The sequence below is a fragment of the Corella eumyota genome, chromosome 1 (assembly GCF_963082875.1).
Source record: "Corella eumyota chromosome 1, kaCorEumy4.1, whole genome shotgun sequence".
NCBI classification, from domain to species: Eukaryota; Metazoa; Chordata; class Ascidiacea; order Phlebobranchia; family Corellidae; genus Corella; species Corella eumyota.
The window spans coordinates 6,825,172-7,110,161 of record NC_137490.1 but is presented as its reverse complement, the minus strand read 5'-3'; the positions used below and the strand labels follow the sequence as shown (position 1 = coordinate 7,110,161).

Here is a 284,990-nt window from a genome sequence, read left to right as displayed (position 1 = left end):
CCCTTCCAATATTTAAGTCACTTATAGTTGCCATGGTTTAAAACACGCAGATTTGTGACGTTATAGTAACCCTTAAAATTGTTGGGCATTTTTAGTTGACGAAATTGTTAAAATTTACTTCAAAATCTCATTTGTGGCGGATTATATATTTTTTATATATATTTTTATTTTTAATGTGGATTTTTGTTTTTGGCACTCCGGAATGAAAGCAGTGGGAATCAAACCCCAGACTTCGTGTAGTGTAGCAAAGTTCTAACTACTAAACCACATTCTAATAATAATAAAATACAGAAAGCATGGTGACTGTATGATTATAATATTTGAAAATATTAATTATGATTATGAAAAATTGAAGTCTATTTTTTTAATGCAGGATTTCTGGATCGGATACTTGGAAATTTGGATTTTCATTGGAAAACTTGACTGTTTGTGGATTTGAAGGAAATTTTGAAATCTATAACTGTTATGCAGACTTGAAAGATTTTATGGAAAATTTTAACTGTTATGCAGATTTAAGTGAGTTACAAAACTTTATTGTTACAAAAATGTTGTACTACAGACATTAACAATATCAATTAAAATATTGTAGTGCAAGTACTATAATTTTTCTTACTTAATATTATATACATATTGTTTTATTTACACGCAATAATTGTAGTATATATAATGTTAAAACACAAATTTATACATTTTTAACTTAATTTTTATAAATATTTTATTAATTTTTAATATTTTGTGTGATTATGTCATTTTACTATAAAACGAACACAATAATTCTTTTTTAAAACACGAATTTATACATTTTTAACTAATTTTTATATTTTGATACATATTTTATAAATTTTTATATATATATATATATATATATTTTATACTACAAAGTTTTACTATAAAAAGAATGCAATATTGTTATAATTTTCAAGAACACAAATTTTTTCATTTTTACTTAATTTTTATAAATATTTTATTAACTTTTATAATCTATTTTATTATATCGCTTTTATATCGTTTTACTATTAAACAAACGCAATAATTTTATTTTTAAAACATAAATTCTAATTTTTAAATAATATATATATATTTTATTACTTTTTACCATTTTTGTAACTATGACGTTTTACTATAAAACGAACGCAATATTTTATTGTTTTTGAAAACACAAATTTATACCTGGTTAACATAATTTTAATGAAAGGTCTGCCTAACAATAATATAAAGATTTAAAATATTTTATTAACTAAACTAAAGGTGTTGAGTACTAGCGAATAGATTAATGTAACTTTAAAATTCTGAACAATATTTTATTTTAAAAGTTTAGAATCCAAGTTTATAAATTTTAACAATCCTCCCCGCTCCTTTACCCAAATTACATGTATGCTGCATGAACTGCATGGACTTTATTTTTTGCATGGTGTTACTAACTGCTGCTGCTGCTGCATTTGCTTTTTGCGATTATAATTATCAGCGCTCAAGCGAGCTTTTGCGAACATGTCATATTTCAAAAAATTATAAACTTGGTCAACTAAAAGTTTGGAATAAATATTGTTCAGTTTCTGAAGTTATGTTAATTTATTTACTACTACTTAGCATCATTAGTAAAGTTGACATTTATTTTAAATTGGCATTTTATTATTAGGTATTACTGGACATTAAAATTGAGTTAAACTAAGTTAGTTTTTATATAATACACAAAAGTTAGTTAAAACTTTATTTAATTATAAATATATTTTTGTTTATTTGCGTTGGTAAAATACTAAAAACTTTTGTAGTTGAAAAACAATTGACAAAAACACCAATTACATTTAAAAAATTTACCAAAAATGACTTTGCAGTTGCAAAACAAGTCATAAAAAATATTATGAAAAACACATATTGGAATTTTTTTTGAGGAATACTGGAATTTTTCTAAAGAAATACTGGAATTTATTTTTTTGAGGAATATTGGAATTTATATGAAGAAATACTAGATTTTTTGAGCGGAATACTGGATTTTTATTGAAAGAATATTGGAAATATTTTTTGGAAGAATACTGGAGTTTTTTTTGAGAACTATTGGAGGAATACTGGAAGATTTTTGGAGTAATACTGGAATTTTTTTGGAGGAATACTGGAATTTTTTTGGAGGAATACTGGAATTTTTTTGGAGGAATACTGGAATTTTTTTGGAGGAATACTGAAATTTTTTTGGAGGAATATTGGAATTTCTTTGGAGGAATACTGGAATTTTTTTAAAAGGAATACTAAAATTTCTTTGGAGAAATACTGGAACTTCTTTGGAGAAATACTGGAACTTCTTTGGAGGAGTACTGGAATGTTTTTGAGGAATACTAGATTTTTTTGAGGAATACTGGAATTTTTTTGGGGAAATACTGCAATTTTTTTTGATGGATACTGAAATTTTTTCGAAGAAATACCGGAATTGTTTTGGAGGAATACTGCAATTTTTTAAAGGAATACTGAAATTTATTTTTGGAGGAATACTGGATATATTTTTTGGGGAATACCGGAATTTTTTTTGAGGAATACTGAAATCTTTTTTGGAGGAATACTGTAGTCCTGTTTTAGAAGTAAAATAGGAATACTGTTTTAGGGGTAGGAAAAATTAGGAATGCTGTTTAAGTAGTTATCAAAAAGAACTGGAATCTGGTAACTGGAGATTCTGAAAGACGCAGCCAAAAATCATTCTAAAAGAAGAAGTTATCACGCTATAAGGTATGTGTTTGAAAAATTATCACAAGCAATTATTAGTCAACAGTTGCAAATATATTACGACAATTATAATAAGCTGAAAAATAGACCATTTAGTTATTTTATTAAAAATTTTTATTATTTCAGATAACTTCGTACCAATGTTTCACGCTACCCAAGAAACCAATTTAACCAGCTAAACAATCCAATCTTAACAGGTAATGTAAAACTAGAATCAAATTTAGATTTGAAATTGTAATAATGGCATATTATATATTTTTTTTCTAGTTTGTGCACCAAATTTGATGTAATTTTTATTTTTACAGGCTAAGTTACATTGCCCAATTGGATGAAGGCTTTCAATATAAAAGCAATAAAATTTAGAGCAATTCACAAAATAGGTAATTAAAACTAACTGTATTTTTACAATATATAACATATTTTTTTAGGCAAATAATATTACTTGTGGCGAGCTATTGCAACTTAAGTTTCTGGATTAAAAAAATTAATTTTGCTTTTATTTTAGATGGCTTGAAAATGATTTTTGTTTCTGCAGACAAGGCAACCAATTTAACAATTTGGATCTACTTGGCTCTAGGTAAAAATTTAATTTGTTAAATTTAAAATCAATGGAATATAATATTGAAACAGAAAAAGGAAGTGGCTTTTTAGAAACACAGCCTAAAAATTACCAATTACCATATTGATATTGTTTTTGCTACTTTTACGGCTCTAAAATTTTAAAGAACCATGATATTAAATAATTTAAAACAATATTTTAAAGAGGTTAAAATCCTTAATTTGTATGTTTTAGGAGGGAATTAAAGACGCGGACTTAATCATTCATTTAACTAAGCTACAGCAATTACGATATAAGGTGAATATAACTTGTATTTAATAATATATAAAGTAACTTGGTGTGACCATGTATATATGTATATATATATATATATATATATCCCATTCATAGACAAACAAAAAAAAATCGGCGTTTTTATGATAAGATAACTTAACCCTTTACACAATTATTTTGATTTTTAGATTGCTGTACTATTTAAAACAAATCAAATAAGAAGACAAGTTCACTGTTAAACTATCCAATAATAAAAGGTAATTTGGATTTTTTGTATATTATATAACATTGTCTTACTGGTTATTAAAAATATTAACTTAACTTTATCACTTTACTATACTAACTAATTCCTTATTCATCTTAACTGATATTCTTATATTTATTATAAAGTGGTCATAAAATAGTTTAACTAAAATGTCATGATTTTGTATGTTTATTAATCTAAATTTATTTTTTCAGGCAAAGTTACAATGCCTATTATGGATTAAGGCTTTTAACATAAAAGCGATGAAGTTTTAAACCATTTACATTCACGGTAATTACATCTCTTAAACATAAACTTTTAATATGGATGTGCCAAAAGTATTAAAAACAACACAGTTTACATCACATATATGCTGATGACTAGTGAACATATGGCATCTTTTATTTTATAATATTTTTTAAATCCATTATCATTAATATTGGTTTGGTTTTTAATGGCAATAGTTTTAATATTTTTTATTTTGTTTTAACAGAATGGTCTAAGAATGATAATTCTGAAAAATGGGCAACGTGGAATTGTTAGATCTTCAACTGCTACAAGGTAAGTTTTAGTTTATTTTATAATTTTCTGTGAGCTTAGCCTTAAAACCAGTAATTGCTTTGTAATATTGTCCAATTGTTTAATATTGTTCTCTGTAATTTATTTTAATTTTTAAATTATTAAATGCTAATTTTTTCTTATTTACCGATATCAGTGGACAAAACTAATACATGTGTGCCTAATTATAATAGTGGTTTAAAGTATGACCAATTTTTTATTAACAATAAAATTTTAAAGAGATTTTTTTATCTTACAATCCTTTTTTTGTTTTAGAGATCCTTCTATCCTTCTGTAATGTGGATTCCACTCCAGACTACACAATCAAACCTCGGTGGTTCTATTACCACACAATTCAATCTGCGTGGTGTAACACCACACAATCGCTACACACTATACAATCGAATCTCATGGTAAAAAACCTCATTAATTAAATTAATTAACTCTATCTCTTTTACTATTTAAACCCTTCTTGTTAATTTTCACTAGGCTAAGATAGCTCTAATGTGTGTAATGCTTCGCCTTCTGGCACTTTTCAATTTTCAACTAACTGCAACATTGTTGCAACTAAGGCCCTTAAACAAATAGGGTTAATGGGGGGGTCATGTTAGGATAGGTTAGGATAATGGGGGGGTCCTTAAACTGTAGGCTTAAGTAACTTAACTTAAATAACTATAATAACTATAAAAACTTGTATATAAATATCTGTAAAGAGGACAAGCCTCACTCAGTTTTCGTAATTTTAAAGCAAATCTGGATGTATACGGATATCGGTAAACGCTTAATTCGGATAGCCGATCGCAATTTCCGCCACTCTCCATCATATCAGTTTTCTAACTGGTATGATCTTTTCTTTATCTTTCTAATTAAAAGTTTGGTCGAGTATTTTCTATGCTTGGGTTAAACTTCTCTATATTATGTAAGTTGTAACATGAGTCGAAGTCTTCGCAGAGCAAAAAAGGAGGAAAAAGATTTTGGACGAAGTCTTCAATTTATTGTAAAATTTTGGTGCTGTCTTCAATTTATTGTAAAATTTTGGTGCTGTTGGATTTGTACTTCAAACTTTTATCAAACTCTTGACCTCTAAACTCAGGACTGAAAAATGAAGATGGAACAAATAAAGGTTGGTTGCTATGATAACCACTAATGTGGTGTCGTAGTTCAAGTTAAATTCTTTCAGAAAAGAATTTAAACTTTAAAAAATTCTTAGAAAAGAATTTAAACACTAAATGTGTTATAATATCACTTGTGTGATATTTTGTGTTGCGATGTTCGCTTGAATGAATCGTTCATTCTTTGATCAATTCTTCCGTATAAGAATTCAATTTTTGGCACGCTCGATTCCGACGTTTTTACGCTTGCTTGCGATTAGGTCTTACGTAGTTGCGATAGAAAGTAAATCTTAGAGAAATTAAATTTTTTAGAATTTCAAAAAAAAATGCCAGAGTTAGCAAAAAATGATAGAAAAAAGTTTTAAAAAGTATTTAGTTACTTATAGATTAAAGTTCAAAAGTTTAAAGACTTAAATATTTTCAAGTTAGAAACATCTTAATTTTAGCTCGGTGGTTTAGGTTATTTATTTAAATTAGACTTAAAACATTTCAAGAATAAATTTTCAAGAATTTGCAAGTCCTCTTAACAACTTTAATTTTTGGGAACTATTGTCCCAAATGTAAGTATCTTGCTGGCATATTTTTTTTTACACAACTAACCCTTAACCAAAAACCATTTATTTTTTTAGCTCCACAGGCTAACTAAGATAAACCTTTAAAACCCCTAACCGTTTATTTTTTCAGCTCTACAGGCTAACTAATATTAAACTAAGACTAACCATAAACTTGCTTTTTTTTAAGGTTTTTAGGTTTTAGGTCAACAATCTAAATTGGAAAAATCAAAATATCAAAATATCAATCACATCATCACAGTTTTACAGTCTTACAGTTCAGTTCATGTTAATTTAGATTATCCGTTTTTAGTGGTTCAGAACCAATCGCGATCAGACCGATATTCTGCTAATATGTACAACCACTGAGAGTTAGTTTTAGTCCGCCGTATACATCCAAAGGTTTTGCCGGGTTTTATGGGTTTCCGATCTTTTCTTCTCCTGACGACTCCCATAAAATTCCGGTGTTGGCCTAGAACTAACCCATTGCTTTCTGGTTGACCTTGTCGTGGTGCAATGGCTTATCACCAACAAACCAGAGTGACCTGGTTTTGATTTTAACAAAACAGTAATTTTAAAATTGGCCTTTTTCCCAAAAAATGATTATCAAAACCAGGTCATACAATTTTTACCCTTAATTGTAAAACATTACCTACTTAAATATTTATAAACACAAAAAATAATCATTTAACAATTATTTTGTACAACCATAATAGTCTGTTCCACGGTCGGCATTTTAATTGTCATAATATGGTTGCAAATTTTACCTAATATTTGCCTGTGATAATTACACTTTCACCGCATATGGAAGTTATGGACATACATAAATATTATGACCGCTTAACTTTATCATATATATATATATAAGATTATGTACTCACAATTGTTAATAATTTTTAAATTATTGTTAGTAAATGTTTTAATTTATTTGTTCCTCTTTTTGTTAAAAGCCAGTTATGTAAAGCTGGTAATGTTACAATAAAATATAAGGGAAATTTATTTGTGATTTATGAAAAAATTTAAATTAAAAAAAATAAAATTTAACAAGTTGAATACTCTTTGCAATTATTGGGAGTTATAAACAGTAACTATTCTTTAGTATTAAAGAATACAAAAAAATTTAAACCTGAGTTTTTTTTTGAAAAAATTCTTGTCATTCTGATAGGTCAATATTAACTTAAAAAGACTGGCAAAATTCATTTAATTGTTGTTTTTTATTTTTTTACATATACAATTAACAAAATATCATGGACCAAATCACATTCATGATTAAAAGCAAAACAGTATTAAACATTATTGTTAGGTTTTCAAATCAATTCAAAAATATAGCCAATAAAACTAATTAATTAATATCATCTAACAAAAGTTGTTCTGCATTGAAATTTACAACTTTACTACAAAATTTGTTATTTTAAAATATTTACAAAAAGATAAGTAAAATTGTTTTCTTAAGTAAAATTCTCAATAAAATTGTTTTACTCCTGTTAATTAATTTTAACTATAGATTTTTACACACAATATGTATATATATATAATTTAGCATAATACAATTGAACTATTTTAATTTAAACACTAAAACAAATAAGAATAAATTAAATAAAAAGATTTAATATATATAACTTTCGGTTTTAAATTTCTGAAGTAAGAAATCAAAAAATTTTCATAGGAAGTTTTTTAATGTTATTTTTATTTATCAGCACTCAGCATTATGCTTTTTACAGAAAACCATTCATAAATTTACTCCATACAGCTACAACATTGAATAAAGTTGTGCAAAAATAACAGATAAATGTAGTTAGGCAATGTAATTTAGAAATTTGCAAAATAAGTTATTTTAAGTTGTATAAGTTTTTTACACTTTACTGATGCTTTTTAAAAAGAGAGGGAAACGTGCTTTTTATAAACATGTTTGTGGTGAACAAAAAATCATTGAGCTTTTGGTCGTCCCTTACCGACGAATATTGAACTCTGCCATTTTGGTCCTTGGTTTACTCTATGTGTATTTATTATCTCTGTTAAAGAACTACAGGCTGGTATTTTTAAACATGGCATTCTAGAGATGGTCATTTCTTGCATGGTTGCCTGGACAACAGTGCCAGATGGATCATAGGATTTTTCAGGTTTTCATCGCTAACATTAGAGTGTTCATGCCACTTGGACAACACATGCTCTGTTTGACCCTGAAATAAACAACATTGTTAAATTATAATTTTCCTTTTACCTACTTTTACTAAGCATCTGATATATCAAGTACTAAGGTTGGTAAGTGGTTAGAACACTAAACTTTTTGCGGTTCCCGGTTTGATTTTCACTGCTATCATTTTATAGCAGCCTTAACTAAAGTGTTATTAACAGACACATAGTATAAAGTCCCGCTAAGTTCAACATCCAACCACGGGTTAAATTATCAGGCAATTTGTATTTTAAACTTCCAATGGCAACTAAAGACTGGGTCAGGGTAACAAAACTTTTTATGTTTAGGTTTTTAAAGATGACTTTTTCACATCAAAAATAAATATAAATAAAATTGGAAGTACTTTATTATAAATGGGCCAAACACAATCCTTACCTAAAAGAAGAGGCTTATTGTGTCAAATCAGAAATAGCTAATTGTAGACCTTTCTAAAGTACTTTAGCTAGCATAAAACGTTTTTATTTAAGATAATACTGCATAGAAATAACAAGTTGTTTTTCAATTATAAACATCAACAATTATAAACTTCAATTATAAACAACAACAACAACAAACGTGCATGTTTAGTGTTTCCAATTAATAATTTTAATTTTATTTTATCCTCGATGTGGATTTTATAATGTTCTACATTACACATATAAATTACTAATTTGTTAAATAAAATAAACAAATTAATAAATAAAAATATAATTTTTAAATACTTTAAAGTTTATTCAATTTTATTATTGAATTTTAAATCAAATAAATTTGGCAAAAAATCAAAACAATGACATAACAAACACGTGCAGAAAAGTACAACAACCGTAGGCAAAAAGAAACAAGTTATTTATTTAATTAAAAATAGAGAACAAAATAAAACTAGTAATTAAACTAGATTTATTTGATAAATAAAATATGGTTCGAAATCGTTTGATTTTTTTTATAAATATAATTTATTTAGTAGGTTTATTAAATAAATTATAAATTTAAATATTAACTTTTTTTAATTTAAACCTAATTTTAACAAACGAACACGCATTCATTGATATTGTAATATAAAAGTAAACTAAATTTAAAAGCAAAATACCGATCCTAATTTTTGGTAATCAAACGAGTATTAAAATATAATAATAACAAAACAATTAAAAAAAAATTTACACATTTTTTACTTATACTTTAACATTTTACTTAAATTTTCAACCAATATATTTTACTTTAATGGACAGCGAAAAGGACGATTTTTGACGGCGACCAGAACGCTATTAAATTATTCAAGCGTTAAACTCACACTGATTTGTTATTTTATAAAAAAAAAATAATTACACCTTAACTAAGAATATTACATAACTTTGATTTTTAATAAACAAACAAGCATTTATATATATTATACAAATAAAATTAATTAAACCCAGTTTTATGTTGTTAGTATCAAGATATACATTTTACTAAATTTTAAATTCCCAAAATTGATTTTTGATTTTTAATAAATAAACAAGCATTTAAATAAAATAAACAAACAAAAATTATTTTTTAAACATGTATTTTAATTACTATTATCATAAAATACATTATATTACATTTTAAATGCTGAATATCAAACTTTAATTTTTAATAAAAATACAAGAATTTAAATATAATAAACAAACAAAAATTAAATTTTTAATCCATTTTCGAGTTATTAATATTATGATATATAACTGACCAAAATTTGAAAACTTAATAACGATCTCTAAGTTTTAATAAACAAACACCTATTAATTACTAATTAATAATATTTAATTTATCAAAATAGGAGGATTGAAACACGATATGATAATAAGCAACATACTAAAATTTTAAAAATTTATATACACAAAAACAAAAGTTATTTGATTTCAAAATTCGGATTAGTAAGAATAAAAATAAAAATAATAACTAGATTTATTTGATAAATAAAATATGGTTCGAAATTATTTGATTACTTTTAACATAAAATTTTATAAATAAAAAAATATATGCATAAACATTAACCAAGAATATTACATACCTTTGATTTTTAATAAACAAACCAGCATTTAAATATAACAAACAAACAAGAATTATTTTTTAATTATCTTCAAATTATAAATATTATAAGATATAACCGACCAAAATTTAAAAACCTAATAACAATCTTTAAATTTTAATAAACAAACACCTATTAATAAGTAGTTAGTAATAAAAATTTTAATTTTAATTCATTTTTGAGTTAGTAATATCATGATATACAATTGACCAAGATTAAAAAAAATTAATAACAACCTTTAAATTTTAATAAACAAACACCTATTAATTAGTAATTAGTGAAAAGTTAAAATTTTAATTCAGTTTTGAGTTACCAATATCATGATATACAAATGGCTAAGATTTAAAAAAATAAATAACAATCTTTAAATTTTAATAAATAAACACCTATTAATTAGTAATGAGTAATAAAAATTATAATTTTAATTCATTTTTGAGTTACCAATATCATGGTATACAAATGGCCAAGATTTAAAAAATAAATAACGATTTTTAAATTTTATTAAATAAACACCTATTAATTAGTAATTAGTAATAATTAAATGTTGTAAATAGGAGAATGAAAACACAATCTGATAATAAACAACATACTAAAATTTCAAAACTGTAAATGTTCACAAACAAAAGTTAGGTTGACTCAAAATTTACAGCTTATAAGACACTGGAAAAGATTAATAATAATAATAACTAGATTTATTTAATAAATAAAATATGGTTCGAAATCATTTAATTATTTTTAAAATTAATCTGTATTAATAAATAAATTTATGCATAAACATTACTTAATTAAGAATCCTAATTAAATTAATAAATCAAATGTTACGTATTTAATTGTTGGACTAAGGAAATTTCAGAACAAAATTATTTTAAAAATTTTAAAATATTAATCTTTAATTTTTCAATCAACAAACAATTAATTAAATATACTTAACAAACAAAAATTACTTTTTTAACCCAATTTTAAGTTGTTAATATCAGAATATACATTACACAAAGTTTTGAATGCTTAAAAAGGATTTTTGATTTTTAATAAATAAACAAGCATTTAAATATAATAAACAAACAAAAATTATTTTTTAAATTTGTTTTTTATTTAGTAATATTATGAAATACATTATACTACATTTTGAATGGTTAATATCAAACTTTAACTTTTAATAAACAAACAAGAATTTAAATATAATAAACAAACAAAAATTGAATTTTTATTCCATTTTCGAGTTATTAATATTATGATATATAACTGACCAAAATTAGAAAACCTAATAACAATCCCTAAATTTTAATAAACAAACACCTATTAATTACTAATTAATAATATTTAAATTATCAAAATAGGAGGATTGGAACACAATATGATAATAAACAACATACTTTAATTTTAAAAATTTATTTACACAAAATCAAAAGTTATTCGATTTCAAAATTTGGATTAGTAAGAATAAAAATAATAAAAATACGGACAATAACAATATGTTTCGAAATCTAAGATTTTGAACCATAATAATAATAATATTGACAATAACAATATGTTTTGAAATCTAAGATTTCGAACCATAATAAATACACTGACAATAACAATATGTTTCGAAATCTAAGATTTCGAACCATAATAAGGGTTCAATAGTAAATTAAAATAAAAAAATAATTAAATTAAAAAATTGTTTTACAGTTAAATTAAAAAAAATGATTTAAAACATATTTAAGTTTTAAAAACTATTTTTTTGTTATCTTAAAGTTAACTGAATTTTTAACATTCAGTTAAATACATAATTTAGCATTTTTTTAAAAACTAAAAAAGTTAAAAATTAAATAGATATTTATTTTTAAATTTAAGAAATTTAAATGATTGTTTGATGTGTTCGATAGTGTATCAAGTTTAAGAGCTTTAAAGTATTTGATTTAGTATGGGAATCTAAATAAATACATCCCAAAAAATAAATATTTATGTAGTAATAACAATATATCAAAGTTGGTTAACTAATGATAATTTTTGTAAATTTTTAAGAAAACTTGAAATATTTAACTGTATTTAAATTTTTTGATTAAGACAAAAAAATAATAACTTATTAAGAACAAAAATTTGTTACATACATTGTGATTCAATTTATATTTAAAAATGTAAAATATTAATTAACATGAAATATTATATAATCGAGGATAAAGCAATTTACATCTAAAACCATCCGAGCGTGATAAATAAAAACAGAAATCGGGGAGTTCCCCGAAGCGTCTAAAAGAAAATTGTAATTTTTTTTTTCTTTTTGATTAGGTTTTTCTCGCTTTCACGTAAATAGTTGGAAGGTTAACAAAAGAAGTTCATCAAGTGCAACCTAAAAATGACGAAGTTAAATTCATAGTTTTAACATGTTATTAATATTAACTGTTTACAAAAGTATTTCTTCGTGCCAAAGTGTCTTGTTATATCTCTAATATTGTTATATCTCTACTGACGATCACAAAACTTTATTTCTGCGTTTATCAAGTTTAAATAAATTTAATTTGTTGATTACTTTTAGGTTTTAGGCTCGTTTGCTTTAACTTTTAAAATGTGTTTGGCTTAAACAATCATAGTAAAATTTTATTTTTAAAGTACTTCAAAATAGTTGGATGTCGTTACTTTAACTTGAGATTATATTTATGTTAAAACACTCAAAAGAACACCTAAGATAAAAAAAAATTCAAAAAATATTGAACAGAACAAAAATTACATCATTTTTATATTACGTATACAGTTTATATTCATATATCGCCTGTAATTTAAGTTTTCAAATTACGTTATGTAATATTTTATTAAATATATTTTTTGTTTTACAGGCAGTATTGATCATTACAACACATAACAACATCGTTTTTTTTTTTTTGTATATATCTTTATCCTCGATGTGGGAAAGTCGAATGCGCGACTTAAACATAGAGTAACATCAGTTACTCCGACCCAGTCTCGAGTTGCTTGTTGCAGTTTGGGATAATATAGATTATAAATGCGCGATAATTATACTGCTGATCAAGTGCTGGCTCAGCAGGAGTCCACACCGTTTATAGCACCTTACTCAAGGACGCTACAGCATGAGATCAGTGGGGATTGTACCCTCGACCTCATATGTGGTGTAGCAAGTGTTCTTACCACTACACCACGCTGCCGGTTGTTCAACTTTATGAAATCATTTTTGTTTAATAAAATTGATCATAATATTTTTTTATTATCGAAAGTCTCTTGCAAACATATGTATATAAATAAGTAACGCTTATATATCGAGTCCGGTAGCTCAACGCGTAATGCCATACGTTGTAAGTAGCAAATTCTAAGGTTCGAAACTCAGCTTTCCCATTGAAAATAATTTTTTTTTCATTTTTTTTTTCACGCATAGCTATAGTCACGACCTGTAATATAAAAAAAATTTATGTTATGAATACGCAAAGAAAAAAAGTGCTCAAATTTTTGTTCTTTTGACCTTTTGAAAAACTTTCTTTATCTTGAATCTTAGTAACGTCATTACAATTCTAAATAACTATAAAATTTTAAGTTTTGCGGCAAAAAAATGTTTTTGGTCGAGCCAATGATCATACAACCCTTGTATGATCATTGGTCGAGCTAAGTATACAGTTTTGATAGGTCAAAAGGTCACGCGAACGATTCTATGTACGTGAAATAAAAAAATGCTCATATTTTTGTCTTTTTTTAATTGTTTTCGAAAATTTCTTGGGTTTAATTTGGTCACGTGATATTTTTGGCCAATAATATTGCATACAAATTAAAAAAATAAAAACTTTTAAATCAAAAAATAATTGTTCTGTTAGAACCGTAGGTCTTGTTATAATGTTTACATAATATTTTTCAAAAATATTAACATTCATAAAAGTTATGAAACTTTTATTAAAAATTGACAAAATCTCAAAACTTTAAATTTTATATTTAATTAGGCGCGCATTGGCCTAACTAACATTCAAGATTGAACATTTCACGAATATTTTCAGTAAAAAAAAAGTTTGAAGTAATTTTTATTTTGGGTTTAATTAGGTCACGTGATATTTTTGGCCAATGATATTGCATACAAATTTTTTGAAAAAAAATAAAAAATTTTAAATCGAAAAATAATTGTTATGTTAGAACCGCACAGGTCCAATTACCGTGTTTACAAAATATTTTTTCGAAAATATTAATATTTATAAAAGTTATGAAATTTTTATTAAAAATTTATGAAATCTCAAAACCTAAAATTTTGTATTTTATTAGATGCGCATTGGCCTAACTAACATTCAAGATAAAACATTTCGCGAAAATTTTCAGTAAAACAAAAGTTTGAGGTAATTTTTATTTTGGGTTTAATTAGGTCACGTGATATTTTTGGCCAATGATATTGCATACAAATTTAAAAAAATGAAATAAAAAATTTTAAATCGAAAAATAATTGTTGTGTTAGAACCGCACAGGTCCAATTACCGTGTTTACAAAATATTTTTCGAAAAAATTAATATTTATAAAAGTTATGAAATTTTTATTAAAAATTTGTGAAATCTCAAAACCTAAAATTTTGTATTTTATTAGACGCGCATTTGCCTAACTAACATTCAAAATGAAACATTTCGCGAAAATTTTCAGTAAAACAAAAGTTTGAGGTAATTTTTATTTTGGGTTTAATTAGGTCACGTGATATTTTTGGCCAATGATATTGCATACAAATTTAAAAAAATAAAATAAAAAATTTTAAATCGAAAAATAACTGTTGTGTTAGAACCGCACAGGTCCAATTACAGTGTTTACAAAATATTTTTCGAAAATATTAATATTCATAAAAGATATGAAATTTTTATTAAAAATTTATGAAATCTCAAAACCTAAAATTTTGTATTTTATTACACGCGCATTGGCCTAACTAACATTCAAGATAAAACATTTTGAGAAAATTTTCAGTAAAACAAAAGTTTGAGGTAATTTTTATTTTGGGTTTAATTAGGTCACGTGATATTTTTGGCAATTGATATTGCATACAAATTTAAAAAAAAAATAAAAATTTTTAAATCGAAAAATAATTGTTGTGTTAGAACCGCACAGATCCAATTACCGTGTTTACAAAATATTTTTCGAAAATATTAATATTCATAAAAGTTATGAAACTTTTATTAAAAATTTATGAAATCCCAAAATCTGAAATTTTATATTTAATTAGGCGCGCATTGGCCTAACTAACATTCAAGATAAAACATTTTGCAAAAATTTTGAGTAGAACAAAAGTTTGAGATAATTTCTATTTTGGGTTTAATTAGGTCACGTAATATTTTTGGCCAATGAGATTGCATACAAATTTTTTGAAAAAACATAAAAAATTTTAAATCGAAAAATAATTGTTGTGTTAGAACCGGTCCAATTACCGTGTTTACAAAATATTTTTCGAAAATATTAATATTTATAAAAGTTATGAAATTTTTATTAAAAATTTATAAAATCTCAAAACCTAAAATTTTGTATTTAATAAGACGCGCATTGGCCTAACTAACAATCAAGATAAAACATTTCGCGAAAATTTTCAGTAAAACAAAAGTTTGAGGTAATTTTTATTTTGGGTTTAATTTGGTCACGTGATATTTTTAATAAGATTACATACCAATGAGATTACATACAAATTTTTTGAAAAAAAATTTTAAATTTTAAATCAAAAAATAATTGTTGTGTTAGAGCCGCACAAGTCCAATTACCGTGTTTGCAAAATATTTTTCGAAAATATAAATATTTATAAAAGTTATGAAATTTTTATTAAAAATTTATGAAATCTCAAAACCTAAAATTTTGTATTTTATTAGACGCGCATTGGCCTAACTAACATTCGAGATAAAACATTTCGCGAAAATTTTTTGTAAAACAAAAGTTTGAGGTAATTTTTATTTTGGGTTTAATTAGGTCACGTGATATTTTTGGCCAATGATATTGCATACAAATTTAAAAAAAAAATTTTAAATCGAAAAATAATTGTTGTGTTAGAACCGCACAGGTCCAATTACCGTGTTTACAAAATATTAATATTCATAAAAATTATGAAATTTTATTAAAAATTTATGAAATCCCAAAATCTGAAATTTTATATTTAATTAGGCGCGCATTGGCCTAACTAACATTCAAGATGAAACATTTTTCAAAAGTTTTGAGTAGAACAAAAGTTTGAGATAATTTTTATTTTGGGTTTAATTAGGTCACGTAATATTTTTAGCCAATGAGATTGCATACAAATATTTTGAAAAAAAATTAAAAATTTTAAATCGAAAAACAATTGTTGTGTTAGAACCGCACAGGTCCAATTACCGTGTTTACAAAATATTTTTCGAAAATATTAATATTTATAAAAGTTATGAAATTTTTATTAAAAATTTATGAAATCTCAAAATCTAAAATTTTGTATTTTATTAGACGCGCATTGGCCTAACTAACATTCAAGATAAAACATTTCGCGAAAATTTTCAGTAAAACAAAATTTTGAGATAATTTTTATTTTGGGTTTAATAAGGTCACGTGATATTTTTGGCCAATGATATTGCATACAAATTTAAAAAAAAAATAACAAATTTTAAATCGAAAAATAATTGTTGTGTTAGAACCGCACAGGTCCACATACCGTGTTTACAAAATATTTTTCGAAAATATTAATATTTATAAAAGTTATGAAACTTTTATTAAAAATTTATGAAATCTCAAAATCTGAAATTTTATATTTAATTAGGCGCGCTTTGGCCTAACTAACATTCAAGATAAAACATTTTGCAAAAATTTTGAGTAGAACAAAAGTTTGAGATAATTTTTATTTTGGGTTTAATTAGGTCACGTGATATTTTTGGCCAATGATATTGCATACAATTTTTTTGAAAAAAAATTAAAAATTTTAAATCAAAAAATAATTGTTGTGTTAGAACCGCACAGGTCCAATTACCGTGTTTACAAAATATTTTTCAATAATATTGATATCCATAAAAATTATGAAACTTTTAATAAAAATTTATGAAATCTTAAAACCTAAAATTTTGTATTTTATTAGACGCGCATTGGCCTAACTAACATTCAAGATAAAACATTTCGCGAAAATTTTCAGTAAAACAAAAGTTTGAGGTAATTTTTATTTTGGTTTTCATTAGGTCACGTGATATTTTTGGCCAATGATATTGCATACAAATTTAAAAAAAAAATAACAAATTTTAAATCGAAAAATAATTGTTGTGTTAGAACCGCACAGGTCCACATACCGTGTTTACAAAATATTTTTCGAAAATATTAATATTTATAAAAGTTATGAAACTTTTATTAAAAATTTATGAAATCTCAAAATCTGAAATTTTATATTTAATTAGGCGCGCTTTGGCCTAACTAACATTCAAGATAAAACATTTTGCAAAAATTTTGAGTAGAACAAAAGTTTGAGATAATTTTTATTTTGGGTTTAATTAGGTCACGTGATATTTTTGGCCAATGATATTGCATACAATTTTTTTGAAAAAAAATTAAAAATTTTAAATCAAAAAATAATTGTTGTGTTAGAACCGCACAGGTCCAATTACCGTGTTTACAAAATATTTTTCAATAATATTGATATCCATAAAAATTATGAAACTTTTAATAAAAATTTATGAAATCTTAAAACCTAAAATTTTGTATTTTATTAGACGCGCATTGGCCTAACTAACATTCAAGATAAAACATTTCGCGAAAATTTTCAGTAAAACAAAAGTTTGAGGTAATTTTTATTTTGGTTTTCATTAGGTCACGTGATATTTTTGGCCAATGATATTGCATACAAATTTAAAAAAAAAAAATAAAAAATTTTAAATCGAAAAATAATTGTTGTGTTAGAACTGCACAGGTCCGATTACCGTGTTTACATAATATTTTTCGAAAATATTAATATTCATAAAAGTTATGATACTTTTATTAAAAATTTATGAAATCTCAAAACCTAATTTTTTGTATTTTATTAGACGCGCATTGGCCTAACTAACATTCAAGATAAAACATTTCGCGAAAATTTTCAGTAAAACAAAAGTTTGAGGTAATTTTTATTTTGGGTTTAATTAGGTCACGTGATATTTTTGGCCAATGATATTGCATACAAATTGAAAAAAAAAAATAAAAAATTTTAAATCGAAAAGTAATTGTTGTGTTAGAACTGCACAGGTCCAATTACCGTGTTTACAAAATATTTTTCGAAAATATTAATATTCATAAAAGTTATGAAATTTTTATTAAAAATTTATGAAATCTCAAAACCTGAAATTTTATATTTAATTAGGCGCGCATTGGCCTAACTAACATTCAAGATAAAACATTTTGCAAAAATTTTGAGTAGAACAAAAGTTAGAGATAATTTTTATTTTGGGTTTAATTAGGTCACGTGATATTTTTGGCCAATGATATTGCATACAAATTTTTTTTAAAAAAATAAAAAATTTTAAATCGAAAAATAATTGTTCTGTTAGAACCGCACAGGTCCAATTACCGTGTTTACAAAATATTTTTTGAAAATATTAATATTCATTAAAGTTATGAAACTTTTATTAAAAATTAGTGAAATCTCAAAATCTGAAATTTTATATTTAATTAGGCGCGCATTGGCCTAACTAACATTCAAGATAAAATATTTTGCAAAAATTTTGAGTAGAACAAAAGTTAGAGATAATTTTTATTTTGGGTTTAATTAGGTCACATGATATTTTTGGCCAATGAGATTGCATACAAATTTTTTGAAAAAAAATAAAAAATTTTAAATCGAAAAATAATTGTTCTGTTAGAACCGCACAGGTCCAATTACCGTGTTTACAAAATATTTTTCAAAAATATTAATATTCATAAAAGTTATGATACTTTTATTAAAAATTTATGAAATCTCAAAACCTAATTTTTTGTATTTTATTAGACGCGCATTGGCCTAACTAACATTCAAGATAAAACATTTCGCGAAAATTTTCAGTAAAACAAAAGTTTGAGGTAATTTTTATTTTGGGTTTAATTAGGTCACGTGATATTTTTGGCCAATGAGATTGCATACAAATTTTTTGAAAAAAAATAAAAAATTTTAAATCGAAAAATAATTGTTGTGTTAGAACTGCACAGGTCCAATTACCGTGTTTACAAAATATTTTTCGAAAATATTAATATTCATAAAAGTTATGAAATTTTTATTAAAAATTTATGAAATCTCAAAACCTGAAATTTTATATTTAATTAGGCGCGCATTGGCCTAACTAACATTCAAGATAAAACATTTTGCAAAAATTTTGAGTAGAACAAAAGTTAGAGATAATTTTTATTTTGGGTTTAATTAGGTCACGTGATATTTTTGGCCAAAGATATTGCATACAAATTTTTTTTAAAAAAATAAAAAATTTTAAATCGAAAAATAATTGTTCTGTTAGAACCGCACAGGTCCAATTACCGTGTTTACAAAATATTTTTTGAAAATATTAATATTCATTAAAGTTATGAAACTTTTATTAAAAATTAGTGAAATCTCAAAATCTGAAATTTTATATTTAATTAGGCGCGCATTGGCCTAACTAACATTCAAGATAAAACATTTTGCAAAAATTTTGAGTAGAACAAAAGTTAAAGATAATTTTTATTTTGGGTTTAATTAGGTCACATGATATTTTTGGCCAATGAGATTGCATACAAATTTTTTGAAAAAAAATAAAAAATTTTAAATCGAAAAATAATTGTTCTGTTAGAACTGCACAGGTCCAATTACCGTGTTTACAAAATATTTTTCAAAAATATTAATATTCATAAAAGTTATGATACTTTTATTAAAAATTTATGAAATCTCAAAACCTAATTTTTTGTATTTTATTAGACGCGCATTGGCCTAACTAACATTCAAGATAAAACATTTCGCGAAAATTTTCAGTAAAACAAAAGTTTGAGGTAATTTTTATTTTGGGTTTAATTAGGTCACGTGATATTTTTGGCCAATGATATTGCATACAAATTGAAAAAAAAAAATAAAAAATTTTAAATCGAAAAGTAATTGTTGTGTTAGAACTGCACAGGTCCAATTACCGTGTTTACAAAATATTTTTCGAAAATATTAATATTCATAAAAGTTATGAAATTTTTATTAAAAATTTATGAAATCTCAAAACCTGAAATTTTATATTTAATTAGGCGCGCATTGGCCTAACCAACGTTCAAGATAAAACATTTCGCAGAAATTTCCAGTAGAACAAAAGTTTGAGCCAACTTTTATTTTGGGTTCAAATAAGTCACGTGATATTTTTGGCCCATGGTATTGCATATAAATTAAAAAAATAAAAATTTTAAATTTTAAATCAAAAAATAATTGTTCTGTTGGAACTGCACAAGCCTAACTAACACTCAAAATTATAAATTGAATTTCACTTATGCCCATTGAAACGCATTGACCTTAATAGCGTATTTATAAAAAAATATTAATATTTAATAAAGTTATGACACATTTACCAAATTTTTGCCAAATTTAAAATTTAAAATTTAGCGGTTTATTAAATGCGCATTAACCTAACTAACATATTAGATAAAGAAATTTGCAAAAATATTTAGTAGAAAAAAAGTTAGCGATATTTTTTATTTGCCTAAGTTGACCTCACTTGACCTATATTGGTACCATATAACATTGGTCAAATTTTTTTTCAACAATTATACCAATTAAAACGCATTGACTCGAAAAAGCACGAAATTATTGTTTGATTTTATAATTTTAATTTTTTAAATTTTATGTGTATAATATCATTAGTCGAAAAACAGTCACGTGATCCAATTATACAAAAAATATCAATAAGCTCAAATTTTTTTGAGTGAATATTTTCGCAAATTGTTTTATCATGAATGTTTATCAGGCCATCGCAGTTATAATAAAAGCATATTTATTTAGGTTTTCCAATTTTATACATTCATACTAACAGTGTCATAACTAGTAGGAATATTAATATTAAAAAAAATATTTATACGTACGTTAACTAGTCCGGCGGATCTAATAAAACAATTAATTTTCATTTAACATTTTTAAATTTTGTATACTGTATCATTGGCCGTAAAACAGTCACGTGACCCAGTTATACATAAATTTAAATTGGCTTAAACATTTTTGACTGGAAATTTTTGTTAAATGTTTTATTTTAAATAAAAATTAGGCCATCTGAGTTATAATAAAACCTATTTATTTATGTTTTTCAATTTAGTACATTTATAGTGAAAGTCTTTGACACATAACTTTTATATATATTAATTTTTTTTGCAATTTTATTGAAATGAAGTTTAATGAATCACTTCGCTTAAAATGTTAAAGTTAATTTTAAAATGACATATTTTTTAAATCTGACATTTATTTATTGATATATTGTGTGCTTTATTATGATTTTCTGTTTTTATGGCGTCATGTAAACTTAGTCTAAAAAAGTGCTTTAACATTTTTATTTTTTAACATTCGCCTGAATTCCTTTTTCTAGTATCTAAATTGGACGAATGCATTTTGATTTTTTATTTTCTTTTTTACATACTTATAATAAGATTCCAAAAAGTCTTATGTAATTATCTTAAATCTATTTTCATTTTTCTTAATTGTATCTATACACAGAATATATAAAAAAGTTGTTAAATTATAAGAAAAAATATATTAACAGCAATCAATCTTTATAAAGTTTATTTGATATTTCTAATAATATGTTTAAATAAAGGGAAAGTATTTTAATGATAAGTTAACATTAAATTTAATAAAAATTAAAGTCAAAAAGCATTGGATCAATTTAGATACTAAAAAAAGTAATTCAGAAACAGTAAACAATCAATTTATTTATTTGTAAACTAAAAACAAATTTTATTTATTCAAACAGTATAAACAAACAAATTAATTTTTGTTTTGTACAAAAGGATTTGATTTTAAACTCTATAATTACAGTTTTGTTTAAAAAATAGTATTTTCTATTTCCATGTATAATATTAAATATTTTTATAAATGAAATTCTCTAACTTTCTATCTCTTCTTATAATGAATAATTGCTTGCCTTAGATCACCAAGAACTAACACAAAAATAAGTTTTTGAATTAAACATTTGATTTCTATAAATACATTTTTTTATTGTTATTGACATTAGGAAGAATAATTAAAGCATACCCATAATTTGAATACACTTATACAGTATATTAAAACACTGTACCTCATGTATTAGTCTGCAATTAATCTGGTCATGAAAAAATCACATTGGTAGATAGTATTACTCATGTTGATATAAAACTTTTATGTCAAAAAGGTTTCCAAAAATTAAATTTTGTCATTGTCAGCTACAAACCTGGTCCTAGACTCCTAAACTAATACATACTTTATTATAAAAGGTCGCACGTGACTGAATTCATATTGTCTTTATGTATTTAAAAAAATAAAAAAATCCCCGTTTACTAGATTATTATGATATGTTAACTTTAAATTAAATTATTGAGAAACTTTTACATTGACACATCATGCACGTCTATTTTGGCTTAAATCCAAGTTGGTTTAACATTGATATGAAATTTTAGAATTAATCAACCAGAATTTTTTTTGAAATTACAAACTCAATACTTGATAATTATTCTTAAACCCACATTTTAAAACAGTAAAAGAATAAGAAATGTGACCAAGCGAATTATTTAAGCAAGACAGTGAAAAAAGCTTAATATAAATAACAAAATAAAAAAGATAAAAATTACTGAAGTCTACCGACAAAATAGAAACTTAGCACAAAGCACGTAAATAAAAAAAACACTAAATTAATAATAGCACTATCTAAATACGTTAACTTTTACATAAAAATGAAATAGATCATATAAACCAAATTTTGGCGAAATATGCTACTTTTAAGAAAATATTTACAGCCTTAACTTAATACCAACACTTGGTAGTTATTGTCGTGCAGATTGTTTAAGGGTTAAATTAAATGTTGGTTATGCGCATTAATAAACGTCACAAATGAAACAAGGCGTTTTTAAATCGTACTTGAAACTTTAATTTTCTTTCCAAGTGTCTGAACCCACTGATTTAAACGACATTGAAAAAATATCATTGTCGCCCATGCACTCCCCTTCACATGAACACTTTTTAATCATCATCATGTTTCTTTTAAATGTCGACGTCACGTTTCCTGTCTCTTCGGATTTGCATTCGAATTTAATTGAAACAGTCTTACTGCTCTTTGGCTTGCAGCATTTGTCGCCACAGAACCCGCAATATTTTGGTCGGTAAGTGTTGCTACTGAGACAACCAGTTAAAGAAAAACGCACTTTTCTGCGATTGCGGATTTGCCGGCGACAAGACCGTTTTTTCTATAAAATAACAGGTTATTAAATTCTTCTGCGCATAATCTGGTATTATTGTTGCAACGCACATATTTGCCTGAATTCCAACAAAGGTTAAAGCACCAATTACATTTAATGACTAACTCCTTTGCCAGTTAATAAATCGCTTTACAAAATTCCTAAGTTACGGGATTTTAAATGAGTTTTTTTTACCACAAAAATCAAGGATATCAATTTAAGACATTCCTTAACAAAATTAGGCGCGCCAGATTAAATTTTAACTTTATTTTAATTAAAAAAGGGTGCCAATTTCAACATGAAAAATCATTACCCAAGGAATTTAGGGTGCAGTCGAGTGTCGGTTACAAAAATAAAATACAAAAATAACTTACAGAAGTGACGTCAGAAGCCTGTAGGGTACACGGTCGGATGTTGCACAATCTGACCTCTCTGGTCATCTTACAATCCTCGTTGTCGTTCGAAACTCGGTCGGAAATGGCGAATCCGCACGATTTCGAACACGGGGACCATTCCGACGTTTGAATCATACACGAGCCTTTAAAGGTGATAACCCTTTCAGGCTTTCGTTTAACTAATGAAAACGACAAAAAAGAATTATTTTAACCATTAAAGAGTTAGCTGAATTTCTAAAAACTCATAGATAATTTATTGTAAAATGTCGAAGCTTAATCAGGTTAGAATAGACTAAGTAATCTGTATGACCCTGTTAAAGCGAGAAAGAGTTCATTTAATAATAAAGGGCGAACTTTAATTTTGTTTTAATAACAACTGTATTGAGTTGGTTTAATGTGCTTATCGCTATAAATGACCTGTGACGCTGCATTTTATTTTTATCTTAAATTCCCTTTAAACTCGAATAAAATTCCCTTTAAACTCGAATAAATCCGTCTTCGGTCAGTAAGCCGTGTTGTTATAACGGGGTAATCGAACCGCGATTTCAAGTGCGCATTAAATTGTAATTCGGTAAATCTATCGACCAATCCTTCTGTCCACGCCTAAGCCTTTCTATAATCGAATCACAGCCTGGACTTAATTAACAGCCGCACCTTTACTTTTTGAATCCCGTTTTGATAAATTTACGTCATTGCTTTTTTTGCAGCTTAGTTAGGATTTTTTGTTTTTATTAAACAAACACCGCATTGTGTGGTCGTATTTGTTACGCACTATAACATGATTAGAGGTTAAGTTTATTAACTTGTCTGGGATGCGAGCACGATTCCCATGGGAAATAACAAAATAAAAGGAGACACCACGCGTCATGAACTTTTCGTCATGCACTTAGGCGTGAGAGGAAATGCAAGTTAACCTAATTTATCTTACACTATTGAGGTTCGACAGTGCGAATTTTAATCCATTTAACGGCTTTAAAAATTAGCAAAATACTTTTTTCGGCACTTTGCTGAGCTTTGGTAAGTAATTAAAGAATTTGCACTCAAACACATTTCTTTATTTTACTAATTAACTGTTTTCGTGCATAGGTTATTCAAGTTTACAGTTACGTGATAATCGCCATGCTTTCTGCATTATTGGAGGTGGCAGACGACCTTAAAAGCCTTACCACCTACCCAGAAACAACAACAAGTCATTATGTCATTAACCTTGCTTAAATGGTTAAAGATGCGGCAAGGCACGCTCGTAAATCAGTATCGATTCATTTAATTTTGCGTGGTTTTAAATTATAATTGGTCAATTAGATTAAATAAAAAGCAGACCTCATGTCGCTTACATAATCGCAATATCGTGTTATAATTCACCAAATCCGAATTCAACATGGATAAGCCCTATATTCCAAAAGTTTAGCAGCCTAGTTTTCTAATAACAAACCGTCTTATCACATTAAGTGTGTACTTTTATGTTCTACATGACATTGCTAACATTTACTTAACGGTAGCAGATATTTTACGCTAAAATACATTAGGTAATGCGGTTTAATTGCCCCGGTTTGTATAATCAGCTAATCAAAACCTAACACAGTGTAATCGATTAAAATTTTGATTCGAAAAATAAAAATAATTGAAATCAGTAAACTTTGCTTACATTGATTTCCAACTAGCTCCCATTTAGGATCTAAGGTACCGTTAGCTGGGCAAATCCATTTACCACAACATTCTCCCCTTTTTCGTGCCAACCTAAATTAAAAAACGAAATTAACAATTATGACTTTAGGTTGGTGTATTGAATATGATTTGTTTAAATTGTACAAGATTCCATTTGTTATAAATTTGTCAATTTTATATTTTGTGACACTTTAATATAATCCGGCGAATTTTGAAAGTTTTATAAGTCTTGTGGTTTTTAACACTGGCGCCTCTTTATATTTGCTTGCTGCCAATGTCACCACAACATTATCACTGGCGAACAGATAACCCTAACAGTCAATACACAAAATCGCTGACAAAAAATTCCAGGAAAAATTAAACCCGTTTGCAAAATGTTAGTGTACAAGCAGAATAAACATTACTAAATTGATTAAAAACCACCCAAAATATCGACAGTATAAATTCTTTCGTTATTTTTGGCCGCAAAAAAGTTTTAAATAGTTTTAAATTTAAAAACCCAAGGTAAAACGAGGGTAGAGGCTGTAATATAATATTAACAATAAGCAAATGCGCGAATCTGTTAAATTCTACGGTCATGATAGCAAACAATAAAAAGCAATTTTTAATCAATCACTTTGAAATCAAATAACTCCTGCCAACTTTGAGTAAATAATATTTGGTGGCATACTTAGGGTGAAGGCAGCCTGGTGTAGTCAATTGAGGCTTGTTCATGGCAGCACTACAGGTCGGAACGCAGCCAATATCACCGTCAACACAAGAGCAGGTTGCTTTACAAGTCGGTTTGATCAAAGCGCCATTTTCGTACCATTTCCCTCCCACTATACATGCTCGGCCCGGGCTTGCTAAAAATAAAACCACGATTATTGTTAACAACAACAAACTTTAAAAGTCAAGCTTTATAAAAACCTAACAAAGTATGTTAAACTGGTTGTACAAAAAATTTAAACGCCAATTAACATTTTAATACAACTGTAAAGAAATGGTGTTTTATAGCCTTAATAACTTAAAGTATCAGCTTAAAACAACACAATTTTACTTTTACCAAAAAGTTTTTTTGTAAATGTTAATAATTATACATTCAATAATCTTTAAAAGTTAAAAATGCCGTTAAAATTTTATGGTAGGTGTAATAAATCAATATTGGGCATTTTAAGATGTGTTTAGACAAAAACAAATGTACACACACTATTACATCAAAGCAGAGAGTTGAACTTTAATTTAGTCGGTTTACTGCTCAAGGTGCGGTCTCACTCAACTTCCAAATTTCGAGGAAAAATACGTAAAACTAAAAATATATGGGTCTAGTTATCAAGTTGAACATACCTTCGCAAAAGCCATCCCTGCCACAAAATAGATTTTTGTGTGGATCGCAAATCATTCTGAGTGAACATTCCTGGCGTAACTGTTTGCTGCAAATCTTACAGCAACCGCAGCCGTCCGTTATAAGGCTAACTCCCGGCGCACATATCGGAGGCTGGCCACAATTGCAGTCTTGACATTCCAAGGAATCTCCCTTCTACAGATAAATATTTTATCAGGACTGACATTACTTGAATCAATCTTAAGTAAGACAAATGACATCTTCAAGTGTTGTGATGACTCAAGAGTCATTTTAATAGGCAAAAACATGCCACTCATAGTTGAAATGCTTCCACTTCAGCCGAAAGTGACGAATTTTGCGAAAATTTGATGTGTCATTCATTGCGGATTGAATACTTCCGGAATATGATTGTTAGCTTAACACTTACTAGGTAAGTAGAACAACATATCTTAGATAATTTTTGTATAAATATGCAAACAATCGCTTAAGCCGACAGCTCGAAGTTCATGACATAATCAGCAAAATTTAGCGATCGTAAGTGCTGTGTGAATATTACTGATAACAAATATTGTAATCTAAAATTTGCTTTTTAGGAAAAACAAGTGGGTATTTAACCCGTTTAACCTTGGTGTTTTTAACTTAATTAATTTTTTGCTTTAATAAACGATGTCATGAACTATTTTTGGCAAGACAAACATTTACAATAACTGCGCATGTTGATTTGGTATAGGTAAAATATGCGCTCCTTCGGCAAGTTTAAATTGATTATGTGTCAAAAACGAAATCATAATTTTACTAAAAAACAAACAAAATGCATACATAGTTTATGCACGTTCACACATATACATAAAATGATACCTTAATTATTTTAAACAATGATTTAAGGAATGGTTTAAGGTAATATTTTAAATTAGGGCGAAGCGAAATACCTTTGATCGTACATTCTTAACAACTAAATTCAGGAAATTTTTTCACCTGAACACGTGTACGCGTGAATAGAAAATACATGTTTACGAATATAATTAGATCGACAACAACATAATTTCTTTTCAGGAAAGCTATCCCGTTCCAAATGTAGGTATGCCAATTATAATAAAAAACACAGCTACGGAATTTTAATGACGTCATACAAACACATGTGCGGGTAATAATACGAAATTCTTTTGATTCAACCAAGTCTTTCAACTTCCGAAATTAATTCAAATATTTTTAGGTTTTTGGCAACGGCACGTCGTTCGAAAGGGGCATATTTTATTGTTCACGCGCTCATTCTTTAAAGTGTTTAAGAGATTTTACTATACTCGTAAACTACAAACAAATTTACCAACCAATAACTGTTAATCACATACTTACAAGTATTCACGACGACTTACGCGCGGTGTGGTAAATTACAATATTTAATGTCACCTAAAATATTACTGGTTACACACGTTGAAGTATTTGATTGATAGACTATGCGTCCAACTTAACCCTTTACCGTGGGAAATGTTAACTATTATTCTAAAAAAATCGTTATTTTTTAAATATTAAATTACCTAATCAAAAAGTTGGTTGGGATACCGAAAGACTTGGCGTGAGAAATGTATGAAAATATACGTAAACTTAGTTGTTTTGTAAATAGAAAACTACCTGTGGGTAAAAGTCCGTTTCTGAACCAGCTGTTTGGTTGTTAAGATCAAATCTCGGAAACAACCGTCTTGAACTCCGTGAAGATCCGAACTCGATCGCCAGGGTCAACAGAATTATTTTAAAAACAAAGTTTTTCATTTATATAGCTTTTACAATGCGCTATCAGTACACAAATATACAATTTTAAATCTGTAAACAAATCAAGTAAGGTTATTGGCTGCTCCAAACTGAAATCATGTAGATTTGTCTACCGTAAACTTTGTTATCATCGATCAAGTATAAAAGAATTAAAACTGTTGAAAAAACGAGTTTAAAAAAGTTCACTAACAACGCCGAAACTGTTTTTATTTTTGTAATTCGATCGCCCCGAGTTAATTTTAACACCCGCTTTGCCTCAAAATATTATGGTTTGAAAGTAACTGAAGAAAGTTAAAACGCGGAAATAAAAACAGTAAAAACCGCTTGACCTAATCGAAATTCAATATAGAGTTTAACTTAATAATTTTTATCATTTTCTAACATTGACACCACATTTAAAAAGCGCATTTTTCATATTTTTTAATTAAGGCTCTAAGTTGAATTAAATTTACCTTTGAAATCCACAAAACTGTAATTATTTCCTATTACAATATGCAAAAGCAGAAATTAATCACCCACTGACCTAAAGTCGGTCATTTACTGCTTGAGGTACTAAGACTTTCGTCTCTCTGTGCATGACATATAATAATCTCAAACGTTGTGGCTCTTTGATGTTATTCTGCCGCAAACCGAGCACTTAATTCCGGCGAACGAGCTCGCTCGAACACGGGCTTAAAAGGAAACCAACAACATGCGGCGAAGTCTGTGCTCAAGTTTAATGAAATGATCGTTTGCCAATCGCCCTTTACTATGTAACTGCGAAAAAGGGAAATAAGCACTGCTATTCTTGGCCTGTATTGTCATTCGCTAGCTATTTTTATATTAATCAATGTGCTGAGTAGTGACAATGGAATCTCTCTAATTTTTTGGAATTTATTAGGGGGTAAATTAAATGATTTATTTGCCAAATAACAACATCTTCTATGCCAGCTACTGTATAAATAACTGTTTTCTGTTAAATAAATAAATTTTAATTTTCGTGAAATTCCAAAGTATTTTCTTGTTTAATAAACATCGTTTATTTCCTCCAACTTCCAAGAACTAAATACCTTTCCAACAATAGAAAGTAAACAAGAGATTAGTGCCTAGTGGCTTTTTGTGATAAACAATTTCTCACTTACTTCGCTTTACATTATTCTCACTATAGATTTCTCAGTTCATATTTTTACACGTCTTTCTAAAAATAATTTTTTAACAATATGTCTTAAAATAAATTGCGTTACGTTGTTGCAATAATCAATAAAGAGAAATTATCTGTTTGAAATAACAATATAGTGGTCATAATTAAAAATGACGTAACTTCCAAATCTCGGATAAGAAAATCTATTTATCGTAAGCTAAAACCGCTTGTTAAAAAGATTGTCTCACGTATACATACTGCTTATCATTTAAAATAAACCCGCGGTCTTCTTTGCACGTAGCTTAAGAAATTGATGGATTTCGTGGGATTAGTGACGCAACATAATGATGTAACTCGGGTATCCCATTTGAGTTGATTAAGTAGTTCTGAAGAGAAAAGTGTTATGAAAGTACTTGGAAATATATATCCGTCATTACACACACGGTTTAACTATTTTTAACTCGCTCCAAGCACTTGGATATTTCGGGGTATTGTGGTACGCGTAAATTACCATTTAAATTGACCGAAAAACTTATTTTATTCACCAATAGCTAATTCCTTTCCATGCTCAAAATTAATTTAAAATAATTACAGGGTACTCATCATTGTTTTCTCATTATAGACTCGCTGTAGCGAAAACCATAATCTCAAATTAAAAAATCTGTTTTCGAGGTATCTAAACCCGATCGTCATCTGCTGTAAACGATGTAATTACAGCTTACATGCCAAAAGTCAAACAGCTTCAAAGATTACAGTCTAAATCTGTTTTAAGTGCATGTTACTTGCTTTTTAGAGTTCGTTATGTTTTCGCGGATTTCGGGTTTACGATTTAAACTCTTTTGTGCACACCTTCTAGGCTTTCCACGTTCTATTGTTGGCAAGGGATTTAATTCTGTAAGCCCAGACAGTTGGAAACGCTTTTTCCGGATATAGACCCAAAATCCCTTTTCGATAAATGTAAATATTATTCAGAATGCAGCGTTTTTAGAATACGTAACCTTTTAAATATATTTGTTAAACGTGAACATTTAAATTTTGAATTTTTCAAAATTTTTAGACAACCAATATTTTAACTTGACAAAATATACTGATGTAATACCCATAAAGATTATGGTAAGCGCGCTTTTATTAAAAATCGGCTATTTCCCTAAATCTTTTGTGAAGCCGAAGTTTATTATAATAAATTATATTGAAAGGAATTTGTATTGCAAGAATCGTAAAATTGGTCCGAAAAAATAAAAAAATGGGTAAATATCTAAATAAAAAAAACTTTTTATTACATGATTAAAAATTTTTCTAAATAAAATTAAAAAGTTATTCGTTTTATATCTTCTCGCTGTAACACTTTTTAAAATGCAAATTACTAGAAATATATACATGTTTCTTGTGTCAACAGAAAAAACACGACTTAAAATAAAAAGTACAGTAAAAATAAAACACACGAAATAAGAAACAAACTTAAAGATAAACTTGAACGGAGTTAAGCGAGTCCATGAATGGTCGCATCACGTAGTCAGTACTGCAAAAAAATCAATTTTTTTTAATGTTTTTTTAAATTTTTTGGGGGTTATTTTTTAAAATTATTATTTTTATATTAAGATACGTTCTTTAAACTTGAAATATTTTAGTCTGATGTTTATACAGTAAGCGCTTTCTACAACCATTCTTATATTTTTACAAGTCCAAAAGATGCTCCTTTAAAAATAAATCTTCACCAACAATAAAAAAACACAAAATTTCCTACCTGAAATAAAACACTAGACCGAAAGTAATTGAAATTGGCAAGGCTGGCAATGCTTTTCTATATATAGCCAACAATATAAGAGTCAGACAGAGTCCAATTAGAATAGCGACAAAACAAGCCAAAGTTGTGTTCCAATCACCAGTAGCTGATGCCTTGCCGACCAATACGCTAAAAATAAAATTACTCCGCTTACAAATACAACAACAAAAAGTTAGCTACGTAAAGGATTAAAGTAGCGGCCCTACCTGTAAAAAATGAAGTCGCCTAAACCAAGTTTAACTCCTTTATCTTCTTGCTCAGGAGCTCCCACTGGCGGTGGACCTTGTTCCTGTCTGGCCTGCTCTCTCGTTTCATTGCTTGTTACTATAACAACCTATAACAAAATCGGGTGATACAAATTGCCTTTTTTGTATCTTCAACAGCAAAATAGATATTTAAAACGACAAACACGTTAATTTGCACCAAAACTGCTCAATTACCAAGTTGCATAAAACAATATTTTTAAGTAGAACTTTTTCTAGAACACTGGTACATACAAATACCTAATTATTTTTAAGTATAAGCCAGCAATGTTTTTTACCTCACTGGAGTCTCTGTTACGTTGCCAGGCTGCATCAAAACCACTTTCATCAACCGAGTTACTCACTTGCGTTGTTAATGTTGATGTCTAAAGGGTAAAACAAGCTTGCATACAAGTCTGAGAGTTTATATTTTTTGCAACAGCCAGCAAATGGATAAAATAACAAAGTTACCCCAAAAAAATTATCTTATCTGCTAACACAATATTTTTTTATGTCTTTTATGCAACTAAAATTTATTTATTTTAATTAAAGTTATTTACCCTTGATCTTTCTTCATGTGCCATGCCCACTGTCCACATCATGGCTGAAGAGTAAATGAGAGCAGGAAATATTGGTTCGTTTCTCTCTTGCGCTGTCTCAACCAACATACGAAGTGGTCCTAAAAACAATAACAACAAATTAGATTCAAGAAAAATAAAACTTCTAAACATATTTGCCAAATCAAATAGAATAATGAAATGTTGACAAGTTAAGAATAAAAAATTTAAATCATAATTGATGATATAAATGATAAACAAAAGTTAAAAAATTGAAAAAATATTACTTTTAACCATAAACCTATTTAGTTAAAACAACTATTTTAAAAAAGAAAAAATTAAATCAGTTAATATTTTTAAACATAAAATCAGTTAATTTTTAATTTTTTTTACTTCCAAAAATACAGTATTAATAAAAAAAACAAAAAAAACAAACAAACTTGCCTCTTGGACACAGAACAGCAATCAAATCATAGATTGAAATAAATCCCAATATAACCCATGCAGTCCATTCTGGCAAATACTTGATAAATATTAAAGCCATTAAGGCTGATATCACTATAAGGTAAGTTTGTTGTAGAAGTAAAGGACCTGAAAATAAAATATAAAAAAAGAGTTAAATTTTCAAAAATATTCATTTTTAACCTTTTTTATTTTAATTCCCCTATAAGAAGGTTAGAGTAAAGAAAGGATAGAAAAATTTTACTATAAGAATAAAGTGCCCACGTTTAGTAAGGTTACTACTAAAAATCAAACAATTTAACAATAAATCTCAAACAACATAAAATGTGTTTTATTGTTTTCATTACACTATCATTTTATCAAGCATGAACAATTTACCTTTCCAATGTATGCATATCATGCCAACCACTCCAAAATTCCAAAGTACAATCGCAACAGTGATGTAGTCCATGGCAGTGTTGTAAGCTCTTAAAACTTCAGCGAGATAAAGATAAGCAAATAAAAACAAAAGAAGTAAGGAGGATACAATTAACCATCCATGGATCACTTTATAACATCTAAAATAATGTAAAATTTCCCAACTAAAATACATTTCGAAACACACTCAAAAATTAAATATTATTCATTGTCGGATGTATTTTCCATATAATGGCGCTCAGTGAAGAATATCAATATATATTACACCAATATTTATGTCAAATTTATACTTCTTTAAGCGTATAGAAACTGCTGTTTGTGAAAAATATAAGTTGTAAGCTGTGACCATTAAAATGCACGAGGCAGGCAATGTACCGATACATATAAAAAGTGGATTCCAAAAAGTTTACTGAAAATTGTTGAAACATCTTTCATACTTTTAACAAATTCAATTGGATTGGCTTACTAACTTGATAGGCTATCAGATATATACAAAACAACAATTACCACAAAAACAAATTCAATAATTTGAATCTTACCTAAATTTATACAACACCACCAGGAAAATAGTCATCACTACAATTACTCCAACCATGATTAAAGAATTTGCGATTGATTCCCATGCCACCTGTGCAGCATTGGCATTTTCTGAATGGAAAGGAGTGTAAACTAAGTATTCACCACCTGATTGATCTGTATAGTATGCCACTGACCTAAAGTAAAAAAAAAAAAAAAAATATTTACAATCATTTAATTGCAAATAATATATATATATATATATATATATATATACAAATAAATATGTAATTTATTTATGTTACTAGATTAAGGTAAAAAGCTTACTAGTTACATATTCTATCATATATTTAATTAAAACAACAAATCATTATAAATCATACTGTACGTAGCATTTTTTTAATGATATTTTATTAGATTTAAGAAGCAACCTGAGCTAACTATGGTTCTGAGTAAGTTTTAACCTACCAAGCGAATCTACTGTTTGTGGCACCTTACTAAAGGGCACTGCAGCACGGAAGTTATAGGGTTTAAATAAAATATAACAAAACAAACGAACCCAAAACAAATTAAAAACATTTACTTACGTTATAGTAGCAACAACCACAATCATACAAAGAGTAACTGGAATAAACAAAGAGATAACAGTGTTTGCTCCATATCTTAAGTCCTCCTCCTCTTCTTCTTCTGAAATGTTCAATTCAGTTTTTAGTAAAGTTTAGCACAATATTAAAAATATATTTTTCCTTTTTTTAATTTTAGCTTGGTGATTAAAAAAATAGGATATTGACTGTTTTAAAAAAGTTTTATTAAAACAACTCTAAAAAGGAAAAAAAAAAATTTATTGAACAAATTATAAATTAGAATTTATATTGTTATACCATATTATTATGTTAAATGTAAAAAGAGAAAACAAGTAACAGTTAATTAGAAACTAACCAGAAGTTCGCCTTTGTCTTTGATTGGTTGATCTAAAATAGTTAAATAAAAAACAGAATAATTTTATAACAATATTGCAAACATAAAACGTAGTTTTTATTAATAAAATTAATTGCTTACACAATATTAGCAGTTGATTCCGATTCGGGGGGTGACATGCTGGAATTGTTTCTTGTGGAATCCAATAAATGCTGGCGCTCTGATTCCGAGTCAGTTGAACTATTCATTCACCTAACGCTTACCTTTAAATACTACTATTGTGAAATTTTCTCTAAAACGGTACGACTTTCAATTAATATTTAATCACAACAACTTACCTTTCTTTCTTCGTTTTTATTTTACCTTGGACTATACTAAAGTACGGGATGCGGGATAGTGCGGGGCCGTATGTAAACGTTAGCGAAAATTCGCGGAATGCGGGACGGAACGAAATTTTTGTACTTTTCTGCGGGATGATTGCTGTTTTTATCTAAAGGGCTAAGGGGTGATGCGGGATTAACTTTAAAGGTCAAAAAATGATGCGAAATCAAATATAAGGCACAAAGGAAGATTGGGGGAGGGTATAAAAATTCCGTCCGTCTCCGAATTCAGTGATTTTTTGTTAACGTTTACATACGGCCTGGGTATTTCCCGCGCCCCGCAACTTCCCGCATCCCGTATTTTAGTACTACCCTTTACCTTATGTAGAAAAACTTTTACACCACGTCCAGAGTATGATACTTTTTTAGTGTTTCCAAATTTTATTTTAGTGTATTAATCTCTACTTTATTTAACCATATAGTATTTTAGGTAAATATTTTTAAAATAACTATAAACAAAATTAATTTAAGTTTAATAAAGTACGCTTTGGTTAATTAAAGTAGTATTTGGAGTTACATTAAGTAAACAAATTACTGCGTTTCACGTGGTGTAAAAGTAAAATTATCACTTTTGAAAAAATCTGCACATTGTTTTTTTTGTTTATTAAAAAATACAAAATGGGCGTTGATACCAGTGGTAATTCGTATTTACGTCCCTTAAACAAAGATCCTGGTACTGATTTAACGCCATATAGAGATCAACACTTTAAGGTAACTAACGTCATAATATATTAATTTAATAATGGTACATAAACATTCATTTAAAACACTTTTTAAAGGGTAATCGAATATCACAAGAAGAACTCTTACGCAACAGCAAAACCCTTTATGTGGGCAATCTTTCATACTACACGACCGAAGAACAAATTCACGAATTATTCTCAAAATGTGGAGATTTAAAACGTGTCATTATGGGCTTGGACAAATTTCGAAAAACTCCTTGTGGATTTTGTTTTGTTGAGTAAGTTTTTTTTTGTATATATCTTTATCCTCGATGTGGGAAAGTCGAATGCGCGAACTTAACATAGAGTAACATCAAGTTACTCCGACCCAGTCTCGAGTTTCTTGTGGCAGTTTGGGATATTATAAATTATAATTGCCCGATAATTATGCTGCTGATTAAGTGCTGGCTCAGCAGGAGTTCATACCGTTTATAGCGCCATACTCAAGGGCGCTACAGCATGTGAGCAGTGGGGATTGAACCCACGACCTCATGTGTGGTGTAACAAGTGTTCTTACCACCACACCACGCTGCCGGTTAAGACCACTCATCATGGAATTTGACTCTTATAGCCTGTATATTTTAAATTTACAAAAAGTTAGATTATTTGTAAAACAACTTTTTTTTCCTTTTTGAAAACCTGTTTATATTTTTTGGATTCCATTGGTTGTAAACTTCTTAAAATTTGCCCCAAAACAAATGAAAACTATTTATTATTAAAGATATTATGATCGGCCATGTGCAGAAGATGCGATGAGGTACATCAATGGAACAAGACTGGATGACAGAGTTGTAAGAACTGACTGGGATGCAGGATTTAAGGAGGGTAGGCAATTCGGAAGAGGAAAAGCTGGAGGGCAGGTTAGATATTTTTAATAAAAGAAACACATGAAAAAATGTATAACATGTAAAGATTTTAGATATAAAAGGAAATAAAATACCTTTGGAAGGCACCAATGTTGTTATCACAAATAAAAGTATGCCACAAATAAAGCTTAGTTTTGTTGAAACTAATATTTATTACTATTTTCCAGGTACGAGATGAATATAGAATGGATTACGATCCAGGTCGAGGGGGTTTTGGGGCAAGAGCACAGCTTAAATCCGATAAACAATTTACACCCGATAAAAAAGAAAAGAGTGAAGGTGAAGAAGAAAAGAAAACCTAATGTTTTGAAAAATTTAATTTTTAAAAATTACAACGAGATATGTTGATTTGGAATGAAGTACAATTATAAACATTACATCACATTGTTGCAATCATAAACTTATTATTCCTTATAAAGCAACGTTAACAGAATTATTAAACCTTGATCCTTATTATTTTTATTCTAAAATAAAAGCATAAAAGTTAAAACAAAAATTTAGTTCTACATTTTTTTAATATCTCCAAAGCCAAATACTATGACTACGAAACGCTTTGTAAACATTTTTTTTATGTCTATGTATTATACTGTTACACAAATTTTACCAGACAAAGAATTAAGGTTACACAAACTTGACCACACAATATTTTGATGAATCTCACAGTTTATTATATATATATATATAATAGAATAAAATCATTAAACTACATATTTTTCTAAGCTTAAAATAAAATTTTACAGACAAAAAAGGATTGCAAAATTTATAGTCTTATATTTTTTCACTTTTTTTAAAACTACTGCATTGCATTGTGGATTATTTTTTATCTTGATTGGAAATGCAAATAAAAAAAATTCCACTGCATAAAAATTAACAAACACTTAACCTTAATTGGATTTTTTTAAAAAGAAAAGGTGTCTCTAAAATTTATTCACATGCTATAACCACTTTTACAGTTATTAAAACTTATAATGCTGTTTGGAAAACATATGCCACTGCTTGGCATATCTCTATAACTTTGTTATGTGTGATCGTGTTAACCCAAACTTTTAGTAATAGTGGTAATATGCTTTTACGATGTAACATAAATGAAATGCATAGATTATTTACAGAGTAACTAATTATTACTCAGTGGTTTCCTTAACATAATAGCTGCTTAAAGTCAGTAAATAATTAACAACAAAAAGTTCTAAACTCGAACAGCGTTAAAGTATAAGATTTTACATAATTTTTCTTTCTTGAAGTTGTGATCATAAAATGAAATTAATGTGACTATATAATTGAATATTGAAAAAATGAAATTAAAATATTGCCTACTTAATCAAACCCGGTCATCTTAAGAACCCACAACCACTTTGCAGACAAAGTGCTTGGATCAACAAACGGCATTATCACACTAGTACCCCCTGATTTGACGGATTTCCATGACAAATTCCATTCTGAACCCAGTAACTCAACTGTTGCACTCTCTGAGTTTGCGAGCGGGCATCCCAAGTCTAATACACCACTAGGTGGCCATGTAAAGAAGAAGGCATAAATGTGACTGTCTCGGGTTGTGTACCTAAAATACAAAAAATAATAAGACGGCCTTCAAAAATTAAAAATTGTAACAATAACTAGTGCATTGCATCATAGAATAACACAGATTCCTACTTCGTGAAAACTATATTTTTTATTTTTATTACTCAGTCACAATCTAGTTAGCCTTTTTAAATGATAAAATGAAAATGATTTTAAATTGCCCTGTCATACCAAAGATAGATTGTAGTTTACTTTTATGTGATTCCACTAATAAATAAGCATATTATGTCATTTCACTAATAAATAAGCGTAGTATGTCTGTATACTAAAAAAGAGAAAGCAATATTTTAACTTACCAAACATCAGGGGTGAGTGTGTCGTTTTGAAATTTCCAGGGATGACTGCTGTATACAGCTTCCCCATTCACGCCAAGCCATTCTCCCATTTGACTTAAGCGAAGCTGGAAAACAGGGGCAATTGTCCCCTCTTTGGTTGGTCCAATATTGATAAGCAGATTTCCCCCACAGCTGACTGTGGTGACCAGTTCCTGAAAAAATATGTTAATCATTAATTGTTACATAATATATATGGATATTTGTGTCATGAGACTATTTTATTGTGTTACATGGTACCAGTGTAAATATGTTTACGATAGAAAATAACGAAAGGTTTTACTGTCAACAGCAGCGCTATTGTATTTTTCAAAAAAGGTTAAACAATAATAAAAATAATGGATAGCACATATTTCCTGACCTGGCAAAACAAAGCTGTGTAATAATGCAATAAACCGCATAAATATAAAAAATCAAGACACATTTTAAACTATAATCGTTACATTTTAAAGTTTTTAGGGTGCTTTTAAATAATAAAATTTTGCATTTCATTGTTTTTAAATAACAAAATTTGAATTTTATATTTTAAAATTTTTCACTTTAATTACCATTTCATAGGATGTAAGTTTTATATTTTAAATTGCACCTAATAATTAACTAGAGCTCAACAATAGACTTTAAGTTTAAGGTAAAATCACAAATATTATATTTTAAAAACTTATGCAATACAAATAGCATATGTGTTATAAATGTATCAGATCTCAATACCTGCAATATTTCCTCTATTGAGCGATATGCATCATACGCAGCATTTCTACGAAATCCCCATGAATCTTTATCCATTGTTAGACAATTCTCCCATTTTCTTGCTTGCAAATGACCAGGATTATAATGGTCGTGGCATGTTAAGTAACCACCGTGTTTGCACAAAGTGTCTTTACCCCATCTATCATTGGTTACGATTGTGTCCTAAACAAAAATAAATATTTTATAAAAATATTGTACTTTAAATACAAAATACATTTAAAATATATCTAAATCATTAAAAAAAAAACTTTTTAATACAAAGATTTTTTTTAATAGAAATAACAGCGGTTTGTAATTTTTATTTAATGGAACTTGATGGACATAAAAACGAGTTTGGCCAATTTATTGGACTTCAAAATAAAAAACTTACATTTTGGTGTGCAGGTAAAACTATTATGTGTTAGGTGCCTATGTTAGTTGGAACCATACTACAACAAATAAAACATGACCCATATTTAAGAAAAAATATTTTTAGATAAACTTCAATTTAAAATTTAAACACAGTTTTTCTACATACCTTGACTGGACTACTGTTGTAAAGCCAGGCAATAAATTCTGTGCTATTCCAATATTCTGCACTTGCTTCCCATTGACCATCAGACCATATTACTTCAGGTTTGTATTTATTCACAATGTCATACAATTCTGGCATGGTTTTGGTTCTGCAAAAACAAAATAAAATAAATTGCTAAAAATTTTGTATTTAATTTAGCCTTGATGTCTTTTACTAAACTTAGAGTAAAGTTAGTCACCCTGAATCAGTCTTGAGTTGACTTTTGCAGTTGGGAATATTTGCAAATATAAATTGCAAGATGACATACATAATGATTCGGTTTTTACTGGTTTTTATACTAAGTTTTATAGTGCCTTACTAAAGAGCACCACAGCATAAAAGCAGTAAGGATTGAATCCAGAACCTCATTTAGACAATCCAAGTGTTCTAATTACTACGCAATGCAGCAGGCAAGATTAGAATAGAAATTCTTTCATTTAATGGTCCCAATTTTGTTAAGCAAAATATTAATAAAAATCGCAACTAAAACACAAAAAAAATGACAACTTACTTGACAAAATCTTGAGTTGTAAAATTATTCTTTTTATCTTGTATATACAGTGGGTTAAACCATTCGTACAAAGAGTGGTATAGTCCAAATTTCATGGAAGTTCGATTTCGAATGGAAGTTGCAAGCTCATCGACCAGATCCCGATGAGGTCCAACATCCATTGAGTTCCAGTTCCAGGAGTTTGCCGAAGGCCAGTTTGTGAAACCTTCATGATGTTTGCTTGTGAGAACTACATACTGGGCCCCAGAACCCTAATTGAACATCAATTAGTAACTATTTAAACCTTAACCTTATTTTTTTTTAAATGGCAGATTAAAAATGAAATAAATACCTAAATATTTAAATATAAAGTGTTTCTTATCGAAGAAAACTTATAGCATAAGCAACAATACCTTTCAGAAAAAGGAATTTGTTGTTTTTAATTGTTTAATATATATATACTAAAATAGTTTTGTTTATCAAAATATAACTTTAAAAACAACAGTCTTTGATCAGAACAAAACAATTTTAAACCTTTAATATGTCAGCCCACTGGTCCGGATCAAAAAACTCTGCAGTAAATTGTGGCCCGAAGTCAGGATAATCGAACCCTGGCTTGTAATTTTGCATCATAAACTCTTCAATTGCTATGTTTCCCACATCTTTCCAATAATACCAAAACCATTCACTTGCGCTTCCTTGGCCAAAACTTGGAACCGAGAACACTCCCCAGTGTATAAAAATACCGATTTTTGCTTCGTCAAACCTGGAAAATAAAAATGTTACATAATAGTCAAATTAATTTAAAAGTAATATTCAATTTAGAATTCTCAAAATATTGCAAGGTGTTAATATTTTCATTATATAAAACATTGTAAAATCAAAAATAGAAAAAGTTCTAATTATGCAAATAAAAAAGTTTTAATTTTATTCACAAAATTATTCTTTCAGATTTTGAAGTTTGAGTAATTTCAAAATATAAACTGCATAAATAAAAATCTACCAGGGTGGCATTGGTCGTTTATCCAGAGAATCCCACGTAGGTAGGTACGGAGCATTTTTATACGCGAATGCACAGGATATACACAACAGCATTGCAACGACAAGAACACAGTTTTTTACCCAAGCCATACTTATTATATCTTTAAAGTTTTAACTATTTTGTAAAATCTAAAATGCAAAGATTGTTAAAAAAATGCTGCAAAATCAAAAAAACGACAGTCAAAATTAAAATTTTGTTGTTATGCTGGTGCTGACTCATTATCGTTTGCACGTGATTGAAACTTTGTTTACATACAAACCGAAATGAAAGTTGTAACCCAGCGTCACGTATACGCTCACACGGCCTTGCATAAAAATGTTATTGAGTAGGGGCGATAGAGAGAAGTGCGATTTCTAGAACTTATTAAGGTAGGATTGCTATTTATTTTTGTGATAGGCCACGTTAAAGAATCCTAGTATAAAAATATGCATTTACACGAAGCATAATTTATATTTCAAAAACATTTTTTACAAGGAATATTGAAGATGTAAATAACAAAAATTTGTTTATTATTAATATAATTAAAGAACAATTTCTTTGTATTTAAATTATAAAATCAAGTCTTTCAATTTTATACCTTTTTGTTAGAAATCATTTAATCATTGTGCAACATTTTTAATGCAGGTGTGTTAGCAAAATCGCAAATTCCTATTAAAATGTCAAGTGTAATATTTCAATTAGTTGGCATCACAAATATTGTAGCTAATCGGTTTCCTTACTTCGGCGATTAGACAACTGCTGGGACGAAATATAACACGCGCGTTTCTAATATGAAACCGGGGACGCATTTCACCCATTGTAACCTGCTAAAGTTATAATTGAAATCATAATATCAAGGTCACAGTATTAAGGTTAACTGACAGCTGACTAATTCGCTAAATAATGATTTTTTTCTTCCAATTTTTAGCCACATCGTATTTGCAAAACAACAGGATATGATTTACAAAGTAAAGTTTTGCAATAATAGAGTTGGTTTCAGGATTTTTCTACCCAACAAAAATATTTATTACCGGTGTTTAAAAAAAAATTCTTTTAAAGTTCATTTTTATAAGAAAACTTTCATATTCATGATAAGATATTGTTTTTTTAACTGTGATAGCCAAAACTAAAGCCTAAAAAGCATTTGTAGATTATGCTTTTTATAACACAGGTAATTTTTAAATAAACCAAAATATAATACATTTTATTCTAAGCCGCTGTTTTGAATAGTTTGCTTAAAAAACTTTAAAATAACTTCTAATTCGATGTGATAACGTTTTTGATATTTTTTAAATATTTTTATCCCAGATTAACAAAATTACGTGAGATACACAAAAAAGCATGACCAAAATAAACCATGTAACCGCACGGGACTTAACCCATTATTGTGTTGTGATTGCGACAGAAAAACATTTACATTTCTTGAAGTTTTTGTTTCTGTTTTGGATTTTATGAATATTGAGTAGTTGGGTTCACTGCATTCGTGTGCACTTAACTGACCTCACACAAACGCCACGGCGCCGTGTAGTAGACTTTCCCTTACGTTTGTATTGACTAACTACAAACCTTTACATTGCGATTAACTAAAATAGAATGGACAACTGACGTAATATTACCCTGTGTAGGGTTTTTTAGCGTTGACTTTTAACCGCAAAGGCGACAGTAGTATTTTAAACAACGGCAAAATCAAGCTGCGTTTTATTATTTGTTTATCCTTGAATAAAACTATACCAAAATTAGGAATTTTTTTAAAACTTAAACTTCCAAAGAAATATATATATATATATATAATTTTGCAGTTGTCGTTTTGTAACCCTGCAAAATTTAACAATTTTTTTGTTTTTCTACGGTTTTAAGAAATTTAAGCTGGAACCTTAATTGGTAAAAGTTCAACTAAAAAAATTACAAAAAAAAAAATACAAAGTAAGTTGTTTAACGAGATAAAGTTTTATTGCTTAAAAAAATTAGCAGAAACACAGTTTAAGAATTTTAGCAAGCAAGCGATACAAACTGCATAAAAGGTAACACACGTTCTAGTTTAACGGTTTCGAGGGAGACTTATTTATTTTTACCCTCAACAGGAACATAGTACTGAAATATAATACTCTTTTACGTGTACACGTTTTTTGCAGCAACTTGTTTTGTTGGTAAGTCCAACAAGATTTAAACGGTATGTACTAATAATTGCATTATTAAAAAAACTGCACATATACATTTTAAGAACTGTTTTAGTCAGCACCACGCTGGCCATTGTTGTTGCATAGAATGGTAACCGTGTGCCGCGGTAGCATAAGGTGACGCGGAGGTTACAGCATAATGGGAGCTGTAGGGGTTTGCACCCGGATGCCGTAAATGGTTCGGGGAGTAAGAGAATTGCTGTGGCGCAATGGAGGAATGATAGGTAGGATGGTTAGCCATAGCAGAGGAATGGTCACCGAAATTGGCACCGACCGAATGTGGTGTTACTGGTGATTGGTGCTTTGAGGAATAGTGTTGTATCCCTAACGTGTTGCCGATGGAACCAGGGCGAAAATGGTGGGATTGCGCATTGTCAATATTACAACCCACATGGGGCGCACACATTCCCGATGACGTCATATCCGCCCCAATATATCCACTTCGGTAAGCAGTTGGGGCCATTCCGGGTAAGCACCGCTTTCCGTCTTGGACGATGATTGGAACTGGAACTCGTTTCGGAGAGGCAAGATTCCCAAGCGAGTCGTACGCGCAAGAAACGCCTCCTCGTTCTTGTCTCGCTCTTTTCATCTTATATCGATGATTTTGAAACCAGATTTTTATCTATTATATATATAATTTTAATATTGGAAAACAAAATGTTTGAATAATAATTCCTAATAAATTTAAATATTTAATTTTTGATGAATGTTATTTGAACGCCCAAAATTAATTTACCTGGGTTGGTGTTAAACCAATCATGTTAGCTAGAGTTTCTCTTTCAGGAGCGGACAAATATTTTTGGTGCCGGAATCTTCGGTCAAGCTCGTACGTCTGAGCTTTTGAAAACAAAACTCGTCGTTTTCGTTTCTTTTCCCCGTCCGATCCCGGGCTCGACGCCGAGACCATGGCTTCGTCTTCTCCGCCGGAATGCTCCGATTTTTCCGGGCTTGGAGATGAGTTAAGTGAACGCCTTGTAAAATCTACGAAATATTACAAGTCAGTAAATGGCGGAAAAGCGTAAGTAAGAAGGCTTAGTCGGTTGTTTCCCTTTTTTTACGAAACCAAAAGTCGTACATTATTTTAAAACATTCAATATGGAAACAAGTTGCTTGAAATAATTACAGGAATTTTAATAGAATTCTATGACGCTAAAATGGTGTGGGGAGCGCAGCTCGGCGCCGACTTTCCCTTACCGTGACCAGCTAATGCTGCTGAGTACATTGCCGTGCGGGCCACCTTATAAGAAAACGTCGTGGGTAGGGCGTATGTCAAATAGACTCTGCCACGGTGTAAGGCGTCGGTTTGACGCTACCGTGCAAGTCAAATGGCGGATGTTGTGTCATTAACTAATCGAATACGATCGGCGGTAATGGGAAAAATCGAAAGCGCATGTTGACACAAATGTATCGACAACGCACGTCTGTCAACCCTCCTAACACATTGCGCACATTTCAACACCAACGATACCCTGGGAAAATTTTTCGAAACGGGCATTCGAAGAACTGTTTTTTAACCGTCTAATTTTATTGTATTTTTTAGAAACGTATTTTACAAAGAAAAAATCAGAATAAATAATTGTAATTTTAATTTTATACTTACTTGTGTAAGGTTCGGATTGGTAAGGGTAGGTATCCCACGACCCACCATAACTTGGTTCTTTCTCTAATTTAGGACTTTGCCCAGTTTCTTCTTTTTCATTTACTGGTTTATTTTTACTTGAAAATTGCTCTGTCTCGTTTGGTGTTTCGTTCTTGGTTGTGCTGCTAGATTCTGGATATAAAGTATCTGGTTTGTTTTTGTAGTTTGTCGTAGGAGCTTCGCTGACGAGCTGAATTTGATGCGATGGTATTTGCGTTGGCGAAGGCGACGTCGTGCTTTCTGTTGGCGATTCTACGGAGTTTATTCGCCTTTCCCCGGCCACGGCATTCTCATGTACCCCTTCGTAAAACGCAGATGTTTCACTTTGCTGGCAATTGTAATTTTCAGGATCATTTATATGAGAATGTCTGTAATGGGCATCGTACATGTACCTTGCATGATTTTCAGTGCCCTGGTTGTAGTTAGGGTGGTGGTATGGATAATGATGCGGTGAGTAATGTTCGTAACCGTTTCTGTAATCTTCGCTGTCGTTACTCACAGATGAGTGATGCCGAAAATGGTTTTCGTTGTAGCCTGCTTCTTCGGCTTGGTCAATCACCCTATTGCTGTCTATCGGAATATTGGAATTTTCGTTTATGAAGGGTGTAGCGCTGGACGTGGACGGAAGCTTTAGAATGTCTTTAACGCTAAAACGAGTACTGTTTGGTGGTTGGGTACCTGCTGGTCCTTCTAAACAACCTTCAATTATGGACGGGGGCATATCCATGTCTACTATAAACTGCAATTTAAATAACAAACGCTGCGTAGATTAATTATCGTTAAAATCGTAACTACCTTTCTCTGTAACGAAAATAACTAATTAAAATTTTTAAAATGGCGGATACACCAGCCCAACATTTTCTTTAAAACAAAGTAATAAATATTAAGCGTACCTCATTGTAAATTTACATCAAAACTACTGCAATTAGTAAGCATTTAAAATACATCTTTGCAACCTTCATTGTTTAATTTATGTTAAAATCTTATCTGGATTAAACCTAATCTTTTGTATGTTTTTATTAAAACTGCATTTCTTTTAACAATCTGTAATAATCCTCAGTACTGTAAAATTGAAGTCCTGTCTGTAAGTTACCAACACCTACACTGGGCCTCTTACTAGCTTAGATACGCGGTATACCCCGGCTGAGTTAGCGGTGGATATATTTAACGCGCGAAGAGAAAAAATAAACGCGAGCATTTTACCCCACGTACAATTAGTTCGGAAACAAACAGCGACATGTTGATACAATAAACAAGTTTACCTGTAACTGAAATTAATAAAATATTAGGTAGAAACATATAACTTAAAATATAAACCCAATTTTGCACTTAATTAAAAAAAAAATTGAATTTATTCAGCACTATAAAAAACTATTTTTTAAAAAAGTAACATGACTTTTAAATTACATTTTAAAGCCGAATTTAAAGAAAATCAATTGACAATTTTAGAAAAACCACCTTTTTTATATTAACTTAAGACCAATTTTCTTGGACACCTTTAAAACAAAATTAATGAACCTAAATTTTTAATTTTAAACTGTTAACGAAATATGAATATTAAAAATTAGAAAATATATTTTTCTTCCGTGAGAAAATCTTCCCAGATGTTTGACATGCAATTGCAAGCTTGCGAGGTGCATCCGTCCCCTTTAAACCTCACAACTATTAAGTTTCCCACTTACCATCTAAACCTGGTAAAGTCAAGATAGCATTAAGTGTTTACTTACAGCTTAAAATTATATATCTTAGATTAAAAAGAGGGGAAGAAGTGATTAACAAGTTGTTCATTTTTCGTATTGTGGTCATAGAGAGGTAGAAATTCAAATTATTTTTTTACTTTGAAAACTTAACAAGAGGTATGCGTGAACAGCAAGTATGTAAACGGCATGAACAGGTGACGTTGTCCAAAGCTGGTTCTACAAACTGTGCGTAATCGACAATGTATAATGTTACTTTAATTGTTTTGGGTCTTACGACACCAAAATAGACACGCGATGTACAATGATGCAAACGAGGCCTGCGTGACTGAAGACAGACCGAAGCGATGTGAAGAAGTCAGCCCGTGTCGCAAGGACCATGTGACTAAAGCAGGCTGAAGTCAACCCGTGTTTACAGCTAACACAAAGAGCGATCAATATTGCACGATATGAAGTCAGGAAAGGAAATTTAATCGAGCAGCACGCGAAAAAAATGCTGGAACAACTATTGCCGTTGCTACTATTTTTCATCTGATTTGAGGATAAAAGTTACTCTTTTGATTTGTCGTGTACTTTGCTAAATTTCTTTTCACTTTCCCCTGTAAGCAGTAGGAGATGTTTTGTGTTACTCACGTCTGGAGCACGTGATCGATGAAAAATTAGAGACTGTACCCATGTGGTGGCAACAATCCACTTCAATAGTGTCAAGCCTCTTGTAAACTTATCTAAATCCACAAGAAACGCTGCTACCAACAACGCATAGGGCACGTGTTGTAGCACTTTCCCTCCACTATAGCCGAGTTGAATAGCGAACCAGTCAAAATCGCCCGCTTTTACATAATCCACTTAACTTGGAGATTTAAACAATCGGAACTGTCGAGTGTGGTTGTTGCCCAACGTGGTACGTTCGCGGCAGGTACTTCAGTAGCCACTTGAACCAATATACTTAATTGAATAATATGATGGCCCTCAACCACCTCGCCTCTTGGCCTTGGTCAATAAAGCGTTAATATTTGATGTGGTAAAACAGTTAAACTCGACTGAGAACAAATTGCGGCGTAAACAGGTAACGTAAAAATACCATTGGTTCAAGAATAAGTTAAATGCGTTTTAAAAAACACACCCACAACTTGTTTTGACCGGAAAACCCAAAAAGGCTACGCGATTTAAATTAAAAATTCGATTTAAGGATTGGCAAAGAAACCAAGCAAATTAAAAAGTTGCGCGCCCAGAGAAAAATAGTCGCTGGGAATTGTCAAATCGAACAAGCTGTTTGCGAATCGGATCAGATTTCTGTTGATTGTCAATTGGCTTAACGCAGGTGTTGCCGTTCCTCCAATCTCAAACTGCTTTGCCCATTCACGACAAATTCTTTACATTTGTGTACCCAATGGATCAGAAAATGGTTAATAATAATTGCTCACACTTTAGCACAAAGACCTAATTTCGATAAAAAGGTTTTAAAAAATTTACTTAAACCCAATGTTACTACACAAATTCCCCATTTTAAACTGTTTCTCTTAAAAATAACAACATTTAATGGATGCTATCACTCAAAACAGTCATAGGGTGATAAGTGTATAACGTGTTGAGCTACATTGTCGCTATTTCCTGCATGCAAGTCTAGCGTTACCTGATTTGGACAGATCGCTTAGGCTGTTGACAGGCGGGTCGCCTCGTAATTAGGACTGCAGCTTGGCTTTGTAATTATTTATCTCCGTACTTGATCCATTTGTGTTTCGGTGTGAAACCGCTCAAAACAGTGGCAGGACGAAACCCGATGCCGGTCTTACCACGTCACAGTCGATCTAGCGTACGCTCCGCTAAGGAGGTGACTTGTTTGCTGTCACGTGACACCCGGGCCAGATGTGAAGATTTGTCGAACAATTAAAAAGGCGCGCGATCTGGGCTTTCGTTGGCAACAATAACGAAAAAAATCAGCCTGGATTTTTTGGCTTCTAGGATTTTTTGTGATTTATTTTGTTGCTGCCGAGATCAGTTTACGCAGCAAGTAATTGAAAGTATAAATCAACAAAAACTGGTTAGCGATGAATGATATGTTTTGAAATATTGCTATTTATCGAATGATTAACAAGTCAGTTTACTCCATTTCCCGTTTTGTTTACTTATTTGATGGTAGCGAAATTCCCCTTGACGATCCATTAAGCAGTATGTGAGTTAATAGAGCAATGCCCAACATAGTTTGTGACTTATTTCCACTGTTGTATTTGTTGTATATCGTGACGACGAAATTTCTGCGAACATTCGAAATTGATTTAGGCGATAAACCCAGCCTCGCTGTGTACATATTATATATTGACAGCAATTTGTCACTCTTTGACTTGTTTCAGTTGCGGTTACTTACTCGGACCCAATCGAGGCGGGCTTCAATCCGCCGAGCGAGCGACCGAACCGTTGTGAGCGTACGGGGTTTTTATCTAAAACAAAGCAACGCTAAACGGATACGGAGTTTACCGAGCAATTAAGAGCGACGGTTCGTCAAGGAAAAATAATAATTTACGTACCCAGTGCGGTAGTGTGAGCAAATAAGGCCCAGCGCGTTATCGCTGAGCACAAACAAATGTGACTTGACATCGTCACGTCGGACTTTGAGCTATGACTAAAATATTAATCCAAATTATTTTTATTTATTTTTGACCAGGCACGCTGTTGATTATTTGGATTTAGCAAATTTCAAGTATATAAATTAACGTCGGTTTTAGTAAAACCAGGCTAGGAATAAAACTAAATTAAATATTGACAAGGGAATAGAGTTAATTTAAAAACAAACAAACACTTTCAATATGCGGCCGGGTTGTTTTCTAAAACAATAAAATTTTACAAAATTGTCGTTGCTAAAAAATCGTTACAACGTTTAAGATATCTGATAGGCCTTATATGGTAAAAACTGATATATAAAACTATATCAGTTGTCCTATAATACTATTGCCTTGTAAGTGTTTATTTATTTTATAATTTCATAACAAAGTTTATACCTTTTATTCAATTTAAATTCCATTTATTTTTTGTTGTTTAAGTGGTTCACAAAAATATATGTAAATTTAAAAAAAAAATCATAATTTTAAAGATTTGGCGACTCTAGCTCCATCTAGAGGTAAATGAACTATGCGCGCGAAGAGCATAAAAAGGTAACTTTACTGATTTTATGTTTACGGACAAAAGTGATTACTAGTTAGTTAAAACATTTTATGTATAGGGTGCTACAAAATATCTAAACGTAGCTTACGATTTTTTTATTACAACAATATATTTTAAAAGTAAGAGAACACAGTAATTAACAAAACATTTTATAAAGTCTTAAAAAAGCTTAAACCCTAAAGCAATATACCTGTTTAGTTTCAAATTGTTATAAAAAAAGTAAACTATTGAAAAAAAGTAAACTATTGAAAACGCATTGAAGGCGTTTAGGCAAAATTTTCAAAACGGATAGGCGTAAAGCTACTTAACTATTCGACGTTTTTCATTTATACTAAGAGCAACATTCGCCTAAAAGTCAAATTTTAATTACATTTTAGTCATCATTTAAAAAATATATATTTGACAAATAAGCGCCTGCGAAAACAGTGTTGCATAAAATGGTATTTTATTTAGTTTTTACATACTTTTAAGAATATGATATAATGCCTTTACAAAAGAGTTTAAATAGTTGGTATAAACTTAACATCAATATCAAAAACATATTTTCCTACTGAATCTATAACAAATAACCTCCCTGAACACTTCAATAATGATATATTTTATTCACAAACAGGCACAGACAAAATAAAGTAGAAAGAAGTTAATATTGCACAATACGTAACATTATAACAACATTGAAATTTTTGTTGCCCGTAAATAAATATATTTAAATGAAAATAAGGAATTTTAATATCAAATATCATGATTTTAATTTCATGTTATAACCAGTATTAATACTATTAACTTGTACCAATAACTTAAATAGTTGAAAGTAGTAAACTGAAACAAATAATTATTTTCCAGTGACAGACAATAAAGCAAAATCAGGATGGTATTCAAGTTTTTTATTCATTGGAAATTTGTTTTCCTAGGTATTCCCTAAAAATAAAAAAATCATTAAAAAAAATTCACTAATTTCTGGAATTATACCAAAAATTACTTTTTAAGTATGTAATAAAACAATTTTTGAAGTAATAAAAGTATCTGGCAATCCACTGCTCGGTATACAGTGCATATACCTTTATATGCAAAACTTAACTTAAATAATTTGAATTTTTTTTTAAATTTAACTCCAGTAACAGAAACACTTTTTTGAAGCAACCAAAAATAGCAATACATCATATAAAACCTTTTGTTATTGTTACTTACCAGTTATGTACCATGAGTTTTTGTGTTGTGATAAGAGCATTGTACTTAACATTTGCATCTTCGTGCATAAGAAGTTGCATGACTAGCTGCTTGATACCAAGTTGGTCAATCACTCTAAAAAATTTTAATGTTGAAAATTTAAATATTTTAAAATTTGAATGCATGCAGTTAAAATGTATGGTTTGTGTGTGTTATTATTCATAGAAAATCTATTACAAGCAATACCCATTACATGTACACCTACAGCTTAGTCATTGGAGATCAAATTGTAATTAATATATCACAAATACAATAGAATGAGTATTAATTTCACATAATAATATAACTTAAACAATTTAAAATTTAATGTGTATCTATAAATAATAAAGTTCAGCAGCTGATATATATAATATGTATGTTCAATTTTAAAGGCCTTAAAAAAAATAAACTGCCATTTATAGTGCCTGGATAATCATTTACAGGCAATTATAAGTTGCGAGTTGTGATCTTAATACGCCTTTAAAAATGCAGCCTGTAGGGTGAGAAATTTAGTAGTAAATAAAATGTTAAAAGGGTGCGTTTCCTTTTGGCGTTTCCCTTTAAAGTCCAATAAATCATTAGGACATAAACTGCAACTGTACATCCTATAAACTGTTCACAAATGACACATTAAAATAAATGACACCACACAATGTGATGCACTTACTCAATTTAATACTATAACGTCAGATAAATATTTGCAGAGCCGGTATATTAATCAAAAACATTTAAATAAATTAACAACATTTGCAGCAGGAAACAAATTAATTTTTTACAATTAACAAACTTAATTAAACACCGGTACTGTGCGTTAATAGTTTAATTTCGATATAAATTGCGCTCGGGTACAATTAATTAAAGACATAAAGTCTAAAATTTCAGGATTTTAAGTGTGCATTTATTACAAAATTACTATAATCATATAATATGCCAAACTGAAATTTATTGTTCTTATTTTTTTACAAGATTATATATTGTTATGTTTTACTTACTTCTTTCCTCTAGGATAATGGCGAACATATTCTCCAATATCATGTGTGGCAACTGCTAATATTTCAGGTTCCTGGGTTGTCTCAAGTAAGTTAGTTAGTATCCTAAATTTCAAAAAAGGTGCTTTTTAAAATCAACATAAGTTACTAAAAGTGTAAATCAGAAGAAAAGTTAGAGTAAATTTTTAACTAAGATAATATATTTGTTTAATTAACACTTTACAAATTTTTGCACATAAGATTTTAAATTACTTAAGTAGTTCGTAGTTCTTCTCATTAAGACGAGCAGCATTTTCCCTCCAGAATTTATCAGATTTGTGAGCTGGACTCCATTCTAATCTCATTGATCTTACCTCAGATGCATACTCATCAAACGAGCTATGTCGAAAATCGAGATGTTTTAATAAAAAAAAAAATTTCCACTAATTGACGCAACTCAGGCTGAGCAACAAAATTTTATGAGTAATTACTTACAGTTAATTCTATTTTGTTATTGAAAAAACATATTGATTATTGAGTATACACTTAGTATGTGAAATGGAATAGTATTTTAAGTGCATACATTGTTATTTAATCATAATTTGCATAAACATTTACCTGAGATCTTGCAAACATTCACTTAAATGTTGCATCAAGTATTCGATATCATTTTTGATATCCTCATCAACAAAATTTCTTCTCTGAAATTATTATACCACATATTTAGAATTTAACAAAAATCCAAAAATTATAGTTGGTGAAATTAATATGGTTATATAGTTTAGTACCCATTGCTAGTTTAGTACCCATTGCTGGTGTATTCCAAAAACTTAAAAAAAATTTATCCATAAAAATTTCTAATAACCAAAACTAAGGGTGCCTTAAATCTGAGATGGATACTTACTTCTAAAATGTCCAAATTTTTAAGAACTTTGCAGTGAATCATGTTGAGAGAGTAAGCCTTCACCGTTTCCATATCATCGTTGTTCTCAATCAAGTGCTAATACGAATTATACAGTAAAGCGAAATAAATTTACAGAAAAATGTAATGTAAAAATTTCTAAATTTTATAAAAGTTGAAAAGGTGAACACTTACCCTGAAAGTTGCAAGAATAATTCTTGAAACCTTTTCCTTGGCAGCCTCTGCTAAAATATCTGATAAAACGGGCACTGGATTGTATCTAGCCATCTTAAAAGTTAAGTCTTTGCTGAAGGTCAACAACCAGATGCAAAATATGGTCTGGTATTGAACTTGGAAGCCACATTTTGTGTACAAAAGAGACAACAAACTAAAAAAAAAACTTTAGTTCAATATTTTGATATCAATTTAAGGGTTTGTGTATTTTTTCCTCAATTTGGGAAGCTTGACTTGATGGCCTTCACATGGGGGTAACCTGAGTCAACCCCAGTGTCTTACTAAAGGGCAGTATAGCATAACAGTAGTGGGAGTCAAACCCAGGACTTTATGTAGTAAAGCCAAGCGTACTAAACACTTAACCCGATGCCAGTTAATGAACTCAAAATATTAACTTAAATTTTTTGTTTAATTACAATTTGAATAATATCTTACAATGGCTAACAAAACACTTACCAAGATAGTCCATCCATTTCAAAGAAAACAACCCTGTATTCTTTAACTCTTAACATCATTTGTAGTGAAGACAAAATACTTTGCACATAGTCAGTTAACTAAATTATTTAAGAATGTGATAAAGAAAAATTAAGCAAAGTGTAATACAGTCACATTATTTATATAAATTTAAAAATTATTATTTAAGTATTTAGACTAATCTCCTGTTAATAAAGTATATATTTCTAATTACGATTAAAATTTTTTTATAATAGTTAAATAATAAATAAACCTCATTAGTTAATTGAGTTTTGATCCAGTTCAAATAATAAGTGAGATCTTGTTCACTCATTTTTTCATCTCCCCAACATGCTAGTTTGGCAATAATACGACTTGCCTATACAGATAAATATTATTAAACAAACTAGGCTACTATAACACGATATAAAGTTAAAATATAAAACCTCTTTTGTAAAAAAACGCATAAATTACCCAGCAATAATATCAAACAACTTTATTTTCTTTGTATCAGACAATAAAAAAACTACAACATTTATATGTAAAAGTTCATTTTTTTTCTAAAGATTATCATAAAATCAGAAGGAACAATAAAGAATTTAACTTTAAAACTTACCTGGTGAACAATATATCTATCAGTTCTGTTCAACATATTCATGAAACCAATCCATGGTGAAGCTCTTTTTTTGTTGTTTGAATCATGAAACAATTTAGTTCGTTGTGGGTCCTCAGTCAACAAATCATCTACAGCAGTAAGGACATAACGAACTGTCTGCTCCTTTGATATTCGAGTCATCAAGGAAATAAAAGTCTTGGCACACTGAAAACACAAATAAAATTGTACAAATGTGCTTGGTCATATCCGAAAAATACTTGCACATAAACTTGTGGTACATATATACATACTTCTTGTAACTAAACTCATGTTATAAATCTTATGCAATACAAGTTTAAATATATATATATAAATTCAAGCTTATGGGTGTATATGCAAATTACAAATTTATTTTAAACTTTTTGTTGAATATCATTCCAATTCAATATTTATTACATATATATCAATAATATCAGAAACTAAACAAAATAAACGATATATATATACTTAAAATAAAAACCAAAATTTTATTTGTTTTAAAATTTAGCAAACCTCATCACCCCTACGTTCAAGAACTTGCTGACGTGCATCAGTGGTTTTAGCAAGATCGAATTCTCGAATTACTTCGAAGTCCTCAGTTTGAATCATTTGACCTTGAAGATATGATTGCCAGTTTACTGTGTGACCACGGACTTCCATTGCCTGTAAAATTTTATTCAAAAGTGAATTAAATAGCACAAAAAACTGTAACAAAGACTGGATATGTTAATATTTTAATGTACCCATAAATATAAAATTTGGCCACATTGAAAACTAAAGAATTTATAGCGAATTATACTAGAGTATATATATATTTTTAATTTAAATTAGGCAGTAAATGCTCATAAACTTTCAAATAATGAGCAAAATATTAAAAATCAAACATACAACTGTTTAAAAATTTGTTTTTACTTATAAATCATTATAAAAAAAACAAAAACCCCAAAAAATTTATAAATAGAAAATAACAAAAATTCAAACTGCTTATAAAACTCTTTAAATTTGTTATATTAAATTTACCTGTGCCTGCAACTTGTTGGTGGGAACTGGTTGGAGAGAAAGAATATTTCCATCAGACAAATTATTATGATTGCTCATATTTGCAGTTACTGGTCTACTCATTTTTGCGTTGTATTTTACTCACATAAATATAATCCACAATTTTATATCCAACAGGAAACAAACCTATCTTTCTGTGAACAACAATAATTACAAACTGACAAAGTAATAAAAAACATATTGTCTTATTTTTTGCTGTCTGTTTTCTTATAAGCTAAACAATAATTTCAAAAATTGATTTAATTTATTAAAAAAAAAGACTATATACCGCTAACAAACTAATATAATATGATTGTATTTTTTTTTGATGTTTACATTATTTTTAACAATTTCTTTGAAAAAATTTTAGTTTTTTTACGTTTAGCAAACTTCTCAGTTCACCGAGTTCAATAAAAACAATGAAATCACATGAATTGTTTTTTTAATCACGTGAATAATAATATAATGGTAGCCGCTATCCAATTTTTTGCGTTTATCCTCGATCATAAAATGTAAAAAATTAGATGTTTTTACCTAATGCACAAAATACCGGATTTTAAAATAATTGCTAAAAATAATTAAATACAAGTTTTAAATTAGCGATAGCGAAAATCCAATATTTTGGAATTTTTATGCACTTAAAATTAAACATTTCAAAGTACAACTTCACAAACAACAAAGCAAAATTAAACTTGATTTTATTTGCAAAATAAAAATCTTTATAAATATTTGTCACAATCTGTGCTAAAACTTTGAAGCTTCAAATAACAGAAATACAAAAGAAAACAAAAAACAGTACGGCAAATATATAAAGCAAAAAAACTTTAGGTGAAGATATAACACTAAGCAGCATTTAATTAATAAAAAATATAAAACATTTCTGTCTTAAATGAAACTTTTGTCATCGCAAAGTTGAAGAAAACAATAAAAAACAAAACTTGTAATTAAAATCTAGGTTAATACTTTGTTTAAATACTAAGGTCGTTTGGAACAGTGTTGCACCTGCGAAAAAAAGTTAAAAACAAATTTAAAATAATGAATACTTACCTCTTTATACTTATTTAATTTAAAAAAATTTTAAAATGCAACTTGTGGAATACCTGTGTACTAAGTTAGATCTTACATTGTTTGGTTTGTCAGCGATATCATAGTAACCACTTTCTCTTAAAACATGCTCAATTATGTTCTAAAAATAAAATTAGAAACATACAAAAAAAAATTAACAAATTATAAAAAAAGTGTAAAGCCTAGCTGCCGAGTAACAAAAATTTAAAAGAACAAGAATATGATGTATAGTTTTTACTTTTTAGACAGTATTATGCAGATTGTTTTATAAGAAAAGATATTTAGGCTACATAAAGTAAAAGTTTAATTAATGACAACTTTTAAAATAAATGTAACATTTCATACAATTAACAGATGTAAAAATCACCTGCATTTGAGCATAGGTAATACCATCCTCATAAAGTTTTTCACCATCATTTTGTGTTGGAACGTGACTAGTTCCAAATAATTCTCTGGCTGCTACCTCTGCTGTTGCCTTCTGTGTAAGTGATGAATTTTCAACAATAAAATTCACATCTATGGTTTCATGGGAACCATAAGAAAGCTAAAGAAAAAGAAATGCCTTTTACATATAACTAACATATACATATAACTTGCACTAAGATTCTTTACGTAAAGATTGCTATTTTTTGTTTAAAAAAAGAAGCTTTTTATAGCCAAGTTAAATTTGGGATTACTGAACCAAAAATAAAATCAATTTTATATCATAATTACAAAAAATAAATCTAAAACCTTTTTCAATTCATCTTTTAAACCAGACGATCTGCTGTTTGGTGAAAATAAAGCTCTTTTATATCTTGATATTATTCTACGGCGATAATTAACTATACTTGTTGGTGGTAACTGTAAAAAGAACATGAATATCATTACTAAATTTCAACACAGGGTGTGTGAAAAGCCAAAGTATTTTAAATGATTTATAATTTTGAGAGTAAAAGTATATAACTTATGTAATAATTTTTGGTTAACTGTGTCACACTTAAATTCTACAAAAAATTTAATTTCTTACTTGATCAATGGAAATAATTTTGTGCAGTTGCATTAAAGTTTTTTGAACAGGATCTTTTATTTGACGAACTTTGCTTGGGGAAATAATCAAAGTGCCAGCAGAACTACCCCCAGATGAAACTAAGAAAAACATATATTTTAATTTATATCACACTTGTGTAATAGTTATAGTGATAGATTAAAAAAAAAAAAAAGTTCTTCATAAAATCTTTAACATAATAAAAAAGTTTTTCATAAATATATATTAAAATATTTTGAGTACTATTGTAAATTCAATAAAGTACAATTCACTGTGGTGTTAAAAATAATTTATCATATAAAAAAGCATACATGGCCTTCTAGCTGACAAAAGTTGATTTCCATTAGGTGTAAATGGAGGCTCCATACGCGAATTTACTGATTCAGAATTATTTCTCAATCCTGAAAAAATTGTATATAATATTAATGATATTTACAACTTGCATATTACTTAATAACATAGGACAAATTTTTAACAAATAATACATATTAACAATGGCATAACACAAACTAATAAATCAAGAGGATTTTTTTAGGCATAACTCAAAATAGCACTAAGCTACACAAAAAGAATATATTTAAGCTTTTCAAAAACATTGAAAATCTATACATACATATACATGATTATTTTTATATCTCCACTATGTTATAAAATGTTAAACATTTTAAAACCCAACCTGCTAAATCAAAGCTTAAAGCTCTACGCGGAACCCTTAAATCAGGACTAGGTGGATGTAATTTCTTGGTACTACCTGAATTTGGTCTTGACCAACTTAGTTTACTTATATCACCTTAACACAAAATTAACAAAGGTTTTAATTTTAATCGGTCAAATTTAGTATAAATTTAGGGTATGGCTAATTTGTGTATTAAATAAGCTTACAAGATAATTAAAGCTGTATTTAATTACCTTGTTTATTTTCTACAATAGGAGATTCTAATCTTTTTGTGTTTAAAATATGTCAATTAAAAATAAAAATTTTTAAGTATATATTTGTGCAAAATCAGGTAAAATTTAACAGAAAAGTAGAAACTACAAAAACAAACCAGGATCGTTAACAAACACTTCAGTTTCATCAGAGTTTAATCTTGAAACCACTGAAGGTACCTCACTAGATGAAACACTTCCATCCGATAATTCACAAGCTCTTCTCTCCGAATTTTCCTAAAGATATTTATAATAAAAAAATCTTAACCTACAAAAGCAATGACGTCACATCATGAGAGCAGTCTGGATGTTACCCAGGACCTCATCTAGTGAAGACAAGTGTTCTGACCCTTACTCAACTTGTCCGCCACATATTAAAATTTATAATTTTTTATTAAAAACTAAAGCAAAATGACACCTGTGAAGCCTGAAACAAAGTTTGATAATCCTCCCTGTTTCTTCTTGCTTCATGAAAATGTCTCTGAGTCCGTTTTCTTTCTTTTTCTAACCTTTTTTCAGCAACATTATGGAGAGAGGTAATGTGGTCGGTGTAGAGCAACATTCGGTCAACAATAAGAGCACAAACCATAATTATGTCTGGCCTATCTTCTGGTTCTACTGTTAAGCACCTTAAATGATAGAATTATGTCAGAAACATGATTTTGTAAGAGATTTGCCATTAGAGATATGTTATTGTTTAATTTAACTTAAAAATTATAATGTGTTTATATGAATATTATGTATAAATATAAAGGTGTGTTTCTTGATAAAAGTTCATTTTTTGTTTAAATTTTAAAAGCAAACTTTAAATGTCAATACATCTAACTTATGTTTTTAATTTTAAACAATTAACTACTATTTTTTTTTAAATATAATTTTATTTCACTTACTTTCTTACTGTGTTGCTAACCAGTTTGGAATAACCCCAATCTTCTGGTATTGGAGCATACTCTGCATTAACAATCTTGGTGGCTAGTGCAAGCATGTTACTGCTCATAAAAGGTGGCTCCAGGGTGGCCATTTGGTAGAGTATACAACCTATCATAATAGGTTAATACAGAAATGTTAGTATTTGTTGTCAATACTAATATGCAAAAGGATTGATAACAATATATTGGACAGGAATAAACAATTTGCTGGTAGGGTGGTGTAGTGGTAAGAACACTTGCTACGTGGGTTGAATTCCCACTGCCCTCATGCTGTAGCGCACTTGAGTAAGGTGCTATAAACGATATAAACTCCTGCTAAACCAGCACTTAATCAGCAGCTTATCCATCAGGCAATTATAATTTATAATATCCCAAACTGCCACAGGCAACTCGAGACTGGATTTAAGTCACCCATTTGACCTTTCCACATCGAAGATAAAGATATATACTTAAAAAAAATTGAAGAAATAGTTAGTTAATAAAACTTTTACTATTAAAATTAATTTACCAAGAGCCCAAATATCAGCTTTATCTTCATATGGAGTATTTTTAATAATTTCCGGACATGAATATAGCAGAGTCCCCACTGCTGACATCATTTTAGAGGTTTCTTTTTTCTGTTTTGCCAGTCCAAAATCAGCTAATTAAAGAAATCAAATTATTAATCAATATTTAAGTTGTTTTCCAAAAGTTAAATAATATAGCATTGAATTTAATTGACAGTATTTTAGCTCAAGTTAACTTACTAATTGTAACTTTATCATTTTCCCCAAGCATGACATTGTTTGGCGTTAAATCACGATGAACAATTCGCTTATCACAGTGCAAATATCTTAATGCTAAGCACATCTAAACAAAGCAAATAAAATAAGAACACAAACTACGTTATATACCTGGAAATTCATAAAAAAGATTAACAATGTTTTTATATAAAAATCTTATTTCTTTTTAGTTTAAATAGTTCTAACAAACCAAAGTTAAGTTTAAAAATGCGTGTATTAGTAAGGGAATTTGAACACAATTGAACTCGTATTAAATAACACCAAAAGTGTATTATTAGATTTCCACACCAAAAACACTATTGTTCCAAAACATAATCATTAGAATGAACAATGGAACCCCTACTTGTATAAATACTCTCCACACTCTAGCCTCTCCCATTCCCTTTTCTCCCTTTTCTTTGAGTGAAGTAAAGTGTTCGTGTAGAGAAGCTCCTTCTATTAATTCCATCTCAATGTAAAGTTTGTCGTCTAAAAAAAGTAATTTTTGGTAAAACAAGCTAAAAGTTTTGCAACTTAAAAAACTGGTTTATTTTTCAAGTAACAAGTGTAAACAATGTTTTTTAGTGCCAACTATTTTACAAGGAAAAATTTATTAATGTAGCACTAATTAAAAACACTAAATAAGGAATTTTGTAGTAGTATACCTAAAACATGTATCTGAATTTGATTTTTAAATAATTTTGTAAAAAAATCTTACTTTCTTCAAATGTTGAGTAATATCGAACCACGTTTGTATGCCTTAGTTGTTCTCGAATAATGCTTAACTCTCGAACAATTTCATCAATTTCCTTTTTCTTTCTTTCTTGGCCAGTCTTGCCTCCTCCAACTGCAACACTCACTTCTTTAAGTGCAAGTGGAGTCTGAGTTGTCTTCTTTTTTACCTTGAGTTAAATTTTTTTTTATTTACATAAATGTAAACTTACAACATTTACACAATGTTATTTTACAAACATTAATATTTGTGTGGATACAGTAAAATTGCCAAGTGCCTGCAAATATCAATAAATTAAATATCCAATTGAGCTTATTTAAAACATTTAATTTCAAACTGGCATTTCGAAAATAAAACTTTTAAGACATTATTACCCTGTACACTGAACCAAAAGCTCCAGATCCAAGAATATCATAGATTGCATAATCTCTGATAAATCTTTTTGGTGTTTTATTTTGATTTAATTCCTGAATACTTTCACGAATATTTTCTACATCCTCAACCTGAAAAATTCCAAAAAATTATGATGACAAAATTTTTTAATCAAATTTTTTCAGTTTATAATTTTATTGAAATAAAGTATACCTTCATATTATTAATGTGTTCAACAAGAGGTTTGTACAAGTCAGGTTCTCTTACATAATGACCAATATCTATGAAATTCTACAAAAAAAAAAAATTATTTAAACCAAATTGGCAGGTGTATTATCAAACGACTTTAAGCAATGACATTAAAAACTTCAACAGTATAAAAGAGTACGAAATGTTACTTTATGTTTAGGCCCAAAAGTCGACACTTCCCCATCAAAGATAAATAAATACAGAATAAAGTAAAACAATTAACTCTATTTTACAAGATAAATGCAGCATAAACCTAACAAAAAATACATTTTACAGCACTTGTGGTTCTTTATTTTACAGCTGTTCATTTTACATTTTTGTTAACTTACTTGAAACATCTCTGGGGGAAATAATCTTTTAAACATTTTTCGATTTCTCTCCATCGAGAAAAGAAATCGTAAAGCTCGAAATGCATTTCTTTGCATAGCATAAATCCCATTCTGGTGTCTAAAGTAAATTAAAAATCATTATTAAAAACTATTATGCAACTAATTATATTGCCAAGTAACTTAATATTTAAATTTAAGCAATTTGGTAATGTAAAAAGATAAAAAGTTATTTAAATTTAGTCTACCTTTAAAATTCAAAAAAATAAAGAACTTAATTTGAGTACAAGTTTATAGTTTACTTTTGTTTAAATTTTTGTGGCAGTATTAGTTTGGCAATAACAAAGAGTCCGTTAGTTTGCACAATTGATTGTGTACACCTGTCATCTAATGCCAACTCTGATAGTGCAAAACAGCAAGCTGAGTACAACTTAAAACAAACAAAATAGTTTAACTAAAATAAACAATAAAAGTTAAAACATTAATACAATTTTAACAGGATTTTAAAAAAAGAGTAGAAAGTGTTTAAATTGTTTTTACTTTAAGTTTTTTGCTAAGCAATTCTTCTTTATCTGATTGGGATTTGGATAATTCAGATCGATTATAAATCAACACTCGATCCCTGGAACATAAAAACATAAAAATAATCAAAATTTTTATAATTTATATAAACAGAAATAGGCCATTTTCATCTGGTGTCTAAAAACAGGCAGTCTATAACAGCTAGTAAAATAATTAGAAAAATTAAAAAAAAATATTACAACTGTTTTTTAAACACATTGACTCAACTTAACCTTTAATATATACAGATTGTATACAACTTTATAAAAACATAAGTCAAGGCAAAAGCTGTTTTCTTAAACAATTCGAAATTAACACAATTTTACACACAAAAAAGACATTTATGCGAGTAAATTCATATTACAAAATTATTACATACTTGTTTAACAAGTTAAGTATGATTGGAATTCCACCCAGCATTCGAATTTCATTAGCAAAAGACATATCCCTACATAACAGCACTAATATCCACACCACATGTCTGAGTAGCTCACACTGTTCTCCATCATTTAAAACACTTAACAGCACAGGCAAAGAATCATATATCATCATCTGTTTAATATTCAATAAGGTATATTTAATATTTGAACTGTTTAAAAAAATTTAAAAATAATTTGGCTTTAAAAGCTTCTTAAAAAATAGTGTGTAAATCATTTTTTACAAAAACAACAAGATAAAACAAATGTTTTCAACAACATATGAAGTTAACTTAACTTTCAATATATACAGTATGTATATAACTTTAAAATAAACATAATTTAATACATAAAGTTAACATTGTACAACAATCAGATTGCCCATATTTAAAAAAGAATTTATTTAGACATTAGGTTTTTTTTTTATATACCTGTTGACATATTTCATTATCAGAACACAATATTCTCAACAAATTTGCTGCCAAATTTTTGGAAGTATTATCGTATTCTTGAATTATTTGATGAACAATCACTTCAACAGAATGCAATTTGGCAATCAATGTTCGAACTACAGGACTAAATCAACATAAATTATAGTGAAATCTGTTGGTGTTAGTTTGTGATACCTTATCTTTAAGTACTTGTAAATCATCACAAAATTATTATCAAGTAAAACATTAACTTAAGTTTCATGTATTTAAACATAAATTCTAAAATAGAGTATTGTATTAAAGTGACTTTACTGAATCACAATAAAACATCAAACATAATTTATTTAATATTTAAATTAGATTGATAAAAAGTTCATGCCAACACAAATAAAAAATAAATACCTTTCTGCAAATGAAGCCAGACAGTCCAGCGAGCAATGTAGGATAAATAAATCGCTTGATTTTAACAAATGTAACATGACTTTGTGAATTTTGTTTTGAAATAGTTGATCATGATTTTTTTGGTGATATGACATTTTTTGAAAAATGGCTACAAAAACAACACAAAGAAAAAAAATTTTAAAAAATAAAATAAAAAAGTACATGAAACATTAAAATGTTGAGAAAACATTCAACAACCTACACATGCAAAAAAAAATTAGTCTGTCCAATTACAAATACATTTCAGATATATATACATCTTTATATAATAATGCTTTAATAATTAAAATAGAACCTAAAAACATCATACACTTACAAGCTAAATTGGAGACGATATCAACAACCAGATTTTCTTCAGTACAAGTTAGATAACTGGTGACCTTTTGGTTAAAAATTTCAGAAAAATGGGATAGGCCGACAGAGTGTTCCATGAATTGTTGTTGAAAATAAATATCACGAAGCAACATCCGCAAACAAATAACAGTATGCAAAATATTTTCAGAACTCATAGAGCTATATAAAAATTTTAGAGTTTAGTCCTTTATAGTCTGGCAGCATTGCCGGAAGTAAAAAAAAGGCAAGATAAAATTATATTGTCATAATTAAGCCTAGTAGCTCCGCCTCAATTTCTTTTTTAATAAATTTTAACATTTTAATAAAAGTTACAAAAAACAAATAAACATTTAACAATACATTGATTTGGTGGGAAAAATGCCTATATCGAATTATGATTAAAAACAAGCCACAATTATTAAATATTTGTTTATTATTTTACAGTATAATATGAGGTGGTCACCAAATTAATCAGACAGAGCTATCAAAAATAATAAACAGGCTATAGCGAAACAAATCCTTACATATCAAAATGAATATTAAGCAATCCTTGAAGTATTTTAGAAAACAGTTTTTTGTTGATGTGCTCGGAAAATTTTCGTTCCTTTTTGTAAAAAGAACTAAACCATTCCATAAGTTCCCCAGCTGTAAATCTGTAAAAATGAAAAATACATTACACATATTAAGTGCAACATAAATTGTTTGCAAAAATGTTAATAGGATTAAAAACCTTACAGCGCTACATGTATTAAATTTTATACAAAAAACTTTTACAATCCTTACTCTTCTGTTGTAAATTTTCCACCATTCTTCTTCATTTTCTAAAACAACATCTTTTTTTTAAGTTTTAAAAGCATTAAATAATTATACAACTAACAAATGTTTGTTGTTTAAAACCAGTTAAAAAGGATTAACTTAATTTTACTTAACACAATCAAACATACATGATTTTTTTTCATTAGCCTACGAATACTACAAAACCAATTGAAATCTGATTTATTAAAAAAATTTTACAAATATTAAAAAAAGATAATAGATCACAAAACATACCTTTTCTTTTAACATTTTAATTATTTCTTTTAAGTTTTGTTCTTCATTGTCCGTTTTTAGTTGCCCCTCCATTATTATTAGTGCCGTAATGCCAATAAACCCTGCGTTAAACCACTAATATTTTGCAACACAAATAAATTAGCAGTTACAAAAATTGTTTATTTTTATTGTCATGTATACTTTTTGCTGGTAAACGCAATTGTGGTAACCACATATATTAAAGATTATTACGTCACTTTGTATTTAAATTATTAAAAAAAAAATTTTCGCTACCCTAACCTATTAAATTATTTAAAGGCAATTTATAAAAAAGGCTATTATTGAATTAGCAACTAACTTTCTAAAAAATAGACAATTTTATAAAATAAGAATAATCCAAAATGGAAAGAACATAAATAAAGTTTTAATAACAAGAATAAGAAAGTTACACCGAGCTAATTATAAAGAAAAAAAAACATTAAAACTCAAACCATAAAAGTTTACTATCAACTTTTTGAAATAGTATGATTTTTACCGCTTCATAAAAAGAAATATTTTGTTCTTTACTACATTACTTTTTTATAGCGCGCATGGGCGCCTGGACGTGCAAATAGCTTTCAAGTTATAAGTTTGTTTCGTACCTAAAACAACATTACAGCGTCCAAACTTTATCTAGTTTGCCCAGGTTTGCAGTTAACCGCGGGCTTCCTACCTCTTTAGCAAAGACTGTCCGCTTTTCAAAATTAAAACAATTAAGAAATAGTACATTTTCGCCGATCAGATTTATCGTGTTTGTCCGGGGGGAATAGTACAGTGTGTATTGCCTCGTCAAATACATCTTTAATACCGGCCATGGTTACTGCAGAGCACTCTTTATAACCGGCGGCTCCTAGCTTGTTTGCCCTTTTTTGACCCTGCTCTAAGGTGACTGGTTTTTGTTTTCGTTTGTACAGTTCTTGCGTTATTCTAGGATTGTCTCTTAGGTCAACTTGCGTTCCAACCTAAATATAATTGCCAGACGTTATATAGGCTACTTAGCTTATTATATCAAAGTAAAATTATCGAGAAAATGTAATAACACTTTATAATTTAAAGTTTGCAAAAATCACTTTGTTTTTTGTATTTGCAGCTATTACATAATTAGAAATTTTAAGTTTGGTAGGCTAAAAAAACATGAGGTTTTGTACAATAAATACTGTCAAATAATTAATTACTAGTAAGTAAGGAACGTTTGCTGCGTGATCTTTTAATTCCGGTATCCAGGTTTCTTTGACATTTGTGAACGAGGAAGGCACCACGACTGAATAACACACCAGAAAGATATCCGCCTTATTGTACGATAAAGGTCGCAATCTGTCATAATCCTCTTGTCCCGCCGTATCTATAAGTTCAAGAAGGTACGACGTCCCACCAACGTTTATTGTTGCTTAAATGTGAAATAGGTTGAAATATTTAATAAATGTCAACACTGTAAACAAAATGGTGCAACAATTCAAACGGTATTGTTTAAAATGTTAATCATTATGCAACGATATAGTGTATTTTTAAACTGGTATTTATGTATTAGGTGTACATGAAGGGTCCAGCATTTTTTTAAGATTTGATTTTAGGAATGTAAAAATTGATTTATAAAACACAAGTGTAACTTACACTTTTGCATATTTTTTCTCAGCGCAAGATTGAGTATTTTTACTTTATAGTATTTAAATTTTTTATTTCCAGCATATTATATTTTCGTAATTTTAATGCGCCATTTACTTTATTAAAATTTATGCAATATGTCTTTTTTGACTAAACAGATTTATCGTTTAACAATGGTGTGCGAATTTAAAAGGTCATAAATGGCAACCGCGTTGCTTAAAAACAAACCTGCATATTGATCCAATATGGTTGGAACATATTCGTCGGGAAAATCGCCTTTGCTGTAACTTATCAGCATGCTAGTTTTGCCCACTGCTCCATCACCAACCACTACGCACCTAAGAAGACTAGCCATTTATATCCACCCAATTTCTTAACGTTAATCAATTGAAATTCAGCAAGTAAAAATGTTAAATATGTGAATTTGACAATATTTAAAGTAAATTAACACCTTGCACGGAAACAAATTGAACAACTGATTAAAATGCTTATTATACAAACTTAACAACAATTCAAGTCAATTTTTGTAGCAGTAGAACAATTTAAGCCAAGTTTTGCAAAAGTAGAGTAAACAAACGTTTGATAAATACTTTATAGTCTGCACAAAGTATATGAAAACTCTTAGCTGAGATATACCGACTGTTTTGTTGTAATATACTTGCATATTACTTGTCTCTAAACAACAAAACATATTGCTTTACCTAACTGATTTGAAGCCTTTAAAATACACAACTGATATTTTTTTTACTAAAAACTAGTAGGCTATAACGTATCTCTACGGTGTACTTGTTCTGTTATGTTTAACATTTTTGCGCAATATACTTTCTGAAAACAATGCGGAAAAGTTTCAACTCTAACACGCTGCTTCTACTTTGCTATAGTGTGAATGCTCACAGAAGCTACAATGGCAGGCTAGCGGAAATGACGTCACCCTGCATGAAAGGAAACTACTCAAAACAACATCACAAACTAAAGTGTGTAGAAACATATATATAAATGTGCCTGTTGCGCCAACTACACAACTAACGAAACAAGACGTCCACATATAATATATTTATTATTCAATTAGGCTTTTAATCAACGTGGATTATTCTTAGCTGTCAATACTTAATAAATCCTAATAAGCTAGCAGAGCATTATTAATCGACTTTAGTTTTTAAATATTGCTGTTTTGGCATTTACGTAATACAATAAGAAAGACGACCAATCGATAATCCATCGAACCTGTCTAAAGAAATGACATACACAAACAAAACATGCTGTGATCTATGTGGTGCTATGCAGGCTGTTAAAGCAACTAAGCTTACTAATCTGACATCATTCCTACTGCATTTCAGAACAAAATTTCGTTATGATTCACTATATTGATCCAACTGAATGCTGATGTTACTGGGCGTATGAAAATTTCTGCTGGTTTTTAATAATTAATGCGATAACGAATGCTTAAAGCATTCATTTAAGCCTTAAGTCGTGGTGCCAGTACTTCAGGCAGCGACATGTGTCATTTTTTATCGCTTACCTAATCTTTCTCTATACTTAATGATTCGGATTAATTAAACTTGCGATGAGAACAAATAAATAAACCTTTAAATCATTACCTCAGGCTTCCATAGTGATGTTGTTATCATATTACATTTTGAGCTTGTATATACATAAAGTTAACTATTAGTATATTAATATGGCTAAATACAGATCGTGGTTTGGGCTTGGTTAAAAATAGATTCTCCTAATTTGGTTGCTACAAAATTCAGTTGCAAGAAATGCAAGAGGTTAAATTTATTTTTAGATTGCCCACTTTATTAAGAGAACTTTTCCAATAATTGCAAATAGCACACAATAATGTGGTCAGATAAACCGCATGTCTTTTTGATGTAATTTACATACAGCATTGAGTTAGCAGGCATATTAGCTTGTTGTAAATTTATTAGGTGTTTTTTTAGGTAAATTATGAATAAAAAAATCGGCAGCTTAACTATTCATACGAATTTGTCTAACCATTGCGTTTATTTATATAATCGATTATATATTACAATACAAAATCGACGTGTTATAGCCATCACATTGTAATTTGACAAGATTAAAAATTGCTACTACAGCTTAATTAAGAAATACTGTCAAAACAATTGTGGAACAGGTAAAACAACGTATTTACACATTGTTAAAAAAATTTTCTACAAAATGACTAATAAGCAAAATGAAATTATAAAACATTGGGCGGAATAATTAGGCAAATTAGATATATAGATTTTGATGAAGGTTAACAAAATATTATTTAACAAATAAAAAAAAAGTTGTATTTTTAATTGAAATAAAAGTAACATTTACTTTTAACCCTATGCCTGGTTAACAGTGACAAAACAATTCAACGACAAATAACAAATACAGACAGTGATTTGTGCAAAAAATAAATATATAAACCACAATTGTGCGTAAAATATTTCGTGCAAAGTCCTAAAAACATAAATTTAATTTTAAAGATGCAGTGAATGTACTATATCCCCAAAAAAATAAAATATAAAAGTATACACAAGTAAAAGACAGTATTACACCAACACATTGCATTTCCCCGATTCTATAAAAACTTAAAACATGGAATTTAATTTTACAAAATAACATTTTGCACCAAAATACAAATATTACGATAAATTTCAGCAACAAAAAAATTGATTTTTTTATTTTAATCACCCAGTTTTATCTAATGAGTGTATGTGAGACAGTGGCTATGAAAACAAATTGACACATACTGCAGCTAAACCTTATATGAGGTCAGAATAAAATTGGCCCAAGTATTTAATATCAAAATAAAAAAAAAACTTTTTTTTAATATTATATATATATATATTATGATTTCTGCAAAAATACAAGCTTATTAAACAATTTATTTTACAACAGTTAAAATAGAGCCTTGAGGATTACCAACAAAACAAATATACATTATATTCACAAATTCTTATATCGACTGTCTTACTAAATCCTGCTAGTAGCGTAGCAAAAAAGATTGACTACTTACTCAAAAAAAAGAATTGCACCTTGAGTAAAAAAGTTAAATTTTTAGCAGCATGTTTTTTCACGTTCATCTTCTACATAATCTTTTAGATTAAAGGCCTCGTCGTTTAGGTTTCTTTTTGAGCCAATCCGATCTGCTGCTGTGATCGACTTCTTATGCAACTCTCGAGCGATTGCATCAAATGCAAGATCAACATTCGCTCCCGTGCGAGCACTTGTTTCAAGAAACACAATGTTGTATTCGTTGGCCAGCTTTTCTCCATCTTTGTACTTAACCTTAAAGAAACTGTAAGGTTACTTATATATTAATATATTTTAGTAACAAAAAAAAATTTCAAATATATAATTTTAAAAACAGGCCATTTCAAATGACAAGTTTTTTCAACTTTAGAAAAATTTATTTTTAAAAATTTTTTGTAGCCTATATGTGTATTTTTCTAAAGATATTGATTTTTTCTTCATTAAATTACTTTTTAAATATATTGGCATTTCATCTAATCCAACATTAAAAATCAATACTGGGTTACTTAAAATTATATTTCGTCAAAAACATCCCAGTATGCCTATCGAAGGTCAATTCAAATTAGTATCAATTATAAAAACACCAAATACAAACCTTTCTCTGTGATGAGCAATCAGCTTTGTTTCCAATTAAAATCAGTGTCACATTTGGCATGGCATATCTCTTGACGTCGGAAATCCAACTGGCAACATTGGTAAAAGATTGAGCGCTGCAAATATCATACACCAGCAATAGAGCTGACGCATCACGAAAAAAACTGTGAGTCATACTGCGAAAGCGTTCCTGACCTAAAGAGTGATAATAAATAACATCCCACTTTTTGTTTTTGTTATGATCTAATAAAAAGCGAATAATGATATACGGTGAACATGATTCAAAACAATAGTCACCGACACTACTTATTAGTGTATAAATAATTTAATAAACTATATCTTTAAACTTAGGTTATTACATTTTTTATTATAATGAAAAAAAAAATTAAAATACTCAAAAACCTCTTATTTAATATACATACAAAAATCATAAATATTTTTTACAATGACAAACATTATAATCAAATAAAAATAAATTTATATAAGTTTAAGTTTTGTAACCTGCTGTATCCCAGATTTGTAGCTTTATTTTTTTGTCTTCGACCATCACAACTTTATTTTTAAAATCAATTCCAACTGTTGAAATAAAATTTCCATTTAAGAAACTGTTGTCTTTGTATCGAACAAGCAAACAGGTTTTTCCCACACCAGAATCTCCAATAAGCATCACCTAACAAAAATTAATACCTATTTAAACACAAATTGCAAAGACACACAAGTTTGATCGCGATCAAAAAAGTAGGCTATTGTTTTTCTTTTTATTAAAGTTTTTCATTTATTAGTAAAATTGACAAGAAAAAAATACAAAATTAACAGTATAATACATTATTGTAGTGGGAAAAAAAGTTAATTTATAATTTTAAACATGCAAAAATTATTAAATATTTATAACATGACATTGAAATTTCAATAAAACTTAATAACTTTAAAGACTTGTTCCAGAAAAATAATACAGGGTTTAGTTATATTTGCCTTAAAAATTTTATATTTAGTCGTTCACTTTTTTTTTTAAATCAACAAGATGTTTACATGATGATATGTTATATGTAATCTTTGTCAAATTCTTACCTTAAAACTAAGATCAAAATCCGAAATTGATAGTGTTGGAGAAACTGGTTTGTGTTCATGATTCGCGGAACTCATCTACTTGTCTATCCAGTCTTCTGGCAGGTTCGCTGTTGTTTTTATTGTTACAAATGCCTTTAATATCTTCCTTTCACTAATCATATATAATATTCTTCCCACGCATTTAGAAAAATAAGTATAACCGCACTAAGAATGATGAGCTAGTTATTCATCATCATCCACAAAGCGTAAAAAATACTTAGCGTTTTAGCAAAATGCTTTACGTTAACTGTCTTTTATGTAAACAGTCAAAGCACTGTGTGTGATCATGCGTAGCCGGGGAAATACGTATACTTTTTTACGTTATTTTTCATTTTTCCAATTCCATTGGGGCCACAGCCAGTAAACCATGTTAATTCCCTGAATTTTTTTTCTGGTTTTTAGCAATGTTTAGTTTAAGTAAAAAACAATTAGTGTGGTAAACCACCGAACCAGATATTTTTTCGTAAACAACAACCTTATAAAACATCACCAATACATTTGCCTTATTTAACAAATTTCGTTTTTTTATAGTTTTTGTTTTATTATTTTTTGATAAATATCTGTGATTGACGATATTTATCAAGTCTTTTTAAATAATACCGAATGGTTTATAAATGCCACAACCGCCTTGTTAAATACCCAATTAAAAAAAAGGTTTTTAGATAATGTCATTTCTATTCCCTAAGCGATTATGGTCATGCCCCAAACGACAACGAACCTGTTAAATTTGTAGCATATCGATATCATTAGACAGTATGTCGTTTATTGTTGAAAACGTTTGTTTAAAAATAACGTTTTTTGATTTTTTTACTTGCCTGCAGGGATTTTTATTGTAAGTTATACTTTTAAGAAAAAATGTTTATTGGTGAATGACACAAAAATAAAGTAATGGGTAATTTGTGGACACAGCCTACAGACCATGACCACAGAAATTCTACAGTAGAATTATCTAATAGAAAACGAAAATGTGAAACTTCGAATTTAAGCGATCCAGACACTCTTTCTTCGCCGGCTATTAAAAGACCAATGACCACTTCTAAATACATTTATAATGCTCTATTTTTAAATGGCGAAAACAGTGACATTACTATATCAGCATTAAACCATGAATGGAAATTACACAAGGTTTATCTGAGACAAGCAGGATATTTTCGAGGCATGTTCGGTGGCTCTTGGAAGGAATCTGAAATGGGGGTACAAAAAACTTTGATTTAAAAACAAGAATTTTAATTTTTAACAAGCAATAACCTTTTTACTTTAACAGGTAATTGAGCTCAACATTCCTGACACTAATATTGATAAAGATGCTTTAAACATTGCCCTTGGTTCACTTTATTCTGACGAGGTTGTGATTTCTCCAAATAAAGTTATTTCTGTTCTTGCTGCTGCTTCACTTATTCACTTAGAAGGATTACTACAACAATGCTCAGAGGTTGCTTGCAATTTTTGTTTAAACAATCAAAAACTTAATAAAATTTGTCTAGGTATTACTTTTTTAAAGGCGCTCATGATATGTTAGACCCTAAAACACAGTTTAATATAAAAAGTTTAATACCATATATATATTTTTAAGGTTATGCTAAATACAATTTGCAGCAAAAATGTTAGTTCATTTTACAAAACTGCTATTATCTATGGTCAAACTGAAGTAGAAGGCAGATGCATCAAATGGCTGGAAAATAATATTTTACTTCCAAATCACTCTTTACCTCTTTTAAATGACATTGACAAGGACCTTATGTATCGGGTTATAAACTCGCCAAATTTATTTGTTGTACAAGTTGAAATGGATGTGTACAGCATGCTTAAAAGATGGCTGTTTTGTAAAATAACTGAGCCCAATCTAGATGATCTGAAAAATGCAAAAGTTAATGCAATTGCTACAGATTACTTTAAAGCGCAGTACAAAGAAATTGGTCGACCTATTTTGTCTTTGGAAAGTGGGGAAGAGTATGTGAAAACCTTTCGCTCGTTAAGATTGTGCAATATACTAAGAGATTTTGACTGCTGTTCTGATGTAAGACATTATGTTGTCTGATTTTTATAATATTCCTAATAATTATTTTTTCTAAACTACCACATTTAGTGTATGCAAAATATGTATAATAGACTTTTTTAAACACCGTTTTAGATTGAAAGTGATGGTATAATTCCATTTGAGTGGATCATGCCTTTATATAGAGAACAGTGGTTTACTATGCTAAGAGTGGAACAAGGTGTGGATTTTGGTCCAGATGACAGCACCAACGAGTTTGATAAAAATAGTATTAGATGTGGAAGATTATTATTAAGAGATACAGATTATTGCTGGCGTTGGAATGGTTACAATTTTGCATTGGATCTTCTCGTCAACTTCTCCTCCAAAGTAAGTTAGATTGCCATATAAAACTATTTCAGTTAGTTTGCTTATCTTTTTACAATGTAAGATTTAAAAAAATAATTTGCAGAATCCAAAAGCAATTTCACTGAAAAGAAATTTTCATTCACAACGAAGAATTGCTTCAGTGGGCTCATCTGTAAATCGAAGATTTCTTTACAATTTAAGAGTTTTTTCCTTGAATGAACAGGGCCATGTTGTCAACAATATATCAACTGGGACATGCTCACTTAGCCTTAAAAAGGAAGAGGAAAGAAATATATTAACATTTGATGAAGGTTGTATGATATGACGTGTAAAAATATGTTAGTATTTTTTTAAATTTTAAATTTTTCATTTTGTTAAAACCGCAGAACTCAAGATTCAGTTTCCCTTATACATATCGGCATCTTTTCAAATAGTCTCGAAACCGGATATGGGAAATAAATATAAGATTGTCCCCATGGATTATGTGCAATTCAACAACTTACATCACATGGAAAACAATGAAAACACTTCAGAATAATAACTAATTTGTAATATATTTTAATCATTTTTGGTTCTGTTAAAAGTAGTACGTTTTATCACTTGTTTTTATATTACACCCATTCATTGTTTTATTGTTCTTATTTATATTTATTTAGTAGCATATTGTTATGACAAACATTTTCTTTAACACGTAATAAAAATGCCATCGCTACATTCATTTGTGACGTTTAATTTTCTTGATACATTAACTAACAGTTTACCAAACATATTTTAACATCACCATTTACCACCAAGCAGCTATCTATTAAACCACAAACAAATAAGGTAAGGTTAAAATGTGCAGAAAAAAGAGACATGTTTTAGAAAGTAAGAGAAATGTGATGATTACAAATTAAACAAAAAAGTGCAAAATTACAGCAAGTCATACTAGTAAATAAATGTTGGTGTTTCAAAAAACAAATTTAAACAACAGTTATTTTTTAATAAAACCAGCAAGGATATTATTAGCAAAAAAATATATAAGAAAGCCCATTATTTTGTTAGTAGTTAAAAAAATTATTAAATTGCCCTTTAATCTATTAATAAAGGTCTTAGTTTAATATCAGTTATAAATACCATCTATGAAAAAAACAAACAAAATCAGTTTAAGTTCAAATGAGAAAACTTCTTTACCAACCTTTTGTAACTTAAATCACAACAAAGTTACTTAAATCACAAAAAAGTTAAAGACAATGATGTTACAGTGTAAACACAAACAAAATTACCACATTCAATGGAAAACTTACAGAAAAATGGAAAGATAAGAGGAGATAATTGCACGACTGAAAAGCTTAAATGAAGAAATACTGAAGGAAAATAATGCCAAAAATTTAATTTGGAACTTGAGTGAGTTATATATATCAGCACAGAATAACATACACCATAAGTATTACTAAAACAAATTAGGCAATTAAGGCAAATTAAAAATTGCTCTGCGAATAAAGGACAAAAGTATAGGCAAATAATGCAAACTTAAAAAAAAAACATATTGCTAATAAGAATTGTTAAATTACGTGCAAACTACTGGTTAGTTCCTACAAAAGTAAACTTTAACTTGGATTACTAAAAAAAAAACTTAAGCATTGTCCAGCAATACTTAATTTAAATATTACAAAAAAATAATAGAAAAAAAAAGTTTTTTTATCACAAAAAGCTCAATGAATGTGTACTAGTAAGGCTTAAAGCCCAAACAGAATATATGTGCTGATTTTTCCAACTTTGAATTGGTGTACTATATGCTTTTGTAAGCTAGGCTTGTATGTGTCAGTAATGTTTACACAATGAAGCACAACAACAGCTTAACTTCAGTATCATGCAAAAAAAGGCCTAATATTTTGAGTACTGAGCCTTTCCTTTTTTGCTATTACGCTGGGAAGTTTCCTTATGATTTCGGGTCGAAACAGACTTTTCATAGTAATATCTCTGTTTAATAAACCAAACTGGGGGCCATCGATGCAACTCAATATATTCTTGTGTTTCAGGCAATAATTTCTACATAAAACAAAAAAAAAATTAAAGAACTAAATTTTCAATAAGATCACAGGTACTTTGGTAACAACCTTTTGACATATACCTTTAATTTTTTTGGTGCAAGTTTGCAAGCCTCGTTGTAATGAACACAAATAAAGTGAAGGCAATATTCAGTCAATCTTGGGGCATTATGAAGCTGGGAGGTACACAAAGTATCAATTACATCTTCCACTAATGACACCACTTTTGTCGGATTGTCAATCATGTTTCCCTTTTCCAACCAAATTTGTTCTCTTTCGTGGAATATTTTCGCAACCATATTCTCTGTTGTACAATGTGTAATTATAAATAGTGTTAAACCAAAAAAATTTAAACAAATCACATATTAAAGAATTCCTGTTCTGCAGACTTTATTAACTACAGAAACAAAATAAGTTTAAATTATTGAGCTTGATTTTTTAAAAAAGGAAAAAACATTGTCACTAAAAAACCAGTGTTAAGAGATAATTTACTATTCTTAAAATATATTAAATACTAATTGCAGTGTCTACGTGACTAACCTAATTGAGATACCAAGTTTGGCAAACAAAGTCGGTTGGCCAAAGCTATCAGTTCCCCAACATTTGAACAGTCTTCTATTGGAGAAACTTTACTTGTGTAAATGTACTCGAAAATGGTTTCCACATTGCTAAGTGTAGAGTCTGGCAACACAACCTTTAATTTAAAAAAATAGGTTTAGAAAATGGTATTTTAAAAATTAACTTTTTCTATGGCATTTACCTCGTTATTTTCGCTTTCTATAAACTTCCCAGCAAACATGGCATACATCATGTCACTGCCAGCTGCCAGCAGCACTTTGTGGCCTGGCACCTTCCCGTCATCCATTTGAAACAAAACATCAGCAAAAATATTTTTGCGCAAAAACAATTTTTTAAACTTTTCAGATCTTGTAAGAAGAAATGTTTTCGAAACTAAAAACTTTGTATCAAGCGAATCAGATTTTACGAGGAGTGCACAATGTTTTACCAACTCATTTAAACCATAACTTTTTCCCAACATTATAAGTTGAGTTAAAATGTCAACTGATGGTAAGGGTGTAATTTTATGTTGTAAATGTGTCTCGCAGACCAATGATCCTGTGTAGCAAAATTGAAGTAAAAGTTTAAAAATATTCGCAGCAACATCAACTTTTAAATTGTCGCAACCATTTTGTAGTTTCCTTTTAGAAATAAAAATAGGCGGCTGTATGGCCGACACAGTAGAATTGACCTCATTTGTGACATCACAAAGAGTTCTTCCTGTATTGGAAGTCTGCATGTTAGCCTTAAAGGCAGAGGTATTCGAAACTGTAAACATTTTGTAAAACACATCAGATGAAGCAGCCAGAATCACCTTGTGGGCAAGAAGAGTGCCTCCCTGTGGGTAAAAATAAAAACTGAGGCTTAAGTTAAAATTTTTCAAAAAAAAATTTGGAGTAAGGAATACCCATATCAAATAAATTAGATTTTGTTGCTATTGGCATTTAGCCTTTTTTACTCAACTTCACCCCAACTTTTTAATGTACACACAACTACTATGTTTACTGTTTTTAGGTGCTTACAAAAATGTCGGAGATTGGTTTTTGATTTACTAAACCTCAAAACTTAAAAGTTTAGGTTCACCTTAGTAGCCTATTTATAAATCCAATAATTTATAGGATTTCTATTTAATTTTTTTTACCTGACAAACAAAAGAAACATCACATAGCAGCTCATCATTGAATAAATCAAAGAGGTTTGGCAGTACGGCTTGATCCACTTTAGCTTCTAACAACTTAGGAGCTATAGGTTTGGGTGGTTCTAGAGGTTCTTGTAGCTTGGGTCTTTGTATTCGTTTGAGGCCGGAATTCCAAATATATAAGTTTTTTCTACAGTTGTATTTAAAATAAGCAATAAATAAATAGTAAAAACCGAACAAGGAAAAAAGGTAGAAAATGTAGATTAACTGAAAAAATTAAACAGTTAATATAGATTTAAATCAAGAATGTATTGAAAAATATATAGGTTTGATAAAACTGGATGTCAACAAAACTAACTAAATTGTTAATTTACTAGTAATACTTTACCTGTAAAGCAAAGCAGCGCGGCATACATTTTCAAACATATCATGAACTCCATAACCCTCCAACACACTCGATTCATAGTAAGGACAATTTAATTCCTCGGCAACAACCCTGCAATGGTCAGGAAATACAATATCACTCTGTTTCAGTTCCCTAAAAAATACAAATTATTAAGAAAAAAAACAAGGACAAGCCAACATAACTCAAATATTGAAAGGGTGAACCATTTCTAAGTGTTAAGAAAGGAATTGTATTGATCTTAAGCCAACTTTTTGTTTCGATTGTCTTTCGAGACAGACCTTGTTCATGTAACAAGTCTAAACCTGTTCATATCTGAAAAGTTATTTAGCAATCACTTTACCTTGACATTTTTCCTTTGTGTTTGTTCAACTCCAACAGGTCTGTGTATCTTAAATCCACTTTACACGCCACTAAAATAACTGGGATCGTTTTGGAGTGTCTTCGCACCTCAGGCAACCAGAACTTTAAAACATTTCGCAGAGATTTCTCATCGCAAACAGAAAAACATATGATCACCACATCTGCCCTATAGTTTAATGTAACATATACTTTAGCATTTAAGGTGGGTATTTACAACAAAGATACCTCATAATTTGTTATAAAGTCTAATTATAATTATAAATTATTTATCTAATAAAAAACAGTCATCCAATTTTTTGTCAACATAAATTTATAAATACTTATTAATAAATCAAATTAAAAACTTATCATTAAAAACACTACATTTACTAAATTATTTTCCTTAAATGTATGTATTAAGTAATCTTTTTCAAATATTTAAATTCTTACTTTCCATAGGCAAATCTTCTATCTTTATGATGGTCACCAAAAGTATCCCATAATCTTAGGGAAACTAGCGTCCCGTCAATTTTACATCTTGCATTCTTTAAAACCTAATTTAAACAAACATTATCATGTAAAAAAATTTTTTTAATTATTTCCTATAAAGCAGACTGTGTTATTTTAGGTTTTTATGGTAGTGAAAAAAAAATCCAATATTAATAATGTTTACCAGTGGGATGATATTAAGGCCAATTTCATGATTGATAAAATAACTAAATTATTTAACACTTACACAAGATTTAAAGTATAGCATATCATAGTTATTAGTATGAGTTTCATACCTCTGTGTTAGTTCTATATTGATCTATGGCCCATACCATTGGTTGATGACTGGTTTTATAAAAGTAAGACCTAAAAGTAATCAAGACATGGTTAATTAATAAAACAAGTTAATTAAATAAAAAAAATTATTAAAAAGCCAATTTTAGAAATTAGGAGTTCTCGGTCAGTAAAGTTCAGTGAAAGTTTAATTATCTGTCTAGAAACTAACATCACAAATTAAAATTGACATTCTGATTTTAAACTTGTAATTACAAACGTCTAGGATTTTATAATGAGGGGTAATTTTGTACCACATCTTAATTAGTGTCTCCATGGTTTTGAAAAAAAAAAAGAATGTCAAAATTGGCAAAAAATACTTTAATATTTTTAAATTTATTTTATGATTTTGCCAACTATTATAATTTGAACATCAAAAATGTAGCTTGTTTTGATTATTAAAAAATCAAGAAAAAAATTAGGAACAATAAAAAATACAAATTAATAATTTTACTTATTGACTATTGTGTTGTTGTATGCTCGTGCACAAATTAATCGGGTTTTTCCAACATTATTGTCTCCAACAACAACACATTTTATCGTCTCTTCATTTGGATTTTCAGTTGTAAAAGACATCGTGAATCCAAATTTGGGCAAAATACATTAATAAAAACACTAATTAAATAACATTATTTACATGACAAAAGAAGGCTAGAAATTTACAATTGGAAATTTGTATTAATAATCATGCAAAAAATGTAGTAAAGTTTGTCGCTTAAATTAAAAGCTATTAACCTATGGATCGTTGCGTTTGCTTTGTGACTAAAAATAAATAAAACTGTTTATTTTATAGCCTAATAAAAGTTTGGTAGTACTTTCGACAACTTTTATTCAAATGTTAATTGTTTGCTTTGGCAAATTGTTAAAAAATGTTGAAATATAAATTCTTCTCCTAAAATAGCTCTTTCTATCTATTTTCACTTTTTTATTTAATTTGTACTGATTTATTAAACTTTTTTGCCTTTGCTGTTTTACAACAAATAGTTCTGAAACAAACTTAAAAAATTAAACCAACTTTCCCTCTTAGAATATTGTTTTACTTAATTGAATTATGTTTGTTTATCAAACAAACAAACTAAGTTAATCAAAGCTGCTGGATGACAACAGTTTTATTATGAAAGTAACAACAAACTTCCTGTAGGTAACAAAATGATCAATATGACTCTTTATATCAGTATGCTCTATTTATAACATTCGTAGGTTATGAAAAAGTTGTTTTTTCTACAGGAAATAATATTAAATAATGATGACAGATTTAAATAGTGACGCTTTTGTAACCGATGACACTTGCTATTTACTTCTTTGTTTTTGTGCTGATAAGTTAAATAGAACAAAACAAACATGTTCTCATTTTTTTGCCACACTGGGTCCTATCAAAACACGAAACTTAAGCCTTATACACAAAAATTCATCAAACTAAACTCAATTTCATTTTTCAATTCATATGAACTTTAATATCAGAATGGGGTATTATATATGCTATAACAGAAAAAGGGGTTTGGGAATACCAGTTAAATTTAATTTTATGATTAAAATGAATTTTGATTCTTTAACACACCAGCAATTAGGTTACATTTAATTGCTATTACAAAAGGATATTGCAAAACTTTAACCACTTTTCTTTTACACTTAGTCCTAGCAATTAAATTAAAAAAAAGGAAGTTGAGCTATTAATAAGTAGACATTTATTACTAGTAATTAGAATTAAAATCATCAAAAAAATTCTTTATAGATTTCGTAGAATATTACTTTAATTACAAAAATTATAAAACTTTTATTTATTCATAAACTTTAAAAACCTAATACAAACAGTTTACAGAAATAAAATGGCCCTTACCTATTTTTTGTACTTACTAAATCTTGGTGTAGAAGGGCTGACTTCACAACCTAAACAGGTTGACAATCATAAGCCTGGCCCAGTCTTAAAACCCAAGAAAATTACTGATTATAATTCACTGATAGTTTATTTGCTGATTGGTTTTTGTCTCAACAGAAGGTTTTTGTCTCAACATTAACCTTTTATAATACCTTACGTTAAGGTGCAACAGCCTGAAAGCAGTGGGTTTAACACGCATTTTTTATATAACCGACTAACAACAAAAACTAAAAAAGTATCGTAAGACTACAGAATGATTTTGATTAACAATCGCAAAATAGAAAAAAATTTACACGTTATTCAGTCCTTGCGCACATTTTTTTATGTCAAACTGCCCCAAAAGTAATGCTTACATTAAACGCCAATGTGATTGCGCTAAATTAAATTCGAATTTCGGCAAAAATGCATTTGTAAAAAGCTTTAAAAAAAGTTGTACGAGGGCAAGTTACGTTAAAGTTCTACTGCAGAATACCAACAGTCTTTTGTTCAAGTGTTTTGTTTACATCGACACGCATGAATGAGGTTTAAAAATGCAAAAAAATAAAAATAAATTCCGATACATATGAATTGTTTAAACATATAAAGTTAAATTTGTAAAAATTTATGTTATTTTTAATTTATTTAAGCAAAAATTTAAATTAAAAGTTTAATGTTAGCTAGTCTGTAAATTTGACATTTTTTCGTCGAGGATAATCAGGACTTCAGAATGGCAGCAGTGGGAATTGAACGATGACCTCGTGTAGTAAAGTTATGTCTTTTTACCACAACACCTCATAGCTGGTGACCAGCAAAAAACGAGGCCATATTCTTTCTTACAAAAAATACCATATTTGACTACCACAACTACAGTTTTTTTTAATTATAACAGTAATTTTTTAAATAATTACAAAAATGGTAACATTTAGAAACTAAAGATGATTTCCCAAGACAATTTACATACATTAATAAGACTTTTTACCTGTAAAAGGTTATTTATTATCAAAATGATCACTTAATATCTTGTTAAAACCACATAAATCAAAAAAGTTATCACAACAACAAACAATTTTATCACCGTAACATTATAGATGCGTTATATTATTTTAAACTTTATTTTTCATCAAACACAAATCACAAAAAGTAAAGTTGTACTTATTCGGTTTATCTAAACTTGCATCTAAACGTACAAAAATCGTTTGAATTACATTGCCGTTATGTAGGTTATGTTTTGCTTTTATAATTCACTTCAAGTGGAAAAAAATTTTTTTTCTTCATGTCCCTTTTTAAGTTGCTTTAATTGTATGCCCAATATTATCGTTTTTTTGCCAAATTTCTAAAGTGTACAAGTTTTAGAAGTTACAAATTTTCAGTAGTATCTTTATTGTTAAACGGCCTCTTATAGGTATTATTGATAAAATACTTACGTAACTGTTACACAGAATTGTTTTAGTGGCACTTTACCTAGTTACCAATACTAATATTAAGATGTCGTTAATTTCTTATTAAATACATTTCGAGAATTTTCTAGTGAACTCAATTTTACTGTTTAACGTAATTCACACATTAAAAAAATCGAAACTAAATAGGATTACGCAATCCATATTTTATTCTACGTAGTATACAAACAACAATAAGAATTTTAGCGTGCTGTTAAAGGCGTTATAAAATGAACATTGTACATTATGGAACTCTGACGCACTACGAACCGCATATGTGAGTGATTTAACGAAGTAGTATGATTTGATCATACAATGTAACATATTTTAAAATGTGCATAAGTTCAGCAAAAAAAATATTTAAGTTTTATTAAAAAGGTAATTATTTTAAATACAGGTAAAGCGTGTTTTAACATAGTTTGTAAATCAACCTAATTCCAATAATAGTTAATGTGTTTATAATTCATAAAATAGCCTGAAGGCTTTAAACACCATAAAAGATACCAGTTGTAATTTAGGAGTCAAAAAGAAAATATTATATTAAAAACAACAGCACAACGTTTAAAAACAGTAAATGTTAAGTGAACACTTTTTAAAGGAAGCAATGTAGGTCCGACAAGACAGGTTGTTGCGTAGCAATTAATTTGGGACACAATTTTTTGTATTTTGTTGGTTAACTAAATTTGGTTAAACTAACGTGTATAAATTTACCGGAAGCAGTGCAAAAGTGTGTTCTTTTTGTATAATTCATTATAAACAAGAAGTCTATAAAGTTGGTACTCCTATTTTCAGTTTTAATATTATACAAAATTAAAATTTAATAGTATTTAGAATAAGACATAGTTAGAGTTTGTTAAACTAAAAAATCACAGTATTATTTTTAGAAATAATAACTGTGTACTATAAAAACATCCCATCTTTATTTATATGTAGAAAAAATATTAAAAATATTTTGAAATGGTATCTAGATTTGACGTTAAATATGGTCACCGATAATAAAGCTTCACTATTAATTCTTGAACCACGTAAGGGGAGAAACCTACATATGAACAAAATGACAACGATGACGAATGAAATTACTACACACGTCATCAGATCAAATAGTACAAAATCTGCAAGTTCAATTCTCCCGAGTTTAACAACATCAATAAAACCCTATTGGTCAACAACTACTGACCAAATAGATTTAGACATGAGTCAGCAAAGCAACACAACAAGTTGGAAAATCAAAAGTTTGTATTACAACGAACAAAGAAACAAATGGTATGCAATGACTGCTGGATTCGTGTTATTGCTTTTGGCTTCAACTTACCTCGCTATAGCCTTGTCCTACTATATGCGCAAAAACATGCGCGATAAAGTAAAACAACGCAGAAATAAGCGTGTTAGGGATTTGCGAAACGTGAGCATGGCCACCGTATGGTTTGTCTTTATTTCAAGCGTTTTCGTTTTAGTCTCTCTGATTGTTTACGGTGTGTTGTCACGACTGGAATTTTGCGAAGGATTCGTGAAAACTCACCACGTACTAAGAATAATCACGGAAGTTTTGCTGAGTACTATATTATGGTTCCGACAAAAAATTTTCTACCGACACCCTGCTATGCAGCATTTAACATCAAAAACTACGACTAGAGTTAGTCAAGTTTTTTATATTATTATGCTTATTAGTGCACTAACAAGGCTTGTGTTTAACGTTTTTGGAATGACGGCTATTCATATACTAAACCCAGCTACACAAGAAATACATTGCGTTATGACCAAAAACACGAAATTCGAACACATTTCGGATCTATACGTTATTTTGGTGCAGGTTTTGTTAATGGTATCTTACCGCGTTTTATTCTTATGGCTGCTTATTCATCCAATGGCGAAGCACGGCCGCGAACTAAGAGATAACGACATTGCTAAAGACAATGCGAATGGAATTATAAAAGCAATGCGCAGAGTTTTGGCTGCTGATTGCGCTTGCATTGCTATAGTTGTTGTTATATCGGTTATAACAAGAATTTTTGTGCGCCAACCAGTATTTATTTTAAGCATAGTTTGGCAGTCCGAGTTGGTTTTAGGGTATATTTCAATCATGATGTCATTTCAGGATTGGAGACTACGGATTTTTCCGATGTGTTGCTGGAGTGACAGAAATTCTTACGCAATAAGAGGAACTTTTGTACGATCACAAATTACCACAAAACGGGTAACAACTATTTCGGAATAAGTACATTGAAATAGTCTCAATATTTTAGTAATTATTAAATTGTGGGAAAGAACGAAGGCAATTTTAAGCCACGTGCTTTGTTCCATCAGGGTGGTGCGGTAGGTTTGATGACGTTTAAAGATTATAATAAACAATTCCTTAACGGTTGTGCAATGCAAATAAATAATGATGATTACAACTTACCATGTTGAAAAAACTGTTTCTAGCTTTTTAATAATGTTGTTAAATAACTTGTTTAAAAAAGTAAATGCACTAAAATGTTTTCCTTAATATGCACATTTATGTTGGTTGTATAGCCCAAATAAAGTTAAAACAACATACAGTTGTTTACAAAAGATGTTCAAAAAATTAAACATTGCTACTAAGCTTTATTGCATAAGAAAATATGAACAATGGCATAATTTACAAGGTACAGGCATAAATATGTAACAGTTATAAAAGAAAAAATCAGAATAACATGAGCAAAGGAACACATTCTCTAGATATCACAATTGTTAACATATTGCAAATCATATGTTAGGTAGAAAATATGTTGGGTTAGATGTAAAATTTATACTGCAATATATGACAGATCTTAAAGAATAATTTAAAAAAGCACCACTTTTAAAAAATGTACCTACATTAAAATAACTGGCCTAACTTAAGAGTTAAACATAAATGTCCTGGATTATATGAAGGTTATAAACTTAAACTTAGTAACTAGGACAAAAAATATTTTTTTTGGCAAGTTTGTCTAAAAAGATTTGGAAAGCCCAGTAAAATGAACTTTAGCACAATTTTAAAACTAAACACATTACCTGTGAATAAAGTAATGGAAAATCTTAATAAGTTTTTCTAAACATACTAAACATTATTAAAAAATATACACATACAAGATAGTGCTGATATATGGAATGATTATGGTGGCAACCAACAACTGGTTTATTTAAAAGAAGTGGAATGACGACCATCATGAAAAACTTCCTCAAGTGGTTCCCACCAATTTCCCCCACTACCACCCTCTGATGGTGGTGGTCCCTCCCAATGGAAAGGTTGCTGACATGGTTCACAAACCTATAAACACCACCCATTAACAAAGTTTACAATTAACAAAAACACCTTTTTGACATCCCAATTTTAAATTAATTATAATATTATTTTTCAGCATTTAAATTGTAACATCAACATAAGGTAAAACAACATACCTTCCACCATTCTTTTGTTGTTTCATCTTTACCAATTGCAGCCATATCAGCTTCATAATCATTTCCAATATACTCATAATGCGAGAACAAAACTTCCAAGTCTTTGCAATAATATATTGTGAAGTTTCGAATGTTGCTTTCTTCTATGCGAGCCAGAACCTTTGGCCAAACAGCAGCATGCAAATTTTTGTATTCTTCTAGTTTTTCTGGGTTTAGTTTGATAACGCCACCATATCGTTTAGGAGTTTGCACAGACATTTTATTAAATATTATTTACTAAATTTTTTTTATAAATAATCTATGGAACAATAAAACAAAATGAAATCAAACTCAACAACACTTAACATATGACATTGTGATGACAGTAAACAGAACACAAGAAACATGAAAGAAAATTACAACACATTAGTATAAATAAACTACCTGTAACGATCCTTGTACGTATATTAATAATGATTAGCGATCATTTAAATGCATAGCAACACAAAGGAGCAATGAATATACTTCAATAGTCAGACACAAATAAACATTGTCTTTAGAAATGGTGTACAAAATTAAACATTTATTTGTTTTTAGGTTTACCAATATTTAATCATGTTTATAAATATAAGTACGAAAAAGGTACGCGCCATTTTTTTTTTTTAAATTAGATATAAATTAACAAAAGTATCGTAGAGGTAGCAAATTTTACGATTTAATAAAACATTTCGCAAATCAAATACAAAACCATATTTATAAGAAAAATAACAAATCAATGAAAATTGTTAGGCATTAAAATGAGATGGATATTAATATAAGTATAGGAAGTATGAAATAATGTAGTTTCTGCACTTGGTATAGGCATAGTATTTACCAATAATAAAACAGCTCAACCCCAAAAAGTTAACATTGATGTAATAGTATTATAGCAAGCAAAAAAACAAGGTAAAATAAGAAAAGAAGCACAGTTACAAGATATCTATGTACGTGTTAATAGAGCCCTAGCAGTTTGATATAATTGTAAACTGACCCCCCAAAAAAGTATATCAAACAAATGCTTTTTAAAGGGTTATATGGTGTTTTAATTAACACTAACATATGTCCATAGATAATAAATACATCAAAAGTTTTACCACAAAATCTTTTTTTGAGGGGACATAAACAATAATTTGTAAAAATAATAAGATATTTATTAAAATATTCACCTTAAGAATAATTGTAAATAAAATATGCCAGGATATATAACATAACCTAAAATTGCAACTTTAAAATAAATACTAAAGAAAAAAAATAGTCTTTCAAAAATGGGATTTGAATAAAGGAAAAATTATAAAAATATTAATGCAGTCCATTTCCATTTTTTAGTGATGGTTTTAAATAATGTTTTCTTCTTCTGGTGGCCTCAGAATTTTTTTCGGATTCCGAATCGCTTTCTGCATACGACGAACTACTTCTGACATTTCCAGAACTTGTGTCTTCATAAGAGCCCCAACTAAATTTATTTAAGGGTCTTAACTTGGCTGGGAATTCAGGGCCTGATAGTTCTCCATCATAAACCTCCACCTCCTAAAATAATTATTGGTTGAACATTTAACTTAATTTCAACTGTTGTTGGTTATAACACGGTTAATAGTTTGCCATTATATTCTTTTACAATCATAGATTACTTTAATTTTGCGTCAGTCTATTTATTTAGCGAAATAAGGTGCTACAAAAAACTAATGATTTTGCTAAATCCAAAAAAACAATCAGCAAGCTAAAAGCACTAAATTACTTGGTGTTTAAACCTTATATGATATCCAATTAGAGCCAAGCCAAAGTTAAAGCATGTTAAAAATTTTCCACATGCCTTTGTTACACAAATAAAAAAGAGAATATCTTTATAATATTTACACACCTTTTGATATCCCCACCTTGTAAGCATAACCATAAAGTAAAGACTAACTAAAGTCATTATCATCTATAACACAATTAAAATGTAAAGTTAATATTTCAGTGAAAACAACTCCAAAAATCATCAAAAATGTTATAGCAAGATAAAAACTAAAATCTTGTAAGAAGGTTAATAAAAAAAAATTGATTTTTTTAAATCAATATTTAAACAGTTTTACTAAAACAAATGTATTGATTAAAAACTTACTGTGACCACCAAAAATCCAATAACGTTCAGAAATTGTGTTCTTGTGAATTCTTCTGCACCAAATTTGACTGAAATAATGGTTTCCAAACATACTATTGCACTAACATAATAATAAAATAAATTAACTAATATTTTTAGTATGTTTTGGTTAGATTTTCATACTGTTAAAATCTTTATTACTTTATCCATATTGTAATCAAATGTTAAACAATACTGTGTATCTCCAATTATATTTCTTCTGAGTATTGCATATGTTTAAATAAAAATAAATTAACATTTATCTTCTAGTCTTAAAAATGTTAAGAATTGAACAGAAAATTATATATTTTAATGTAGCATCAAATTAAAAAAAAATTAAATAAAAAATGAACTTACATGTAAACCCAGGTTTGTGTTCCAACTCTTTTGCATCTTGTGTCAGTTAAATAAACATAATATTGTCTAAAACAACGTCATGTTATAAAAAACTTTAACGATTTATTAGTAACCACAAATCTATAATAAATCTTATACAAAAAAACTACCAAAAAGGGTTCTGAAAATGACAATATATTTTTCCTTGAATAAGACAAAAATTAAACTGAAATACCTTAGAGCAGGCGCTGATATTGCTCCTATAAGTAATATTCTACCCCAACAAAAAATATGCTTGGCAGGATACCGCAAGAAATGTTTTAGGAAAAACGTGTTCAATTCACACAACTAGATATAATATTTAAACACTTAACAATAGGTTTATAAAAAAAAATTATAAGTTTGATTAGTAGTTGAGTTCAACTAGTTCTACAAACACAGTATTATATTAATTATACTCAAAAATTAGTCAACTTAGTTATTAAAATTTGTATTTGCATATTTTCAAGTCTATTACAAATTTACATATTTTGGTTTAAAGTTGTTTTACCTTTGATACATTTAAAAAAAATCAAAAGTTTTGTTTTGCTTAATAGCTAATGACACCGAAAAATGCACACTTACAATAAAAAATGCAAGAAGGAGGTAAACACCGACAACCCTCATTATATTACTACTTGGATCCAACCATCTGACTGGGGCAAATTTAGCTGGCATGAACTGCATGGCTGCTCTTCTTAGTTTACCTGATGCTGAGTGAATATCTCTAAAAAATAACGGTAAATGTTCATGATAAATAAAGTAAATTGACTTTCACTTTTGTTTAGGTTTTTTTTCAATACTAATCTTCAGACAATTAAAATAAGTTTGCTACGACAAAGCTAGCTTAATTATAAATAAATTAATAACAAGCAATAAAATTATATTTAAATATAGATAATTAAAAATTAGTCAAAAACATTTAAATTACTTTATAGATTCCCATCGATATTCCCTCATCTCAAGGAACCGACAAACTTGAATCCCCATCCAAATTCCACATCCATTACAGATGATCACATCCAGGAAGATCTGATCCCACCAACACTCTTGAAAGTTGGGAAGAAGATGCATAAAGAAGAGCTAAAAAATTAAAAACTCATTGCAAGAACAAAAAAAACTAAAAATTTATATAAATTTTTATTTAAAATATATTCATGTTTGAAGTTAAAACAACACCAGTTAATTATAGATGTAATGGTTATTACAAGCAGTACATCAACATACTTCAGTTATTTCCCACAAGATGCTGATAGTCCAACACATTGCATAACTTCTTAGCAGCAGAGCCTTCAGTCCCCAGCCCATTAAGTGCGCAAATGCAAAAATGTCTAAACTTGAATATAATCTGTACAATGTCACATCGGAACAGTTGACAGCATATTCCTATAAGATTAATGACTTTTTTTGTTGTTTTTTAAAGGAAATAACAGTAGGAAGTAGGAAGTAATTGGTATTATGTAGTTAATAAGCGAATGTAACTAAAGAGAAATGGAAATTAGTGTTACTTTTTAATGTAAATAACAGATTAAATTAAAATAGGAAGGAAACTTATACAAAAGCTGCCAGAAAATTTATTTAATCTCCAAACTTAATACAAATATCTCTAAAAACAATTTTTAATATAATATTACACTTTAACTCTAATTTAAAAAATACAATTCTAAAAACTTTACCTCCACAACGTCGACTTCACGTTTTGCATTTTTTATATCAGCATCAAACCAAATCATAATGTCACGAACTTGTTTGATATTTAAAAATGACAAAAACACAAGCCCCATAAAATACATGACGCTGATGCCAAATATTATTCTCCACAGCTGCATTTCAAAAAAAAAAATTCTTTTATGTATAATGAATTTTATACATTGAAAAAAGAAGTCAAGTACAAAGCGTTTTAAAATCTTTCCCATTCTTGTAATAGCCTTTTTAGTTAAAAATACATTACACATGTTAATAGGGGTTTAATAAACTTACTGCGGGATGAGGTCTTGTGAAGGGACCGTTTGGAAAAGCTAAAACACTTATAACTGCAAAAAAGAAACAAACTGCACAAAATCCGAACCAGACATTATCCTTGTCTGAACTTGAATCTCTATAACAAAAAAATAAAAACGTTTAAAAAAATATTTTTTTTGTTATTAATAAAAAAATATTTAAACAACAAAAAAGCGTTAAAATTTATATATATCTATAAATATTACCTGGTTAATACCGTATAAAGCAATGCCATAAGAACTACAAGCAGCAAAGTAATTGTGTGAGGTTTGTAGAAAAATTCCAAAGTTATATCTTCAACCTTGAAAATAATAGGCTATTCAAAAAGAAAATTTAAACTATCTACATAATAAATGCATATTTAAAAACCTATTTACATACCTTTTTGAAACTAAGTAACTAGATACCAATAAAAGTTGTTAATTATATATTAATGGCGGTATAATTAACTTTCATTTTACCTGTTGTTCGTTAATAGTCCGAAAATCATACTTGTAATTAAAATTTCGGGTTCCATTTCTTCTATTGCTGCTGTTACGCCTCATTACAATATCAAGTTAAACTTTTTTTGTTTAATATATCAGTAATATTTCCTAATAACTTATAAATACATTAACTTAAAATCCACTTTGATCAATATCTATATTGAGAACGATTAAATACATTATATTAGTGACAAGTTATTAGGAATAACAATAGAATGTATAATGGTTAGAAGTAGTGATTAAAGTTATGATTACAACATTTATTGAACTATAAGCTAAACTATAAATAATTAAATCAAAATACAACATGCAAGAGAAATAAACCAAAACATAGAAACCCTATTTAATAAACATAGAAACCCTATTTAATATTTAAGATTAGTGCTACACATACATTGAATTTGCAAGCCAAAGTTATTGATTTTCTACACATTTAATCAATAGACATAGACTTAATTTAAATGCAGCTTTTATGTGAAATGGCATGATAATAAAACCTTATCATAAAATAACAAAAAAATATTTATTCATAGTTTTTAATCAATAAAATGCAGTTTATATTATGGTTGGTACATTTAAAAAACAGTATATTCTAGACAATAAAATACACATAATTATCTTTGTTATTCTGCCTTTAAAATGAATAATATTTATTTAAATTAGCCACGAAGAATTAAATCAATGCTGGAATTGACTAAAGGCAACACAGCAATTTGCCTGCACTTGTAAGCCATCATGTATGTGTTGTAGGGTATGCCAGGTGTTACCTTTAACTCCATTAGCACCCACATTTCCCTAGGCAGCTGTAAGGACAGATACACCATATCCTTTCCTTCGACAGTGCGCTTTGCAATCATGAACACGTTGTTAGCACGAAGCTTTTCAATAATAGAATCAGTGGTGACGTTGGGAACAGATGCTAGGTTGTCAAGAGGAAAAGACTTCTCATTGCTAGTTGGTATGTCCTTCCAAGTCGACAGGAAAACCTTGCGATCCATCTCTCCCTCTTCAAGAAACATAACATGAACTGGAATAAGAGTAGAGAAGTAAAATACGTCGATGTTATTTTTTACAGCAACTTGGAGATTGTTGGCCGGTTCCATTCTTTGAACTGGTCCGTTGACGTTGAGGGGAAGAGAAACATCAAAACTCTGGTTTGGGTGAACAGTGGACACATTCAGAGGAATATTAGGAGTCAAGCCAAAGCTGTTTTTGTTCAGTTGGATTGCAAAACCAGTCATCGATTGCATTGCTTTATTAGTGAAGGTGAGATTCATAAATATTTCTTTTTGTCTTCGTTGGAAGTATCCTTGCAACTCCATACCTTTGGCAGAGGGTGCAGACAACCATGTTTCTTTTGGCAGAGCAAATGTTGTCGCAGGGGAAGGATTAAAATCTAATCCTAACAAAGCATTGCTATCTGGACCAGATGCCGGTGGAGCCACTGTTTGAGCAGGCGGCATTCCAGGGGTAGGTCCTCCAAGAAGATAATCAAATCCTCCGAGTTGATCCATTGGATTCGAGGACACCAATGGAGGAGCAACAGGTTGCACAACAGTGGGACCAAGATCCAGTCCCAACAAATCGGTAATCATAGAATCTTGTGCCGGAATCACCTGAGGTGTTGGAGCAGGAGGAGAAGCATTAGCATCCGGCTCACGTGTTCCAGATTCAGGAGAGCCAGCCACTTTAGAGTGGAGAGACTTTCTCATAGCAGCAGCTCCTCTTTCTCCTTCAATAAAAGATGATGGGGGCTTGTGATAAACAGAAGCAAGTGATGCAATATGGCAAATCAATTCATCGAGTAAAGTTGGCTCAATCAAATCAGTTTCTTCAGAAATCAGTGGCTTTTCAGCAAGCACCACATCTTTAGCAGCAGCTGGATCTGTTGACAAAAGTCTCCAATAAATGTAACCACGATCTCTCAGGTCTGGGTTATCACTATCCTGTGTTGCAAGGCTAAGAACAGACTGTACAAGCTCTTGTGTCTCAGTTGGTTTCTTTAAAAACAACTTCACAATAGCAGTTAAGAGCTGCAGCTGCACTTGTGTGTTTTCATCATGAAATCCTTCCAAAAATGATTCCAGCAGCTCATCAGCGTTGTCGATTCTCTCCGCATATTCTCCTATAATCCAAATCATTGACGCCCTGGCTTCAGGCTCATCCAAAGTATCCAAATTCTCACAAAGGTTAGCAATAATGCTTTCATACTTGTTCGGATATTTTCTAAAAATATCCTTAATCACCACAATTGCTTCTTGTACAACATAATTGACTTTGGTCTGAATGAGATCCAGTAAAGTACTAACACATCTCTCTGCAGATTGCTCAACCTTAATAGCACATCTACCAATAGCCCGAACTGATTTTCTCACAAAATCAACATCCACTTCTTGAGCATATTCCTTAAGTTCAGCCAAGACCTGGGCAATATTGGACTGTGATGCAAGTCGAATCATAATATCCAACTTTTCTAGCTTAACATAGATTGGATCATTATATTTAACAAAAAACACTTTCATCTCGTGCTTTAAAACTCCTGGTCGTTTTTGAACAATAAGATTTATATTCCTTAAAGCAACATATTGAATTTCTGGCTCAGCAGAAAGAAGAGTCACCAACGGAGGGGACAACTTTTTCAACAAGTTTCCCTGATATTCTTTATCATCATCCATCAGTTCTAACAGCTTCATACAGACTTTGACCGCAGAGAGAACAACAGAAGAGTTGGCATGTTGAAGACGGGGTGTAACTCGTTCAGCAATGCTTTGTGCTTCCCTTGCATCTTGAGGGTTGTAGTTGGACAACGAATCAAGGATAAAAATTTGTCCCCATTCTGTGCATTCGTTCAATGCAGTCAACAGCTTGTTGATGGTTTGCGAATTCATGAAGTTGACCTGTTCAGCAGCTCTTGTTGATGATTCCCCGATTTCCGAAAGAGCCGCAACAGCGTTTGCCACCACCATTGGGTTAGAATCTGACAACAAATCCTTGAGTGCATCCAAAAATCCTTGATCTTCGACCATGGTGTTGTTGATGTCGTAAAGTTTAGCCACACACACTGCTGCTGTTTTGCGCACATACGGATCCTCATCTTTAAGACATTTTCTAAGCGGTTCACACAAATATTCAGTGATTTTATCCACTCTAATACAGCCCATTGTACGGACAGCAAGTGCTCTAATCAAAGGGTTGGGATCATCACAATCCTTTACGAATGTATTAACAGCCATGATAGCCATATCTGGTTGACTTTTTGCATAATTCATCAAATAGAGATAAACAAGCTTCTTTAACTCCAGATTGTCGGTTTGCATACAGTTGATTACATCAGGAAACAGAGCACTGACATCCTTGCCAACAGTCATGCTGGCAATTACTTTCTTGACGGCCTCCTTTTTCTTGTCCTTTTTGTCGCTGTTAAGATCAGCTTTCAGCTCATAAATCTCCCCCTTTTTGGTGGTTGTAAAATAACGTGAATCACTCATTCTGTTACTTTTTATTCTTAACTTTTAACTAATAAAGTTATCTAAAAATTCATATTGTCATATGATTACATGTTATTTCATAAATCAAAAATAAACTTGGCTTGTAAAAAAAATTGCGTTAAATTTTTTTTAATAACAAATAGCATCTAATACATTTTATAATTTATAACACTAATGACAAACAAAATAGCCTTGCTGCTTAATTAAGAAATTGAGTGTTAATATGATCTTTTTAACTGTTTTTCATAATTTTGGTTTTAAGTCTGTCTGTCTGTATAATGATTTTAAATTGCATTTAGATAACTAAAGTTAAAGATTAACAATGGAGAAATAAAATAAACTACTATAATGTTGTAACGACTATGACAACTAAAAGAAAAGTTATATATGTTTTTTAATAAAAAACAAAAACATTTTGTATTACAACAGCTGTATGAATAAATAAAATCTTTTTCAATAATCAGAAAATGGCTCGCACAATGCAGCAATGTCTGAATGTAGTAACGGCTTTTTTGACCACATTACCAAATCTAATCGATATCAACGAAAACGACAGACGACGTCTATCTGTCTATTAATATTATAAGACAATTTTTAACTTTGGCCATACCTTTAATTTTTTTTACCTATAGATAAAATTCAAATAGTATTTAACCAAGTATACTTTTAAAAATATGGCTGTGCTTATGCAATACCGCTTACAACCACACCTCTATGTCAAAACTCTTGTTTAATACACGTGACCTACATTAAAATCAACATTGTAAACTATTTGTGTAACAGAAGTCAAAGCTATGCATAAATATTTAAAACCAAATTATAAGTTATTGTTTAAAATTTATCCATATTTCAATTTTTTAAATTCAATAAGTTACATAATCCAACTGTTTTTCCCACCAAAAATAAAATATAAAAATAGATAAATGTTGGCGATCTCTCTATTTTATATATATTCATCTTCTGATCTTTAACAAAGTAATTTTTGGTTTTTCAATCCAGTCTTGACAGCCTGTAATATTTTTTAATTCAGTGATGTACTGTCTTAGTGATAATCATTTGATTAATAAAAGATTGTAAAATCTAAGATAAGAATTGGAATACAAAACTTCGTTGTGATATCCGGTAATTTAATTTTTTCAAAATGTTTAATGTTTACAGTAGTCTACAGTTTTACTACTACCCTTATTATAGTACGTTACAATATTAGATTTTATGTAAATAGTACTTTTAACTAAATATTTAAATATAGAATAAAAAACATAATTTAAATAAACCAACTGAAATAAAAACAAAAACAATGCCAAATATATTTTTTTTAAATTAAAAAATCACAGTGAACAATAACAAAAACTGCAACCTATTTAAGCTTAGGACAAATATGACTAAATATGTGTGAAGCTTGTTGTTCTAAAGGATCCGGGTATGGGTGAAAATTTGCAGTTTCTAAGGGCCAAACCGTGCCAAAATCCCATAAATCAATAAACTTGACTGATTTCATTCCCTTAAATATATTATACATTAACATGTCTTGGCGTTTTCCAAGCCATTCATAGGCCCAATTTAGTACGTTATTTCCCTTAATAATAACTTGTGTGTCAGGGTATCTATCAAGTAAACGTTTTAAAGCGTCTCTGGCACCCAACAAACGGTGTATGTACACTGAAGGTTCGTAAAAATAAACGTGTGGGCCGTAATTCATTATTATGTAAACATTTTTGCCGCCTTTAAGTTGATCGAACTGGTCACTAAAGTACGGTCGACTTGAAGGCGGGCCTGGATTTTGTAAAGGGGGCCCATGTGCCCTGTAGTACATCGTAATGTTGTTCTTATGGGAGCGAGACACTTTAGGTTGTTGCCAAACGGTACCTGAAGCGGGACCTTCAAGTGTCGTAAATAAACTTTGCATAACCAAGGTAAAAAATTGCCTAGATGTGGAATCACCAATAAAATATATAACTGTGTTCCGTAAACATTTATCTAGTTTGTCTAATGACGTCATACTACGCCTACACTCCAGTGACCACCACTGACCCTTCGAAAAGAAACCATTCGGTCGCTGTGCAAAACCTGATACCAAATTGTCCTCTAAATTGCAAAGTTGTATTTCGCCAGAATTTAACTTTCCATCATCCACAAAAAATGTGTAACCTGAGCCTGCTATGGGGTCTATGTTTGGAAAGACATAGCTTGGTTCGCCATTAACATTGTTGGACTGCTTGAAAACAACATTTTTTATGGGCGAACATACTCCAGATATGGGCTTCACAGCAAACCAAGGTTCCAAATTTCTCGGCAGAGTATAGTCGCACAGGTCTTTTTTCTTGTACCTAGAGTAATAAATATCATTTAAAATATATGTTAAATACTTAAATAAACAACAATCAATTTAAAAATTAGTAACCTCTCATTAACTGTTAAGTCGACGTTACATTCCACAAGTTCCCCTGTTTCAAGTTCACATTCATAAGTAGCTCCTTTGTATTCTCGCTCAGATGTAACATATATTATATTGCTGATTGACTCAACAGAAGAAACCAATAATACCTCCAACTGCATCATACCTTGAATAAGATGCTCTTTTTAATCCAAACTTACAAAATGATAAATTTGGTAAAACATTGTAGACCACATTAAGTCGTGGTTAAATTCAAAAAATCGTTTGCGATGTTCTTATGAGACGTAATCTACAGCACCAACTTTAAGCAATCCAAACACTGGACAATGTAGCTTAGATCAATAATTTATAAAACAAACATGACAACATAAAACTTAGGTTCGTGTAAAACACTCCTATATTTTAAGAGCTAGGTCAAAATTATATTGTTTTGGACTTGATTATTCTTATACGTATATGTATTTATACTCTGTACATACATGTATTTATTCCTGTACACACCACATGGATTGATCAACAAACCTTTAAACAATAATTCAGCTGAAATTGTATACGTTCCATTTGAATGATCCGTAATTTGAGCAGCAATACCACTTGGTCTTTCAAGGATGAAATCTCCGTATGTTAGCTTAGATCGAAAATAATCACCACCAAGGTTCTTTTTATTTCCGTTGCAGTTTTTTGCTTGAATAACCGCTTTAAACTGGTCGCCTACGTTATATTGCTTTGTGCCATCAAGAATTACCTGCGTATAATTCGCACAGGTTGCTAAATTACCATCTAATTTTGGGTTCAATTTTTTTACAAGTGCTAGATTTCTGCTTAGTTTGGGAAAATATGTTGTCCAATTTAAAATTTTGTCGGTGTATTTGTCTATTTTTAACTGAGAACTGTTAACCGATTGACCATACGATTTCAGAAAATGTAGTCCATAAAACGCTGACTTTGGGTTTTTCACTTCGGAATAAAAATAAAACTTGTATTTTTGTTCATATTCATTGCTGGTTATTTTATAATAGCATATTAACATCAATGTGGACAAGCAAAATATCAAGCCTAACACTTTAAAATACGACCTTCGCATTTTTTCTTGTTAAAGTATCTTTTGTTCATTCTAGATAATACAAGAGAACTTGCTTTAAGGCATATGGTCCACCTAGCAATTATCACTTATATTATTTAATTTTAATTTAATCATGCAATACACTTCTACTATATTTTTCTACCTAGGCAAATTGAAATACTATGTTCCAATATTTTTCTTCCAGCTTTGAAACAAAAGGCACATGGAATTGTAGTTAATAATTACCTAGTTTTATTTTCTGTAAAAAAACAAACAAAAAACCAGGGTCTTAAACTATCTAAATTAAACAATAAAATATTTTTAAGTTCAAACGAACATAAATACCTAACACGTCTCACATTTGAATGAACTAGATTTAAATACACCTTTATTTGTGCTAGACTAAAACCTTACCCATATCTTAGAGAAACCGTTACGTTTTAACAATAGATTTTAAGCGCTGCAAAATTCCCCTAGCCAAACAAAAAATGAATTGAAGTTAACCCAGTTGTTAGCCCGCTACAAAATTTGACAATCGGACTGAAAAGAGTTACTTAAATTAATATTCTAAAGACATCGTTATTCTTAAAGAATAATGTAAACGCCCCCTTTTCTAATTTTGTTTAGCAAAAAATATATAATCGTTTTCTCGTGTGATTCTAAAGCATTGGTCAAAAATAAGTTAACCGTGAAGCATTGTATATAACACAGAAATGTGGTGAATAAAAACGTAACTCATGAAATTAATTACTGATAGGTCACTGTTGTATATTATCTGTAACTGTTACTAAATGTTGTTTACACGGTTTTAATTTTCCAACCATTTATATGTACTTCGATTTGAAACTCATTACTTAACCAAGCCCCAAATACCAACTTTATATTTTAAATTACACTAAATCACATTTTTCTTTTATCACAGGGAAGTAAAACAGGATATTAAAGTCCAATAGTAATTTATTGTCAAGCAATAGAATAAATAGGCTTCAAAATAAAACTTTTTGTGGCCTAGTATTATTTCAAAAAACTATAGGCATTACGCTTCACCTTGTTATGCCAAAATCCCACAATTCGTGCCAAAATCCCACAAATCTATAAACTTAACTGATTTCATTTCCTTAAATATATTATACATTAACATGTCTTGGCGTTTTCCAAGCCATTCATAGGCCCAATTTAGTACGTTGTTTCCATTAATAATAACTTGTGTGTCAGGGTATTTATCAAGTAAACGTTTTAAAGCGTCTCTGAAGCATTCGACTTTCCCACATCGAGGATAAAGATATATACAAAAAAAAACAAAAAAAAAACAAAAAAAACAAACGGTGTATGTACACTGAAGGTTCGTAAAAATAAACGTGTGGGCCGTAATTCATTTTTATGTAAACATTTTTGCCGCCTTTAAGTTAATCAAACTGGTCATTAAAGTACGGTCGACTTGAAGGTGGACCCGGATTTTGTAAAGAAGGCACATGTGCCCCGTAGTTCATCGTGATATTGTTCTTATGAATGCGAGACACTTTAGGTTGTTGCCATACAGTACCTGAATCGGGACCTTCAAGTGTCATACATAAACGATGCATAACTAACGTAAAAAAATGCCTAGATGTAAAATCAACTATAAAATATATAACTTTGTTCTGTAAACATTTATCTAGTTCGCTTAATGACTTTATACTACACCTACACTTCAGTGACCACCACTGACCCTTTAAAAAGAAACCATTAGGTCGATGTGGTAAACCTGAAGTCAACTTGTCTTCTAACTTGCAAATTCGTTTATCGCCAAGACTCAAACTTCCACAGCTGTATCATACCTTGAATAAGATGATTTACCAGGACAAAACAAAATCCAAACAGGCAGCAAACTTATTAAGATTGTGCCGGGGTAACAAAAGTTTTTTTACGTTTGGATATACCAAAATTATATTGTTTCACTTTGTTATTCTTATATATACATTTGCGCGTATTGTTTTACATTAGTTTGGTTGTGTTATACGCACTTTGCTTGCGAATTTAGCAACGCTACGTAATCTACATACCTTCAAACAATAATTTAGCTGAAATTGTATATGTTATGTCCATTATCGATCTTATTAAAAATTTGAAATGATTTATTAGCGGGAGGTCACTTTTAGTGAGCTTCGGCGTTTCACGCTGAATCATTCGGCTTGATCCCAGCTGCGGGAGATTTTTCACTCCCCATCGTCATTTATGACGCATTTGTTGTTCTGTTTATCGATAATGCTTTGTATTTTCTTTATTGTTTGTATGCGCTTTCTCCTATTTTATTTCGCTTTAAATAACTGGCAATATAGCTTTTTGGTCAGTTCGCTGGACGTAAAAACTCATAAATAAGTAAGGTCGAAGTAAGGTTTAACACACAATTAGACTTTCGCTTTTATACTTAATTTGTTGATTATATACTTTATAGTTTGTGTTTCATGTCATATTTTTGTGTCGCATTTATTTCGCATTTCCTGTAGTTTCAATTCTGATTAAAAGCCGCTTGTACAGATTACATTTGGTAGATTGAATCCTTGGGCAGGTTTTGGTAATAAGTTAGCGAGTTTGATTTAACACGACTATTTTGTGTATTTTAATTAAGTGTGGCTTTCTTATCGATGCTTATCTTTACAGCGTACTCTATTGGAGTTTAATAATTGTTTAAGCCATAGTAGTAGTGTATTAGATCCTACAGTATACGTTCCATTTGAATGATCAGTAACTTGAGCCGCAATACCACTTGGTCTTGTAGCGAATTATTAATTACTTAATTTTAGTAACAGTTTTTAGTTGTTGGTTGTTTACAAAAATATATAATTCTGGCTAATTCTTACGGAAATAAACGCTGAATTTAAGTAATGTCTAAATCCATGTTTATTGGGTGGCGTCCGTTCAGAAGAACGAAATCGCCTGACTATTTTTAAAACGAACATTTGCACTTAATAAAAAGTAGAAATAAATCGTTGGAAAATAATTCAATACCAGAAAAACGAGGTTAGAGTTTCCATGTAAAAAGAGTTGTTAAATAACCCGCAAATTCGATAAACAAGTTATAGTTTAAAGCATTGAAACTTATTATTTAAATAGAAAGGAAAAATACGCCAAAGCTTGACAGCAAATAAATAACAATTCCATTTCAAATCAACATCAAAAACTGTTTTTTTATAAAATTAAAAGTTAACTTATGTGGATTTATCCAAAATAAGCTACAGTCTTTCAAGGATTGAATTTTCGTATGTTAGCTTAGAAAGAAAATAATCACCACCAAAGTTTTTTATGATCCTGTTACAGTCCTTTGCTTGAATAACCGCTTTAAACTGGTCGCCTCTTTTATATTGCTCCGTACTGTCAACAATAACTTGCGTATATTTTGCACAGGTTGCTAAATTAGCATCTAACTTTGGGTTCAACTTTTTTACAAGTGCTAGATTTCTACTTAGTTCGGAAAAATATATTGTCCAATCCAAAATTTTGCCAGTGTATTTGTCTGTTCTCAACTGAGAACTGTTAACTATTTGACCATACGATTTTAGAAAATGTAATCCATAAAACGCTGACTTTTGTTTTTTTACTTCATCATAAAAATATAACTCGTAAAATGTATTTATCATTAGTTATTTTATAATAGCATATTAACATTAATGTCGATATGCAAAATATTAGCCCTAAACCTTTGTAGTACAACCTTCGCATTTTCTCTTGTTAATGCATTTTTTGTTCACCCCAAATAATGTAAAAAGTAAGTTTCTTTAAAGAATCTAGCATAGGCTTATATCAATTACCATACTTAACAAAAACTCCTTGTAAATGATAATTGAATAGTTTTGTGTTGTATTACAGTTACTGAAATTAGTAACGTAATTTAAACGCCGATCCCTAAGGTTAAGAATAAAATGGCCTTTTAGATAAAACTTGCCTAATGCTGTAGACTGAAAATGAGGTTTACTAACTTTGTGTTTCTTTATAAGATTTAAATTGTGTTTAACTGTATGTTTAACCTGTTTACTCTTTTTTTAGTTTGTGTAAACAGAGTTAAAGAGGGATTTTTTAGGTAATTAAAATCTACATTTTGGTTAAGCTTTAATAAAATAATATAATCTAATTTTAATAACATTAAACTTTACTATATAACATTTTATTTGAGCTAACTAAATGCAAGATTAATATTTATGGTTTAGCTGTTAAAATAAGCGGATGTTATTTATAGTTCAAAATTACAATCAACTGAATTTTATATAAATAAACAATTAAAACTAGCGTTTTAATTACTTTTTAAATAAAATACCAAACACGGACATTTCTTGAAATTCAAGAATGTCAAAATTAATGACTTATATTTAAATTAACTAGACTTAAATTGTCTTATAACAAAAGCTTTCTCGCAATGGACTATTGACTTATAACAAACAAAAAATTAATTAAGTAACTCTACCTTGTTGCTCTTATGCTGTAGCACCCGTGAGTAAGGCTATATAAACAGTATAAACTTTTGCGGAGCCAATAATTAACAATTAGAGCTAGGTTTAATTGCGGCGTAATATAAATACAAAAAAATGTAATGTTATCGGGTTTAAGTTTAATTTTTAAAATTATATAGAATTTTAATTAATCACACATATCCACTTGTTAAATAAATGTATCGTCACAACAAATTAAATGTATATTAAAAAAAATTTAAAGAAGTGCGCTTCATGCTGTAGAAATGGTGTAATGGTAAAAGCAATTGGCTTTGCAACATTGTGGCTTTTTAGTACCACTATAGCCATGTCGTACCACTTTTTAGTAGGGGCCTAAAAACGATTTTAACTTCTACTTACCCAAAATACTGGGCCTGAATACCGGGCAATAATAATCAATAATACCAATACTCTTAAAGTCATGTTTAGGCTAGTTTAGAGGTAACTGATATACTCTTTGTTGATTAAAATATCACGGAAGAAGTTAAATGACAAAATGCAATACATAAGTAATGGGCACTTTATTTTGCAAACAGTGCATAAAAATCCCCTTATTTGTTTTATTGTCAAATAGGTTTTGAAAAGAATAATTTTGTGCAGTTTATTTACATCTTGCTCTTTAAAAGAAAAACAATAATGATTTACAACTGTACAAAAGTTAAAAAAAAAATTAAAAAGAAAAATTTGAAATGGCAAATATAAAAATATTATTTGATTTATTAATAAAAAATGTTGGATCACTTGTAGATAACATTCCTCTAAAAATTTAGACCCGCAAAAGAAATAATATGCGAGAACCGTAAAAGTAACAAGAACAATATGTAATTGCACTTACAATCCCCTTTCATTAAATATATAGTCGTTTGATGTTAAAATATAAAAATACATATTTCAAAGATCTATTACTGTAAAAATAAAATTTGCAAGGACCATCAGGGTACATAGTTGTTCAAAAACCATAAGCGATTTAAAATATTGAAACATTTTAAAAGTAAAATAGCATAAGAAAATACATTAAAAATTTTACTATTGGTAAAATAGTTTTTGGTAATAATAAAGAAGTTCATGTTTAAAAAAGCTTATAAAGCCTAAAAGTTTTTATATAAAAACTTAAAATAATATTGCCCCATACCTTAATAAAACACAATCTTAATCAACGACTTAAACTTTTGTAACGTCTATTTAAAGTGTTCGTTATATCACAAATGTTCTTTTTCATATGTGTTATGGCAGTTACTTTCTCTATACCATCTAAGGTTTGATCCCCACGGGTTTTATGAACTACTTCTGCTGAACCGGCATTTGATTAGCAGTTTAATTATCGGGCAATTATAACCCATAATATTTTTAACCACCAAAGGCAACTCAATACAGGGCTTGGGTAACTGATGTTACTCTACGTTTAAGTCGTAAAGTCGACCTTCTAATATCAAGAATAATAATATATACAAAAAAATATATAGAAGCCACTTTTTCCACGAAGAGGATAGTTCAAACACTAACAAATTTCATAGAAAATACAAACACAACGTTATACAAAAGAGTTGTTAATGTTTTGAAGTACTTCAGAGGGATTGCTTTCAAAGTCAACTGGAGGACGTAAAATCGGAAAATAAGATTCTGATTCAAAATCTGATTGAGAATTATCGCCGCTTTGAAAGTCACGCGATGTAAAAAGCTCCGGTTGTAGCAAACTATAAGATTGTTCTTCGTCATTTTCTTCTATTTCGTCTATTTGAGAAACATTTTCTGAAGGGTCACTTTCTTCTTCAGTTAATGAATGTAATTGCTGATTTAACAACAATCCCTTTACTGTGGTAATACTTGATTCATTTGTTTCAGTTGAAGACAAATCATTTTTCTTACAGAAGCTTGAGCACATAAACGAAGAACCAAGGTTAGAGCTTTGTAAATTTGACACACAATATGAACTGCTTGTGTCCTCTGGCTGAGTTTGAATTCTTAAAATGGGAGAAGGAGGTTTTATTTTCATCCTTATTTCTTGCAGATAGTGTGCATCATCAATTTCAGGAACATCTAGTTGTTCTGCAAGATTTTTCTCCTTGTAATCACTAAACCAGTCTTCATTTTCTTGAGCAAATTTTACCGCCTCTAATATTGTTTGTTGCAAATAGGGGCCAAAACGATTAATTTGTGGATTGCCGTAATAATTAAACTTGACCTTTTTTTGAATTTTATCTTCGCCCTTTTGAAACATTTCCATGTCTTTCAAATAGAAGTAAAGTGGTTCAAACCCTTTCATTAAGTTAAAAGTACGGGTTGAATAATCATGAAAATCACTAGGTATGTCATCCTTAGCTGAGCAATAGTCAAAGTATGCAAAAAAGTACTTTTTACGGTTGTTTTTAATGTACAAATCACGCTTAATGTCAATTATTACTGGAGTAAATAAGTCCTGGGAGATGTATGAATTATTGCCCTTTTCTTGCCATCTTTTTTTAGCCCCTGGCGACCAGATTACGATTATTTTTTGGGATTCTTTATAAGAATTTTCTAACCAGGTGGCATAGTCTACCATAATTTCAAGCTTTTCCCACAGTTCAATTTTAACATCGAAATTTAGATCAGAATCTAAGTACTCTGCAAATTTCCGAACAACATTTGTATGATAACTATTGTCAGCAACAAATACGATAAACACTTTAACGGGAATGTTAGGTTCAGAAGCAGATGTGACATGATATAATGGCTCAGCATTAATTACTTCTTCCCACGGCGTATTTAAAGTAGAATTGCCATTACAGTTATTGGGGTCAACAGAAGCTGGAATTGAGACCTGAACTGAACGTTCTCTAAGATGGGGCTTCAAGGTTATTCCAGGGCAATTCCTCATTGTTGACCATATTTGAGCATGGTAATTGTAAATAATAAAACCAATTACACCCACAAAGAGTAAAACCCCTAAGGGTACAACGATAGGCAAGACCAAGTTGGTTTCTGGAGTTTTTATGCACGACCCAAAATTAAACTTGGTTTGTGCCCTGATAGGACCGGATCCACCACCCCATACTTGAATTGTGTAATTGTGATGCAAATAATATCCATTTAATTTTATTGTGTGGTTGTTGAAACTTAAGGGCAAATTTGAGTTGAAAGAAATCTCATTGTCATTTTGAAGCAACAATATGGAGGCAAAATCATATTTTACACTGATAGGAACATTGTAACTGAAATTGACTTCACCATTTTTACAATTTATTGAGTTTTTATTCATAACAATAAAAAGTTGTTTTTCTGGAGCACAACTTAAAACCTTGGCTAATCTTTTGTCTTCACAAGAAGGTATCTTTATCTTAAAAGATGACTTTTTTGTGCCTGGAATATTAAAAATAAATCCTCTAATGGTTTCTCCAGGACTGATTTCCGTTGTTCCTAACTTTCCATAACAATCATAATAAAATTCTGCAAATGAATGATCGTGAAAATTAAGATTGTTCTGCAAACAATAGTATTTTTTGAAGTCCCCTTTCTCTCCTTTAAAAAGAATTTTGTAACCCTTCAATTCACTTATGGTTGATTCTTGGTTTGGACCCCAGGAAATATTTAATGCAATTTTTTTCCCTTCATCGTACAAGTACCAGAATTGGTTTTTGATGACTGGTTTATTAATATCAGAATTATCAGATCTAGTTATGTTAAAACAGCTAGTGTTTTGCATTCGACATTTTATGTTATTGTTCTGGTTAGTGTTTATATGCTGAGAAGTTGTGGAACAATCATTTGAACAAACATCACAGTCTGAAACTGCAATAAATAGTATACAAAGAAAAAGTAGCAAACATATATTTTTAACCCAACCAACTATCCAGCTGTTTTTTATGTTCATGCTATCTAATAGGCTACCACAGAGTCCAGTTTAAGACAAACTGCAAGTGCAATCCTATTACATTTATTTTTGTTGGATTATCATCTGTAAAAATATCAAAATTATTAAATTAAAATGACAATTTGTCAAATTTTAAAAATGAAAATGTTACAATCTTAACTCTGACCCTTAACTCTGAAATGTTTATTATTAGTAAGTTTGTTATAATTAAAACACTTCAATTTTAAAAAGCAGAATTTTGCAAACTTAAAATTGTATTTAGGCTATAAATTGATTAAATTTTTTTTATAAAATGGAATATTTTCATAACCTACAAATTTATTAAAAATATTTTATTTTAGTAACAACCCAATATTTAACATAAACATTTGCTAAATAAAACCTAAACAAGATTGTTTAAATATATACAATGGAAAAATTAAAATCGAAAAATTAAAATTTTAAGGAAACTCAAATAAGGAGAAAATCGTTTTAAGGATGCTTTCCCTTCTACCCACGCACTTTAGTGGCATCTTTTTATCCTCAAGCAACTTGCTTTTATATAAAAGTAATTAACAGACCCAGGGTTTATTTTCAAAAAAATGTTAAAATTCACTGTGCCCACTTTTAAAGACAAAGGGTGTAAGTATTGTTACCTCGAAACAGATTCGCATTTGGAAGTTTTCGATATTTTTGCCTGTTGTGATAATTAACTTTTTACTAAGTTGAAAAACATACGTTAAGTAAGAAATTGTTTTTTTCTTATTTAGGAGGTTAAGATAAAGGCTGTTCTATTTGACAAATTGGTTTACCACGAATGACATAAATTTAGTTGATTTTCTTTTTAGCCTGAAGGACATATGGCAATATGTCTAAATATGCCTGCTTTATCATATGGGATGTTGATAGATAGCTATTCTTCGAAATGTTTAGAAGGTATTTTTTATTTAACTCATTTTTATATAGCCTTAACGCTTTTGATTGGCAGGTGTTTTTCGTAATAATTTAATTTCAAAAGCTCCATCATTCAAATCAATGCGCTTTCGCGTAAACGAAAATATGTTTTTTTAAACAAAGCGACAGTTCCTTACAAAATTAATAGAACCTTCAATCAATCTATTTAAGTGTTGGATTGCATAGCTTATTGCTAGCCTATTTAGTTTGCTAAAAAACAAATATGGTTTGGTATATAAAAGGCAACGCAAATATCTGTATAATTACAGCTTACAAACGAACATTAACTGATAATAACACCTATAAAGGTAAGACTGTTTTATTATGATATTTGTCAATTTAATTAAGGAAATTTTCTGGTTTTATATTGTTATATTCTTTAACAATTTAATAAATATTTTTCGACTAATTTTTGCAGAAAAATGAAATTTGCTATTTGTTTGTTGATCGTTGGACTGGCATGCTCTACGGAAGCGGGGTGGTTGTAAGTTTAGACCTTTACAATATTTTTTTGTTAATATAACTAAAGTATGAAAACTGTATAAAATAAACGTAAGCAGTCTTTTATTTATTATACGGCAATAAATAAGGCGATGCCAGTGTGCTATGTTTTGACGTACAAATTTTAATCGTGCATTGCCGCTCATGTTAACGAAATGAAAACACCAAGAATCCAACCTACAGATTTGGGGACTTGAAAAATTTACTTTACAATAATGTTAACGCCCTTTATATTATTAATATTAACCTAAATATTTCTTTTATTTAAATTGCAGTAAATCGATTGGACGTAGTCTCAAGAAAGTAGCATCCAACCCATTGGTACAAACGGCGGCAAAAACGGGTTTATCTATGTTGGCGGGCGATAAAAGTCAAGCCGAAATTCAAAATCTAAAGGAACAGGTAACGACACTAGACAAAACATCACTTATTCTGATTTTAAAAGTTATGAACGAAAAAAAACTCATTTTTAGCCTATTGCAAATTTAAAACAAAATGTTGTCCAAAAGTTTTGAAAATTATAAAAACACAATAAAATTACCCAAATATACCGATAACTATTTTAACATTTTAGTTATATTTAACCAATTAGTTTTATGTTATTCTTTAAAAATATTACTTAAAATATGTTTTGTTATTCAGGAGCCCTTGAAGTATTTGAGCCTCATGTACGATTTGAGAAATGAGCTTTCCACAGTTTTCAAGGAAGATGCGATAGATGAAATAATGAAGGAGATGGACAGACAGATTTCTGGCGAAACTGATATGATCAACTAAATTGATGACAGCTTTTTGTGTTTTAAAATGCTTTGCGGGATTATGTGTTTTTTACATTTGCAATAAAAAAAATAACAAAAAAGTGATTGTGTAAAACTGTTTGACCTACTTAACTAAAACAAGTTTATGATAATATCAATGATAAGCATACATTATCAAATTTACACGAAAATTTTTGATTAAATTTTTAAGCTTGAGTTTACAAGATTATAACACCTTTGTTATAAGCACAGCGTTAATGAATTATTTCTTTTTTTGATGTCTAAGGTCTATAAAAAGTTAAATAAAAAAGCAATTAAGGCAAACGTATTGTGACATCAGCGGAAAAGTAAACATACGACCAACAAATAAACTTTTAAATAAGTTATTACGAATCTTGTGACCCAAGTATAAACTATTGATCATTATATCATGTAACAAAAATCGGTAAATGTTTCAACAAATTGGATTTTGTGATCTTGCCATGATTTACTACAATATTTTTGTGCAAAAAACATATTATTTATTGTATGCTTTAAATCACTAGATTAATTTTGTCACTTTTTTAGTCGCATTAATACATTATGTATTTTATATCTTTTCATTACTTTTGTTAATGCGCGAAAAAACATGAAAAAATTTAAAAACATTTTGTTTATTCTTATTGTTTACCAAAAAAATTCCTATTTTTACCAACATGAGGCTATCTGTATATTTAAGTCACGAGGTATTGCTTAATGTTTAAATAATCCACCAACAAATTAATAGTTAACCAGGCCTGGGTAAAAATCAATGAACAAACATCCATAGCAGCTCATGAGTATCATTTCATGGATAGTATTTGTTATTCTAGTTACATATAAAAAGAGCAGTTAAATAATTTTTATTTAATATATTTTGTATAACATAGTTAAAGGGCTAAAACGAAAAAAAACAGTTTATTAATACAAATTATTTTACATTTAAGATATTATTTTATTAAATATTGTAGAAATTTATCGTTTTTTTTTATTTTTAGATTGTTTTTAACTAAAATGGAAAATCCATCAAATACCGAGAAAATGGGCATGCCCCCAGCTTACACCACAAATGTTAGTAAATTAAAAGTTAAATCAAACTATAAGTAGAATATATTAATATATATTTAATAAAAAAAAATTTTCTTTTTAAAATAAAAGTCTAGTAAATATTTTTCATTAGAATGATGGTGCAGGTCCTTCAACCAATTACGGTGCTCCTGTTGGTTACCCACCACAACAGGGGTATGGGGTCCAGCAACAACATACTGTGCTCAATAACTTTGGGGCCCCACCCCCACCTATGCAGCCAACCCATCAAGTGACCTATGTTACCCAACAAAATACTGGCTTTAATTCATTGAGAGCAGCTATACCTGTTATGCCCATGTGCGTGGCCATTACTCTGTGTGTTGTAAATATCTTTTTGCCTGGAATTGGTGAGTTAAGCTAAAAGAATATTTTGTAAATGGAATTCGGATATCATATAGATTTTAAATTTGATGTAATTTTTAATAAAGTGTTGCCAAAATAAAGGCTAATTGTTAAAAAAAAGTGTTTTTGTATATATACTAGAAGACTTTAAATAGTCTCTTTTCTTGTGTAATAACGCAACAAAAAAGCTTTTTATAACCGCTTTCACAAATTGATTTACAGGTACTGTTATAGCCTCGTTTACAGCGTTTTGCTGCTCCAGTAACACACAAACGGGGGGTGACAAATTTGGAATGTTCTGCCTCAATTTTTGGGTCGGTTGGTTTCAGTTGCTCACAGTGTTTGTGTTTTTGATTGGTTGGGTTTGGGCAATCATGTGGGGCATTGCTTTTATTACACTGGCAGGTATATCGAAGTTATAATAAAAGTCTTGAAAAGCATATCTGTGAGACAATTCTGAAACATTTAATTAAGAAAAGCACTCACTTAAAATTAAAAAAATAATATTTTCTTTAAAACATACATATCAAATATATTTTAACATTGCTTCATATTTAGCTGCCCCAACCCAAGTAGTTACAACTACTACTACTACTACAACAGCAGCAGTTCAGATGCCTGTTATTACTATTCAACAACAGCAACAATATTAAAATCTAACAAAAAAATATATCTGTACCTAATTACTGCTTTTTGAAATTTGGTGTAATGACATTGTGGCATTGTGAATCAACTATTGCGCTTAATTAAAAATTTGTATAAAGCAATTTAAAAATATATAGATGTATTGTATATACACTGGGAAGTTTATAATAAAACAAAAGGGATAAAATAAATATATTTCTTTTTTATCAAAATTGTCTACTATTTTAAGTTAAGTTTAATGTTAAAAGCTAATTGGTAGAAGTTAATCTAAAATTATATTAGGTATGGGCCAATTACAGATTTAACCTTATTTATAAATACTAAACAGTTTAAATAAATTGCTTGCAACACAAAATTGGGATCGTGTTTACTTTATAGTACTCCAAAAATTTGGGAGTCTTAAAAAAAATCATCAAGGTAATAAGAATCAGTTAGTAATATGATGTTTTTCAAGAACCATAAACGGCAAAAAGTAAACATAATCAACTGAATAATTTTTTAGACTTAAACAATAATAAAATTTAGCAATATAACTTAAATTAGATTTATTTAATAACTACGCATTACTATGAATAAAAGAAACAAGCTTCTAACAAATTCAAAATTATTATAAAATATAAGCCAATAAGAAAAAACACAAATTTAACACCCCTTAAATTAATTTCACCCTATTTCCAAGTTAAAAATAAATTTAATTTAATAAAACTAGTAATTCTTATTAAATCCATATCTAAATATACAAGCAGTTTTTTTTAATTTTGAATTTATCTAATTTTAATGAATTTTTGTAAGAAACTGTAGTAGTACCTCTAACCGTAGCTAAATAATCAATTAAATATATATATACTGTAGAAAATATTTAATAATAATTAAGAAAAATCAAAAATATTGAAACTTCGTGAAAAAATCAAAATACATACAATACCTTAACTGTTATATTCCTTCAAAATCCTCCCAGCTATGACTAATCTTTGTATTTCACTGGTACCCTCATAAATTTCAGTAATTCTCGCATCTCTGTAATGCCTTTCAGCTGGCATGTCGCTCACATAACCCATACCTCCAAGAATTTGAATGGCCTGGTGTGCGTTATATGTTGCTGTTTCTGATGCAGAAAGTTTTGCCATAGCAGCTTCTTTAGTAAAATTTAAACCCGCATCTTTCATTTTAGCTGCCCTCCATGTAAGTAAGCGGGCACTTTCCACTCGCATTGCCATCTCTGCCAATTTAAATTGAATTGCTTGAAGCTTGTTCAAAGGTGAACCAAATGCCTTTCTGTCATTTGCATAGGCAGTGGCACAGTCCAAAGATGCTTGGGCAATACCTAAACCTTGAGCAGCGATTCCAATTCTTCCAGCATCCAAAGTAGTCATCGCAATTTTGAAACCAAGACCCAAGTCGCCGATTATATTTTCCTTTGGAATTCTGCAATCTTCAAATATTAAACTTGCTGTAGACGAACCTCGAATACCAAGCTTGTCTTCTTTTTTGCCGAGACTGAGACCTTTACTTGGCATAGGAACAATAAACGCACTTATTCCTTTATGCTTTTTTTCTCTGTCTGTTGTTGCAAATAAAACTGTTGCCGATGCTTCGTAGCTATTTGTAATCCAAGCCTTGGTTCCATTTAAAACCCAGCTATCTCCATCCAATCTTGCAGTGGTGGAAGCAGCACCAGCATCGGATCCATTTCCTGGTTCGCTTAATGCAAAACAACCAATCTTAACACCATCAAGAAATGGTGTGACATATTTCTCTATTTGGGCATCGTTGGCCCATGACTTTATAGGCCCAAGGTACAATGAATTATGAGCACTCATTATAACTCCTGCAGTAGCACAACCTCGGCTTATTTCTTCCATAGCAACAGCATAAGCTAGGTAATCCATACCAGTACCACCATACTTCTCTGGAATGTCAAGCCCCATTAATCCAAGCTCACCCATTTTTTGAATTTGTTCGGTTGGAAAAATATGCTCTTTGTCAGTTTTAGCAGCACTGGGTATTAGTTCTTTTTCAGCAAACTCGGCACAAGTCTGGCGTAACATTTGATGAGTATCGGGCAGCTCGCCCATGTCAGCGAGCACACTAATTGCCCTCATCGATTGATTAGAAACATTTTTTATATATTTTGACAGAGAAAGGCAGCGAGTTAGTACTTTATAAGACATTTTGTTGAACCTTTTTTTTAAATACCCTTAAAAAATACAAATAAAGAAGGATTTTTTTTCGTTTTTCAACACACTATTACACATCATCTATCTGCCTATAAAACTAAAACAGTCTGGAAAAATTAACAGACTTGAGTATGTCTGCAACTTAGTAATCTTAACATATGGTTTTAACTTAATTTTACGAGCAAATTTAGAAACATACTGGCACTGCAATCACAATTGCAGGATTTTTAGTCTATGTTTCCGCCGGTTCCAAAATACCATGTGTCTGTGGGGAATGCCAGACACTTCGGCCCCCGGACACTTCGGCCAAAATTTTTTTTTCAAAACAGCGGGGATTTTGCATTTTAATTACCGCGAGAAATTTTATTTTCGCGTAGATATATACAGTTTTTTAGACCGTATTTGAAACAAAATAAGCAGTAAATTAATATTTTTTTTTAATAATATTATGCAAGAACATGTTATCTTTCTTTCGGTGTGTCAATTTTTTAATTTTACAAACTAAAACCTATAAAAAACTAATTTTGAAAAAACTAATTAAAATTTAAAAAAAATAAATATTTCAAAAACTAACATATGTCATTGACATAACAATCAATAAAAACTTTTATATATACTGTACTTTATGCAAAATTTTATTTTAAATATCGGTAAAATATGGTCTTACGCTGACTTTATACACGGGAATTTTATCGCCGACTCCCCGCCGTTTTTTGCAGGACAAATCTTCTGGGAACTCTTTAAACGTTTTATTCTTTGTGTTTTAGTATATAAATTTATATATATTAACACTGGCAATAACTAATAACATGTTTATACACATTCCTCAGTGTAAAAAATGAATAATAAATGACCTATTTTCTTCAAATGTCGTTTAGAAAGACGGCCCTATTTCGCAAAATACGTGATATCATAATGCATATCGTCTTGTGTCACCTAAAAGCGCGCGCTTTCAAAATTAGTTTTTTATAAGTTTTAGTTTGTAAAATTAAAAAATTGACACGGAAAAAGAAAGATAACATATTTATGCATAATCTTCAGTGTAAAAAATAAAAAATTAACGCTCTATTTTCTTCAAATATTGTTTAGAAAGGCGGCACTATTTGGCAAAATACGAGATATCATTATGCATTGTCCTCCGTCATCTGAAAGCGCGCGCTTTCAAAATTAGTTTTTTATAGGTTTTAGTTTGTAAAATTAAAAAATTGACACACCGAAAGAAAGATAACATGTTCTTGCATATTATTATTAAAAAAAAATATTAATTTACTGCTTATTTTGTTTCAAATACGGTCTAAAAAACTGTATATATCTACGCGAAAATAAAATTTCTCGCGGTAATTAAAATGCAAAATCCCCGCTGTTTTGAAAAAAAAATTTTGGCCGAAGTGTCCGGGGGCCGAAGTGTCTGGTTACCGTCTGTGGGCTGCATTGCATAGAGAATATTTATTAACACGACTCAACACAGCCGGCGCCAGCTATTATCACTTAAACAAACTAACGAAAATATTGACTAAAGTCCGTGGGTCACTTCACTTATGTGTATTTAAAACTTGGACTCTCAAAGGTAAACACTTTTTTGATCGGATCTAGTCATATTAGTTTTTTTTTAAAAAAAACCACAAAAATCCAAACATAATTTATACGTAGTTTCATTTCTTGTTTTGGATTTTTTTGTTTAAGGAGACAAAATTTGTATTTTAATTTTGTTTATAGTCTAAAATAAATGTATACTTAATTTTTTTAAATACAACTTTGATAGAAAAAGTTTTTACCTCACGTTTACGAAATCAGGAAAGCCGGGGATTTCCCTGAAAACTCGTGCTTTAAAAATTTTTTAAAAACAAATTTGTTAGACATTATGTTTCACAGCAGCACTCAAAAAACTTTTTGGACGTTTTCCAACGTAGAAGAAATAAAAAAGTTACGTTACAATGGCAATGCCAAATATAGAAAGAATTACTGTGCAAAGAACACACAAATTGAGCCATGTAAATAAACACTGTTATTTTTTTTGTATATATTTTTATTCTTAATGTGGGAAGGTCGAATGCGCGACCTAATAAAAGAGTAAAATTAGTTACTCCGACTCAGTCTCGAGTTGCCTTCGGTTTGGGTTATTATATAGATTATAATTGCCCGGTTATTGCGCTGCTGATTAACTGCCGACTCAGCAGGACTAGGAGTACATGACGCTTATAGTGCCTTACTCAAGGGCACTACAGCATGATAGCAGTGGGAATGGAACCGACGACCTCATGGTGGTGTAGTATATGTTTTTAACTTTTACACCACGCTGCCGATGTATAATAATAAACTGTGATTTCTATAATAAATTAGGATTTGTACTTGCCTGTGACAACTAAAACCTAGAAATAAGTTAATAAACCAATAACTATAACTAAAAAACATTTTTGCAATAAACCATAGATAAAGTAATTAAGGTTAAAACCCCCTTAGTAGTCATGTTTAAAATATTTTAGCGGACGATCACTTTTTTCTAACCACTAAAGAACATCGAATTGTGGTTCAATATTACGAAAATATATTAAGAGATGTTTGCTGGAAATTTAATCCCCCAATGCCCCTCAATACTGTTGGTACTGCTTGCTTCTACATGAAACGCTTATACCTCAGAAAATCGGTTATGGATTATCACCCAAAAATTATGTTTTTAGTTTGCATTTGGCTTGCTTGCAAGGTTTGTATATAAATAATGTTTACTACTTTATATACTTATTTATCCTCTATGTGGGAAGGTCAATTTACGACCTAAACATAGAGTAATATCAGTTACCACAGTCCAGTCACAAGTTGTGTTTGGTAGTTTGGGATGTTATAAATTATTATTGCCCGATAATTATGCTGATGATTAAGTGTTGGCTCAAGAAAAGTTTATACCGTTGTACCTTACTTAAGGGCATTACAGCATGAAATTAAAATCATACTTGAACCTAATGTAGGGAAGCCAAGTGATCTGACCATTACACCCTGCTGTCGGGCTGTTACAAATATTATATTAAGCAAATAAAAACGAACAGTTATACAAACATTACCATATAATTACCGGCAGCGTAATGTAGTAGTAAAAACACTTGCTACATTAAATGAGGTGTGGGTTTTATCCCCACTGCTCTCATGCTGCAGCGCCCTCGAATAAGGCGCTATAAACAGCAGTCAACTCGAGACTGGGTTGGAGTAACTGATGTTACTTTATGTTTAGGTCGCGCAATCAACCTTTTCACATTGAAGGTAAATTTATACAAAAAAATTTACAAAAATAATATTTTGTTGTTTTATTTTGTTTAACAGACAGAAGAATTTAATATTTCAATGGAACAATTTGTTCGAAACATATCATGGGCAGATGAACATACTGGTGAAGCTGTACTTACCATGGAACTACTTCTTATTCAAGTATTAACATTAACATGCTACTACATGTTAAAAACAGATGCCTTAAAACAGTTATAAACAAAATCTTATTGTCGTATGTTTTTTTTTTGAAATAAGAAGCAAATTACTGATTATGTATGTGTAACAAAAGTTAATATTTAGTATGTGCCTTATTAATATGGTTTGATGTGATATTTTTTGGTACGGCACTTTAATATTTTCATGTACTGCATTATATATTACAGGAACTAAACTTTCACTTAACTATTCACAACTCCTTCAGGCCCCTAGAGGGATTTTTAATTGATGTTAAAACAAGATTTCCCAATATGAAAAACCCAGAACAACTGCGGAAATTTGTAAATCTGTTTTTCTCTTAATGTATTAATAAATATGTAATAACATGAAATTTCAAACGATTTGCCGATTTGTGTTTAATTAAACAAAATTTAACACGAATTTATTATTTTTGTATATACTATGTTCATAGGCTAAAGATTTTATTGTGCGATCATTAAGTACTGATGTTGGATTACTATTTTCTCCTTCACAAATTGCACTAGCTGGTTTACTTTCATCTGCCTCCAAAAACAGAATAAATATTGACAGGTACTTGAACATGTTTTTCATATTTACCAAGTTGATTATTAAACTTTAGTTCATGCTTCAAGGCTACTAAAAGTTATTTACAAAGGAAAAAAATTATAGACATTAGATTTTTAAAAAGTCAAATTTACTTATCCAACCAATAACATATTTAAACTGAAAATTGTTTATAACACTAGATATGTAACTGATGTGCTATTAAATGGACAAGACCAAAAGTTATTAAAGGATACTATAATGCGAATACAATCAATCAGAACAATGGTTGAAGCAGCAGATTCCGTTTTTCCACCTAAACAATTAGTTAATCCAATAAAAGAACGCCTTCAAAAATGTTATAATAAGGTAAATGCTATTTTAGGTTGAAAATATATGGAAAATAAACTTCTGCTATAAAAAGTTGCTATTTTTATTTCATATTATCTAAATAATTGAAAAAATCTGAAAATTGGGAATTTTATAGAAATTTAACCTGACTTTGTCCATAACAATTTTTCTAGTAACATACTCAAAAAAGAAATTCGGATCTAAAACGAGTTCTTTTTTATACAAATTTGACAAACACTATTCTAATCAAACTCTAAAATTTTTCAGGCAAAAGACCCGACAAGTGAAGAATATTTCCAAATTCAACATCAACTTGAAATTGAAAAAAGTGAGAAACAATCAAAGAAAAGAAAATTAGAACATGAGAAACGACAAAAAATGGAAGCTGACCTTCTTGGATTTTAATTTTTTGTTTATGTATTTAAAAACTGTTTTCGGCTACATTTAAAATTTTAAAAAACTAACATGACAACATTTTTTTATAGTTCTAATTTGTATTACATTTTGTTTAAGGTTTACTACTTAATCGTTGCTAGTTTTTTATTAAATAAATAATGAATTAAAATACCACATATGTATCTCGTTTATCAGACAAATAAACTTTAATAGGTTGAAGGTTAAATAAATCAAACAAATCGCATCATTGCTTGTTGTTTTGCAAACTTTGGCAGCATTGTTTAATATAAACTTTAGTAACCCTAGTAAATATCATGTTTTTATAGCCCCAACATTTACCAAATAAAAGTTAATATTTAAGTAAAAGGATTTGGCAGTTATCTTTTGTTTACAATAAATGGCTAAACAAAGAAATTGTTTTTAGGTTGGAGGTTGAAAAATTTGGCGATTTAGATTACAAAAACAGGGTCCTGCGTTAAGATATATAAAACAGATAATAAAGTATAAAAAGATCAGATGTTGTACAGTTTAATAAAGCTTGTAACTCTTTATCAACACATTTTTGTTGTAAAAAAGTTACGCATTAAAAAATTATAAAGTTGTTCCTATTTAAGTAACATATTCAATTGTTTAAACACTTTTGTAAGTTAATAGTTTAACAGTCCATGAAAAATAAAAATAATGAAATGCTGTTCAATAGCAACTGCATTAATTGGATTGGTTTTAATTGTGCTGGGTGGAATAGCTTTGTATGTCTATGATGTTATTTATAACAATGCTGTAAAACAGGTGCTAAAATAGTTTAAAGTTGTTCTATAGTAACTCATTAGTATAGGTTTTTAAAATAAAGAATATTTAAATAATAATGGCTGTTAAATTTGTTACAAATCTAAAATGCTTGCAAGTGACATTTTCCATAACTAATAAACCCAATGCAAATATTTACAATTTATAATGTAAATACATAATACTTTACCCTTTAAAACAAACATTCAATTTTTGCAGGAAAATGTAAAGTGTGTTAAACAAATATAATACACACACTAAATATTATAGGAATTTGCTCTTTTAAACTTTTAAACAAATGCTTTGATATTTTAAATCCATTTATTATTTACCAATGAAAATTTTTTTAAAAACATGTAGGTTCAATACAAATTTATGTTGGGTATACAAAGATCTTATAGTTTTAATTCACTTTTTAAAAAACTTCATCAATAATGAAAATTATAAAAATTGTTAAGCAAACTTCAGTGGTGCCAGGAACAGCAATGTATAAGTTAAATTGGGAAAGTGTTGCAGTGCCAGTATACAGGCATTTTTATCTATTCAATGTTACCAACAAGGAAGATTTTCTTAACCAAAAACGTGGCGAATATGTAAAACCTGTTTTGCAGCAAATAGGACCTTATACATACAAGTAAGTACCACACTTAATATATTTAAACAAAGTTAATTACCTAAAAAATATTTTTTTATTAACCAAAATCTATTTAAATGCATTTTTTTGCAAAAAGACTTTTTAGAGTAACTATAGTTAAAAAAAAATTTAATTTCAGAGAATATTTAGCAAAAGACAACATTCACTATTTAAAATATGCTGAAGGTGAAAATCAGCAAGTGTATTATCGACAAACAGCAACTTTTTACTTTGATGAAGAAAAATCAAATGGAAGTAAGAGTGACCTTGTTACCACACTCAACTTTGTAGTAGCAGTAAGTAAAATTTGTCAACAAACAAAGCTTCAACTCTTCTGTTAATATTTCCTTTCAAGTTAAAAAAATAAAGTTACACAACAAAATTAAATTCTAAAAAAAATTATCACTTATTGTAACCACATAAAACAACTTTTTTAGATAATTATTGTAAAGGACTTAAATAATTATTGCAGATACTTCCTGATATTCTGAAGAATTTTATTCCACCTGGGCCTACTCTAACTTTGCTGTATAAAACTTTAAATGAGTTTATTGAAAGAACATCATCTGAACTGCTTTATACAATGCCAGTGGGAGATTTTTTATTTGGTTATCATGATCCAATACTAAATGAAATCATAGAACTATTAAAAAACCTTGGTTTGATTCCAGAGGAAGTTAATTTTGAAGAGTTTGGATTATTTTTACTTGTAAAACAATTGTAACTACTTGTATTAAACAAAAATGTTAACATTTTGTTTAAGTCAATTGTAACTACTTGTATTAAACAAAAATGTTAACATTTTGTTTAAGTCAATTGTAACTACTTGTATTAAACAAAAATGTTAACATTTTGTTTAAAAACAAAAATGTTAACATTTTGTTTAAGTATACATTTTAATATATTAAAAATGTCTGTTAAAAATTCAAAAAAGTCAAATTAACAACCTTAACCTAAACAACACAAAATTATTATTTTTATAGACAAATGTGTCGCTTGGTTGGCGTGACTATCAGGTGTACACTGGTGAACAAGACTACACATTAACAAATGTAATTACAAAATACAGAAACATGAGGTAAAACATATATTTTGGTAAATATAAAAAGATTTTTCGATCTAGTAATCAAACCTGCAGATGTATAACGCATTAGAAATAGAAGATCTTTAAACAAATTAAATTTATTGCCTATTACAATATAGTTAACTAAAAAACTACTTATATATCTTTTTTTTTTAAATTAGTGAACTTCCATATTGGAATGGCTCCACATGTAATACAATCAATGGCACTGGTACATAACCTTTTGTTAATTTAAAAAATATATTATTGCTTTAATTTTTGTATGATCAACAATTTTAATAATAAACAATTTTGTATTAAGATGGATCTATGACACCTCCTTATATGGACAAAACAAAAAAAAGTTATGTATTTATTGATGAAATGTGCAGGTGTGTGGATTTCTATATGTAATACAACATATGTGATAATATATATACTACATGACTAAAATAGTTAAACTAAAACCTGTTAGAAATAAAGTTTCTGTAAGTAAAGTATGGCTTCTAACTAATGTATATAGATATTATAACACCTGACTTTTATTCTTATTGAACTTGCACTCTTTTTATAAAGAAACATTAACTTATATTAAATTGTCTTTTTATTAGGTCAATCTACACTGAATACACATCTGACTACGAATTTTTAGGGATACATGGTTGGAAGTATACCAGTTCAAAAGAGTTGTTTCAATCACCTAATAACAACCCTGACAATGAATGTTTTTGCACAAATAAGGAGCATGTTACATGTCAACATGATGGTGCAATTCTTGTTGACAATTGCTTACTTGGTATTAAAAACAAAATTTTTGTAGTACAGCTAAACTTATGTCCAAAATTTTTACAACTTAATTAAAATTCCAATATACGTAAATATCGGAATCGGAAGTGTAATATAGTATTTTTGCATGTACTACATAATAAAACCCACTGCTTTTGGGTAAAAAGCCTTTTAGTAAAGTACTATACCTGGTATTACTTTCTACTGAACGACAAACAGGCATTAAGACCATTAACATCATACACTACAAAATTCAACTTAAAACTTGGCTGTAGTATATTAAATGTATGCAATCCACTATAAACTATCTAATGATTACAATAACACAACAATTTGTTTTGCTTAAGGTGCTCCTATCCTAGTTTCATTTCCACATTTTTTATACGAAGATGGTTTTTACAGCAGTAAATTAATTGGAATGGAACCAAACAAAGACAAACATGAACTGCTACTTGTATATGAACCGGTAAATAAACAAATGTCAATATTACCAAAGTTGATCAGTGGTTCACCTTAAAAATTAATACAAAATATATATACTGCAATAATGTATGCTACTATAATATCTCCTTCCTTAAAATATACAGTATTTATGTTTAAAATTTTAGACCACAGGATTGGTAATTAAAACAAGAAGTAGAATTCAACTTAATATTTTTATGACACCAAATCCAAGAATCAAGTAATTACCGCTATCAAGCATTTTTGTGTAAAATTTTTTAACCTCTTTATCCATAGAAAACTACGCATTTGAACATTTGAACCTGATTAAAATCATGTATAATACACATTTCATAAGTTGGTTAATAGATTTTTTCTTTATAGTCTTTTAAATCAAATTCAAGAAGAATTTGCATTTCCCATAATATGGTTAGAAGAAGAAGCCGAACTTACAGAAGAATATACAAAATGGTTGACAAAGTAATATTTAATTTACACTTACTTAAAATACAATTAATTTAATTAAACAATTATAATGAATATATCCAGCCTTTTCTGTTATATTTAAAAAATAAGGCTTATATTTCACAAGTAATATTTAAAAAAAGGCTTATATTCATCAAAATTAAACCGATTTAAATTTAGCGGATATTAATATTTTGTACATAAAACATACTTTTTAATTTCTAAGTTAATAAATATCCTTTTACAGGTTATTATACAGTGTGGATGATTTATTTTTACTGTTTCAAATTATTCTTTGTATTATTGGAATCTGTTTGTTTATTGGCGGAATCGGCTCCTATTTTCTTTACGATAAGGTGGAATTTATAACTTAGTATTTGTTTAACAACTGTAGCCAAACAAACAAAATTTAATATCAATATCTAACCCTCGAAACTTAAGATTTTGTAATATTTTTTTAAACTACATCTAAAACTTTAACCCAGGTCAATAACATTCTAATGTTTTTTGTGTTTAGAAAAAAAACACAATAGAAATTAATAAACTTAATAAAGATCAAAGCAAAGAAAAGGGTAACCTCACTATATTTTAAAGTTTTAAACTTTGTGTAGCTTACAATGTTTCCTGCTTAACACGGAGCATAACCATAAACTATACCTTTTTTGTATTCATATCTTTATTCATAAGGTGAAAAGGCAAATTTTATTGTCTGAACCTAGAGTAACGAATCCCGTTTTAAGTTGCTTCTGGTAGATTGGAAAGTTATTATTATTACCTAATAATCTTCTTATTCGATTTGGGCTCGTTAGAAGTTTGTTGCATTTGGCCTTACTTAAGGATGCTGTAAATGCGACATGGAAAAAGTGGGATTTAACCCAACGACCTCATGTTGTAAATAAATGTGTTTTTACTACCACAATACACTGCTTGCTATTAAATGCATTACCTTTTTACTAATATTTGCAGAAACCACAAAATCAAAAGGATGCAGATATATATCCACAAGTTCAACAACACAGTTAGTCACAAATTAAGAATAAACATTTTTCAAATATTCACAAGGCAACCCTAATGTGCAAACACTTTCACTAATTTAATTATTTTTTTATTTTTTGTAGGCTAATTTAAAAAGTAAATTTTTGATTATATGTTTAAATAGCATACACGAATTTAATTTGTAATTTTTATGGCATACTTAATATAAAAATGAATTATACTTACATCTTCAAATTGATTTAAATTTATACATAATACTTTAAATACCTTCTGCTAGTCCATTTTACTATATGATTAAAATAAATGCTTTCAAAAATGATTTTCTGTGCCTAAATTAATGAGTTACTACAAATTGTATTAACAAAAAAGCTGAGTTAAAAAAATTTATAACAAGGGCGCATTAAGCTAATTGCTGAAAGCGTTGTCTAAAAACCGCACATACGGCAAATCTTGTTATTGTGCAGAAGCCTATTTCCTCTCATTAAAATGAAAAATACCCTTTCTTACGTTGTGCACACAATCAGACAGGTACTAAATAACTGTAAAATGTTATATTATTTAAGTGCTGAAGTTAGCAAGCATCCGTTTTGACGCAAAGAAAACCAATTGTGTTTAATTAAAAAGTTTCCCAGCACGTACATTCTTGTATCAACATAAACATACCAATATTAGTTTTACTTTGGTTTACTTCATGTACAAAAATCTCAACAATTTAAAAAATTATTTGAAATATTTTAACGCTAAAATGTTTAACATTTTTTAAATGTTTTAATACTAAAAAAGTTACGTTGCGAAAAGTTTGAAAAATACCTGTAAATGTTACTTTACTTTTAAGACCGCAAAACTTGGTATCCCATAGGCAAAAATCAAGCCCTTTTCGCAGTGTTTTAAAAACAATAATGGAAATGTTAGAGAAACATGCACCCTATAGCCTAATACTACAAGTTGAGTTAGTTCGAATCGGACTTAGTGTCGAAGCATGCATTCTCCGTAAACAACAACAACAAAAATTTAGTTTGAAACTATGGAGAATGAAAGTTAACATATGTACTTTGCTGCATTGCAACATACTCTTCTTCGTTTTGCAGCGCGGGGGACCCAGGTTCGTTTACATATATTTCCTCACCGTTCTCATAATCTGGTTGTCTTTGAGGAATGGGTTGTAAGTAATCCTCGCTGATAACCACATCGTTCGAAGGAGCAAAATTAACGTATTCGCTCTCATCTAAAAACAACCAAGAATTAACAATTTTGTACAAGTTTAATTAATCTTAACATTATTGCAAAGAAACAGAAATACCGTTTTTCTTTTGCATAGATGGTGCAGCCTGAAAACTGTTGGGAGCAGGGTCACGTGATGACCTAGCCTCTAACATCGGGACTTGTGATGTCGGTCGAACGTTGAAGTTATTCTGCGAAGTTCTGTTGACTTTAGACGTAGCCGTATTTTTCCTAACATCATTGTTTTTTCTATTTAAAACAAATATAACAAAAAAAGTTTGTTGTCAATAGTAAATATTTAACTGAAAAATTGGAAAAACATAAGGTTACTTGTAGAATTTAAGATATAGGACCACAGAAACAATGATTACAAGAACGACGACGCCTATCACAGTTCCCACTATAACTTTGTCTTTAGGACATAAGTTGTCGCAAATTATTGAGCTTGATTGGTTTACCAATATTGCTGTTGTTGGCGAGTTTGCCGTTGTTGTTTGAATGCAGACAGTCAGGTTGTTTATGGATGCTGTGTTATTACACAACTCAATCTAAAAATAAAAAAATAAAATAATAATATGGTAAATTACTTATTTTTTTGCTAAAACACACTACTAAGGCATAACAGTTAGTTGTTATGCCACAGAAGTGTAATAATATTGTGTTATTGATACCCAAAATGAAAAAATTATAAAAAAAGTAACGTTAAAGCCTTCGTAGTATTTGTCCACTTTTCAGCTGTTTATATCCAACACAGAAATGTTCGTTTTTAATTACCAATCTAAACAGTAATTATTAAACCGACCTGCGTTTCATTGGCTTTATTGCAGTATTGTCCCCCGTATGGTCTAGGAATCGCACATTCTCTCGTTCGTGCTCTTTGACATGACGAACTACAAGAACTCCAACTCTGCCACTCGCTCCACGGGCTACCTGACAACACAAATGCACACATTGTTATCGACTTTTTTAAAATATTTTAACGTTGGTTGGCAAGTAAAGATATAGTTATTTTAAAAAAAGTGATAAAGAATACACAACCAAACTTTTAGGTATTTTTAGGATCCAGAAATATTAACAACCTCGTAAACGTTGACAAACAACTCGGTGCAATGCAGAGCAGTTTGTTGTAAAGAGTCTAAGCTCTTTTACTAATGAGCTCTCCATATCCAACACTACACAATCATTTGTTATAGTAGGTTGTCCTTCTCCCCATAACGGTGACGTCATGGGCACAATATTGCCAGTTTTTGTTACGATATATTGTTCGGAGTTTAAAGTTATGCCAAGATAGTAGGGCGTGTTCAGAGTAACTAAATTGAACATTAAAATAACGAATCACAGTTATACTAAAATAGACTAACTGTCGTAAAAAATACAATTTTCTTATATATTCCTTTAACCTTATTTTCAAATTAATCGTATTACTTAAAACAATTTTAATACAAAAAATAAGCAAAATATAAAACATGCAAAAGTGAAGCTTTATTAACAGAATATTAAAATTAAATATTAAAATACAGTGAGACAAAAATACATACGATTTTCTGGCGCAAGTGCTGCTTCTAAGTCGTTAAAATCACTTTCGTTAAAACGATCAGCAATTGTTGACTCTAATTCAGAGCAGTATGCTTCAGACTGAGATTTGTCAAAGGACGAAGAAGAAAAACCATATTCGTACGTCGAGTTATCATTTGCAAATATGAAGTTTTCGCCCGTTGCTATAAAGTTTTGACTGCGACATGGCTCTGAAACGAAACCGCAGTAACTTTAGTTGCGACATGTTATGAAAAAAAAATAAACACTAAACCTTTACGGATTTTTAAATTAGGACTGACATCTTACCTGCAAAGTTCATGGCAAGTATAAATATTTCAACACACAAAAACACATATGTTACCATTATACCACTTAACGTAAACAATATTTATATCTAGATGTTAAGTTGATGAAATTGTAATAAAAATCCAAGTAATATAAAACATATATCGTTAAAGTAACCGCAATTATAATTAAAAGTTCAATCTTGTATTGTCTTGCTTACCTAGCTGTAAAATGATCTACCTTACAAATAAACTAACGTCTTTTAAGTACTTACTTTAATTAAAACTTTTAACTACGCTTATTTAAACAAGTTTAACCTACAGCACGCTTTAAACTGTAACTTCCAATACTTCTTTTAAGTTAGCTTGCTTTTAATTAAGGTTTTCTCGCACTAAACCTTTCTTTCATTTAATAGCATATATAATACTTGCATTGTTCGATACAAAATATGCCTCGGTGGGTATTTTTCAACCAGGAAATATGGTTCTGAAAATCGAGGCTTGACTCAATGGCAGAAACTGCAAAACGCACTACGTCTCACTTTTTAAAACGAAAACCCAAGCAATTTATAGTTTCGTTAAATAAAACGTTACAACAATTCTGCTTTTATAATAGTCATTGCAATAAAACTGAAAAAAAATTATAGGCTTTTTAATTTTTAACGTTATTATGCAAAAAGCGTCTGTGTATACTAATATCGACATATATTAAAATAACGCTACAAGACGGCTCTGATAAAAAGTATTATTTAAATGATTTGAAAAACTTAGGTGTAAAAAAACAAATTACAATTTATTTTATTAAAACGGATTTGATGAAAAGTGTTTTTTAAATAAAAAAAAATAACGAGGACCAAAACAATTTGAATTTTTCACAAAAAAAGTATATGTCAAGGCATGAGTATCCATGTTAAAGGCTACATCCTGTTAGAATAAACCATCGTCACGTGGGCATTACAACTAGTCCCAAAATAGGAAAATCTGTTTAAAGTATTAAACTAGTCCACTAAAAATATCAATTTAACAGTACTCGAAAAAAATATGTTACTTTTGTTTAGGTTTTTTACCATATTTAACATGTAAGAGCAAACCAACTATCGTTTGGAATCTCAAATAACATAAAATTCAAATAATAAACTCGCTTGATCGTGATATGCGTACAACTCTAGTTGTTTCCTACGCCTATCGCCCAAAAAAGATAACTATGACGCAAAATAATATATACACGATTAACTAAATTTAGTAATATAACGATATAAACGCAGAAAAAATATTAGGTTACAAGTAATAGGTGTAACAAACTCTTTGTAAGTGCCGACTAGCCAGTGTAAAACGAAAGTTATGAATTGTACGTAAAACATACTTTTAAATTTTTGCACTTAAGGCAAAAAACAGTGTAACAAAACAAATTTTACGGTGTTTTTAACAAAATGGTTTTTAAAAGTTGGATGAGCTCATGTATATTAGTGTGGTTATTCGTGAAATTTGGAGCTGGACAACAAGGAGGTATACTATCTTGCAACTTAAAATATTTGGCTTAACCAGAAATTACGTAAACACTAACAAAAACTGCAATGATAAATTAAGATAAAGAAGCTTCTAACAAGGTATACAAATGTTTTACCAGAATGGTCAGCCGACGATTCAGACCAAGATGAGTTTTGGATATCCTCAGACACTTTTAACTTTGATGACTCTGTGGTCGAGTGCGAAGAGTTGAATGCTTATCTTGCCATTCCAATTTCTCTGCCACAGTTCACGTTTGTAACTAATCAACTTTTTATAATAAGTAAGTTTGTTCAACTGCATATTTTGTATAACATTTTTCATCAGTTCTAAATTAGATAATTTAATACCTCGCATGTTTTTTTCAAAAAAATATATTGATATACCGAATTTGAGTTAACAAGCGCACACCTGACCTACAAGTCCAAAACATACCAAGCGTTTTATTTTATTCAGATTTTGATATACCTTACCACGTTGATGTGACTTACAATTTTGACGAAAGAGAATACCTTTGGGGTAATGGTTCAAGTATATTAACTTCTTATTGGGAAAGAAGAACAACTCCGTCCCGCCCAACCCGCAATAATCAAAATTATTGCGCGGATCTAGAATTCGATAATGTAAACCGATATTTTTCACTAACTCCAACACGTTGCAGTTTTCGCAGAAACTACATTTGCCAAAGGCAAAAAGGTTTTTGCAAAATTTACCAAATACAAAATTATGTCCAAAATGTTGTAAATTTATTATCGTTTTTTAGGCTCTAACTGGTCAAGTTGGACTGCTTGGAGCGGGTGTTCAAGAACTTGTATTAACGGAACACGAACACGAAGTAGAGTTTGTAATCAAATTAATGAATTTGGTACCCAATACTGCACGTCTTCAGAACCAGAAGTAAGTTCAAATCTAAATTTTTATTAAACAATTTTTGACCTTTTATTTGTAAACGAAATATTTAATACAGATGGATGTAGGAATATGTCCTCAGAATTTATGTACATTTCTTTGCCTATCGGGGAGTACGATGTGCCAAAGTAATTCTTGCGCAGATTGCACAATTTTGACAACTACCACGATTGCCACAACTCCAAGTAAGTTTGTGTTACTTTTAAGCTGAGTTAATAAAACTTACACACTTAGATTTTAGTTTGGTACTTTTACAACTTTTTACAAAGTTTATTGTTTTGCAGCTTCACCTCAAAGTACCGTTTCTGTTAATACAGATTTTTTCATGGCAACAAATCAAAGTAAGGCCAAATGTACTACTTACAATGTTAAGAAGTGCGAAACCTATTTTATGTGTTATATAATATTTTATGAATACAAAATATAACGAATTTATTAAAATTTTTTGTTTGAAATGCAGGTACAGAAGTTGTGTCAAATTTAAATGACACAAGTGTACCAATTATTGCTGGGGTCGTTTCTGGTCTAGTACTGTTACTCATAATTGCAATAATTTTACTCTGTTTAATCAAAAAACAGAGAACAACATCTAATGAAAACCACGCCAACGAAACTTTATATGAAACAGTTGGCATTTCAACATTACAACGTGCTGCTGATGTTGATTCTACTTACGCTGCAATTGGCCCTGCAGATCAGCAAAACGGAAACTTAGAGGGACATAACCCATACGAAGTTGCATCAGAAGAACAAAACTTAGACTTTAAGCAAAATCAGCATATTATTAGTGACGGTGCATACGCAAACAAGCAACAACCAAATAGTAACTTAGGGGTGAATAATCCGTATGAAATTGCATCAGTAGAAAACAACTTAAACCAAGTACAGAAACAGCAACCTACCAGTGATAGTTTCTATACAAGCAAACAACAGCCAAACGAGAGCTTGGAAGCTCGTAATCACTATGAAGTTGCATTAGGGGCTAACGATTTTAAACAAAGCCAACCATCAAGCAGTAGTGCTATTTTTCCGGTCAAACAACCTGATGATAGCGCAGCTGCACTGGATGACGGCCAATATAACAATATACGTGGTGAGACAAATTACGAACAAATTAAACCTAACAACAACTTGGGGGGATACGATTCCTTGACTTTCCATAAGCCAGATGATAATTCGACTTACAATATAGCAAATAAGGATTCAAATATAAAAAATGCAGATTACGATTCTCTGCAACGTACAAAGTAACACAAGTACCATGACTAAATTTAATCTTATTTTAAAAAAAATAGCGGTTTTGCATTCCACAGGTATCCAAATTCACTTTGCGTGCTTATGTATATAAATATTTATGCTTTTATACATAACCCCTTAGTTTTCTCTTATTTGTACTAAATTATTACTTGTGTATTTGGGTTAAATAAAAAAAAGATTGCACTTTGGTTAAAACTAAAAGTTTCCAAACATTGCGACGCGCTAGGAAGTGGTTTCATGATGTTTTCTTGGAACTAGCATTTAAATTTTGTCAGGAAACTAACTATGTATCTTTTAAAAACAGATGTTAGGCTAACCAATTGTTTTGATAAAAACAAAACAAAAATCCCCTTACAGTCAGTCTTTTAGTAACTGTTATTATTGTTAACAAAATTTTTTGTTTTTTTAAATTACGAAAATACAAAAATCAAAAAATATTTAATAAAACTTATTGTTTCAACTTCCTGCTGCCATTAATAATCGCACGCGTAGGAAACGTTTCCTATATAGTTTTTTTTGCCTAATGTTTGCTTAAAAAATGTTTAAAAAACTCCTTGTAAAGACAGTTGTTTCCTCTGTTTAATTGCCATAACAGAAAATAAAACAAAACATCACTTTTTCCGGACAAATGTATTTTATTTGAAGGGTATCTAATGTACAAAATGGACTTAAATCCTTTTTTTAACAAGGTATTTTAACACTAGCAACAACAAAAAAAGTAACATCAAACAGTAAAGATGAAAGAAAAAAAGAGCAAAATTATAATTTAACCCGAAAAATTCAATTTATATCGTGTTTTCTTATTTGTTTTTTGATATATACTTTAGAGCGATATATGTATTTTGTTTACCAATGGAGCTGCAACAATGGAAACACTATCTGACTTATGCTTTTACATTTTTGGTTATCTTAAATTTTGGTGGACTGATCTACGCATGGGGACTTTTAAGTTTTATTTTGCAACAGGATGGGTACTTTATAGAAACAAAAAAGACTGCATGTGCGAATAATACCTTATTTAACGCGTCTACAACAAAATTTACAACCGTTCAAGTTAAACATGAAGACAACATGTTAAATTCTGTGTACATTGTTGGCTGTTGCCACTCGGGTAGCTTGTAACGTTCTATGCGGATATTGCTACGATAAGTTAGGATGTTGGGCAAACAATGTAATAGGAACTGGAATGCTTTTATTGGGGTTTAGTATGATGGCATTTTTACCTACAACCCTGTCGTGGATTTTATTTATTTCGACATCGTTAATCGCTGTTGGCGGGTTTTGTATCAGCATGGGTAATATAGCAGTAGTTGTTTGGTTTCCAAGAACACGAAACTTGTTAGTTTCAATACTTGCTAGTGGTTATGGTTGTTCAATGCTAGTTGGAAGCTTGCTTAAAATTATTTATGAAATTGATGTGTCAACAAAAGTGTTATTTACCAGTATGGGAGTTCTGGCGTGCATTTTTTTTAGTCTCATTTTTTCTAATGCCCAAAATGCATTTTAAGGAAAAAGAAACAAAGAAAGTAGTTTAGAGAATTCTAATTTGCTTCCGTGTAAAATTACAGCCTCCAAAGGAAATATGAAAAAGAATTTTAAGGATTGTTTATTTTCGAAATCATTTTTGCTATATCTGGTATTCTTCATGGTAATGGATTTTCGATGCATATTTATAACAATTTATCCATGGTTGCTTTCCGTGTCTCGAAACAACTTACCAATCACAAGTAGTTATTTAAACGTGTTGGGATTTATACAGCTTGCATCAGTATTTCTATCTGAAGTTTTTTCCTACGTGCTCGACAGAATAGAGAATCGAAGAATTAATAATAATAATTTACAAATATTCAATCTGCGAAAACAATCTGCTATTTACGTTATTTACGCCTGCACAATGTCTTCTGTATTATTATCGTTTGTTGTTTTAATACCTTGCCTACCTCTTCAGATAATTTCCTTTGTGTTTCTGATATTTACTAAAATTTTGTCATCAAACTCTTTAATGGGTTATATGCTTGCAAATTTTCCAGTAAGATTTTATGGTCAACTGTGTGGAGCCTGCGTGACCCTTTCTTTGCCACTTTCACTTTTACAGATTCCTACCTACTATGTTGTATCACATTTGTTGGATAACAATTTTTTGGTTGTGAACTCAATGTTTTTGTGTTTATTCTTGTTTATATTGTTAGTGCCTTACACTATTTATCAAAAATTAAAAAAAAATTTCACTTGATTATTTGTTGTAATAGATGAAATAACAAGAATTTTTTAAAGAAATAATTTAAATAACAAACATGTATTAGTATCGGTTTAAGAAACGCATATTATTTTATTCTATACTTTTAAGATATTATAAGGAAATAAACTTTAATCATATGTTTCCGCTACTTTAATGTTTACCATTAGAAGTACAAATGTTAAAAGAGTTACTTGCGCCAAAGTTGAACAGCAGAATAAATTAGGTTAAGTTTATTTATATTTCAGTGTTAAATGGTTATTATTCTTTTTGCTAATAGAACAGGTAGCCGAGGTGGTATAAAAATAATTTTATCGGACCAAAAATTAACTATGATTTTAAAAGTAACTTTTGTGTAAAAAAAAACAGGTAACATCTGAGCTAATACAAAGTGAAAAAATCAACCCCCATAAAAATGACACAACCACAAAAATGGAAAATTTATTTGGTGTTTATTTTTGGATTCGCGGAAAAATTAACTCTTGATGGACTGATTTATGCATGGGGACCGCTTAGCTTTATTTTACAGCAAGAAGGATACTTTAGGCTTGCAAACATAATGACATTTATAAATGATCCGTCGTTTAACGCCTCGACGGGAAATCTTACAGAAATTTACGTCAATCACCAAAACGAGATGTTAAATTCTGTATATATTGTTGCTGTTGCAATTCGAATTGCTTTGAATTTTTTAAGTGGTTATTGCTCCGATAAGTTTGGCTGTTGGGCTACCTCAGCGATGGGAACTGGTATGCTTATACCTGGATTTATTATGCTCGGATTCTTACCCAAAACCCTTTCATGGGTTTTATATCTTTCTATTTCATTGATAGGAATGGGCGGATTGTTTTTGGGTATTAGTGTTTACCCGATAGTTATGTGGTTTCCTAATAAACGGAACATTATGATAGCAATTCTAACTGGTGCACATACTTGTTCAACGGTTGTAGGTAGCTTGCTTAAGGTTTTTTACGAAAAAGGTGTGTCAGTAAAAGTGTTGTTTACATGCATGGGGGTTGTTGCGGGCTTGTATCTTTTAGTCGTGCTTTTACTTTTTCCGAAAATGCACTTTGAAGAAATAAAAACGTCAGAATGTACTCCAAAAGTCACTAGTTTGCTTTTAAAAGAAAGTGAACCACGCGTGTCTAAACGTCACACGCAAAAGAGTTTTAAAGAATGTTTATTTTCAAAGACATTTTTAATGTTTTGTCTTTTTAGTATGGTATTGGGTTTTAGATGCATTTTCATGTTTGGAACTATGTACCCTTGGCTGCTTTCGGTGTCTCATAACAAGTTATTATTTAAATGTTCAAGGCTTTATACAGTTTGCATCTTTATTTTTGGCTGTATTTTTTTCCTATGTACTTGACCGGTTAGAAAATCGAAGACTGAATAATAATTATTTACCAGCAATTAATTTGCGAAAACAATCAGCTATTAACCTTAACTTTGTCTGTTCACTGTCTTCTATTATACTATCGACAGTTGTTATCATACCTTGCTTACCTATTCAGTTTTGTCGTTCGTGTTACTATCTTTTACAAAAATCATGTTATCAACCACTCTGGTAAGTTTTACACTTGCCAATTTTCCCATTCGGTTTTATGGCAAATTAAGTGGAATTTGCGTGACTCTGTATTTGCCACTTTTACTTTCACAGATTCCGATTTATTACATTATATCACATTTTCTGGACAATAGTTTTGTTGTTGTTAACTTAGTGTTTTTGTGCCTATGCTCGGTACTGCTATTAGTGCCTTGCATACTTCATCGCCAATTAAATAAAACCACACATTCCTAAATTGGTTAAACTACACAAAAAACTATGTTAAAATTGTAAAAACTACACTTAATTTTTTTGTGGTATTAAATAGAGTAACACGAATTTTTTAAAGAAATAATTTAATTAACAGACTTGTATAAGTATCGGTTTAAGAAATGTATAATATTTTTAATTATTCATCTAAGATATTTTGCGGAAATAAACTTTATCCATATGTTTCCACTATTTTAACATTTACAATTAAAAATAGGAATGTTGGAAGTGCCATTAACGCCAGAGTTAAACAGCGGTTTAGTTTTAAAGTTTATTTTTATTTCAATGTTGAATGTTTAATATTTATTGGTCGATAACACAGGTAGCTAAGAGAGTAAGAAAAGGGATTTTTTTGTGATCACAAATAAACTATGATTCTAACAGTGACTAAATAACAGATTAAAGCCTGGGCTAACAATAAAAAAAGAAACCTTTCAAAAAATGACACAACCACAAAAGTGGAAAATTTATTTAATGTTTGTTTTTGGATTTGTGGAAATATTAACCTTCGACGGACTGATCTACGCATGGGGACCGCTTAGCTTTATATTACAGCGAGAAGGATACTTTAGGCTTGCAAACATAATGACATTTATAAATGATACTTCGTTCAACGCCTCGACGGAAAATCTTACAGAGATTCAAGTCAATCACCAAAACGAGATGTTGAATTCTGTATATATTGTTGCTGTTGCACTTCGAATTGCGTGTAATTTTATAAGTGGTTATTGCTACGATAAGTTTGGCTGTTGGGCCTCCGCGGCAATGGGAACTGGTATGCTTATACCTGGATTAACTATGCTTGGATTCTTACCCATAACTCCTTCATGGGTTTTATATCTTTCCATTCCATTAATAGGAATGGGCGGATTGTTTTTAAGTATTAGTGTTTACCCGATAGTTGTTTTGTTTCCTAATAAACGAAACGTCATGATTGCGATTCTAACTAGTGCATATACTTGTTCAACGTTTGTAGGAAGTTTGCTAAGGTTATTTACGAGAAAGGCGTGTCAGTAAAAGTGTTGTTTACATGCATGGGAGTTGTTGCGGGCTTGTATCTTTTAATCTCGCTTTTACTCTTTCCAAAAATGCACTTTGAAGAAACAAAAAAGTCTGAATGTACTTTAAAAGTCACTAGTTTGCTTTTGGAAGAAAGTGAACCTTGCGTGTCTAAAAGTCACACGCAAAAAAGTTTTAAAGAATGTTTATTTTCGAAGACATTTTTAATGTTTTGTCTTTTTTATATGGTACTGAATTTTAGATGCGTGTTCATGTTTGGAACAATGTATCCTTGGCTGCTTTCAGTGGCCCATAACAATTTACCGGTAACAAGTTATTATTTGAGTGTTCAAGGCTTTATACAGTTTGCATCTTTATTTATGGCTGTATTTTTTTCCTATGTACTTGACCGGTTAGAAAATTGAAGACTGAATAATAATAATTATTTACCAGCAATTAATTTGCGAAAACAATCAGTTATTTACCTTAATTTTGTCTGCTCACTGTCTTCTATAATATTATCCATAGTTGTTCTTATACCTTGCTTACCTATTCAGTTTTTGTCGTTCGTGTTACTATCTTTTACAAAAATCATGTTATCAACCGCTTTGGTAAGCTTGCCAATTTTCCCATTCGGTTTTATGGCAAATTAAGTGGAATTTGCGTCACTTTGTATTTGCCACTTTTACTTTCACAGATTCCTATTTATTATACTATATCACATTTTCTGGACAATGATTTTTTGGTTGTTAACTTAGTGTTTTTGTGCCTATGCTTGGTGCTGCTATTAGTGCCCTGCATACTTCATCGACAATTAAATAAAACCACACCACCTTAAAATGATAAAGCTCAACAAAAAAACGATGTTCACATCGTAAATTTGCTATAAATATTTTTTTGTTTTCTTAATAAATTATGTAATAATGCAATAAATTGTAAACAAATCTGTTACTTACCGGACTGCCAGTTTCCCTTTCCATAATTCACTTAAGTTTAAAACCATTCTTGATTAGGGTACATCTTTCAGCATGCACCTTTTCATTTGGTTATCATTCATATTCACATACTTTTGTGTACAATGATCGTAAATATACAATCATTTGCTAGCAAAATATCACAGGAAAAGTTTAAATTAAAACACAATAACCTCAATTACTAAGTTGCACATGACTTTAAAAAAATGAATAAAAACGGGAAATAACCTAACCCGGATCAAAATAAGAAATCTTATAACTATTTTATAAATTTCATAAATTTTAATCCATTTTTACTTATATTAAGAACAAGTTAAGTTTTAACATAACTAGACTTATGCTATTATTTTGGTGATTTATTTCAGTACCAACATAAAAGTGAAATGATTCGCAAAATAGTACCACAAATTAAGTACATCTTACAGAACGCAGCTGTGCCAAACAAAAGAAAGTTAACTATATATATAACGATTAAGTCCTTACAAAATTATTTTACAGAAACAATATACTGTATCGTAGAGAAGATAATGTCACATTAGTTTTTTAACTAATGCTTAAAAACCAAAAGCTTACAAAATAATAATTAAATTTCACTCATTTTCGCTTATTTAAAAGCAAAGTGAATACAACTAGAAAATACAGCTAATAGTGTTATTTGAATACTATAAAATTTAAATAAAAATGTACTAAAATCTCATAATAACTTAAGTAAAAGCAGCAATACAATTTGTGCAAAACTAACTAAAGATGTACAATAAAAGTACTATATAAAGATAGGAACAAAATGATTTTGTTTTTGAAAAAAGATGATTAGAATTAGAAATGACTAAGTAAAACATATTAAACATAATTGCCGAAAAAACACAAAACATCAATAATTTACATTAGCAAACGGATTATCAATTTTTTATGCAAAACCGAAGATGGATTTATGAAGTTATTCGCCACGCCTCACCGATTTCAATACGTCACGAAGTCGGTAAAGAGCCTCGGCAGTTTCTCGTTGATTTTCATTTAAATTTGTTTTGAACAATTCAAAATTTACAGTCCTGGCCGAATCTAAAATTTTTGAACAAAAGTTAATTTTTATAAATAAAATAGGTTCATCCTTTATAAAAGGTAAGATCTATAAATAAACAAGGTTTTTTTTAAAACTTGGTAACAAAACACATTATGAGTTTTAACAACATAATAATAAACTTACATGGTGTACATGGCGGTACAATCACTCTAACTTCCGGGGAAGGTTCGTAGCCTTGAGCCCGCGAAAATATCGAGTAACTTCCGGGAGCCAGCAGCCTCCAAAAATCCCCGTCTTCCCCAGATATGACAACATGTTCAATTCCGTTAACAACTATCAGAGCTTGAGGTATAGGGGCTCCCGTCGCACCGTCGCGGACAAAACCCTTCACGCCACAAGTAACCTGCATAGTGACGTCACAATTAGCGGAAATGTCGTCAGAACAGTGAATAGGCCAAAACAGTATTTTTGTGTTTTCTTGAATCGATAAACTATAATAAATTAAGGGATCGTAGAATTTCGTATCTGCATGAGTGATTGGTTAAGGAATGTCTCGTATATTAAAAAAATCTAATTTTATTGATTTTGACGTGTCATTCACGCCATAACCCGGTATTATATCGATCGAATCGTGAATAATCATTGTTGTTGTGATTTAAAGCGCGTCACAATAAACTCGGTAGACTTTTTATTTCGAAAAAAAAGATCATGCGATTCGGTTCTTAATCAATAATTTGCTTCCAAAGAAAATGGATTTTTAAATATTCTCATTTTAAAGGAATTTTTATTTTGTTAAAAACAAAATTACTAAAAACAAACAGCACATTTTGAATGACATGTATGTAAAACCGCGAAACCCCATTTTTATAGAATTCCGTGTATTTTCAATTGAATTTGATCTGTGAGTGCGTACGACCTTATGAATAATACAAGAATTAGGCGAGTCAATTCTAATAATAATACGCTCGAAAATAATACCAGAAAATTGAATACCCTTATCGCGGTTTATATAACACAAAATTGAATTCCCAAAATTTTCCATTTAATTAAAATGCATTTCTAGTGGTTTTGAAATCACCTGGCTGTAATGTATAAGCATACTGCAGCAGGTGTATTAACAGTATTATGTGAAACCCTAAAATGTCAAGACCCAAAACGAACGCCCTGTAGTTAAACAAAATTAAGCAAACACAATGTTATGTGCTTTGATAAGACATAGTAAACCTATTATTTTAAGTTAGGAACACTATTAAGTATAAATTTTGGTAATAAAGTAAGCCTTACAATATCAATTTTTGATGCATGTTATTTTTTTCCCATTAAAAACATTAGTTTTTCATTTTCAAGGTATGGTAAAAATTGATTTTAACAATTTTAAAATTTGTTTTACAATTTTTTTTATGTTATATATAGTTCATTAAATTTATTTATAGTTTTTTTAAATTGTTGTTTTACCTGGTGAATGTAGTTTATTAAAGCATGTTTATTATCTTGCCAATATTGAGGTAGATCATTTGGCAGGGGAAACTTTTCGCAGCCCATTTCAACAGTGATCTCAAAACAATTACTCGCTAAATAATTAAAATCTTGCATACCTGTAAAGTAAATAAAATATTTAAATACTAATATTATGACAAGAATTATATTTAATGTTTAAAACAATAGAACTTGTCTAGAGTTATGTAACAAAAAGTATAACAGCCACAGATTTTATATAATAATTTTTATATTGTTACTTTCACTTAGCTATCATAAAATAAATTTAATTTGTTTTGTTAAACTAATACAATTATATAAAAACAGTGCGTAACTTAAACATTATAAAAACATATCAAAATTTTAAAATTTGATCAAACGCGTTTTAAACCCAATACAAAAACTACTAAAAGACAAACCTCCTGATATGCTGTACCACTCGGCACCATTTGTAATACCATTTTTAAAACCATCATCTTTTGAGCAACCAGTAGAAGATTTCATTTGGTCATTACCATTACTGTAAGCTCTGGCAAGTTGGTGAAATATTTGATCATCTGGACAACCTAAAATATTTCTTATAAATTTTAATAAAATTGTAATGAGGTTTTAGCTAATAAACCTTTGTTTAAAAGTATTTGATTACTTAAAAATTTAAAATTTTAACAACAAAAACTCTAAAATTTTTAAATCAGTATATATGTAACCAATACAACAAAAGAAAAAAAAAATTTCAAATTTCCTTCACAAATTTAGAAACTTTTATAATTTACATTTGGGATTTTCAAAAAATCTATCAATTATTAATCAAAAAGGAATTAACTTTTCTCTACCTGTGTATTCCCTTAACTCATTGTCACAACTTTTATCAAATGGGAAATTTGCCACAAGATCACCGCCATGCAAATTAGCAGAAAGAACAAAGTTGATTGCCATTATCCACTCAATTACTATTTCGGTTTCAATTTGCAACTATAAATGTAACAAAAATTTTTGTGGCTAAAATTCAAACAAAAATTGTAATAGTTGTAATCCACAATAAATCATAGCTTGTCTTTTCACATTGTTTGTTGAAGCAAGTAAATAAAACAAATTTCTTTTTAAATATGTAGAAGTCATAAATAAAAACAAAAATCAATAAAATTTTGTAGTAGTATTCAGCTGAAAGAAGTGACATATGCTTCCCTGTATTGTAGTGTTATCTTTGAATAATTAATGTATTCTTAATACCAATATATATAGGAAAATCCATAATCTATAATTTACATCACCATTTTAACAGAAGGCATAAATTACTAAAAAATAAATCTTCTTGAATAAATACACACCTAAAGTGTTAAATACATACAATAATAAGGTTATAAATCTGTAAGTTTTGTAAATATTTTTTCACAAACACATATCTTACAGTTAACATTTAAAAATCTTACTTCTGGCATATCCAATACAGCTTCCTTGACATATTCTTTGTTGTAGGCTAAATGATTCGTCGTCCCATGTGCACAGGCTACTTTATTAAAATCAGGAAAATCCCGATTCAAGTCAAAATCATTGCCATTTGTTCGTCCAATTAGGTAGTCTTTGGGATACTATAAAAAACAAAAAACATAGTTTTAAAGTTAAAATAATAAAATTGCAGATTGGTATTCTTATTAATATTTATTTAATGGTATAACAGTTATATCAAAGCTAATAATGTTTTTTAAAATTATTATTAAAGTATTAATTTTGTTTTACTGGTAATTTTGCTGCTTCTTCATACCCATCTGGATTCATTGAAGGCATTACATGAATTCGAACATTTTTTATTAAATTTACTATTGTTGGGGTTCCCTAGAAAATCAAAATTTGTATTGCATTTTTTTAATAATATATTTTTTTAGCAATGATTATAAAGCAGCAAATTATATAAATAAGGCACATTTAAATTTAACCTTTTGATATTCTTTGCACAAGTACTGAACAAAAATAAGCAGCATTTCTCTTCCAACTACTTCATTACCATGCATGTTTCCAACATATTTAAACTCTGGCACACCTATTAACATTGAAAAACAAATAAAAATCAGGTTCTCATACTATAGAAATGTTTAACAAAAAACACTATTAGTTAGATTTTTTGTTTTACCTGCTTGATGATGTGTTGCATTTTCTGACATTGCCAAAACAAAAAGTTGTCTTCCAATCCCAGTTTGTCCAATAGAATATAAATGTGTTATATCTAAATAAAACATTACACAAACCTCTTAGACTAAAAATAATTAATTATCAGTAGTTGCAACTTTTAAGTAAAAAAGGAACTAAACCAATTTTATAGTTTAAAAACATGGTTATTTAAAAAATCAAAAATTTTAACACTTTGCTTAAAAATACAACACTTAAAAATAATTTGAACAAAATCAACTTACCAGGGCATCGTTCTTTTACTTTTTGAAGAACATCTCGCATTTCTTCATAGTTATGATGTTGGTTTAGAATAATACCATCTTCTGTAGTTGTCCCTTCTGTAATAGCGAAAAGAAACAAAAATGCCAACATAAGGCCAGGGCATACGGGTTTCATTGCCTTACTGTGCAAATCGTTATTATTTTATTTGCTCGTTAAGTGTATTTTACAATATATTTCTTCTGTGTATAATTCTGAGTTAAAAAAATTATAATTTAATTTCCTTCATCTGTCCATTAGTTTATTTCTTATTCTAATAAAATAACCAATAAACACATCTCTCACTAATTTTACTTTATAAATAATTTTGCCACTTAAACGTATCATAATTATGTTTAATCAACTGGTCTTAAAACTGATAACCTGTTATATAAGAAGCTCTTTCAGAAAACAAACATCGAAAAAAGAAGCGTACTTTGTAACCAAGTTAACTCTTTAGCGCCCACTTCCAGTTATTAATTTGACTACATTTTTACACATAAACAACAAACTGTATAAACTCTTGAAAGCACCCTTGCCTTTGAAATAAATTTGGCATAATTTTAATAAAACAACATAAAATCCATTTCAAAACGTCATTCTTATTAAATAACTTTCCAAAAAGCGATATATTTTTACATCACTTATAACATCACAAAACAAGCAGTTTTAAGTTATTTGGCACAAGGCCAAGGTAAGTCTTACTTTACTTCTACTGCTCTCATTTTATATTGTTTTTAAATAAGACCTTAAAATGTTTAAAGCCCAAAAACTCAATAAGCAAGCTTGTGGATTATACTGCAAATTTACAAAGTCGTTAAACGAACTTGTATCCTTTATATAATGTAGTAAATCCTTTATATAATCTTATAATCGTGTCCTTTATACAATCTTGTTACTTAAATATTATGTATAAAGTATGGCTTATTATAAAAAAGACTTTAGGGCAAATTATGTTACAAAAGGTACTTTTTTTCACAACAATATTTATTAGAGAAATTACACAAGAAATACAAACAGGCGAAAGCAAAAAATGCCAAGCTTGCAAAAACCTTGTTTTAAATGAACAAAAACTGTTTTAAAAATCAAATGATTAAGAAATAAAAGCTATGCTGTATGTTACTTTACTAGAAATTCAATCTTCTCAAAAGTTCGAAAGAAGTTTAATAAATCTTTTTCGAAATAATAATTATACAAAAGTGTTATACTTAATAACAATTTACTACAAAGTTACAAATTCAAAATCGTTTTAAACTCAACTCAAAATCTTGCAACAAGAAAGAAAATTTTCTAAAATTTACGAACGACTCGTGACTGCCCACGTGCGGCGGTGACAAAGTCAAGAAAATTTGACGAAAACGAAAATAAAAAACAAGTGCGGATCTACAACTACTACTGCAGACAACAAACCTTGAACTTAAATCGAGTGCAAAAGACACATAAACAAAACGTCGTCGCCACTTCGCCGACGTATTATCATCTTGTAAATAAAGATAAAATGTGAATACTCTCTAAAACGTAAGTAAATGGAACAAGCGTGGAAAAAAAGAAATAAGCGCAGTTGATATACAATAATCGAGATTACATTTCAAGAAAGATAAAAAATTAGAAAAGAAAAGTTATATCCTTATCAGCGTCGGTAAAGATCGTCTGTCTGCTGGTAAGATCAGTATCACCAAATAAAAAAAATTACAGAAATCGGTGCTTGAAAAAAAAATAGCAGCCTCCGAAAAAAAGTCGAAACCATACCAGGGATGTCAAATTTGCTAAAGCGAAAAATTCGCCGCCAAGCTCCAGCGAGCGGCGATCACTTTTTCGGAGACTGTGTGCTTTCGCGCTGGCTCGCCGCGGCCGCTAGCTGCTGCTGTTGCGAGGCAATGTAAGCTGGGTGGAGGGCCGAGGCAGGAAAGTTATCGGACGAGGTGTGTATGTTGGGGTGGTTGCTGAAGAACATAGGCGGAATGGCGGAGATAGCGGCACCGCTGACGTTCATTCTTGCCATTTGCGTCGAAGCGGCCTGGATGGAAGGTTGAAGCTTTATTGAGAGAAATAACAAACAGTATTAAGGGCAGGCAGCCCACAAAGTTAGGTAAGGGTCAAATACATCTCAAACCTAAGGCGTCGTGTTAAAATGCAAACCCAATCGACCTTTAACATTGTAATGTGTTTTAAACGCCTACTGAATGATTTTGATAAGAATTGTAATTTTATTTAAATATGAACCTGTATTTGAGGCCACAACTCTCGTTGCGGTAGTCTCGCACCAGAAGCAGAGGTGGCGGAAAAAATGACACTGTCACTCAGTCGTTGGGCAACGTTAGACGACGAGGTACCTAAAAAAAAATAAAGTAAAAAAATGACATCGAGAAAAAATCAATAAGTCAAAAAAAAAATTTTTTACCTTGCAACATACACCAATTTTTTTTTTTTTAAAAGATAACATTTTCTTACTTTTTTATGTGAACCGTTATAAATCGTGTGTATAAAAAAATAGCACGAATTTTAAGGTAGCTTCTAAATATAGCCAAATTACCAAGTTATTATTTTACCTGTAAGACCAGAAACTCTATGATTTTCGGTCACAGCATTTTGCTTCACCAATCTGGTGATATTTCTCTTCTGTCGTTTCTCGGAGGGAGTCAGACTGATCACGCTCTCAGCATCCCGTCTCTTCCTCTTTAAATCTTGCTCCAACTTTTTTTCCTCGGCCAGTCTGTTCTCCAATTCTGTAAACAATTTTTGTTTTAAATTTTTTTTTTAGTTTTAGAAAATTAAAACAAAAATTAGGAAAAGTATTATAAAACTTAAAAATAAATGATCCTATGTTCGATTTTATCAAATATTCGTTTAAAATCGCTTGTTTACTTTTACACTATACAACCCCATATAAATCATATAAAGTTTGGCCGTAATGATTTACGAGCAATATAACGTTATAGACCCAATATTTGAGCTTTTTGTACGTAATGATTATAATAGTCTGACGTAGCAACCTTTAATAATGCCAAGTTCGTTTTAACAATGACCTACATTAAGCGCAAAATTGATTTATCGGCATTGTTAAAAATGACCTTTTTCGTATAAGGCTATTTCAAACGGTCGCTTATGCTGTAAATACAAACGGAAATATAATGAAACTGAACACGCCAAACCAGTTATGCTTTATTTACATCACGATACAGAAAGTTATTTTTATGTATGTAACCTACGCAAATTTAAAATAAAATGTACGAACCATAATTTTAGATATACACGCATGTATACATTGATCCCATAATACGTCAGTCACATTAATTTATGATTTTACGACACTAAATTTAGCCGAAAAAACTAATTTTATCCCGGTCGTTAAAAATCTTTCTATGTATTCCATGCTTCTATTAAAAAGCAGTCTAATAATAGTATTAATAAGAAATAACAGGTTGAAATACTGTTTTTACTGCAATCAGTTTTACCTTGTATGGTGTGATTCGACTCCTCGGCCTGTTTCTCGACACTGTGTTTATGTTGGGACATCTTGTAATGTATACTCGGGAACATTTCCAAACTGTTCACCAAATTGGTCATCATCACAGCGTCTGCAACAAAAAATCTTGTTATAAAAAAACTGATGTATTTAAATGTGTTATGCCTTAGTGTAAATATGCAAAAAAAAAACATTTTTTTTTTTACAAAAATAAATACAAATTTTCCCATTCCAAAAAATTAAAAAAATTAATAGGTGATATTTTGAGCTATAAAACGCAAAGGAGTTATTCATGGCGTTAAAAATTAACAACTGTGGGTTTACCTACGCAGTTTAATGTTTTATCACAACGGCAGGGGGCATTATAATCATCATTTTTACAACACAGGGTCAAATGTAAATAGCATAAAAAGGGCACAGCTTATAAACATACCGAAAACCCTTAATTTAAAACTCGCCTTATAATTTTTTTTAATGTAAACTTTATTAAAATTGCCAGACCACTAATTTACAATACGTGATATGTCATTTTGATAAATATCGCGAGGCATGGCGCTGTTTTTACGCATCAGTTGCCAGCTTAAACGTGATTTAACGTTACTTAGTCTATTTTTGGAATTATTTTGGTTATGGATAAGGCTAGGCCACAAAAAAGAATTTGCATAAAATATAGGCTAAGCATTGCGAAATTCGATAACCGTATTTATTTACAAGAAAATATAACTTTTTTCTAAAGGCTATACATACAGTGTTTAGGTTTTTAACGTATTTTTCAGGCTTCAAAATTATTACCAATGCCAAAAAAGTGTTTTATATATTTTTAGAAATTTACTACGTTATTGTCCTTACCACCATTTTGAGGAAAACAACAAACGTCAGATTTTTTTAATTCATTTTGCGGTTTTATTGTGAGCATAACAATTTAAACATAAAGTTTAGAAAATTGATATTTTTAGACAAAAACTGCGTCATAACCTAACTACCGAACATAAAATAATAATAAAAAAAACGAGCAAATATTATTCCACAATGGGAATGATGGTCTATTTCCATACTTTGTTCCCGCTATTCAAACACGTTTGGCACGGCACAAAACACACGCAAGATGTCAGTTACGTGGGCAAGTGTGTTTGATTGGCAAATACAACACGCCCCTGCGCTCTGATTCATGGCAAATCACGTGCGATTGTTACGTAACAAATGTAACGAGTTTTCATTACCAAGAATAAGGCTTAGTTAAAGTTCCATCACAGCTTTATTGATTTTCGAATATTTCGACATTAATTATTAATTTCTTCCGGGACGTAATTCTGTTTTTTTTTGTTTAAACTAGGCTTGGATGTGGCATGGTCATTCGGGTTTAAAATAGATAATTTTAGGCGTAAAAAAAATGGATAATGGCCATCAAAAAATCCAACCTAAGCATGTCAAAAAAAACAATCATTACCAAAATATAGAGAGAAAGAACACCTTGAAGCATTATGGCCTCCTCATAGTAAGATTTTTTTGATTAAAAAAACTGCATTAAAAAAATTTTGATTAAAAAATGTTACCTTCCAAGCTAATGTGACCACTCAGTTTTGCTTTGCTGTGAATGTTCTTGATTTGTGTCATTGCATCACGTGCTATATCGTCAAACAATCCCATTCTTGTTACACCGTTCCAAAACTGATACAAGTCTAACAAAATAAAAAATTGTTTAGTAAAATTTAAAATTAGAATTTATAGAAAAATAAAATTTGAAGATCACATTTGGAAAATGTTGTAAGAAATGAAAACAAATACAGAGGAATACAACAACATGAACAAGCATAATTTACAATTATATACACAACCCTATGAAATAGACAAGTAAGAAACAATCACAACTACCTAAACACACATAAAAAAATTAACAATCGCAAAAAACACACATACAAAAAACATTTAAAAAAAGGAAACAATAACAAAAAAAACAAGTTCCACAAACACACGCCACAAGATTATTAACAATCACACTTACCTTGTGCTTTATCTATGGTAGCAGGTACATCCCTCATTATCATTCCATCAAGATGAGGTGATGCTGCATGACCGCTATCTTCAGAACTCGAACGTTCAATACTCCCACTTGCCCCCATGTCTATTAACAAACATTCAAAATTTAAAAAGATTTAACTTATTTTTCTTTACCACTGAAAGTTAGATAGTTTTAATATCCAATTTTTAATTTTAAGTATTTTTTATGTTTGGGTTAGTTTGTAATGTAATGACCGAAAAATGACAATTAAAAAAAATACAAAGCATTTAAAAAAAATCTTTTTTTTGAAATATAAAACAAAGTCAAAAAAAAATTTTTGAAAAACGAGAGCTTTGAAAATTTCCCTAATTGATGATTTTGCAAATTCGAAGAACACAAAAGTACCCGTGCATATATTACAAAGCACGTCCCAAAACCCCCCGGCGCCTAATTTAAATACAACAAACCGAATCACCCCAAAAATATTGGTATTTTGTAAGCGTACATACAACACAAATATGCCCACGCATCTCATAAGCGGGGTAAATAAGGCACGTAATGGAAAAATTTTAGAAGATTTTATGTATTAGGGGTAACAGGGGAAAACTGAATGCGTTTGTTTTTAAAGTAGACGATTAAACGCAAATCGTTGGCAGGTTACCTATGCAAAAAATGAAGAAGGTAAAATGATAAAAATAGAATAACTCAACGCGCAAAAACAAATTTTTAATTATCATAAGATCATTACATTTTTTAAATTTTGCTAAATATGTAAAAACATAAGCCTAAGCCCGAGAAAATATCAAAATCAGCATAAAACTTACTGTCCAGTGATTTGTAATTAGTATGTCGTTTGTGGTGGACACTCGGATGACTCGACTCCTCCGAATGTGCTCTCACGTGATCCATCGAATGCTGCAAAAAAAATTAAAAAAATTAAAAAAAAAAAAAATTAAAAAAAAAAAAATTAAAAAAAAATTATAAAATCTAACGGGGTTGAAGTATTTTGCAAAAAAATTTAAAGAAAAAGCCAAAACAAAAATGTTCTATATTTATTGATTAATCTTCCACCAAAAACATGAAAAATTATGACGTCACAGGAACCTCACCTCTCTTGCAGACTCCCTCGGATCATCGAAAGATCTTTCTCCGGGATTATCGAACGAAGCGTTCTTGTTGCTTCGGCACTGGTTCGAGCAATTATTCTCGTGGTCGTAATAATTAAGTTCTCCGTTCTCGATCATTCGTCTAAGTAAAAACACGTGCTCGGTTTAAACACGTGACTAAAATTTTTTAACCAAAAACTTTTTCTGCGATTTTTTTTGGCATGACTTTGGGGTTCAATGGTAAAAAAACCAAAACAACATAATATGATACTTTAAAAAAGGTGCTTACGCATAAACGGAAAAAAATGTTAAGTATCGAAAACTTTTTTTAATTTGAGGTCTCTAAATGTTAATTGTCAGAATAAAGTTTTTCTTTTTAAAGGTTGGAAAAAAATTTGTGGCCTTATACAAAATATTAGTAAATGTAATATGGTACAATTTGTTTAATAGCAATTTAAATGTTAGAAAATACCAAACACAAATTTTTGGTGGGTATAAATGTTAACTTTGACGTTTATGCGAAATGACAAAAAGAAAAAGTTTGGTTAACCGTTCATTTACCTTAGCATAACACCATCGATTCGGATAGCTCGCTTCCAGTCTTTGAGCGTTGATTTCCCGGCAAGATTCACAAATTCTTTCGGGGTGTATAACTCGTCTCCTCTCTAGATTAAAATCATGTAGTTTCGTTTATTATTAATGTACATGTAAAAATAAATGAAACATGGAAGAAATGCGTTCGCAAAATTAACATAGCAATTTTATTATTGTTTTTGACATTTAAGAATCTATTTTTAGGGGCTGCAGCTTCGCCGTAAAAATATCTATACCGCCGAGGATTGAATTTCGGTTATTTTGGGCAAAAATTTTGTTTTTGCTTCGGCCGTGCTGTTTTCACGTTCCTGCGACCGTGATCGATTTACTGTAAGCCAGACAGCGCGGTTAAGTGCACAGGAGAAAAGGGCCGAGGGATTATTACGCGGACAAAGACCTTGTTTTTAAAAGATATCACGACGCAAAAAAAGACTTGCACTTATCCGCGTAAAATCCTATAATCGCACTCGCAATTACGCCGACTTAAAGCGTATGATAAATCCCTAAACTATAATAAAAATCCTTACAAAAAGCGCTCCAAAAAGAGTTCAAAACAACATAGTAGAGAATATTACCATGGGATAAAGTCACGTGATCATATATTTTTAAAATCGTTTATAATACGCGGTAGCATGCCTCTAATACCGCATCACACATCGCGCTTTGTAAAATGTTGCATAGGCCAGCATTTAAAAGGAAGTGTAAGCGTTTAATTACGGTAACTGCTCGCTGACGCATTTAGTCTCTTGCTATGACGCATTTGCGTGTCTCTAGAGAAAACTCACTACGACATTTAAGGGTTCAGCTTAATGTTATTACAGCAGCGCGGGCCGCTTCAACTATTCGCGAACATTTTTGTAATTGATCCGTTTTTATCTATGCTAAACTATGCTGATAGGGTGATAGAAAAGCACACTAAACTTTTGTGTTGACAGTATAACTAAGAAATGGGTATTAACTCGCTTAAGCCTAATTTACTTATAGCAACATCGGATATTCAAAATTTGAACATTTTTCCGACCTAATGTTATATTGATTGCATTTTAAATGGAGAGGTATAAATACAAAATATTAAACGGCGTCGGCAAAGTTTGCTTGTTGATGGTATAACCATGATTTTGCAAATTTATATGTTGCGGGACCGATGCGTTGCCGCTTATTCGTGTTTTGGTGTATGCGGCGATGCGGGCAAAGATAGGAGTAGTCTGCAGTCTCAATTCTGAAGCCCGTGAAAGGTTACCAACAACGTTTCAGGTTAAAAATAGTTGGCAAAAGCACACGATTTTGCGGCGACCTTCGCGAATACTAAATAACCGAAGGCCCGACCTCTGGCATTTACCCAAGATACAAGTGCGCAGTAGTCTGTACATTTATATTCGATTTCTTCGTTTTCGAAATCGCGTCATTTAAATAAACAAGCGAACCACGTGGACAAGAAGCGAGATCACGTGACCTTCAACGTTTGCATTTTTAACGAGTCAAAAAACTCGATATATCGATAAAATCGCAACAAAAATAACAAATTCTATGTAGGCACAGGCCAAATCGGCCGTGCGAAGATGCTTTATATAACGCCCTATTTAAATACAGGAGAAAAATATTCAAAACGTTCCAAGTTCCAGGAATTTGTTGGATTTCGAAGAGTGCCGAAAATTTGTTTATCTACGTTAAGCTTTATAAGAGAAATTCTCGTCACGCATTTTTGTGTTTAAATAATTCGGGATATTTTATTACAAGGGGAGATAAGTTGGGTCTACGACTGATAATTTAAGTTAGTATGCAAAAAAAAAATTTAAAAACAAATTTTAAACCAAAATACACTTTTTTCATAATAATAAAATATTATAATTTTTTTTGAGCCATTAGACAATAAATTTATATATAAGGTTAGGGAAAATATTGGGTATCAAGTAAAAATCCTACTTAAATTACCTTAACGCATTTAGCATTTATGCCCGGACAAATAAATTTTTTCCAAATAAGATCTCCACCGATATGTCCACATGTGATTGGATAAGTCGTATCATCGTTTGGCCTAAATATTAAAAAACATAAAAAAATAAATAGAAAAAAATCTGGTAAATTAAATGCAGGCCTAACAAAAAATAGTAAGAGCTGTGTTAACAAGTTTTCTACTTACTTTTCGATTTTGTTTTCTGGTTTATATGACTTAGAAAGTCGAAGGTTCATTGGAAGTGATCCCATCATCGGTTCGCCTCTGTAAATATTTAAACTTTAATAAAATAAATCTTATCGGTATCAAATTATACAATATATCAACCAGTACCCTTAAAATACTACCTTTTCTTAACATGAATATGCAAAAATATTTATAAAAAACATAAAACATAGACCTTTACATTTTAATACATTTATTAGCTACAAAATACAAACATTCTTTTTCCTTTTTTTAACAAGCTTACCTTTCGTTACTGTAAAGAAGCATTGGCATTCGATTATCACCATTCACTGGTGGGGCAAAGGCAGGCGGGGTCACCAAAATATGGGGTTCCTTAGCTTCAGGTCTGCTCGAAAAAATAAACTCATTTATTGACTTGAATATTTTTCTATATTTTTGCTACAACTAACAAAACAAAATTTATACTCGTTAAAAATTACAGAACAATTCATTTTTTCAAATTGCTTAGTCATTGAAAATATTTGATTAAGCTTTTAGTTGGAATTACCATTAAAAAAACTTTTTAGAAAACTAAAAACCAGTACGTCACTATATTTACGCGTTTTAGGTTCACGTGATTTTTTCAATTTTCGATGAAATATAAATATTATTATAGAAGGAACGTACCGACCAAAACCACGAAACACGAGATGTTTAACTTTAGAAATGGTAGAACAACGCAAACAAAAAAACGATGGAATATTTATTTATATAACGTGATTAATTAGATTTTTCGTAGGAAGAAATCGCTGAAAAATACATGGCACATTTTAATTGCTAAAAATGCAATTAATATCAGTTTCATTGAAACTTTTTTGTGTTTTTATACAGATGGTTAATTTTTTTATATGTCGAATTAAGAATAATGTTAACCTCACATTCACAACACTTTGTTATTAAAAATACACCAGCATTCAAAAACACTTAACAAAAACGAAAGTAAGAAAGTTTCACGAAAAAACTATAAGATGATTACCACATGAATGTTTTCAACGAATACTAAAAAGTACAGACAACAAGAATGTAAACCCACAAATTAAATCCCATTCTTGCGGCTTCCGATTGCTTTTTACTATACAACAGTCGAGGGCAATTTCCACGAATAAAGTGTGCCACTTAATAACATAGGAACTCAAATTACCGTCGATATAAATTCAATCCCGGCCGGTTTAAGGCGGTAATCAAGCTAATCAAATAACGCGGTGATTAGGCGACCGCAAATGCGTAAATCGCGAACCGAAGTCGCGGTTCAGACGTAAACTCCGACTCGGCATTCGGCACAACACAAAAAAATGACAATTGCATGGCACTGTTTTAAAGAGCTTGTTGACGTCATAGGCCACGGTTTGCTGCATTTTATGTATTGCTCTATTGAATGTGAATAAAAATTTCTTAAAGTTGGTATTGAATTAAGATGAAACTTAAACTGAATAACTTTCGCGCAGTAGAATGCTTAAAATATCGCCACGACTGGTGTAAAAGGAAATTTTTATTAACACACACAAATGTGATATTTTTATATACTGTAGCTCAAAGGGCGATATATAGTTTTGTATGTCCAATTTTACAGTCCCCTATAAAAAACAAAAGCTTCGTTTGTAGCGCAAAGGTTAATTATAACGAGGTATTTTTTTTGTAATCATATTACGACAAGCAATTTAGTAGAATTCTGACAGGTTAATATTACAATACAACATATAGTATTCAAAAATATTATTTAAATACATGAGAAGTCCCGAAAAAAAGACAAGAATTTAACAAATTTCTTTTATAATAAGGTTAAAGGGAGCACATATACCGCTTGCATTTTTAAGCAAAATTTCCAATTTAATGATTAAACAAATCAGTATATAGCACACTAGATGACATTTCGATTGCACATCGAACATTGTGAACCTCAATTAATAATTTATTCCGAATTAAGGTTAAATACGGCAAACAACGTCATACCAACGCGGCGTGTAATTAAAAAAACACGGTGCATATCTTATTGCCAATTACGCAAATGCACTTTCAACCGGTATTCCACCACTTCAGCAAAGAACATTTAACCGAATAAACATTTACGTTTAACCGAAAATTAAACGACGATTTTTAACCGAAATTTTGGTGTAACCCTTTTTGGAAAATTTAAGAGCTTTTTTTAGAAGGGGTTTAGAATAAAATGGGTAATAAAATGATTTTTTTTGTTTTGGTGAAATGGCCACTCAGAAGATTTTTTGTTTACATGGTAGTAAAACCATTTAAACCTATGCAAAGCAGAATCCACATATTATGCAAGAATTTACATCACTAACAGATTATCTCACGTTTATTTTTTGCGCCCCAGGACATTAATGCGTCATAGAAAAAAGTTTTCTGTGGTACAGTAATACACTACAAACGGTATAGTAAATACGGTATAGTAATTAGCGCTTTCCAGTAAGAGCGACGCTCAGATTACTTTGTGTTTTTCTATAGCCTATCAAATAATGACTAAAATTGGTCGGTATAGTTCAAATGACACACGTTTTATGTACGTTGTCACTATATACGTAACGCTTCCTCTATAATTAAAAAAGCACGCGCATTTTAAAGTATCTGGCGTGAAATTACGCAATATTTAAGCCGTGAAAATTTTCCGAGTCAAAATCTGCCTAGAAATTTTAAATTGTAACAAACATGGAATCTTTTTTTACATGCCCCAGAAATATATTCTATATCTGGGTAAAAAAATTCCAAAACCGGGTAAGGATATCCCATGAGTAACACGACATCGACATACTAACCCCACATTTGGGTAATAGGGGCTTACGAACTCCATATCCTTCCCTTGTTTATTATGTTTATATACAATACCAAAAACCGTGTTTTGTTATAGCGCTTTATATCAGTGTACTACGTAGCACTTGATTTGTTTATATAGATCCTGTGTGGTTTGAAATAATTATTGCGACAAAGTCTTAACATTTCTCCCACGTGCGATAACTTTATCGACAAAAAAGATGAACGATCTGTTTATACATGGTTCCTATAAGAGCGTAATATAATATAAACTACCACGGGTCGTGTTTACGCGACTTGAGGATCTAAAAAGACGTTCGATTTTAGACACAGTTTCGATAAAACAAAAAATAAAGGCCGTTGAAAAAACATCACTATTGTAATAAGTTTAACTTGTGGCTTTCAGTAATTCATAATGGGGATTTCCATTGCGGTAATAAAAAAAATTAAAGCATTAAAAATATTTATTATGAGTCAATTTGGACCGAATAAACGCACTTGACTTGATAACATTGTTATTACTTTTTTAATAGAAAAAAAATTTAATAGAAAATCGTACACATATCTTTACTTAATTATTTTTAATTAAAATTCACTAATTTTTATTTTTTTAATGATTTGCTTGTTTTACTGAATAATTCTAGGTTGATGAGTGTTTTAACCTAGCAAAAAATTAGAACCCACATGTCATTAACGTAAATAAAATATGTTACACAACCAAAAAGTGCCATAAATCATTATGCTAATTTGTTTTCCAGCTTACTTGTTAAGGTCATACTCATTGGTATATTCAAATTCTTCATACCTATCGTGATACTAATTAGATTTTAAACATCTGTCAACACGCGGACCCGCAAAGTAAGAGAAATGATTATGAAAGCCTCACCAAATAAACGCAAAATATACAACCAAAGTTTAAATGTCTATTCTCACAATAAACGTCAGATTAATAACAACACAAGACCGTTTATTTTTGCTCGTTATTTTAAAACTTTCCACCGGCAAAAGTAAACAACAAAAGTAATATTTATTATTATAAAACAACTGTATCAAATTAATTCACAAGCTGGTTACATTAAAAACAACCTAAAGTTATTAAAATAAAAGATAACTTTTACCAGTAAGTTTAAAAAATAACGCGAAACTAGCAGAGGAATAATTATAAATTACCTTTTTTTAATTTTACGTCGTTTTAACTAACAACACTGTAAAGTTTTCGTTAAAAAAAAACTTGCTTACCTTGATTCAGCGGGATGCAAAACAGCCGGTTTTTCCTGTATCTCTTCTTCTCTACTGTATTGATGCTGCTGTTGTTGTTGACTGGTGCTTGCTGCAGCTACTTGGCTTGTTTCAGCAGCTGGTCTCGGACTACCTGCCGCGTCGGAATCCTGTGAGAAAAAAGAAAGCCGAAATGTAAAAATAACTTCGTTTTTTTCGACCGCTCATTTGAATCGTAGAATCGGATAATGTACTCTACACTTCATAAAAATACATTTTTTTAACCACACTTTCATAAACTTTTTGTTACTTGATACTAGGAAAATATTTACTTACCCAACAAATTTAAATTTATAGTTCGAAAATATAGAAAAAAAAATTCTTTTAAAATACAAAACTAATTTACGCTAATCCTAAAAAAATTATTTATTTTCGGTAAACGTTTAATTAAATTTCTTTATTTTTTGATAATACATGGATAGTGAAACTGTTTTTAAAGCCCCGAAAAAAATTCCATATTTGGGAACATGACATATACTATCACCTATGACAGACATTACGCAATAGGATTCTAATTTGCTACACAATAGAAGTTGATACAAAAACGGCCCTGTGTAAAATACCCTTTTCAGTACCGAAAAAAAACAACCAAGTCTAAATTTAGAAGAAGTCGAAATTCTTAAAAAGGTGTTCGACGTCACAAGACTTAAAACTAGAAAATTGAGATGCTATTTTCGTTGCATTTTATCAAAAAAATATAAAGATAAAATAAATTATTCACGGTACAGCTATTTTAGGTTGTTTTTATTTAAATTGTATTTAAAACAAAATAAGCACTAAATTGAAAAAAAATGCAAAAAGGCACAATTTTGTAAATTGGGATGTTTAAAAATAGCAAAAACGGGTAAAAAAGAAGACAAAATACTATCATTCCAAAAATAAATTTGCATTTTGTTACCTGTGACATTTGTTTGCGTAGGACGTGTGTTGCGACGTGATGGTCACTTATATCCATCGATTCAGTACTTGCTATCTTCATAAGGGTTCTACAACGTAACAAAACAACAACGTAACAAAACAACAACGTGAATAGTTTATTTGTCACAACGCGTGGGCGTAAAACTTGAATCTTACAAAAAATACCCGAGTTGCTAAATAAGTATGTGGTATGGGCTAAAAATTGCAGTTGATATAACGATATGGAAATGCGCACAGCTTTTTACTCATAGGCGGCATTTTGCAAATATTTTTGCCTGGCAAAACCATTGCTACGTTATGGCACGACTTTAATTTTGTTTGGATTGCACAATTAATCACCCAACGGGTTGAGTTTTCAAAGTCAGCGTTTTTTGGTATTACAAAATGCGTTAAACCTGGAACAAGGAACTGCTGAAAATGCCCGTTCTTTACCTAACTCCTATGTTTGAAAGCTTTCTCGATCCGCATGAACGCCCACACACGGTTGTGTTTATGATGACGCATACGTCAGCCATTCTGTGCGTCATTAAAAACAAACCAAAAAGGGACGTTCGCCGAAGCGTGGAAAAACGCGTCGGAGCGCGCCTCCGGGCACAATCACGACGTAAAAATAGATGGCAATTATGACGTCACGGACATCACGCGCCGTTTCGCTCGTTCGTTCGTTTAGGATTCGCGGTTTCGCGGCCCAGTCGAAATAATAGAGGCTAGCGCGAAATGGGGAGATGGCCAACAAAAGGGTTCTTTGTATGGATAACACAATAACCTCAACGCCGAGTTTGCGACGATTTAGATTGTTTTTGAAACGAAATTGCCAAATTATTTCGTTCCCTTGCGGTCGCGAATTGAATATTATTGCTCAGAAACTGTCACGTTTTAGCCAATCTTCGTTATTATGGAGTTATGCGTGGGATCGGCGCGCCGTGCTGTTGCACCATTAGCGGCTTACTATGTGCAACGTTGAATTCGTCTCGAGTTAACTAAACCAAACAAATACTCGGAAACAAGGAGAAAGGGTGGAAATAAATAAAGAGCAAAAAGAGCGCTTGTATGAGCGCAACGTGCCTTGGCGCTGTGCCATGACCAATGCGTACATTTGCGTGGGTTGTCGAGCACGCGCTGGCACACAAACTTAACAATTTGGTACACGCACGCCGAACGAGATAGCTGAATAAACAACCGCGCAAATTGATCGAATAGCGCAATACAAGCCTCCTTTAACGGGTTTACGCTAAACTTGATAGCCTTATCTTTACGAAGATGCCGTTGAAGACTGGCTGTACAACTATATGTTACCCTAAATCGCCAAAATTTTACAATTAAATACGTTTTTTTTTTATAAAATATTTTTGCATACCAAAAAATGCCTCGACGGCTTCACGCGACACATAATTTAATTAAAGCACAGAAGCAGGCTGCATGAATAATGCACACGGAGGTGAAGACCGTGGTAAAGCGTACAGCACTCTCGCTTGAGATGCCAAGACGTGGTTCTACAGCGACATATAAAAAACATTCACGTGACCTAATAAGGATCATCTATGTTTGTATACATGACGTTGTATGTGAACTGAATGTATCGATTTAGTTGACTTTCTTATGGGATATGCGCGACACGAAATGTCATTTTTGCTTTGTGAACCGTATGTCGTCGAAATACATTAACAAAAAAGGGTAAAAAATGAAAAAAAATATTTAAAAAGGTTGTTCACTAATCGCTATTGAAATGTGGTACTGTATATAGAATACATTATGCATGTGGTTAAAAAAAAATGAATGCGCCAACTATTTTTAACTTTTATTATCCAATTATGTTTTTTCATACCACGTTTTAAATAATATATACATATATATATACTACTTTTTGTTATTCAATCAAAAAGAACAATTCTGTGTAAGTTAATGGAATAATAAAATTTGTACACGTGTACAAAACAAAGTCAATTTCACTGTATTTCAACCAAATTTAAAAAATAGAGTCAAAAACAAGCCAAATTTTTATTTTTAAATTTATAGCGGCGCCACTCTTAGGAAAGGAAATAGCATCCTTTTTGGAGATGTAATATTTCACACAACATATCCGCATTCCGGCACCCAAAACATCTAATAAATTTGGTAATTGTAAATCCTACATGGCTGAGGGCCCGCCTTGCTATGTTAATACAGTAAAAATAGTCTAAATGGTTAGTGACATTTACAAACGGGTACGTACGGGCAAATTAACCTTTAGCATTTTTATGTGTATATTTAGTCAAGTTGCCTAACGTGTATATGTACATTTTTCTTTGGTAAAATTCCTGATACCAATCAATAAGCTGATAAATTATTAAACCAAATTTTAAAATGATATAATGTTGAAGTTGAACTCAATAAAAAGATCTTTTTAACAATTATTTATGTCCCAACTGTAGCATTTAATCAATAAGTTAAAGTGTATAAAGTTGAACAAAACTATGTAAGATTACTGTAGCATTTTTTTTAAAGGAGCATACAAAATATATTAAAAAAACTGTAATAAATAATTAACAAAAAATAAGCAAGGATCTAAATTGGCTAAAAGTGTGTATTGCACTAAATCTGTTTAACCTAAAAAAGATTATTTAACGATGCTGCGATAAGATCTAAAATTACAGCAACTTTTTTAAATATAAGGTTTATTTACCCCCGTGTCGGATTCAAAGACATACTAGGCCTTGGGCTGTGAGATGAACTTTCGCTTTTTACTTGCTGCACTGTGGAAGGTTTCGGTGATCCTGTAAAAGTAAAAAAGGTGGTTATTGCAAAAAAAATTTGATGTTTAACATATTGCAGTACAATCAAAATAAAACAAATAACGTAATATATTTTTATTCTTAAAGTGTTTTAAATAAATAGTTAATGTAGATCATAGTTCAAATTTTCGACAGATAATGTTAACACATTTAAGCATAGGTAGGATTTAATAGTCTTTTAATTGGTATATGGATACTCTATACGTTTTCTAGTTCAATATAATAAGTTAGACCGCTTTTATTTCTAAAATGTAGTACCAGCCTTTACTTTATTTTAAGTTTAAATATTTTCTTACCACAATAATTCATACTGTAGATAGGATATCAAAGTACAATAAAAAACTGTTAAAGCCCGATGAGTCATTAGCAAAAAAGAAGCCTTATTAATGACACTTTTGCGTCAATGTTGTCTATCTTGTATTAATTATTGATGAAGCCAACTAAGCCTATAACCACAGGTTTAAACATAATCCACTCTACCTTATCTTACAGTTTATATTTGTATACAAAAAAAAACAATTTTCACATAAACTCATTTGATTCTTGAACTTTTAACCATTAATTTTTAATTTTTATTCATAATCATTCACATTGTGTAGTATTTCAAATATATAAACCAACAAGTTTGATCATTAGAAACTGTAAGGCTATAATTACATATTATATTAAAAGGTGACATAAACCTAACTGAACTGCAAATTGGACTATAGCACCTTCACTCATGCTATGCATAAGTAGTTATTTAAATAAGTAAATAATTTATTGTTTAAAACTTGTTTTATTATAATTAATTTGATTTTTTTAATTGAGAAACTAGTTAAAGTATTTAAAAAAACAATTTTATAATGCACTTGATTTTAAATGTTAAAGAAAAAGTTTTATAGATAGCCTATTAGTACTAATTCGTAACATTTTTAATTTAATAATGAAAAAACCTTAAACCAATAGTGGTTTTTTAATACCTTACAAACTGATAAAATTAGTCGTGGACCTATTACCCAAAAATTAGGTTGTTATAATAGATATAAAGTGTTATTTTAGAAATGATAATTCAAAATATATTAACCTGGAATAGATGTGACTTCAGCTGAAGACATAGCTGTTGCCAAAATGTTAGATGAAGAAGACACAGTCTTGTCCATTGCACAAATCTAATGCCTAATAAACGTTCTAGTTACAACACAAAATAATGTTTATATTTTTCGATATATATACCATTAGTAAAAACCACACAACAAGAATGATGTACAATATTGTTAAAATTTTTACTGTAAAACCACAAGTTTGGCTTTCTCATTAAAAAAACAGCTGTCTGATTTGGTCATTAACAGTCAGACAGTGTGTAAGCTTAACAACAACATAAAATAGTAATAATTTAGAAGTACACTAGCTTACTGTCAAACATAATGTTATTAATTGTTTATTTATCTGTAGCCACATACATAGCATTATATATATCCTTTTTAGTATTACCACATAACAAAAAACAAACAAAAAATTACTTTAAAACATATGATACAGATGATAGTAGGTACAAAATAACAATTGACTAACTGCATTTTAAATTCAAGCAAGTTTGAGATTTAAATCGTTTATACAATTTAAAGTTGTAACTTTCATTAGCTGAACGATATTGGCACTTCCTTGGTCTGCTAGCAGTACAGTAATTACCCAAACCTAGAACTTCTACTAAAATGCTACTACTATCTCACAACCACACTTACTAACACAGCCTGGCAGCTTGCCATAATATAAGAATAAACGCTGTTTATCATTATTACTACTTTCTCTTACAGTTATGTTGAAAGTGCGACGTTGTTGTCTTTCTAAAATACAGTTAACGTGTTTTGTTTATACTCACATTATACTTATCCATTAATATACAAAATACAACGTCCCGCATGTCAGACGAAGTGGAGTACTAGTCCACAAAAAGCGAATGCTTAACCTAGCCTCTGGCACAGCTATCTCATAAAATAGCCACCTATTAAACCGTACAACCAGTTTACGTCACGCTTCGACCATTTTCGACGTTCTTTCTGTGCGGAACTGCTCATTCACACTTGTGACGTAACACAGAAGAACGCCACGCTATGTGCGCACGCGGCACACACACGAATAGGAACGGTAATTTATATCCAAATAGAAGTTCGACTGATTTGTTTCTAAAAAGCTAAAGAGTATTGCATTAAAATAATTTTTTTTCTGTACATTTTGTTGCAAAACAATTAATTGCCTCGATTTTAAATCGTTAACCGAGGACGTAACCTGCGACCAGTTTCAGTACAACAAACTGAAAAATGACTGTGGTATAAGGGTTTAAAAATAGTAATACATTCGAATGTGTACTATTTTTATCACAAAAGATGAATCATTATGCTACGAAGCGGCTTTTTGCACAACATTTTTTACTTGTTCAGTTGGTAACCTAACATATTATTAATAAAAATAGGTTATCTTGTTTAAATAAAACTTCAAAAAGAAGAACGTCTGCATGAACTATGTTAACATTAACAAGTCAATAAATGGTTTTTAATAGTTTCACGTTAACATGCGAAACTGTGAGCAATTTACTTTGTTACCAATTTTGTTCATTTATTTTGTTTTTAAAAAGTGCTTTGTTTGCCTAGCAAGTTAAGTTTTAGAGTGTAGATCTCTAGCGCAATCGTGTTGTCGGTTCTGAAACTAGAAAAGAAGGCTGAGCCAAACTACATACCTGTTTATTGAAGAAGTGATCTAGTCACCTAAGTGATGTTAGTGTTTTAGGTACAAAAAACAGCACTACGATATTACTAAAAAACTGTATTCGTTTTAAATTTAATGATTAATACGCTCTCTGTACTTTTAACTTTTAATAATCGATTTGGTTCCAAGAGACTTTTAGTTGGTATACCATTCTACTATTGTTATTAGATTTACTTGTTATAAAAGTCTTGTTAAAAATATTAATTCACTTTCTGAACGTTTTTTATATCCATCTCTACAGAATGATTTTCTTGGCAATTTAAAATAGAGTCTTTAATGTTTCGAATAGAGAATAATGGATAACTGTGTTCTTTCTAAATCAACGTAAAATTCAGGGCCGTTATGCCGTGACATCGACAAATATTTGATTACGCCTTTACATTCCTGAAGCGATTACTCAATGTTGAATAAAGGAAACCGACACTACACAAATCTACCCTTGCATCGGTTTATATGCCGATATTTATATAAAAATTAAGTAAATGAAAAATTTAACAGTATTGCGACATTTACTGTTATCTTTTTTAACCAAAAATATAAAAAAGTTAAACAAGGAATTAATGTGTGCTTAAAAGAATGTTTTTTTTATTAGTAAAAATTTCATTAATGCAATTATTAAGTACCTAACCTTAATGCATATACACATAGGTTAATTTTTATAAACGTATTTTTTGATATGCAATTATTCATTAATGTTTACAAAATGCTATTTTATTTTTCCGGACATGTTAATGTTTCTGTTTACCACAAAAAGACTAGCTATGGTATAGCTTACTGCCTGCTTTAACAAATTAAATGTAAAGTCATAAATATAGCCTGTAGTGGTAAGCTATTTTTATATAACTTTGTTAACATTAAAGTAAGTGCAAGTAGAAGGGCAAACACTAAAGGATAGGTTTTTTGTTTGAGAGCGGTTGGTTACAATATTAGTTTATCTTTTATGTAACTTTGTTTGTGGAAAAAATTAAAATAAATTGCATTGGAGTTAAAAATAGTAACCTAACCTAAACTTTAGGTTTATTACCGGGTTTTAAGTAATATTGATTTAAATTAAAATATTTAAATTTTTTTTATATATAGCAAAATGCTGCAATGCAAGGAAAATAGATAAACGAAAGGCAATTTTAAAGAAATTGAGGCATGCAAAACTCTACTTTCAGTAAAGTAAATTTACTGGAAGTAGATAATAATATCAGCAATGAGAATTCTTTAAATCATCTAAAGAGACAATCTGCTGAAAAAATAGCTGTAATATGCATTGCAGTCGGCGTGTTTCTTATTTGCTTTATTTTATATCATTTTTGTGGTAAGAATTGCTGCTACTTGCCAATGAAACAAAACCAATTCAGAAGGGCATGCACGAATAGATTAACTACACTAGATCAAATGCCAGAGGTAGGTTTAGGAAATGTTAATATTTGTAAACTAGGTGATTATATACGACAACAATAAATCTTAAAAAATCTGGTTAACTATATTTACGTAATGAAATTTTTTTTATTAGAAAACTTTGTTTTTATTAGATTTATTTTTATTTGTTTTTATTAGAAAACAATAACGACGTTGCTGTATCTACTCTCTCAGATTTACCTCCTAGCTATGAACAATTATTACCCGGTAAATAAGATTAATTTTTGTTTAATTAGTTTGCAACTGTACACTAAATATTTAATAAATAATTAATAATAAATATAATTTACACCTTCTATTTATACCATTAAAACTATTATATAATGGCATTAAAAAGAGTTTTTATTGTTTGCAGGTGAACTAATTTTAGTGAACCATCCTTTTATGGAAATAAAAATCGACAAAATTACTTAAAATATCAAAAATAAAAAAAAAAACTAATACAAGATATAACAAACAAATATTTATTATATAAAAAGCATAGAATTGTTTATATCTATATATACTCTGAATACATTACAACGTTTGTAATGACCAATACTATTTCTGTAGTTTTGCTTTATCTGTCATCATTCGTTAAACAAAATTAAACTTATTTTGATCTGTCAAAATTTATTTTGTCAATGTGGATTTTAATTTTTTTCTTTGTTTAAAATTAAAATTATATTTTAAATTAAAAATTGTGTTACATTTTTAATGTGTTAAATCATTATATACAAGTTAACACAACTTTACAAGTTTAGTTTTATTTGTGAATAAAATATTTAAATGAAAAATAATTTCTTTACGCAGGGGAAACTCTGAACTTGTTTTAATAATATTTTAAATTTGGAAATGCGGTTACCGGTTTGCCGGCCTGCCTCTTTGTACTCATTTAAAATTTATACAGTCTAACACAGTGAATTAAAATGAACAGTATAGCGTTTTAACGTGCATGTTTAAGGTATATTAATATGCAGTAGATCGAATAACGTCATAAAAATAAATGACATTAAAATATATAAATAAGTATCATTAGTATCAAGGTGGACAAGCAGACAAGTTGTCAGATTGTCTAATTGTCAGAAAGATGTCTGAACTTCTAAAAGAATGAAATTAAAATATATTTCACCTACTTGGTCTGTCTGACTTGCAAAACAATATTACTAGCTATGTCGATCTGTCAGTGTTCAGTTGTCAGTGTTTGTCATTCATTTGTGAGATTGTCAAACTGTCAGAATGTATAAAAAGATTGTCAGACTGTGCGGTAAGATGTTGTTTTAATTAATTTGTTAAATTGTTAATTTTACTGTTAAGTATGTAAGTGTAAAGGTAATGTATATAGATGTACCAAAAAAATTAAATTATTAATTATTAAAATTTAAAGGTGGCAAGTCAGGTTAATCAACCAATAACAGAAAATATGATATTTAAGTAATATATTAAAATGTATTATTGTTAGAATATTTCCTATTTTTTGGTGAAAACATTTTTCCTTAATAGTTTGTAATTTTTTGTCTTTTTGTTCTTAACCAAGTTTAAAATTAAAATATTTTTATTTTTTTTAAACTAGATATTTAAGTGTAACAGTGTTTCTTTTTTTATTTAACAACTTTTTAAATATTTTTGATTTAAAAGGTTTATAGAAAAACATTTTTAATTTTAAGTTTAAGTGTTTAGTAAAAGTTGTATCTTATGTAAGTTTGACAAAAAATAATAAAAGTACTATATCTTTAATTTAATAAAACTCCTTTTTAAATTTAATTAAGGTTTTTGATAACAAATAAATAATTGAAATGCAATTTTAGAAAACCATTGTTAAATTTTAAAGGTCAGTACAATAAATATTGACTTTAATTAATGACCTACCTTCTTTAAATATTGTAGGCAACGTTTTTGTTTGCACTAAACTAATCTGACGTTACATTTACGCCATGCATTTACGGCCAAGTTTCATTGCGTATTTTCTATTTTTAAGTTGTTGGTGACGTTATATTAATCTCTAAGTAATAAATAGCCTTTAGCCACACCACACGATTAACTACATACGCATTGCGTTTTTTTTTATATATAGAAGTTCGTCAGTCATGTGGCGTCGTAATATATAAATTTTGACTAGTGTATGATTTAATTTTGGCAGTGGACAAAAGTTGTTGTCTACTTTGCATTGTTTATCACAGAGTTAACTTCACGATTCTCCCGTTGCTCGATTATTCAATCAAAGCGGTGTACACGGAAATTTTGCAACGTAACTTACCTACGTTAACTGCGTTTTTTTATTAATAATAATATGAAAAAACCAAAATGGTAATTTTTGTGCAATTGATCAGTATTCTGTCAAAATTAATCGAAGTCGCGATTTCGAAGCCGCGTTTTAAGGCATAGTACAACAACCTGCTTCATGCTCGAGCGAGCGCATGCCCACTCTATTTATACCGCGTGCCCGTCATATACCAAGCCATAAAAGTCGACGTGACGAAAAAGGCGAATAAAAATACCGCGATTTTTCCGTAACGCAGCCTGTCGGATTACAAACTCTATATAAATGCCGAGCATTTTCCGATTGTGGCGTGCACTGCCTCTGTAATCATCTCGGTGCCAGTTGCATAATTATACCGTACCATGTGTGCTTCTTTTATCGCTCCAAGCTATAAAATTGGGATTATAAAGTTGGAAGACATTTTTTGTTGTTGTTTAACGTTGCAAAAGGTTTTATATTGCCGAAACTGTAAACTCTAATATTTTTCTTTGTTAATTTATGTTTTGGTTTCAACGTAAGGCTTTGTCGTATTTTTATATAAGTATTTGTGTTCGTGTTAATTAACGATGTGGTGTTTTTTCTGTTAGTCCTTCCTCAAAATTTGACATGAAAAAAAAAACTATTACGTAATTGCTTGAAATGACGTGACTTATTTAGTGTGGCTGGTAGAAAATGAGTACACTGCACGCTGTGTTAAGTTCCTATTAGACCTTAACCTTTTGTCGATGATTAAAAGGAAAGGCAGTTAGTTAAGCAAGTTTATATAAAATCTAAAACTTATTTTTTAAATTTCAAAGGTCGAGTGCTAAATATTTTTAAAACAAAGAAAAAAAATCTTCTAGAAGCCAAGTTTATATTTACTTATGGTGTATACTATAATCTATAACAAAATGTTTATAAGATTTTATGATATTGTATATAGAGCGATGGTAATGTAGTTTATATTTTATGTGTTTATAGCTAGGCCAACTGCATTCTGTTGGTTTTTGCACCTGTTTTATTTAAATTGAGTGCACGCTTATTTAAACGTCTGTATAATTTTATCAGCTGCTGCCGAAATATAATTTGTTAACGTTTAACATACTTTATTACTCAGTTATAGCACTGTAAGGCTGTAACGATCGTTTGGAGTAAATTTTTGAAGCCTAGTAATATTATACAACGGCGAGGTAGTATAATTTCCTGTTTTTTAGATTTTGTGGCTTCGTAAAAGTACTGTATATAAGATATTATAGAGTTGGGGCAAATATATGTAATATTTATTGTTTTGGGTATTTATATACAGTTTAGTAAGATCAACAATTGTATATAACTGCTTTTATTTGGTCTTGCAGGACGCCGTGTGCTTCATGTTATGTCCTTTGTGTAAGTTAAAATGTCAGGAATTTTGATTGTAAATATTGAGGAACTTATCGCTCCGTGATACTTAAAATATGCCAACAAACAACTCAAACTTTGAGCAAAAAACAAATCGGTGGCTAATATAACCCCTAATTTGTGCATTTTATTATTATTTTGGCTATTTACACCAAATTTTTGTATTTTAAATTTAGAGCCTAGTTTTTATATTTAGTAATAAATATTATCGTGTATTGAAGTTTAAGTTTTTGCTTTTTGTACTAACCAGGGTACGAATTAACAGTTAAAAAACGATTCGCTAAAAATGAGGTCGCATTTTTAGAGCAATTATTAGGTTCAAGTCATAATCTTCGTTTTTTTGTAACACTTGACGCGTTGCGTGGCATTTTTAAAATGTAACGTTTTGTTAAACAATCGTTAAGAATATTTCGCATGAAAAACGAGACATTTTTGATTACTTTAAAGCTGTGGTATGTATTTAAAAAATTGCGCAACAACTAAACGAACTCGGGAGCGAAATTTACGCATTGCAAAACATGGAAAGTTATTGTTATTAAATGCCCTATAGTAACCTACATTTACGCAGGATTATGTTGATGTAATTAAATTAGTGTGAAACCGGTTTAAAATAGATTGTAACAATACACAAATATACACGAAAGTTTTATTATCGCCTGAACCTTTTTTGGTTGATTCGCTATTTCTAATATACTTGTAAAAAACGATTCGCTGATTTTAATAAACGATTCGCTTTTAGCGAATAGCGACCCGTTATTTCGTTCCCTGCTAACCATACTAACGTACATCTTTACGCGTTTGTTTTGAGCATTCAATTCTCGATTTGTAGTGTTGATAAGTTTAACGTTATACACGTCTTGCAAGTTTTAAAAACTCACGAGATGTTATTATCGGTTTCGATTTTCTCCCTAACGTTTAACCCGACAGTGCGTAGTATGTAACCACAACCTTTCACGTGTTAGGTCAAAAAAGACGTTGTACAATTTATATAGAAGCATGGAAGTAGCTAGAAAGTTTCAGTACCGAATAAGTATAGTAAGTGTAAGATCGTGCTTATTTTTTATTTTATTTATTAGTTAGTTCAAGATTTATTTTTTTTAAAGTAAAGCCGTGTATTTGTGGTACTTGGTAAGAGAGTATTTTTATATGAATATTACCAATTTTAAAAAAGTTTTTATATGACCATATTAGTCATCAATTTTTTTACTAAAACGGCGACAGAAACTAATTTATTAGTGACAAATATTCGTGCTTTACAGAGTTAACATAATTTTATTTTATTTTTAAACTTAAAACGAAAATGATTTTACTTAACGAGTCGTAAAAACTAGACAGGGTATATCAGTTGGCATATTTGTATTTTGTTAAGATCAAACAGCAAAGATGAGAATTTCATTGACTTTTATTAAAAAAGAAATCTAAAAAGATGTTTAACGAAAGTATGAATCACGGCCATATTCTCTCCGTTTACTATAAAGCGTTTTATTTCTCCTTAAATTTGGACAAAAATTACCATGAAAATATTACTCATTTTTACTTGGCGCACGCTATTCGCGTCATGCATCTTATTGATACGCGTGTATACTTTGTGAGCCAGTGGAGCAAAAATCCCCTTACATTGACCGATTCCGAATTAGAACAACGCCTCTGTAAGCCTGAAAAATTAATTACCGTACACGATGTAAACAAATTTTAAATTTGAGTTTGAATGATCGAAAATTAAGCCGTACTTTGACAAGATGGTGAAACAGATTCGCTGCTGGAATTTATCGTAAAAACGGCGTAAAAATTCGTCGGTCTTTTCGTTTCATCATCGCAGATGTGTGTGTTTTGTAATGGTGACGTCACCGCCAAGATGGAAGTGATATACTAAAGTTGTGAATCATCGCCAGTTTTGGCCGGGTAGATACATGCTCGCTTACCCGACGCAGCACACGTGCTGTGCGGTTTTGGGTTAATGCATTGGCGTCTTAACTTCGAACAAGATAGATCGACGGATTATTACGCTTGTCGTCGCTAAATTTTATGCATGCTTTTTTAACGAGTTCTGATTTCTAGGGAAATTGAGTAGCTAATTTTGTGGGCATTTTGGGTTGTTAAATTGACCATGTATATGTTAACTGCGCGATAAAATAGTTTGGCTAGGATGGCTGGTATCGTTTTTAAATTTTTGAATAGATTTCGTTAAAGCCCTAAAGTCAATTTTTTAACATAAATATTTGAACTTATATTCAGATTTTTATAAATTAGATAATATTTGTATACCTAGTAAAAAACTAAAAAAATATTTAACAGTGGTTTGAAGGTGCAACTTACTTTTAAAAAAAGTCTGCAAATAAATAATCTTTTGCCCTGGGAGAAATAGGTTTTGATTTTATTTTTAATGTAGTTACCAGCTACAGAATATTGACCTGAATTAGTTATCGATTATAAATTCTCAATAGATTTTGTTATTTCCAAACACAGCTCGTCAAATATTCAGCTGTGTTAATTTAGATGAACTTTGTTTAACAATATACAGCATAAAGTTTAAGCATGTCAAAACGTAATACTATTTATTATGGTGATTAAAAAGTTTTGTCGTTAAAATTGACACGGTTGTTCTTGTAAATTTTTCGCGGGAATTTTTGTGTCAAATTCCCGCAGAATTGGTTTTATTTTTTCCTTTGTTTACTTTGCACCTAATTTACCTATTGCCCGGAAACCATACGCGAGCAAGTTGATTTAATATGTTTTTTTTCGCCTTTATTTAGCTATTAATTTTCAAGTACCATTGGCGAATTCGCCCGCGAATAATAAAAGTTATTGCAGTTGGTAATGTTACATAATTGAACAGCCAGTCATTGTTGAAGTATTCGAGTAAATCACTGTATATAAAATGGCGGTCAGATTTTTTTTATTTATATGAACATTTTTTTTGTTAAATTAAAATTAAGTCAATTTTTTTAGAAATGCGGATATTTTTTTGTGTAAATCATTTTCAATGGGTTGTGTGTATTTTATTTTGTGAGCTTTGCAAATTTGCCTCTGTTATCACAACTTTTAAAGGTTATAAAAATGTTAAAACTTGTTCGTAAACTTTAGGTAAACTATTTTGTATCTGAAACATCACTGTAGTCAAGTATTATGTAACATAATTTGACGAATTATTAGCTCTTTCCGCTGCTTTGTTTTTCGTGGTGTTTTGTGCCTGCGGTTATGTTTTCGAATCCATTACGTTACGTTTTAATAATTCTCTAAAATTAAAACAATATGGAACGGATTGGCTTCGCCTGTTTAATTTATAAATTTAGTCTTTGAGATTGCGTGTGTTTATTTTTGAGTTAAAATTTAGATTTAAATTTCCAATTTTCGCCTTGATGTTTTAATTTAAATTGAAATATATTTGTCAAGTGGGGTTAGTCTATATCTCGTGTATTGACATATGTCATTGAAATCTCGTATTTGTTTAGATACCGGTGTGATGTGCGTGTGAGCAATAAAAAAATAGGTGAAACCAATTTTACCCTTGATTTGTGCTAACACTTTAGGCTTGTATGTATAGCTAATAAAAGGTATTTATATGCCACTATTTTCCTATAGACTTTTAAATAGAAATCATGTACAGTCAATATAGTGTGGAGTATATTTAATATTGTATCGTTTTCTGGTATATTTAAATACTTGCATAACCCGTATTGTATTACCGCTTAATCTTTATGCTTAAGTTCGTTACCGCGAATTTTGCCTTACCGTTTACTATACGAAGTTCGTTAAGCGTAATACGACGACTCTATTGTGTTTAGCCTGGCGTCGCGTAAAGTGGTAACACAATCGTGCAACTTTGCCTAAATAAATACTTGTCGTTACTTACTTATTGCTGAAGCCTATGAATAAATTGTTCGCCCGTAATTTTTGTGAGGTATTTAGAAGCTTTAATATTTTTAATTTAAGGTTTAACTTTGATTTTAGGGTTGTAATGTTGTTTTTTTATTAAAATAAGTAAATTAACTTGACTTTTAAACCTTGCTTTTGAATTTTACCATTTATGTATATATTAATTTCTCTAGTTTAATGCTATGGTGCATGAAATTGTAATATATAAGCGTAAGGTATTTTTTATCAAATAATTTACTTATTTTTTTTTTGTAAAATATTTTTTTCCGGGAACCACAGCGGTAATGTTAAATTTGGCCAAGTCTTATGTTCACATTTTTTCATTTGATTTAATGTTTTATTTTTATCGTGGACAAGCAATGTCTGTGCTTTATCAATTATTAACCACTCGTTTTATCATGCAAAATATTGGGCAATATTTTGAGAAAAAAAATTTGCCCGTAACTAATCAGCGGATATTTTCGTGACATTTGTGGGAAGAAAGTGACAATACTAAAAAAATGTCGATTGTTAATTTTTTGTCTTTTTCAAATGCAAGCTACGGTATTCTTTACTTTTATTTTTTTGGTAAATTTTTTTTAAGGTTCCTTTTGATATGATTTTCCAAGGGAATTCGTTGTGTGGGTATCTTTGGTTTTTTATATGTTTGATTTTATAAAATTTAATAAAATTGTGGTCATAAACTTATATATTTATCTAAAAAAAAACTTTTTCTATTTATCTAAAAAAAAACTTTTTCCCCACATATTAAATGGGAGGGGCAGAAAATCTGACGTAACGCGCATTCGCCGTTCGCACATACCCTTACACCGGCGTTTTTCTCTTCTCTCCTATTTTCTCTTTTTCTTTCTCTTTTCCGGCATTTAACTCTCCTGGATAGCTCTTTTATGAGAACGCAACGACGCTTTGTCTTCGGCGAAAACTATTAGCTTATATCCAGGGCAGACTAAACTCTAAAATACGAGCCTTTAAACGACAGACGGCACTACTAATTTGTGTAGAAGTGGCGTTTAAAGTAAAAAGGTTTGCTATTTTTATTTATTCTAAGTTTTATTAACCAAAGTTATGTTTTACAATAGGAATTTAAAGTTTGTGTAATTCGAAACGATATATATAGCAAAGGTTAGAAATAGCACAATAACCTTTTGTAGCAATGGGTAAGGAGATGTTCTTGTTCAACTACGAGATATGGCATTTTAAATAAGTTAACAACTTTTACAAAGTTTAGTTCTCGAATTTCGCGTGTTAATTTGTAAAAACAAACCAATTCTTAAAGAATTTCCAATCAAGAAAACAAGTAGTATATGCAAACTATGGTTTAACTAAACTGGCGTTAATAAATGCGATAAAATATGTCTGCTTTTACGCTTAGTAGTTTGTGTTTTGCCTGTTTTGTAAGCTTCTGTTTCGTTAAACGAAATATTGGTCAAATTGCAAAAATTGCGTCAAATATTGTATGAATTTTAATCTTGCTACTTTATACCACTTTCAATTCGTACGATTTTAGTGCCACTCCGTACCAGGTAGCCGATAATTGATAATTGTATATATACCACATAAGTAAGGTTAGTAAAGGTTAACTTTCATCGCTGAAATAGCGAAAATCGAACTTGACAAACGTATCAGATAATTATAACCAAAAAAATTCTGTTTATGTGTTCACTGTTGAAATTTGACATATGGGTATTAGGTTTATCTGCATTATATCTGTGTATAATAAATCAGCCATTGCCGTTCCTAGTCGACTTAACTGTAAACATTACGGATTAGATCGTGTTTAAATAGATGGCCTAATTCAGCAACTGTGCCTCATGTTTAATTTTATAATAACTAGCATCGAATATTTATTCATGTTATATATCTTACTTGGTGCGAATTTATTTTAATGCATTTTGCTAAGTCGTAAAAGCCGTTTTTTGGTGGAACGAAAAAAAATGGTTGAACCGTTTTTTTCCTGGTATTGGATTGGTTAAAGGCGTTTCTCAGTTAAGTATTAAACCAAAGCAGCGCCAAGTAAAATAAACAGGCTCGGGTTATCGTTTATTTGGTAACTTTTAACTTCGCAAAGTTAAAGCAGTTGAAGAAATGAACTAATGTGGTTTGAAAAAATCGATAACTTAATAGAATGCAAATCGAATTAACCATTATTTGTCTAATAATCGATTCAACTTGCAAACTGGCTGTACCTCGTGTATTTTGCAATAAAAGTGTCGTAATTTTAATTGTCGTTATTTATTTAAGCGAGCTGTGTGCAAAAATATATTCCAAAATTTGTTTTGTGTTTTGTGATATATAATAATTTTGCCCTTCTGAGTTCTAATAATTTAGTAACAGCTTTACTAGAAATATTACCTTGGTCGTAAAATAAAAAATTCCTGACAACTGAATTTGACGTGTCGCACGTGGATGTCGATTCAGTTCAACTTGTCTTTTGGTTTTCCTGTATTTGTTTGGGCTATAATATTGTGTCGCAAACTTTCTTTTGATCGTTAATCAAAGCTCGTGTGATTGATGGCTGTATTTGCCCTGTAGTGCGGTGTTAAATAGCCTGTAAAAACGCTTTGGCGCTTGTGTGCTATTTCAGATGATTTATTCTCTATATCTAATTTACAGAAATCAATTTATTTTAAAAAGCTTCACACGCCGTAAAAAATATTTCGTATTTTATTTTGTGGCTACAGTTACTTCTTTAACCTGCATATTTATTTCAGTCGTCGACCATTTTGAAATTTTGCCAACTTGGTCTCTAATTACCGGATCAAATTGTAACTCGTTAAAGCCACAGCACAAATAAACTAATTATATATTTCGCGAATCAGCACATGTGGCCCAGTTGCATCGAAAAGGTTTTTGTTGGGAATAAATCGCAAAAAAACGATGAAGTGCTTTCCTTTATGCGGCTACGTTGGCGATTAACGCCGTGGCGCCCCAGCGAATTCTATTGGCTGTTAGCGTTTCTTTGTCTGAAAATCACTCATGGGCGTTAAGACGCGGTGGGCAAAAAGTTGCACCTGGAAATTTTTAACATTTGGCATTTACGTTATCTAGCATAGTCTTATGTTTTAATAGGTTTTGTTAAGTTCACGGTTTATTTTTGATTTTAGTTATGCCGTTTTTATACATTTAATTATATATTTAATAATACAAAGAAACTGGTAAGCATTTTCTTTTAACAATACAAGAACTTTGCGCAAATATTTTAACGATTTTTTTTAGCTGTTTGTATACGCGGAATGTAGGAGCTTACATTCAAATATTATATGACTTGATAATAAAGTAATATAAAAAACCTACGTGCGGTCTAGGCTGTAGTTCCTTTTAATCTACAACACGCTATAGCCTTTGTTTATAGAAACGTGGTTTAAATTAAACAACGCCGAACCAGAAATGTTATGAAAATGACGTCAGTTTAAATTTTTCGCAGAAAGTTTTTCTTTTTTTTGTAGACATTTTTTCAAAGATAATTATGTAATGAGTTTAACAATGTGTAGTTGTTTCAAACTTTACTTTAACACAGATTAGGATGCAACCCACACTTTTTTGTTTTTATGTTTCTGATTTAAGATAACATTTTGGGCTCTAGTTCGCTGTTTAACATTGCGTTAAACCTAAAATAGCCTAAATATACTTAAATGTGTATTGACCGTAATTTAACACTTGTCGCTTATAATTACAGAACCAAAGTTAAGTTTTAGATATGTTATAGTAAACGATTGGCGTTTTGCAATATGGCACCGCTCTTTGTAATTTAGGACAATGTGTAATTTAAGACGTAAATTGCGGTAATTCTACATTCTGGCGACGCTACATCGTACAGGTCTAGGCCGGGAAGTAATTTTGTAAACGTCGGCTGTAATTTTAACACATAGGTGCATTAGTGGGTTTGTTATAAGTAAGTGTGTAATAGGCAAATGGCCCAATGTTGTTAGATTTTTATTTGGTTAATGCTCGTATAGGACCATTTGTTTAGTCCCATTAATAATTAATTTATACATGGACCTATGCTATGTACATGCAAATTTGTTGCCAATTGTTTATTTAGTTGTTGCCATAATATTGGCACATTCTTAGTAGCTCAGTGAGTTACTTTGTCTCATTTTTAACAACTAAAATCGTCTTTAGTGAAAATTTTCGCAAGCCGTCGGTTATGTTTCGACCTTAACTTTTGAAATCGCCCTTCTGACTCACAACTGTCAGTTTGGCAAAACTGTAATTTTCTTTATACCACCCATGGCGCCGTATAATGATAATGGGCCCACTAACGACACGCCGATTAATTTCTGTGCCCATTGCTTTAAACTTTTCTTTCGACTGGAAAAGCTTGCCTGAAAGGGTTTTTATTACCAATATTTTTGGCTTAAGTAATAAGTATTTTTGTGTAAGGGTATGACTGATACTGACAGGACAAACGCAATTTTAGTTTATTACTTTTTTGAAAGCAAAGAATGGCAAATATAGGTTTTACTGGGAATTACTATTTGGATTCTACTACTAGAAATTCAAGTTTGTGTTAATGTAGTACAGTATTTCTTAGACTACAGTGCTTGTAGATGTGACTTGATCAGTAGATTAAAACAAAGATTTGTTGTCTTAAAATTGTGTTGTAAGTACGTCATAAGTAACTGGTCAATTGGTAATTTCTCGCAGGCCCGGTATCTAACTTCGCTTTTACGACGCTAACTTCGAATGAAGAAACATTTATCGCCTTTTGACCTACTTTTTAAACTTTAGCAATGTAAGTTTTAAACCGATAGTTCTTGTTTTAAACTATTTAAATACGTACCTATAATATCTTGCTCGCAAATTAAGTGGTTAAGATGGTTTTAGGGGTAGAATTGTACGGTCGCCATTTTCTTTAGTTTTGGCAATATTTTACTCCAATTGCAGTTAAGTTCGGCTAGTAAATGTGCTTGGACAACCTACTAGTCAGAATTGTACGTTTGGCTCTAAAATATCTGATTTCAAAAGCGCAATTTGCCGTTAAGTATTAAACAAAACCATGTTATTGTTCTGCCAAACATTAGGTTAGTCTTGTTAGGCAAGAAAAAATCAACAACTGGTCGTTTAGACCGGAATTTAAAAACAGCGATGTATATTTATATCTTTTACGATAATACCCCTGATTTTCTAAGCCCCGCTGTGCAGATGTGATATTTATAAGTTTTTCCGTGAAAGTCAGACTGCAAAAAGCGGCAGACTGCTTTCATGTGTCGGTAAGTAAACAGGGCTAGTGGTAAGGTTACGTTTAGTCGCTGTTTAAGAATACATTTATCCGTTAGAAAGTATTACGTGGTCTGAATACGTTTAAAATTTAAAACTGGAAAATTTAATTCGGCCGAGATTCGATTGATTACTGTTCGTGCAGCAGAATGCGTGCAAGTGTGTGTGCGTGTTTGCGCGATGTATTCAAACTCACGCACAAAGAAGGCGGGTGTAGTCGTTTTCGGACATCCTGTCCTATGTAGTAACGTATGGCACGCCGCTAAAATTACTGTTTTATGACTGGTTTGGAAAATAGGTTAGATTTATTTTAATCCAATTTTACGTCTGACGTAGCTGGTAAAGTTTTGAAATTAGAAACGAAAACAGTTGCCGAAGTTTTAATATTTAGTTTTTTGCTGCGAGTTTAAGGACAGGCCTGCTAGTTTTGTTTTAAACGTCGACGAACCTCGCGTATGTTTACGCTAAACTATATTTAAATATCGAGAATTAATATTACGTGACTGCGTGGTTTGTAATACCAGTATTTCTTATAAGGTTAAGCTATATGGAGTTAACGAAGCAGCCAGTGTTTTTGTGAATTGTCGTTTTTGTCCTATTTTTTGTCAAAGGGATTTTGTCAACACATGTCTGCCAAATTCCGTGTTCAAATCGCACCAAATTAAGCTGCCTAGTAACTGGAACCAGCAATTACCACTTACATTTCATTAACACAATTCGGTTTTATTTTTGGTTAGCAGCCAGTCTCTGATTAAGTGCATGTAACATTTAAGTGTCTAGATTATATAACCAAAAAGTTAAGAACTATTTAAAAAACTTGATATAAAAATTTAAATTCAGCTCTATATAATAAAGCATTTCTTTTGTAGGTGGATTATGTAGGTTAATTGTTTAGTTGAATAGTAAAAAGCTGTACAAACATTAGTGAAATTTTTTTGAAGCAAAATAGTATTTATTGGCTGATGATGTAATCTTGGTTTTTGTCTCTATCACTTTTAGTTTTGGATTTTCTTTTTATTTATTTATCAACTTTATTTAAATTTTCTGTAAGTATTTTATTAACATATTCGGAATAGGCTAGTCACAAGCTTGTGGTAATATAATTATAAAAAAGCTAACTTAAAAAACTTTTAATATTTTAAACTTTTTGATATATATTTAGACTATTTTGGTTGTAAAGATAAAAATGGAGGAATTAAATCTCAGGAAAGCAAGACATCGAGACTTTTCTTGTAGAAAAAGGTACAACTTTCTTAAAATCCTTGCTTTTAAAAATAAACAATTTAAATGTGCATTGTAGTAATATATTTTAATAGGCGTTTGTTTTAAACAAAAGCATTTGATTTGTGGTTTTGGTCGAGTATTTTATGGTTAACTTAAATTTAGAATTTGTATGAAAATACACTTTTATAAATAGAAGATTATCAATTCTTTTAAATTTTTAATAGTATTGTGCTATTCTCTTCTTTGTTTTTGATAATTATTTGTTTTCAGCATGTTAGGCTTGATAAAACGATTGTTTGTTTAAATGATATTGATTTTTTTTTAGATTGCTACGCAAAGAAAAGAGTTTAGACTTTGTCACTTCTTCCAGGTAATTAATTTATAAAATTTAATTTAGAAAACACCCTAAATTTAACAGAACACCAAATATTAATAGTTAAAAATAATGCTGAATCTATTTTACCCAATTTTCGATAAAAGTCAAATAAACTGACTTTGTTCTATAAAAATTTATTTTTGTTTTAGTTGTCAAAACATCAGCGAATCAAGCTCGGATACCAGCCCCTCATCTACCTCACCTCTTATCCCCTGCTATGCCCCGTCAATTACCTCGATTTCTAAACATCCAGACACCTCAGCGGTCTCTGGGTCATGTTTGACCAGCCTAAGGTGCCTACAGCACTCTTCCTCACCAAGAAAAAACAATTCGCTATGCAACAAAACTGGAACGGAATGTGAAACTCCCCCAACTTCCCCTAGAGGGCGATTGACAAATATTTTAAGCGAGCAACCTCATTTGCAACTGGAGATGCGTGAATTTAAGCGGAAACGAATCCCAAGTGAGGATGATGATTTAAACGACATTGTGGACAGTCCCGACTCTGGTTTCGAGTCAGCTACCCCAAGTACAAGTAGTTTGGTCGCCGATTATTTTGACGAAAACTCTAAATCAGAAAGCTCTGTTTCGCTTAAAAGAACTCTTTCTCGTACTTCCTCGATGAGCTGTGATCCACTGGAAGATAACAGACTTTGTCTTCTTCCTCCACCTAAACCAGAACCACCTCCTGCCAAAAAAGGTTTTTAATTAATTTCTTTTTAAAAAAAAAAATTAAATGTTAACAAAACCTGATAAAAAGCAGCTAGGCATATAAAAATACTGAAACCCTACAGTTTAATTTGAAACTTGACATGTAAGAGTGACTACCAATTTTAATAAACCACTAACAATTGCATTAGTTTATTTATTGTAACTGTGCAGCTTTGCACAGTCAAGTGTTTTAAGTATGATTGATTGTCTACTAACTATCATTTAAAAGCTTATTCAATTCGGTTCATTTTAAAAGATTAACTAAGCAATTAAAACTGTGGATTTTGCTTCATGTTAGTACAATTAAAGTTTGTTTAAATTTTTGCTATAGCCTGCTTTGGTAATAGTAATGTTATATACCAAAGTGTATAACTTTTGATATTTTAATTTAGATCCAATTTTTGAATGTAAGTGGTTAAACTGTGATGTTATATTTAAAACAAAGGGGGAATTACACGACCATTTAAACTCTCATGTGGATTCAAACAAGAGGTTAGCAGAATTTTTTTGCAATTATTATTATTGTTTATAATCTATTGGTAAGCAATTTTATTAACACAAGATTCGTTTAGAATTTGTTGTTTGTGGTTGGGTTGTAAATGCAATGGAATTGTAGCAAAAAACTTGTCCTGGCTTCAGCAACATATACAAACTCATAGTGGTGATAAGCGGTTTAAAGTAAGTTTAAAAAATTAATGTTTGTATTTTTGTCTATATTATGTCTATATCAGAAAAATATATTTACTTTTTAAAAAGAGTTTAGTTTACCGATTAATATTTTGTATTCATTTTTTTTGATTTTTTGGCTAAAATTTTTTATTTTATTACTGATTTGTTATGCAGTGTATGGTGGGTGGATGTGATGCCAGCTATAATTCGAGGCCTGGTTTAAAACGTCATGTTGAATCCCACTTCAGTGACAATTTACCTAAAGCCAAAGTCTCGAACCACTCCGAAAGAAAATACCTTGTTAAAAGGAGGAAAATTAAAGATCAAAAAAAGCCGTTGGGTTAGAATTTATAATTTTTTCAGACGGTTTTTATTTTAAAAACCATTTAAACCCACCCCAACTATTTTTGTCTTAAATGTTATGTATATATAATTTAAAAACAAATTTTATGATTTTTTTTAATATAAATATTTTTTATTATTTGCAGCAAACACCCACGATTTTATTGATGAAAACACTGTGTACAGAATGGTTGGGGCATTGGTGAAACAACAGCAGTCCACAATTCATTCTCAAGATGTAAGTTTATTAATTCAAAAATTTAAATCTTTCCTTGAAATTTCTGTTATAACTGTAATACGCTTTTCTTACATAAGCAACATGTTAAACAGGTTCTAAAATCATTATGTAATGAACAAATTCTGTTTTGGTATAAATATTTAACATTTCAATATTTTTTGTATATACAATAACATGTAACAACTAAAATATGATATCAATGCACTCTAATATCAATGCATTTTTATTTTTTTTTAAATATTTCCATTGTTAGTTTAATATTTATTTATTTACCTTTTGTGTTCTCTATAGGTTGCCTGCACGAGAACATGCGGCAATGGTTTTACTTGGCACTTAAATACAGCCACTTCCAAGTAAGCTCACATTGCCTCCGGGTGTATTATACTCGTGCAAATATGTTAAAGATTTTAGTAAATAAACATGACATTTTTGTAGTTCTTCAAATTTTTTATAAGACCCGTTTTTTTTCTAGGTTTGTGATATAGTAAAAATAATATCTTATGTGTCCATTTATTAAGTGTTTTTGTTTTGTTTTAGTTGGGTTAAAACTAGTGAAGAAAAGCAAATGCAGAATCCCTTCTTTTTTAGAACAAAAAGAAAAGGACGGCGAAAATATAAGGTAGAACTGATTTTTTATAAAAAACATTTAAAACCGAATAAGTTTTTGTAATTTATTGTTACGGTTAATATTTTTATATGTAGAAACAATTTTTTTAAAAATGACATTAAAAAAAAAACAGTGAAGTCATCTAACCTTTTTATTTTCAGAATTTATTTTAACGAATGCAGAAGAGATGTAACATGATAGTGACAACATTTTATTTAAAAATATAAGGAAATATACAAACTGCTGTGCAAAAAAGCCTTCCTAAATGTATATCCAAATTTGTCCAACTTAGAATAATTTTAGGCTAAATTCCAATGTCTTGTGTTGTTTTTTATACTGAAAATAAATGTTTAGACTTATATATGTGTAGCAAATTGTTAAAAAAAATCTATGCATTACATAAATTTGTAAAAAAATTCAATGAAGCTAAAACCGTAACACTAAATTCAAGTTTTGAAAATTTTTAAAACTAAACTTGATCTGCTATAGAAATTTTAATAATATGTTTTCCAAACAACACAATTCATTTTTTTAACTTTTTTGTACAGATCTAGATTAAAAAAAATAAATTTTTTGAAGTTTTCTTTTTTCCTGATATATTTTGTTTGTCTTTTATTATTTAAGAATATTTCGTATTGCAACTGTTATTTTTTATACTTGTGATTTTTTTTTCAAGCTTTAAAAGTTTCAGACACCTTAAACTCAAAATATTTTCAAAACATTAATTTTTACTAAAAAAAATTATTTTCAAAAATATTTACAAATTATTTAAATCCATTTCAACTATGCGTGCGTTTAAATTTTGCATTTGATTTCTCGCTAGATGTCAGGTTTGAGGTATTTTTTATCTTAAGATCTGTGACTTTTGTTGAAATTTTTCTTGTTACATTAATTTGTTTGTTCGTTTTCTTTTTTTAAGTTTATTGTTACGTGTTTTTTTCTTTACATTTACTTTATTACTACTAGTACTTTTCTCTCTTTATAACTTTGTATCTAATAGTTGGTATTAGTTATACTCTCTAACAAAATAGATAAGCCTAAGTAATTACAAAGTTTGAACTGAAGTATTTATAAAATTTTAAACCTTAAAATGCCTGTTTGTTATAAAGCGTAAGCGTTGAAATTTTAACATTTTGAACTTTCTAATTTCACAGAGATTTTAAATTTAAAACAAGAAGCAGATGACACTACATTTTGTCCTTTCTTTACGTAGATGTTCAGCTTATTTACTGCTTGTATGTCGTTTGTTTTCTACGTCGTTGTTTTAATTAATAAAGCGTAGAAGAAATAAAATTAAAAAAATACATTTACCAGAATAAATTGGTATTTTTTATATTTTTAACTATTTAAAAGTTATGTTTTTTTGTAAAAACAAAACAACTTTGAAAGGGAAGACATAAATTTTGTTGCTAGTATTTAACTTATTTCGTTGTATAACAATAACCTAGTAAGTTAAACATATGGTGAACGGTTAATTCAACCGGACAACTCAACATGGGACAGTTTAACCCGTGAAAAACTTAACCCAATTGACGTTTTAACCAAGCACAAGCACCCTTAAGATTTTTTAATTGTTAATTTAGCACGAAAACATTGCATTTTATAAATATGATTTAACATTTATTGGTTAATATGACCAATGATGTATAAGAAAAATTAATAAGTATGTTAATTAATTAAATTGGTTTTAGACAAATAGAAACCTAAATAGCATTAAACGAATGTGTTTTTTTTTAATTATAAATCAGCATCCAACAACTTTCATTACGTTATTTCAGGTTTAGTTTGTAGGAAAATTTGCGTAAAACAAATTTACTGTAAACTATTGGCCGTTTGTTATTCTAGTTTGCTTACTGTAAGTAATTTATAAGCTGGTAAATATTTTTATTGTAAAAATTTTCTTTATTTACAAGTTTACGGATGAATGATTTTATTTTACACACTGCTATTGTGAGGAAAAGGATACGCATTTCCTTTTAAAAACGATAGCAAGAGGTTTGATTGTTAAGAAAAATACACAACATGAGTTGTAATTTTTGACATAGAGTAGCCCTGTCAAAGTGTTATAAACACAATGACATTGCAGGGTACTGCCTGTCAATTATGTTAATATAAGGAATTTTTAGCTGTTATACTTTTGGGTATTCTATATTGCGAAATAACTAAATGGTATTGAATATGAGCTGAGTGTTATAGTTTTTATTTTTTTAAAAAGAACAATTAAAAATTGATTTTGATGGAAATCAGTTAAATGACAATTTAAAAATTACAGATTTTAATTGTTTTAAACAAGCTGAGAGCAGTAAAGTAAACAATAATTACCTAATTAAAAGGGAGAATTTATTAGTTTTAGGAATTTTTTTACTTGTCTGTTAACACTATTTCAGTATTAAGGTATTTTATTTAATACTGTAGGTTTTATCTTTTTTTTGTTCTGTTAATATGGTAAAATTCAGTCAGTTAGTATTTTTAAATTTTTGGACAAATTTTTTGCAGAGTATTAAAACCAGTTTTAGTTTAATTATGATTATTGGAAGAAAAAAACGCAAAGAAAAGGATTTGCTACAGTCAAAACTATATTTGAGCAATGACAGTAATTCGGATCCAGTTTTACTGAAGTCCCCACTTCACCTTCCTGACCCTCACCACTTTCCAAACCCAGTTGTGACCAACTTTAAGAAAAACACCAACAATAATGGTATCGGTAGTACTCGAAAAAATAAAAAATATAAAAGACTGAATAGCAACAGTGGAGATAAAACTGGTTAGGAATGCATAGTATTTTAAGGTCTTTTCACTCCATCAATAATTTTTGCATGTTGAGTCTTGCCGTGATTGCATGAAACCTGACAATAAGGAGTTCCCACAGTTAGGATTTTATACAGAATTTACAATGATCCAATTACAATTTTTATTTTTATTTTTTATTTAAAAATTTCTCATTTAAAAATTTAAATAATGATTTGCTATGTTTGACATTTATGTGATGTTTAAACATTATTTACTATTAATATTTGTTTATTTTTAAGGTAAAAAAGAAAACCGTGACAATACAAAAAAATCATCTATTCCAGGTAAATGTAGCCAGAAAATACATAAAATTTAAAAATACTAGAAGGCAATAAACTTATTATAAATGTTTATTGTAACAAAATTCTGATTGTGAATATAATATAACAGTATATACAATGTTGATGAATCACAGTGTTATGAATAATGTTTGTTAAAATGCACAGCACACACACACTAAATAGACCTAAGCTAGCTGCATTGTTTACGTACAGGCACCAACGACTCAGTGACTTCAGTAAAGTCATGGAATAAGCGAGGAAGTACTGAAAGTTGGGAGAGTATTTCTGGCGGATTTTTGGAGACCTTGCCAGCTCAAATACAAGGTTAGTACCTCAATAATGTTGTGTAGTATTAATTTGTGACAGGTAGTATTAATTTGTGACAGGAATACCATTAGGTTATAGACAACTCTAGTTAAGTTATGTAAGACTCTAATTTAATCGAGTTTGCATGGCTATACTATGATGTAAAATTTTAGATTAGATTTTGATTAATAAATATAGTCTATTTTCTTATCCTGTACATACTGTTAAAAAGTTATTTGTGAACTAATTTCCATATTATAAATATTGTTTTATTAAAAAACCCGATAACCATATTTCCACTTGTTGTGAAGTTAAACTTTGAATGGAATTGACGTCTTCAAGTACATGTCTGTAGCACTTTCACTTTAATAGTTGGTTGATAAGTTTTTCATTAGTTTCTCTTTACTATAAAAATGGTAATAATATAAATGAAAAATATAAATGAAAACTTTTATTTATTATTTAATTAACTTTTAACTTGTGTTAAAATAACAAGACAGTAGAAATAATTTTCCTACAGATGGTTTATAGTTTCATGTTTAAATTGTGTATCATCATCTTGTTAATGTACTGTTCTTTTATTTAAATAAATTATTAACATGACATACATTCAATTTTTCAAAAAACAACTAAATAAAATTAAAAAAAAAAAGATTGAAAAAAAACTAATTACCATGTTTTTATGACTTCAAAATTTTCTTTGAAGTAGCGTTGGTTGTGTGGCTATATATTTATTTTAGTTATAGAAAATCAAAAATTTTCATGGGATATTAATTTGCACTATAAATGTTTTAAGGTGAAAGTGGAGATCAAACAATAATGTACCCAGCTGAATATAGCCTTCTAGGAAATGCCAAACATCGAAGAGTATCAGCCCATCGAGTATCCTACAGGTGACATTTATTATACAAAATTTTCTAACACATTAAAACCTAAAAATAGGATTAATTTGGTCCAATTATGTTTATTTATTAATGTGTAACAGCTTGTTGAGCTCTTTTACTTTCTATATCAATCGCAAAACAAAAATAAGATAGGTTTTTAGTTTTTAGTAAGTAACAGTGAGTTTTCTGAATACGTTCTAAAGAATCAACAAAAAGTAATTAATTTTAATTCATACTGGTACCTATATAGTTTAAAAGGTCTAGGGGATATTTATTTTGATTGACTTCCCTTGTACTTTAATTAAGGAATTAATAAACCCAACAGAAGGCCCTGCACAAAATGGGATTTCATATTTAATAATTTATGAGATTTGTGTAGTTTAATGTGGGATTTTCATGTTCCGCAATGCATTATTCGACCATCGATAATTCAAATTTTCTGCTAAAAGCTACTTAAATAACTTGTGAAGGGGAGTAATGTATTGTTAATAGTTTACAAGTCATGATATTACTAAAAACTCATCTGATATAAATCCTTCTTGAAATCTATTTATAATCCTAAAACACAATAGTGCTTTGACAAATTAGTCAAATCGTTGGGCTAAAAATAGTTAGTGTGGCATATTACTTTGTATTATTAATTGCCTAATAATTTTAGTAGACTGGATTGAATATCTAAAAGCAATTAATGATTTATATATTCTATGAGTAACATATAAGTTTATAATTCGATTAAATTTATTTGATCTATAAATTATACATGAGTTTAAATGTTTCTTGATACCGAAGTCGACTGTTGTCATGTATGCTTGCAAAAACGACAAGTTTTTGAATGATAAACTTAATCCACGTTTTAAATAAACTGCTTTAAAACAATTGAAGTTAAAATGGAATTATGTACGAGAACGTTTTAATGACTTTTAAGCACACAAGGTACTTCCTTACTCGCGCATTGTAGTGATATCTAAGTTTTACAATGTAAACAATCAAGTAGTTTACTTTGGAAATTGTGCAACGTCGGACAATATTTACCTAACACATATATACAGGCTATTAGCCGGTATTCATATTCGTCGTAAAACTATTCGTTTGTGGAGTGACCCACGGCTTCGTACAATTTACATTGGAAGTTTGAAATTGTCTGTTCTAAAATCATTGATTTTTGGCTGACTGAAACACACACCGGTTTGATTAATTTTAATGCAAAAAACATGTTTTTGGCTTGAAATGAACGACAAACACAGATTCACTTAACGTATTAGCAAATTTAGTTGGACATTATACCCTCACGATACGGCAATTTATTTAAATTTTATTTTAGTTTTTATGCGTCTTATAGTGAAAATAAAAATTGTGTGAATCTATTTATGACCCTTCCGTTTCTGGTTTCGTGATGTAGCGCATTGAGCGTAATTAAGCGTTGCCTTGTGGTCGGTCTTAGGTTGGCGTGTTATGGCTCTCCCACTCACTAATACTAAGACCGGATAAGCTCATCTATACACAAACTATTCATGCTGGCCTCGGTCGGAAGTTACGCTGTTACCAGGATTCTGCATACATGCCTGAAGTCTTATGACGTGGTGTGCACTTTATTCAATTGCGATATGGAGAAATATGAACGTTTTTGCGACGTTTGTAACGCCGTTATTTGAACAAAATAGGCCGTATTTTTTGCCCGGTTTTTTGATGTTGTTGTTACTAAAGTTATTTTTAGATTAATTGCCCTTTTACCTGCAAAAATGTTAAGGAATGATCTAGTTAAATTGAATTAAGTTCGATTTTTTATCGAGTGGTTATATCCAATTTGTGATGTTTGATTTTGCCATATCGATTTTATTGACATAATCTAAAATGAAGAAGTACACAAACAATTTTTATAACAGCTAGTTTTTTTTACTTGGACTTAGCTAATTCACTGGATCATTTTTAGGCAAACCGAATAACAGCCCATGTAAATGTTTTTTATTTTTGTTTTGCCTAACCTTATCAGGTGTTTCTCTAATTTTACCCAATGTATTTCTTTTCATGCACCAAACAAAAATGCCAGGGTGATTATTTAAGCCACATCTAAACACCGTTACACGACGTCGGGTTTAGCCTATTGCTTATGTCTGAAAGCATGGTCAAATACTTAGTATTTAGGAGTTAGTAGTAAGAGGTCACGAACCACAAATATGGTTGTTATTTTAGGCTTTTTGTGCAAATTCAAAATTGCGTTTTTGTGGTTTTTTTATTAAACGGTCATATTGATTTTTATTTTCTTACGAAAAAAAAATTGTATTAAATATTTATTTTCTATTAACGTTATTTCTTAAAAAAAAATATTAATAGTTTTTCCAATTTTGGGGCCATTTAAAATAGAACTACACAATAGCTGGTAAATTTATATTGCAATATGGCTTTGTGTATTCTACCAAAAAAAAACAATAATTTCAATCGTAAATTCTTCTACAGCGCATAGTAGTTATCGATTTTGTTAAGGATTTTTCTTTTTGTTCAAGGCTTAAGTAAATATACTTAAATTGATACTATTTTTATATATTGAATTGTTATACTGGATTGTATATAAATATGCCTGGGTCCAATGGAATTAATTGCGGTTTTTATGTGACAAGAACTAATAAAATAAAAGCAATGTGCTTGGTAAATATTAATCTTGTAATTGGATGATTCATTGTAGGTGTTTTTTTCGGTTCTTCGATTCTAGCACAAAAATCTATTTTTATTTTACATTTTCTCCCTTTTGTTTTACGTAATTTTGATATATCGGTGCTTTTTATAAAAAATCCTGCGGCTTTTTTGGGAGGTGATTTTGTAAGCATTTATTTTCGGAAAATTGAGCTTGTGTTCTTAAAAAATTAAAAATTAAACAAGACACCTAAAAAGGGTTAACACTACATTTTAAAAATAATTTTTGTTTGATTTTTGGAACAATAAGCAAGTGGCTCTCTGTCAGTACGGCATCTTATAAAATCAATATTTTATGCTTATAAATAGAATAACATGTCGTGTGCGACAGCTGTAATGTAAAACGAAACTGAATTGTGTAACATGTTTATTTAGTTTTGCAATACACTTATATACATGTTGATAATATTGATGAAAAATGTGATTTTACATCGTTTTGGTGTTGTAAGCTCAACTTGTCTTTATGTACAAATTATAATTTTTTAATAAGTTAACTAAACTTAAATATTATTAAAATCCAATGTGAAACTTAAAATTGTGAAACTGGTTCCATTAGCACTGGTTTCATTAGCTGGTTTCATTAGCACAGTATACATTTTAAATATATATTTAAAACAAAGTTTAATTTAAATTTGGTAATTAATAAATGAAAACATAATAAAAAATCACACGACCCAAAACCTACCAAAAACAACGCGATTCTTCACGACCGCCGGTGGGCAGCAGATATCGCCTGTTTTACCTCGCGGAAGTACGGCTTTGTTGACGTAGCTTACTTAGGCCAGCATTGTCTGCGCTCTATCATGCATTGATGGACTTTTTGTAGTGACGACATGCAATTACTAATACTTTGTTTTCGCGCCAGGTTATTTATTTAGGGTTAACAGTGGCGCTAAGGTGATTAAGCGTTTAGTTCAGGGCTGTGTGCGGTGTATAATTATCACCAGTGGTTGCTATTAAGATTATGTATAACCGCATTTAAAGTTGGTAATAAACAATTAATATTTTACTAATGTATTTTGTGAAAATGAAGTTAAATTTTGTTTAAATGAACAAATTCAGTTTGAAATAGAAATTAGTTTAGAAGATATTAAATTTAAAAAATACAAATTTTGATAAGTTAAAATTGTTTTGCTTATATTTTTGCACTGTCTAATTGATTGATTAATTGGTATTATTTTAGTACTACGCATAACTGTATATCATACAGGCAAGCAATATGTATGTGGTGTTGCAAAAAAAAACAAACAAGTAAAGCAATAGTAAGTTTTGTAGGGTTACTTACATGTAAATGAGTTTACAAACAAAGTTAAGTAACCAGTGGTTACACCTTACCCTGTATAACCTTTAACTGTGTCACATAGTAATTTCAAAGTATACCTTTAAACCGCCAAAACAAAAATGACCTTTTAGAGGTATCAACCACGTTAAAGGGCGAACAAAATCTCTCTTTTAATGGCATCTTCGTGGTTCTTTTATTTCCCATTTGAAAAGCGTGGCTTAGGGCTTCGTTCACGCATGGCCAGAATTCGTTAGGAAATGTGCCAGTGTTTTGTATTTAAAAGTTTATTTTGGTACTCTTCTAAATAATTAATTATGTGTTCTGACATTTGAATGAAATATGTGAGTGGACTTAATAACATGTTTTTGGGTTGGTATATCAACATTAAGTATAAGTAAGCGCCGCTCGTGTTACATTTTTTAAATAAGAAACATTATGTTTTATTTTTAGCGTAAACGTGTTTATTTATTAGCTTAATCTTATATCTCTTATTTAGAATATGCGTCAGCTTAATTGTACAAATTGATATAAATTATTTAGACAGCTAGATTAAAAGTTTTTATTTAGCCAGTAAGAAGTTTTTTAGTATTTTGATAAGGTATTGTAAGATGCGCGGGAAAATTATTTTATGTATAATTTTATTTAAACAATTTATGTAACCAAAAATAGTTGTTTTATAATTTTAAATAAAAAATTTTCGAAGACATTTTTCACAAAAACTGGAATTTTTTTTACAAAAATTTTAACTTAGTTTCGGTTCGTTTAACCTTGAAACGCTGACTCTTCAAAATGTTAAACAAGATTTTCATTTGCAATGCAGATCACTTATTTAGTGACGTCACTCTTTAAACAGTTTTTTTAAAACAAGAATAAGCTAAATAAGTATTAAAGTTAGTTATGCAGACCGTTAGAAAAACAGTGGTTTGTTATTTTTTGTTATGTTTTTAAGTAGCTAATTATGATCACTCATAATGAAATTATTTTGCTAACTTTCTATTTTAAAATTCATTTTTCTTTCAATATTATCCGCTTTTTAGTCATAGCTTCTTAAATCCGAGGAAGTGCCATTCACTTGTGCAATTTTAATCAAAGATTGCAGTTTCTTTTTTAATATAAACAGTCATAGGTTAATTATTTCTTAAGTGGCTGTAGATAAATGCCAAATACCGGTTTAGTGCATAAAGCCAAAATAACATACTAGAAAGGTGTTGGTATTTTTGTGTACTGGTTTGTCAATTAAAGAACTGAATACTAATTTAAATTAGCTTAAGCAAATATCATTACAGTCATTCTTTGTTTTCTGCAAGCTAATTAGTCACATTTGAGTTGTTTTGTTTTCGCACTTTAACATGTAAGTTGTGTCATCGATTTACGTCATCAATATTTGATTTCGCTTTTAAAGCCTAATTAGAAAATCTTGTCAGAAACGTTAATGGTTGAAAGGTTTCGTTGTTTTCGGTTGACCTTAATCCAGCAAAAAGGATAAAAGTTTTTTTTGACGTTTTTATAACTAGCACCGCTAAGTGTTATTTGGTCAAGCAATAACGCGGCCTAAGCGACCGAATAAAGTACCTAAATAACCTGTCAAAATTTTTTTTCAAAATTTTTATATGCTTTAAAAATTTTAAATAACATTTTATTTTGCTTTTTTATATCGACTAAGCTCCAAGTCTAAACAACTTACCAAAACAAAACCGTTTAACTCTTTAGATGTTAATCTCAATATAGAACCACTTAAGTGCGGACTCTTATTTATTCAGGTACTTCGCATTGAACCAGTGGGTCGAATACTTTCTCTTTTATTTCGAAAATTATTTTTTTGATTAAATTTGATTGGACAGGGTTGACTTTATTAAGTTTCAGTTCGTACTACCTGTTCCAAGTAATTCATAATTTAGTTCTAAGTATTTATTTTCTGTAATAAAGATTCAGGAAAAAAGGGAAATATAATAGACGATGATAAAACGTTTGGCTTTATTGTTCAGGTTTTAGAAAACAATTGATTAATTCGTTCTGGGTTGGCCTGAAAAATACAATAATGATTGAATGTACATGTATATATGTTTAGATCAGTTGTAAATATGGTTTGCAGTACTTTTAAGTATAAGGGTTAAACCCGAATCTTAATGATAAGTAGCAATTTTAAGCTTCGATCAGGTTATAAGCTAGGCAATTAAAGTTAAGTTGTTTACAATACGTTGTTTTATGTACTAATATATGTCAAACAATATTACTGCATAATATTTGATAAAATGGTAGACGACATCCCCTATTTACCGAAAACCATATGACTAAATGAACATTTCTCCAAAAACCAAAATTTCAAAAGTGACTTTCAACCGAAATTAAGGTCTAATTATTTTTAAAACTGCAATTTACCGAAGTCCAGGTCGAGATTTTTTTAAAGATATAAGGTTAAAATAAAAGGGAGTAAAATGTCTGTAAAATAGCGGTTTGGGGTAAAATGCTTTTCGGTCAAATTGTTTTCGGTAATATGACAGTAATCCAATGCAGACACAGGTCGAAAGACTGTTTTGGTATTTACCTTTTTCTTGTTGTCATTTTTTTCGTTTGCCGCTGACCTTACAATGTTATTGTCATTCACCCTCTAATGTAAATTATAGATCTTGAGATATTTCGAAAAAGCTTTATTTTTGAGCCTAAAGGTCGAATGTAATGTCGCCTGTCGTTAATATGCAATAAAGTCTTTATACCAAGTTGTTATTTTTTTGCATAGTTCACCGATGATTTTTGACATTTTAAACAATTTTAGGCCGGGCTAGCTTGTGTGGTAAAATTAAAATGTCGCAGACGAGTTTTTTTTCGCATAAACGTTATTGAAAATGTCAAGTTTTGTACAAATTTTAAACATGATTTTTTGGAAAGGTTGAGCTTACCGTTAAAAGTGAAACTTGTATATTAGCAAGAACTGTTTGTGATTTTACTATTTATGATAGCAAGAATTTACATTTTGTAATTTAAAAATACTTGATTAGGGCCTAGGTGCATGAACTGTTTACCGATGATCGCAAATAGATTTAAAATGCAAAAAGGTCCTATCACCTGATAAACGTTTTGTTTAAAATTTCGAGGTAATTTTGATTATTTCTCAAAAAAAATTTACACTCTATAAATACACGGTAAATATTTTAGTCGAAACGTTAATATTCTCTCGCTGTTCTTTTTACGATATTGATCGTATTATGATAGCTTATTGATTGCCAATTGTGGAATAGTAATGTATTTATCAACGCTTTTGAAATTCTTTCAATCTTAAGGGTAAATGTATAGATATCGGTTAGGAAAATAGCAAGCTAAAAATGAAAAATTACAGTTCATGTTATAAATATGTAAAAAATAATTTTTTTTGATAATTATCGGTTTAGCTTTGCTTGAGAATTTTTGCTGATTATCAGTTAATTTTGGTGCATGACTACATATCGACGTATATGCTACAAAGATGCAACTGTATTTTGATGTGACCTGTTAGTTCAGAATTCCAAATATTCTTTAGGCAGTTGTTTAATACGTTGGTGATATTTAGTAGTAAAAATATTGAATTTTTTTTTATTTGCAAGCTAAACTTTAAATATTATTTGAAAAGCTAAACTTTAAACTTTAAAATTTTAATTACCAAACTTAACCAGTGTAGTATTATATTACTACACTATTAATTCTATGTTATTGTGAATAATAGTTTATTGTGGTACCTTGAAGTTGGATTTTTTTTTAGCAACCGCTTTATAAATATTAGGCTTGGCTTGATAGTTAGGTAAAATTTCGTGATTTTTTTTCTTTGCGGTTGGTTTTTAACATTACATAAGCGCTATATGGATTAGGTGAACAGCAGCCAGCCTTTGTACATGTGTTTAGAGATGTTATCAGCATTGTATGGTATATAAGAGCCTTTATATTAAGTGATTTATTTCTGTAAGGAAAGGTTAAGTTTTAAATTGTACAGTCAATACATTGTTTTTAAAGGTAAAAATAGAGCTAGCCGTTTTTTAAAGACATTTTGTTGATATTATTATTTTTTAGTGTCTTAGATGTAATTCTTAAACTTGCACTGCCTATATAGCTTTAACTGCCCACTTATTATTGCAATAAAATACGAGGATTTATCCGTAGTTGGAGTATTTAATTTGGATATACAAACTTGGAACTCCATTTAAAAACAATGGCTACCAAAATGGAGTTAGAAATCGAAGAGCAAAAAGCATTGGCCGCTTACAATGCTCGGCTAAGTAACAGACGCCGTAGCTCAGTCACCTTTAGACCCAACGTGATGTCAGGTGAACAAACTGTGACGTATCAGCGTAGCTCTAGTAACCCTGTGATACCGAACAAACCAATGGTGAGCAGGCTAGAGCGGCGTCGCAGCGCGGTAACATTTCCGTCGACTTACCGGACGCTCAGCACGTCCTCGCGGTCTCGTAACACCGTGCAATCTGTTACCTCAATGTCGTCCGCCGTATCCACGGATCAGTGCTGTTATCATCCGCGGATTCGAGGCATCAACAGGCATCCGCGTGGGGATTGGTCCACCTTGGTTAAATGCATGACAGCAAAGGAACACGGGGAACGACTCAGTGCCACCGAGATTATCATTCGAAAAAGCTTGGAGTAGGTGCAAATAGCTTTTTGACTTATAAACGATATTTTATTGATGAGTAGGCCCAAAGGATTAAATTTTATTGGCATTTCGTTTTATAACCTTATGTAAAAGCACTTTTAATGTTTATTTCTCGTCTGCAATAAGCCATTGGTATTATATAATTGCATAGGAAACATACTTTATGTAAAAGCACTTTTAATGCATAGTTCTCGTCTGCAATAAGCTATTGGTATTATATAATTGCATAGGAAACAGAAAAATATTCAAATTAGGTTTAATTTGTTGGTTGATAATATAAGTAGGATATAATCCATATTTTAAGTGTTAGCAATTAAAAAAAGAGGCCTAAACAATGTACTGCACCACCATTAGCTCAGCATTTAATTACATTAATGCTCGAAAAATTCCAATAAATAGGTAAGGTAAACTATTGTATAAGTAATGGTATATGTAAATATAAGTTCTCGTGTAATACGATATATATACACTGCTGCAGGGTATAGCAAATTTAGCAAGTACTAAAATACCTTTAAGGGCGTTTATTGGATTAAAAATCTAGGCAGCGAGCTTTTCATGATATTTTTATCAGTTAAGTTCCTTAAATAGCCGAATCTGTGTTCTTGAAGCTATTTTGGTTTAAAAATATAAATTCTTCACGGATCAGTTGATTTTTGGCAAAAAAGTCGAAGTCACGCAATAGCCCTGGGTCAAACTGACTTCAATATATAGAAAATGTTGTATACTGTGGTTAGCGTATTATAGTTTGCCGGTAAACTTATGTAGGGGGGGATCAAGTGGGGTTCTATACGAGAAATAGTGCATACACAAGTATAACTATAGCCTAAAGGATGTCTAAAATTTTTGACTAGGCCCATGGTTTTAGCTTAATTGGCATTCAAACATTAAAGTCAGTAAAAATAGTTTGTTATACTGAATTTTTTTCCTACACCTAATTATAGCATGTTTCAAATTCGCAGTTAAAAGTCCAAAACGACAATAAAACCCTGCGCAGCGTTGTTATATAACAGACGCGAAGCTCTATATACGATTTACACACTGGACCGAAAGGTATTAGCTATTGTTACGACTCATGAATAGCAAGCGTGGGCTTTAGGAAAGTGGTCATAACATTTTAAGTTTATGGAATATTTATATTAAAGGAAAGTGCCAGATATAAATGAAATAATGTTAACTGGATTTACTAAGTAAGTTTTGTATTAGATGTTTAGTCAGTTTTTGCTATACTAAAAAATAGTGTAGTTTTTTACTTTTTATAAAATTTAATTTTGAAAAAATTATGCTGTTTTAAAATATTATTTAGTATTAAATTACTTCCAAAATAGATAAATGCTTACTGTTTACATCGAAAAATACAATGTTATAGTATCTAATACAATATTATTCAATAATTGGCTAATGATGACATTTTCTACAAGTTTTAGGCCAATTATGATATATAAATATATATGTAAACTCATTTTTACTTAGTTGTGTATTATTTCAGAAAAGCGATTCAGAAAGCTGGTTATAACATGAACGAATTAGACATTTCATCAACATTATCACCAACCATGCAAAGAAAAATTGTGCAAAAAGATGAGGTGGACTGGTCGGTAAGTTAATAGATAGAAATATTTTTAAATTTGTATTCAGTAAACTGTAAGGACTACTGAGTAAATACAAAGTGGGTGTTTTATGTTAAAATCTATTGTCATTTGTATTTTATAAAATACATTGGCTTTCTAAAGATGTGTGTGTGTGTGTGTGTGTGTGTTACTTTTTGTGTGTTTGCGTGTGTTTACTTTTGATCGCCTCTTTTCTATTTTTTTGAGAAATGATTTATTATTTAACTTAAGAGGGGGTAATTGTTCTAGCTCTTTAAATTATTGATTAATTATATGTTTAACTCAGAAAGGAGACTAGTACTTGTTTAACAAGTGTTGTGTGCTTTTCCAATTGCATTGTAAATCACCTATATAACAAGTTTTGAATAATGGAAAATTAGATTAAATATGAAAATTTCTGTGACCTCCTAATTTTTTTTAGTCAAAAAGTTAAAATTATTTTTGCTATGTTTTCTACAGGAATCTGCCTCTTGTGATGACCATATATGGGCACCCACAAGTGCTTCTGGTGACCTCTGTTACGTTGGCGAAAATTCATGCTCGGTAAGTTAACGTTAAATATATGCTTGTGTATGTAATATACGGTATAAATAATAGGCCTCCTCTAAAGCGTTATTTAGGATACTGTGTTTTAAGGTATAAAATTATCTCTTACTATAAAGGGTGTTTGCAATTTTCATTTTGCATAAAAGTAAACAACATTAAGTTAGGGCTTCTTATTTTATGCTTAGATAAGCAAAACGTGCTGTAGTAACAAATTGCAATGACGTGCTATGTCAATATACCGTAGACATGTAAAAAAGAGTCGTTACTTCTATCTTTACGTCAGAAGTCGTCAATTAAATTTTAAGTGCGCAGTTTATAAAAAGCCAATATAATTTTCGTATATAAAAGTTAGGATTGAACAAAACTAGAGTCAACATCGTAAATGACGTCAAAGAACCATGATATGCTAGTTTTAATGTGTTTTAATTTTAGAAATACTGGGGTATTTTTACTGCATAAAGTACATATCATGACGTTGATAAAATTAAATTATTTATTTTTAGAGGAATGTCGAAAACAATTAATAAGAATTTTTGTACAAATATACTTTTTTCTAATATACATATTTTTTACACTGAATATACAATTATTAATGAAAACAATATATATTACATTGGTGTATTTTTGCGTTTAAAACCAAACAACAAAACAAAAATAATATATGACATTAAAGTATAATTTTGCAAATTATATATAACATAGGCTTAGATGGCTTTTTGAAGATTTAAATTAAACTTATCATTTTAACTTTTTTTTTGTAGAAATCTGGTACTAGAAAGAAATGTAGTGCTTGCCATATAGTAGTTCATGACAACTGCTTCCCTCAGCTTGTCAGGGTAAAATCGAGTTAATAAATCATAAGTTTTTTGTGCTTTAAAAACAGTGGTAACTGTTAACTTAATTCTCAAACGCATTAATATTTCACGATTTTATGTCTGAGGTCGAACAAAATATTTTAATTTTTGAATTTTATCTTTCTTTTTTTTTTAAAATGAATTATTTGCCATTAAAATATAGATCAAAAGGTCGTGAAGTGAATTTATCATTAATTATCCAACTCGAAAATGACGTTTTTGTTATTTTTGTTTTCAGATTGGCTTTCGATGTAAAATCACATTTCGAGAACCGACCACCAGAGGCGCTAGAGAGGTATGTAAACATGTGACGTCATTTGGGGTCGTTGATTATTTATTTTTAAACCCCATTAGTAGTAAAATGGACAAAACATCACTAGTTTTTTTCATATTATAAAACTACGCACGTCTAAAATGCCAAAAGTTGAATTTTTTTTATTAAAAATAAAACGTTTTACGTCAGTATTGGATTGAAAAATATGTCGACCTTTATATTATTTTGATACCTTGTTGTGTTATCATAAAGTGTCCTGGATAGATATAAATGTTTTTAAATAAAATGTTTGGTCGGCCCTTAGTATATCGTCGTGCAAAACATCATTTGTGTACAATCCCCGTGACGTCATTACCAGTTTAATGTAGGTTATGCCGAGTAACAACATTCTTTTATAGTAGACAAAATTATTCGGCTCATTTCATGAACTGGATAATGGCATTTTGATATTATTTCGAAATTTTAACTAAAAAAAAATTTGATTTTCGTATTTAAAAATGCTTTTGATTGTTAATTTTTTTAAATTTTTTTAGAATCTTGTTGTTCATCATCACTGGGTACATAGAAGAAAACAAGAAGGAAAATGTAAATTCTGTGGAAAGGTAAATTTATTTTCCTAAAATATGTGGAAAAATTAAATATAATTTACACCTTTATGTTAAAATTGCCTGCAAAATAACTTTAACTATAACGACTTAATGTTCTCCTGTGCTATTATAATACCATAAATAATAAAACCCACTATTTTTATTATATCCCCCCCCCTCCCATATTTTTCTTCTAGTAGAACTAATATAATTGTTAAGACTGAATTTTTAACTTAACTTTATTTTTTTAATTCCTAAAATTGTGATTTCGAAATTTTTGCAAATCATTCCTAGATTTGTATTTAAAACCACGGTATTGTTGTTTTGGTTTGTAGTTGCAGGTAATTATAATACTGTTATTTTTGCAGGCATTTGAGAAGCGGTTTGGGTTTCGGGAAGCGACCAAGGTAAAAAAACACTTACATCTTAGTGCTTTATCTACGTCATAATATCACAGCCATACGTCATTTGTATTCTGTGTTTAAAAACTGGTTACGCGCAGTTACCTTTAAAAAGCAATAGTTAACTTATTAGCTTGACCTGTTTGCTGAGAATTTTTGAAACAACATCCTAAAAGTTAAATTTAGTTGTCGACGTCATTGCAACGTCAGAACATTTTTGTTGTTTTGCAATGAAATATAATAAACATAGTTTTATATACAAATTGTTTAATATCATAAAAATACAAGAACAACTATGCAAATTAATTATCAGTACCCTTAAATTATTTTTAAATACAGTTTATAATTTAGTGCAGCTATAAAAATTAAAAAAATATATAAATCCTTTTTTTTAGATTGTTGCGATAAGTTGTTCTTGGTGCAAAGAAGCATTTCACAACAAAGTAAGTTGTTTTCAGATGCACAAAATCAATGAACCGTGCACGCTGGGCAGTTTCTCGAAGAGTGTTGTACCCCCGACTTGGATTCTAAAGGTATTTAAAAGTAATAATTCTGTATTTTTTTTTACATTGAGTTATATTCTTTATAAAAGCCTAAGGTTTAATGTCATGGCATAAACTAACACATTGACTCTTTAAACTAATATATATTCAAACAATTATAATAATATATATTCAAACAATCATAATACAATTTTTAATAACTTATTTACTCTACTGTAGTATACATATATATTATCCATGTATAAAAAAGGCGTAAATTACGCATTACGACAGAGGCAAAAATTGTGCTTTTTGTATTACCTAATTTAATTATCCGTTCTACTAAATGTAAAACTTGTTGAGTAAACCGGATTTTGTTAAATTAAAGCTTTACAACATTTTGTCAACAACCTTTTTTACGGGGTTGTGAATACTGGAATTTTCGCTATTTTGACTATGGGTTATTTTTTAGGAAATTAGGTTACTTCTTTGTGTGGTTGATTTTCTATTTAAAGTCGTCTTACCTGAAAAATATAATTTAATTTTAAATAATGGTGAAAAATTATATTTAGAATTCTAAAAAAATCGTAAAGTTTGTGTTTTTACAGTCGGTGAATTTTTTACTTCAAAATTATCTTAATTTAAATTTTTAGAATTCACAGAAGCAAAAATCGCTTCGGAATCGTTCAAAAAAGAAAAAGGGATCAACTGGAACCTGGAGGAAGAGGAGTTCGAAAGAGAGCAAACCGAAGACGTTTGTTCTCCGTCCTCTCTCCCACCAGGCGGCGTTTGTGTCACCAACTCTTGTTTTTATCAACCCAAAAAGTGGAGGAAATCAGGTAATTTAAATTATTTTTTAAATAAATATTTTAATTTGATGTTGTTAAATTAAAAAAAGAAAAAAAAACTGATTATTGACAAATTTTGACAATCAAAATCATTTCTTTATTGTAAAAGCTTTTATATTTAAAATCCATAAATCATATACCTAATATTCTGCAGTTTTGCACAGCAACCTAATAACCACCATACTGTAATATTAATGAGTTTGAATTTCCTCCAATTTCCGACTTATTTAATTATTGATATTTTAGCACAACACACAAGGTTAATTCTATATGATAATACTCAAATTTTGCAGACCAACTTCTGTAATACGATATTTCTGTTTTTGTGGCTGAATTTAAAACGTAGTAATGTTATATTAAAGGTATTAAATATGATGTTTTTGTGCAGGGTGCAAAGTTGATGCAATCTTTTTTGTGGTCACTCAATCCCAGACAAGTATTCGATCTGTCGAAGGGCGGCCCACAAGAAGCGTAAGTGTCACTTTATTCAATATACGGATTTTTAAATATATATCCCTTTTATATTTAATATACCTATGTGTTAGTATTTAATTTTAACTAAATAAACAACAATTTCTGTCGCATTTGTACCAGTTAGTTAAGTGCCTGCTAACATGCTTAACTTTTACCAATGTGGCTGATTATCTATTTTATATAATACTAGCAATCTATTTGGTATATTACATTTTAAAATAGTAATGTGTGGTGTTTTTTGTCTTCTCGGAGCAATATAGGATTTGAGAATTTTAAAATAACGCTGATCACGGCTGTAAAAATTTGCAAAATTACCTTCTGTTAAAAAATAACATAATATGGGTTTGGTTAATTTAAAATGCATGAGTTTGATAAAAACATAGACATTTTGTTGCTTGTCATAGGACATAACATTTTCAATTATTCATGAGCTATTTCGACAAGTTGAAAATACGATTTTGTCAATTCTATATTAAGATACAGTTATGACCAAAAAAACAATTTGTTGTTTGTTTTCTAGTTTTACCGTAGTAAACTTAGTAAATATTTTTATTATTTAACGCTAATTTGCATATTCTTAATTAGTTCTCTAGGGAAAAGGAACTGTATTTACCTTATAATAACATATTTTGGTAGTTGCCCAATTTTAAAAATACATTTAAAAAAATAAATTTACTGATTTTTTTTATTTTGTTTTTAGTTTGGAGTTGTATCGTAAAGTACCCAACCTTCGCATATTAGCTTGTGGTGGAGATGGTACTGTAGGTTGGATATTGTCTGTGCTTGATAAATTAAACATGTCCCGACCTCCTCCGGTCGCTATACTACCTCTTGGCACCGGGAATGACTTGTCCCGGACCCTGAACTTTGGACCGGTAAGTTTGCGGGTTCTTTTTTGGCGCACAACGACGTCTAGCGGATGTAATATTTAAGAAGTTTTAATTTTACATCTTTTTGTATTTAATGCCGTGAAAAAATATAAGAACTTTATTGTTTTTATCTAAAAAAAAAATTTTTAAATATTTAAAAAAATAAATTTTCCCCCCTCCAAAAAAAAAAACGTTTCTACGAAAACCTTTAAATTAAAAAAAAATTAAATCCAGGGATACACGGATGAATCGATCCAGAAGATCATTCAGGGAGTGGAGGAAGCAAAACTTGTTAAACTCGATCGCTGGAAGATTATTGTTGAAAAAAGCGAGATTCCTAATTACCAGCACCAAGACGATGAGGTACAATTGCTTAAATAACGTCATTTAATTCCAGTGACGTCACCTTGTGTTTAATTTTGGGTGTGGTGTAGTTTATAACGTTATTTAGGCTTATTTTTGGTTATAACGCCATTTTGAGTTAGATTTTAATTATGACGTCATTTATTTTTTGTTTTGACGTCATATTTTAGTAGGTTGTGATTAAAACTTAACATTATTAATGAAATTTAGTTATGACGTTTGTTTTAAATTTATTTTAAAATTAGTGTTAGTAATTTTGGTAATGGAGTCACAAACTGCAAGTTCAAATTAAAAATATACGAAGGAATTTGATATTCAGTCATTTCTTTTATTTTTTTTGTAAAATTAATTTTTCTTTTGTTGTAGATGATGGAAGACGGTGTTGACAAACTGCCGCTAGATGTCGTCAACAACTACTTCAGCATTGGTTCAGACGCCGCAGTATCGTTAGATTTTCATAACTCAAGAGGTAAATAATTACAGATATTTAAAAAAAAATTTTTTTCTTTTTACGTGATTTTTCTCAAAAAGTAAAAAATTTTTTTTCTGCTTAAAATGTCTTTAAGTCCTTATTGGAATTTGAAAAAAAAATTTCGTTATTTTTTAATTTTGATTTAATTTAAGCTTCGAACTTTAAAATATGTTCTTTTTTTAATGTTAATTCGTATTTTAGAGGCCCATCCAGGTAAATTTAAAAGTCGATTTGGAAATAAAATATTTTATGCGAGAGCCGGAGTACAAGAATATGTAACACGTGATCATTCTAAAGATTTATCAAAGCACATGACTTTATTTGTAAGTTGAAAGTTTAAAGATTTTTTTTTATTTTTGATGTTTGAAAAAATAAATATTAAAACTTAAAATTTAAAAAATAGTTTTTTGTCAAATTTTTTTTTTCTAATTTAAAACAATTTTTTTTTCTAATTTAGTGTGATGGCAAAAATCTGACCCCGAAAATCCGCGAATTAAAACCTGTCTGCCTGATCTTTCTCAATATACCGCGCTACAGCTCGGGGACTTGCCCTTGGGGAAACCCCACGGGAGGAGAGTTCAAGGCCCAGAGACACGATGATAGATTGATCGAAGTGTTGGCTTTCAGTCTTAACCAATTGGTGAGTTTTAAATACGTAGTTAATAACTAAAAACGTGTGTATCTATGATGGTTTGATCTCTTGCGATTTTTAATGTATATGAGCGTCGTTTTATTTAGCACGCTATGGCGTATATTGTATATTAGTTATAAAGGTCGTATCTTATTTACATATAAAGTTAGTTTGTGCTTATAAAAAATGTAGTGATTAATAAAAAGAGTAAAAGTGCAGGCTATTAAAATATATTTTCTTTTTTGTATGCGTTTATAAAAATTCACCTAACATTTTTTAAAACTTATAATATTTTAACTTGTTTTGTAACTGATTCGACCTAAACTGAAAGCCTTGTTAATTTTATTTTAGTTAAAATTTTTTATTGATTTTTTTTAATTGGTTAGCTTTAATATTTGATGTTGTTTATATTTTTTTAAGGGTATGTTATTTGTGGGAGGGCATGGTGATAGATTGTGTCAATGCAGATCAATTTTAATGAAAACCACCAAAACATTTCCAATACAAGTTGATGGTGAACCTTGCAGGTAAATTAGTTTTTTAATATTGATGAAATTTTATTATATAAATGTGATTTTTTGATTTTTTTGTGGGTTAAATTATGAATAAACAGCAGAAATCAAAACTAAATAGAATTTTTTTTGCTAAAAAGTTAAAGATATTTCTAAATGCTTTTGTTAAAAACGTTAAAATTAAAATTAAAAAAAAATTAAATTTAAATTAACAATTGTACTTGAATTTTAAAATGTACTGTGTTACTTATAACTTTTATATTTTCTTTAATAGTTATGTGTAATAATTAACATAATTATTAATTATTTAATTTTGTTTAATTTTTTTTGGGTTTAGATTGAATCCCTGCAACGTAAAAATCGAGTTTTTCAATCAAGCAAATATGCTTCAAAAATTAAAAAGAAGAGCTTCCATTGCAGTAACTGAGTAAGTTACATATCCAAAATTTATTAATAATATTTTTTGTTTTTTTACGACCTAAAACTAAATTTTAAATGCCTAATAGTTTTTACATATGCTAAAGGTAATATTATATTGACATTTGGTTATAAGTATAATGTTATAAATATTATTTTTATAGTGGTCACGAGCAAGTTAAAGTAAAAGTTAATGTTATTGGAAATGAAGAATATCAAGAATGGAATGGAAAGAAGGAACGCCTCTGTTCGACCTGTAAGAACTCATACCTCTTTATATTAACAATTTTTATAAACCAAAATGACAGAATTAACTAAATGTACTAGAAAAATATAAATGTTATTTAAAAAATTTTCTTTTATTAACTCATTTTGTTCAATATTTTGCATTGTGTAGAATACATAGTTTTTAAATTTTGATTCTTTTTTCTTTGTTTCTAGCTACTCCACTTTTAGTTGCGGTTGTTGCGAGTACCGCAAATTTAGAAACTGTTCGTTCTTGTTTAGAAGCTTTAAACCCTGTAAGTAATAGTAATATTTATATTTTAAATTTTACGATATTAGCCAGTATTTTAATTAAATTTGCATTAAACATTTTTTTTTTATAATATTTTTTAATTAATGTTTTTTAATTAAACCTTTTTTTTTAAGGCCGACAGAGGTTCAGATCCATTATCAGACCAATGGATGTTTTTGGATGGTAAGTTTTTTCGTTAATTTTTTATAAACTCTGTTATAGTTGCCTAAAACTTCTTGTTTCACCATTTTTTTTAATTGCTATAAAAAATATCGGGCTTTGGTTATAAATGTTTGTTTTACTTTAATTTTTAAGTGTATAAACTATTAAAAAGTTGGTTATTTTGTACTTATTTATTTTTATTTTTTTAAGCTATAAAGGTTTATTATTTTGAATAAACTTTTTTTTGCTGCATTTGGTTAAAAAATTCTGTAGATGAAAACATGTTGGAAAAAAAAATTGACACAATAAAAAAAATTAGATTTAAAAATTTTTAAATTTTTTTTAAATACAGCGAGCGATGCCGACAAGTTTTACCCCATCGACAAAAGTCAGGAAAGTCTTCACATCCTCCATGATGTTTTCACTCCAGATCGTGAACTTTATATTCTGGAACAACTTCATCAAGCTAACTCACGAAATTCTTCCACTCATGGGGTAAATGGATTTAAATATAGCAATAGCAAAAAAGTAATGTCATATTCCGGTAGTGTGGTATACCGGTCAAAAGGTTTCGAGTTCGAGCCCTACCGATACCACAATATTTGCCCTTGAGGCCCCCGTTTACAGATAGCTTAATAAAAACACAACAGAACACGATTTAATAAAATATAAACAACATTTTATTTTAAAGGTGGTGGATAAAAGTGGCATTTTTAGCGTGTTACACTCAGTATCTGTTTACTTTAACAGAAATAAATATTTTTTTTTGTTTTAAAATTATGAGTGATTAAATTAGTCAAGAACAAACGAGTAACCGCGTGATTTATTTTAGTTTCAGCGTGCCCATCAAGTTTCGACACGTCATGATTTTAGGACACGTGTTCACAGCGACCCAACGTAAGTCAAATTTGCTAAAAAAAGTGTGAACCCTTTAATTTTAAATAAATTTTAATTTTGGCAAATTCTATTTTTATGCAAAATTTTTAATGTTCATAACTGGTGACTTATTTTAGAATTTTTTTTATTATTTGATTTATTTTAGAAGTAAACTGGAAGCAGCAGCGACTAAAGTTGGTTTCTCAAATCATTCTTCATTAACCTCTCTAAACACAGAACTACCGAATGATTTTGGAGCACCTTCGCTAGACGTCGTGTTCGAGCACACCGCCGAGACCAACGGCGTGACGTCGTCTGAAGATGCGACGTTACTCGGCAACGTTGAAGACTACGTTGTGATGGACGAAAGGATATCCTCAATTAACTCTGAGCACTTTTACTCGGCGCAAACTTCGTTGATAGATGGCGCTGTGCCTAAAATATCCACTGAACCAAAAACTGAGGCGCAGCAAAGCGTGGATTCGGGGATAGGTTTCTTACCGTCTTCTGGCGACGGTTTGTTGTCACCTGACGACAACCGCGCGGTGTCAGAAAAAAGTTCGGCCTCTACGAAAACGGCCTCGGTTACTTCGTCCCCCGCTTCTGCGTATAACAAGGTAAATAAAGATTTTGGTGATTTTTGGCCATTATTAATTTAAAATTGTTTTATTGTATTGTTTGTATTTGTAAAAGTTGTATTGTTTATATTTTTTGTGTAGTTGTTTGTATTTTATTTTTTTTGTAGTCTTTGCTTCTATGCGAAAGCGACTGTTCGTCCTATTCGACTTCCAGCAACGAATACCTCGTTGCCGAGGATTTTGCATCGCCACTAGATGTCGTAGCAGGGAAGAGTGTTGCTAGAAATAAATCGTTTATGACCCAGCGATCTAATTCCAAAAACCAAGGTTTAGCCGCTGGGGGTGAAAATATGCTTTTAGGGGATTTTGTTAGGTTAGTTAACTGTTTGTGCTTATTATTAACCTAATTCATCTTAATGGTAAGATAGTGCGGTTTATCGGTTATGAATTTGGTTCCTGTCCCATATGTTTCGGGTTCAAATCTCACCAACGCCAAGTTAATTGCCTTTGAGCCTGGTCTTCACAGATGATCATAAGTTAAAAAACAAACATATTGATTTTTATTATGTTGTGAAGCTATTTTTTGATATTTTTTTAGCAAATTAGCATTGGAAGATAACAAAAAGGAAAATAAACAAAAACCTGAAGAACCGAAACCTACAACTAGGTAGTTTTTTTATTATTTTTATATTTTATTTTGAATCACAAAACCAGTTTTTCACAACGTGTGCACGTTTTTAATTTTTGAAAAGAGGAATTTTAATTGATTTTTATTTTAAGTATTTAGGTATTTTTGTATATTTTTTGTGATTTTAATTTTATTTGGGGAACCTTTTTTGCTTTATTGTTATTACAGTTCTCCTGATTCTAGCCCAATGTTGTTAAGTGATTTTGTTAAAGGAATGGGGAATGGAAATAATAATAATACCAACAACAGTTCTAATTCAATAGACAAGGTAAAATCATTCTGTTAAAAAATTTACAGCAATTTATTAAAACAAATAATAACTTAATGTTGTTTTTTTTTTTAAGAATTCTTTACCGAACAATAAAGAAGATCTTCAATATTGGTAAGCTTTTTTATTTTTAAACATTTAGAGTAACATATCATATAATTTCTAACATTTGAAATATAAAGAAATATTTGTCAATAAGCTTTCATACTTTTAATAATTTTATTTTTCTACTGCACAACGTTTATATATTAATATAAATAAACCATTTTTTTCTCGGGTATCTGCTCACAATGCCTTTTGGTCGAATACCCCAAAATTTTAAAAACGACATTTTTTTGTTTAAAATTTTTGGAGAAATTAAAGGGTATTATTTAAAGAATGGTTAGGGTGTTAACGGGTTAATAAACATGTGACATTGTTAATAAAATGGCGTTTATGGTTTTTGGCCAAATGTCTGTTCGGTTGAATGGTTTTCGATCACATGAGCAGAAAACATATTTTTTAAACAACATTCACCTAAAACCACCACCTAAACATTCAGGAGAAAAATGCTCTTCGACGCTTCAAAACGTGGCGATGTAACCAAGCTTATGCTGGCATGTAAACACGGTGTTAACATGTGTTTAAAGGACGAAGAAGGATATACTGTTCTACATCATGCCTCCAGGTTTAACAACGGAAAAGTGGTGGACCACGTGCTCAAAAATGGTAAATGTTTTTTTTTGTCTGTTTTAAGAAATATTTTATAAATAAACGTACTTTTTTTACATATTTAAATTTAAAATTTTACTATTAATATAATACATTTTTTGACTACAGTAGTTTGTATTTAAAAGTTTGAATTTTGTTTAATCATTTTTTTGCGGTTTAGGTTCAAAGGATTTGATTGAAATGCCGGACACTACGCGGCAGCAAACAGCCTTGCACAAAGCGGCATGGTATGGTCACGTGGACATTTGTAAGAAACTTTTACAAGCAGGTGCTTCGCTTACCTCGATTGATTTAAAGGTAGGTAAACGCAAATTAAGCGACGATTAGCCTGTTTTTTTAGTAAAGTCGCTGCAAGAAAGAATTAACTGTCATATACCAAAAATGAATTTGCCAAATAGGCATTTTACTAAAAACGCCATTTTATGGATGATAACACATTTTCTATTAACTTCTCTTATTTTAATTCTACTCTTGGAATTGCCTTTTAACCTTAAAATGTCGTTTTTGAAACTTAGATTTTCGGGAATATTATTATTCAGTCAAATAGTTTTCGGTATTATGGGCGAATTAAATGGGTAAACTTACTTTTAGTTTAAATCTAATATTTTCCCGCTTTTGTAATACAGGGTCATACCCCAATTGAACAAGCAAAAAAAGCTGAAATTCCTGAACTGGTCGAACTCCTTATTCAAGCGCAAGGCTCCAGACTAAAAAAGAACCGATTAAGCTGCCACGAGACCGACTTATAGCTGGCATACTGCCACAACTCTGCTTAAACTTTTGCTCGATAGTTAAAAAAATTCGGACCAATACTATAAACGATGCAGTATTACCTTTCTTGTCCGTATGCAGTTACGTTCTGACATTAATTTGTTCCAATCTGACAGTGTTTTTGTTTTCAAGCATGTAGCGAAAAATGTCCGACGTTATTTTTTCGACACTGACTCTTGCCCGACAATACCACTTTTTCAGTGTCGATATTTTTTCCATGTATTGTTGTATGATCTTAGGGCCGTATTACATTTTCTGCGTGGTAGCCTCTTTTTCGTACTATCCTTTTTTACCTTAGTATTTTTGTTTTTTAAATAACTACATAGAAAAAATTGCCGAATTTAAAGTTGGGTTTTGACTGTTTTTCCCGATTCTTCATTTGACAGTCGCTGTGACGTTATTTGATATCAATGACGTCATCACTGTAAAGCGATAACATAATAACTGCCGAAATTGTTATGGCGTTTTGTAGGTTTCAAAAAGTCGATTTGTTAATTTGCCGAAAGTTTTCCCCTATTTCTAATGCTTAAAAATCAAGGTTACATCGACGTACTCGGTTTCATAGTTTGTGCTTTAATCGGTTCGAAATAAATCCGCCTATATCTTTTAATCATTTGTTTAGCTTACCAACTTCCCACTGTATTTTTCTGTACTACGTCCCTACGTTTTCAACCTTTACGAAACTGAGCCTACCAAGTTTATGAAGCGTTCAAAATGTTTGGTATAGGTGTGTTTAATTGCTGAAATTGGGTTGTTTTTCTATTGGCACTTAACGCTACTTTATTTTTTTGTCGAGTCATAATACTTACAATCTATACGTCGTATATTCTATTATTATTTGGTTACTAGACAGGTCGATCTTTTTTTAATTTTATTTTTACGATTTCTGTGTTAAAAAGTTGTTTAGCGTTTCTTGTAAGTCGTTGGTTTTTCTACTTTGGTACTCTTTATAAGTATTCCGTTTTAAATTGCTCGAATTCTAAATTGTTTCGTCCTATTTTGTGCAATAAATCTTAGAAACCGTGAAATCTTGTTTTTTTTATTTTACCGACAAACAGGGTACCAAAAGTAACTTAATAATAATGGCCGTTTTACTTATGGATATTTCTATTTAAAGCAGTGGTTCTTAACCAAGGGGCACGCACCCCAAAAGGGGGCGTCAGGTATTTTCAAGGGGGGCAAAGACCTAAATTCAAATTTAAAAATTTAGCACAAAAAAGTTGATAAACAGATCTTAGCACAAGAGTTTATGTAGTCATTAAGATAAGCATAACTTCGGTAGAAAGAGGTAACTTACAGTAGTCATTTTACTGCAGTTAATTAGATAAATCGACAAAAAAATTCATTTTATACGTATTAAAAAATTGAGAGGAGGGAGGCTTGAAGGGTATTATTAATACTTAAGGGAGACGTGGTTAGAAAACGGTTAAAAACCACTGATTTAAAGCTAAGGTTAATTAGTTTATGTGTAATAAATAAGCTTATTTAAGGCAAACGCGTTAGGATACCAAAATAAAAGGCAGGCAGAGTAGGAATTGTTTAAACAGCAGTCTGCCTAAATCGAAACGTCGGAATGTTGATTTTTTGCGCCTTTTTTCCCTCCTGCAAGTTAATCTTCTCTCTACTTAACAGGAACTTGGGTATGTTATAAAATATGATAGTTGTTAAGTAAAGTACAAACAGAAATTAATTTTGCTAGTTTTGAACAAGTATAAAAAAATAAATGTTTCGGCATTAATGCCTGCTAGGTTGCCTATAGGAAGGTGAAGCTATTTATAACTATGTTGTGTACATTAAGCAACTAACAATACAATGGTTGATACAAAATTGCAGACTCAAACAGGTAAACTGTGCTATGGATATTGATTCCGTTTTACATATTACCAACTGATTTATATATACTTTGATAAAAGCGTTGTGTAAACGTTGTATTTGTTTGGGTATGCTAACTAATGCTTCCCACGTTGTAGTTACTTCACAATTTGCTTACTTTATAACAAAGGTGGTATAAATAGCGTATGAGACATGCAGTGTGGGAGTATTCGGATGTCACAGTTTAAAGTATATATGTTTTTAGTTGAGTACTTTTAGCTGGTGTTATTTTTATTAACAGCTATTTGTAGTTGAGATTAATGGAATCTAACAGTACGAGTGTTTGTTTAATAGATGATTTGGCGAATTTTTATGATTATGCCTTGTTTATGCCTATACTGCAGGTAATATTTTTTAGCTGTAACTTAGCAACATGTTTTTTCTTTGTGTTTAGCGCTCAGTAGTTAACCAATGATCTACAATATATTTTAGATACTGATAAACGGCATTCCCTTGGTAGCGTCAGTTAAAAATCGTCGTAAATTGAGCGGCTTGAGCAGCATTTACATTCACGTGAAAAATATCCTGGTTGCTAACATTTGTTTTTCTCTGTTTCTTCTGTATACCTTACTAAATCACACATTTCAAATAGAAGGAGCATCGCAAAAAGATTTGAACATAAACAGCACCAACCCAAACAGGTAAATATGAATGTAATCTAGAGTAAAGCAAACAGGGTTTAAATTACGATCTTAAAATTATCATAGGTTTAGTTTAGCCTAGTGAATAAATACTATTTTAACCACTTTTATGTGGGGACCTGTAGAAAGCCTATGCAAACAATACAACCATACTAATAAAATATCAAACTGCCTAATTAGAGTTATTCTAAGAATAATATAAAAGAGCTAAATGTTTAATATACATAAACATTTGGAATCAAATAGTAAAAAAAAATTGACAAAATTAAAATTTTATTAAAATTTAATTTACGTTGTTATTTTTTGGATTTAATATAAATATGTTTGTTATGCTACTTTATAGTTATAAGATAATACATTAATTTCGCACAATAATATATTTGTTAGTTATATTTTTGTTGTTGTTGATTTTTATGATGATACATATTTTTGCATTTACTATTACAATAGATATGACCGCAGCAACAAAATGCACAACTTTATTATGTATTGGTGGGCCTTTCGTAAATCCTTTACAATGTGCCTTGCCTTTTCCATGGCCACCAGTGTCGTCGGTTTGATTTACAGTCTTAAAAGGAAAACTTTTCTGAATAACCTTCCGACCAAAAGGAGTTTTACTTCACCCAGGAGAAAAATGGGCGATATTAAAAGTATATTTGGAAGTATTAGTAACCTACCACAGTCAGTAAACGCTTCGCGCCAGAATTCGGTAAATACCATTTACGATTTCTTATTTCAATAAGCTGGTCTGTAGCTTGATGCCATGACTAGTATATTACACCAATGTTATTTTTTTCTTTACTAATTAAATGATTAACGCTCAGACTAATCCCAGCATAAATAAAAACTTAAGATTTCTAGATATACAGCATTTAGTTAGGTAAATGTTGTTGGTATTTTAAATTAAAATGTTGTTTTATTTTTATTTAAAATCAAATTATATTTTATATGAATTCAATACAGTTAATTTGTTTAATACTGTGTATTTTGTTCAATTTTTTTACAGAAACGTAAATTTCGATTTCCAAAAAGATTGGTTGACTATCTGATAATAATTTTGATTTGGGTTTTTGCAATCGGTTATTCGCTCATTTCAACTTTCTGGATGAATTGTTTGGAAAATTGTAATTGTCTGCCTATTACAGATGATAAATATATTTGTGTTCAAAGTTAGTATAAAGACTATAAAATGTTATTAAAGAGATTTTACTTTAAAAATGTGTTTTCAAATTGTGTTTTTTTGCAAAGGATATTTTAACGCAGTTTTACTGAAATTAAATGTGCAATGATTATTAACATGACAGCCATAATTGTAATAATAAACAATTTTAACATGACAGTCATTATTGTAATAATAATAATAACTTTAAAGTTAAATTTAATTATAAAATTATTTGTCATAATAGGTGGCGTTAAATGCTCTACAGTTTGGTATCCTGTATCGACTTTATTTTTGGGTGGAATAGTTTTACTTTGGTTTTTTAACATTGTACTTATCTTATTCGTTCTTTTTGCAAGCTGGAGGTCTTATCAAAGGTAAATTAGAACTCCAGAAGGGTTGGTATTGAAATATTTGGTAATTAGTTAGGCTTACCGCTTAACGTAATTTTCTTTTTTTATGCATTTTTATTTTTTTTAATGTTTTTTTTCTTACTTTTTTATGCATTTTTATTAGATTTTAAATGTTTTTAGGTTAATTAAACTTTTTTGTTTTAAATCGACTATAAGTAATTTGAATTTACTAACAAACAAATATTTCAGAAATGTTAATTTCTCCCGTAAAGTTCCACAGTTTTTAAACACAACCGAAGCAAGTTCTCAAAGATCTCAAAAAATAGTTCCAAGAGATTTAACTTTAAATTTTGCTTTTCTTCGATCGGGAAAATCGGCAACAATCGGGTGGAAAAGAAAAACCGGTAATTTTAAAAGTTGGGTTTATCCGGGGGACTACCCTTTATAGCGGGGTATATATTGTTAAAAGGTTAAATTAGCGTTAATATTGTTTATGGTAGGCTAATGGGTACAAGTCGCCAAGTTCAAGTTTGTGGTAGAGGCAATGCCATCAAACTTTATTAGAAATTGACTTTTGCTATGAAAATATTTTTACCCCAAGATGATATAAAACAAAACTGAAATTTTATAGTGTTAATTTAAGATCGGGCCTCAAGGGCACAGAGGAAGAGTAGAAAAGCAAAAAGCACCATTTCCGAACTCGACGTCAATAATTATCCTATGAACAACATGGTGACATCTAGAAGTTCTGTCCAGAAACAAAATCAACAAACAAGAAACAGTTGTGTTCAAAATGAGGTACAAAAAATTAAAAAAAAATATCAAAATAATTTTGTTCATCAATTTTGTTTTTCAGGAGAACTCAGGCAATATGACGTCATTGTCGCCAAGATCTTCACGTTTAAGTCCCTCTCTTAAACTTGTAATATTTCTTTCGGGGATGGTTCTTCTTTGCAATCTTCCCTTTACAATTGTATTTGCTTGTGATGCATTTATGAACAACTGGGCGCCAAGTAACACCATCATTTTCATAGCGGTTTCAGCCTTGAATGTTTATGTGATCGGCTGTCCTTTGTTAATGGTTAAGTACCTTAGCGGCCTTAAAACAGCCACAATCAAGGTTTTGTTGGTATGTGATTGTACACGTACTACAACAGTTAAGGGAATGCGGCACTGAAATAAAACCAGTGTTACTAACGAAGCTAATAACTTACACAACTTTAGATACATTATATTTATATAGAAACGCGTTTTGTATTAAGCAACAAAAATAACTTAATTTTTTGTTACATACTTGAGTAACTACCAATGCCAGTAACATGAGCTTTAACGGATGGTTAACCTACCGTATTTTGCTCTAAACCCGTTATTGTACTACGCAATCCTAAGCTTAAACTAGGTTCGAACAAAAACGTTACGCTAGAATGAAAAGTTTATAAAGCATACAGTGATAAATTGGCTTAAACTAGATTTATTTAATAAATAAAAAATGATCGGACCTTTTTGATTTAAAACTATTAAGATGAATAGATATAGCTTTAAATAAATATAGCAATAATTTTAAACAGTGTGGTGTCAATTAGTTCCGCTTTAGATTTCATTATCATATACTGCCATATCATTTAAGCCTACTTTGTATTTTACAGTTAAGGCATACGAACCGAATCAAGTGTTTACGAGTGAAATATATAAATAATAGCTGGCTTTAGCAGATCATTAATAACACTATATTTGTCATAATAAATTAAGTCAGTTTCAATAAAAACAATTCATTATAATATTATTTAGAATATTTTAGAATATAAGTGAAATGTAAGCTGGTCACAGATACATATAAATATAGAAAAATATAGAAAAAAGGACAAGGGCTAAAATTGAAATAAAAGGAAGAATAAAAGTCGACAGCAATTATCTACCGGTATAATTTTCTTCTATTTGAATGGCTGTAGGGGGTTTTCTTTTTTTTTAAAATTAACGTAAACCGTTATTATATACATTTTTCAGAAATAATTAGATATATTTTGGTAATCGGTTTTAACCATTTATAACCATGCAAAAAGCTATATATATTTTTCTTTTTTGCCCTTTTGTTATCTCATATTTTCTTTTTATCCACAACCAACCAGCCAACAAAAAAAAGAACTTGGACATAGAAAATGCGACGACCAACGAAAAAGAGTCGACTGTTAGAACTAACACTCCGCAGTACTTAGGAAATTTAATTTCACAAACTGAGAGTAAACTAATATATGAATGTAGTCGGCAAAACGACTTAATTCTGCAAAGGCCTAACAGAACATTTCCTTTGCCGGAGAATTTCGCAAACAACATTCCGCAAACACACGCAGTTGAATGCGGAATAAATGGTCTGCTATCTCCATGGTCAATGAATTCGTCCAGTGTTGAACGAGCTTGGATAACACTTATTATTAAATCCACTCCAACTAATTTTAATAAACGAAAACTTATCCGACAAACTTACGGATCTGTGAAGAAAATAGGAAATGACGTTATAAGACATGTTTTTATAGTTGGAGACCCTTATGATATAGATATACAAAATGAATTGGAAAACGAGAATGCGTTATATAGCGACATGCTACAATGTGATTTTAAAGACACTTATAGAAACCTAACAATTAAAGTTTTATCTGCATTTAGATTTATGTTAAAACACAGTTTCGAAACAGCACAACCTTATATTCCGACTAGTGCATTCTACTCTATAGTGGATGACGATTATGCGATTAACATTGAGAAAGTAAGAACGACATTGTCAATGCAAGAATTAATAAATCAAAAAAATAATTTATCTGACGCTATTTCTTGTGGCGATGAGCTGTGGAGAAATCCCTATCCAAAAAGAGATGAAAACGTTAAACACTTTGTCTCTAAAGAATTGTATTCTGGTGATTTCTTTCCCGACTATTGTAATGGAGTTATATGGTCGCTGTCTTTTAATATGCTAAAATCTCTTTCTTGTATTTCTGATCTTACAAATTCAATTTTTATTGATGACATGTACATAACCGGTATATTGAGGGAAAAATTATCTCTTGTCAACGACAGCATCCAGTTAAACAAAGTTGTAAATTACAGAGACGGGTACCAGGTAAAGGTTTGGCTGCAAAAACAAACTTAGTCTAAACAAAAGTGATGCGAGAACAAAAATTTTATAACCGTAAATCCTATGCAGAAACTTCTGTGTTTTAGCAATTATATAACTGTCAGACTTGACAATAGTAGTTGTTTACCTTTGTTTTTCTAATTGTCAAAGATTTGCCTAGGCTAGAACTGTGACAAGTTTACCAATTTTTGTCAGAAATAATACAATTTTTAAGTTTACAGGTTAAATTTTATTACATTATAATTTTTGTGGTATAAAAAAGTTAATTTTAAGTTGTATTCTTTTGTACCTTTCACTGTTCTATCTTAGCTTGTATGTTATTTAGGTGTTTATTAAAATTTAAATTTTCATACACGTTTTTATATGGAAACTCTTTGTGTGTTTTGCAATAAAATATAAACCAACTTTTAATCAAAATACTTTGGCAGCTACCAATGGCGATTTTACTTGGCTTTTAACGAATGGCTGTACCGTTTAATTTATTTTAATCTCTTTAACCAATATTTTTAAACAAAAATATTGCTGTGTCGAAGTAATAAGTCTTGCCAGTGCAGCTATATGTCTCAAACTATTTGAATAAAAGGTGGACGGCTTTGGCTCTACATAGTGTATTAATGTCTGAGTGGGTTAAAGTTGGAAATGCTATTAATAACTGACGGTAATGATAATAAGGAAATAAGAACAAAGTCGTTCGTAGGAGTAAAGAGTAAAAACAGAGCATGATTTGCATTAATTTTAACATTGTGGCTTATATAGCAAATATTTACCATGTTATTAGAGATGTTCAAACAGCCAATTAAGTAATCCTATTTTAAGATTGTCAAGTTTAAAAGTTCAACCTATCCCTATCTATTAAAACTAAATTTTGTAAATTTAATATAGAAATAATGAAATATTAAATTTGAGCTAATGACAGAAAACCCTAAAGGTATATATAGAAAATAAAACAAACAACAAAGAAAGTGGGCAAGGTGTCAAATCTGTATTTCAGAAAAAAAAGGTGAAACAGTTAGAATTGTGAAAAAGTAAAACCGAATAGATGGCTTTCTATTTAATAGGCTCAGGTTTCTTCCTGATTTTAAGTGGTCCTCTTTCTACCTTTTGTTTTTTAGTTAGTATTGAATAGCTTTAATAGCTTATGGAAGAAAAAACAGAAATAAAAAAATTATTTGAATTAGAATAATTTTGATCTATTTACCTAAATCATAGTTTTGTTGTTTCTAGGCAATAACATAGACATTTTGTTTCATGGTTTTAATCATTAACAACCATGCGAAGATCAAGAATTATTGTTTTTGTTTTCTTTTCTGTTGTCTTGTTTACCTTCTTTATACAAAATCAATTAACTGAAAAAGAAAAGAAATGCAACACGGCTGTTAAAACTAACACATCGGAATACTTGGACGATTTAAATTCTCAAATAAAGAGTGATCTAGTAGATCAAGAGTCAAATATAGATATTGAAACATTATGTCGTCTGCAAAACGAGTTGATTCTGCAAAGGCCTAACAGAACATTTCCTTTGCCGGAGAACTTCGCAAACAACATTCCCCAAACACACGCAGTTGAATGCGGAATAAATGGTCTAATATCTCCATGGTTAATGAATTCGTCCAGCATCGAACAAGCTTGGATAACACTTATTATTAAATCAACGCCAACTAATTTTAATAAGCGAAAACTTATCCGACAAACCTACGGATCTGTGAAGAAAATAGGAGATGACGTTATAAGACATGTTTTCATAGTTGGCTTTGATTCTTTTAATACTAGCTTGCAAAATGAATTGGAAAACGAGAATGCATTATATAATGACATAATACAATGTGATTTTAAAGACACTTATAGAAACTTAACAATCAAAGTTTTATCTGCATTTAGATTTATGTTAAAACACAGTTTCGAAACAGCACAACCTTATATTCCGACTAGTGCATTCTACTCTATAGTAGATGACGATTATGCGATTAATATCAAAAAAGTTAGAACGACTTTAGCATTTCAAGAATTATTGGAACAAAAAAATGACCTTACTGACGTCATTTACTGTGGCGACTCGCTGTGGAGGGCTTCTCATCCAAAAAGAGATGTTAAACTTAAACACTATGTCTCTAAAGAATTGTACTCTGGCGAAATATTTCCCGATTATTGTAATGGAGTTATATGGTCCTTGTCTTTTAATATGCTCAAATCTCTTTCTTGCATTTCGGATCTTACAAATTTTATTTTTATTGATGACATGTACATAACCGGTATATTGAGGGAAAAATTATCTCTTGGCAACGACAGCATCCAGTTAAACAAAGTTGTAAATTACAACGACGGATATCAGGTAAAGGTTTGGCTAAAAAAACAAACTTAGTTTATACGAAAGTGATTAAAATTAACCTAATTGACTTTTCTTTTAGTTTTTGCTGTTAGACAAATTAATAGTGACTGTGATTTTATTGTTTTTTTTTATACTTAAACTGTACCAATTCAGCTTGTGCACTTCTTACTTGTAACTGTTTTTTTTCTTTGATATTTTAATGTAAAAAAAGATTATAATAATGGTACGATGTAACTTTTCAATGTTATTTAAGAATAATATATAGTAGAAATAGTAGGTGATAAATTGATCTAAAATATTAGATTTCTGTGCTATTCGTTATATATATATACATATATTAAAGCATGTTAAGGCAAATTCAAGTAAATATATTTTTACTACAACTGATTGCTCGTGCAACCATTTCCCTTACGTTATACGTGGTCATGTAAGTAAAAGGCACATAAAAAAGGTTATGTACAATATGCATAGATTTCGTAAAGCTGACCCCCGCAGATAAAATACCATATGTATTGCAATACAGTAACTGCCAACAAGCTGGGGCAGTATTACAATGTGTCGTTATTAAAATGTGCTGTCAATTATTTAAAATTTTGTATTGAGTAACACCAGTAAACCTAACTCTAATCTAACAAATAACAATAGCATCTACACGGCAATTTTAAAATCTTTTGTCTAAGTTAGCGTATATATTTACTATGCGTGAAAAGAAAATATGTTTTATACGAATAAAAAAACAGCGTAAGCCAGACATTAATAGGCAGTCAACTACTTTACCTAAAAAAAATTCTTGGAACTAGCGCTTTCATGCAAAACGCACTAAATTTTACTTTTTGCGTATGAACTGTCGTTAGCCCGGAACCTACCTTGCTGGTATGAGTTAAAACTTACAAAGTAGGTCATCTTTATTAAAATAAATCAGTCATCAGTTTAAAATGTGTTAAAGTGTTGTATAAGTTAAAAACAAGTATTGTTGTAAATAAAACGAAGTATTGTACAGGCCATGGGTAAATTCAAAATGATACAATTTTTTCTAAACACTTCGTTTTTACGCCTAAGTTAATATGTCAAGTCTAGCTAACTCAACGCCTACCGTTACATAAACATCAAAATTTATTTTTCGTGGAAATAAACGCATTTATTACAGTAAGAGGTATATATATATATATATATATATATATATATATATTGAAGTAATACTCAGATACTCTTATATATATATATATATATATATATATATATATATATTGTTCGTTATTAAGATAAGAGTATCTGAGTATGTATTATTAGGTAAGGTTTTTTTCTGTAGAAACAGTCAAGTTGTCTTGCCTTTTATAATTTTATTTAATAGACAATATTTTATAACAACTTTTACGTTTAAATAGTACAGTATATATATGTACAGTATATATAAAAAAAATTTCTTATAAGGGAACTTTATATTTTCCTTGGTTTTTTTTTCGGGAAATAAAACTTGAGCCCTTTGTAGTTTTTATTTCGTAATTAAACAATATTAAGGAAGAGGCTAATATGAGTAAGTGAAAAAATAATAAACACTTAGTGTAGGTTTGCATAGTAAAGGTAGCATTGTTTTGTTTTACTTTCAATTTGTTTTATTACTCATAATAATACTTTTAATTTATAATCTAATGCACAAGCAGTTTCTCAGAGAGTGTTAGATAGAATGAAAAGTTAAAGGTATACAGTATTTAATTTTAAAAACCTGTATTTGTTTAAGTGAAACAAACAACTTATCCAGCAGTAATATAGATAATTTGCATAATTTTGTTTGCTTTTAATGTATTACAGAATTTTAATATTTTAAATACCTAATTAGATGGATTTGGGAATTGTTTATTAACTGTAGAATAATTGTAAAACATAATGAAAAGACTGTTCTATATTTTACTAGTGGGTTTTATTTCGGTCACATATATTATTTTATTGCAAAAACAATCAGCTTTTCAAAAAACAAACTTTTTTAAAAATAAAAGGTTTGTACAAAATACAAAAAATAACTCTATTATAAACCATAGAAATGAAAAAACGCCAATGCATAAAAACCAAATTGAAATAGGCACTAAAGAAATTGAAAAAGAATGTCGTTTTCAAAATGGATTGATTTCCAAAAGGCCGAATGGGACGTTTCTAATGCCCAAGAACTTTGCAAAAAACGTTCCTCAAACACATGCAGTTGAATGCGGAATAAATAATCTGCTTTTTCCATGGACAATGAATTTATCCAGTGTTTTACCTTCTTGGATGACATTTATTATCAAATCAACGCCAACCAACTCTGAAAAGCGAAAAATTATACGGCAAACATACGGTGCTGTGAAGCAAATGGGCAATGACGTTATGAGGCATATATTTGTAGTCGGGTATGATCCTCATAATCATCGCTTACAAAAAAAACTCAAGCATGAAAACGCTTTGTACGGGGATTTACTACAATGTAATTTCGTAGACTCATACAAAAACTTAACGATAAAAGTTTTATCGTCATTTAGGTTTATGTTAAAGCACAGTTTCGAAACAGCTCAACCATATATCCCGCCAAGTGCTTTTTACTCAATCGTGGATGACGATTGTGCAATCAATTCCAAGCGGGTTCGCACGATATTGTCCATTCAGGAATTACTGCATGCTAAAAACGGGGGAGGCGATACCATATACTGTGGTGATGCCCTGTGGAAAAAGGCACATCCAAGAAGAAATGAAAAGAATAAACACTTTGTCTCTAAAGAATTGTACTCGGGCGAGTTTTACCCCGACTACTGTAATGGAGTTATATGGTCCTTGTCTTTCAATATGATTAAATCTCTTTCTTGCGTTTCCGATCTTACAAATTCAATTTTTATTGATGACATGTACATAACAGGTATATTAAGAGAAAAATTATTTTTAGGCGACGACAGCATTCAGTTACATAAAGTTGTACATTACTTTGACGAATATAAATTGACAGAAAAAGACAAACTTAAACTAATGAAAGAAAAATGGTTATCATATAAATAATATTTTTTTAACCTTTTTTTTAGTTTGTAGCAAGTAACGTTTTAGAAAAATGTTCAGTTGTAAGAGAAAAAATTATACGTTTTAGAAAAATGTCCAGTTGTAAGAGAAAAAATTACCTATTTCTATCAATATATTTTAGGTACTTTATCATTTTTGTAATTATTTACATATTAGAAAATTTTAACCGAGTTATTTATAAAGCAAAACTTTGTTTTCTTTCGTAGCTTTTTCTGTATATTGTTCAGCAGTTGACTTTCCCTAATATTTGTTATTACACTGTGGTAGCATAAATAAACTCGAGGTATATAATATAAAACGAGGTATATATTATAGTTGTCAGTTCATTTACGCTTAAAATCCTTTGAATGGAACGGATAAACATATAAATATAAGCATGTTATATTGCATTATTAAACATTAGATCAGTAATTTTATTTTATTTGAAAGACCTATTACAATAACTAATTTCTCTGACTTTGTTAAAAATCTTTAACACAAATAATTTTTTTTTTAATTTAGTCTTATAACGCTATGGTCATTTCAGATTAAAGTCCAATATTCAACATTTACATTTTTACAGATATGAGAATTATTTTTGTAAATTTGTAAAACTTTTTTATTCGATTATATCAAAAATTTTAACTAGCCGAATTTTAGATTTAATTCACCTTTAGTGAACTCTGTGATAGTACCCAATAACTGAGCACTCTACTAGAAATTGTTTTTAGTTGGATGTTGGTAAAACGACATTAGCAAAACTTTGAAACTAGTTCTGGCCATAAATTTATATAATACAATTTGGGCTTAAGTTTTAATACAGTGCATGCTTAAAATTTAACCTTGTACTTGTAACGCTGCTCAGTTTAAGTTATTTAATTATAACTTTGTTATTTATTAGGTATGGATTATATATTTATTAGATAATTTATTAGCAAATCACAACAAATGTAAAAAAATTTTAAACAATTATAAAAATGAATTTAGATTAGAATATGATTTGTAAACGTATTTAGTAGCTTTCTTAGCCAAGTTCATGTTTATTACATTTGAAGTTTGAGCCAATGGAGTTTCAAGCAGATCTTTGCATAAAGCACATTCGACGTCGAAAACGTAATTTTCTTCGTCGCTGGCTTGCAGTAGAGTGGTAGAATTGACTTTTAACTCAATGCAGTCGCAGTCCGGTGATTTGTTTTCAAACGGTTGTAAGCTGTTGCCTGTTGGATTAATAGAAATATTTATTCCGCTTGTCGATGTTGAAATGCAGCATGTCGAAGTGGTCTCGCAGCATTTTGAATTCGTGACGCAACATTCTGTTGCGGGTGACGTCACAATTCCCGCGTCAGCTGGCAAGATGGATTGGTTTATCTGGTTGCGATGGTTTTCCAGCCAACGACTTCTCTTTGATGGCGACTGTTTTTCAACTCCTGATAAAATTTTAAATAAAAAACAAATATTTTAATATCTATTTACTTGTGTTTCGTATAGTAATGTCTTAGTTTTATTAGCATGCTCTGTGCTTTGAATATAGGAGTAGTCTGCGCTTACCCAGAAACTCGCACAATTGACCAACTTGTGTCTTCCGGCAGACGTCGCTACAGAGTATTTCCAAACACTTGTTGTATTCCTCTTCGGTTAGTAAGGGCGATTGATTTTGACTTTCCAAAATAAAATCGGACAGGTTGTCGGGCAGAATGTTTGTGCTTGTCTTTCTGTCTCTCTGCTCATCTTTTTGTTTGTTTTTTCTGTCTTTTTTCGGCGTGTAATAACTTTTTTTGGGCGAAAATTCGACCCCCAAATTTTTACGACATCTGTATTTCTTCGGACGGGAATAATTTTTGGTTGGACTACTAAAATCACTTGGCACAGGACTTTGAATGCTGTATAATAACGCCATATCTAATTTATTTTAAATATTTTAGCACTACAGTTTAGTTTATCTAATAAAATATTTGCAAATTTTTTCAATCATTATCTTTTTTTTGGTCTAAATAATAGGCATCGTTCTAAATTTTTATCAGCTACGGATATATTCAAAATACATTAGATATTTTGTTTTATTACAAAAAAACTATCTTTGGTGACTTAAAAATGTAGTCATAAATTAAAATAGTTAACCTACGAAATTTGAAAACTTTTTTTCCTCGACTATATTACAAACTACCCTTTTATTTTTATTTTCTTTAATTTAAAATTAATTTCTGACTATATATAAAGCTGCTTCTAGATTTTTACATTTTTTTAAATACGTTATCTTGTTACCCAATATTGTTTTTGTGTTAAAACCCATTTTTGGGTCAATAATAATTATCTATGACGTCATACTGCTTAAAACAGTATGATTGTGAATAAACAATGTTTGTTATTTTTTATAGTAAACAACATAATAATTGATCACGGTTTAATAAGCGTCTAAACTAACTAAAATATATTAGGTAAAAAAAATTCATCTTTTTATTTTTTTTGGTTTTATTTTTAACTTATTTGGTAATGCACTAATTTTTTTTTGATTTACATCTTTAAAACCATTGCTTACTTTCTTGAATATTTGTACAATTTATCAAAACTGAAATTTTACACTTTCAAAAAATGCTTTTATTTAATTGCACATATTTATTTAAGTTTTTATATAAATATACTTGCAAGAATCAATATTTTTGTAATAGAGCTTTTTAACTTTAATTTAACTTAATTTAGTTATCTATTATACATATAAACTACAAACAATATTTACATATTTCACTTACATATTTACAAAAATTTACTACTTAACTACAATATTGATTCTGTTTATATTATACGCGTTCTTTTAGAATATTTTAATAGTGGACTGTGATACTTTTACAGATACCAAAACAAAAACATCAAATAAAATGTTTCTTAATAACTGCATATCTTTAAGAAAAATGGTTCCTAAAATTATGCATAAGTCAGTAGCACTAACGAATAGGCTGACAGTTGTACTTTGTTTTACAAGATCCATTTTTTGTGCCGAAAGCACATTTTGCAAGTACTGTGTTTTATGTGCATCGTAGTATTTGTAAATAATGTGGAAATACAAAAAGGTAGTGGAGATGTGAACAATAAACATAAAAATCCCTGAGCATTAAACATAAACAAGTAAAAACAATTCAGGACCAATAAATACACACCCGTTTGGTCGATTTTCGGCCCACCCAACTATCAATAGAATTATACATCCACCGATGTAGGAAAGCACAACGAAAAAGCCAAGAAACCTTGCAAAGAATCGAGTAAAAGATGAAGTGTAACGTCGTAAAATTGCTTCTGAGTAATGAAAATTTTGATGTAAAGAAAGTTTTAAACGTAACACACAAGAAACCATAAACAAAGTTGAAAGTCGCATCTTGGTAACAACAAAGCAAATTGTAACGCTGCGATTTGAAATTACATACTGCAGAAGACTTACAGTAAAGAACAAAATTACGCCGATCCAAGAACAAAGACTGCACAACTGAATTCTTCATCGATACCATATTTCTCGTTCGCCTTCTAACAATCTCACTCGCCCCTTTTCTTGCTTAGCATATTTGATCAAGAAATAAATCGAAATCAACAACAAAATTGAACTAAAAGCAATATAATATTCTTGGTCTATCTTAACGTCTGCATAGTTGTTGCTTATTTCAGCGTAGTCGCCCGACGTGCCTGACATGGTTAATACTGAAGATTAATTAGTAAATGCCTACATGACATATTTTAAAGTTAAATTTCAAAAAAACATTCCTTTTGTTTAATTTATCATATTACGTTCAAGCAGATTATGTAATGTGAGCAGTTAACATATGGTTTGTGCAATATATTTAAAAAAAATTATTTTGAAAATTTAGCACAACGATTTAAATTTCAGTAATTAAATGTAATTGTAATTATAGCAATTTAGTTTATAAAAACATGTTTTTATTTAATTGCACATGTTGCTCTATTAATATACTTTTTTGCATTAATTAATATTATGAAATGAAGCTTTATAACTGTAATAATACCTTTTTGAGTTATCTATAATTCATTTTTATTAAGATTTAAAGGTCGACCTAAAGTTTTTAAATTTCGGTCAATTGTATATTAAGATGATAATAACTTAACAATGGGTTAAAAAATTTAATTTTTGTTTATTTATTAAAAATCAAAGGAAAGTATTAGGCATTGAAATTGTGGTCTAACGTACATCATGATATTAGAAATTTAAAAACATTTTAAAAAAATAATTTTTTTTTTTGTATTTAAATGCTTGTTTATTAGTTTAAAGACAAATATCAATATTAAGCCTTAAAAATTTAGTCTAATGTATGTCATGACTTTAGTAATTTAAAATTATATTTAGAAATAGATTTTTGTTTGTTTGTTATATACAAAATTACTTTTAAAATTGTATATAAATAAAAATATATATTTTATTTTTCTTATTATTTGATTAGTTTTATCTTAAAATATTTATAATCAATATGTAATGTTATAATATCATATTATATAATATACAAGAAAGTAGGATTTTGTTTGCAAATAATAATAAAAAAAACGATTAAACAATTAAATTGTAACCGCTCTTAACAATAGAATTATGTTATTTTTATAGTTTTATACAATCTATTTAAAGGTATTACCAGTATTTATTGATTTTATTTTATTTGTTTTTATTTTGGGTTATCAAATACAAAATACCATAATTCAATCTCCGCTTCCGGGATATGAGTGATGCGTTTAAAATTAGGTTTTGTTACTTTTATTACGCAAATCAATTGTGTTCTGATTATTCATATTATAGTAGCCTAACCATTTTTTAAATAAGTTAAAAAACTTTTGTACAGAATGTCTTAATATAGAGTAACATTTTACACACTTGAAAATTTTATTGTTGCGTGTATATATATAAAAAAGAAGTTAGGAAAAAATCATAAAAAATACTTTTAATTTAAGTTGAGTAATAACTTTTTAAGAATAACATAAAATTTGGAAAGAATGACATCGCCAGTTGAAATACTGACGGCCACTACAGCAGAAAATAGTGCATCTAACAGCACGAATGTAGCTTTGTATAGTTACGACTGGATTCTAACCGAAGTCATTGTTGTAATTTGCATCCTCACAGATATATGGATATCCATAAATGTGGCAATTTATCTTTACCAAACTGGTAAATGGCGGTCTAATAAAAAAGAAGAGCGAAGAATAATGAAAATAGTTGCTTTAGTAGGGCCTCTGACTTTACCTCGTTTTGTTTCAACGCAAGTTTTGCTGCTAATTGGTTATGGTTCAAGCCCTGAAAATGATTACATTTGTGAGTTAACCATAAACTTTTTGAGTGTGCTTTTTGCATTGTCTTTATCGGTATTTTACTTCTACCTATGGTTTAGACAGCGCACGTTTTACTTGCAGCCTTCACTTTGTAAACTTTACACAGTCAAAATTAAAGTTTTAAGTTGGGGTTGTGGCTTTATTTTGTTAACATTTTTACCGGGTACAATCTCTTTCGTTTCACAGTTGAAATTTAAGTCTTCCGAAAATGGCTGCGTTGTTCGTATTGTAAACCAAATTCCAAACACTGTTCTTGTTGGAACTTTATTTATAGCCCAGACCGTGCTTATGTGTTTACTTATCTACCCGCTAATAAAACACAGAGCTTTACAAAACAAAATAGTAAGCGTTTCACATAATCGAGTGGAAGATTGTTTATCAAGTTCTACCCAAACCAACAATACCCATCTTTCAACATTACTAACAAACAATTATTTATCTGTTACATCAGCACCTAAAACCGCAATAAACCCAACAGAAAAACGTCGAAAATTAAAATCTAAACCTTTGTTGAAAGGTGATAGAGTAGTAGCGGCTATTAAACGTATTGTTTTATGCTCGGTAGTTTGCATTCTAAGTGATATTTCGGCTTATATTTTCGCATATTTGATACCATTTGAAACGCCCAGGGTTGTTCACGTAGCTGTTTATGATGTTAGTTTGTTGATCAACTTGCTCAGCGTTATTTTTTCGTTGGATTGCTACGGCAAAGTACTTCTAGCTGCTTTTCATTTTCGAAAAAGAAACTAAATTTAAAACGACTTTGTAAAATAACGTTTGAAAATTATATTAAGTAAAGTAATATTTCTTTTTACTTTGTGTGTTCGATTTTTAAATATTAGTTAAGTATTATTTCACCACATCCTTAAATAAACGAGTAAATAAATGTTTTCTGTTAAGGATAAAAACCTAAATAAATTTAAAACACTCGCAAGGTTGAGATAAACCGTATGATAAAATTGTGTCTCATCCCCCCTTTGTCTCCACCCTAATACAAAATTTAATTATTACCAATTACTTATTAATAAGTGATTGTTTTATAAAATTTAAAGATCGTTATTGAGCTTTTAAATTTTGGTCAATTATATATCACAATATCAATAACTCAAAAATGGATTAAAAATTTAAATTTTGTTTGTTTATATTTTTAAATTCTTGTTTGTTCGTAAAAATTAAAGTTCGATATTAAGCATTAAAAATTTAGTAAAATTTATATCATAATATTAGTAATTAAAAAACATATTTAAAAATAATTTTTGTTTATTTATTATATTTAAATGCTTGTTTCTTTATTAAAATCAAAAATTCTTTTAATGCTTTTAAAATTTAATATAATGTATATCCTGATATTAACAACTTAAAACTGGGTAAAAAAAATAATTTTTGTTTGTTAAACATATTTGAATGCTTGTTTGTTGATTAAATTAATGATCAATTTTAATTATTAAAATTATAGTCTATATAAATACTAATAAAAAAAGTTATGTTAAAAATTTTTCCTTGTTTATTGCAATTAAATTCTTATTTGTTTAATAAAATTAAGAGATTGATATTTTAAAACTTTCAAATTAATTTTGTTCTGAAATTGTTTTAGTTTAATAGTTAAATACCCTTTTAGTCTTATATTTAAATACGTAATATTTGAATTATTAATTAAAAAAAGATAGTGTGGTCGCAGGTTTATTTTTTATTTATGTTCGAATTTTTTCAACTTGCACGAGGATACCATTATTTAAAAAAATGGTCAAGTAGTTTTTGAGATATCAGGATTTGAAGGTAAATATTGTAAATAGGGAAAATCCCTACGCTCGCAAGTCACGTGACGCACAACGTCATCGTCGTAAGTTCATATGCTGGCAGACATAGGAAACTAACCTTATTTTGTCTTTTCTGAGCCGTTTGTTGTACTTTTTTTTAATTTATTTAAAAAAAACTACATATTTAATTTAAAAAAAATTTCAAAAATTAGGTTTTTCAATATCTTACAAACAAAATAAATAAACACTACATATTTAAAAAAAATAAATACCTATTAATAATGCCCCCCAGCACCCTTCCTTGACGAAGGAAAGTTGACTTTTAGGAAAGAAATTTGAACCCTTAAACTTCGTTTTTAGAAAGAAAAAAATATAAGTTTTAAAAAAAAAAAATTTTTTAGTTGAGTTTAAATAAATATTAGTTTTTAAAGAAACATTTTTAAAATTTTTTTTAAAAAAAAGGCAATTTTGAGGTTTTTGCATTTTGAGGAAAAAGAATAGAGTTTTAGGTTTTCTTTATTTTTTAAAAAAAAATTTTGGGCTAGAGTTTTGCTGAAAATGTGCTTTGGCCTGACTTACAGTAGGAAAAAACTACAGCTAGTTTTCTGAACAAAGCCGCTAAATTTTCTTTGATCGGGACATGCCTTTTTTGGACTGGTTTGTAGTAGGAAAAAACTGCGGTTAGTTTTTCTGACAAAAAACGCCTAATTGTACTCAATCGGTACATGCCATATTACTACTTACGCAAACCAATTGTTCTCTGAACATTCATATTATAGTGGCCTAACCACTTTTTAATTGAATTAAAAAAAAGGTTTGTACAGAATGTCTTTATATAGAGTAACAGCATAACAGCCAAATTTATATTATATTTTACACACTTGAAAATTTTATTGTTGCATGTATATATATAAAAAATGAAGTTTGAAAAAAATCATAAAAAATAGATTTTTATTTTAAGTTGAAGAATAATTTTTTGAGAATATCATGAATATTTGGGAAGAATGGCATCGCCAGTTGAAATACTGACGTCCACTACAGCAGAAAATAGTGCATCTAACAGCACGAACGTAGCTTTGTATAGTTAAGACTGGATTCAAAGCGAGGTCATTGTTGTAATTTGCATCCTCACAGATATATGGATATCTATAAATGTGGCAATTTATCTCTACCAAACTGGTAAATGGCGGTCTAATAAAAAAGAAGAGCGAAGAATAATGAAAATAGTTGCTTTAGTAGGGCTTTTAGCCTTACCTCGTTTTGTTTCAACGCAAGTTTTGCTGCTAATTGGATATGGTTCAAGCCCTGAAAATGATTACATTTGTGAGTTAACCATAGAGTTTTCAATTGTGCTTTTGGCATTGTCTATAGCGGTTTTTTACTTCTACCTATGGTTTAGACAGCGCACGTTTTACTTGCAGCCTTCACTTTGTAAACTTTACACAGTCAAAATTAAAGTTTTAAGTTGGGGTTGTGGCTGATTTTTTTTGTTAAACGAGCTACTGGGTGTAATCCTCTTTGTTACACCATCGAGTTTTATGTCTTCCGAAAATGGCTGCGTTCCTCGTATTGTAAACCTAATTCCAAACATTGTTCTTGTTGGAACTTTTTTTATAGCCCAGACCGTGCTTATGTGTTTACTTATCTACCCGCTAATAAAGCACAGAGCTGAACAAAACAAAATAGTAAGCGATTCACATGTTCGAGTGGAAGATTGTTTATCAAGTTCTACCCAAACCAACAATACCCATCTTTCAACATTACAAACAAACAATCATTTATCTGTTACATCAGCACACAAAACCGCAATAAACCTAACAGAAAAACGTCCTAAATCGAAATCTAAACCTTTGGTGAAAGGTGATAGAGTAGTAGCGGCTATTAAACGTATTGTGTTGTGTTCGTTAGTTTGCATTCTAAGTGATATTTCGGCTTATATTTTTATATATTTTTACCATTTAAAACGCCCTGGGTTGTTCCAACGGCTGTTTATAATGTTAGTTTGTTGATCAACTTGCTCAGCGTTATTTTTTCGTTGGATTGCTACGGCAAAATATTTCTAGCTGCTTTTCATTTTCGAAAAAAAAACTAAATTTAAAACGACTTTGTAAAATAACGTTTGAAAATTATATTAAGTAAAGTAATATTTCTTTTTACTTTGTGTGTTCGATTTTTAAATATTAGTTAAGTATTATTTCACCACATCCTTAAATAAACGAGTAAATAAATGTTTTCTGTTAAGGATAAAAACCTAAATAAATTTAAAACACTCGCAAGGTTGAGATAAACCGTATGATAAAATTGTGTCTCATCCCCCCTTTGTCTCCACCCTAATACAAAATTTAACTATTACTAATTACTTATTAATAAGTGATTGTTTTATAAAATTTAAAGATCGTTATTGAGCTTTTAAATTTTGGTCAATTATATATCATAATCTCAATAACTCAAAAATGGATTAAAAATTTAAATTTTGTTTGTTTATATTTTTAAATTCTTGTTTGTTCGTAAAAATTAAAGTTCGATATTAAGCATTAAAAATTTAGTAAAATTTATATTATAATATTAGTAATTAAAATAAATATTTAAAAATAATTTTTGTTTATTTATTATACTTAAATTCTTGTTTCTTTATTAAAATCAAAAATTCTTTTAATGCTTTTAAAATTTAATATAATGTATATCCTGATATTAACTTAAAACTGGGTAAAAAAAATAATTTTTGTTTGTTAAACATATTTGAATGCTTGTTTGTTGATTAAATTAATGATCAATTTTAATTATTAAAATTATAGTCTAATGTATATAAATATTAATAAAAAAAGTTATGTTAAAAATTTTCCTTGTTTATTGCAATTAAATTCTTATTTGTTTAATAAAATTAAGAGATTGATATTTTAAAACTTTCAAATTAATTTTGTTCTGAAATTGTTTTAGTTTAATAGTTAAATACCCTTTTAGTCTTATATTTAAATACGTAATATTCGAATTATTAATTAAAAAAAGATAGTGTGGTCGCAGGTTTATTTTTTATTTATGTTCGAATTTTTTCAACTTGCACGAGGATACCATTATTTTAAAAAATGGTCAAGTAGTTTTTGAGATATCGGGATTTGAAGGTAAATATTGTAAATAGGGAAAATCCCTACGCTCGCAAGTCACGTGACGCACAACGTCATCGTCGTAAGTTCATATGCTGGCAGACATAGGAAACTAACCTTATTTTGTCTTTTCTGAGCCGTTTGTTGTACTTTTTTTTTAATTTATTTAAAAAAAACTACATATTTAATTTTTAAAAAATTTCAAAAATTAGGTTTTTCAATATCTTACAAACAAAATAAATAAACACTACATATTTAAAAAAAATAAATACCCATTAATAATGCCCCCCCAGCACCCTTCCTTGACGAAGGAAAATTGACTTTTAGGAAAGAAATTTGAACCCTTAAACTTCGTTTTTAGAAAGAAAAAAATATAAGTTTAAAAAAAAAAAAATTTTGTAGTTGAGTTTAAATAAATATTAGTTTTTAAAGAAACATTTTTAAAATTTTTTTAAAAAAAAGGCAATTTTGAGATTTTTGCATTTTGAGGAAAAAGAATAGAGTTTTAGGTTTTCTTTATTTTAAAAAAAAAATTTTGGGCTAGAGTTTTGCTGAAAATGTGCTTTGGCCTGATTTACAGTAGGAAAAAACTACAGCTAGTTTTCTGAACAAAGCCGCTAAATTTTCCTCAATCGGGACATGCCTTTTTTGGACTGGTTTGTAGTAGGAAAAAACTGCGGTTAGTTTTTCTGAGAAAAAACGCCTAATTGTACTCAATCGTGTCATATTACTACATACGCAAACCAATTGTTCTCTGATCATTCATATTATAGTAGCCTAACCATTTTTTAAATAGAGTAAAAAAAAGGTTTGTTCAGAATGTCTCAATATAGAGTAACAGCATAACAGCCAAATTTATATTATATTTTACACACTTGAAAATTTTATTGTTGCATGTATATATATAAAAAAGAAGTTTGAAAAAATCATAAAAATAGATTTTTATTTTAAGTTGAAGAATAATTTTTTGAAAATAATATTAATATTTGGGAAGAATGGCATCGCCAGTTGAAATACTGACGGCCACTACAGCAGAAAATAGTGCATCTAACAGCACGAATGTAGCTTTGTATAGTTACGACTGGATTCTAACCGAAGTCATTGTTGTAATTTGCATCCTCACAGATATATGGATATCCATAAATGTGGTTATTTATGTTTACCAAACTGGTAAATGGCGGTCTAATAAAAAAGAAGAGCAAAAAATAATGAAAATAGTTGCTTTAGTAGGGCCTCTGACTTTACCTCGTTTTGTTACAACGCAAGTTTTGCTGCTAATTGGATATGGTTCAAGCCCTGAAAATGATTACATTTGTGAGTTAACCATAGAGTTTTCGATTGTGCTTTTGGCATTGTCTATAACGGTTTTTTACTTCTACCTATGGTTTAGACAGCGCACGTTTTACTTGCAGCCTTTATTTTGTAAACTTTACACAGTCAAAATTAAAGTTTTAAGTTGGGGTTGTAGCTGTTTTTTTTTGTTAAACTTCCTACTGGGTGTAATCCTCTTTGTTACACCATCGAGTTTTATGTCTTCCGAAAATGGCTGCGTTGTTCGTATTGTAAACCAAATTCCAAACATTGTTCTTGTTGGAACTTTATTTATAGCCCAGACCGTGCTTATGTGTTTACTTATCTACCCGCTAATAAAGCACAGAGCTGTACAAAACAAAATAGTAAGCGTTTCACATGTTCGAGTGGAAGATTGTTTATCAAGTTCTACCCAAACCAACAATACCCATCTTTCAACATTACAAACAAACAATCATTTATCTGTTACATCAGCACACAAAACCGCAATAAACCTAACAGAAAAACGTCCTAAATCGAAATCTAAACCTTTGGTGAAAGGTGATAGAGTAGTATCGGCTATTAAACGTATTGTGTTGTGTTCGTTAGTTTGCATTCTAAGTGATATTTCGGCTTATATTTTTTCATATTTTATACCATTTAAAACGCCCTGGGCTGTTCCAATGGCTGTTTATGATCTTAGTTTGTTAATCAACATGCTTAGCATCATTTTTTCATTGGATTGCTACAGCAAAGTACTTCTAGCTGCTTTTCATTTACGAAAAAGAAACTAAATTTAAACCGACTTTGTAAAATAAAATTCAAAAATGTTTATTTAATAAAGTAATATTTCTTTTTACTTTGTGTGTTCGATTTCTAAATAATAGTTAAGTATTAGTTAATCACAACCCTAAATAAATAAGTAAATAAAAAAAATTTTCTATTGAAGATAAAAAACTAAATAAATTGAAAAACAAGGTTGAGATAAACCGTATGATAAAATTGTGTCTCATCCCCCCTTTGTCTCTACCCTAACACAAAATTTAATTATTACCAATTACTTATTAATAAGTGATTGTTTTATAAAATTTAAAGATCGTTATTGAGCTTTTAATCTTTGGTCAGCTATATATCACAATATCAATAACTCAAAAATGGATTAAAAATTTTAATTTTGTTTGTTTATATTTTTAAATTCTTGTTTGTTCGTAAAAATTAAAGTTCGATTTTAAGCATTAAAATTTGGTGTAGTGTATATTATGATATAAGTTTTAAAAAAATATGTTAATAACAATTTTTGTTTGAGAATTTTATTAAAATTATTATTTTTTTATTAAAATCAAATGTCAATTTTAGACGTTTAAAACTTAGTTTTATGTATATTCTAATATCAACAGCTTAAAACTAAGTTAAAAAATTAATTTTTGTTTGTTAAACATATATAAATGCTTGTTTTTAAATTAAATTAAAGATCAATTTTAATCATTTAAATTTTGGTCTAATGTATATAAATACTAATAAAAAATATATTCTAAAAACTTTTTTTTGTTTATTGCAATTAAATTTTTAATTGTTTATTAAAATTTAAAAAATTATATTTTAAATTTTTTAAAATGATTTCGTTCTAAAATTTTTTAGTTTTAATAATTAAATACGTAATGTTTGGTTTATTTATTTATGTAATATTCTTAAATATTGTTTATGCATATATTTATTTATCAACAAAAGATTAATTTTAAAAATAAACAAATGATTTCAACACATATTTTATTTATCAAATAAATCTGGTTTTATTTTTGTTTTAATAAGGTATGAATTAAATTACATACATTTACACATTTACAAAAATAAAGTGCAATTGATTCTGTTTGTATTATACGCATTCTTTTAAAATATTTTAATAGTAGACTGAGATACTTTTACAGATACCAAAACAAAAACATTAAATAAAATGTTTCTTAATAACTGCATATCTTTAAGAAAAATGGTTCCTAAAATCATGCATAAGTCAGTAGCACTGACGAATAGGCTGACAGTTGTACTTTGTTTTACAAGCTCCATTTTTTGTGTCGAAAGCACATTTTGTAAGTACTGCGTTCTATGTGCATCGTAGTATTTGTAAATAATGCGGAAATACAAAAAGGTAGTGGAGATGTGAACAAAAAGCGATGAACACGCGAAGCACAAAGTATTTACTAGTACCAACAATTTAAGGCCATTAGTTACATATCCGTTTGGTCGATTTTCGGGCGACCCAACTATCATTAGAAATAAAGCTCCACCAATGTGGAAAAACACAACAAAAAAGCCAAGAAACTTCGCAAAGAATCGAGTAAAGGATGAAGTGTAACGACGTAAAATTACTTCTGTGTAGTGAAAATTTTGATGTAGAGAAAGTTTTAATCGTAACACACAAGAAACCATAAACAAAGTTGAAAATCGCATCTTGGTAACAACAAAGCAAATTGTATCGCTGCGATTTGAAATTACATATTGCAGAAGACTTACAATAAAGAACAAAATTACAAAGATCTAGAAACAAAAACTGCACAACTAAATTCTTTGTCGATACCATATTTCTCTGTCGCCTTCTAGCTACCTTACCCGCTCTTTTTCTTGCTTAGCATATTTGAATAAGAAATAAATTGAAATCAACAACAAAATTGAAGTAATGCAATGTAATATTACTCTTGGTTTATCTTAGCGTCTGCATAGTCGTTGTCTATTTCAGCGTAGTCGCCTAACGTTCCTGACATGGTTAGTGCTACAGATTGATTAGTATCTGCTACTACAGTAACGCTTTTTAAAGGTTTATTTTGAAAATACTTTTTCGTTTAGAATACTATTATATATATTTAGGCAGATTATTTAATGTGTGCAGTCAACATATTGTTTAGGCAATTTATTTTAAAAATTTATTTGTAAAATTGAGCGAGTCGACTTTTTAAGTGAAGTTTCAGTGTTTGAATGTATTTGTTTAATTGTAGCAAAATATAATATTTCATAAAAACATTTTTCATCTAAATGCACGGTTTTGTTAAGGTTTCTATTTAAATAACTTTTCTGTAAAAAACGATAGTTTGTTATGAAGTTTTATAATTTGATTATTATTCATTGTGAATATACCTAATTTAGATATTTTCTATTCGAATAAACTACAAAGATTATATTTGCCGAAATGTTTTTTATTTTATATTTGTTTTAAAGTTACAAATAAATTTACAAACACTAACACAATTCCAACAACTAAATGCTTGCTAGTACAACATGGATTTTCTTTGTATTATAAGCGTATCTTTTAGGCAGACCAATTCAAGTTTTAATAATTAAATGTAAATGCTTAATCATAGCAACATATAGTTATTAGTACAAATATTTTTTTATTTAATTAGATATTTTTATTCAGGTTTCTATATAAATATATGGTTTTTGTATAAATCAATGTTTTGAAAGCTTTATAGATATGATTATACCAAATTTAGTTATCAATTATTCATATAAACTACAAAGTTGATATTTGCCAAAACGTTTTTATTTTATTTTTGTTTTAATGCGGTACAAATCGAATTACATACACTTACACATTTACAAAAATAAAGTGCATGCTCATAAATACAATATTGATCCAGTACGCGTACTATTAAAATATTTTAATAGTAGACTGTGATACTTTTACAGATACCAAAATAAAACTATCAATAAAAATGTTTCTTATTAACTGCATATCTTTAAGAAAAATAGTGCTTAAAATTAGACATAGGTCGAAAGCAGCGACGAATAGGCTGACAGTTGTACTTTGTTTTACAAGATCCATTTTCTGTGTCGAAAGCACATTTTGTAAGTACTGCGTTCTATGTGCATCGTAGTAGTTATAAATAATAAGAAAATACAAAACAGTAGTGGAGATGTGGATAAAAAGCAAAGCAATTCCTGAGCATAAAGCATGTACTAGTATAAACAATTTAGGACTATTAGTTACACATCCGTTTGGTCGATTTTCAGGCGACCCAACTATCATTATTGATGTAGTTGCACTAAAGAAGGAAAAGGCAACAAAAAATCCAAGAAATATTGCAAAAAATCGAGTAAAAGATGAAGTGTAACGACGTAAAATAACTTCTGTGTAATGAAAATTTTGATGTAAAGAAAGTTTTAAACGTAACACACAAGAAACCGTAAACAAAGTCAAATAACGAATCTTGGTAACAAAAAAGCAAAATGTATCGCTGCGATTGGAAATCACATACTGCAGAAGACCTAAGGTAAAGAACACAATCGTGCCGATCCAACAACAGAAACTGCACAACTGAATTCTTTGTCGATACCATATTTCTCTGTCGCCTTCTAGCAACCTTACCCGCTCTTTTTCTTGCTTAGCATATTTGATCAAGAAATAAATTGAAATCAACAACATAATTGAAGTAAATGCAATGTAATACTCTTGGTCTATCTTAGCGTCTGCATTTTCGGTGTTATTTTCAGCATAGTCGCCTGACGTTCCTGACATGGTTAATACTGCAGAATGATTTGTATCAGCCTATACAATAACGCTTTTTAGATTGTAATGTGAGTAGATAACAATATGTTAAAATAACATATTTTAAAAATTTATCTGTAAAAATAAACACAATTATGCATATGGCAAATAATCTTCACTTTGTAATATTTATGTCATTTTAAATAAATTGCATCTGTCATAGTCTAGTTAAATTTTAATTCGCACGATGTGTTTAGTTTAAAAATCGACATTTATTAACTTTTTTAAAATAACAAATTTTGCAGTTTTATACTTCTTCCAACTTTTTGATAAATGGTAACCTAATTGAAATTCGTTTACCAAAAATTATACAACTTCAAGGTCTGTTAGCATTGTGGTAAGAATTTGTTGCATAAACAACGGCTCTTCTTAACGCCATATAAAAAAGCTCGCGGGATTAATTTATGTAAATTTGTCTTAAAACTTTTTTGTGGCGTGATATTTTTTGTTGTGGGCACATAGAAAATAACAGGGTTCGACTTAACGGATATATTAGAAGTAATTGAAGTTTATAGAAATCACAATAATACTTTATAGGTAATTTAGTTTATATATTGTTACCAAACTATTTTTTAACTTTAAGCTCGTTTTCAGGTATGTTTCATTTGGGCTAGTCAGTATAGTACTAAAGGAAATTTCGAATACTAATGCATTTTTTTTAAACATATAAGTAAAGTGATATTTATGTCTAATGAAAATAATTTAAAACTGCTTTTAATTTAATGTATCTTATTTAATATTTGACCTATGTTGAGTTGATTTATTGCAACTAACCAATGGCTACTCGAACAATAACTTCCATTTAATGTCAAAGGTTACTAGAATGAGGATGTGCCTTAAGTCCTTTTGTATGTCGTAAGTATTCAATAATCCATAATAAAGCCTGCGTAAAGTTTTATATCATAAACAATACGCGATGTTTGTTATTAAACCAAAAATGCGTATTCGGCGGGTGGTTTGAACGTTGTAAAAACACTCCCTACAACTACACAAAGGTAACATTATAAAACACGATTTATATATAGGCAAGTCCGTTCATGGCGTTCATTAGCGGAAACCAATGGTTTGATTTTTTACGATTGGGAGGAGAGTTTCTGTATTAAATGCTATTTATTGATCATTACTCATAACGTAAAATGTGCGTAAACAACAGGTTTAAAGAACTTTAAAAAGAACATGTAAAAGTGATTTATTGTGACGTTTCGTAACTATCTCTTATTTAAAGTCCTATATTGGCGATTTCTTTTTACTTAAAACTTGAAAAACGGAAAACAAAAAAGTTTTAACTTTAAATAATTTTACTTACTTTTTAAAGTACACACACAACTTAAAAAAAATTAATTTAAATAAAAAAAGAAAAGGAAAGCCCTGTTTGTGATGACGTAGAAAGTACTAGCTTGTATACTTATTAAGCTAACTTAGTACTTTCTACGTCGCACGAAAAAATATGGTAACCTGGTTTTTGATGTTCATTATTTTCAATATTTTTTAAAAACTAAATTGTAAGTACTCCAGACATTTTTTAGAGGTTCCAAAGACATTGTGATTCAGTGTCAATCATACTAACGTGCTATATACATCACTTACTAAATTGCAAATTTCTTGAATATATCACTTTAATAAATTGTTGTGGTTTGTGCAGTGTATTAAAACGTATTTGTATTTTTAGTGTATTAAGACGTATTTGTATTTTAAACTAGTGTATCAAAACGTATTTGTATTTTAAACAATTGTTGACGTCATGAGTTGAAAGCCAGATTACGGTAAACGTGAACTGATTGTAAAAATAATAACTAGCTCTTTTTTAATCTGATTAGATTAGCTGTTTGGTAACACTGAATCATAGTTGATTTTCCGCCAAAAGCATAAGTTCAAATACTTTGTATTTCTTTAATTGGCGAAAACAACAAAAAAAACAGACAAAACTGCACAAATATTTTGCAACAATTTAAGCAAGCGCACAAATATTTTTAAAAAGGAGTTCAAAAAATTAATAATCGTAATATTTCCATTCATGTGAAAAATAAACATCACAACACTAAAAAACCCAGCAAGCGATTTTGAGGTATTAAATCTAAACACAACGTTCTTGCCTTAATCCGTCATAATATTTAAAGGATGTGGTTGAAAAGTACTTGGTTTAAGGTTATATTAAATTTACATTTCCCACAAATCGTATTAGTTAAATAATATGTATTGGGTTTTTGTGATCTGTTAACACTTATTAATGTGCGTAATATAAAACCACTTAAATAGGGATTAAACTAATATTTCTTCATTTTGTGAGTGGTGGTTTACTGTTATGAACGAATATTTTAACAGTTATTATAATTACATAGGCATACAATTACAGTATATATTTTTGAGAAAGTGATTTTACGGTATTAAAACAACGTATTACTGATATTTTAAAAAGAAGTTTTAGGCTAAAAATAAGTACGTTGAAATGATAATTTGTTTGGATAAAAAACACGAAAAGCAGGGATCAAATTTCACGTTGGAAGAGCCCATTTCGTTCTCCAAGCACTCACTTATAGGAGTTCATTGTCTTGCAGTATACCATCGACTGCTGTACCAACAAGTAAAAAAAAGGTTTGCCTTACGATTGAAATTTTAACGCAAACCCGGGAATTTAGAATAAACCTGCTATTTCTCAACGCTTTTTTATAATTTGTGCAACGTATTTCGCTTCAAGAAAGCAATTTGTTTTCCTCAGTTGTAGTTGAGTGTTTACAGTTGTTATTAAGGAAAGGATTTAGGTTTAGGTGAAACCCTTAGATTAAAGGTTTATAGATTGGAAATTAAGCTTTTACGGTTCAGTTTGTTTAGATTATCTAGTTTCGCTATTTGCACTGCATAAAAATTTGCGTTTTAGCTTAGTTTTTTAATAAAATAACTTTAAGTGTAAGTGTATTATATTCTAAATTTATGTGATATTTAAAATAAGTGGTTTTCTTTCTATGATAAATTCAGACATTAGGAAACAAAGTGAGCACTGTTACATTAAACAAAGACTGATATTATCTGCAATGGTCCATTACTGAAATTATTCGCGAAGGAACATATAGGTTTAGGTAAAAATGGTGTTTAGATGTAATACCCGATAATTTAGAGATGTAGATTTACGCTACACGTTCATAATGGCACTGTGCTGTTTTTTGTTTAGATATTTGATTTGGCGCAATGTGGGCAAAAACTTGCGCTTGCAAAATAAAGTGTTTAAGTTAAATATATAAATGGCAAATTTGGTTGAAATTTTAACAACAGATTATTTTAATAGATTAAAATGTAAAGTGTTAAATATAAACGTTATAAGGCTATGATTCATTTAATTTTTTTCAAGTGAAACCCTACACTATAAGCAAACAAACATGCTGACGTAAGATGTTGTATTTAAGGGCGTTTAGGTTAAAACAACGTAATATTATTACAGCTTCGTGCTTGATTTAATGTTTGGAATGTGACACCATTAAATATCACCATTAGCTGTTAAGTTATTTAGTGGGCCTGCGTTAAATACTTGCGGCTTGTTAAGCTTTACTCTTGGGAAATTGCACACTCATAAGGCACAGGGGCCTTGGAAATTACGGTTACTTGTATATAGGAAAAGCCTAGTGAAAATTCGGTTTAGTGCAAAACGTGAACTGAGTCTTAACCTTAATATAATATTCTGTACGTGAAAGTTTACACCTTTTTCTAATAGAACGTGAACTTTTTAACCACAAGTTTTGCGACCAATTTGAAATTTAATTTATTAAGCTCTTTTAAGTCGTCATGGAATTCTGGTTATGCTACTAATATAACATTCTGATTCTGTTTTGGGCTAAAAACTTTCTTGCTGGGTAAAACGAAAATAATCTGAGCTTGTGTAATCTAAGGCCCGCCTAGACTTTAACAAGGCTTTGATTGTGTCTTTAACTTGTTTTCCCATTGATTATGACGTCAAGGACTAATGACGTTATTTAACAAGGCGTAAGTAAATTCCAAGTTTGTCGTGACACATTCGAAGGAGAATAAACAAGTGCGATAATTGACGTCGTGAAGTTCGTTTATAAAAACCGCCAAGTACTTCCATAGCGCGATAGTTTGTTCTGAAAACTTTCTCTTTTCCCTTTTTCGTAACTCGTTTGCCGAATATAAATGGTTTGCAAACCGAGGATTATGTTTATATTTAAACGTGTGCGCTGGCCAAATAGGCTAAAAAATGCAATCAAAGATAGCTTTTATAGTATTGTAAAATTTCTTATAGATTCTATATTCGGTGTTGTTTATTTAACATTTATTCGTGACGTAATCTATCTTAATCTTAAAAAAGGCGTATTTTCTCTAAAAACCAAATCGTAAATAGTCCCTAGAACAGCAAACGGCTAAGAAAGTGTTATTTAAGCTTTAACGCTCGAGTTAAAATTCGCTGAAAGATTACCCTTCAGATTGCAGATTAAAGTTAAATTAAAGACATCAAAGTTAGAAGTTTGACCTTATGCAAAAAACATATGTTATGTGAAATAAAATAAATATTTATTTTTATGCAGAAAAAAAAATTTAAAATTCAAATCTAAAAATGAAGTATTTATTTATATTTATTGCCGCCTTTTTGGCCCAACACAAAGTTTGTACATCGTCTGAAAGGTAAATATAGATCGTTTATCATTTTTTTTCCTAAAAATTCGCGTATAATAAATGAGATTTGAAATGAAAATGTCACGGTATTTTAACAAAGTGGGTGTGAAAGATTATAGGATATATTGCCTCGCCAAATTAGGCTTTTTACTAAATTTTGATTAATGATGATATTTAAGGTTAATTTCAGTGCGTGTGGTATGCAGAAACGCATAAAAAATTTAAAACATTTAATTTTGAACTTAATTCTAAAAATTGCTTAAAAATTTAAGAATATTAATATCTATACAATCCTTAACGCTGAATATTTAATAATTAACATGTTTTTTTTTGTATTCTGACTATATGCTTAACACACTTTTCAATGGTCACTTAAACAAAAGATATTTATATAGGCCAATTGATAAATCGAAGTCAAATATTAGCGCTATTTTATTTATTTTTTCCGGATACATTTGTATAGAGCGGAGGTCTTAGAACCCTTTGCTGTCTGGCATCCTGTTGACGTTGGTTATTTTAAACATACATTTGACTTTGGGAGAAGTAAAGGGTTTTGATTGTTTTTAGTGTAAATCGCCATTGAAATTCCTCGTAATTAGGAGGCATAGGAAGTAGTTGGACACCAGTTTACATGCTTCTTAACGTCTTAAGAAAGGCTAGGGACATTTGTAACAAACAAGTCTAATTCTCCTCGCGTGTTTAATTGGGAAATAAGTATCACAATAGTTATATAAACCTGACATTTAATTGCCTTTAATTTGACCCTATTTTGGCAAATAAATTAGGGGAATATTTATAGCGGAGTGTTTTTATACGGATCATAAATCGTGCCAAATATTTTTGACATATCCTTTTCAATAAAATTAACCTTTTTTAGTAGTTTTATTATTCTCAATTAATTAATTCATGTATCTTTGTTTAAAAAATAACATAATAATTATTTTTAGAATGTTTTTAATTTTTAGCGAGGAAACTCTCTCGGCTTCTGAATGGTTCTTGTGCAACATCCAGAGCACAAACGAGGCATGTCGCCAGAAGCGATCTCAGCCCCTAGTAACCCCGCTACAACCCCTTGGGGAAAGTCCCACCGAAGCTCTGGAGTTTTCTCCGAGTGAGAATAACATTCTGCTTACAAGCCCCGCTCCTAAAAAGAAAAGAAGTAAGTTTATGTTTATGTTTTACAAGATCATAAATAAAGCTTGTTTTACATATAGTTGGTTACAACAATATCTATTCTAGTATAAAGCTTAATATCACAAGTTTAGCAGGTTTCGTAAGAGTTGTTTTATCTAAAACCTTTTATACTTCATCTAGGTTTTCGTATTGGTAAAAAAATTGTGATATGGGTGTGTAATCTGTTAACAGCAGTATTATCTACTTGTATTATGTAATTTTAACATAAAATAAATAAAATAAAGGTATGCGACATACGTAATACAAATAATTTAGCGCCGCACAAGCCAGACATTTTATAAAAAAACATGGCCACAGAACAAAATTAGGTCGATACCAAGTACATCAAAACCGACCTTTTCTGTTCTAGATCTGCACTTTTGGCATACTTGACGAAATATTAGCAGTGTTGTTGTAGTAACCTGGTTTTAAGTTATATATAGCTTAAACGCTTTTCAAATTCAAATGCTTTTTAAGTCGTTTTAATCCCTACTTCATAGCTTAAATACCAGTTTTGACCTTTTTATATTATAAGGGTCCATTTGATTAAACCCTTAGTTTAAAGGTTTAAACTTATCAAAAGTAGTTTATTGGTTAAAGAAATAAGGCCAATAAGAAAAGAAGTACTCTATTTGAATTGATTAAATTAGGCAAGTTGTTCGCCCACTCTGCCAAGTTGAAAGTTCAAAATGTCTGAGTTTGGTTTACTCACGTGTTATTAACAAGGTTTACAACTAAAAGTCATTACACACGGGAATACATTGATGTAAATTTAATTTAAAATCGAGCCAATTCTATATAAAGCAAGTAAACAGCTTTTGAAAAACTGTTGGGCTTGGTGTAAGTGTTTATTTGGAACAAACTGTAGGGCTTAGTGTATGTGTTTATACATATACACACGTACACACATACACACACACACAGACAGACACACAAACAAAAAATGTATGTCAAAAGTTTTGCAATTTTAGAAGCTAAACATTTTAAATGGGATTTTGGTCAACTTAATTTGATTTTTTGGGGTGACTAACCAACGCATACCGCAAAAAAAACTTTTAATTTTTTAATTAATTTAAAAAACTGTCTCTCGAATTATTCGCTTCGTTGAATTTCTGAAAGTTTGCCTGAAACAACTCTGGATCATATCTAGTTACCTGTGTTGTTTCTCAATTACGTCACTGTATTTCGGGTCGCAAGTTGTACGTCATCTGAGCCTAGAATTCGTGTCAAGTTTGTGACAAATCGATGCGTGATCCGATAAAGTTATGGGAAAACGTCAAGTTTGACACCAATAGAATTCCCTGAGACACTTCACATTGACACGTTCCACGGAAACATATAGTCTCATGATGACTGTATTTGGTGACCTTATTAGGAATACCCAGGTCGTTAGCACTAGCAATAATAGCGTTGTCAAGTTTAAAGGTAAAGCAGCTATTAACGATTTGAACAATGTCGTGTAATGATCAATTCGACTTGGAGAACTAGTTAATGGCGTCATTGTTTAGGTTTGAAGTATTGGGACGCGTGGGAGAATTCGAAGGTTCACTTCTTTAAGTTGGGCAGGAAATTAGCTCAGCCCATACCCACAATGCAAATACGTGACCTAATTTTGTTTACCTTGGTTCTTATTATTGTGATTTTGACATTCACATATGCACTAAACAAGAGAACACAATGTCTTTTATTTTAACCCAATTCATGCTTGATGTAACGATATGATTATGCATTATAGGGCATTATATACCAAGAAGTAAATGTCTTTAATATATTTATGCCGAATAATTTTGACAAAACTATTTCACTTTTGCTGTAGTTGAGAGATGTAGTTGATTAAATACCCCTTTGATGAAACATCAGCACAACGCACCTGTGTACAAATGTACTCAGGTGTAGTAATAGGATTAACATTAAGAAAATTTGCAAGCAATTACAAATTGAAATTTAAAAATAAAGAAATATTAGTTAACATTGAAATAAATCACGGCCATGTTTATTTAACCATAAGACCGTGTGTTATTAGTAATTAAGGATTCTTTGTTGTACCGAAATAAAAACATTAACATTTGGTGTTTTGTTTGCAATTATGTCTGTAACTTGATCTTATAATAAATGCCTGTTTGAATTTTTTAACCAAAAGTTTTTTTTCTGCAGAACTATGTTCAAAGAAAACTTGTTTTCATGGGGAATGTGAGAACAATACATGTGTTTGTAAAAAAGGATGGAGGGGAGCTTACTGTAAAAGGGGTAATTTTTGACATTGAAATTTATAAAAATCAAATTAATATAATAATACTGTTAATCTTATTTATTGTTTTGATAAATAGTATTGCTCTCAATTTAAAAACCGTCTCGCAAATGTGTTTGTTGTTAAAAACCACTAGATTACAATATTTTTGCACACGCAATTTCGGTGAATTATTTATTTTTGGTACATAATTCATAATTCAAAATGTCATGCATTCTGTCTGCACAACAAGAGTAACCCGGTAGAGTTAGAGTTTAACCTACTGTTTATTCGATATTACAAGGAATGCTTTGCTATTTTTATTCGGTTTAGTTGACTGAATCAAAATAGGTTTTACATTTCCTATTTTATCACATTTTAGATGTTGATGAATGCAGGAAAAAGCCCTGCAGTCAGATATGCGTTAACACGGACGGTGGATATGCATGTACCTGCTGTGCAAACTATTACCTGGATGTTGATTTGTCTACTTGCGTAAAAGAACCTTTTGTCGAAAATAAAATTAGAATAAGGGACCAGCCGAGAATATGCCAAAAAATTAGCCGAAGTAACTTTCCACAAACATCCAACGATGATATTGACGAAGTGGTTTATGATAATCTAAAACCTCGAAGAAGAAGACCCAAAGTTCGCCGTCCTGCCGGGCTTCAATCGTCGCAAGGTGTTGTCTACAAACACCGAAGGAGAACGACCAAAATGAAAATGTCCAGAAAAAGGCAGTTGCTTTTTAGATTGCTAAAGGATGTAAGGGGGATCTCAAAAGGCGCGACAAGTGCTACCCAGCGAATTTTGATTTTAATGAGAGCTCTTAGATTTAAAGTTGACCCACCGACTATTGGATCTGATAATCTTAGAGGTAAGCAAAACTAAACCCTCTAACAAAACCTTTACATAACATACATATAAACAAACAAAATTAAGACATTGAACTTACACTTTAAAATCAGTTTCAGTTTCTAATCCTTGTACACGGGCGAAATGTCGATTTCAGTGCGTTGTGACATCTTACAACAGAGCACGTTGCACCTGCCCACGTGGTTACAGACTAGATTTCACGAAACGAAAATGCATTGGTAAGTTCAACATTTTTGTAGAAAAGTTTGTTGTAGGGACTTGGCTTAATATTTTTTGTTGTTTATTATTAAGACGTCGACGAGTGCGCTTTAGCCAAGAAGCAATGTCCTGCCCACCAACGTTGTCACAACAATCAAGGTGGACATGAATGTAAATGCATTATGGGCTACAAGCTAGTGGAAAATAACACTAGGCATTTATGCGAAGGTAAGATGCATATTTAATCGATTTCTTTCTTATAAATTATTGTTTATAACAAGCCTCTTACATTTCTAGTTAGTTTTATTGTTGAAATATTTGTATTGTTGATGCTAAGTAACTTTTTTCTTTTAAATTATCCTTTCAATAGCTTGACTGGTCAGTCTGTTTACACCTTAGTTTTTATCTACTTGAAGTTAAATTAGCTGGAACGGTCAGCTTTGGTTAAAATTGTTTCCTTTTGAAAAGTAACATGTCGGTATTATCCTCACATGTCGATGATTGACAAAACATTATCCACTTTACAAGGATTGATCGGTAACCCAAACTATTCTAAATATGTGCCTAATAACAAATAAGAAATAGTATAAGACAGACGTTATTTAAGGCTGTTTAAAAATAGCCAATTTTTATAAATATTCGTGTTGCCATATTACAACTTTAATGTCAAGTTCAATCAAAATTCATTTTTAATTGCGCTTATCTTATTCAATTCGGATATTTTAATGTTTTATATTTCCTTTATTGGATTTTTTTACAACAATATTAATAGTGAGCGTACCAAATTCGGTTAAATGAATCATAGTTTGGCAAAAATTTTAAGGTGTAGTCCTCCCGCATTTTGCAGCAAAAGGGCATAATTGTCATAAAAATTAATAATTTTGTGAATTATACATCAATTATTCAGACGGTTTCCTACTTTGAAAATTCGTACAAAAAATTAATGTTGGTGATTAAACGTTGTGTAATATTTACAAAATCCGCTTATAATATCACACATAAATTAATGACTGGTATAGGCTGTTGCAAATTGCGGGTTGTGATTAAGTTTGTTATTATATTTCCTTCCTTTAACGCCTTTAATTTGCAGCTGTGCTGTATAAAACGAATCCCAGTTTTTGTAAAATTGTTTAAAAAACATCGCATTTTGAACAAGAAACCTTGGGAAAATATAAATAAGCATTCGTTGTCGAAACTATAGTTTTACAAACCTTCCCGATAACAATAGCTAAACTAATACTTCAACAACTTCTTATCGGTTGTTGGGCGGAGTTGTTTACGACCAATAGAAACGTTTTGGAATTTTCGACATAACTGTACTTTTTCTTCAATCTTTAAACTGATTTCCAGAAATCTAAACTAAATTAAGCATATTTTGCAAAGCACTTTGGGGAGTTATATTTTAATTTGACTGTACCACTTTTTGCAATATAAACAAAATTTTTAAAATAAGTTTTTTCTGTAACAACACAATTTACGAACTGTTTTTTTTAAACTTGAAAACTGTATAAATCTTAAATTTTTTGTTTGTAGATATAAATGAGTGCGAGACAGGGGAAAATGTCTGTGACAGCATCAGTCAATGCATAAATAAACCGGGTTACTACCGCTGTATCTGTCCACAAGGCTTTGATGGCGACGGTGTCAACTGTACTGATCCAAGCGAGCAACCTACTGTACCTTTAACGCCATCTATATCTCAAGAACCAGAACTAGATCAGGAGCCTAGAATTTACAATGTAGTCAACGCTGATGGTTTGCCAGCAAGAATACCAAAACCTGCTACTAAGAGACTAGGTAATGGGCAACGCGTATCAGCCGCTGGCTGGCGAAGACTTTTAGAAAAAGCAAGAAGGCAAAGAAGAATGAAATACATGAAAAAAAGATTGTAGAATCTTTAAAGATTTAAAAATTGTTGTTTTTTTGCAAGCATGTTATATTGCTAGAGAAAAGAGAGGCTAAACGCTGAATGCCGGTTTGCTACCAGCTAGCTCAAAAAAGTTCAAACGCTTAAAATGTAAATAAATAAATAAAGTGTGTTCACTCAAACTATATTAAATAATCAATCACGAATATTAAAGCATTTGTTTCTCAACCAAATAGATAAAGAATAAGATTTTAATTTTTTTATACTGTTAAATTGGATACTTTTTACTGTTTTTATTTATTTCCTTGTTACTCATTTTTGTTGATAAATTCATAAGTTATTTATACGTAAAATAAAATCAAAGCTTCCTATGACAGTAGCGTTTTTAATGGAATTTGTAATTTTTTTAGAACAAGTTAAATATCAAATTCAATTTTAATGATCAGGGAATTAGAATATTTTTTTTAATGCAAAAAAATATTTATATGCACTGCAGATAATGCTACGTCAGCAGACAGTGATGTTATATATTAAGCAAGTGTTTGGATAATTAAGTGTAAAATTGTCATTGTACAAAATATTTTTTGTTACGTCATACTATAAGTTTTAAACCATGTGTTTTAAACCAATTTTTCAGTACTAAAATTTAGGTTTTGGCCCTTCCGAAAAGTATGAATAACTCTGTAAAAGATGAAGATGTATTAAGTCGAAACTTGTTTAGGTATATATTTATTTTACTTTTATATTTTATTTTACTTTTTCAATAATAATCTAAAATCCGTAAGTAACAAAAACGTTTAAATAAACAAAACCTTTGTTTTTTAAAGGGGTATGCAGCAGGTTTCGGATAGATCTTTAAGCAGAACTTCGTCTTCGTCGTCAATTCTGCAGGATGAAAAAACTTCACATGTTAAGGTTATTTACCTTTATTTTAACAATACATTTATTTAACACATGGTGTATTGGTGTAACGTACCGTTTTATTTCATTTAGGATTGCTTGCGTGTTATATCGTTAGCGAGGTATGCATATACCCTTGCTTTGGAAACCAAATTCGGGGCAGAGAAATTAATGAAAACTGTCTATGAATCAACAGCCAAAGCTCACAAGCTGTCTGAGATCGCCAAAGATTTGAAAGGAACTGCCAAGTCTGAGACTAACGTAAAGTTTTAATAATTTACTATTAGTAAATCAGCTCAAACATTTATTTTAACATTTTAATATTTCTAGAAAATAACAACAGATTTAAGCGTACTAACCGACCTCTACAACTCAGTTGAAAACCCTCCAATCAGCTTACAGGGATATCTTGACGTCATTTTGTCTCCGAGTCAGGAAATTATTTACAACAAAATGAATCAGGGTTAAAAAAATTTACAGATTTAAAACAACTTTACATATTATTTACCTAAACAACTTTACATATTATTTACCTCGTTTTTAGATCAGTGGAAGACCAAGTCATTGGACAGCGAGGCAACAGTGTCATCTGAGGGATTTGATGTTTTAAGTTTACCACACGTTAGAAGGATAAAGAGCATTACAGAAGTGGGTGTGTTTATTTACATTTACCATGGAGTTTAAATTTAATAGCAGATATTCCTTATGTTTATAAATGTTTGAACCTAGTCAGAAATTTGGTCGCAACAGTTGTTTGTCTAGATTTACCTTAAACCATTTGACAGAATAAAATTCAAATTTTCTAAAAATCAAAATTTTCAAAAACGACTTTCTTACAAAACTTTTTAGCAATATTTTTTTTAACAGTTGAAGGGTATTTTCAGAAGAGTTTTGGGAAATGGGTTTAATGGTAAACGTCATAATTTTGATATAATAGCGTTTTCGTTCATTTGGTTTTTGGTCAAATGTCTATTGAAGTGACAGTCATTTGCAAAACCCAATGTTTTTATATAATGTGCTTAACTTCAAATTTTGGCGCTTTATACTTAATAACAAAACATATCACAATTTTGTTCTTTTTGTATTAATGTTTTGACTTTTATTTTAGTTGCACGAATCACATGCTAACATGATCTCAGTCAGCGACAAAAAGAAAAAAGAAATAACAGTTGCAACTGACCGATATCATTCGCCATTGCTGAGTAACGAAGAAGCAAAAAGTTTAAAAGTAAATTCTTTAGTTTGTAAATGCTTATGGACTATCTTTCAAAAAACGAATTTAAAATAATAATTCACTTGTGGTTTTTGGTCCTTAAACGAAGTCCTTACCCTTAGGGTTCTCGCCAAATGTTGTAGTAATTTATTTTAAATACTCTAACCCTATGTATGCCATTACATACCTTAACCTCATTTTAACTATATACGCAACACTGTAGATCTAATGATAAGTTATTACGTTTTTGTTGTCGTTGTAAATAATACATTTAGTTTTTGATCCGTTTACGGCTTTTGCATTTTGCTATTTTTAATGCTTTAAAATTTTGAAAGGACCGTTAATTTCAAGTGATCCAATAAATATTTTTTTAGAAAACTCCATCTACGAAGTTTTCACAACATAGTAGTTTGCAGCTACATAAATACTCGCTGCAAAAATCTGGCAGCGTGAAGTCTGATAGTTCTTTATCGTGGAAATAAAAAGTTGTTATATACTCTTGATTGTTGTGTTTTAAACTGCTTGTTGGTATTTCTTGCAAAACCGCATTGAAAACTTTTTTTTTATAAATAATAGTAATACAGAAGTTATAAGGTGGATATTTAGCCTAAGATAAGGCTTGACAACAAGCCAAATTCTATTTTATAATACGGTGAAGAACTTTAGGCGTTTTCTAAATCAGGCACTTTGCTGATACTGTGCTTCAAGAAAAAACATGTAAAAGACGTTTTATTTTCTTAGCTTGGTCAAAAACAAGTTAAGCCTATGCAGTTTGTTACCATTTAATATATTGTTTTCTTACTAAAGATTAGCTTAGGTTTTTCAGTATAAGTAAATATTATTAAATAGTGGTTAAAAAGTAATATTAGTATTGCTGGAATTGGAATATATAATATATCAATATTCTAAAAGAATAAATAAACTGGTAAGTTTATTTGTTTTTATATTTGATAAAAAGTTGAAAAAAGAGTGTACTTATTTACTTGTTATATTGAAAGTAGTGGTTCTATACTACCAAACTGTATTTTCAAACTTGAACTGATTAGTATTACTTAATTTTTATTTTATGAAAAAAGCAAAAAACGAAAAGATAAATAATACAACAAAATATTTGAACGGGGTTAGCGCATAAACTGTTAGCAACAATTATGTAAATAAACAAATTAACTTTAAGAAACGGAAAATCGCAAAAAACACAAATATAATGGAATGGCCACTTTAAAAGCGTAATGTCGTGCATGAATTTGCATAACACTTTAAAAAATAATTCAATGTGTTACTAAACAAACTAAAAACAAGATACTACACACTTATTTTTTACTATAGTAAAGATTTAGATTAATTTACAAAATAATTATTGACTAACACTGCGAACAATATAAAATGCGATTGTCAAATTTTAAAGCCATTTTCTTTTTGTTAGTATTTGGTTTTTATTTTTTGGGGTTGAATTTATTTTTTAATTGGCAGTCTTACAGGTTAAAAGTAATTATAAGCAGCACAAAAAACAAAAAAAATTAAATATGGCACAATAAAATTTACCGCTAACATAAATATAAAGAGGGGTAAAAACTCATGAAAATAAAAATTGGAAGAAAACCCAATGAACTTATTTGCAAATTGTTTCCCTGTAGGTAAAAATTGATTTAAAAAGATGTTTTAGGTTTGCAGTAAGCGAAAACATCTTAAGGGTTTATGTTTTACTTTTCTCTTACTGACTGAGCTTTTTTTAATCTTCCACAATGCATCATGCGAATCTATTTATCTTGTATTATTTGCCAGAGAAACAAAGACGTTAAACGTCGTTACGGATGTCCTTCAACAAAAGCACTTGGTCTTAAGTTACCATGTTGTATATCACCATTTTTTAAGGAAAAAAAAAATTTTCTGCTTTAGTTATGTTATCTAATTTACAACAGCAATCCATCGATTTCAGCTACTACTTCATCAGCATCTAGTTCTTCTCTTATTGTACTCAGTTTATCTGTTGATCCCTCCTCCAAAGTCTTTCCAGCCGCTTCCGCTTTGTTGATGAGTCTTTGCTCCTCCGAATCGTCCTCCTGGGAAGCAAAGTGCTGAGGAGGAGGCGGATGCTGTTGTTGCATTTGACGTTCTAGTCTCAGTTTGTAATCACCTGGTTCGGAGTCTACAGGACTTAAAAGGAGATTAGTGGCAGCAAATTCATCCTCGTACACCGGTTCGACACCATAAGCAGGCCCTTCTGCGTACTGTGGGTATGCCTGGTCGTCGTACATGCCTTGGTGCGGTTGTCCTTGGTATGGTTGTTGAAACGTGGATTGGTACGGGTAATTCTGATGTGACTGTTCGTGTCCGTAGAACGGTTGTTGCCCATAGTTATGTGGAGGGTAGTTTTGGTGGTGGTTACCGCTGCTGGCACTAGAGAGGTTGCTATGTGCTTCCTCAGTTGGATTAGAACCGTCGAAACCTTGAAGATGAACGTACGCTTTCCCGCGGGGCTGCTGGGCTCCATAACCAGCTGGTATACCGGGCTGGTTATTGAATGGTAATGGAGATTGGGCATAGCTAGATCGACTCATCGGTCCCTGCACGTGGTATGGAGCGTTACCTCGATATCCGTTGCTGACCGACGGCTGGCGACTTACATTTGATGACGTCACTTGCGAATGGGTGGGGCTACCTGTGTCGGAACCGACTGCGTCATCGCGGAATGTGCTGAATTTTCCTCTGCCTGGTTGTTGTTCGAATTTGCTGCCGGGGTCATAGTAATATGGCGTGGCAGTAACTGGCATACCAGCGTATCTACAAAAAAAAATGACGCAAGTTAGGCAAAAATTTCAACAAACCAAACATTTTTATATTTATTTATCATTTATCAAACCCATGCGGTATACCTCCTTTAAAACGAGTGTTACAACGCACTATGGTTAAATGTTTATTGTCACTTTGTAACAATAATACAACAATCATATTTTAATGCGCAGACGGTTTATACAAATATATTTACAACGTCGATATCACAAAGCTCACCGATACACTGAATCCACACCACTGTCAGAAAAGTCAGAATAAGTATTTACTCTGACATTCCAGCACAAAAAGTTAAATAATTTTTTTAGGAAATAATGTAATTTAGAAGAGTTGAATTTGTTTTTAATTACCTCATGTCGTTGTATTCATTTGTGTCGTATTCTTGGGGTGGGTAATTCATGTTTATTGGGCGTTTCTGGTAATTGTCTCCGTCAAATTCTAAAAAAATAGAAAAAATAAAAACCTTACCGAAAAATAGGTCTAATCTTATTTTTCCTATGTTGTTAATTAAATCAAAAGTTTTTTTAGATTTTTTAACTTAGCTTTAATTCGAATTACATCATTAACTTTGTAACAAGGTAAAATAAAAAAAAAAAACTCTGCGCCTACCGTCTACGCCTTTAAACGACGTCATACGCGAAGCAGGTCGCTGTAGCGAATCCGGCATCCAACAAGTGTCTCCGTGACCGTACAAGGTGCAGTCTTGAGTGCATTTCGTATAACCCAACTTTCTTCGATCTAAACTGTTTGTCATACCTCCTAAACATAAAAAATAGGTTTAGTATCCATGACATGATAGGTGGGCTGATTGGTATATAGATTTTGAAAAGATTTTATTAAAATTTAAAGGGTTATTTTCAAATTTAAAAGATGACTGCTTCAACTAAAACGTTTTATAACCTAGCAGTATTTATAAAACGATTTTTTTTGTTCACTAAAAAAGATTTAAGATAGTAATTTGTGTTACCCCGTACTCGAAACGGTAATACATTATACTCTAACTAATCCCAAGTCAATAACATTTGACAACGATATAAATCCATAACTTGAGGGTCATATAAAATGCACTTTAAAGATTTAGGATAGTTTAATGGGCGCGATATATAAAAAAGTGACATGCTTGTGATATAAATATGTTTTAAATATTATATCGCTTAAGGCAAATAAAAAATTATATCCAATAATTAAAAAACTTAATTGATTCGATTTTAATTGTAAGATGCCAGGTCTTATGCTTATAATTATAACGTCCTTCATTTTTAAAATTTTACTATTAAAAAAAATCTTGATTTTTCCAAAAAAAGGTTTTTAAAAAGTTTTTTCCACAATTCACATAGGGGCGCACGTGTTCTATTTTTTATTTTGTGACCATTATATTTTTGAGTTCTACAAACTAATATAAACTTGTTTCCAATTTACCGCGTTTAAAAAATGTCCAATCACATAAATTAAATCATATTTTTATTAATTTACGTATAGAAAAATTCTTAGTATGTTATAATTTAATAAAGTGGCTATGGCCTGTCATTTTAATAAAATTTTATTAATTCGACACTGACAAACGCAATTACTCGAAGTTGGCACAAATTCGCATAGTTTTTCGTAGATCTTATCAAAATAATACAACTTTAATTTAAAAACAAATTGGTACATGAATTAAATATGTGACATATATTTCTACATAAAAACCATTTATAATATGTTAGAGTAGTTTTTGGTAAATATGTTCTGTTTAACGGCAATTAGGTAGTGTTATTGTGGCATTAACAAGTTGTATGACATTATTTTAATAATAACTCCCTCATTTTAAAGCAATTAGGGAACTTTAGTTAGAAAAACAATATTTTATTTTTGTTATTTTCAATAAACTTTTGACATATTGATTTTTTATTTATTTTTTTAACTTTTTTAACATCCATTTAAATGGGATTTTCAATATATCGAAATTTAAAATTAGGTAATGACAGATTTTTTTTTAAAACAAAAAGTGTAATAAATTTCAAGTATCATGCTATTATGGTATAATATCGTCTAAGCATAAAAAGTGCGTATACACTTTCCTAAAGTTTAAACCCAAAATTGGCCAAGCGGTAAATTCTATAAATTCGGGAGAAAATAGACAAGATTAATGGCTTGACTGCACTGCTTTACTCATGTATGATTACGTCTTACAATTTCACGAACAAGGTTGGTCCGTCTGATTTTCGTTGAATTTTTGAGGCTAATTATCACTGCTGAATAATTGTGGCATAATTTTAAGTGTTTGAAGTTTAAAAGTATTGCGCTTACTTGAATTTGACAAATTGGTGCATTGTTAACTTGCTTATTAAAAAGAAGATCTTTTTTTCTTTTTAAAAGATCAACTTATTTTAGGCGTACCCAGAGTTTAACAGTAAACCTAAATTTGAAAACCAAACAGTTAAAATTCCAGCTGTAAAACAGAAAATCATATGCATGACTTCGCGTGTTTACATGCGTTTTATAACAACATTACCCAGTATTTTGGCCTGTAGGAACCCAAAAGTTGGTAATTCTGTAATTACTAATTAAAACGTCAAACTTGTATGCATAGTGGTAATTATTCAATAACAAACGCGTTTTCAAAAACTTATTTTAATTTTATTCTTATAGGCTTAACTACAAACTAATTTAGTTATATAGTATTTCATAAACAAATTTTAAGATATTTAAAAAAAAATAGTAAAATCTTATTTTAGATATTTACTATATTTAATGATTTACTATTTAAAATGTTTCTTAAATTAGCTATGACTCGTAATATTAACGGTATAGGGGTATTTTTAGCAAAATAGACAATTCTCCATATTCAAAATAGTTAACTAATATAAGTAGGCCCATTATGACTTTTGGGCATTTCTGTTCTGTTTTGTAATATCATTTTTTTTTTCATTTTTAATGTTTTAAGTGAAATAACTTGACTGTAACAAAGGTTATGTGAAGCGGGATATGTTTTAAAACAAATTTACATTTTTGCAAGAATTGTTTTCAAAAAAAAGTTCTTTTCACCGTTCCCTTTGAATTAGGCTGTCCGTGTGTTGCTTATATAATAATCGTTGTTTAGGTCAATGCCAAAATTAATCAAGAATCTCTAATAACTACTCAAACAAATCAAAATAACTTGATTTCCAAACATTTATATTTACCGAGGTCATTACGTGCAAGTGATAAAATTGATTCTTAAGTTACCGAGTTTGCTAAAACTATTCGGTTTTAAAAGATTAAGTGACTCGTAAAAAAATGCTACGGTCAGTTAGAACTATAGGATTACGCTTCAACTTTAGGTTGTTGAGAAATAATGAGGTTAAAAACCTTAGCTTGAAGTGTGTGTCTAAACAGTTAAAACTCACTACAACATAAGGCCTGGAACGTAACAGGTTATCCATCAAAAGAGGCACCGAGGCATTAACGACGCAAAAATGATCACTTAAACCAAGAAAACTCGAAAAAAACAAGGGCACTTTAAACGAAACTGTTAACACTAAGTAACGATATAATGAAGACCCCCGCCCAATTAGAGCTTTAGAGAAAACTTAAAATTTTTTACGATTGTCTGTACTTTAAAACTAAAAAATTAAAACCTATGTAATATAAACTTTGGTAATATGTTTAGTCTAAAATAGTCAGCATAGGCGTAATAACACTTTCTCCCAGTAGCATCATTATGAATCATAAAACATCACTCCTTAATTTATTAGTACGACACAAATTAAAGAAATGCTATCATGTAAACACGATCACATAAGGTTGGTAACCTTTAGAAAGGGTCATTTAGTATGTACATATATACTATTACTTTAAATGTGGCAAAATTGATTAACTTAAAATAACCGGTTAGAAATTCCGGGTTTGGTTTTCTATAATTAATACACTTGTGTATATATTAACGCTTTGGTTTGAGTAAATGAGGTTTAATATACCGCGTTTCTACTTAATTGTACTACTATTAAGTTTGGTTTTTGCGAATATACGTTTTCATGTTTAAAAATTAATCGCTTTTAGATAAACAATTTTGAATTAACTAGTTAGTTATTTTTCCGTTGACGTGATTCAGATTAATAAAATGCCCATTTGCGTCATTAAGTTACACAAGGCGGACAAGTTAACGAGAATCAAATACAATGTCACACCAAACACTAAACACTATTAGTACGTTTAAAACCATTTCAACATTCTAGGCACAAATTGGTGATCTACTTAAAGGTTATACCCGACATTGGTACTGAAAGGGTTAAGTCATATGTGTTATAAACACCAATGTGTACAGAAAACTTTACTACGAAAATCGGATTGTTTTATCCTGTTTAAACGCATATTTACCGCGATTAAAAAATGAGAAACTGGTAAACAAAAAAGGTCCAGTTTTAAACTAAGTGCAAATTTGTGAGGAATGTAGCGCGGAATCACGATTTAGAGCTTATCTAGTTTTTGGCGTGTTTAGTAAATACGAAATTAATCGGGTTGAATTTATGCTAGAAATTTCAAGGTCCAAAACTAAATGTGTTGTTTAAATATCTTAAATTTTACTAGAAATTTTAACCGCAATCATTTTACAAAAATAGTAATAACATAATTCAAATACTTTTACTAAATTTTTGATGTATTGTATTATACAAACTAAAGTTAAGTTTAAAATTGTCTTTAAATTTTAAATATTGAATTTTTTTGTATTTTGGCAAATTGGGATTCCTTGAAATGATAAAAACAACAGTTATTTTTGTCAAGTGCCATTCAGATCTTTATTTTCTAAATATTAGCACGTGGCTTAAGGAAGTTATTTCAGTCGAAATGGAATAAAATCAAAATCTAATGACGTTTAAGTTTTGGTTGAGGACACTTCGGTTTTGACTAAAACTGAGATTAATGTTTAGGTTACCGGTTAAAGCAAATATGGTAAGAAAGCCTCATAAAAGGATTTGTCAAAGTAATGTGATAAAAACCATGAAATTTTGAAAGGTTGTTAAAATAGGATTTTTTTTGCAAATTTGCCTCGCTCAGTAGGAGGTATCTAACGTTGGTGCGTTTTTGTATCGGTTGTTAAGATGGTCATAAAATATGACAAAAGATTTTTCTTCCCTATAGATTTGTTACCAATATGTTATTAATGGCCACTTAATGTAATATGAGACGAAATTTTTGCTATATTGTTTGCACAACCCATTACTTGGACATTTTCCTCAATTTTTTCAATGTTACATTTACCAGGCTTACATTTTAACGTAAACTAAATCGTCTGGCGCCAAAGTATCAAAAATAACCAATACTATAAAATCTTAGTTTTAAATTTTTAAAAACCCCCTATTTTGCCTAGCCGTCTTTGCAATTTCTGGCCCTTCGCGTTTTTTCTTAGGTTGTCTACAGTTACAAATTAAAATACAATTATAGTTACTCTTACTTCTTGCTGGGTCTTGCTCTTCAGACGGTGGCAAATATACATGGGAAGGTTGAGTATTATAACCGGGGTGCATTGCCCTTTGATGAAACGACTGTTGCGGGAACTGGACCCGGTTGTATCCGGGTGCTCCGGTTCCGTGGTACGCGTCACTCGGCATACTATCACCGGTCCCGCTGTCCCGGGCGCTGTGGGATCCGTCACTCGCATCCGAATGCTCCGCGTGTAACATGCCTCCATTTTTCTCCTAATAAAATATATAAAGATTAAAATGAAAATAAGCTAATTTCAAAGTTAAAAATGTTGTTTTTACTATTTACATAGTTAAACAATCTCTAGTGTGGTTTATGTTTAATTTGGTACTTGATTTGACTCCCATAAACTTGATATAATACAGACGTTTGTTTAAATTACATTATAGTGGAAACCTTAATTTTAACTTTGGATTATCGACAAACCTAATAGTGAGTCAGTAGTTTTCAGACAAACAGTCAATTAGGGTTGACCAAGCGTGTTTATTTACTAACAAAGTCTTATTTTATACCAATAGAGAACAAAAATGTACTACCTATAAACATGATTTACATATTTGTTAAAAATATGATCTTATGAGTAACACCATTGTTTGTAATTCTACGAAATGGTTTACTCCGCATGCGCAGTGACGTCACCAGCGCATAAAACGGTCGTTAAAATAAAACATGCGCCAGAGTCTGGTTTTATTAGGTGTTGTGCTTTTATGTAAAGCAGCACCGACTTAAGTATCAAAGAGACCAGAAAGAGGTCGTGGAATGAATTAAGGTGATAACCCTATCGCTCTTAAAACTGTTTGGATTGTTCCGCAATCCGGTGCGCTTCCGCTTAAACTGTTGTTGTTCAAAACCTTGCGTTTTGCAAAGTTGTCAACACAATGCAAAGTTTCCTTTAAACAAAATCCTAACATGCACGTCATTGGGTATAGTAAACTACCAGAGCGTATCTGATTGGAAACAAATGGAATAAATGCAGGAATGAAGCTGAAAAGAGGCGCGGATAATGTTACTAGTACTGACTGGTGTCCACGACGGTTATGTTACAACCCACGCGCTTTCAAAAACCTACCCACATTAAACATTTAGAATTCGTTCCTTGTGCAATTCCGCATTCTGTTGTGTATTACGAAACTACGTATGCGAAAATAACCCGTAAAATATTCCGAGGATGTAATAAGTAATACTTGGGGATTTACGTATAAGGTTGTATGGAGAAATTAACGTGGGTTCATATTGCAAATGCATTACTTATATTGGTATATGTTTGGTGATTCATTCTAAACGCTTAAAGCTTATTTCACAACATTAATAATCAATGAAAAGTGGGATTTAGCTTAGTAAACATGCGATTTTCATATTATTTTGGTCATGTATTATTAAAACATGGCATGGTCTGTAACTGTGTCGGTATACGGCCCAGTATAAATTACATAGGATCTCATGTAAACAATTTGTTTCGAATTTCAAAGGAAATACCACTTAAAAACCAGATGGCCAACATCCTTTGGACTATATTTTGACATAAATATCTTATAACAAAAAACTAATCAAAATTAAACTGGCAAATAATATTTCCAATTTTATAAATTAATTTAATATAGACCAAGTAGGTTCTAATAGAGTATTTATGCTTACAAAAAAAAACAAAGTCCTTTACGCAAAGATTACGCTTTTAACCAATTAATTACCATGTTTGGTTATTGTAAAGTATACAATACATTGCCCGTTTAATTAGTTCTACGTACTATACACAAATCGCATACAAAACGCCTACAGTCAAATAGCTAGGTGTACGGCAATTAATAATAGATTCAAAATCTCCGTACAAATCGGACATTAACCTAATTAGAGTTTTGCACGTTCGGATGTTACAAAGATTAGTAATATAATATTATAGAGGTGCAACAGGTGATATTCGGCTTTTTGTGACAATGTATTGTGCGAGCAAGTCCTATAATTAATTCGTGCGGTTTTTTATTTGGGAACAATGCATCAATTAAAAGCAATCTATTTTGTGGGAAAATAAAGTAACAATTTAAAGCACTTAATTTTAAATAAGGAATTATTGCGTTAGTTGTTTTTCAACCCAATTTAACAATTACTAAAAAAGGTTCAATTTAACAGAAATTAATAATAAAAAATGACTAAAGTAACCACAATACGATAAAAACTAGTTTTACATTTTCAGTTTTTAAAAGAAAACGCCTTATAGCAGCAAAATATCACGTGTATGTGTAATAATCACTAGAATTAAAATTCCCTTTGCCACATTAAAACTTTAACCGGCGTTTTTTGCGTGTGAAAAATTAACAGTATGTAATTAGGCTGTCTACGTGATAGAAAATTCGTACCGTAAGCATTAATGTATGTAGAGGTAAAGTTATATTGCAATGCAAATGTACAATAAAAAACACGAGTCAAAGTTTTTATAGGTAAATTAGGAACAACGCTACCCGAAAAAAAAGTTACAGGCGATGTTTCGAAAGTTGTTTACTGAACTTTCAGCTATGTATTTGAATTAACCCAATCCCTAGTGTGGTATTAAAAATTCACATCCCCACGAATTATATGTACGACACTATCATTCAGCAAAAACAAAGAGTGATTTGATGTACGAATTAGTTACGCAATTTAGTTCGTTGTTGATTATGGAATGGTCTCAATAGACATTGCGTCTTTATTTTTCCCAATATTTGCAGGTTTTTTTATGCATTTAAATCGAAATTTAAATGACAAATTAAGATTTAGTTACAAAAAATAACCAACAATTGGTAAATATTATATTCAGTAATATGTTTTGTTGTCAAATAGCATTACACCATATTGAAGAAAAGTCAATTCAATCAGAATTTAAATTGATGCAAGCATCTCTTACAAACACTTAAACACATTTTAAAGGCCCTTAGCAAAAACAAAACCCCATTTCTTTCATATTTCTAACAAAAATTAATCAAAAAATATGTTGAAAACATGGTTTATAAAAGTTATAAAAACAACCGTCAAAACAGTAAGAGAATAGTTCTGCTTGGTTGCCTACTTTCCATCAAAACATTTCAACCATGATGGTAAAGAAGTAAAGAAATTGCTACCAAGCGTTACTTTTTATGAAGATTGATGATTAATATTTTGTAAAAACAAACAAGTTTTTAGAATTCAACTTGTTTTTTGTTTAAATCGATTGTTGTTATGAATGTGTGAAAATGCATGACTCACATGGCCTTGCATAAAATAAAGCTTGAAGTGTATAGAAGCGTTTTAAGACATGTCAAACGAAATTCACCAATTGTAATAAAAACGCCTAAATTAAATTATAATACCAGACAATACCTTATTACATCTCAAAGTAGTTTGTGAGAGTAACATATACGTTATGTTTAAGGGATTAAAATGTAGTTATTTGTATGGGAATGTTGCCTGCATTTATCAAGAATTCGCGCCCTGTGGGTGAACGTTATCGAAAAAACTTACACGGTAAATCAGCTTATCGTAAATATGAAACAGAACACACCACAAGTTATGAGAAACACCGCCCAAAAATGTTGTATTTTTTACAATTCCATGACCCAAAAACTTTGCATATATATATAGTTTACATTTTATAACTATCAACAATTTGTGACCCATGCATTTTTGGCCTATTTTAGAGTTTTAAAGAAGACTTTTGCTAAAAATGATCTTAATTTACATTTTACCAAAACTGAGTTATTTTTTAAAGAAAAACTAATATTACGCATAGTCATAAGTTGCTAATACGGCGGTTTAAAAATGTGTCATCCAGCCAATAAAAAAATCCTTTTACCAGCGGTGGCGCACAGCTGGATACGCCAATAAAACTCGAAATCACAGACAGTCGAAAAACGATGATCGGTCGAAGTTTTAATAAAACTTGACTATTAAACCTGCCATTAAATTGTCGATATTCTGACAAAAATCGTTGCGCATACATTAGTCACTACGTCACAAATGAAATGGAATACTTTTAAAAGGCAAACCCCTATTAAAAAGTATTGCATTTCGTAGTTTTATTCGATAATAAAAACTAATGTCGATTTTTAAAAAGGTCATTACGCGTATTAAAAATTCAATATTGATTAACGATTAAAATTCAAAATGCAATATTAAAGAAATCCAATAATTAGGTAATTTACCCGATCATAATTTAACAAATGGGAAGATATAAATTTTCATGTACAAAAAATTAAAAAAAAAATTTAAATAATTTTTTACACTGTTTTTAAAAACCATTATGTACAGATGAATCAATTTGTATCTTATTACTAACTAAGTGTTTAAAAATATAAAGACAGTGTATATCAGAGGGTCATAAACTGTATTTGAGACGTTATTAAAAGCGAGGCGCCCCGGGCAATTACAAAAACGTGTTTGGTGTCGGAAAGTCTCCGTAAATCGCGATTTACCGCAACAGAATAACACGACTCGGAGAGATTATAACAAGATTTAAAGTAACACCGTAAATGTGTAAGCACTTAACTCAAATTGACGAATTTAATACAGGTTATATTCGACCTGTAAGAGTGTAAGTAAAAGGGGTGGAAAAATTTTTAAAAAGTAAAATAAAAGGTACCTCTTTAAAGGGTTATTCTAAAGTTCAACATGACAACGCAAAATTTTCAACAATTATTTTGATAGCCAATAAAAAATGAATCACACCTGAAAGTTTACCAGAAGAAATATATAATATATAACGTCACAAAATTTTTACGCGATAAATCTGGTTCTTGTTTGTTCGCAAACAGAGTTCATTGTCTGTCGGGTTACTCGTTTTCGAGCTATTGGTTTTGACTCCAAGATGGAGCGATAACAATTGTTATCCGTGAACAAATCTCGTCTAATCCCCGCCTTACTCTAGGCATTTAGAATAAAGAATTGAATTCTGCGAGAATACTGTATAAGCTATAAGCTGTATAAGATACGGGGTCCAATGACTATAGCCTTTGTATGAAAAGGGTAGTTCTAGGTAATCGCCCGTGACACAAAGTGAATTTATGAGCCAAAATCACGATAAAACGCCAACAAAAAACACTTTTTAAAAACAAAGCCAAACAAAATATAAAATATTCCTTTGTAAAAATGTTGCTATGTAACCATAAAAACAACCATTAACTATTATTTTGCCCTTGTTTTAGATTAACATTCTAGTTTTAACCCCTTCCTTTAACATGGCTATATTCAAGCATATTATTTCTATAAGGACATGTGTAGCACACATAGTACTGTGTATTGGATATAAGGCATCATGTAATTATTGTAATATTACTGACCACAAAAATTCAAAAATCAAAGCCATATTCTCTGGTATTAAAGTGTGGGCGGCACATAAAGTTAATAAAAGTCCATATTAAAAATAATTTTTTGCCATAAAAGGCGCGAAATGCTAGAAGTGCAAACATTAATTATAAACTAACATCAGACGACAAATTTATTGGGTTTCATACCATTTTCTTATTACCAAGTACTTGTTTTTAAATGTTTGATTAATGACTTCAATTCGCGTATGCTTGTGTTATTTTACACCTTAAATTATTTACGATATCCGCTAGCTTTTCGGATCGTTATAAGTTAAACAAAGCGCGGGCGACTAATAGCATAAGCATACGAGCTTGGCTAATTATTCAATGTCAAATTAGGACGAAAATTACGCAAAAATTTAATACAAATGATTATTAATGACGACTTTAAGGGCTTAAGGCAAATGAGAACGCTTATAATAATTGCCGTACTTATACCATAATGTTTCCTTTATACGGGTTTGCTGTACCACATTAACTCATATTAAACAGTAAGATGAGTTTTCTATACGTAAATAGCGTATGGTATAATATTAAAAAAAGGTAAACCTAGCATCACGAGACGCCTAGCCATGAATAATTGATTTTTCGAGAAAGTTTATGCAAACTGCAATAAATGCCAACGCGAAAATAGAAGTCTGAAATTGCAATGGAATTAGAACGCAACAACTTGAAATTAAAAATCGATAATTTCAAACACAAAACACTAAACCTCATGCTTAAATTTAGAGAAAAAAAACAATGTATGTGCGCTAAAATAACCCAAACCCACGCATTAATTAACGCATTGATAAACTACAACATAATTTACAAGCAAAAAATCTAGCAAATTTGTATTCAATTTTCGCCTTAATTTGTAAAAGAAAACGCTAGATACAATATGTGGATAGCTAATTTTGGCCGCTTGACTTATCGTGAATGGATGTAAATATAAGGACGACCCAATGGGCCCGAAATGACTTTGTTTAAATCTTTTTCTATCCTAAACGCACGTATTGAAGCATGTAATAGGGGGGTCTGAGTGTCGGACTTATATTACACACCTGACTTCACCTCTATGATTAAACCTTGGGTTCGAATACCAGTTTTGTATCTACTTTTGAGTTTTAAATAAAATTTAAAAAAACTATAGTAATTTTAGTTTTTTTTTTCGATCTTCTGTTAATTTAATAAAAGTGAAAAAAAATATGTATGTTTATGTTAAGTTTATTTTAAATATTCCGTTTTTTTTAAATTATTTGCCTGGCATTCAACTATGCAGTAGTCATAACATTTAACTAATTCTATTTTAATTCGAATTAACATATTTTTAGGGTCGTCAACGCCAAAAGTCATCCCAAAGGAAAACTGGACAACTGCGGTTCGAATGTGACATCACAATTCATTGTTGGTCACGTGGGGTGAAAAATGTTCGCCAATAAGAAGGTAATTTTACGCCTCACCAGTCGCGGAAACATAATCGCGAATATTGACAAATATAGTAAGAAATTGGTTGTTTTGTTATGGTATACCGAAACAAACGCTTTCATAGCCATATATGATACATTATAGGCTGTAACCAATATCCAATACTGCCTCGTTATAACAAAAACTTATATTTGTAGTTTTTTTTCAACATTATTAGCGTTGGTCTTATAAAAGGGGTTTGTTTTAGACGTTTAAATCACATGTCGCCATGAGTACATCTACATTAGAGGTATATACTAAACACAACACACCTTCCAGGACACACGTGTTGATTATAAGCCTATTTGTATGTCTACAAACACAAATCATGTTATATTGCTTATTTATCGGGCGAGAGTTGTCTTAGCGCAGAGGATTGCTGGCATCAGAGTGTTAGTATGACTATTTCGAGTACTATTAAGAGCCCTGTATTTGCTTAAGTCGTGTATAGTTACATTTAACGTTATGAATCCCTTTTTTAAATGCCCGTTTGAATCGTTGACGTCCAAATAAAAAAATTGGTTCTTGTCGAATTTTATTAGTTTGATATTCTGAGTACTCTGTTAATATTAAATGTAGGCCATGGTAAAGCTAAATTGGGTTTATTTGTCTGTTTTATGACATTTTTAATTACAAAGTCTTCCACCAAACAGAAATTTAATTCAAGTTTGTTTAAATAGAAGGGATTAACACATAAAAGTCGTTTGGTTTTGTTTAATGTATTAACAGTGAAACTGCTGTGATATTAAGTCGTCATGTCATAAAACAATATGCCCTACTGATTATAACAATTCCTACACGCGACTTAATCTTTTGGTGAATATCCCACGAATATTCGACCAATTCAAAGGGCTTAATCCTATTCAACCCATTTTCTTTTATGTACGACAAAACATAGTCAAAGTATATGTAGACCTCGGCTTGATAAACGATTTTACGTGTCTAATCCTATCTGCATATAACAACTTCTCCAAGAGCATAAATACATTATGTATACGGGAAACATATGCCCCCTTCCTATGTGATTTTAAAGGATAATGTTCGATTGAAAATGTCAAGATTAATTTTGATTTATTAAGGGTTTTATTGTGGCGGAAAATGACAAAAAATACAGTAACAAAAAAGGTGAACTTTGTAAAATATTGTAGAGGCAAATATGTCTGTTGTGTCAACACGAATGTTTAAAAATTACAAAAAAATGTTTGTGAAAAATAGATAAAAAATGGTCAAATTATGATTTTGGCCAAAAAAAAACAATTTAAAATTTTGATTACGGATCGATTATGTTCCGCAGATGTGACCACTTCAATTTGCATTGCATGAAAAGTTTTGAAAACAAACGCACGACCTAGTTCGGGCGGGCTAAAAATGACAGCCCTATGCACTATCACACCCGCTCACGTAATGTTATCATGGCAGTGGGGTTTTAATTACAAGCACATAACACCTCGGTGTCAAAAGGCCTCTAATAACAAACCTATGCGCTAATTAGGGCAACGTTAACCGCACGGCCCAGAATGTCGCATGGCATTTGCAAAACGACCCTTACGTTATTACATAAGGTTTAAATGCCGAACAAATATTAAGATGAACTTTCTTGTGTTTTATACTTCAGTTGCGTACATGAATTCTCCGTTTTGCACGAACGGTTGCGAGTTATAACGGTTTAGGTTCGGCGTCGACGAACCGGCTGGCAAAAACGATGACGTTATCACAGAGGATGACGTCATGTCGATATAGGTCGTTAGGGAATGGTTGCGGTGGTGCAAACTAATGCTATGACGCAATTTTGGTGTAAGGCATGCCTTGTTTACGTCACCGTTATAATTTTGACTTACCTGTTGAGCCAACTGTATCTGGGACTCGGTCCAGTTTTGTTCAGAGTAATACGACGACCTGCTATCCACAGTACCCCCGGGTAAATGGGGTTTTCCCTTCATCGTGGGTGAACCACCGTAAGATACATCCGAGTATATGTTGCCAGCAGCTTTCTGGCAGTTGTAAGTTCTGGCCTGTTTTCTTTCCCCGCATTTGCACTTGTACTTTATCAAAGCCACAATCTGTTAAAACAAAGTATTACAGTTAAACAGCTATTCTGTACAAGTTAAGTTAGTAAAACAAACTTTTCATCTTACATTTTGTATAAAATCAATAAAATTAAACATTATGCTTACCGCAATGATAATAAGGATAAGAAAAACAGCTCCGATGCTTATGATAAGGATGATGGTTAACTGACCACCGTTCGCTTCATTCACCTTTCCATCTAGGTCAGTAATCGTGATTGGATAAAACGAGTTGTTTTTACAATCCTTCATTGCGTCGGTAAAGTTAACTTGGCCAGGATTTTTGCCAGTGACAAAGATGTTAACCTGTAAAGCAAGGGCAGATGTTTATATTTAAATGACAAAAGATTAGCACTACATCCTAAACTATGTAACAAATATTATGATGTTGCACTTACATATGCAAACTCCTTCAGTGGAGATTCGCCCAAATCGCTGGCGACGACTCTGATCACGTGACAACCCCTTTTCATCTTCCTTAAATCCTCCCCGTCTTCAATATTCAACAAAACGTCTCCGTTATTCATGTCCACGTTAAAGTAGTTGTTCGTATTTCCTCCGTCCATCATAAAACGAATTCGCCCATTCTGATTTAAATCCGGGTCTGAAGCCTTGATTTGGGTGATAACCACAGGCGACGAATTTGGGGGATGAGTGCCGTGCGAGGTCTGGTCCCCAATGAGTAAATCACCCTGTAAGGGTACTTCTACTGGGCTAGGAACACCCCCAGTCGCTGGTTCTTCGTCGGGATCATTTGGGGCAACCAACCCAGCCGCGGTCGGCATTTTTGGCCGGATATACAAAACCGAAATATCCTTCGATACGTTGGGGTAAATAATTTGGGGCTTATTGTCGTTGACGTCGGTGAGGTAGATTTGCACGTTCACGTATCCATACTTTGGCTTCTCGCCGTGATCGGATGCTATAACTCGTAAGTTGTAAGGTTGTGATTGTCTTGCTTCCCTGTCTACATCAGCAGAGTTACCGACAAAATGGATAGCACCTGCAATTAAAAATTCGCTTAAAGTACATTCGAAAAAAATGAAGCAATGTTGACAAAATTAAAATCCAATTTGTTGTAGAAAGCTTACCTGATTCTGGGTCAATGTCAAAGGGTTGCTTCTGTCCAGTTTTCTCCTCAAATGCATATGTCAAAAATGCGTTTGTTTTCTTGTCTTTGTCGGAATCGGTTGCGTGCACTTCACCAACAAAGTATCCGTTTTCAATATTTTCACGAACAGAAAAATTGTAAGTGTCTTCTGTAAAGGTCGGAGCGTTGTCGTTTTCATCGCTTACTGTGATCTAAAAATACAACAAACGTTAAATTAAGGCTAGTGTTTAAACAGATTAATCTAGCAAGTTAATATTACAAGTTTACTTACGCTTAAAACAGTCGAAGTAGAACGGGGTGGACTTCCATTGTCGGTAGCTGTAATGGTCAACATAAATGGCTCGGTAATATTTTCCGCGTCCAGTTGAACATTCTCGGTCAGAGTCACTTCTCCGGTCTTTGGATTAATACTAAACGGAGTATTCTCGAATATAGGCGAGGAGGAGTAAGTTATTTCGGAGTTATTACCGGCGTCAGGATCTTCAGCATGTAATGTTGTAACGAATGTGTTGATCTTTGAATTTTCTGGCACGGTGACTTCAATCGTAGGCTGGTCAAATTTCGGATCGTTATCGTTAACGTCTCCAAGCTCAACGCGAATTGTGGTTTTGTTGCTTAAAGATGGAGTCCCAAAATCCCAAGCTTCAATGACAATGTTGTGGAACCGTTGATCTTCGCGGTCGAGTGGACTTTTCGTTTTTATGAGATATCTAAACAAAACAATTTCGTTAGTCAGAAGTTTGTTTTGAAATAGCTTATGGTAAACATCTAAAATAATGTACTTTAACGATTGGGTGATTTAACCATGATTTAACAGTTCTGGTTTATTTAGATCGCAAACATTTACCTGTTTTCTTTTTTATCCAACTCGTGCAGTTCAAAACTTGACGGTTCGTTGATTCGACAGCTGACGTTCCCGTTTTTACCGGTGTCACGGTCAGTAATAGTAACGAAAGCAAGGTACTCTCCAACTTCGATATTTTCGCTGATAATAACAGGCCCGTTACCATCGCCATTCTTATCAACCAAATTCATAAAGTTAATGTTAATGTGCGGGGCTTCATCGTTAATATCCAGGACTTTAACTGTTACTGTTGCGTAAGCCGAGGCTGGGTTGGGGCCGCGATCTTTGGCCTCGACGGACAAATGGTGAATCGTTTTGTTTTCGAAGTCTAATCCAGGCGCTTTGATTGTAATTTCACCTGTGCTGTTGTTAAGCTCAAATAGAGCTCTGTCGTGCTTGCTGACAGCACTTGGAAAACTGTACACGATGTCAGCGTTGGAGCCTGAATCTAAGTCGGTCGCAGTTAACTTTATGACTTGTGTGCCTGGTTTTGTGTCTTCTGCGATCTCTCGGACGTAGGTATCTTGAGTGAAATGTGGTTGGTTATCATTGGAGTCTGTAACGGTAATATCGACGGTTGCGGTGCCGGTTAACGGCGGGCTACCTCCGTCAATACAATAGAGCAAAAGCTTGTAAGATGCATCTCTTTCTCGATCTAACTTTTTGGTTAAGTTGAGTTGTGGTATTTTGGTGCCGTCAATGTTGTTTATAATGTTGAGTTCAAAAAACGGAACCTTTTTTCCTCCAACGTCGTTAGGACCAGGAGGGGAGCTCGAGATCCGGTATCTTTTAATGGAGTGCTCACCTAAGTCCGGGTCGACAGCGCTGTCTAGCCTGATTACAGAACCGACTGCGGCGCTCTCAGATATCTCTTTATGAATAATGTCTTGTGGAAATCTCGGTCTGTTGTCGTTTAAATCCTCGAGTATTAATTGCAGTTTTAATAACTGAAAGTTGACGGGAGGTAGTACTACAACCTCAACATCGATTACACATTGCGGTGGGTTTTCGGGGCAAATAGCTTCGCGATTTAATCTATCAGCTGTTCGCAGATCGCCCGTTGTTGAGTTTATCTTGATATACTCCTCACCGTTTAGAATGTCATATTTTCTAGGTACAGCATTTGGTGGAAGAGTGGGTAGTTCTTCTGGAAATTCCTGTTGTATGTTACCGAGATAGGCGTTTGCCCCAGTCTCCTCCTTAGTTTTTTTAATAACGAGGGCTGCACTGTAATGTGAAGACGCCCATGCAAGCAATATTAACACACAGCTAATCTTCATATTATATATCTGTAAAGACAAAATATTTGTTAATTTAAATGCAAATTAAAACAACCCTTATGTAAAACAATTTTGAACAGCTGTATTGAAGAGCTGTATTAACGCCTGAACATATATCTTGTACTGCTGATATTATAAACAAAGCCACTTAAAAATTCTGAAGATAACTCGTTCGAAATAAACCGAGATCTACCTACTCTGCGAACTTATTAATATTGAGAGCTATTCTGCTATACGTTAGTAGGTACTCTGAATAGAGGCTTGGTGCTCGACTTCATAAAAGCTCTTTAATTACCTTGATGGGCTGTGAAAAGATTTTACCTGGCCAAGTTATGAAAAAGCTATGTTAGTTTTGTTTAAAATCAAATTTAAACGAGGCAAAATACATTTTCTCGTTGTACAGTTCATACTACTAATACTATTACTGTGTATTGTCCTTTGTAAAGTAGGCTATGTAGTTAAACGTTTTGATTTAAAACTTATTGAGTGCTTTACGTTTCTTTGGTTTAGTTGTGTATTGTACGAAATCTAGGCCTACTTAATTGGCTTCTAATTATCACACGGCTCAATCGAGTTCTTTTAAAGCGAAACATTATACGGTGCCGTCAAAAATTTAAACCAGTATTAAATTACTACTTTTCTGTGTTACGCTAAAGCTTGGGAGGGTAACAAAAACAAATTGAAACACTGGATTCGAATAAGATAGTTTATAGGGTGAGACCAATACAAAGCACGGGCTTAATTATATGTAGTCCTTTTGTCGTTACACAATCAAATGACTACACAACTTACAACCGTTAACAGTTACGGTACTGACAACTATCAAAGTAGAATTTGTTTTGACTAGTTTTCAACAATGCGTACAATGTTGTATATTAACTGAAACACGTTTTATAAACATTGGCAGCTAGAATATCTGCTAAACACACAATAACCAAAAAAATTAAGAAATAAACAGAGTATATCATATAAATGGTATATGAAAACTTGCTATTAGTAATTTCGCAAAATATTTTTAATATTTTTACCAAATTTTTATATTATTAAAAGAATTACGATTTTTATATTAACAAATTGTGCGTTTTAACTAATTTTATGACCCAAAAACGTAGTTTTACAAACGAGTGCTAACACTAAAAGGTGTTTATTAGTAATTAACACGTATGGCCTTTTAGTGCTTTTGCTTGAAAAACAAATCGCCCAATACCATAAAACTAAGTTTTACAAGCAGCGCTAGTTTCTTTTTAACATGCAATAAAAAACTTTTCAATTTCAGATCTAATACCTAAACACATTTATTGTTATATTAATCTATCTAATATATATTTCCTAAAAGTGGTTAATATCTAACAAATACTATACGAATTCACCATTTAAATTCCTGTAAGACAACTTTAATTCATAAATACTGGCGCTGTATATAGACGTCTAGAATTACTCGCGGGCAAAACTCATCCGTTTCCCGGGGGAATAATTACGAGTATGCCGAGATATAATCCGCCAAAAATCGAAACATAAATCCAAAAAGCAATACCCACTATAATTTGAGCCCTAATTTTTATTCAAACTTGATTATCGTTTTAATATAGAAAGCAAAAGCTGAATGTGGTGTTATTTCAGTTTGAGGTTCTGCTTTTATAAACTCTAAACTGAATAAACTTTTACTTTCTTACTTTTGGAGCTAACTTCCTATTTGCTATTTTGCCAATCAAATTTTACCTGATAAAAATATAATATATATCTTATCGCGGTCCTTACGAAAATGTTATTCTTGCGTCACAGAAAGCTATTGTTTCACACAATCTGGCATTATCGCAGGCCAAGTTCGACAACGGCTGTTTACGAATTAACGCTGACCCAGTCTTATCAAATCGCGAAATGATATCGCTCTACGACTTTTCCTAATCTGTATATTTCGCTACATTATCGACATTATTTTTAAGCGATAAAGAACGTAAAAAATAATCTTGTAGCTTTTCGACTGGGCTATAATCCAGAATAAACACGGCCCGATAACAGCTATATTTTACAGCTTGTTTAACTATTAATACATAACTTATTAAAAGATTTTCCTGTGCCTAAGCTAAGAATATCCCATATTCAAATATAACAGTTTTAACGAGGTTAAATATTAAACTGTTGGTGATCAATTAAACTAGAGCTATACTGAAATTAAAAATATATATTTCGTCTAAGAAAAAACTACGGAAAACCGAATAGCGATTTTGTCGACTTTCGAAAAAATTGGTAATCTCCGTCACCAGCCTGAGGCGTCGGTGTCTCGAACTTTTTCCTTCTCCGAAATACAATCCCGCCATTGTTTGTCTCGGTCGCTCTGCAGGGAGCAATTCCCTCTCTCTTTCCTTCTCTCGTTTTCTCCGCACTCCCACTACGCACACATCAGCGGGATATACAACAGCAAACATCGCTTGTTTTTTCCGCATGGACGACTATAAGGTTTTATTATTAGCCTGTATAATGCGGGACTTTAAACTTATTTTGTTTTTATTCAAAAATGACGTGAAGTGGGTAATCACTGTCTATCGCCACCTTGCGAATAAATATTTTTTTTATTTAAGGCATAAATATTTTTTACCAATGTTAACGCTAAAGAAGTAAAAAAATATAAAATGTTCAATATTAATAATTTTTGTTTTAACATTATCGAGCTTAAATTAGCTTTTTAATAATATTTTTCTAACTTTGTAAATACATTTTTATTGGTGTTTTTTAATGTATAACTAGTATTGCGCTACGAAATTTTGTGCAAATATTTAATGAGTAAATTTAATTAGCGATACACAGTTTAAAAACCCCACCAAAAACATGCAAAATTTGCGTTTTTTCTTTTTGCAATATACTATATCGAACGTTATTAGCTTAACTAATAAAACTGTCAAATTAGTGACAAGATTTAACCCAGGTCAGGTAGGAACGCTTGTATTTAATAAACTTAATTTCTTTTTTTTTTTTGCGAGCCGAAGTAAAGGAAAGTTAGGGTCATGATATTAAATTTAGCGCGTCTAATGGAAAATGGCTAATCTATTATTAATGGTTTATGAATTTTAATCGAAATTAAAACTGGCCGAAAAGAACTTAGGAAACAAAAGCGATCGAAATATATTAGAAGCTTTTTTTTGCTAAAATTTTTATTCTATACGTGTGATTTTTTTTTAAATTTTATATAATTTTCGCACAGTTTAAAATTTTCGATTTTGCAACTTGTTGTTAGTTTTGATTTTGATAATAAAACCTCAATGTAAAGATTAGATAAAGATTAAAATTTTAACATTTTGATAAAACTTTGTAAAACGGCTCAAGTTTGCATGTCGAGTTAGTGTAATCATTATTGTACTTGATTTTATGCATATTACATTTATGGTTAAAAGTCGTTAGCTTCATATATTTCACTATACCCTGTAATAAAATCTTGTCGCTACAAAAACAATGCAACAAGGTCGGCGTTTCGGAAACAATATTTAAAACTGTTTTTAAAATATATATTTATAAAATACTATAAAACAGCGTTCATTTTTAAATTACATGCAACTATTAGTTTTATTTTTAAAATTTTTAAATGTATTTAAAATTTTTAATAGTTTTAATAGGTAAATTATTACGCTATTTTAAAAATAACTGTAAGATCTAGTGTGTGTATATAACAGGTATTCCTAATAAAATGCTATAAAAAGTAAATCACTATAAACTAATTTATCACTAAAAAGTATTGGTAATACTTTAAAAATTTGTATTAAGTATAAAGTTCTTTATAAAAAAACCTAATGGTTAATAATTAATGATATGTTAAGGATTTTGACCTATTATTTGCATATCAAAAACTGTGCACTTTAAACTGTAACCAATTAATTTCTAAGAGTATAAATTACATTTGTGTAAATATTTATGTAAGTTTATAATAACAAAATGGTAAAAATTTGTTTTCAACTAAAAAAATTAGTAGTTTTACTTTTTGTTTATAACTCACTTTTAGTGTGTTTATATTTTTTTGTTTTATTTATAAAAATATAAACAGAAAAAAACTAAAAATTGGTGATGGATTATTAAAATGTTTCAACGTCTGTATAATAAGTAAAACGAAATGTGATAACTTTAGTAAACTCACGAGCAAATAAGTTAACATTATGTTATATTTACTATTAAACCCAATAACAACAAACTGCATTGTTATGTTTAAACATCTTGTAAAGCAAGAGGTCGCATTGTAAATTCTTTTATTTATATTTACATTGGGAACGTGTTACAACGGCTTTTGTTTTAAAATCAGATAAACAAACTTAATAACGGAAGACTTTTATACAAGTTGAAAACAAAAATTTAAATAGGCCTTTGAGTAAATCAGGTCATTTAAGTTTAAATTTTGTTTAGTATAATCCTATTTTTAATATAAAGTATTTTTGTTCAAAAAATCATAAAACTACTGTAGGCCCACGAGTTCTTCTTACGGCATTTTTTTACTTATTTACGTTATATTTATTAAACTTTTTTATTTAAGTAAGATTGATTTAAATTGGTTTTATTTTGGTTAAAAGCATATGCAAATAGTCGGGTATTTTTTGTGAAAAGCACCTACAAACACTTAAAGCTTGCTCATAATTTTTTTGAACTAAACTAGTCCAAAGCCCAGGAAAAAGTGGCAATGGATACGGGCTAATGTGTTGATTAAAAATAAAGCCATTATATGTGCCTACTATTATTGCAATAACAATATTGCACAACGTAGAATTTGTTATTACCACTTTCCAAATCTAGTTATGACGTAATAGTGTAGTCGCGTCTTTTTATTATTTACCCTTTTTATTTATTTATTTTTTTAAAAGAAGAACAAAAACAAAACAATAACTAACAAGGTTCTGTTTGGTTTTATTTTACAAGTTGTTTAAGAATCAGTTGGGGCAACATCTGGATATTTTTATTATTAAACGAATTTAATTTCTAAATTACTGCATAGTACTGCCCACGTGCGGAGGATTTAATTAATAATAGTAACAAAAAAACACTCTTTTTTCAAAAAAAACAATAGTTTTTAACTTAGTTGGTATTTTAATCAAACAAACTTAGGTATAAAAGACGTTTTTAAAACTGAAATAATGCCCAAATAACAGCGGTCAGATGATAGTTTATACGTTGTTTTAAAAATTGAAACGTTTAAACCTGATAAACGCCAAAATTAAACAAATATATCCCTATACTACATTCTACTTGTAAAAATATTAAATTAACACAATTTAACAAACGAAAACACAATTTATCAAAAGTTAACTGGTCCGTTAACGATTTTAAAGTTAACCTAAAAGTTAAATTTTTAATATAAATTTATCCTTGTTAAATAAGATTATTTACAGTTCAGTGCCCACCTTTACGATCTAAGATACAGTTTTAAAACTTTTAACTAGCAGCAGTAGGCAAAAAGTAGGCAAAATTCTATTAAGAAAGACTGTTATAAACAAAAACAAATAACGTTTAAATTAATCTTAAAGCAAGTTAGGTTATTTGAGTTCAAATTCTATTTTGGAAATGTATTTTTATTTAAAGTGTTTTTATTTGAAACGATTTAATTAACAAATTATTATTTTTTTGCATTTATTTAGTTTGTAAATTTAGTAATATTAATACAGTTAGTTTGTTTTATTTTAAAACATTTGATTTTGATGTAAAGGTTGGTTGATTTAAAGTCTTTGGTCTGTTTTTGGCTCTCACATTATATTTAAATTTATTTATAAAAATAAACAACTAGTTTTCATGCTGTAATAAAAAGGTAAATTACAACTTCAACATATTAACAGGTGCTTAAAGTTATTTGTGTTTAAACTAGCTTTTAAATAGAAAAGAAAAATTTTTCTTGCATCTTTATATATATTAATGTATTTAGCATGGTGTTATGTATAAAACTAATTATTTTGGTTAAAAAAGACCCTTCGTTGTGGTTAATGCTTTTATTGCGTTAGTTTTAAAATAGGTTACCAAAGGTTTAAAAGACATAAAATCAATCTATATATTCGCTATAAAATTTTAAAAATCTTAAACGAAATTTTAAAATATTTCGTACAGCGTGTCTCCAATGTTAATTATTAAACATACTTACAGCGATTGTGAAAACTATCCAACAATAGCATATCAAGTTTTATTGCCTTCGTTACGGTAAGCCTTAACGTCTAGTTAGTTAATAAATTTGGAAACATTTTTTATTGGTTTTCTTTTTTTAAAACAATTTTGTAACACCACTGTTCATGTTTAAAAAAATTAGTTCAAAACGTTTTTGACTTTCTAAAATAAAATTTTGCTTTCCAAGATTTGTCAGAGCCGTTAAGATAAGTTGTGTTACTTAGTCTTAGTATATATAAGGCTTTGAAATTAATAAATTCAAGTTATTAGACTAAAAAGCCAAACTTAGAACGTATAATACAGCAACAAGGCCAAATACCTATTTACTTTATTTTGTAAAAGTTGTGAACTAATTTTCACGCCATTGCTTTTAATTCGTCATAAGTGGATAACAAAGAATAAAAAGATAAGTTAACAATATTTTGCAGGTACTCTTGCAAGTTAAACTTGGCCTACTTGTTGATTAAAAATCTGGCCTTCTTTTAACCTATTGCTTACTAGAAAGTCGTAACAGTTCTTGAATATTAACAGTTATCTTATATTAGCTACAATTTTTGTAGCCTTACAAGTTAGTTTTAGGCAAGGCGGTTGTAAAAGGCTGGAGAACTAATGCTTTTTTTGGTTTATTTCTATCTAATTAGCAGTTTTTATAAAAAAAAATGTCAAAAAACGATACTTAAATGCAAAAAATGTTTGCCTAATTAATGTATTAGTTAATTGTTTACTTTTGGTTAAGAATTATTATTTTTTAACAATAAAAGCATAGGTTTTAGTAGCAATGTGGAACTTGTAGGGTTTTTGAATGTATTTTTGTTTGTTTCACAGTTAAAGCCGGTGCAGATATGAAAACATTAAATTTAGGGACTCAAAAAGTATTTAACCTTCTAATACTTTCTGCTTTATTGTTTATGATGTTTTCTTATTATTCAGTCGTTGACTGGCCAAGAACTCCACTTAAAAATGGAAGAACAAAATGCAAATGCAAAGAGTGCAATGTTACTATGGAAAATGCAGTCGTTCAAACTTCTACAGTTCCTCAACATAAAATTTTAAAAACAGATGCCGTAATTATTCTAACCCAGGCTAGGTCAGGTTCAAGTATTCTTGGGGAAATATTTAAACACAGAAACGACGTTGAATATTTTTATGAACCTTTATTTGGCTTTGATCTAAGACCCTGCAACTCGTTATTAGATCATCGAATTGCAACTCTAGATCAAATTATAAATTGCAATTTTACTGGGATAAAAGAACGTTTTGATGCAGTTTTAACTGACCATGGATCGTTTTGGCCGAGGTATCAATAAATTGCTTTGCTATCTACCTTTTTCTTTTTTTTTTAAAATGCTTGAAAATGTTGATCTTTGAAACTTTAAGCTATATATATATATTTGTTTTGTATATATGTTTATCCTAAATGTGGGAAGGTCGAATGCGCGACCAAAACATGTAATAACGTAAGGTACTCCGACCCAGTCTCAAGTTGCCTTTAGCAGTTTTTATATAGATTATAATTCCTTGGTAATTATGCTGCTGATTAAGTGCTGGCTCAGCATGAGTCTATGCCGTTTATAGCGCCTTACTCAAGGACGCTACAGCATGAGAGCAGTGGGAATTAAACCCACAACCTCATGGTGATGCAGCAAGTGTACTTACCACAACACCACGCTGCCGGAATTGCAACTGGACAGTTGATAAATTTAGACAAATAAATCCTAATACTTTATTATTTAGCTGTAATAGAACAGGTAATAAATGCAGGCAAATTAAAATCTATTTTTTTCTTTAGATGTAAGGCAAAGGATCCTTGTTTTGACAAGGGTGGTTCTTGCTGTGAACTACTTTCAAGAATGACCGGTAGTGCGAAAATTTGTCCAATACCTGTTGATCAACCCGCTCTAGAAAAAAGATGTCGCAAAAGTCAATTAATTGCTCTAAAAATTATTACACTTTGTGAACTAAAAACACTTGTTCCTTTGCTGAATAATGCACGAATCAATGTGAAAGTAATTAACCTTGTAAGAGACCCAAGAGCTACTATTAAAAGTCGAATTTTTCAAAGTAAGCAGGATAAAATTACTCAAGGAATGATAAGGTATAAGTTATTAGTATTTAAGTTTTTTGCATCGTTTTTCTGTTGTTTTTCCTAACTTTTTTACTAGATCTGTTTATTATTTAAGTACTTACTAATAATATCGACTAAATCTGTGTTTTTTTGTATAGTTCATCTTCAAACATAACATGTGAACAACTTGAACTAAACGCAAACTTTCTTGAAAAGAACATAAGTGACGTCATACCACGTGACAAATACATTCGAGTAAGGCATGAAGACTTTTGCACTGACCCAGTGAAAATAACGAAAACGATTTACGATTTCGTCGGTTTAGATATGAACGACGGCATCCGGAGTTGGTTAAAGACAAAAACGTCGTCGGAAAATTCGAACGCACTTTCCAACGATGATGTTTACGGCACTAATCGAAACCCAAAGCACGTGGTTTCAGCCTGGCGATCTGTTCTCAGCCTTGAGCATGTTTTGGAGATACAAAAGCGGTGCGGCAACGCGATGAAGAAATTAGGATATAAATTAATCACAACGAAAGAAGAACTTAAAAATATTACGATGGATTTATTCTAGTTGCATTGAAATAGGCAACGAAACAATCATAAGATTTGCACAGCACTATTTTCAGAAACAACATGGTAGCTATTATTTATGTGTTTAAAGCCTTTTTTTTATTAAGAGTAAAAACAACTTACAAAGCGGTGGCCATTTATTATGTTATTTCATTAATGTTATTTTTTCCGTATAAAACGAAGTGCACTTTATTAATTTTGCTGCTGTCAGTTAAACCTTTTTTATTCTCTGCTACGTTGTTACTAACACAAAACGTCACTTGATTGGCTAAATATGTGACGTCATATTTCGTCACGTTTTCCAAATGTGAATGCATCATTGGAATATTTGTAAGTGGGACTTTTACAAGTTCAGTTATGACGTAGCCTATGACGTAATCATCGGGCAATGAGATGGAAGCGGCTGTTTTGATGATTTGCGGTCCCTGTAAATGGTGCAAAATTTATGCAAAGTTTTTATATATTTAAAAAAGAATTTAAAAATTTTTTTTTTTATAAGAACATTACTTGTAAATAAAATTGCATTTGAGTAACTAGTTTTCTTGTCAAGCAAAACCCTGATCCTTTCATGGCGAAATAAAAGGCTTTATAGTGAGAGGTTGTTATTTCCTCATACCCCGAGTCTCCCACGATCTTAAACACTTGATCAAGGTCGTAGGCTCTAACCACAATAGGCTGACGGTGCCTTGGTGCTCGCCCAATATAATGGGGTTCACTTGGATTAAAATTACTCAATAATTTGAGAAGTGTATTAACGTTCACATAGGTGTTATCTTCGAAATGACAAAACCAAGGTTCCTTTGTTAAAGTATTAAAGAAATATCTTGCGTTTAGGAAACGTGTTTTACTTTAATTTATAAAATGCAATTATTAAAATTTTATTACGTGCTTTAAAGCTTATTTTATGTACTTGGTAGGGTGAATTTGTAAACGAATCTAATTCTTCCAAAATGATGCACAGTGCCGCCCACTTGCGGTCAGTTTGAAATGGACAAGCGGATATTTTTACTGCAGGAGACTTTACTCCAAATATGTCACGCATTTTTGTGACTAATTTGGTATCATTTTGGTCTAAAAAAGTTGTATTATTTAGAAACTATTATACATTTTAAGTTTAAAAAATCCAGTTTAAAAATATTTCACCAATGCTGAAATATATTTCTTTGATAAGTTTGTTAAAAAAATTAACCTACCGGTTGTTAATACTACTTGCCCAGGCACAAGAGTAATCCAAGTATTTAGCATTGCCAATAGCGTTGTTAAATGATGTGATTTTGTAGATTGAACGCTAAAGAAAACATCAGTAGCTTCTAAAATGTCCAAAATCGCGTTGTTTTATGTAAACATTTTTGAGAAAGTGATTTCAGATTGTTTTAAAACTAAATATTGTATTACTTGTTTTCAGTTGAGTTAATTCATCAACCCGTCGTTTTTTTTCTCTTATCTGTTTGAACCAGTTTCGTGTTTTACTTTAATAAACACAAATTTAAAAACCAACATTTTCATATTTTACATTTTTACTTACTGTTTAATTTTGTTTGAAAGATTGCTTTTATCAAAATAGAGAAGTGGTACACTTGGCGTGACGTCATCACTAGAGATCGCTGGCATAAAACTATGTTGATATTTTGAAGTAATTTTGCTTTTGTTCCAAACTCTTTGCAAGTGGTTTATCCAATCTTTATATAGTTTAAAACGAATTAGCTTAACTTGGTAAAATTGTTTTGTTTGTTAAGTGTTGGCAGTTAAAGCATTAAAGCCAGGTTAAACAACAAACGACAACAAATCTTTTTACTGTACTGTTGTTTTTTGCATTTAATTTTTGCTACCTATCATTTCGGGCTCATTAAGGTGGTTTTCTGTAACTTTGTTCCAACTTAAAGAGTTCCAACTCAATCGCAAGCCTAAGGCCAATGTGTTGAAAATCGTAACTGCCCATATCATCCTCTTGGCAACATAAATTAAACGAGGGTTCATATTTAGAATTGAATTTTATCCATAAAAGTTTACAAAAAAGTCTAAGGCTAGAAAATAATTCTCAGTTAAAAAACATAGTTTAAATATTATTGCTTTTCTAAAGTCAAATATTTTTAGGGCTATATGTCTTCTACCTTCCTAGAAACTGTTCTATTGATATATATAGTTACGCATTTTTTAAGGCAATTTTCTATTTACCGTACACAATTTATGCATGCCGCAGGGGCAGAGCCAAACAATTTAATTCCAGTTTAATTTCAAATCATAATTTGTCTTGTAAAAATACACTTACGTAAACTAGATATGGCTACATCGTCTTCTATCGTTTATAATACTTTGAAAAAAAATACAGTAATTTTTTCAAACTAGATTTATTTGATAAATAAAATATGGTTCGAAATTATTTGATTATTTTTAACATAAATTTTTATAAGTAAAAAAAGATATGCATAAACATTAACTAAGAATATTACATATTTTTGATTTTAAATAAACAAAAAAGCATTTAAATAAATTATACAAACAAAAATTATTATTTTAACTCGGTTTTAAGTTGGTAAAATCAGAATATACATTAGACTAAATTGTAAATTCCTAAAATTGATTTCTGATTTGTATTAAATAAACAAGCATTTAAATATGATAAATAAACGAAAATTATTTTTTAAATATGTTTTTGTATTACTTATATTATAAAATACATTATACTAAGTTGTTAATGCTTAATATCAAATTTTAATTTTTAATTAACAAACATGCATTTAAATATAATAAACAAACAAGAATTAATTTTTAATTCATTTTCGAGTTATAAATACTATATTATATAACTGATCAAAATTTAAAAACTTAATAACAACCTTTAAATTTTAATAAACAAACACCTATTAATAATTAATTAGTGACAAAAATTAAAATTTTAATTCATTTTTAAGTTACTTATATCATGATATACAACTGACCAAGATTAAAAAAATTAATAACAACCTTTAAATTTTAATAAACAAACATCTATTATTCAGAGGTCGTGCCTTCTCTAAAAACATTTAGGACTTTATGGAACAGGCATGACCTTTAGTTAATTTATTTTTGCAATTTTTTGTTGTTGAATATTTATTAAAAATAAAAAAAAAAATTATTTTGAGTTTTATATTTATAAAACAATAATAAAAATGTGTTTGGACGCCAACAAACATTGGATTTTGATTTATTAAAATTAAGAAAATGGAATAATATAATTTACTATTGCTTTAATATAGGTCCGTTATAAAGCATAGAAACTTAAAATGTTCCACTAAGCGAGGCGCAGGGAACGTGACGTCATTATTAGTGCGCCTTTTCGAAAAATTCCTCTACCACAAGGTCTCGGAAAATGCGACGTCTTAATTGGTGCGTCTCCCCGAGAAATTCCTTTAAAACACGAAGTTGCATCATAATCTGAAATTCCAGCTGATACGTAATGCGCTATGTTAACGCACGTATAAGTTGTTTAGTCGTAATTTAAGACGTTAATTGTTACAAATAATTCTTAAAAAGTAAATAAACATTTACATATTATGACAGGTTATTAGTTTGTGTTGTTATATTAACATTTTAATGAATTGTTAGAAGATTTAGGCAAATATGTTTTAAGTGACAGCTTGAAAAGCGCTTTCCACTGCAAGAGGCGTCGTGCACGAACAAACATGTCACTGAACACGTGCAGAGTCACGTGACTTCGTGTTTCGTGGCAAATTTGAGTTGAAATCGGAATTTTAGTTCTTTCCAGATGGACTTTCGAGGTGAGCAGACGTGTTTTTGTTTGTGATTTGTAGTTTGTTTTTTTGAAGTATATCATTAACAGTATTATAAATATATTTTATATAAAAAAAACTATAAATTTTAAGATTTTAAATTTTTTTAGAAAAGTTAGTGAAGTTGAACTTGATTCAGTGAGACATCTTTTGTTCAGGTTTTCTGAACACTGTTTCAGGTATGTTAACTTTTATTTAATTGATTTAAAGTTATTTTTTAATTATTTTAACATAAATTATTTTAACATAATTATTTTAACATAAAGTTATTTTAACATAAATTAAAAAATCTGGCACGAGTTATCAAAAAAGGCATATTTTAAAAGTGTTGGCACAATAAAAATAATAATTATACAAAAACAATATTTGGCGTGTGAATTGGGATAATTTAATGTTGTTGGCACTAAAAGAATTGAAAAGGGACATAACTTAAAAAATTTTGGCATGATGCGACATTATAAAGTTGACATTTGAAAAAAACTTAATTTTAAGTAGGGTTTAGTGTCTACTACCCTTTTCTAAACAATATTTTTAATGCAGAAAAAATGGATTTTATTTGGATTTAATGAATGGAGGAAAAAGGTAATGGCAGGAATTGGAGGAATGGAAAGCGGAGTGAATTGTAATAAGTCTCCCTTGCAACTAGCAAGGGGGAAGTTAAGTCAAAGAACTCAGGACTCGGGAGACAACTGAGAAAAAAACTCAGGACCTTATTGAGTTAAGGTCTGTAGGGCTGTAGATTTTCACGTGCCTGATTTTTTATATGTACTGCATAATTGAGCGCTTTAAATTTTTACGGGTTAAAAGTTTCACGTGTCTGGATTTTTTTATTTGTGACTGGTTAAAAACTCATAATTTTGCGCAATAAAAGTAGTATAGTTGACACAGTCCCAATGTGTTTAGGTTTCTGTGTGTTCATAATTTCATTAAATGGGCCTGTTTAATGGGTTTTTAGATGTTTTGCGCAAGTAATAAATAGAGTAGGCCTATATAGAACATACTTATAAAACTAGGCCTATGTGTGTGATATGTGTTTTTTATGCAAAGAAAGAACTAAAAAAGTCTCAGGACCTCATTTCAATTTGGCAAAATTCAAAAAATAGTCTCAGGACCTCACTCAACAAAAGGTGGGCTGTAGGGCTTCAGGTCTGTACGAGCTGTAGGTTTTTACGGCCTATTTTTCATATGTACTGCATAATCAAGCGCTTAAAAGTTTGTAGTATCACGTCTCACGTGTCTGTTTTTTTATTTTGACTGGTAACAACTCATAATTTTGCGCATTAAAAGTAGTATAGTTGACAGTCTTAAGTGTGTTTAGGTTTCTGTGTGTTCATAATTATATTAAACGGGACTGTTTAATGATTTTTTAGATGTTTTGCGCAAGTAAAGTATATATAAAATAATTAGAAGACTAGATATTAGAAAACTAAGCCTATGTGTGGTTTATATTATTTATGTGTGTAAATTCACTGTAATTTATTCGCCCTGTTATATTTATGTACTAAACCTAAGTGTGTGAGTGGGTTGGAACCCAACATAAACTACTTAATTTCGTGGGCGGAGCCTGATAAAAAAACAGTATTTAATTTCGTGGATGGAAATCCATACTAAAAATTATAAATTTTGTGGACGGAGTCCAAAATAGCATACACTGTAAACACTACATTAAACATGCAGAAAAAAACACAAAAATTTCCAATTTCTTTCTTTTATTTTTTGCAGGCCATTCTTATTTCCTTCCACCTTTAAACCTATTATTTAACTTCACAGGGGCCTCTTAAACCGTTCGTTTTATTTCGTTACAGGGGCATTACTAACCAAATTATAATTTTTTTAGGGGCGTTAAAAAACTAAAACCATAATTTTTTTTCAGGGGCCTTTAAAAAACTAAAATCATAATTTCTTTCAGGGGCCTTAAAAATCTAAAATCATAATTTTTTTCAGGGGCCTTTAAAAAACTAAAACTATAATTTTTTTTAAAGGCCTTTAAAAAACTGAAACCATTATTTTTTTTTCAGGGGCCTTTAAAAAACTAAAACCATAATTTTTTTTTCAGGGGCCTTTATAAAACTAAAATCATAATTTTTATTCAGGGGCCTTTAAAAAACTAAAACCATAATTTTTTTTCAGGGGGCTTTAAAAAACTTAAACCAAACTAACAATTTTTTACAGGCTTTTTTTCAGGTTTAAAACAAATTTAAACATGGTGTTTTTTATTTTTAGATGCTGTTTGACTATTTCGAAGAGCTCGTCGATTTGTTTTTGGCCAATTTTAATTTGTTCTTTATTTTTAGAGATCCTGTTAAAAGAAAACTTTAATATAACCTTTATTTTTTTCCCGTAGGTTAGATTACCATAAACAAATACTAAACCTCTTCTTTATTTTTAGATTCTGGTTGACGAGCAAAAACCGAGTTTGTATAAAATTTGTATGTATTTTTAATGCAAAAAGTCACCAACACAAATTACTTAATCTTAATTTAAGTGATACATTTAACAAAACACTATCAAATAATTACAATTACACTTAAAATAATTGTAAGCAGTATTCTAATCTTTATTATTTTATAGGAAAAAAGATCAGAGCATACATACAACGTTTGCTAAAAAACCCGCTACTCCGCTTTTTCTGGTAGCCATTCAATCACCCATTCGTAAGGGGCTAGTTCTTGTTTTCTGAGGGGCCAGCTTTTTTTGTCAAAGGTCCAATAACCATTTTGCCGAAGTTTTGTGACAATCGAAAACAGACAAACCATTAACTGTATAAAAGTTAAAATTACATAAACACTTCTGTAAATAAAACTGGACATATTTTTATGTAAACTTTTTATGTTATTTATTTACTATTTTTTATCTTAAAGTAGTTGTACTAATGACCATGTATACTGAATTGCAATATTTTTTGTATTTTTTATGTAATTATTTCGTTAATTCGATTATTATGCTGTATTATATGCTTAATTATTTTTTATTCTCAAATGAAATGTAGTTTTGCATTTTGTTTTTTTCTTTGTATTTATCCGTGCTTTCTTACATGTTTATTGTATTGTCATTTTTATTCTTTAGTAACCTTTATCATTTTTTCAATGTAAATTATAAATGTTCTTACTCTTTGCCTTATGTGTATCATAACTGTGTTTTACATGTAGTTTTTTAACTTAACAATGTCGAAATAAAGATAGAAAAAGAGTTATTATTCTTATACCTCGTGGTCCTATTCTGCCATGTATACCATTAAAAAATTTGACAAAATAAAACCTTAACTTTTTCCATGAGAAAAAACTCAAAATTGGTCCAATTAACATGGCAAACAACTTGAAATTTTGTCCAATTAACATAAAAAAAAACTTGAAACTTGCCCATTTAACATGGAAATAACTTAACTTTGTCCCATAACATTAAAGTTATTTAAAATAGGTCCAATTAACATGGAAAATAACCTAAAATTAGTCCAAATAAAATAGAAATATGTCTACTTTGTCCTAATAAAATTAAAAAAAAAAAAAACTCAAAAATGGTCTAATGAAATTGAAAATAACTTAACTTTGTCCCAAAACATGAAAAATCACTTCTTAACTTTTTCGATAACATGAAAAATAACTCAAAAATGGAACAATTAACATCGAAATAACTTGACAAAAAATTATGTAAAATTAGTCATTAAAAACCATGCTAAATATAACCTCTTAATATAGTTATATACACCAGAAATTATATTTAATTAACAAGTTTTTCCCATGCATAAATTAATACATTAAACTCAAGGCCAGGTCAAAGTAAAACAATATATTTTGTGTTTAGGAAAATTAAAACATGTGTTTAGAAAAATTAAACAGCACCTTTTTTTTAAAAAAAAACTAAAGGAATGGTGTTAAGAGCCCTGCAGCTTGTTAACTATAGTTTTGTAAGTCATAAAAGTATATTTAAGGGGTAAATTAAGATATAATTTAAGGAACAATGTATTAACTATGTGTTTGCATTGTATTTCTGTTAATGGTTATTCAAAAAGCTAAGGCTTATTAAGCAGTGCACTTTATTTAACGAAGCGTTTGCACAACTTTTTATACCAAATTAAAATTTTTCAATTCTCGATTTAATTTTATTGGAAAGCCTAACCCTGGTTTTCCTTACCCTAATCGAACTCAAACCCTAGCTCATGCGATTTCAAAATGAAAAGCGAGATTCGTGACGTCACGATATTTGCGTAAATTTTAAATGACTTTTCAAGTCATTAAACAACATTTTATTAAAATTATTTTATCATTTACCCTTTGTTAATAAACTTAAATATCTTTTTATTAAATATTTTAATGTATGCAAGTTTTTATAAATTCCTAAAAAAATTAAGTATTAAGGATAAACAAATAAGTGCACAGCCTAATGAGTATGAGTTATTTGAACCATGAACAGAAATGTAATGCAAACACATTGTTACTTAAATTATATCTTAGTATACCCCCTAAATATATTTTTATGCCTTATAAAACTTTAGTTAATAAAAGGAGTTCTAAACAGCATTTGTTTAGTAGTGGATCGAGGTGTTTTATGTAAAATCCATGGTAATAAAACAAATTTTTATCGATAAAATAAGCCAAATTATTTATTAAACTATTATTTGTTAAACATACAGGTAGCAAAATTCCATTATGTGACCAAGCCATGATGGAAGAAATGTTAAGTTTTGCTACATTTTGTTGATAAACCTAACTTCAACCCTCTAGTCAGCTAGTCTCCTAATAAAAGCAAGGTAAGCCATGATTTATAATATATCGATCACACGTTTTATATTACTTTGTGTAGGCAACTTTCTTTTTATGAATCTTTTTTATTAAGTTTTTTTAGGACTTCACAAATTAAAACCTAAAATCATTTAAAGAAAAATGTGAATCTTTTTTCTGTGCTGAGGGATGAGGGTTGACAAAGTGATTTTTCATTTTACTTATAAGTAAGTATATAAATTTAATATCTTTAAAATTTCTAATAATCAACTAAAGCGATCTTTTTAAAAATTAATTTGGTGGTTGTACATCACTAAAATTTATCAGTTTTCCTTCCCGCTAGATGGCAGTGGCGAGTAATATAGCTTTGTAAATTCACGCGTTTTCTATCGCGTTCTATGTTTTGCCCCTATAACCTATATTAAAAATCTAAACTAAGTTTATTTATAAAGGATATTTTAAAACATTTCAATTTTGTTGTAACGCACGAATTTTACACATATTCTTAAGCGAACTCTTGCTGTTTTTATAACGGAACAATTTTGTTTTTTTCCAATCGACATTTGAACAAAACATTTTTCGGCTTTGTGAAGGTTAATTATACGAGAGCCTTGTCTCTTCTAATACATTTTAACCTACATTAACTGATTAAATGTCGTTAATAGGAGGTTTGCGACACATTAGGATAATAACATCCATACTGAAAATTTAGAACTTTTAATTTTAAAAAACAGAAGTTATCATCTTTTAAAATTCTGACCATAAAAAATAAAAACAATAATAAATACACTGACAATAACAATATGTTTTGAAATCTAAGATTTAAAACCATAATAATCAACAATTTTTACAAGCACAGTTTTTTTTCTATTTTTTTTTCCATCCGCATTTTAGTTTTCGCCGTTCCGTTTCTCCGCTTTTTTTTTTTTTGATTGTCCACTGAATTGGT

The 284,990-nt window shown here is 29.9% G+C and overlaps 34 protein-coding genes across 43 annotated transcripts; 15 read left to right on the top strand and 19 right to left on the bottom strand.

Annotated features, from left to right (window-relative positions):
- Positions 1-22,581: 22,581 nt before the first annotated feature.
- Positions 22,582-29,144, bottom strand: LOC145753471 (CCN family member 2-like). Its single transcript, XM_082569882.1, has 7 exons — positions 29,126-29,144; positions 28,536-28,724; positions 26,909-27,101; positions 26,253-26,427; positions 25,563-25,654; positions 23,897-24,096; positions 22,582-23,531 (listed from the first exon to the last, which is right to left on the bottom strand). The coding sequence occupies exons 2-7, from the start codon at positions 28,671-28,673 to the stop codon at positions 23,214-23,216; spliced, it is 1,116 nt and encodes a 371-aa protein (XP_082426008.1). The 5' UTR covers positions 28,674-28,724; positions 29,126-29,144; the 3' UTR covers positions 22,582-23,213.
- A 1,903-nt stretch (positions 29,145-31,047) lies between these two features.
- Positions 31,048-35,368, bottom strand: LOC145763461 (presenilin-2-like). Of its 3 annotated transcripts, none has more exons than XM_082574910.1 (12): positions 35,027-35,368; positions 34,830-34,960; positions 34,710-34,741; positions 34,358-34,457; positions 33,794-33,967; positions 33,216-33,394; positions 32,820-32,966; positions 32,379-32,497; positions 32,118-32,204; positions 31,783-31,910; positions 31,538-31,705; positions 31,048-31,312 (listed from the first exon to the last, which is right to left on the bottom strand). In XM_082574910.1, exons 2-12 carry the CDS (start codon positions 34,934-34,936, stop codon positions 31,252-31,254), a joined length of 1,302 nt encoding a protein of 433 aa, XP_082431036.1. In that variant the 5' UTR covers positions 34,937-34,960; positions 35,027-35,368; the 3' UTR covers positions 31,048-31,251. The 3 variants fall into 3 exon arrangements, with proteins under 3 accessions (XP_082431036.1, XP_082431034.1, XP_082431035.1); XM_082574908.1 differs by having other exon boundaries at positions 34,830-34,951; XM_082574909.1 differs by lacking the exon at positions 35,027-35,368 and having other exon boundaries at positions 34,830-35,011.
- A 275-nt stretch (positions 35,369-35,643) lies between these two features.
- On the top strand, positions 35,644-37,450 carry LOC145763463 (nuclear cap-binding protein subunit 2-like). Its single transcript, XM_082574911.1, has 4 exons — positions 35,644-35,779; positions 35,848-36,029; positions 36,512-36,650; positions 36,824-37,450. Exons 1-4 carry the CDS (start codon positions 35,687-35,689, stop codon positions 36,956-36,958), a joined length of 549 nt encoding a protein of 182 aa, XP_082431037.1. The 5' UTR covers positions 35,644-35,686; the 3' UTR covers positions 36,959-37,450.
- Positions 37,436-41,517, bottom strand: LOC145763460 (alpha-L-fucosidase-like). Its single transcript, XM_082574907.1, has 7 exons — positions 41,360-41,517; positions 40,891-41,122; positions 40,378-40,628; positions 39,831-39,975; positions 39,275-39,475; positions 38,531-38,721; positions 37,436-38,214 (listed from the first exon to the last, which is right to left on the bottom strand). Exons 1-7 carry the CDS (start codon positions 41,485-41,487, stop codon positions 37,971-37,973), a joined length of 1,392 nt encoding a protein of 463 aa, XP_082431033.1. The 5' UTR covers positions 41,488-41,517; the 3' UTR covers positions 37,436-37,970.
- A 1,858-nt stretch (positions 41,518-43,375) lies between these two features.
- LOC145755954 (uncharacterized) lies at positions 43,376-46,280 on the bottom strand. The gene is made up of 3 exons (XM_082572171.1): positions 45,155-46,280; positions 44,291-44,535; positions 43,376-44,176 (listed from the first exon to the last, which is right to left on the bottom strand). The coding sequence occupies exons 1-3, from the start codon at positions 45,918-45,920 to the stop codon at positions 43,610-43,612; spliced, it is 1,578 nt and encodes a 525-aa protein (XP_082428297.1). The 5' UTR covers positions 45,921-46,280; the 3' UTR covers positions 43,376-43,609.
- A 4,321-nt stretch (positions 46,281-50,601) lies between these two features.
- Positions 50,602-55,634, bottom strand: LOC145763965 (V-type proton ATPase subunit H-like). Its single transcript, XM_082575520.1, has 12 exons — positions 55,466-55,634; positions 54,959-55,108; positions 54,428-54,631; positions 54,086-54,190; positions 53,815-53,912; positions 53,320-53,512; positions 53,128-53,223; positions 52,842-52,924; positions 52,497-52,622; positions 52,248-52,349; positions 51,238-51,351; positions 50,602-50,967 (listed from the first exon to the last, which is right to left on the bottom strand). The coding sequence occupies exons 1-12, from the start codon at positions 55,565-55,567 to the stop codon at positions 50,934-50,936; spliced, it is 1,407 nt and encodes a 468-aa protein (XP_082431646.1). The 5' UTR covers positions 55,568-55,634; the 3' UTR covers positions 50,602-50,933.
- Positions 55,635-56,228: 594 nt separating this feature from the next.
- Positions 56,229-65,378, bottom strand: LOC145763612 (serine/threonine-protein kinase Nek10-like). Of its 2 annotated transcripts, none has more exons than XM_082575097.1 (26): positions 65,105-65,378; positions 64,838-64,875; positions 64,579-64,707; positions 64,038-64,234; positions 63,683-63,830; positions 63,281-63,425; positions 62,813-62,985; positions 62,413-62,494; positions 62,175-62,302; positions 61,876-61,993; positions 61,511-61,588; positions 61,300-61,428; positions 60,911-61,094; positions 60,557-60,681; positions 60,178-60,280; positions 59,940-60,071; positions 59,393-59,540; positions 58,921-59,131; positions 58,622-58,739; positions 58,252-58,365; positions 57,887-57,976; positions 57,558-57,676; positions 57,281-57,391; positions 56,916-57,092; positions 56,584-56,669; positions 56,229-56,485 (listed from the first exon to the last, which is right to left on the bottom strand). In XM_082575097.1, exons 1-26 carry the CDS (start codon positions 65,174-65,176, stop codon positions 56,452-56,454), a joined length of 3,189 nt encoding a protein of 1,062 aa, XP_082431223.1. In that variant the 5' UTR covers positions 65,177-65,378; the 3' UTR covers positions 56,229-56,451. The 2 variants fall into 2 exon arrangements, with proteins under 2 accessions (XP_082431223.1, XP_082431224.1); XM_082575098.1 differs by having other exon boundaries at positions 56,607-56,669.
- Positions 65,379-65,487: 109 nt separating this feature from the next.
- Positions 65,488-67,172, bottom strand: LOC145763614 (cdc42 homolog). Its single transcript, XM_082575099.1, has 3 exons — positions 66,953-67,172; positions 66,298-66,509; positions 65,488-66,084 (listed from the first exon to the last, which is right to left on the bottom strand). The coding sequence occupies exons 1-3, from the start codon at positions 67,077-67,079 to the stop codon at positions 65,836-65,838; spliced, it is 588 nt and encodes a 195-aa protein (XP_082431225.1). The 5' UTR covers positions 67,080-67,172; the 3' UTR covers positions 65,488-65,835.
- Positions 67,173-68,624: 1,452 nt separating this feature from the next.
- On the bottom strand, positions 68,625-71,710 carry LOC145743147 (ras-related protein Rab-26-like). The gene is made up of 4 exons (XM_082561057.1): positions 71,414-71,710; positions 70,847-71,015; positions 70,347-70,540; positions 68,625-70,006 (listed from the first exon to the last, which is right to left on the bottom strand). The coding sequence occupies exons 1-4, from the start codon at positions 71,486-71,488 to the stop codon at positions 69,776-69,778; spliced, it is 669 nt and encodes a 222-aa protein (XP_082417183.1). The 5' UTR covers positions 71,489-71,710; the 3' UTR covers positions 68,625-69,775.
- Positions 71,711-72,280: 570 nt separating this feature from the next.
- Positions 72,281-74,514, top strand: LOC145740732 (germ cell-less protein-like 1). Its single transcript, XM_082558563.1, has 6 exons — positions 72,281-72,646; positions 72,717-72,884; positions 73,026-73,469; positions 73,584-73,817; positions 73,900-74,107; positions 74,183-74,514. The coding sequence occupies exons 1-6, from the start codon at positions 72,341-72,343 to the stop codon at positions 74,332-74,334; spliced, it is 1,512 nt and encodes a 503-aa protein (XP_082414689.1). The 5' UTR covers positions 72,281-72,340; the 3' UTR covers positions 74,335-74,514.
- LOC145740731 (rho-related BTB domain-containing protein 1-like) lies at positions 74,419-79,870 on the bottom strand. Of its 2 annotated transcripts, none has more exons than XM_082558561.1 (10): positions 79,544-79,870; positions 79,053-79,122; positions 78,718-78,821; positions 78,269-78,454; positions 77,911-78,060; positions 77,526-77,712; positions 76,587-77,222; positions 76,367-76,520; positions 75,910-76,130; positions 74,419-75,827 (listed from the first exon to the last, which is right to left on the bottom strand). In XM_082558561.1, exons 1-10 carry the CDS (start codon positions 79,663-79,665, stop codon positions 75,663-75,665), a joined length of 1,995 nt encoding a protein of 664 aa, XP_082414687.1. In that variant the 5' UTR covers positions 79,666-79,870; the 3' UTR covers positions 74,419-75,662. The 2 variants fall into 2 exon arrangements, with proteins under 2 accessions (XP_082414687.1, XP_082414688.1); XM_082558562.1 differs by having other exon boundaries at positions 77,911-78,018.
- A 3,449-nt stretch (positions 79,871-83,319) lies between these two features.
- Positions 83,320-84,822, top strand: LOC145757094 (uncharacterized). Its single transcript, XM_082572416.1, has one exon. The coding sequence runs from the start codon at positions 83,363-83,365 to the stop codon at positions 84,593-84,595; it is 1,233 nt and encodes a 410-aa protein (XP_082428542.1). The 5' UTR covers positions 83,320-83,362; the 3' UTR covers positions 84,596-84,822.
- Positions 84,823-84,956: 134 nt separating this feature from the next.
- Positions 84,957-86,094, bottom strand: LOC145757110 (L-rhamnose mutarotase-like). The gene is made up of 2 exons (XM_082572417.1): positions 85,780-86,094; positions 84,957-85,648 (listed from the first exon to the last, which is right to left on the bottom strand). Exons 1-2 carry the CDS (start codon positions 86,035-86,037, stop codon positions 85,517-85,519), a joined length of 390 nt encoding a protein of 129 aa, XP_082428543.1. The 5' UTR covers positions 86,038-86,094; the 3' UTR covers positions 84,957-85,516.
- Positions 86,095-86,181: 87 nt separating this feature from the next.
- LOC145757068 (phosphatidylserine synthase 1-like) lies at positions 86,182-90,925 on the bottom strand. Of its 2 annotated transcripts, XM_082572414.1 has the most exons (12): positions 90,754-90,925; positions 90,499-90,593; positions 90,272-90,389; positions 89,968-90,114; positions 89,519-89,677; positions 89,223-89,374; positions 88,877-89,018; positions 88,488-88,600; positions 88,274-88,339; positions 87,899-87,998; positions 87,656-87,718; positions 86,182-87,324 (listed from the first exon to the last, which is right to left on the bottom strand). In XM_082572414.1, the coding sequence occupies exons 1-12, from the start codon at positions 90,835-90,837 to the stop codon at positions 87,097-87,099; spliced, it is 1,467 nt and encodes a 488-aa protein (XP_082428540.1). In that variant the 5' UTR covers positions 90,838-90,925; the 3' UTR covers positions 86,182-87,096. The 2 variants fall into 2 exon arrangements, with proteins under 2 accessions (XP_082428540.1, XP_082428541.1); XM_082572415.1 differs by lacking the exon at positions 87,656-87,718.
- A 25-nt stretch (positions 90,926-90,950) lies between these two features.
- LOC145757052 (AP-1 complex subunit beta-1-like) lies at positions 90,951-94,302 on the bottom strand. The gene has a single exon (XM_082572413.1). The coding sequence runs from the start codon at positions 94,263-94,265 to the stop codon at positions 91,437-91,439; it is 2,829 nt and encodes a 942-aa protein (XP_082428539.1). The 5' UTR covers positions 94,266-94,302; the 3' UTR covers positions 90,951-91,436.
- Positions 94,303-95,622: 1,320 nt separating this feature from the next.
- LOC145752123 (NXPE family member 3-like) lies at positions 95,623-99,291 on the bottom strand. The gene is made up of 5 exons (XM_082568373.1): positions 99,140-99,291; positions 97,466-97,661; positions 97,183-97,405; positions 96,667-96,826; positions 95,623-96,592 (listed from the first exon to the last, which is right to left on the bottom strand). Exons 1-5 carry the CDS (start codon positions 99,289-99,291, stop codon positions 95,623-95,625), a joined length of 1,701 nt encoding a protein of 566 aa, XP_082424499.1.
- A 3,475-nt stretch (positions 99,292-102,766) lies between these two features.
- On the bottom strand, positions 102,767-106,110 carry LOC145752286 (uncharacterized). The gene has a single exon (XM_082568547.1). It carries the CDS (start codon positions 106,031-106,033, stop codon positions 103,718-103,720), a length of 2,316 nt encoding a protein of 771 aa, XP_082424673.1. The 5' UTR covers positions 106,034-106,110; the 3' UTR covers positions 102,767-103,717.
- A 1,103-nt stretch (positions 106,111-107,213) lies between these two features.
- LOC145752032 (uncharacterized) lies at positions 107,214-108,244 on the top strand. Its single transcript, XM_082568259.1, has 4 exons — positions 107,214-107,274; positions 107,385-107,450; positions 107,743-107,869; positions 108,110-108,244. The coding sequence occupies exons 2-4, from the start codon at positions 107,389-107,391 to the stop codon at positions 108,242-108,244; spliced, it is 324 nt and encodes a 107-aa protein (XP_082424385.1). The 5' UTR covers positions 107,214-107,274; positions 107,385-107,388.
- A 1,999-nt stretch (positions 108,245-110,243) lies between these two features.
- Positions 110,244-112,510, bottom strand: LOC145742520 (short-chain specific acyl-CoA dehydrogenase, mitochondrial-like). The gene has a single exon (XM_082560331.1). It carries the CDS (start codon positions 112,488-112,490, stop codon positions 111,246-111,248), a length of 1,245 nt encoding a protein of 414 aa, XP_082416457.1. The 5' UTR covers positions 112,491-112,510; the 3' UTR covers positions 110,244-111,245.
- A 1,799-nt stretch (positions 112,511-114,309) lies between these two features.
- Positions 114,310-117,418, top strand: LOC145758908 (cyclin-H-like). Its single transcript, XM_082572604.1, has 7 exons — positions 114,310-114,487; positions 114,980-115,197; positions 115,809-115,913; positions 116,138-116,251; positions 116,383-116,501; positions 116,678-116,843; positions 117,093-117,418. The coding sequence occupies exons 1-7, from the start codon at positions 114,358-114,360 to the stop codon at positions 117,228-117,230; spliced, it is 990 nt and encodes a 329-aa protein (XP_082428730.1). The 5' UTR covers positions 114,310-114,357; the 3' UTR covers positions 117,231-117,418.
- Positions 117,419-117,902: 484 nt separating this feature from the next.
- On the top strand, positions 117,903-122,419 carry LOC145751941 (platelet glycoprotein 4-like). Its single transcript, XM_082568142.1, has 13 exons — positions 117,903-118,010; positions 118,466-118,641; positions 118,781-118,937; positions 119,114-119,350; positions 119,625-119,719; positions 119,887-119,936; positions 120,027-120,096; positions 120,316-120,500; positions 120,838-120,956; positions 121,099-121,172; positions 121,316-121,411; positions 121,644-121,752; positions 122,363-122,419. Exons 1-13 carry the CDS (start codon positions 117,903-117,905, stop codon positions 122,417-122,419), a joined length of 1,533 nt encoding a protein of 510 aa, XP_082424268.1.
- A 613-nt stretch (positions 122,420-123,032) lies between these two features.
- On the bottom strand, positions 123,033-125,751 carry LOC145763266 (uncharacterized). Its single transcript, XM_082574742.1, has 7 exons — positions 125,456-125,751; positions 125,152-125,358; positions 124,693-124,923; positions 124,416-124,543; positions 123,944-124,161; positions 123,693-123,862; positions 123,033-123,617 (listed from the first exon to the last, which is right to left on the bottom strand). Exons 1-7 carry the CDS (start codon positions 125,511-125,513, stop codon positions 123,415-123,417), a joined length of 1,215 nt encoding a protein of 404 aa, XP_082430868.1. The 5' UTR covers positions 125,514-125,751; the 3' UTR covers positions 123,033-123,414.
- Positions 125,752-131,756: 6,005 nt separating this feature from the next.
- LOC145751856 (large neutral amino acids transporter small subunit 4-like) lies at positions 131,757-132,631 on the top strand. Its single transcript, XM_082568017.1, has 2 exons — positions 131,757-132,482; positions 132,578-132,631. Exons 1-2 carry the CDS (start codon positions 131,757-131,759, stop codon positions 132,629-132,631), a joined length of 780 nt encoding a protein of 259 aa, XP_082424143.1.
- A 2,850-nt stretch (positions 132,632-135,481) lies between these two features.
- On the bottom strand, positions 135,482-140,386 carry LOC145764125 (carboxypeptidase E-like). Its single transcript, XM_082575715.1, has 10 exons — positions 140,036-140,386; positions 139,756-139,848; positions 139,562-139,665; positions 139,365-139,460; positions 139,058-139,216; positions 138,461-138,599; positions 138,047-138,193; positions 137,607-137,746; positions 136,335-136,554; positions 135,482-136,189 (listed from the first exon to the last, which is right to left on the bottom strand). The coding sequence occupies exons 1-10, from the start codon at positions 140,187-140,189 to the stop codon at positions 136,068-136,070; spliced, it is 1,374 nt and encodes a 457-aa protein (XP_082431841.1). The 5' UTR covers positions 140,190-140,386; the 3' UTR covers positions 135,482-136,067.
- A 639-nt stretch (positions 140,387-141,025) lies between these two features.
- LOC145754953 (uncharacterized) lies at positions 141,026-158,979 on the bottom strand. Of its 3 annotated transcripts, none has more exons than XM_082571133.1 (16): positions 158,192-158,979; positions 157,017-157,107; positions 154,335-154,422; positions 153,398-153,546; positions 149,640-149,741; positions 149,357-149,449; positions 149,149-149,251; positions 147,184-147,287; positions 146,626-146,764; positions 146,341-146,431; positions 145,520-145,639; positions 145,071-145,196; positions 143,507-143,629; positions 142,601-142,777; positions 142,275-142,384; positions 141,026-142,086 (listed from the first exon to the last, which is right to left on the bottom strand). In XM_082571133.1, the coding sequence occupies exons 1-16, from the start codon at positions 158,265-158,267 to the stop codon at positions 141,859-141,861; spliced, it is 1,920 nt and encodes a 639-aa protein (XP_082427259.1). In that variant the 5' UTR covers positions 158,268-158,979; the 3' UTR covers positions 141,026-141,858. The 3 variants fall into 3 exon arrangements, with proteins under 3 accessions (XP_082427259.1, XP_082427276.1, XP_082427268.1); XM_082571150.1 differs by having other exon boundaries at positions 141,026-142,068; XM_082571142.1 differs by having other exon boundaries at positions 149,357-149,434; positions 158,192-158,976.
- Positions 158,980-162,425: 3,446 nt separating this feature from the next.
- On the top strand, positions 162,426-179,438 carry LOC145754150 (uncharacterized). Its single transcript, XM_082570559.1, has 11 exons — positions 162,426-162,526; positions 175,155-175,234; positions 175,542-175,586; positions 175,742-176,292; positions 176,696-176,795; positions 176,876-176,981; positions 177,147-177,312; positions 177,461-177,552; positions 177,844-177,905; positions 178,090-178,171; positions 178,321-179,438. Exons 2-11 carry the CDS (start codon positions 175,179-175,181, stop codon positions 178,330-178,332), a joined length of 1,272 nt encoding a protein of 423 aa, XP_082426685.1. The 5' UTR covers positions 162,426-162,526; positions 175,155-175,178; the 3' UTR covers positions 178,333-179,438.
- Positions 179,439-180,664: 1,226 nt separating this feature from the next.
- On the top strand, positions 180,665-205,951 carry LOC145743902 (diacylglycerol kinase zeta-like). Of its 3 annotated transcripts, XM_082561968.1 has the most exons (33): positions 180,665-180,923; positions 181,189-181,233; positions 181,444-181,554; positions 182,333-182,429; positions 192,510-192,618; positions 193,090-193,173; positions 193,938-194,012; positions 194,269-194,325; positions 194,838-194,906; positions 195,260-195,298; positions 195,688-195,825; positions 196,428-196,613; positions 197,011-197,093; positions 197,797-197,971; positions 198,200-198,328; positions 198,695-198,797; positions 199,002-199,123; positions 199,258-199,440; positions 199,852-199,958; positions 200,281-200,370; positions 200,525-200,616; positions 200,802-200,881; positions 201,012-201,060; positions 201,392-201,534; positions 201,872-201,936; positions 202,082-202,532; positions 202,661-202,866; positions 203,092-203,160; positions 203,350-203,449; positions 203,526-203,563; positions 203,991-204,157; positions 204,321-204,457; positions 204,787-205,951. In XM_082561968.1, exons 1-33 carry the CDS (start codon positions 180,683-180,685, stop codon positions 204,907-204,909), a joined length of 3,963 nt encoding a protein of 1,320 aa, XP_082418094.1. In that variant the 5' UTR covers positions 180,665-180,682; the 3' UTR covers positions 204,910-205,951. The 3 variants fall into 3 exon arrangements, with proteins under 3 accessions (XP_082418094.1, XP_082418102.1, XP_082418111.1); XM_082561976.1 differs by lacking the exons at positions 180,665-180,923; positions 181,189-181,233; positions 181,444-181,554; positions 182,333-182,429 and adding an exon at positions 190,414-191,013; XM_082561985.1 differs by lacking the exons at positions 180,665-180,923; positions 181,189-181,233; positions 181,444-181,554; positions 182,333-182,429 and adding an exon at positions 190,951-191,017.
- Positions 205,952-206,627: 676 nt separating this feature from the next.
- LOC145745292 (uncharacterized) lies at positions 206,628-210,672 on the top strand. Its single transcript, XM_082563330.1, has 9 exons — positions 206,628-206,774; positions 207,045-207,147; positions 207,236-207,444; positions 207,895-208,153; positions 208,451-208,613; positions 208,851-208,980; positions 209,206-209,360; positions 209,600-209,754; positions 209,813-210,672. The coding sequence occupies exons 2-9, from the start codon at positions 207,064-207,066 to the stop codon at positions 210,131-210,133; spliced, it is 1,476 nt and encodes a 491-aa protein (XP_082419456.1). The 5' UTR covers positions 206,628-206,774; positions 207,045-207,063; the 3' UTR covers positions 210,134-210,672.
- A 196-nt stretch (positions 210,673-210,868) lies between these two features.
- Positions 210,869-212,680, top strand: LOC145745302 (beta-1,3-galactosyltransferase 5-like). Its single transcript, XM_082563342.1, has one exon. The coding sequence runs from the start codon at positions 211,007-211,009 to the stop codon at positions 212,096-212,098; it is 1,092 nt and encodes a 363-aa protein (XP_082419468.1). The 5' UTR covers positions 210,869-211,006; the 3' UTR covers positions 212,099-212,680.
- A 673-nt stretch (positions 212,681-213,353) lies between these two features.
- LOC145751746 (lactosylceramide 1,3-N-acetyl-beta-D-glucosaminyltransferase-like) lies at positions 213,354-214,445 on the top strand. Its single transcript, XM_082567900.1, has one exon. It carries the CDS (start codon positions 213,354-213,356, stop codon positions 214,443-214,445), a length of 1,092 nt encoding a protein of 363 aa, XP_082424026.1.
- A 2,019-nt stretch (positions 214,446-216,464) lies between these two features.
- Positions 216,465-217,641, top strand: LOC145751626 (lactosylceramide 1,3-N-acetyl-beta-D-glucosaminyltransferase-like). Its single transcript, XM_082567852.1, has one exon. It carries the CDS (start codon positions 216,465-216,467, stop codon positions 217,428-217,430), a length of 966 nt encoding a protein of 321 aa, XP_082423978.1. The 3' UTR covers positions 217,431-217,641.
- A 20,317-nt stretch (positions 217,642-237,958) lies between these two features.
- LOC145763332 (uncharacterized) lies at positions 237,959-244,763 on the top strand. Its single transcript, XM_082574763.1, has 7 exons — positions 237,959-238,057; positions 239,014-239,207; positions 241,376-241,468; positions 241,831-242,325; positions 242,417-242,542; positions 242,616-242,750; positions 244,056-244,763. Exons 1-7 carry the CDS (start codon positions 237,990-237,992, stop codon positions 244,412-244,414), a joined length of 1,470 nt encoding a protein of 489 aa, XP_082430889.1. The 5' UTR covers positions 237,959-237,989; the 3' UTR covers positions 244,415-244,763.
- Positions 244,764-247,550: 2,787 nt separating this feature from the next.
- Positions 247,551-266,790, bottom strand: LOC145752532 (protocadherin-11 X-linked-like). The gene is made up of 10 exons (XM_082568835.1): positions 265,514-266,790; positions 264,938-265,376; positions 264,647-264,857; positions 263,954-264,558; positions 263,664-263,861; positions 263,328-263,549; positions 254,706-254,949; positions 249,902-250,051; positions 249,643-249,730; positions 247,551-249,283 (listed from the first exon to the last, which is right to left on the bottom strand). Exons 1-10 carry the CDS (start codon positions 266,788-266,790, stop codon positions 248,413-248,415), a joined length of 4,305 nt encoding a protein of 1,434 aa, XP_082424961.1. The 3' UTR covers positions 247,551-248,412.
- A 7,034-nt stretch (positions 266,791-273,824) lies between these two features.
- Positions 273,825-275,554, top strand: LOC145751527 (carbohydrate sulfotransferase 1-like). Its single transcript, XM_082567738.1, has 3 exons — positions 273,825-274,210; positions 274,703-275,008; positions 275,137-275,554. Exons 1-3 carry the CDS (start codon positions 273,825-273,827, stop codon positions 275,552-275,554), a joined length of 1,110 nt encoding a protein of 369 aa, XP_082423864.1.
- Positions 275,555-284,990: the final 9,436 nt, after the last annotated feature.

Excerpts from the sequence above, each read along its gene's own strand:
- LOC145753471 (XM_082569882.1), bottom strand. The coding sequence starts at position 28,673 with ATGAAAAACTTTGTTTTTAAAATAATTCTGTTGACCCTGGCGATCGAG. Across the intron at positions 26,428-26,908 it reads CAGGGATGGCTTTTGCGAAG|CAAGCCCGGGCCGAGCATGT; the intron begins GTATGTTCAACT and ends TTTTATTTTTAG. Across the intron at positions 23,532-23,896 it reads AGGCTTCTGACGTCACTTCT|AAAAAACGGTCTTGTCGCCG; the intron begins GTAAGTTATTTT and ends GTTATTTTATAG.
- LOC145763461 (XM_082574910.1), bottom strand. The coding sequence starts at position 34,936 with ATGAATAGTTCAACTGACTCGGAATCAGAGCGCCAGCATTTATTGGAT. Across the intron at positions 34,458-34,709 it reads AAGACAAAGGCGAACTTCTG|AAGAAGAAGAGGAGGAGGAC; the intron begins GTTAGTTTCTAA and ends TGAACATTTCAG. Across the intron at positions 31,911-32,117 it reads GTAACAGAGACTCCAGTGAG|GTTGTTATAGTAACAAGCAA; the intron begins GTAAAAAACATT and ends ATTTTGTTATAG.
- LOC145763463 (XM_082574911.1), top strand. The coding sequence starts at position 35,687 with ATGGGCGTTGATACCAGTGGTAATTCGTATTTACGTCCCTTAAACAAA. Across the intron at positions 35,780-35,847 it reads ATAGAGATCAACACTTTAAG|GGTAATCGAATATCACAAGA; the intron begins GTAACTAACGTC and ends CACTTTTTAAAG. Across the intron at positions 36,651-36,823 it reads GAGGAAAAGCTGGAGGGCAG|GTACGAGATGAATATAGAAT; the intron begins GTTAGATATTTT and ends ACTATTTTCCAG.
- LOC145763460 (XM_082574907.1), bottom strand. The coding sequence starts at position 41,487 with ATGGCTTGGGTAAAAAACTGTGTTCTTGTCGTTGCAATGCTGTTGTGT. Across the intron at positions 40,629-40,890 it reads AGTGGGCTGACATATTAAAG|GGTTCTGGGGCCCAGTATGT; the intron begins GTTTAAAATTGT and ends ATGTTCAATTAG. Across the intron at positions 38,215-38,530 it reads ACACTCACCCCTGATGTTTG|GTACACAACCCGAGACAGTC; the intron begins GTAAGTTAAAAT and ends TTTGTATTTTAG.
- LOC145755954 (XM_082572171.1), bottom strand. The coding sequence starts at position 45,920 with ATGGATATGCCCCCGTCCATAATTGAAGGTTGTTTAGAAGGACCAGCA. Across the intron at positions 44,536-45,154 it reads CCAATCCGAACCTTACACAA|ATTTTACAAGGCGTTCACTT; the intron begins GTAAGTATAAAA and ends AATATTTCGTAG. Across the intron at positions 44,177-44,290 it reads TTGGTTTAACACCAACCCAG|ATAAAAATCTGGTTTCAAAA; the intron begins GTAAATTAATTT and ends TATATATAATAG.
- LOC145763965 (XM_082575520.1), bottom strand. The coding sequence starts at position 55,567 with ATGAGTAGACCAGTAACTGCAAATATGAGCAATCATAATAATTTGTCT. Across the intron at positions 51,352-52,247 it reads CATTATCCTAGAGGAAAGAA|AGTGATTGACCAACTTGGTA; the intron begins GTAAGTAAAACA and ends AAAATTTTTTAG. Across the intron at positions 50,968-51,237 it reads AAACTCATGGTACATAACTG|GGAATACCTAGGAAAACAAA; the intron begins GTAAGTAACAAT and ends TTTTATTTTTAG.
- LOC145763612 (XM_082575097.1), bottom strand. The coding sequence starts at position 65,176 with ATGGAGGGGCAACTAAAAACGGACAATGAAGAACAAAACTTAAAAGAA. Across the intron at positions 64,708-64,837 it reads GGAAAATTTACAACAGAAGA|ATTTACAGCTGGGGAACTTA; the intron begins GTAAGGATTGTA and ends TCATTTTTACAG. Across the intron at positions 56,670-56,915 it reads TTACCTATGCTCAAATGCAG|AACATAATTGAGCATGTTTT; the intron begins GTGATTTTTACA and ends TTTTATTTTTAG.
- LOC145763614 (XM_082575099.1), bottom strand. The coding sequence starts at position 67,079 with ATGGCTAGTCTTCTTAGGTGCGTAGTGGTTGGTGATGGAGCAGTGGGC. Across the intron at positions 66,510-66,952 it reads CATATTGGATCAATATGCAG|CAACAATAAACGTTGGTGGG; the intron begins GTTTGTTTTTAA and ends TTCACATTTAAG. Across the intron at positions 66,085-66,297 it reads CAAACGTTCCTTACTTACTA|GTTGGAACGCAAGTTGACCT; the intron begins GTAATTAATTAT and ends AATTATATTTAG.
- LOC145743147 (XM_082561057.1), bottom strand. The coding sequence starts at position 71,488 with ATGAGTTCCGCGAATCATGAACACAAACCAGTTTCTCCAACACTATCA. Across the intron at positions 70,541-70,846 it reads ACAAATCTGGGATACAGCAG|GTCAGGAACGCTTTCGCAGT; the intron begins GTTACAAAACTT and ends ATCACTCTTTAG. Across the intron at positions 70,007-70,346 it reads ATTGCTCATCACAGAGAAAG|GTTAAGTACAAAGATGGAGA; the intron begins GTTTGTATTTGG and ends AGTTTCTTTAAG.
- LOC145740732 (XM_082558563.1), top strand. The coding sequence starts at position 72,341 with ATGGGTAATTTGTGGACACAGCCTACAGACCATGACCACAGAAATTCT. Across the intron at positions 72,885-73,025 it reads TACTACAACAATGCTCAGAG|GTTATGCTAAATACAATTTG; the intron begins GTTGCTTGCAAT and ends TATATTTTTAAG. Across the intron at positions 74,108-74,182 it reads TATATTAACATTTGATGAAG|AACTCAAGATTCAGTTTCCC; the intron begins GTTGTATGATAT and ends TTAAAACCGCAG.
- LOC145740731 (XM_082558561.1), bottom strand. The coding sequence starts at position 79,665 with ATGTCTTTTACAACTGAAAATCCAAATGAAGAGACGATAAAATGTGTT. Across the intron at positions 78,455-78,717 it reads AGAAGATTTGCCTATGGAAA|GGCAGATGTGGTGATCATAT; the intron begins GTAAGAATTTAA and ends ATTAAACTATAG. Across the intron at positions 76,131-76,366 it reads AAACTTGGTATCTCAATTAG|AGAATATGGTTGCGAAAATA; the intron begins GTTAGTCACGTA and ends ATTGTACAACAG.
- LOC145757094 (XM_082572416.1), top strand. The coding sequence starts at position 83,363 with ATGGTCACCGATAATAAAGCTTCACTATTAATTCTTGAACCACGTAAG.
- LOC145757110 (XM_082572417.1), bottom strand. The coding sequence starts at position 86,037 with ATGTCTGTGCAAACTCCTAAACGATATGGTGGCGTTATCAAACTAAAC. Across the intron at positions 85,649-85,779 it reads CAACAAAAGAATGGTGGAAG|GTTTGTGAACCATGTCAGCA; the intron begins GTATGTTGTTTT and ends TGGTGTTTATAG.
- LOC145757068 (XM_082572414.1), bottom strand. The coding sequence starts at position 90,837 with ATGAGGCGTAACAGCAGCAATAGAAGAAATGGAACCCGAAATTTTAAT. Across the intron at positions 90,594-90,753 it reads GGACTATTAACGAACAACAG|GTTGAAGATATAACTTTGGA; the intron begins GTAAAATGAAAG and ends ATTATTTTCAAG. Across the intron at positions 88,601-88,876 it reads TCCTTCTTGCATTTTTTATT|TTGTGTGAATTGAACACGTT; the intron begins GTAAGTGTGCAT and ends TATTATATCTAG.
- LOC145757052 (XM_082572413.1), bottom strand. The coding sequence starts at position 94,265 with ATGAGTGATTCACGTTATTTTACAACCACCAAAAAGGGGGAGATTTAT.
- LOC145752123 (XM_082568373.1), bottom strand. The coding sequence starts at position 99,291 with ATGACACTTGAAGGTCCCGATTCAGGTACTGTATGGCAACAACCTAAA. Across the intron at positions 97,662-99,139 it reads CGACCGTACTTTAATGACCA|CAATGAATATGAACAAAAAT; the intron begins GTTTGATTAACT and ends TAAAATAACCAG. Across the intron at positions 96,593-96,666 it reads GACTTAACAGTTAATGAGAG|GTACAAGAAAAAAGACCTGT; the intron begins GTTACTAATTTT and ends TTATTACTCTAG.
- LOC145752286 (XM_082568547.1), bottom strand. The coding sequence starts at position 106,033 with ATGAACATAAAAAACAGCTGGATAGTTGGTTGGGTTAAAAATATATGT.
- LOC145752032 (XM_082568259.1), top strand. The coding sequence starts at position 107,389 with ATGAAATTTGCTATTTGTTTGTTGATCGTTGGACTGGCATGCTCTACG. Across the intron at positions 107,451-107,742 it reads TCTACGGAAGCGGGGTGGTT|TAAATCGATTGGACGTAGTC; the intron begins GTAAGTTTAGAC and ends TTTAAATTGCAG. Across the intron at positions 107,870-108,109 it reads TTCAAAATCTAAAGGAACAG|GAGCCCTTGAAGTATTTGAG; the intron begins GTAACGACACTA and ends TTTGTTATTCAG.
- LOC145742520 (XM_082560331.1), bottom strand. The coding sequence starts at position 112,490 with ATGTCTTATAAAGTACTAACTCGCTGCCTTTCTCTGTCAAAATATATA.
- LOC145758908 (XM_082572604.1), top strand. The coding sequence starts at position 114,358 with ATGTTTCACAGCAGCACTCAAAAAACTTTTTGGACGTTTTCCAACGTA. Across the intron at positions 115,198-115,808 it reads GCATTTGGCTTGCTTGCAAG|ACAGAAGAATTTAATATTTC; the intron begins GTTTGTATATAA and ends TTTGTTTAACAG. Across the intron at positions 116,844-117,092 it reads TTCAAAAATGTTATAATAAG|GCAAAAGACCCGACAAGTGA; the intron begins GTAAATGCTATT and ends AAAATTTTTCAG.
- LOC145751941 (XM_082568142.1), top strand. The coding sequence starts at position 117,903 with ATGAAATGCTGTTCAATAGCAACTGCATTAATTGGATTGGTTTTAATT. Across the intron at positions 118,642-118,780 it reads ATAGGACCTTATACATACAA|AGAATATTTAGCAAAAGACA; the intron begins GTAAGTACCACA and ends ATTTAATTTCAG. Across the intron at positions 118,938-119,113 it reads CACTCAACTTTGTAGTAGCA|ATACTTCCTGATATTCTGAA; the intron begins GTAAGTAAAATT and ends TAATTATTGCAG.
- LOC145763266 (XM_082574742.1), bottom strand. The coding sequence starts at position 125,513 with ATGGTAACATATGTGTTTTTGTGTGTTGAAATATTTATACTTGCCATG. Across the intron at positions 124,544-124,692 it reads TGTTTGTCAACGTTTACGAG|GTAGCCCGTGGAGCGAGTGG; the intron begins GTTGTTAATATT and ends TTGTGTTGTCAG. Across the intron at positions 124,162-124,415 it reads ATAAAGCCAATGAAACGCAG|ATTGAGTTGTGTAATAACAC; the intron begins GTCGGTTTAATA and ends TTTTATTTTTAG.
- LOC145751856 (XM_082568017.1), top strand. The coding sequence starts at position 131,757 with ATGACACAACCACAAAAATGGAAAATTTATTTGGTGTTTATTTTTGGA. Across the intron at positions 132,483-132,577 it reads TAAAAGAAAGTGAACCACGC|ATGCATTTTCATGTTTGGAA; the intron begins GTGTCTAAACGT and ends ATTGGGTTTTAG.
- LOC145764125 (XM_082575715.1), bottom strand. The coding sequence starts at position 140,189 with ATGAAACCCGTATGCCCTGGCCTTATGTTGGCATTTTTGTTTCTTTTC. Across the intron at positions 139,849-140,035 it reads AGTAAAAGAACGATGCCCTG|ATATAACACATTTATATTCT; the intron begins GTAAGTTGATTT and ends TGTTTTATTTAG. Across the intron at positions 136,555-137,606 it reads TAATAAACTACATTCACCAG|GTTACTTGTGGCGTGAAGGG; the intron begins GTAAAACAACAA and ends GTCACTATGCAG.
- LOC145754953 (XM_082571133.1), bottom strand. The coding sequence starts at position 158,267 with ATGGACAAGACTGTGTCTTCTTCATCTAACATTTTGGCAACAGCTATG. Across the intron at positions 153,547-154,334 it reads TACGCAAACAAATGTCACAG|GATTCCGACGCGGCAGGTAG; the intron begins GTAACAAAATGC and ends TTTTTCTCACAG. Across the intron at positions 142,087-142,274 it reads AGTTGTGGCCTCAAATACAG|CTTCAACCTTCCATCCAGGC; the intron begins GTTCATATTTAA and ends CTCTCAATAAAG.
- LOC145754150 (XM_082570559.1), top strand. The coding sequence starts at position 175,179 with ATGGAGGAATTAAATCTCAGGAAAGCAAGACATCGAGACTTTTCTTGT. Across the intron at positions 175,235-175,541 it reads GACTTTTCTTGTAGAAAAAG|ATTGCTACGCAAAGAAAAGA; the intron begins GTACAACTTTCT and ends ATTTTTTTTTAG. Across the intron at positions 175,587-175,741 it reads GACTTTGTCACTTCTTCCAG|TTGTCAAAACATCAGCGAAT; the intron begins GTAATTAATTTA and ends TTTTTGTTTTAG.
- LOC145743902 (XM_082561968.1), top strand. The coding sequence starts at position 180,683 with ATGATTATTGGAAGAAAAAAACGCAAAGAAAAGGATTTGCTACAGTCA. Across the intron at positions 197,972-198,199 it reads GGACCCTGAACTTTGGACCG|GGATACACGGATGAATCGAT; the intron begins GTAAGTTTGCGG and ends AATTAAATCCAG. Across the intron at positions 202,867-203,091 it reads CTTTTAGGGGATTTTGTTAG|CAAATTAGCATTGGAAGATA; the intron begins GTTAGTTAACTG and ends ATATTTTTTTAG.
- LOC145745292 (XM_082563330.1), top strand. The coding sequence starts at position 207,064 with ATGGAATCTAACAGTACGAGTGTTTGTTTAATAGATGATTTGGCGAAT. Across the intron at positions 207,148-207,235 it reads TGTTTATGCCTATACTGCAG|ATACTGATAAACGGCATTCC; the intron begins GTAATATTTTTT and ends AATATATTTTAG. Across the intron at positions 209,361-209,599 it reads CGGGTGGAAAAGAAAAACCG|ATCGGGCCTCAAGGGCACAG; the intron begins GTAATTTTAAAA and ends TGTTAATTTAAG.
- LOC145745302 (XM_082563342.1), top strand. The coding sequence starts at position 211,007 with ATGCAAAAAGCTATATATATTTTTCTTTTTTGCCCTTTTGTTATCTCA.
- LOC145751746 (XM_082567900.1), top strand. The coding sequence starts at position 213,354 with ATGCGAAGATCAAGAATTATTGTTTTTGTTTTCTTTTCTGTTGTCTTG.
- LOC145751626 (XM_082567852.1), top strand. The coding sequence starts at position 216,465 with ATGCATAAAAACCAAATTGAAATAGGCACTAAAGAAATTGAAAAAGAA.
- LOC145763332 (XM_082574763.1), top strand. The coding sequence starts at position 237,990 with ATGAAGTATTTATTTATATTTATTGCCGCCTTTTTGGCCCAACACAAA. Across the intron at positions 238,058-239,013 it reads GTTTGTACATCGTCTGAAAG|CGAGGAAACTCTCTCGGCTT; the intron begins GTAAATATAGAT and ends TTTAATTTTTAG. Across the intron at positions 241,469-241,830 it reads GGGAGCTTACTGTAAAAGGG|ATGTTGATGAATGCAGGAAA; the intron begins GTAATTTTTGAC and ends ATCACATTTTAG.
- LOC145752532 (XM_082568835.1), bottom strand. The coding sequence starts at position 266,790 with ATGAAGATTAGCTGTGTGTTAATATTGCTTGCATGGGCGTCTTCACAT. Across the intron at positions 265,377-265,513 it reads TTGGATAAAAAAGAAAACAG|ATATCTCATAAAAACGAAAA; the intron begins GTAAATGTTTGC and ends TGTTTTGTTTAG. Across the intron at positions 254,950-263,327 it reads AGATACAGTTGGCTCAACAG|GAGAAAAATGGAGGCATGTT; the intron begins GTAAGTCAAAAT and ends ATATTTTATTAG.
- LOC145751527 (XM_082567738.1), top strand. The coding sequence starts at position 273,825 with ATGTTTTCTTATTATTCAGTCGTTGACTGGCCAAGAACTCCACTTAAA. Across the intron at positions 274,211-274,702 it reads CATGGATCGTTTTGGCCGAG|ATGTAAGGCAAAGGATCCTT; the intron begins GTATCAATAAAT and ends TTTTTTCTTTAG. Across the intron at positions 275,009-275,136 it reads ATTACTCAAGGAATGATAAG|TTCATCTTCAAACATAACAT; the intron begins GTATAAGTTATT and ends TTTTTTGTATAG.